This window comes from Bacillus rossius, chromosome 2, assembly GCF_032445375.1.
Source record: "Bacillus rossius redtenbacheri isolate Brsri chromosome 2, Brsri_v3, whole genome shotgun sequence".
In the NCBI taxonomy this organism is placed as follows: Eukaryota; Metazoa; Arthropoda; class Insecta; order Phasmatodea; family Bacillidae; genus Bacillus; species Bacillus rossius.
Window position 1 is genome coordinate 107,817,948 of NC_086331.1, and position 282,004 is coordinate 108,099,951.

Here is a 282,004-nt window from a genome sequence, read left to right on the forward strand (position 1 = left end):
TACCCATTTTGATAAATTTTAAAAGGGGAATGATTTAGTTCATAACCAATAAATTACGCTTTCCTTTACTTTATTTTATTTTCTATTAACAAAACACTGAAGTGCAGCTACACTGTAAGATTATTTTTTCTTATTATTTACCGAGCGTGCGATAGAAAATAATGACTGGTAAATTTATTTCCCATAAAACACATTTTATATATTCTATATATATTTTTATGAATAAGTTAAATTATTTGTAAATATGCCATATAAATATGGATTTGCCATACAATGAATATGTTAACAATTTCCATTAAATGTTCAGAAAAAGTACAAATATATTATTTAGTATGTTTTCTTTGTTTTTAAAGGCCGTCAACCTTTATTCGCATACTGCTTTTAACTAAGCGAATGGTTATAACGTAGCCAAAAACGTCACTAGCAGAGTCACGTTCCTTGGAAAAACTATAAAAGTTAGCTGGAACTATTTCCCACATAAATCATTTTGGAGCACGAGTTATAATATTTTTAAAATGATATTGTCGGCATCAACAGATCAGACCCGTGACTAGCAAAAAGGGGAATCGGGAATATTTCTTACACAATTATTTTGTTTTTATATTTCATAATATATATTATATTTCATAATATATAATATAATATTCATTTCATATTTTATAATATTTATGTTATGTAACTGTAATAATAAATGTGAATTTTACTATTATTTAAAATTCAGTTTGATTTAATTTCTAAGAAACACACAATATCTCAAAAAGGTTTAAGTTTTGTAGCTTGCATTGCGAAGCATTATTATGTTTTTGATATAGTTTTCAAAAAAAAAAACTTCAGCTAGCTAGGAAAATAAAAAAAAACTTTTGGTATGATCTGTCTTTTAAAAGTAAATTTAAGTAATATGACATAATTTAATGGAAGAGATAACATTTTCACAGCGTACCTATCTAACGGACCACGCTCACATAGTAAGGGTCGTCTGTTCGATCCCAACTACCCAGAATAACGCACATTCACGAGCACCAAGTCGGTAAGTGATTCACAACCCACTCTAAAATTTAAGGTCCCATCATTTTAAGCTACTGTGCACATTAAAAATATCGAAATAAGTAAAAAATATTAAATGATATATTTTTGTTTGATATTACTCTTCAAAATTATTCCTCTAATATATTTGAAGACACAATAAACCAGCTTGGAGGACCTTAACAGTTTTATAATCTCACGGAACTCTGGATAATAACTACAGGCCCCACAAGTTGAAACCTCCCCATCCCCGACCCATCCGAGTTTACAAAACAAGAAGTTTAGCTCATTAGACAGATGATACAACCACTTGTTTCATAGTTTTACACTATTACAGAAATCTGCATCATGACTAAAAGTTCCAAAAGTGAAACATCGCTCCAAGTATTTAAACATAGACTTTTAGCTTATTAGGCGGACATTATAACCACTTGTTTAATAGTTTTTAACTCTCACAGAAATCTAGATATGTCCACAAACCTCACAAATGTAACATCCCTGGCCCGCCCTTAAATTATAAACTATGACCTTTAGCTAATTAGGCAGATGCTGTAACCATTTGTTATCAGTTTTATGCCCTCGAAGTAATCTGTATCATCACTTAAAGCCCCACAAGTAAAACATTACTATCCTGCCCAAAGTGTATAACCATGTACGTTTTAGCTCATTAGCTAGAAGCTGTATACACATGTTTTAGATTTCACTCTCACAAAAATATGGATCATGACTAAAATCCCTCAAGTGAAACACCTCTGACCCGCCTTTAGTATGTAAACAGGGACCTTTAACTCATTAGTCAGAATCTATAATCACTTGTTTAAAGTTTGCATATACTCGAAGAAATTGGTTCATGACTACACGTGCAACTATACAAACATCTCATATCTACCTGAGCATACAACCCATGACCTTCAGCTGATTAGTCAGAAGCTATAACCACTTCTTTAACAGTTTTAAATTTCATGGAAATCTGTACCGTGGCTACATGACCCATAAGTAAATTATTCCTGACCCACATCAAGTATAAAAACAGGGAACTTTAGGTCATTAGAGAAGGACTTTAACCACTTGTTTAATAGTTTCACAATTTTACAGAAATCTAGAATTCGACTACAAGCCCCAAAAGTGAAACACCCCTGACCCGCCACAAATATATAAACAGGAACCTTTAGTACGTTAAGCATACTCTATACCCATTTTTTTTTTAATAGATTCACACTCATGGAAATCTATATTATAACTAAAAGCCCCACAAGTGACTCATCCTGTCATATTGTCCCACTGTGAATTGTTTTAGAGGGATTTCTCCTAGTCTGACTCGATCATAGTCACGGGCACTTTAATTAAGGCCAGTGGCCGCTGTGACTGTTAATAAGGTTTGTTGTCTGCTCCGTGCGTGCAGTACTCGCACGGAGTGGCTACGACGCACTTGTTTCATGTCGGGTAGTTAGTAATTTTGTCCTAATGGATTTTCCCTTAATTGAATTATGGGTTCGAGCCCCCGGAGTTCCGTGCCCTTTACGTCTATTGGGGTCACGCCCGAGGCGCTCGCCTGACTCATTCCCGCTGGCCTGGGGGTGCGCTCCGAAAATGGGATCGGGTACTAACGTTGCGGAGCACGGGCTTAGAGGCCATGGTCGGTACGACGTTAAACTGATTTTTGAATATTATTTTTTTTGTAATAGTGATTAACACTGCCATAAAAGCATAATAGCCTAAATGAGAATTTTATTTGTAGTGAATTGGCTTCTGAGAGTATTTGTATCCAAAAGATTTAGCTTTAATTTTCTAGATGAAGTTTTTGGATTTATTTACATCATTCTTATTTTAACTAGAAGAATTTATCTTTAAATATTTTTTAACTATTAATTATAAGTTACGTTGATAATCATAGGTATAATAATTTAGAGGAAAAAATCTTGCTTGAAGCCCCTGTCACAGTAGAAGGAAATCTTAATCACAAAAATTGTATATTAGTACAGAAAACAAACACAATACATTGCAAAAATCCTGTCGTATGCTGGGGACTAGTCCCTGAAGATTCTCCGATGATGCCGGCTACTCAGGGGTTCCGTAGAGGGGGGTTCGGGCAGCATGGCCGAGGGATCTAGTCTCCAGAATTAATAAGGCCAAATAAAGTTCCCAAGTCCTTTATGCACATTAAGGCAGACACTGTACATGGAGCTGCCGTGGATCCGCCTGTGACAGTCCCAATAAGGCGTAGCCCGGTTCCGCGCACTTTTGCTATCCTGAAATACGGGATGTCCTGCCCTTGCCGATACAGATCCTTTCTTACTATAATGGCACTAGAGCACGGCTGACTTAGTCTGGTGGGAAAATGATGGGGTGCAGTGGCGTAGCCAGGATTTGTGTATGCGGGGTGTTATGAAGCATGCCCCCCCCCCCCCCCGTATTAAAGCGGGGGTCCGGGGGTCCTCCCCTGGGAAAATTTGGATTTTAATGTGCAAAATAGTGCTATTTTAGCAGTTTTTGGTACTTAAATTAAAATATTTCAATAACAATTTTATTAGTTTTAAAATGAAATATGTTTGAGTGATGAATAAGAAATTAACTAAAGATTTGGTGCTAAGGGGGGGGGGGGGTTGAACCCCTAAACCCCCCCCCCCTGGCTCCGCCCCTGATGGGGTGACATCACAAGATCCGATTGTCCCGAATTCGGCAAATCCTCCACTGACCTTGTCTCTATTAAAACCAAGCAGCAATTACTTAAATACACAATGATTCACGTTCAACACGATAACTGTCCATCTGTACAACACATTGACTGGGGAGACACGTAAGAACACTATGCTTGCGACGGCGAACGTCCAGTTTACAAAAAAATGCACTACTCCAAAACTTGTGTTGAAACACACGTGAGAAATGGCTATGACGAAGACGCGACTGGAAAACTATGCGACCGAAAAACTGTGGTTAGCTCCCGCACTGCACAGCTCAAGGTTACAGAAGACACTGCGTCCAGTCGAGTCCTCTTTTACCATCCCGGAGCGAAGTCTCTCGCACGTCCGCTGCCTCTCCTGCCGGGATGACGACTGCCCTCCCACTCTGCCTGGCGCCCGCATCTCTCCCCTCTCCCATGAGCCTGCGGAACACGCGGATTGTCCACAGGCGGATGCCACGGCCTAGGCGCCCGGTGAATAAATACACAATGACACTTACATAAAATTCAAATGAAAAAGTTATTTACAACTAATAAAACCAAAAAAATATATATACAATAAAAATAAACATCAAATCCTTGAAAGAAAATTGAACGTCGTACAGCACCACACTCCCGTTGCACTAAAAATGCAAGAGAGGGCGCTGACGAGGCATAACGGGCTGAAGGAGCCAGGAGACACTTGGGTCGACGTCAATCCAACATTGTGTATATGGTTGGAAAGTAAACAATATAAATATATATATATATACAAATATATATAAATATATATAAATATATATATATTGTCTTATCCCTTATTCTGACCTCGGCCAGTAAACCCGCCCCTTTTAGGAACAGACCCCCGTCTGAAAGACATTATACATATCTCCTACCTGGCACCTCTATGGGAAGTTAGTGCAGCAAGCGCCCATAAATGGCGACAACAGATTTATGAACAAACAGACTAAATAATTATTTTGCCTTTGCCGCAATGGAACTCTGGCACTAATTATTTGTCATATGTATTATATAAGGGTTATAAATATTTAGTTAATAATATGCAGTATGCTGTGATATGATGTATAACAGTATATTATAATGGTTTCTCACTGACCAATTTGTAAAGCTGGGGGACATAATCATCCAGCAATGTATGATCAGTCAGAGATCCTTACCCCAGAGTAATCTGGGAGAATAAATGCAGAATACAAAAACGAGGTATAGTGCTTTCTGTGCTTCCTTCTAACTCTCCCTTCTCACTCTCTCTCCTATTTCTGGGGCGGCCTTCGGGATTATGCTCTGGAATACTTCGTTTAAGTGGCATTCGGGATTATGCTCTAGCATCCCTCTTCCCCTGGAACAGGCTCTAGAGGATTGTGCTCTAGGTCATTCCTCCTGGACCGGCTTTTCGACGATTACGCTCTAGGTCCTTTCCCCTCCTCTTCCTTGTTCCCCTGTCACACCCCTATGACGGTGTTCACCCCACTTTAAGCCACTCCAGCACGGGACGCTGTTGCCGGGACACGTCAATATATAAGAGCAAGACAAATTCTAGCCTTTAGAGTGATTATCTGATGCGGTGGTGGGAATAAAGTATTTCTTGAACAAAATATATAAATGCAGATGTAAATTAACAATATACTGATAATGAGAACACATTTCTTAAAGCTCTGTTTTAACTATACCTAACCTAAAAGAAATGTTATTTTTAAAACTACCGTTTTGTGGGAGAGAACGGCTGCAGGCCCCTAAGCCCCACCTCTAGATGTGCCATAAGGGGGAAGAGTAAAATACTGCTGTCACTGTTATATAGATCCTCTTATAGCAGTATCAGCAACAGCAAGAACAACATCAACAAGCAATGGCAGCAGCAACAGTTCTAGAAGTGGTGCTTTTAGTGTTATGAAATTAATAATACTTGAAGACTGAGTTGCTTACACATTCCAGCTAGACACGAAGTTGGATCAAGGGTTATTGCTAATGCTGAAAATTGGGTCAGGTGATGTTTAATTAAGAAAGTAAAAATTTAGTAATACTTCCGTCCACAATGGATTTTACTTTTGACAGTGTGTTGGGTTGTAGGAGCAGTGTATGTATTGGCATTGATTGTTAGGTAAATAAATTAATTATAATATTTTTAGCATAAAGATCATTACAAAACAATGAAAGAGCGATGAGGATTGTGCAGCAGTGAAATGAATTTATGGGAGGAAACGGGAGTACTCCAAGAAAACTCACAGCAATGTCTGCCAAGCAATTGTGTTTAACTGCACTGGGAACTAAACCCATTGACTTGATAGGAGGCGAGTGATCTGACTTCTTAAGGCTCAGTCTCACATAGAGCGTTTTTTTAGAAGAAATTTTTTAACAGCTGGTGGGTAAATATTAGAATCTCAGGGTAATAGAAGTGTTTTGATAACAGAGCTATACATGTGTAATGTATTTGATGAATGTAACGAATATTGCTCAATGGCACTGGGCTTTAAAAAGTTTTCAATTGAAACATCTTTTCAGCTGGTTACGCATGACAGCAGCATATTATTTTGTATACTTTTCAATACTTTTGTAAACATTTACATACATTTACACACTTTTTGTATAATTTTGCATACTTTTACATAGTACTTTTGCAAAGTTACATACTTTTCCATACTTTTGCAAACTTTTTCATACTATTACAATCTTTTGTGTTATTTTGTTTTGCCATCGCCCGGGTTCTCGTGTAGGAGATTCGGCGGTGTTCCTAGCGGGAAGGCTGTTTTCTTGCGGGGAAAAGTGTCCGGTAGGGCGCCAGGCTAACGCGGTGGTTAGCCACGAGGTGGGTCGTGAGGTCCGAAAGCCCCTGCGTGGCCCACTAGGAACGGTGGCGGTGGTGATGATGTTAGGGGTCACTAATGCCTGCTGTACCACTGGCCCTACACAGCATTAGGCTGAAGGCTGCAAGGGGAGCACTCACACCTGTTTTAGTAAAAAACTACATGCGAGTGACCCGGGCACTCCTACGTCGCACTTGTGTTGCACGGTGTTGATCATTCAAAGTGGCGTATTCATTAAAGTGTAGTGAATTTACCGTGTACATGACTCGGTTTGTCTTGCCGATTAAGTTAAGGGCGTTGATAATACCTAAGTCCCGCGGCGCTCGTCTGACTCGGGTGGGCCATGGCTAGGGGCGCGTTCCGTTAGCGGGGTCGGATACTGGCGGTTGCAGGTCGGGCTTTAGGGTGGCCTTGGGAGCAGTCATCAAGCGACGAACAGTCTCCAGTGTGAATCTCATAATTCAAACTTATTTTATATAAACTTGTTACATCCAACTTCTAAAACATATATTTATATTGAGTTAATTACTAAGTTTTATTGTGTGAATTTAGAGTCGCTTACATTTTGTTATTAATATAATTTTTTACGAATAACGGAACTTTAGAAACTCTGGCGCGACAGGATGCTCACCCCTCCCCTCGCGCCAGGGCCAGACGCCAGTACAGCGCGACTCGCAGACCAGGACGGACGCACGTTCCACGGGGAGACATCATCCTCTGTCTTCACTGAACTTCCATCTGGTAACTATAGTCAAACTTCGAAACCTTTTTTAATTACTCCCCGTGTGCGCCCGGTCCTTTTCTGGTGTAGGAACTATCCCAGTCGCGTAAACATAATACGCCCCGCACAACGCATTATGCGGGGCAGTACAATATACGGCACGGGCCGATTCCCGCCATACCAGACTTTCAATTAACTGCCGAGTGTACAGGCACTGACTACATCTAATCGAAGACTTTACTTAATTTAATAGCGAGCCGCGGCCCACACAGGTGGGCCCGCGCGTCGCCGTTCACAAATTACGGGATTGGCCGACTCCAATCAAACTCTCTCCTCAACCTCGACTGGCGTGAGGATGTAACTTTAGTGACGGCGCGTCAGAGCAACCAGTGTATAATGACAGTGTACTTTATGTAGGTAAATCGTGTGAATTTAATTGCAAGTGTAACTACTATGTAATTAAACGTCCACTCCACACATTCCGTGCGCGACGTGTAAACGATAGTGCAAAACCGTGTACGTTATTTGCAAACCTCCCAATCCAGTTAGGGATCAGCGTCCTATGCTGTGTAGGGCTAGTGGTGCAGCAGGCATTAGGGACCCCTAACATCACGACCACCACCGTCGTTCCTAGTGGGCCACGCAGGGGCCTTCGGACCTCACGACCCACCTCGTGGCTAACCACCGCGTTAGCCTGGCACCCTCCCGGACACGTTTCCCCGCAAGAAAACAGCCTTCCCGCTAGGAACACCGCCGAGTCTCGAACACGAGAACCCGGGCGACGGCAATGTATAGGCCTAATATTTAAGCCATCATTAATTAATTATTAGATTCCATTTAAGACATGGCATGACAAAAGTATTAAAGGTGTGTTTTCATCACATGTTTACACATGTTCAAATATTAACCTACATGAAAAATTTTCTAGCACTCTGCCGTCACCCGACCTCTGTGAAAGGTCCGGGGGTACCTGACGGGCGCTACGGGCGTCGCGATGCTCTTGTTGTCCGGAGGGGCGCCAGGCTAGCGGGCTGCTAGGCCGTTGGTGTGGGGTCGTGGGTACTCTGCCCCCGCGTGCCCCGCCAGGTACACGGCTTGAATGTAACCTGAATGGTTCTACGCTTGACTGTGAAGGCCGCTCGGCCGTGTGGAGGACGGGGAATTACGGAAAATGATATGCGAGTTGGCGAGAATGCATTTAATTTGTGAGTTTCACCGGGGGTCCATGTGGGTACACGGTACACTCTACAAGTCCGCTCCGCGGTTCAGTCCCGTTACAAAAATTCTCACCAACACTAACACAACACTACGTGACAATGGTTACCGCGACAGTCTCGCGGGACGTGGGTCGATGCTCGCTGGAGACGGCCAGCGCCGAAAGTTAAAGGGTGCAGGGGGGGGGTCGATGAGCGGGCTCCTGAGTTCGGCGAAACACTTACGTGAGTGATACGATCCGCGGCGCGGTATCACGATGAAGACGGTCGGGATAGGCCCGGTTCCGTAAAATACGCGCCGAGTTGACGTGGGCAGCGATGAATTAATCAGAGGTTTTAAATTTAAGGATTCAGTACAGAATAAAATAAATAATCAATGAAAGAAACTTGGATGCTGCCCACGGACACACATCTGTTCCCGGCGCGGAGTGGTTCGAGACTGCCAAACATTGCCGCCTCGCAAGGAAGAGAAACTTTCTCTTCTTTGTGAGTCGGCGTCAAAAAACTTATATTAATTGAATTTACTCTATTACCAGTTAAAACATGTTCCAGGTGCCCAATTAAAATGTAGCACCTGGTAATTGGGTGCTTAAGGCTTAACAATGGTTTAAATGTATTTAATTATTTAAATTGTGACATCAAGTTGGCGACTGTAAATTTACTAACATATTGTCCCACTGTGAATTGTTTTAGAGGGATTTCTCCTATTCTGACTTGATCATAGTCACGGGCATTTTAATTAAGGCCAGTGGCCGCGTTGACTGTTAATGAGGTTTGTTGTCTATTGGGGTCACGCCCGAGGCGCTCGCTAGACTCAATCCGGCTGGGCAAGGGGCGCGCTCCGAAAATGGGATACGGTACTGGCGGTGCACAGCACGGGCTTAAAGGCAATGGTCGGTACGACGTCAACTCTTATCCATGAAGTTTTACATCTAATGCAGCTGGCAACCATGCAATATGTATTTTTTAAGTTTCCTGTCATAGTTTTTAATTTCTGGAATTTTCACACAATACATCCCTTGAATTTGTGAATGTCACCATTATTTTTAACATGTATGTATTAAATGTAATATAATGGTTTGTCGTGGTCTGGTCGACTAGTTCCTGACAATGCTGCTGTACTGCCGGCTACTCAGGGTTCGGGAGAGAGGGGGTTCAGGCCGCGTGGCCGAGGAACTTAGTCTCCAGAGATTAAATGAAAACAATTCTAATAAAGTTTGATGGTCCTTTATGTACAAGACCCCGAACACTTTACATGGGGCTGCCACGTTTCCGCCTGTGACTAATTCGAGGTGGGTCGAAACCCGGTTCCGCGCACTGAACCAGTTAAGAAAATTACGGGACGTCCCGCCCGTGATGACTATCACTCCCACGGTAAAGAATATACTCCTTAAGACCCGCGCGTGATAGGATGTCTGTCTGACTGTATTCTGCACAGGCCAGAAAGAAATTAAAAGAAAAATAACACAGAACCTAAGACTGCGAATGACCAGGATGAAACAAAGAATCGCAACTCGCCCGAATTGACAACAGAACACGAGTGTGCGAAAAGTAAAACGAAAACTCGCGACCGTAACTGCTCAACGACAAGCTCGACTGCAAAGTTTATGAAAACGTCTCCGCACGGCAAAAGTCTAGTGGCTCTGCAAATACCGTGCCCGCTTGCCTCACCATCCCAGAGCGACGTCCCCAAGATGTCCGTCGCCTCTCGTGCCGGGTCCACGACTTGCTCCCGCTAGCGCGGAGCGATGACACTCGCGTGACCGCTGTCTCCCGAGTCCAGGCGACGACTGCCTCCCACTTCCCTGCCGCGCCTCAGCGCCCGCGTCACCCCCCCTTCTCCGCGAGCCCGCGGAACACGCTGATTGGTCACAGGCAGAAGCCGCGGCCTTGGTGCCCGGTGAACAATTAAAACTTATAAAATACAAAACCCTTCAATACAAAATTAATTATAATAAAAATATACAAAAAACATAAAGCAAAAATATATTTATAATAAAATAATAAGTCATATCCTGTAAAGAAACACAAGGTCACACATCACCGTCACTTGCGTCGCACCACACACTCAAGAGATGGCGCTGGCGAGGCATAACGGCCTGAAGGAGCCGGGGAGACACTTGGGTCGACGTCAGGTTCTTCAAAGTTAAATTTTTTGGAGCACAACATTGTGTTGAAAACTACAGGCCACCTACTCCTCCGGTAGGTTCCATTTATTTATATGTGTTTTACATCACATCAACGAGCTCATTAGAGACAAATAATCATTAAAATTATCAGGGAAACTGGGAAAGAACTTGGCTGTAACCTTTGAAAGGAACCATCCCAGCATTTGCCCGAAATCAGTATGCATGGACCAGTGATCTCCGGAATACGAGTCCAGCTTTACAACAATGTTTCAGGCAACAATTTATCTTCTGCAATTACTACCAAATGTAAACTGAACATTTCCTAAATATATTTTTAATATTTCATCAGCAAGAGTTAATTTTACATTTTGAAAGACTCATGGACAAGTATTTTATTTTTCAACAACAGATGTCGCTACATGTTGCATGGAAGTATTATTTTTTTTTTGTGGAATGCAGAATTCTCACTCACGATCACAAGAGAATGATGGCTTCGCTAGACATCAAGGAGAAGGAAGTTTGTCTTGCTTGATAGTGATTCTCAGTTGTCTTAAGGCATATTATTCAACTGAGTAATGACTTTTTTGTTTGAATTTTACCTGATAAAATTATCGTAAGTGCTGATTTAGTAAGAGGAATTCACTTATTAAATTTAACTTTGAATAAAGTACATGTCTCATTAAGTAAAAAAAATTTCATGCAGAGATTGATTTCTCAGAAATAACCAGAAGCACTCGGAGAACATCAGCAGAAGTCTAACTAGGAATAACCAGATGAACACAGAGAAAACCAACGGAAACGTCGCCATGAATGACCAGAATAATTTGGAGGAACCAACAAAATAGTGGCAGGAATAATCAGGCGCACACAGAGAAAACTAATGAACATTTTCCTTAATTAAGTTTAGTGAATAACAAAAAAAAAGAGAAAAATAACAAAAAACAGATTTTTCATCTCGTGTACTTCTCATTTGTCCAAAAAGGATAGTGTTCTAGTACAAACCAGATTTTTTTGTAATTGTTATTAATTTTTTTCTGGAAATATTTTTTTGTTATTCACTGATTTTAATTTAGGAATACGTGCGTTAGTATTCTCCATGTGCTCCTGATTATTCCTGTCAGTATTTTGAAGGCTTTCTCCATGTATTTTTAGTCATTATTTTGGAATTTTTGCTTCTTCCAAGTAATATATATTTTCTGATAGCAGTAAGATCAGCATGACGCGAACGTACCCATAATATCTTGAGATTATATTTTATATATTGGCAACACTGATTGAACATAGATGGTGCCATGTTGAAAGATCTAATGCAATGTTTGATTGTTGACGAGTTTGTGTTGCTATGGAAGAAACGAAAATAATCTATTATATAGATGAAGAGGAAACGCCATACCTAGTTAAATTAACTATTGCTCCAGAACGAGTTACATTAGCGGACTTCAAGAATGTGCTTAATCGTCCCAACTACAAGTTTTTTTTCAAGTCTATGGACGACGACTTCGGGTGGGCACTTTTTATTTTTAAGCTATTTAACAAACTATAACATTGTTTGAATCGTGCCTAATATTAGTGAACTAAACGTAATTGTATGCCTGGTACAAAATTTATTTGCAAGTGTTATGTTTGCAACCCTGAAATGTCTATTATAAACACTGTGTGTGACTTTTCGGCACTTGGTCGCTAATGTACTTCTAAAAACCCATTGAAAATATAGCATTACTTTGTTGCTGTTCGAATTTAGATTGCGTGTACGTGTATGCCTTGGCAAAGTTTCAGTTTGAGTGTATGTGTATGCTTTGGCAAAGTTTCAGTTAAATAATAGTTCACTTAGGGTCTGGCCATAATGAACAGTATAGTGATAGGTATAGCAATAAGATCTTGCAAAACTCGGTGTTTACACAGCAGCCTGATTACAACATTATAAACAAACCCCATTCCTGTGTATAATTAGGTTATTTTTGTCTTGAAAAGTTAATGGCTGCTGTAGTTGGTAGTTTGTAATTACAAGGAAAATAATTAGTATTAACAGAATATCATCAGTAATTTTCTTACGTCGCGACTTTTCTGGAAATTAGTAATAAAATTCAGAAAATACATTTTTTTGAATACAGTAAACTCTCCATTATCCGGGCCTGGATTATCCGGTTTTCGGGTTATCCGTGCTTGATTTTTTTTATGAAGTTGTAAAAAAAATGATGGGGTGTAGCTACGCCGCGACTGTGCTGCGCTTTTTTTCTTCTTTTTCTTTTACTGCTGTGTCAGAAAGCTATTTACCTGACCCTTCAGACCCTCGGTCCCCCGCCAACCTCACCCGTCAATTTGTCACACTTTAAACCAAAAAGGAATGCCTTGACTGCTGCTTCCGGCTCAACTCCCCCCCCCCCCCCTTTTTTTTTTCATTTTCTTTTCAAGCATTCTTTTCACAGCGCACTGCCACGCTAAAAAAAAAGGTCCCTTTTTACTTTCCCACACTCCTGACGGCTGGAAGAGGCATTTTTCACGCAGTTATTTACATCAGTTCTCCCAGGCACATTTGTTTTTGTAATCATGTCTGGTAAAAGGAAACGTTAAGTGCTGACAATAGCAGAGAAGTTAGAAGTTGTGGACAGGTTAAAAAAAAGGAGAAACTGCTGCGAAATTAGCACAGGAATATGAAATTGGAATCCAAACCGTGAGAGACATTAATAAAAGTGAAGAAAAACTTTTGCAGTTTGCTAGTAGATCAGACAGTGTGGCAGGGCCTTCTAAACGTAAAAGCATGAAAACATCTACCCACGCAGATGTTGACAATGCTTTGTATGTTTGGTTTAGGTCGTTAAAGGGGTGGAGGAAGATGCTGAGTTGGGACTGCCGCCGCTCTCCCTCCCGTAGCAATAAAGGGGAAAGGAGAAGGATGGTGGCAACACAGTGCCAGTATTGTTTACGGTCCAATAAGCTGGGACACTGTATACAAAGCCTTTGCTTGTACTCATAGAATTCTACTGAAGAGACACCCTTTTGCCAGTAAATACATCATTTTTAGGTGGTGAAACAGATTATCCGGGTTTTTTTTATGGGCATTCAATTATCCGGGCATCGGAAGGTCCCAATTAACACGGATAATCGAGAGTTTACTGTACTAGAAACATTCCTGTATTTACCTTGAAAAAAGCATCTTTATGTAACAAATGGTTTATGAGAAATCACCCTTTTTAGCTGACATTGTAATACCTATTCATTGATGCAGCATGTACCATTTTTTTTTATCTTCTTATACATGGAGAATCACAGAATCTGCAAACAAAATATTCACAACAGTACATTCCGAAGTCATGTTTGTGCATGTTCGGTACAAATAATACAAATATGGTTCATAGTGAGAATGGTCACTTAGATTAGGTTAGCTCCATTAAAAATACTTTAATATATTGTGGATTGTTAGTTAGGTTGGTTTAACTAGATTATAAATACTGTAAAATTATTTTAAATGGTTGCTTGGGAATTACTATGTAGCGTAGCAACCATTTCACACAAGTCCGTTCCGAGGCCCGAATAGTTTCACCAATGATTACCGAAGTTCGCCGCTTGCAGAAGAAAATTCAGTAGCACATATCACAGGATAAATACGTTCATGAAAGATTTTCATGTCATTCAACTTTGATAGACTATCATGAAGGAGAAATTAGAGAATAGTCGAGCTACATTAAAAATACTTGTAAAAAGTGTGGATGGTTGTTTAGGTTAGTTATAGCTACAATAAAATTCCTGTGAAATTGTGTGAATAGTTCATTAGGTCAGTATAGCTATGTAATAAATTGCAAGTTTCTAAGCAACCATTAAAAATATTTGAAAGTATTGACCATTCTCAATATCTGACTTTAATCTCCAAAACAAAAACACATGTACCCACACGGGAAAGCAAAAAAATGGTGACGACTGTGTCAATGTACAGGTATTGTAATGTAAACTATAAATGATGATTTCTCAGAAACCAGTTGGACTTAAGAAAAGCTGTTTAGGTTAAATAAAGGCAGTCTTTAGTGTTTGAAAAAAGTATTTTCTGAATTGTATTATTGGTAAATATTTACTTGGGCGGTATTTCCGAAAAAAAATGTTAAAAATCCGAAAATACCTTTATATAATGCTCTTCAACTTCCTCTTTTCATTAAAAGTGGCGGAGATTAGAAATTCCAAATACTTTAGGAGATATCGAATTTTTAAATTTCTTCATATGTAGTTGAGCGGTATTTGCGAAAAAAAATGTTAAAAATCCGAAAATACCTTTATTATATGCTCTTCAACTTCCTCTTTTCATTAAAAGCGGCGGAGATTAGAAATTCCAAATACTTTAGGAGATATCAAATTTTTAAATTTCAGCACAAAACCAGCGCATTCCTGTGGCGTGCGTGGACCATTGTTTCTTGTTTACGTACGAGTATTTTTTTTTTATTGGATAATGATGTCACGTGATTGTTCGTGATAGGCCAGAATTCAAATTAACTAATACGTGATTATTTAGTTCAATTATTGTTTAAAACGGTGTTTAATTACCGCCTCCAACTTAGGTGAGTTTTTAACGTTTCTAATTTTAAAGTCTTATTTGTTATTTTGATATTGTTGCGCAAGTAATAAGTAACAAAAAAATTTACCTCAGTTGTTACTGTACATCCTTTGTTACGGGTTTGTTAGGTAAGGTCAGTTACATTATAAATAATTTAAAACTAAGGAATAATTAAAATTAATTCACATTATTTTTAATATCACCTTAGTTTGAAAGTATTTATAATGTAACTGACCTGACCTAATCGACCATTTTAGTTTACTGTTCACCCTTTGTCCGGGTTTGTTTGGTCAGGTCAGTTACATTATAAATATTTTAAAACTAAACAGCCATTAAAATTAATTCACAAAATAATTTTTAATGTCGGCTTAGTTTGAAAGTATTAATAATGTAACTGACCTGACCTAATCAACCATTTTATTAATTACGCATTCACGATTCACGTATTCACGTCTCACGAACACACGGCAAAATAACAAAAATGGCGCCGCCCGAATGGTTCCACAGGTCTTGTATTGCAAAATTAAAAAATTCGATATCTCCTAAAGTATTTGGAATTTCTTATCTCCGCCGCTTTTAATGAAAAGAGGAAGTTGAAGAGCATATCATAAAGGTATTTTCGGATTTTTAACATTTTTTTTTTGCAAATACCGCTCAACTCTAATGATGAAATTTAAAAATTCTATATCTCCTAACGTATTTGGAATTTCTTACCTCCGCCACTTTTAATGAAAAGAGGAAGTTGAAGAGCATAAAATAAAGGTATTTTCGGATTTTTAACATTTTTTTTTCGGAAATACCGCCCAAGTAAATATTTACCGTATTATTTCATTTAGGTATGGAAAAGCAGCGAGACATTAACTTTACTATAATCAGGGTTGGAAAAAAACCAGATTAAAAAAAAACCTGTTTTTTTGTTTGTTTAAACCAGGTTTTTTTATTACATTAGTTATTTTCGTTCTCAGCATGTTCAGATGAAAGCCATGCAACATCCTGCTTTCTGCCACTCATTTTGAACCAGAAAAGTTATAACATCAAAGAACTAAAGTCCAGCAAATATGCACATCTGACTGGGACTTAACCACAGAAAAAGTATTTTGGTAAATATTTTACGTCGTTTCTTTTCCACAAATTAAAAAAAGGGGGTTGTCTGTAAAGTCGGTTTACGGACGATAATTTTTCGTGATAACGTCATAAGAAAACATTGATGAAAAATTACATACTTTTTAATTTTCAAATATTATTTACAGTTTTTGCAAATTTAATTTAAATAATTTGTTTAAATATAATCACGAAAAATTAGTTAAAAAGCCCACCTTAACCTGTTTGATATTATAGAAGATTTTCTCGCACTGTGGTTTGCAGGATCTTGCACGCTGGGCTCAGCTGGAACATGACAATTAGTCATGCTTTTTCGTGCGTGCAGCCGGTGTTCATCGATTTATAAGATGTTATCACGTCAAAAATAATTACTAAAATACCATTTTCCAACACTAGATACGTTACTGTATTTACCCCGAAAACAGCGTTAAGCTTAGTAAATTCCTACTAGTTTCTGAGAAATCCTAGTTTTTAGCTCGCATGTCAATATCTGTGTGTTGCTGCTGCATCCATTAATTTTTTATTCTAGTTAGTTTGTGTGTTCATTTTGGAGAACTTAAGTCAAAAGTATTGTTTTATAATAAAAGTAGTTAATATGTTGGCGTATTGCAGTTGTAGGGAAATATTAATATTTTATGTTGTTTGTTGTTTGTTTAAATATCATTGAATTAATTTTTTTACATGTTATTTAAAGTAGTGTTTTGAATCATGTAGTAACAAACAATTCATAGGTTACGTCAGTTACGTAAAAAATACTTAGACATATTGTGGAAGGTTGGTTGGGTCAGTATAGCTACATTAAAATACTGTAAATTCATGTGAACGCTTGCCTTTCGATGAGCGAAAAGAAAGAAATAAAAAAAGGTTTTTGAACACATTAACCAGCAAGAACACAAGGTGTTGAGGAATTGTGTGGCAGATCTTAAGCTTGGAAAAAGGCTGCTCAGAATCTTGCAGTATCATTAAAAACGTTAACTTTTAATCATTGTAATGTCTGAGAACTACACGAGTCCCGGCAGTGTAAAAACTACGGCGAGCATCAAGATAGTCTACCAAGAAGGGTTCTGGTATCCCCCTATTTACAGATCCCTTGTTTGTTATGTCAAATGAATAAAAAATAAATTTGAAAGGAAAACATCTGAACTTTCTTTCATTTGAAAAGGTATATTAAAAGTTGCTAATGTGCTTAAAGATGGCACACAAGAAAAATTTACAGTTACACTAAAATGACAGTTTATGATTACATGAATTGTCATAGCAGGACTCAGCCAATACAAATACTACCAATTCAAAAAATTCACATCAAAATAAAGAAGTTATAGAAATTCAATTATATAAATTAACTTTGTATCTGTAACAATTTACTGACGACACACGTAAATACCTAGTTACAAATCATAATAAGCAAAGAGTATAAAACACATTTATGAATTGTGTGACTTGCAAAGTGAAATATAAAGAATACAAAAGTTACAACACACGCATGCATTTACAGAATTCACTCTACATTTACCCAACTGCGGCATGTAATTTACTAAGATTTTCCTATATACAAGATGCTGAAACATTAAAGCATTATATGAGCCAGCAAAACTCCAGGGTAATCAATTACAAGAAAATTAGACATTAATACTTTAACATACAACAGTGTCATAAAGAATCTAAACGTCATAAACAAGCTTATTAAATGGGCACACACGACAAACCCCCAACAAGCACAAAAAGCCTACGTGTAACATAGACAGATAAAACTATGATCTTTCAAAACCTTTTAAAAAATTTGCATTAACAAAAAAGAAAAGAATACCTACAGATTAAACATACTGAAATAACATGCGTCCGAGAAACGCCCTAACCCTGCATGGCCTTGTGGTCGTTGGTTGTCTTCAGTGCAAAATATTATGTTATGACTTCAAAACATGGTAACTAAACATTTCAATTTAGATGATGGCAATTAAAATAAAATTAAAAAGTAGAGAAAAGCACATGAAGTAAAATTTTTGTTACTTTACTGTAGCCATCTTGCAACACCCACACACGACGACCCATGAAAACTTCAACAAATACTTGGCCATGCAAGGCCTGAGGTTCCCGTCGCAGAGGTCAGCGCTGCGCTAGTGACCTTTAACCAAACTAATGCATTACTACAAATTCTGACCACAAAAGAGGCAGAGGCCTCGCCAATACCCATACAGGTGCCACTGCACATGCACTAAGAAGAAGAGGGGTGGCACACACAAAAAAGTGACTTCAAGGCACTAAGATGGGTTTGGGGGGGAGGGGAAGGTGAGGAGGGGAAAGCAGCCTCGCACGAGAACACATCTTCAAAGCAATGACCTCTTCATCATATTAAAAGTTTGTTAAAGAAAATACATTTTTTCTTAGCTTTTGTGTTCCCTTCTTTATGCAGGAAGGAAAAATGTTGGTTGAACGTGCTTGATAGTAACATGTTTAAACATAAATAAGTCTAACAACTAAGTCATAGGTAGAGACCTGCAAAATTCGCGGATTCATTCGGTGATAGGCTAGAATTCAAATACATATACCTCTTAGATAATTTTGCTATTGGCTTACTGTTCATCTGGACGAATCTCAACCAGTTATAAACCCTCAACCAAAGAAGGATCGAATCACAGACAAACCAGCTGAGACGACTTACAAGTCGGCAGCCAATGAACTTGTGTTATTTGCCCGAGTGTACAGGGGTATGTGCAGTCTATCCTGAAGGCCATCGAAACTGCGAATTTTGCAGGTCTCTAGTCATAGGTGTTAAACACTTTCGCGCACATTAAAATTTTTCGTAAGTCTGGCAAAGTGGGTTTAATATTATATAATTATTTTATTTCAGGGTTGTTAAAGAAGAAATTGTTTATGATGATGCACATTTACCTTGCTTCAACGGCCGTGTTGTTTCTTGGGTAAGTTTTTCAAATCACATTAGTAGCTTATTCTTGTATGGCTTTCTATGGCAATGGTTGTGAAACTGGCATTCACAAGTGGCAAGGGAAGCAAGCCAGTGATGGTGTAAGACATCCTTGACAATACACATGCTGGTATGCTCATGTGGCGAGGGATTCAAGCCAGTGATAGTTTGAGATCTCCTTCGCAATATGAAAGCGGGTATGTTCATGTGGTGAGGGAAGCAAGCAAGTGATGGTGTGAGACTTTTTCGCAATACAGTAAGTCCTCGGTTTACGTCGGGGTTACGTTCCTGAAAACCGCGACGTAAATAGAAACGACGCAAAATGAGCCATGTTTCATGCCACCGGCCGGCCACGGCCCAAGGTCGGCCGGAAGCGCTGGCATACAGACGTGACAACGGGCAATTTTATCAATAAATGACAACCGACAGCGTGGGAAACAAGTCCAACTAGTACTTCTCAGCTTTATAGAATGGTTATTTAACCAGCTGCTTTATTACCTTTATTGATTAAAATATAAAAACAGATATATAGTACATACTGTACGTAAGAGCAGGAAGCGTCCCTAATGATGTATGATAAGATAAGGCGGTGAATGTGTAGCTTACGCTACATAGCATAAATTAACTACCAAAGGAAACAAAGAATTATAAACGAATTATATACGGTGTTTTGGTTAAAATAAAGATTTACTGTCATTGTAAACGACGTTATTGTGAATCGGCGACAACTTAAATTGAAACATGAGTACTCAAACATTAGCGACGTTAATCCGAAACGACGTAAATCGGTACGACGTAAATAGAGGACTTACTGTATACAAATTGGCTTGCTTATGTGGTGAAGGAAGCAAGCCAGTGATGGCTTATACAATATAATATACAAAATGGCAATCATGTAATCCAAAGTTTGTTACTTTAGGCAAATAATATTTCCTTAGCTTTTGTGTGATTTTGTTGTACTGATTGGAATATCCTAATAAAAAGGAATGAGCTGTGACAAAAATAAACGTCATACAATGCTTATCGTAAATTCATATCAAAACTGTGGGCTATATGTTAATGAATATACTGTCACAAATACTTATTTTGATAACTAGAGTCTTTACTGTATTCAAGAGATAAGGTGGGTCCTTTGCCATGTGGAATGCCATATTGGCACAATATACAACTAACTTTACTGTGGTGAGTTGTGTAATTTTTACATAAGGCATTGCACTTAACAGGTATGTATCCAGTTTATCACTTAGTAAACAGCAATGATCTAGCATTAAACCCAACCATTACTGACCTGTGTTCATAACATACTCCCTCCTCTAAAGGTTCTGTGTATGTACCCACAGTTTGGTGTGTGTTTTGTACTCAACCTATGTATTGTTGTGAAAGGATGTTTGTCAGTATTGTATTGCAGTGTACAAGGAAATTAATGATACAGTTATAACAATTGTATTATGCTTAGCAAAAAAATATTTTGTGTTTAGAAATCTGTTAGACAGCTAAATTTTTTGTACAGTGCCCCAATGTATTTACCTATTCCATATGAAAATCTGTTGATAGCACTTTAAAAACAGTGAACACATGAATGGACAAATGATAAAAGTGGATGGCTGTTAAGTACACTATTTTTTATTAACATTTAAAAAGTTTCTTTACTAAATTTTTGATAGAGAAGAAAAATATGATTATTGTAGCTACTTGGCTGTATTAGGCCAGTCAACAAGAGGAAAAGTAAGCACTTTTTACCAGCAGACCTGAAAACTCGATATAAGGGTAATTCGATGACGCTGAATCGAATGGTGCTATTTTTTTTTTTTGCAATTGGACGTGAAGTTTTTGGAGAAAATGGTTAAAAATTGGTTTAAATCAGTATTTCTCAGAATCTAGGTGTTTAATCAAAACATGTTTGAAACAAAGATTATGGAGAATTAAAACATACAAAAAAAAAGGTTCTCAGGTCCATCTTTGTATTTGCAAACATGAGCGAGAAATATTGAGAGAAAGTAGTGAATCATAATTGTAAAAGTAGGGCTAGTGTGCGTGCGAGCCTACGTGTGAACTAAACACAAACGAAGGGTCTTCGGCTATTCTCGGGCCTCTCCGTCATGACTAGAGTGAGCAAGTGAGAGACGAAACTGCTTGTTCTCTCTTTCTATTTTCTCACGCGTTAGCGAGTATTTTTCGTCTTTGGCCGTCGAGTGTCGAGTGTTCTATATATCTAAATATAATGGCGTATAACCGTGCTGTTTTTAAATCGAATCGTGATGCTTATGGCAGGTCATTTTCTTATTTATTGTCAAAAACAGTGGACCTTAAATAAATAAAAAAAACAATATTTCATTTTAACAGAAACTAATAGTTTCTGAAACAATTTTTCTTCGGTAAAAAGTAAAAACAATGAATTAATTTTGTGTCTGGACATAAAATTAATTGATATAATTAATTTATAGAAATTTTAGGCCTTACAAAATTTTATTTGTATATAAAATTGTATACGTCTTCTTTTTAAGATGAAATTTAAAATTTAAATACTATTCCTATTAAATTATGTTTTTTATAAAAATTTAAATTACAGATTTTTGCCTCATAAATATTTATTTGTACAACAAATTGAATACATATTTGCAAAAGAAGAATTTTATGTCTGTACATAAAATAAATTCAAAATATACAGGAAAGGATACTAAAAATGTGGAATTGATTTTTTGTCTGGATATAATTTTAATTAATTTTTATTATGATATAAGAAAACAGTAATGCATTTTTTTCAGCTTCAAAGTCATTAAAATGCAGGAAAAAAATAGACTGGGGGACAAAATAATTGGAATTTAAATTCGATGAATTAAAATTATATAACGATTGCATGCTATTTCAAATTTAAATTGAAATAGCACAATTACAATAATTCAATTAATTGAAACAAATTTTATTTTTTACGGTATTTGTATTGTGCCCACACAAAATATTCTTTGCCAATTTTCATTATGTGCATAATTCAAATATTTAAATTGAAATTAAGTACATTATTTTAATTCCATGAAATTTTTTTCAGAAATTAAAATTATATACACAATTTTAATTCAAATAAAATTATATACGAAATTTTAATATTCACATTGCAATTTAAATTTCTAATAGCATGCAGTCGTAGTATAATTTTAATTCATCGAATTTAAATTCCAATTATTTTGTGGCCCATTCTATTTTTTTCCTGCATTTTAATGACTTTGAAGCTGAAAAAAAAATGCATTACTGTTTTCTTATATCATAACAAAAATGAATTAAAATTATATCTAGACAAAAAATCAATTACACGTTTTTAGTATCCTTTCTGTATATTTTGAATTAATTTTATGTACAGACATAAAATTCTTCGTTTGAAAATATGTATTCAATTTGATGTATAAATAAATATTTATGAGGCAAAAATGTGTAATTTAAAATTTTATAAAATACATAATTTAATAGGACTAGTATTTAAATTTTAAATTTCATCTTAAAAAGAAGACATATACAATAATTTGATATACAAATAAATTTTTGTGAGGCCTAAAATTTCCATAAATTCATTTTATCAATTAATTTTATGTCCAGACACAAAATTAATTCATTATTTATTTTATGTCCAGACACAAAATTAATTCATTATTTTTACTTTTGACTGAAGAAAAATGGTTTCAGAAACTATTAGTTTCTGTTCAAATGAAATATTGTTTTTTTTATTTATTTAAGGTCCACTGTTTTTGACAATAAATAAGAAAATGACCTGCCATAAGCATCACGATTCGATTTAAAAACAGCACGGTTATACGCCATTATATTTAGATATATAGAACACTCGACACTCGACGGCCAAAGACGAAAAATACTCGCTAACGCGTGAGAAAATAGAAAGAGAGAACAAGCAGTTTCGTCTCTCACTTGCTCACTCTAGTCATGACGGAGAGGCCCGAGAATAGCCGAAGACCCTTCGTTTGTGTTTAGTTCACACGTAGGCTCGCACGCACACTAGCCCAACTTTTACAATTATGATTCACTACTTTCTCTCAATATTTCTCGCTCATGTTTGCAAATACAAAGATGGACCTGAGAACCTTTTTCTTTGTATTTTTTAACTCTCCACAATCTTTGTTTGAAACATGTTTTGATTAAACACCTAGATTCTGAGAAATACTGATTTAAACCAATTTTTAACCATTTTCTCTAAAAAATTTTACGTCCAATTGCAAAAAAAATTAGCACCTTTCGATTCAGCGTCATCGAATTACCCTTATATCGAGTTTTCGGGTCTGCTGGTAAAAAGCTCTTGTTGACTGGCCTAGTATGGCCAAATAATTTATAGAGCTTCAGTAGGGAACATTTAATTCAAAATTATAGAGCTACTAAAAGAATTTAAAATGATGTATTCAAATAATTAAGAACGTTCTGCTATACAGGTTTAATTGTTTTGTCTTATTTCTAGTGTCTTATGTTTTGGGTAGTGGCTAAAACATTTGTTTAAACATTCCATTTTTAACATAAAAATTGGCTAGCATTAATAAAAGTGGTATTACTGGGTGCAAGGAACCAACATAATATTACTTTGCAATCAAGTTATATGATTACATTTTAAACTACCAAAGTTGTTAATGAAAATACTTTACACTAGCTTAGTATCCTTCATAGTTGAAGAGGGGGTCTAATTTGTTAGCTAGTGTTGCTGTAGCCCTCCTGTGCCTGACCGCACTCATTCACCTAGACAACCAACTAATTTGCAGCAGATGGTTTTTTTGTAGACTGGCAGCACCAGGATTGTTTCATCTGACCATTTTGTGTTTTAAGTTATAAAATAAAATAAGGAAATTTTGTGTAAAGATTTATTTCCTGATATTTGTTATTACTTCTTATGTCAACTTAATAAAACAAGTATATTCTTTCAGCTGGTGTCTGCTGATGGCAGCAATGTGTCTGATGGGACTTCGCAGTGCACAGACAGCGTCACACATTCCGACATTAAAGTTCCTGTGGACAGGACTACGGAGTCCCAGTAAGTGAACAATGGTTATGAATTTTCATTTGTTTAATAATTTAAATGTGCTTGGTTTTGCCTAAAAATTCCATACTTTGAAGTGAATGCTAGCATCCAAATATGCGTAAGCAGGGTGTCTACAAGTCACGAAAGTCCCGAAAGTAACGAAAAAGTAACGAATTTTGATGCGAGGTCACGAAGTCACTAAAAAGTCACGGAATTCGGTACAAGCTCACGAAATTTTTTTTCTATTGACACATTTTCACGTGTATTTATTGGACACTAAGTGACTGTATAATTGGCACAGCCTTATTTTTTCTTTCTCTAGTATGGTTTGGCCTGCGATAGAAGAACAAAGAGCTGAAATGAGATACCAAGAAACGCAGTGGTGAAATTCAATGCTATGCCAAGCTGTTTGTCGTGCTATGTTCGTTTTCGTTGTTTAGTTTTTTAGGACACAGGCCGTAACAGTCTAGCATTGCCTGATGTATGAAAAGTCTCGTATTTGTACGAGGATTCAGAGGTTTTCAAACCTTAGATGTTCCAGTATACTAGGTACGTAAAACTTGTTACGATAACGATGCTTTCCGCCTCCGCGTCCATATAAGTATAGTAAATACACAATCTTCTCATTAGGATAACATGTCATTTTAAATTTTGGTGGTCATTGGTAGTTTTTAGGCATAATTGTTATGCCTTATGTGTAATTTTTTGTAAAAGTTTCAATTATTTTAGTCAAAAGTACAAAGTAAAAAAAATATATCCGGAAAAATAATGTTGCCATTTAGATCAGTTAAAGTCACTGAAAAGGTCACTAAAAAGTCACTAAAATTATTTTGCTCACTTCTGTAGACACCCTGGTAAGTGATTTTTCTTTGTTAAAGTAAGTTGTATATTTATACTTGGAGCAGTTATGTTGGCTCGTGTGTTTTTTAGTTATTTATTATAGTTAACACATAAATTAGTTGCACTAAGATAGTGATTATTGAACTACCTACACTGCTATAGTAAAATGAATTAATCCTTCTTTAGATCATTTGGTATTTTGTTAAGACTAATAAAGAGATGATATTTCATAAAATGTCTTCATTAGTCTTTTAAAAATCATATCAAAATACTATGTTTTGTCTACCTATTCCCTCTAATTTCATTATTTAGTCTTTTCAAAACCTGTATATATGTATGTATTTATAACAATAAAAAGAAAATGAAAAATGAAATGAAAATGGTCTATATCAATGTTTTTCAACATGTGGGTAATGACCCCCAGGGTGTACATGGATAATTGTCTTTCGTAATAGACATAATTTGTGGTTATATGAGGCAGAGAAACATTTTTTTGAAAGTAGTGTGAGTTAATACTGTACTGTTAAACCATGTTTCTGAAAGGCAAATAATATTGTAACCTGGATGTGACAGGTAATCAAAAAATTTGTTTGATTCAGTTCTTAAACTTCTAACTTTCTGATAAGAAATGTCACATGCACACACAGTCTAGAAGAAAAATTACAGAGTCGAGGCACTCCTCCAGGTGCTGATGTGAAACTAGATCATAGAATTTATTTGACTAATATTATTTATGACATTATTTATGTCAATGATTATATTTATTTATAAGTTACAATAGTATCACTGAAATTAAAGTCAGTGATAATAGCTATTTACATATTCATTTGAATTCCTAATTCCGTGGTCAGACGTGATGTCAACCCAGAGCCATGAAGCAGTTAAAGATCTAGCCAACAGAAGTGTATGATTAAGTTCTCTTATTTTATGAATGATCATAGAGGTTTTGATTTCCACTAAATATAATATTGAGGTTCCATGAAAATTGTTATAGATGTAATGACGAATCAGTATTGACTGCCTTTGTTTTTACTTATTTTTTAAAAATGCATTCAAAATATATGCTCAATGATTTTGTTATTTGTTTGTTATTTTGGGAAAATGTTGATACAGACTTACAGTACTTACAGTAATTTTCGTTGTTGGCCAGGAACATATATATATAATATACATAATGGAATTGTCAAAAAAAAGTTTTGAATAACAAAAAATATCAGTTAACCGAACCAAGAAATTTTTAGCAGCATTAAATGTGAAAAAATGCTGCGTAAAATGATAGTGGAAAATGTGCCAGAGTTATTTACTACATGTTACTGCTAGAAGTCTTGGAGGTTGTTTAAGCATGGGCACACTTATAGTCAGCGTGGGCCAATGCTGACACCTGTGGTCAAACATTTAGGGTTTAGATTTCCAAAAGTAGGTGCCTTGCATTGCAATTATTGATTCTATTGGTTTAGCTGTCGGTAAATAGTGGGGCTGTGCCATGATAGAAGCTATATTTTTTAAAAGGAACATTGTGATTTAATTGTTCTAACTGTTGCAAATGTTTGAAAACCACAATTGAAATTCAAACTAAACTCTATTTAATTGTAAGTTTTGAGTTCTAGTATTGGTGAAATATGTACTTTACTACAGGTCTCAAATCCCTATTGTTTCAGTAAGAAATGCTGTTGGAATCAAATTGGGCCTTATCAATAAAATTTGAGTGGGTTTCCGTATGTAATTTTTCAAGCAATAGTTTTATATGATTTGTTTTGTTATAGTGTTACCAATCCTCTGCGTGCTGGTCGTGCTAATGTTGAGGAAACAACTTATACTGAGACTGAATCTATTATTAGCTCTCGTCAAGGTACGTGTTCGTAATTCCAGATATGCTTATATGTTGAAGTTTTAGTTGCAAGTATGTTTCTTTTGCTGAAAATGAGGATCTATACTCTTAAGTATCGCATGTTTATGCATGCAACTTTTGATCATAGATGTTACAAATATGAGTCTGTTTAGTTTCTTGTAATTTTGATAAATTTTTTTTTTAAAGTTATATTTTGACTTTTTTTGGGCTATATATAATTTATTTCCATACTTAAATTTTAGAATTAATTTTTTTGTACACACTATTGAACTATCACCAGCTTATTCATTTACTCACTCAATCATTTACTCACACATTCACTTATTCTTTTGCACTTAAACATAAACACAATCATCACAGAACATATAGTTGGGAGATTCTGGAGACATTAGGCATAAATGACTGCAAGAAAGTGCAAATAAATGTGTGATGGACCACAAGATAGTGCACTCAGATTTAGGGTCATTCATTATGAAATTACTCAAAAGAAATATAATTTTCGTAGTTTTTGAAAGATATTAGAATATTAAAATGAAATTTTGTAAATTTTTACTATTTTTTAGTAACTTTTCTGTTATGGCTGATATCACTTCATATTTTCAGAACTTTCAGTATCATAAACTGTTTTGAACTAGGGTCTTCAATTAAAAACTACTGTTTAAGTCATTAAATTGTCCCTTGATTCCCTTTTATCTTCGAAATTCTACTTTGAAGTTAGAGGCAAGTTTGTATAAAAATGACATTTTAGATTAAAACATATAGGAATGTGGGGCATATCAAATCCTAAAAGATGCACTTTTGTCCTTTCAAATTGAATACTCACAAAGTTTTTTAATTTATATAGTCAATTGGTAATATTTTACAAGCAATTAAACATAGCATGTTTAAATTTTGAAATTTTAAATTCATTTTTGGTGCAACATGTCTGTGGAGTAACTAATAAACTTGTGAAATTTGTACCATACAAAGTACTAAAGGAGAATAACGTGGTTGATATAAAGTTTGATTTCTTGCTAATGAGACAGTCACAGTTCTTACTCATGTATTGTGACAATATGTAAAAAAGAATTAAAATATTTGTACAATGACTACAGTAGAACTCATTTTTACATATTTCAAGGGACCAGGAAAAAAATATGTAAAAACTGGGAAAATGCAAAATGAGGGAAATGTTCAAATTTTTTTTATCATCTCACTATATGGGAAACAATAAGAAAATTTATACCACACTAAATAATATGTCAAAGACGGTTACGTTTTTATATATTAACTAGAACTTCACTATAATTAAAATTATAAATATATCCAATATCCCCGTTCTTCATTATTGCCGAAAGTTAAACATTGCTGTTCTTGTGTAAGAGATGAGAATGTTGAAGCATCTTGATATAGCCACTTGGTGCTGAAATTTTGTAACACAATTGATTTTTGAACTTTGTATTTAATTACATGTTAAACTATTATTAATTTCAAATTTTTTGAGAAATAATACTATAAAACTATAGCTACCACCATCAATATAATTGTTTACGTTGAGGAATAGAAGTTAAATTGCCATTGCATTGTTTGGATATTCATTGCAGGCGTTTGACTTTTCAGAATGTTTCTAATGTGTTAAAATGAACATCGCCGAATATGCACGAAGACGCCATATTTATAGGAAACTCGTACGTTGCTTAAAACGTATTTTAATAATGGAGCAGTAATCTGCTCTTTTGTGTATTTAAAATGTGAGTTTTCACCTTTATTTTCATGCATAATACATTTAAGATTAAAGGGGAACGCTAAGAAAAGTACTTATTAATTTTTATGTTTATGTCACCATATGTTTGGTTCATGGCCGTATGGTGTACAATAGCACGTGGCACAAAAAAAAAAGTAAGTTGTTTACAATGGCGAACGAAGCTGTGGTGACCATACACTCATGCAGTAACGCTTAATAATTAAACTTCATGCTATTCATTTTGAGAATTTATTGTTTTCTCTAAATTTTCCGATGGTTTGCTACGAAATACAGCACTAATTCTACGTAAACAGTGGGAAATGCTTTTGCACAAGGCGGGAAAAGAATGCATTATTAGTATGTTTCTCTGTATAAATATATACTTCCTGAGTATAAAATTGAATAAATTAAGACTTCTAGAATATGTGTATTCAGTATTTTTGAGTGTGCTTCGTACATTATAATTAATAGCTTGTATCTGATTTTGTAGAAATCCTAGCTCCATTACAATAACACAAGTTTTTAATTGTTTTTATTAAACTTTTAGTTGACAGCTAGGTTGTTAGAGACTTAACACTCGATGGTGTAGGCCAGGAATATTGGGGAAGGGAGTGTCATGGCATATAGCAAGAAGCCAGCTGGCATTTGCATAGAGTGATTTTCGGAAACCATGGAGAACCGAACTTTGTTCCTGTGAATGTGAGTCCAATGTCGTACCACCTTCCGTGTGATGAATATTTTTTGCAAGTTTGATAGTCAATTTGTATATGTGACGAACATTCACAACTAGCAGTCATTGCTGGGAAAGGATGTTAAATTAATACAGTAAAACTCTCTCAAGAAAATATTGGCAAAACCAAACAAAATGTGCTTCTTAAGTAGGAAAACTTATTAAAAAGGTAAATAATAAAAATAAATTTTTCATTGGTTAAATAGTTGCGATGTTCATAAAATGTACAGTATTAAAGTCTAAATGGAATTGCATAGAGGTTAAACAATTACATTAGTGAAACCTCACTGATACAACCTGAAGAAATCTAGGATTATATATTCTTTGTAATTGTTATGTAATTATTAACCATTCAGAAAATGTATTTAGTTTTTGCAGAAATTATTAAACATGCTTTTGTTACAAATGAAAGATCTCAGCTTGTGATGCTCTACCGTTTAATTATTCTTTATTTAAAATCTGACTGGGATGGGATTTGCAGTGGTGGAACTGCTAAGACTAGTTGAACAGGTGGTACAGAGGAGCGTATGAAGGGAAATGGTCCTACCAGGAAAAGGGCTAGTATTGTTGAAAATATCCCAAAAACAACTTAAGAATGAGAGCGATAACAGTCATTTACTCTAACCTCGCCGTGCCCTTGAAGGCTTTGGAGCAAGGGCGAGTTGATAGAACAAAGCACGGGCCACCGAGATATCTGGTTATCTTTCTGTCCGTCCTGGCAGCGTCTGCCAAGGAACAGCACCAACATGCATGGTCTGTTTGATTAGCCTACATTTTAAATTTTACGTTCCTTTTCTAATAAGTTTTTATAACCACAATTTTTTCTTAAAGATTAAAAAAAAAACATTTATAAACAAGAGTGAGCTATTATTTATAAAATCCGGACTGCAGTTTGGAAATAATTTTATAATTTCTGCCTCCCACTGCCGCTCAAATCAAGCTGATGCACTATGGTAATTATCTTCTGCCGTCACGCTGCGTTGTGATTTTCTATTTAATATTTATAAAAAAGTCTCTGTAAAATAACTAAACATTTGTGAATATTTTTAATGTATATAAAATATTTGTGTATACAATCATTTTCAAAGAAATTTGTAAGTTCGTAATTTTTCTTAAATTCATGAGACACCATTTTTTTTTAGGTCTTTACTGTAGCAGTCTTTAATGTATCATTCTTATAATTTTGTTTACGTTAATATAGGTTAACATAAACAAAATTATAAGGATGTAAGTGTACTCAAACTGTTTCTCAAAATGATGAATTTGTACCGTGCATTATCAAAAATTAGGACGTACAAAATATGTCTATTATTTAACCTCAACCTAGCTGAAAAAGGTGCATGACACACGTGAACTAAAAAAAAATCAGCAAGTGACGAATAAACTCTGACAAAGTTCCATAGTTACCATAATTTGCCTGATAAATATTGGGCAAGCTAGACGTTACGGCACTGCTTGATGTGCCGAGCATCCATATAAACCAAAACATAAATTTAGCATGCAAAACACGTGGTCACTATGCTCAGAATGCATTCAGGCATGTAATGGGTTAAGATTTATGATTTTTTTGTGTTGATGTAGTCCTTTTTAAGTGGGAAATTTAATAACCCCAAAATTTATTAATTAAGTGATGTTATGGTTAATGGCATAGGAAATTTTTGGCGCTCTATTAGTCTGACGTTTTAGGCGGGAAAATGTCTTAAGCAGTGTCATTTTAAACAGGTTTTACTGTACACTTACTGGCCTCACAGTTTTAGGGAAGTTTTTCAATTACTAACATTTATATATTTTCATATTTAATTCTACACTAAGATTGTTATTTTTGTTTTTGGTTGAACCTTTTTTTTTACTTCTTTACTTTTAGTCTAAATACTGATTTTAAAATTATTAATTTTTTTATTTGTGTTTTTTATGTACAGTAGAACCCTGTTATAATGTTTTTCAAGGGAGCACCAGAAAAAAACATTATAAGCAGGAAATCTCAATTTAGCACTTAACAATGTTCGAGCTTTGTACCAATGGACTCACCAAGCTATGTAAACAACTTTAATGTTGAAACCAAAGATAGTATACTTGATACATGCATTTTCTGAAACAAGCCAACAATTTTTCAACTTTATCTTGTTCCCTGGTTAAATTTTGTTTGTCTTTAAAGATACACTGCCACATTTTTTGTAAAATTGTCTCACGATTCATGATGACAACATTAAGAGTAAGAACGTCTACTCCTTAACCACCTGAAAATGTTTAATTTGGGGTTCCTACGTATGAATGAAAAAATAAATTATTTGTAAGCAATAGAAAACACTTTTAGTTATGCCCTCGCTCAATGGTTGGCAACTTAAATATCGTAGGACTATGTACGTGCATCTGAATACCCACTGGAATGGCAAGGAAGAGAAGAGTTGACTAAGGGTGCCAACTGATACGTAACTATGAACATTGTGTACCTTCAGTATATTGCATAAAATTGTATTTTAACAAACTTCATGTATTGTATGGCAATGATTGTAAACATAAACATACATAAAGGAAACTCTTTATCGTAAGTGTTGGAATAATTGGTTTTAAAACATTTTTTCCCCATTTATTGAATGTTAGAAAGCAAACATTATAAGCAGGAAATTACACTATTTATGAACGTTATATGCAGGAAATAAATACATTGTCCTTATGGGGGAAATATTGGGACTTTAAAAATATGACATTATAAGCAGGAAAACATTATATGCAGGAACATTATAACAGGGTTCTACTGTATTTCATTTTTTTATTCGGGTTTTAAAAGCTTTGTGATTCTTTCTTTAGAATCTAAGGTTCTTTGAACAAATGCATTTTTTTTTTTTTTCAAATGTTAGACTTTGGATGACTTATTTTTTGTTGTTTTTTTCTACCAAATTATGTTTTGTTATTGCTTATTAGCTTTGTTTTTATTTTAGGGTGTCATAATGTACATAAAGGATTTAGACAGCATGGAGAAAAATTTGATAAATACAATAAATATGATGGTGAGTTATTTTTATTCAAATTTCATTATATTTTTAGTCACTTAATTTTTATGGCATCAAAGAATATATTTAATGTGGAACATACAGGGATGGATCTAGAGGGCAGCAGGGGGCAGTTTGCCCTGGGCACCAACAAATTTTTTTATTTGACCTTTAGTGTATAGGATTTAGGTAATACAATATGTAACACTCCAGACCTCCGGCTAGCTCAACAGTGGTCTAGAGTGCACATTCATTAACTCTTGAAGAAATTCTCTGGGTACAGAAAAAATATTTAAGTTCGAAATGGATGTTACTGTCGTGATTGATTTCTTAAATAAGTCTCTTGGACACAAACTGATTTTCACAATAGGTATTTTATTTATCCATTACAAAAATTCAAAAGTCACCATGGTCGCCATCTTCCGATCACGAAAACAAATTCTTGTCAAAACTACAAACTGGTCGTATAAAACATCTACACTGACTTAAAAACAAATTTATTGTTAGAAAGTACCGAAAGATGACAGTTATTTTTTCTCAATTAAATCCTTGTTTCCTTGCAACACACAGTACAAGCCAAAAAACTCTGTTCTCGGAACAATGGCGAAGTCCTACCCATTGATTTGGGCTATTATCGTTGACTGGTCGAACAAATTCTAATTTAAATGTCCAAAAATGTTTTCAGTTCGGCATAGCCTGGATCACAGCTGCAAAATTCTTCACCTCTACAATAATATGTTAATTCTGAGCCACCCCCAACTCGCAACCTATTGGTACCTCATACAGATGCTGACTGACTGCGTGGCTTCTTTGTCCTCCAAGATGAAAAAGGACTCCCATTTGACGTAATTTCCACCCAAATACAAAAATAGACTCAAAAATATCAGCCAATACTGGTTCATGGCAACAAGTCATGAGTCCTTTTTTTCACGCTCAATCAAGCATCCTTAATCTCTCTCCAGTGCTTATGCAATTGGCAAACTATTGCATTAGCCAGCTTTCAAACAAAGAACCACAACAATAAATTACAAAAGCATATTACATGAACACATATGGAAATGTAACTACACAAATAACTTTAATTTATTGGCTTATGACCCAAAAGCAAGCAATCATCAGAAACACTTAAAAAGCATGTAACAATGTTAATTATGATCATAAAACATGCAGAAAAAACACAAATACTCCTCAAAAAGAATAAATAACTGGTATTTACATGAGATCAAAAAACTGCACCAAGTATTACCAATGCATGATCCGACAACATGTTAAGTTTTTAATAAACTTATTAACAAGTAGGGAGGACTGCCTGGGTTGTTGCAAATATCAAAAGTAAGTATAGTTTTTGTTCTTTGTCAAATAATTTTTAAAGTTTTAAGAATTAACATTGGAACATGATTAAACTAAGATTTTTTTTATATTTTGTTTTTTGCATTGAACATTGAAAACTACATAATTGCTATATATGCAGGTTTCCATGAAATAAAACTTACACTCAAACGTTGGAAAGTAAACTTGGTTTGATAAAATTTAATTAAAAATTTTGACAAGTAATATACACAGTTGCAAAAGAAAATGCCTGGTATGTATATTGCTGTTTGGTGAAAAAAAGGGATGTGGGGACTAATCACAATTTTTGTCCTGGATGAAAGAAATCCTTGATCTGTCCCTGGGAACATATATATGTTAAAACTAATTTTTTAGTGGATGGTATTAAGGTCTTATTATGACAACCAAGTTGACTTGTGCCTTTTGTAACATCCAATACAGAATCAGAACCACATATTTTATTTTAATGATATAGAATAATATATTTTATGTTATAAGTGTATAGAGTTATTTGATTAGTATGATTTAAATTTTTTTATTATGTTCCTGTTCAGGGTTACGAATCAATGGTCATTCAAAACATCCTCCTGGCCATGGGTATGAATCATCTTCGATGTTGAGTTCGGACTTGGAGACCACAAGCTTTTTAGAGTCGGAAGACGATGCTTCAAGCAGAATCACCACTACTACAGGCAGAGCTACTAATTTGTCAGTTGACAGGCAAACTCTGGGAACAGGTAAATTAGAATTTTAATACTAAGCTTCTGAAATTGAAGTTAAACTAGTGATGGCCTGATAGCTGGCATTGGTTATCAGTATTATCATACTTTTTCACTTTTTTCAATATTGGCCATCAGTAAAATAAAATTGATTCTATGGGTTACACAATTTTGAAACTACTTGGCAAATAACACTGGAAGTGTTGGTGTGCCACATCTCAGGTTTTTGGCACATAAGCAATACGGCACTGGTTTTGCCGGTCCTTCTCTGCCTGCTTCCTGTCGTAAGTGATTCCTAGGATATGGAGGGGGGTGGGAGGCCCGAGCTCACCTCCCACCCCCTAACACCCTCCCAATTTATGCACTTCAAACAAAAGCGGTTGTCCAGGGACCATAACACACAAAGTGCTATCAGCAAACATTTTTGTGTTTTACAGGAATATCAGTACTATCAGCACACGTAATACAAATAAATACAGTATTTACCCGCTTATGGGTCGCATATTTTATGCCGATTTTTATTTTGAAAAAGTGTAGTACGAATCTGATGGCAAATTTATAACTGGGTAAAAAAAATATAACCCCTGTTTTGGTTTTTAATAAGTATGTTGCTAGTAAGTCTAAATTGTTTAGTTAAAATATCTGAGCAGTGCATGGAAAGCTAATCTGCCTGGCCACCATGCCAGTTGCCCAGCCAGCACCGGCGAGTGACGTGACTTGCTGGGCTGGTGTTCGGCTGGAGGAGGGGAAATATAAAAATAAACCAGCCATTTGTGTGTGTGCAGTCTATCACCACGTGTGTATTTTGACAGGTTTTTAAGATGCAATTGTGAACCAACATAATTTTTTTTTTTGCGTGAGATTCCTCAGTTTTCAAATGCAAAATTCTAAAACAAAACTACAGCCATCGTTGGTGTTTTGAAAGTCGCATTTCAAAGCCCGGCTTTTTAAATTCTTTAGTTCCCGCAAGAATTTCTCTCTTGACTGTAACTTGCTGCGTGCTAGTTTTTATAAAAGAAACTGACAAGAAAGGATAGCTTGCTGCCTTTTTTCTAGTCTGAAAAAAAGACTAGTTTAAAAAAATACAATAGCCAGGAAGGCATACACAGCTGTCTTTTGTTATTAGGAGGGGTCGTACAGCAGTAGGAGTGAGAGGGAGGAAGGTGGGCATGGGTTAACACCAATGCTGTCTTATGCACCAATGAGCTGAGACACGGAACAAAGACTTGACTTGTATTCTATTGTAAACAGATATATGGTGCGATTCATATTTGAGGGCGACCCTTATGGCGAAAAAAGTTGGATTTTTATGATTCAGATTATAGGTGCCACCTTAATGAGGAGGCGACTCTTCTGCGGGTAAATACAGTACATATCTGTAAAACAGCGCACAATGTGGTGTGAAAGTTGCCAGTTTTCTGGCCTCCTCAATCCAGATTGTTGGGGAAAACTTTTTTTATAATTTTTAGTGAATATATTACATGTCCTCATTTGTTTACTCCAGATCTGAGAGAGTTTAAATGCGGCATGCAGACTCTATTCGTAAGCAGTGCCTGCCCAATGTTTTGTTTTGTTCTAAAATAGGACTGAATAAACTTCTGTAGATCTGGTAAAAAACATTAGGCCACAAATGTAAGAAATATGATTATGATATCTTGGCATCCTGTTACATGTTTTTAGGGTAGCTAATACACAGCGGCCAAATGGATACCGGTCCACCTACCTTTCCTCCCTCCCCTAGGGTAGTAACTGCACCGGTGACGTTTATTTGACAGCTCAGACTGACTGACCAAAAAAAAAAGGGTTCGCCTGTCACAAAGGAGCAAAAAAAAATCTTTGCGCCTTTGCCTTTTACAGGAGCATACATGTATTAAAGAGAAAAGAAAGGATCATGCTAAGCTATTTTTTACTCTTAAATAAAAATTATAAAATGCATAAATGATAGATTTTACAATTGTATTTATTTTGTATTCACAATAAGTTGTACGGTTTTGCACCCTGGCAATTGGAAGAGATATAAATGAATTGCTAGCAGCTTCTATCCTGTGAACAAACAGTTATTCCTTGAAACCAGAGACATGATTATTTCCCCCCTTCCCCATCCCGTTTTTCCTCTCTGTCAACTAAGATGCATTCTTCTGACTGGTATAGAGCGCTATTAACAAAGGAGAATACTTGCACTTCAAATAATTTAGTTATACTACTTAGTTTTGTTAAAATTCTAAAATTCAATAAGAAAATTTTGTACTAAATATTATGATTGTATTTACCTGGTACTGAATAATTACACATTCAACAGAGACAAAGTGAAATTTCTGACATAATACTGTTACTTTTTGTACGTAATCTTTGTTTTTATAGTTCAAGTGGATTATTGAAGTGTTAGTTTCACTTCTAATGTGTGTGATGTCCATGCACCAATATTTTACTTTATTTTTTTAAAGTTATACATGAGCATACATGAATAGGTACATGTATTTATCAGATTGGCGATAATGCAAAATGTTATGTGGATCTCAGCTGAATTTTTTGGGCATCAAAAACGTGAATTTTTCCTTACGTAAAACATACTGGCAATCCGCTTCTAAACATTGGGAATACTGTGAAAACTATGTTTATAAATTATTTATATGATAATTTTGGTGCAAAAATGGCAAGAAAACCATGAAAAATATCAGCATAATGATTTTTCTAATGGCTGTTGGGTTTTATTCATCTTATCATCTGTTGTTTAAAAACACTGCATCTTCATCAAAGGTAATATGCTTAAATAATAAAATAAGTGAATACAAGTTGCCAGATGCTGAAAGCTATACAATTTTAAGTTGTCTGGTTTTTTGTTCATGGCCAGTAACCATTTCACTGAGAAGTGCTTCTCCTGTATCTTTTGGTTCTATTGAATCTTTTTCCTTGGTTTGTGTACATGTTTTTTGTTTACGTGTTAAAGATTTTTTTAACGTTTATAAATAATTGCAGTTTAAGTACACATTGTTACCAGCATGTATAAAATAAAGCAAATTGTGTTGTAATTGTGATGTACTACTTGCTGGCTCACAGTAGTTGCTTAATGAAGTAGACCCGGGCATTTCATTGCTGGCTGTCACTGGGCTATTATCACAGCCATTGCGGACTCCTAGGCTGAGTACCAGACTGGGGCATCAAACCATGGAGCCCACCGGGAGTACCAGTACCCTAACCTCCAGTATTTAATTTATTAAAGCTAGGTTTTGTTAATTTTGTGTTAAAGGCTAGTAGGGCTGCTATGTAGTATGTTTAACTTTATATTTGAGGTCTCAGCCATAGCATAAGTTTGAAAGACCAAAAGGGGGCAGGGGAGTTTATTTTTAATTTACTGGGTGTTGATTTGGAGTGTAAATGTTTTGGATAACTTTAAATTTTATGTGTTAGAATTATATAATTTGCGGGCATTGATATTATTTAGCTATCTGCACAGGAAGGTAGCTGCACAGTGTGCAGATTTTTAGTTATTTTGTAAATATATGGCACTTATTAATATTGCTTTTAGTGTTTGTGTGGGGTGTTGTTTATACTGAGAGATTCCAAAAAAACGTGAGCCACTTCCTCCCTCCCTCCCTCCCTTACCGGAAGCTGGAGAAAGGTCTGCGGAGGGAACGAATTCCCTCGACCCACGACTGGGTCCATGTGTACCTAGGCAGGCGGGGTAGTACTGCCAGCTCCACCACTCCCTTGGCCGACGTGTAGTGCAGTTCGGGGCATTGCCCTGCTTGCTGGATGCTGCTACTTAATGTGCTATGCTTCTGCCTTGAGGTATGCACCCTTGATGATTATCCCGGCCTCTTGGAGGAACTTGTAGGCCACTCAGTAGAGGCCGATAGGGTCCCTTGTGACCGGCTGGTGATGCTCCAATACTTAAATCTGGAGTTTCCCAGCATCCTGCAGGGCAGCAGTTATGTCATCAGCAGGTAGCTTAGCCCCACTGCTGTTCTGAAGGACATAAAAGTGCCAGGGTTCCCCCCTTTTGTGAGACCGCTGTTGCTGCACACCTTCAGCGTGCTGTTTGTCCAGTTGTCTTCATGGCTGGAACTGCCTCTTTCATCTTGGAAGGGGCAGTCTGTCAGCACAGGACACTGGTGGGGGCAGCGGTACTTTGGGTACCCCCGCTGCAGCCCTCCTCCGGGATGGCTGACTGTGGGCGTGTCTGGGTGCTGCTTCCCTTCAGCTCCAGGGCAGGCGAGGTGGCTGCCTCGCATGCCAGGACAGCCTCGTAGATGTCCCACGAGACATACCGGATAGGGTCTGCAGCCACTCATGCTGCTTGGCTGTGGATCTTCATAGTGAAATTGCGAGCAATCCACACTCCACATATGGACCTGCAAAATGATGTAAGGGTTATCAGGGAGGGACTCCAGTACAGGGGCCTTCAGGCAGCTGCTATTCTCTGGCAGCAAGTGCAGACTGTCTCCGCAGGTGCCTTCCCATTACCACCTCGATGAACACTGGAGCTCTCATGCGGGCCGGTATGAGGGGCTCGTACTTGCGCACGAACCTAACTCCAGGCAACCTGTCATGACGTGACTTAGTTGCCTGCTCCATGACAGGGCTCCTCGCCGAAGGAAAAGACCAGGTTGATGACAAAGCTGTCATTAGGTGTCAGTGTCTTGAAAGCCAACCTCGGTTCCGTGAATTTTTGCTTGTTAGTCAGCATGGTGCAGGAGCAAAGGGAAAAGACGTCTGCCTCCGTCCGCAGCTAGGGTTTGATCGACTACTACTTGCTGGTGTGGTATTAGCCTGTAATCATGACTCTGTCTTTAAACAAAGTGCGACTTCAGGTTGAACCAGTTAATATATCATTAATATAATGGAACAAGTTGATAGGACAAATGAGTTATTTATGCAGCAGTGCTGATTTTTATAATTTTATTTACCATCCTGCCAACTTAAGAGCTTAGATTGACATTAAAGCAAAGACCGTACATGATGTTTGCCCGCCTACAGCTTAACGGTGTGTTGGTTCCCTGAAATACAATGTATAAAGGTTATACTTGTACACCAAGCCTCCAGTAACAAGATAAATAATTTTGATCTGAATAACATTCTACAAGCTTTAAAACTAACCTCATTATTTTGTTCCACTTGTACACCAAGCCTCCAGTAACAAGGTAACTAATTTTGATCTCAATAACATTCTACAGGCTTCAAAACTAACCTCAGTATTTTGTTCCTTCTTGCACTGCTACGTTCGCCTTCTAACAAATAAAATCTCCAAAAGATTAACATTTTACATTCTTTATCGTAATTTAGTCTTACAGTTATGCAATATTTATTGTATTATGGTATACATAGATATAATTTTTCTGAGCGGTGCATTACTGTGTACTGCTGGTAGAAGCGATGATAAGCTGTAGCACTTTGTAAATTAAAAAATTATATTTGTCGAAGAAATATTTAAAATTGGTAAAAATTGGCATAAATGTGTAAAATAACTATAACACCACTTGCTGCCATAACATTAAACGTGAATGCATGCTTCTCATTATTAATTAAGTAGTTAGTTATTTAGTATTGTTTCTATATTAGCAGAATAATTAGGAATTTTTTTTATTGTATCTTTTTCTCTCATAATAATTTTTAATTTTAATGTTCAGAACACTTTATTGTTTATTATGTTCACCATTAGATTTTAATGCAAAATTGTAATTAATGTGTTGGGAAATTTAAGATGGCTTATTTTTCATTAAATTCAGATTTATAGAACTTCACATGAGTGTAGACACACACAGACAGTCAATAATAATAAACACACAGACAGGCTTGGCAAAGATTGACTAAAATTCGTTTCTCTATAAAGTGTCAGAGCTGCAATGCTGCCTAATGGTTTGACTTTTCTTTACCTATTTTGGCAGCTTTCGAATGTCGTGAAAGTCAACTAATTTCAACACTTAATACAGGGTGGCCACAGACGGGGAAAAAGTAAGGGAATTTTTTGAGATAAGCTTGTTTCAGCATTGCAATGATTTCTTCAATGGCTATTCATTATAAAAATGTGACTTAGCTGTATAATTTTCAAAATTATGTGTGCATGTTCATCCAATAATCCAAGCATAATTTATTTAAAATGTGTGTTTAAAAGCATGGTGTGAGGCTTATTCAAAACTTGACAATGCGGCAAGGCAACGCGCTAAAGTTCCTTCAAGCTCCATTGTTGGTTAACCTGCCGTTTGTTAAATAACAACAGACATCCTGCATATGGTTTGAAAGTGCATATATTTGTGAAAAAAGAGTTGCAATGATTACAGAAGGTTTGCAGTTTTGCGATTATCTACGGCGCGGCAGCTGAAAACCCCTAAAATGATAAAAATTGATGAGCGAAAGGAAATAATGTTATGGGAAGAAAGTCAGCGTATGTGACTGGAGGGAAAAAATAAATTTGTGGCCGAACTTTTAATGGTACTTTACTGCAGTAAACAAAACATCTTCGGTCGGCACTGTACTTATTATTTTTCATTCATTACCATTTGTTTCCTCTCTTTAATTTAAATATATCATTCACAGTTAATATATAAGTAAAATATTTTCTACCTAATATCTGTAATTTGCTTCAAGAATTTTAATGGAATTATCGAAACTTTTAACAGCATTCTTGTGGCAGGAATATATTGTGAAAAAAAATAACTGGTAGACATCTAAAATGGTACCGAGCATGCTTTATTATTTTTACAGGGAAACTTTTAAGGCATGTTATAATTTGAAATGATTATGAAAGCCCGAAATAAAAAAAAGGATAGAAAGTTGAAATATGATTCTAAGATCTATGTTTAAGTATGATGTGAGGCTTATTTTAATCAAATATTTTTGGTTATGGTCTAAATAGAAGGGGTACGAGGCTTATTCGAGTAATTCTAAAGAAGAGCCACTTTTCTGTAAAAAATTTTAATTACAAAACTCTGAATAGCATTCTTGACATGTTTTACAATCTTCTTTAAGAGGGTGTTGTGATATAAGTGGTGAAGTTAGGTTACATATTACAAATACTGTGTTATTGTGAAAATTATCAGTTAATTTATCTACAGTAAAAGTCCTGAAATATTGTTTGAACTATTGGTTAGGAATCACCAATATAATGTAGCTTATGTGGTGGAAATATAGGAATAATAAAATGGAAATAGTATATAGAAATTTAAGGAAATATATTTTCTCAAATCACTTGATATGATATTTTTAGAATGGAAAATTGTGTGTGTGTTAATGTCCAGCTAAGAGGCTATAAACAATGATAAATGCCTGTTAATTATTTCAATAGGTCTTGGCCTTGCATGGGTCTCAGTAGTCAAATAAAACAATCAATAAAAGTTGAAACTTAGATGAATTTAGTTAGTTTTAATTCAGTTTTCTATATATTGTTACGATTATTAAAACAATAATCGTCGTGGGTTCGTAAATGGATAGCCTAATTAAAGATTTTATTACACAGTTTTATTGATTGCCAATATTTACATCACTAACAAATAATCTTCTAAATACGCCTAATAATCAATTATACTTAAAAAATATTCATTCTCCAGTCACTTGGTTCTTACACACTGCACACCTCGCTGGGCCGCACCTCTGGCGCAACTCTTGCCGCAGCACCCCTCGTGGGTCTCCGCTGCGGGACTTCACCGCCCCCTTCGCACTTTCCTTCATCGAGGATCCGTTCGACGCTTCGCTCGGGACTCTTGCTGTACCCGTGGCACTCTCGCACCCAACTATCGCAGAGAAACTCTCTCGCCGAGGAACTCCGCCGCACCCGCGGCACTATCGCCCGGAAAACTCCACTCTCAACTGCCTTGGAGGCCGGCGTCCTGGGCTTATATAGGCCTAGGCGCCACTTCTAGAAGTCGCGAGCGCGGCTGGGGCCAGTCGCGTCATTCCGTGCCGACCCAATGCCAGAAATCTCGTGACACGCTTCGGCGGCTCGCGTAACTCCCCAGCTGTAAGGTGTCCGATAACAGCACCGAGACAGAGTGCCGCGCGGGGAGTGGTGGGCAGGAGGGAGGGGAAGCGGCGACCCATGTAATCCACCAGACGCGCGCGGCACGTCTCACGTTGTGGTGGCAACGTGACGCCAGTGGCCGTGTGGGGCCGCCAGCCAGCTCCTAACCTGCGCGCGCCGAGGCCCTGCTCATGTTCGTAACAATATATTCTGAATGCCATTAATACATATAATATGCATGCATCTAAAAACAATCTTTGCAGTTTATAACGGATTAGTTTTAAAATAACTAGTATAAGTAATTACTTTAACTGAAAGTTTTATTTTAATAGTTCTACAACTTATGTTAGTTTACGGAATGACCCAAGTATTCAGCTAAACTATCTTGATGATAACAGCTCAATATGACCTTAGTGACTATCTGCCTCTAGTGTTTCACTCAATTTCAGAGTATGTTTAGGTTGCTTAACTCAGAGAGTAGAACAGAAGATTCTTGGAGTTCAGGACTTCTGGACCTGTCCCTCAGTGATTCAGGATATCTGAAACAAAGCTAGGAAGGTGTCTATGACTATGACTTAAGTAAGAAACTGTAGCCTAGAACACTGCTGTCTTTCTTCAAATTGGTTCAAAACTCCTAAAATAAGATTTATCTCACAAATGATGACATCAGGGAAAGTCTCAGGTCTGAATAATTCTTAAGGCACTTAACATCGTCTTTCGCACGACGCGGTTGTACAATAGGATCGTGACGACTACCTAAATCTGATTAAAATGCAATTCAGATGTCCGAGACTTGGACTCTAGATAAAATTTAGTTAAAATCATGGTCGTCGCGCATCTTCTAGACCTCAATGCGGGATCCCTGGACCATTCGGGCCACCACACGCGCGGGAGATGTCTTGCTACGTCCGAAGTCTAGACTCGACATTATATTTATTTTTTCTGATTATTGAAGAAAATAACTATTCAATTTCATTCGCTGGCCAAGGAACAACCATCTTAAGAGAAACTATTGAAGATAGAGAAATTCCTACTTGGCAACCTTAGCAAATGTGTAGATGAATGTAATTAAATGTGAAATGATGCATAGCATAGCTAAAAACAGAATACTTAATCGAACAAGAAATAATATGTAGAGAAACGAAAACCAAAGAATCAAAATGGAAACTTCTAGATAAAACATATATGGGTCACTCAAATACACAAACTCAATAATATAACAACATAAATTGACAATTTAACATATTTAAGATTAAAATAAATACAGATGTATGAAATACTAATAGTAAAAATAACGTGTATACATGTCCAATGTTTCCACTTCCTTAAACTAACCAAACATCTTTACTATTTTATAGTGTTTTTAATGAAGATAACCATCAAATAACACTATTAAGTGTTTATAATGAAGCTAACCTAACCACTAACCAACCATTCTCACAATTTTACTCTTGATTAATGTACCTAACATAACCACTCTTTAAATGGTCAATTACTGGTTAACTACTTGTAGTATCACAATGTCCTCTGTGATAATAATTTGAAAATATGCCATGAAGTAAAAAATGAAGCATTTTGGAGTTTTTGTTATTTTTGCAGTGAAATGCCTCTCCTGTAGTATTTCTGCATTTTATTTTGGTAACTTAATTGTCTTCTACAATTAATTTGGGTTACTTACATAATCTCATAATGTTTTTACTCTTGGTGAGTTTTGTACATGGATAATAAACAACTAGAAATACATATCTTATTTATATTGCCCCATCATGAATAAAATTAAGTTCAATCTTTGTTTACTCATTTGTCTATTTAATACTTGCAGTTTGAAAAAAAAACGTTGATTAGTATTCAAAAGTGAATTAGCATAACACTGCAAAATAAGGGTCAGGGAAAATTATAATCTGGTTAGGGAAAACCTGGAAATGTCTGGGAATTTCATTTGAGATTTTGTCTGGCCACCCTAATATAGCTTGACCAAAAATGTTACCAAATACAGTCCAATGAATAAACTTTCCAGGGCCGCACTGATGTGGCAGCTCCCACAATTAAGTTGCTCAAAAAATTGCAAACTTATGTTTATATATAATATTCAGCTTGCAGTTTGGCACTGTTTGTCATGGCAAAAATTCATAAATGCAAAATAAGATATAAAATGAAAACATAAACTCTCAGAAAAAAAGCCTAAATCAGTTGATGTCAAACAGGTAAACCCTACGATGAACCTAAACAGGTATTATGGACAACATGATGACAGTACTGACGAACCATTCAATCTTAAATATCAGAAGTAGAAGAATTCCGTGGAAGAATTTAGTCATTAAAAATAAAAAATAATAAGAGCACACATGAACACAGTGGGTTATAACGGTTCGTTATATACAAAATAAAAAGATGTAAGCGCCAATGGTAGTTTTTGTTTTATTTTTCAAAATAGAATGTTGCTCAGACGAATCCAATCACTTTCAAAATTTTTCTCACTCATTCAACTCGTACATCCGCCTGTCGAGAATTTCTCGCAGCTCGGGCGATGAGAATTAACTAAAAATAACGTAGGTTAAGTCCTTCAGTAACATCTTACTGTAAGTACGTGAAATCAGTGCGGCCTCAAACGTGGCCGCACCCGGCGAAAACGGATTTCGCCATGGGCAATACGCCGACGTCGGTAGCCGCTATTTCTAATTAAAACTGTCCAAAAAGTTCCAAACCCAACAAATGATTAAATTACTATCTTCGGCATGGCTCGAGCTACCGATGTTAAATTTATCCTTCTCAATTACTACATATTTTGTGAAAAGCCATTGAACGCGCCCTCCTGGTGCGGCGATCGACAGACGACTGACGAGATCATGGCACTGGTTCCTCCACGCAGGAAGGACAGTCACATGACCTTACCGACCAATCACATACACTCTTCATTCACACTAACAATTACAAGCCAATCAGAACACAGAACATATACACTGAAAACCATTTCCACACATAGAAACAGGGGATTCACTTTCTCCTTCTCTCTCTAACACTGTGGGAGAGTAGTTCTCCTTCAGTTCCCACGCAGTGACGAGATATCATTTCTTCTTGGTGGGGAATCACCGTTTCTATCTCACTTGCACTCGCAGGTCTCTTATACCTGCCTCTTTCTAATACATCCCACACCAAGTCCATTGTTATAGAACATTAGGTAACAGCAATCATAATACAAATTACTTGACAAAATTAAATTTATTTAGAAAAACCTGAAAAAGTAGGCCAAAACAGGCAAAAATCCAGTAAAACGACTTATTTGTGAACAATTACATAAAAAATAGTAATGATTTAAAATGTCTGTTAAAATACAAAGTACACTCTTAAAACACACAGCAAGTGCAAATATCTACCCTAAATTACATAAAAACTGTAAAAATATTCTTAGCAAGACTTTTTAAGAAATGTTTACATGAAAACAGTTTAAAAGAAAAATATTTAGCTAGGACGGCAGGGGTCTTGCAACGTTACAGGGTTAACAATTGTGAGACAGTTTCAACAATAACATTAAATGCAGACAAACAACAAAACCTGGACAATGAAGCAAATATACAGAAATGATGAAAATACACAGATATTATGGACAACATCAATGAACACAGTAGGTTCTCTATGACAAAACATTTGCGACGTTTCCAGTGTCCGACATATGTGTTTGTGCCTGGTAACAGGAATAAATGCCAGATCCCGAAACGTCGCAACTGTTTTGTGGTAGGAATGCTACTATGTTCATCAGTGTTGTCATCGCTGTGTTGTCATAATATCTATTGATCTTCATCATAGTGTTTGTATATTTGCTGCATTGTCTAGGTTTTGTTGTCTGTCTCCATTTACTGTTATTATTGAAACTGGCTCTGTGTTCGTCTGTGTTGTTATTTTTTCATGACTAATTTCTTTCCATGGAATTATTGTGTTGTCTGATACTTAAGTTTGATTGTGTTTGTCTGTGCTGCTACCATTGTGTTGTCCATAATACCTGTTTAGGTTCATCGTTGGGTTTGGTTGACATCAGCTGATTTAGGCTTGTTTTCTGTGGGTTTATATTTTCATTTTATTTCTTATTTTGCATTTATGATATTTTCCCATGAAAAACAGTGCAAAAATGCAATGGCGTATGCCCAAGAAATTGTATTAAATCAAAATTCCCAATTGCATGAATCATTTAAAGAACGAATTAAGTTTCAGTCACCCTATTTGTACATTGCATTTTTTAAACAGCTTCTCTATCATTATTGCCTACAATATAAATGTTGTGGTGTAACTTTTTTTTTATGTAATCAAACATGCTCTTGCAGTTGCTTTGTATTCGTAAATTCATTACAATAGTAAACAAAGAGTACTTTTAAGTGAATACCCAACTGACAGGTGCACTATGGTTACCCATATTTCATGTTATTGTATTAAGAAATATGTTTTATAATTTTTAAGAACATATATCTGTTATCTTGAAATAATAATTAGATACTGTATGTGTTTAGTTTTGTAAATATTTTTAATTGTGGGTGCAATTTTTTTGTTGTGTGTAGATCACAGCAGTGTTTCTCACCTGCATCTCACCAGGCGGCGGCCTCAGCGAAGACGACGCCACCGCGCTCCACCGGCCATGTCGCGCACTTCTTCGTTTTCCTCCATCACGGACTCTACCATGTCACTCAACATTATTACAGTTACTCTCAACATGGACACTGTCAACTTCTTGGGGATTAGCATAGTAGGCCAGAGTAACAAAGGCGGTGATGGAGGAATCTACGTGGGTTCTATAATGAAGGGGTAACTATACACAATTGTTCTTTTCATGTTATTAAAGAGTGTGATTTTTACTATAAATTGATTTACAAGAACATAACTAAGCCATTTGCAAAGTTCATTGATCTAAAGGCTTGAGCTCACATTCTATTTCATGGTTATTTCATATTTACGTAGGTTTGTTTGCAGTTGTTGTTTAACCGCATATTTTGCCAAGAGTTATTTCAAAATGTTATTTGTGTGCATGCAAGTGGTTATAATTGTGAAGCCTTGTGTGACATTTAACCACAATTAGAAAACACAGCAAATGTTTCATGATGAAATTTGTAACATAGCATAAAATGTTCATAGCGGTCAAGATAAATTTACCGGAGTGTGACTTTTTAAAAATAGCGAAGAAATAATGAAAAACCATGTGTGAAACTGAGCCTCAATATCACTTACTTTTTTTCCCTGTCTGAGGTGGAGATTAGGCACAAGCTGTAAGGAACTGGCTGCCCTAACTGAGGGGCAAAACTGTCGTTCTGGCCCTCTTGAGGAGTGCATGAAATGAGACAAAATGGAGTAATGAAGAAATGCATTTTATGGAAACAGAACTACCTTAAGAAAACCTTTTAGCTCATAAAATAATTAAACATGTTTGCTTAGTAATCCATCACTGCTGTTATTTTATTAATTAAGTGTTAAAATTTTAATATTGACATTCATCAGGCTGGTACTTGCCTCGACGTATTTTTCACACGTTACATTGTATATAAATAGTATAACAAAAACATCTCAAATCTTTTTTAATGAACAAATTTTTCATTTCAACGCTAAGCGATACCATAAAATGTTTTCAAAACACATTAGATTAATTCATGCCATTAAAAATTAGTATGTTAGGTTGCAGTGAAAATTATTTAACCTAAATTACAAAACTATTGACAATTCTTAAGATTGTGTTTGTAGTTAAACCAAAGAACTTGGGCACTTCTAAACCTGCTGATGTACCATATTTAAAATTAAAGGCAGGCCATTTGATCATACTGATGTGCATAGAGCAGCTTAGAACAGTGTGCCCTTCAGTGTGAATGAGGGTTTGCACGTACTGTGAGCTGACTGTTTCATGAATTACGAGTGCTGCTAGTGGTTGCGCTCTAGCAACCACTGGTTTTATATTGCAGCTGTTGTGACTCTGCATTGTACCCACTTACCGTATCTACCTGGATTTAGGCCAACCCCTACATTTTAATGTCCCTCCACATCAGTATCACTTTAATCCACTCATTTTTCTATATCCTCACTGCCAACTTGGGGATTTATTTACTTTTAGGAGTGTTTCATTCTTTTTTTTTTTTAAACTGAAATGCAGATGTGCCATTTTTTGTCATCACCTATAACAGGTAGGTAATTTTAAATCTTCCAAAAAACTACAACAAAAAATTCCGATTAGCGCAACGTGTCAATCATGCAAATAAGATTAACGTTACATTTTGAAAGGGAAATATTTCGAAGCATAGACAAGAATACCAACATAAGAAATAAATACATAGGATACATTCCATTTTGGTACCATATTAGGAAAACTTATGGCTCAACTTGTTTTTTCTTTTCTTTTTTCTTTCAGACTTGTTGGCAGGTGAAAGTAATAGAACACACCTAGATTTGTTGGCCATATATTTTCTATGTTTATTGTTCATGTTCCAACCAAATATTCTGTTTACATTTATTTTTCCCATTGGGGGTACAAAAAATTATATTTGTTCATGGAAATTAATTTTTCTTCAATGTATTACAGGTGATTCAAGACACAAATCAATACTAGAATTAAATTAACTCTACAATAGGTGGTAAAGTATATTTACACAAGTTTTTTTTTTAGTTAATTCTCCTTCGGTTTTTCTTGGTGCACAGTTCCGAGCCTACGTATGTTTTCGTGAACGGTTTTTCGGAATAAAAACCTTGGTCTTTATTCTGGTAAATACAGTAATAAACTGAGTGTCTGATTCTACTCAGCTGTGTATTAACAGTGGAGGAAAGTAATAACTGTGGATATAGTCCATGGTAAAGTTAATTTTGAGTTTTAATTATAATTTTTTAAATAAAATATTTATAAAATTTGTTATTGTTTAGGAACTTCATCTTTGCTTTCCTGCCTTCAGTGCCACATCTGTGAAAATAATGATATATGCAACATTTCGGCATGCCTTTGTGCAGTCATCTTCAGAAGCTAAGATGTAGTTAGTGAGTGGGCAGGCAAACCTATAATAAAGATTTATTGTTCGGGAATATAGGAATTTTTGATTAGAACAGTTCTCTATTTTAAACATTTGGGGTTTTTACAAACAAATGTAAAATATTGCAAGTAGTGGTATTAACATTTATTCAACAAGACAATATTACACTAAATTCCATCTCATTGACACTAAACACAACCCCTATCAGTACTCACCTTCTTGGAAGAACACATAAGTAGGGCCTGAACAAATATCAAATTGATTATTTACAGGTATATAAAACGTAATGCAAGCATTTATTATGAACCAGTCACCAATGGTTTTACTTAAATAAAATTTGCTTGGCATTTTAAAACATAAAACTTTAAAACATTAAAATTTGCTTGGCATTTTAAAACATAAAACTTTAAAACATTAAATTTCTGATATTAAAGGCTCTGAACTGAGTTAGTCTCAAAGAAAACAGTACTTAAATTTGTAAAGTTTATCTTCCACTCTGAAGTCTATGGCTCTCATCAGAAGTTTACTTTATTCTTATAAAATTTAACAATAACAAAGTCTATAACAGGGAATACATGTTACATTGGTTTGAATCCAACTCCTTATTTTGGCATGTCTTTAGTAGTGCTGAATTCCCCTGCAGTCTGTACGGGCCTACACCAGTATCGCCTTATATTTATTTTAACATTATTAACACAAATATGATTTGTAATTATAGTATAGGAAAATACATTGTCCATATAAGGAGATCATAATCATTTCTTTAATTGCTGTTATTTAATTTTTTTAATGAGTACACTTCCAATACATTTAAATACTCTATGATGTAGGGTATAAGTTATTTTACTGAGTAGCGATGTTAATCATAGAGTATACTGTATGATACTTGATGCCTGTATTAACCCTGCTTGAACTGTCAGCACTTGACATTATTCCAGTTATCTGCATGTCAATAATTTTGACTTTTTGAAGTGTTATATGTTTTAGCGTTTAGAGTTTTTGTTGATTGGTTTTGAAGTGTTTTATGTTTTTGGCTTTAGAGAGTTATCATTTGTTTGTGTGTTCCTCAAATGTGCTACTCTGTGTGGACAGATATTTTGCTAAGTTATATTGTTATTATTCTTTTTAGAGGTGCTGTGGCTCTTGATGGTCGTATTGAACCTGGAGACATGATTTTGCAAGTAAATGATATTAATTTTGAAAACATGTCGAATGATGAAGCTGTCAGAGTTCTGAGAGAAGTTGTCCAAAAGCCAGGGTGAGTGCTTATTCTTGTAATAGTCAGTTTAGTTGTAGTTTGCTAATGCATTTTCATTATGTTTAAGGGAGTCCTTAAATTTATATAAGGAATATAAATTCACTTGTTTGAGAGCTATAGAAAAATTTAAAGCGGTATACTGTATTGATGAAGTAATGTTTATGTTGACTGCTATACGGGCACGTGGACCTGGCTTGCAACTCTGTCCCTGGGTCATGATGTGGCCCTTGTGGGTGCTATGCTTGATTCCCTATGTACTGTGTTAAAACATATCCTACCAGCCCGCTTTCAGAGGGTGATCGCCAGTGGGCTCTTTAGGCGTCCCACACGCCTCTGTCCGTATAAAGGGGTGCACGTGGTCAGTAGACAAAGTCCTCACGATTCTGGTAAGAGGGTTTTATTTCTGCAGATACACACTCCGTGGAACATTTAACCAAACTCCTTACATAGTAAACTATAAATATGCCAACGGCAATTCCTCCGGCTTAATTGCAGACCAAGGCACCACGTGACCTGGTCTAGAATACAAGTCATATAGTTTCATTTGAAATGTCCTAAAAAAACTGAAATTCTTACGTTACTCAGTCGGTCACCTGGAGTAGGCCTTTAGGAAACAGAAAAACGGTGTTAGATTCAGCACCCCAAGTATAGCTAAAATCAGTTGCAAAATCTTAGGCACCAAAAAAGTTTTTTTTTGTTTGCCTGTGTAATCAATGCTAATCCATATCGTAGTTACTTATTTTCTAAGGGATTAGATGCTTTTGATGTCTCTATTACTATTGAGGTGTTCACATATGATTCACTTCAAGTATGAAAGCAATACTGAGTTTCTTGGTCATGTAATTTTTCTTCTATTTTTTTTTTCAGACCCATAAAACTAGTGGTTGCCAAATGTTGGGATCCAAATCCTAAGGGTTACTTCACCATACCTCGAACGGAACCAGTAAGGCCTATAGACCCTGGTGCCTGGGTAGCCCATACTGCTGCAATTAGAGGTAAATTTTTAAGATAATTTTTGAATAAAAATATGTTTACAACTTTTTCATTATAATTTTGTTAATTAAACATTGTTTAACGATGGAAAAATTTCTAGCTCCAAAATAAGACAAAATAAATTCCATTGTACAAAATTTTAGAAAAAACAACCTTGTTTACAAAATAGTGATGAAAGAACTCATATTTACACTTCATACTTAAGTTATTCAAACATTTTGGTTACTTATGGCAGTCACATAAACTGTATTTTAAATGTATTTTGTTACAAGTACTTTTAAAGTAAATGTCTTATAGATTCCAACAGTGTTATTTACCTTTTTTTTATTTTGATTTTCCAGTCTGTATTGTTATATATAAATTCAGCAAGTAAGTTACCTCTGTGTAACATACTACTAAATTGATCTTGAATATTTATTTATACATCATTGCAGCTATTCATTCACTTTTTTTAATTCATGAAATTACATAGTCTATGGTCAAAGACTTTTTATTTCTTAACTACTGGTATGCAAGACAATGTAAATAAATAATAGTTTGTTGTATGTTTAAAACTGAAAAAACTAGTCTTGTTTTCATAAGTGCAAACATCGTCCACCTTGGGTACAGAAAGCTCTTATTTTTTTGGGTGAGAGGTGGTTGGCATGATTTTTTTCTAAATCTTTTAGGCCCAAAACCATTTTTTTAAGACCATATTGGTGAAGTATGACATGATGATGAAGCATTACTTACAACAGATAAATGTAACAACAAAAATTTTTCAAAGCCTTGTCATTCTGTCCTAGATTTAATTTGTCATAAATAAAGGAACAAAGTTAGTTCCTAAAGTAATAAAAGTTGCATATAATGTAGCATCATTATTTTATATTCAATAATTGCAACACTTATAAACTAGAAAATTTACACTCTTTGTACAAATATATTTTAATAGACTTAAAGTTTAAGATGCTTTACAGAAAAATGCACACATTTTCTATGATTCAACAGCTAATAAGTCGTGCAACAAACACATTTTGTTAAACTTTAAATATAAAAACGAAAACCAACACCCGAATGTGAGCTGGAACTAATGCAGAACTATTAATATAGAACACACCACGAAAGAGTGCAGGCTATGAAATGTTGTTAACTCATCACTAGACAGAGTAATGTTGTGGAACTATAATATAGTTTACCTGGCTGCCGTTAAAAATGAAAAGTGTGAATAACAAGGGTACATGTGAGCTCATTTAATCACTATTTTTGTAAATAAAGCATTAAAAAAGTTTTTCATAAAAAGGATCAGATTTTACGGTTTGTGGAAACTTTCAGGATCAATATGTAAAGTAGCTGGTTCTGTAAAATGAGGCAAACAAACTGAAATAAAAGATTGGTTTGGTTAAGTTAGCTGTATAAAAAAAATTTTTCCTTAAAATTTTTTTTAAATCAAACAAACATTTCACGTAAAATTTATGTACCTGACCAACCTTTCACTTCAGTCAGATTGTCATAATTTCCCAGAAGCCACTAACTACCCTACTTATTTAATTTTTTTTCCTTTCCCTACGTATTTAATACATTATGTGAAAAAAAAATGCCAGTGGAATTCAAATTCTCATTTTATCTATTCAAATTCAATATTTGAATTTGAGAATCATTTGATTTTCATATTTGATTCTAACTAAAAGAACTAATATTCACACAGGCCTAGTATATTTTTTAATAATTTTATTACTGTGCAAATATGAAAGTAATTTTTCTGTGAAAGTAAACACAAAAACTGTAATTCAAAGAAAAAGTAATTAAGTTCTGTACATTTTCTCAATGATTTTTTTTTTCTATGTTGGGGTAGTGGTGAAATGTGGTGTGGGGTGTGAACTGTTGCAGGGGAGTCGTTTCCTGTTAGGCCGCCGTCAGTCACAACACTGACGTCAACGAGCAGTTCCATCACTTCAAGCGTTCCAGACACTGAGAGTAAGATTATATTTACCGTATCTTTATTCACCAATCAATAACTTTTTTTTTAAATTTATGTCTTATTTATTTGGCATTTTAAGTATAGCACATCTTTTAGCTTCGCAGATGTCCTGTGATTTTGTGTGCAAGGCTACATAAGGAATTAGACAAGACGAAAAGATAATTTTTTGTACATTTTACCATTTTACTTTTTTTGTTTAGATTAAAACATTCCTATAGGAAAAGACCTGCTTTTTTGATTTTGTAAGTTTTTATTTATAATACAGCAGGACCATGGTACAACATTTTTCAAGGGGGAAAGGAAAAAATAACAATATAAGCTGGAAAATGTTACGAGCAGGAAATATAAATTTAGCATTTGTCTGTGTGCAAATTATTTACCTATTGAGTCATCAAGTTATTTAAAGAAAGTACGTGTCAAAACCACACTTGATGCTAGAATTTGCTGAAACTAAGCCAACAATCTTCCTTCAACTGTAAGTTGCATCAAGCTTCTATTTTCTTTGTCTATACAGAACAGACTACTACATTTCTGTAAATTTTGTGGAAATGCCTATGTCCAATTCCTTCCCCACTTGAACATTTGTTTTTTGTGGATTCCTATTTATGAATTAAATAAATTTACTTTGTACCCCCCATTTTCATTCACTGTATTTACTTTTTCCACTATTGATATTTTCTTTACATATCATTTACATGTTATTAAAAGTAATGGAATACTTTCCCTCAAGCTATATTATGGAAATTACTTTCTTCCTGTTGTTCATGTTTCGTACAAATTATTATTTTTTTTTTACGGAAAACTAATCTAAGATGTTCTTGCACAGTTCAATTTATCATGAAATATGATTACATTTTTCGGTCCAACCATTTTCTCCACAAGATGTATGATGTACATTATTGTTTATAATACAGTAAAACCTTTTTGTTGCGACCCCATTTATTGCGACCACCTCTCTATTACAACCCGATTTCGAGGAACCGTGAAAAATTGCCGAAAATCCGAAGAAAATCGGACAGAAAATAAATTTCTTGTGGTAAGTAGGGTGTTACTGCGTTTCTCTTGCCAAGTGCTGTACAGCCGTATGCAGCGCATATCTAAAAATAGATACCACTTCATGTCGACCTCTGTCAGCGCTTAACAACCCCCATTCCACCTCCCTTTGCCGGCAGGGTGCAGATAAAGGTTTTTGTGGCAACGTGTTTACGACCGCTGTCAGCGCTTAAGCCAGCCCCACATGACACCCATTTCCTTAAGTGAATTCACGTCACGCGAGTTCGGCTATGCTAGCCGGCTGGTTGTTATTTTCGTTCAAAACGTGGCGAAGGAACTTGTGTGGATCAGGTAGAAAACATTCGGCTTTAAACGAAAGATATAAGAACAATGCTATCCTGAAATGCTGTGACATGTTTTTGGAGTAGATAATCACGGTTACAGACCGACAGGATGCGCTCCCGCCCTTGCCGTCAGCGATGTTTATTTTGACAGCTCAAGCAATTATCTTTTCCACAACCCTTCATAGCGTAAAAAAAAGAAAGAAAAAAAACACGTTCGAATGCAGATGGAAAAGTAACTATGCAGTAAAATAAATATATTTACGGCCCTGCCAAATTTTTCTATTCAGTAAAATTTGAGGTATTAATGATTTTTCAGCAGAAACTGCTGTGTGACTAATAAACAAATTGTATCATAATAACTTAAACTTATAAAGTATTTATTAACGACGAAGAACAGTTGTATAAGCCCCTAAAAATATTTATTTTACCGAGAATGGACTATACAACCTGGCTTTTGCCGCACGCGGTGTGGGAGGGGAGGAGGATGCTGACAGTTTCTCACGCAGAAGGTGTAAGATAACATGACAACTGAGACGGTTTTTCGTGCGATAGTGGACGCGCCGAGCTCGGCTAGACACTGCCGCGTGGACAGTCTAGAGGGGTGGTATCTATTTTCAGCCGTCTCTTGTATGCCTGCCTGCTTACAGTACAGCTCTCGCCAAGATAAACGTGAACACATAGCGCCCAACAATGTGTAACAGACTTGTTTTTCAGCCGATTTTACTCAAATTTTCGACTTTCTCTGCTAAAATTTTTCACAGTTTCTCAAAAAACGGTCGTATAAACGGAATGGACGCATCAGAGGGGGGTCGCATAGGCGGGATTCTACTCTATTAAAGCCGACACAAAAATTTGCTGATTTGAATGATCTTTCATTTGGTTTTTTTAAATTTTTTTTTCTGATTTTCACATTTTGGTCAAAATGTCCAATTTTTTGACGGTTCCCGAGAATGTATTCGTAAAATCACTGCTTCGTTAAATCCGGGGTTTGTGACATCGGGGTTCTAGTGTATTTAACTACGGAAAGCAGAAAATATACATGTAAACTAACACATATTTTCTTTAGAGGTGGCATGTAGGGCGACGGACTTGTCATGAAGGTTAAAAGTTTAAAGCAAAGCCGTATAGCATTGTGAGTGACAGCATCCTGCCATTGTACGGCTGGTTAGCGAGTAGCGGTTTGGGAGGGGGGGGGGGGGGAGAAATGAACTGAAAATTTCGGAAAACATCTATTACGACCACCCCCCCTCTATTACGACCCTATTCCTGGGAACCGTGAGGGGTCGTTTCAGAGAGGTTTGACTGTATTGAAGTTGCCCAAAAAACTTTGTTTCTCGTAAAAAAATAATTGTTTTTAGGTTGAAATCTATTATCATTAGGAAGTTACAGTTTACTTATTTAATTAACAGGAATACAAAGTTTTCTGATGTGATAAATCTCTTTCGGACACTGTTATGTGTCAAGATTGGCCCAGCTAGGCAACCTGATAGTAATATTCATTAAACACTTGAAGCATGAAGATACACAGCAGTCATAATAAAAAAAAAATTTTTATTTTTTTTTATTTCACCCAAGATTTTGCATTTAAAAAAGTTTTTTTTAAATTTTGCATTTGTTTATTGTTTTTTTTTTTTAGTTTTTACCAAAACAAACAAAGAATAGTATAGTAGTTAACTTACTTTCCAAGTCCAGATGATTTTCCACATACATCAACTATCTCTCATTGCTCGATTATGAGAAAAAAATAAAAAAAAATAACATCAATTAAATCCTTCAGTTAAATATTTAACTGAAGTATGAAGTAGTTCCAAGACATGTCTGGTGGGCAATTTTTTCGTCTGGGGTCGATTTTCTAATTAACAAGTCCGAAAGAGAAGGGGAAGAAAACAAAGTATATCATTGGCATGGCCCCAATCGGCAGGCATTAAATCATCCCATCACACGTTCATCTTAAATTTACCTGTGAGTTGCCAACAATGCAGCCACACGCGGTGACAATTGAGTGCCAGCTGGTTGGACAACGCAGCTGCCCTCTTTTACAAAGGTGAAACACAAAACGGATGGAGGCAGTCCCGTGAGCCAACCGACCAATCACAACAAACATTACCTTATATGGATGGTGTTATGCACAAATGAGTTAACCAACAAAAGAAAAAAAAGTTATTGAAATAATTGTGTAGGTAAATTGACACTTTTAATTGAGCTAAATTTTTTTAACCGACATTCCTTACTACTATGCCATCTTGCGACCAAACATTCAACGCACTGCCACAATACCGGTTATTGTGTGTTCAACTTTGAGCTCAATTTACTCAGTTGAAAATGTTTGTGGGTTGAACCATTTTTACATAACACCGTCCATATGGCAATAAACTATACCCTCTAAGCTACTATTTAACCAAGGTCAGCTTCTTCACGTTAACAAATAACGTAGATGTTTCATGATTTTCGGTAGTGGAATTTTGTACACTCTGTGTAGTTTGTCCTGATACAAAGTGTGTAGTTCGTTCTGATTGGTTACAGAAATACCTTACTGCGACCGTTCTTTCACATTTCTGTGCAGTCATGCACAAACATGCGGGGTTTTCCTACTTAAAAACTCTGCAAATGCGTGTTACAATAACAAACTTGGCAGAAAACAAACGTCACAATTGCGCCACTTACTGCATACCTGCGAATTTCTTAATGATATTGTGGCACCAGAAAAATATTTTCCGTTTTCAATCTGGTGTAGAGGTTCAGTGCTCATATTGATGATTAGTGAAATATTGTAAATTTAAATTAAAAAACCATAAACTTTAGTTTAACCTTACCAACAAATTTGAAATATTAATGTAAACTTTTGTTATGGGTAAACAAAATACTTCTAATGACTATGGCTTATACTGTATGAAAATTATCAAATATAACGTGTCCTTATCTACTCCAGCAGCATAACATACCATTCTAGGTACATTAGGTTTAATTTTCTTGAGTTAGTGGTTATGCAGTGTTACAACACGTGTTCTATTATCCGTTCCTTCGCCATTGTGTAGCATGTATGAAAATGTAGCCAGTGATAGTTGGCATCATGTTTGGTTAGAGTGTATAGAGTGCGCGTGCATATTCAAGTATCAATATCAATAGCTTGGCTATTGCATTCAGCATGTGCACTCTGTCTCATGCCAAGTAAATTATATTTGATAGCCCTCACTCTTTCGTGGTTAGTATCTACTACGACAATAGTTATTGGTGTGTTGCGTTAGTTCAGTCTCTCATTTGGGTCATGGTTTTTGTTATATGTTTATTTTAAGTTGATACAAAATAATATTTTTGTTTCATAATATTTACTTAGTAGTTATATGAGGTCAACTAAAATTAAGATTAAACACAATATTAGATTATTAGTTTGATGTGTTAATTCTCTTCAAAAACATTTTAAACGCCTCAGTTTTTTTCCCGTACAATTATGTTCAACCCTATAATATAAGTAGACATTAATTTATTCAATAATAAATCTAAACTTTTTGTTGTGTTTTTGTGTTGCATATTTTGGGCATGGCTTGAGTATTGATGGTATATTAGTAGGTTAGTAGTATACATTACATGTTTCTTTAATGTTAAGTCAAAGTATTTGTGGGAGGTGGAATACATACAGGAAATGAGGTATATATTTATTAGATGAGTTTTAATTTTTTCCCTTAATTTAAATTTTTTTGTTTCCCCTGATGAGTATATAAATAAAGGGTTTTGCTGTGTGTCTATAAGCAATAAAGAATGCTTTTTTTTGTGCTATCGCAGAAAGGTTGACAAACAAAAATATTGTAGAACTAAGTGTGTATATCTGAAAACATACCATAATGGCAAGAAAAGGAAGGATATGATATTTTCTTTTCCAAGAAGAAAGATGCTAACAGACACAACACTGTGAATTAACATATATGTACCTTTGATATATAAAATGCACAGAGGTTTTTCAATTTTTTGTTTTTCAATTTTTTGAGTTATAGAAAACAAATGTAATAAGCAGGAAACAAATAATTTGTGAAACATTATACACAGGATGTAAATACATTTTTAGTGGCTCGTTGCAAGAAATTAAGAAGCCATACTTTTAAAACATAAATTAATTTTGCTACTGACATTTCTTCAGATTAAAATTTCACCAAAGATAGAAATATTTTTCTCTTTATTATGAAAAAATCTCATTTTCGTCACTGAGTAAATGATAAGTTTTATGTTTGTGCATAAAGTTTTAATTTTACTTGGCTTCTTACAGTAAAGTTAAGAATATTATATGAAAATAAGTTTAGTTTCATTATATATTTGTCTTAGATATAAAATCACACATTAAAAGAGTAGGTGTGAAAAACTTAAATGGTGTAAAAAAATAAGAGTAAACCGAGCATGCTCCACAAACTTCCTGTGTGCAGCAATGAATTTTTAACATGCGTTTGCTGTAATCAGCAACTCGAGTAGCCTTACATATGGGAATGGAGATGTGAAATAAAGCCAGTAGCCAGTAAGACTGCCGACAGCCAGGTCATCTCAACTATCGGGGGAAAGAAGGCGATTGTAAAACAACGAAACAGTTTAGCCACAATGTCGCACGTGGACCTTAAGTTTAGTATGGAAGCTACGCTAGAAGTATTACCACAGTCGTTCTAAACCACCACAACTGCAGTTTATTAGTTTATTAATTTTTCAAATCCATTCTTTTTTAAAATAAGTTATGAGGAGCTACAATACATCACAATTAAACATTGATAGTTAACAAAAATATCTTAAATCATTTTTTAATTAATTGCTTACATTTCTGAACACCCTATTCCCCCAGAAAAATAAAATACAAGTCCATGGATTTACATTGCGGAATACTGATTAATTTTTTTTGCTGTTCCCATTAAAACTACAATAAAGTTCAGTAACTAACGTTCAGTCGCTACTCTGGCAAAACTGTGGTTTCGTACATGCCTGATTAAAGAGCTTTTACTGCTCTTTAAAATTTGTCAATTTTAAGTTTCGGAATATAGTTTCATGTGAAAAGAGATGACTGTCTGTTTGTATAAAGTTTGATAGTTTGAGTCATTGGGTTGACTGAATAAAAAAAAACCATTCCATAAAACCTCCTTTCTAAAATGGTGTCCATTGACTCACAGTTACAGAATATTAAGTATTTGTTATCTTTACATACTCATTTATAAAAAGTAGCTAATGCCAATCAATACCTATACCCTTCCCTCGAAGTAACGCACTTAGTCTTCATGAGTGCTAATCAAAACAGTGCTAATCAAATATGTTGTTTCCATAGAAGTGTATGTTAATCAAAATAATTAGTTTCCAACTATGGAAGTGTGCTTCTTGACTACCATTTTAATCATGACACTGCTGCTTTTAAAATCAATTTACAGTACTAATTATGTGTTTAAACACATTTAAAGTACCTTTAAATAAGTGCTTGAATTACATTTTGATTAAACAACCTAAAATTAAATTACAGTATAAAAACTCAAAGGCTTCATTGTTTGCATAACAAGTTTTGGGTATAAATTTCTGTACTAATTAGGTGCCAACAACATTTCTGAGTACAGAATATTGTTTTAATATGGAAGATATGGTTCAATTCTAATAACATTAAAGAAGCTTCAGCTTAATGTTTTTTATTAACAAGAAAAATATTTATATTGTTAACATCATTCCCAACTCTGTTTTTTACTAAATGCATGCCTGCCATGAATGACTAACTACATGGATTGTGTGAGGTAAACTACCCCGGAAAATGTCGCCTTTATCACCAGAGTTGCTGCTGACTTGCAGGATGGCATACTATAAACATTGACTGAAATTTAGGGCGTTGGAGATGTTTCTGCTTAATATAATCCACTGTTCTTTGTTAAATGAGCTCAAGTAAATTGGCAATGAAGAAAGCAATTAGCTTTTAAAGAGAGGGCAAACTATTGTTTTATGATTTGTCATTATTAATTTGTTGCATTGTGTTTAATGTTACACAAGTGCTGTTGCCATTGTGGACACACGATAATAAAAAAAAATTGTGTAAATGTAAAAGACTGCTACTTCGAATCTATGACCCTGCTACTTCAAATAATGCTCTAATTTAACAGTGTTATTGAGGATGGGTGTTTATAATTTTCTGCACTAAGTTTTTCTAAGTTATATTATATAAGGTATAATGATTGTGTGCACCATAATCTTTAAGACTGCAGATTATGTGTTAAGTTCTGAGGGAGGGATGAAAGCTTTTTTTTTTATATTTGCATTAAATTATGTGTGTGTGTCTCTTTGTGTATTAGACAATTTTCATGTTAGCTAGATATAAATATACATATCTGTTATCAAAAGTGTTTTACAGGAAAAAAATTACACATATTTATTTTTGAAACACATAAACATTGGAGTTTTTTGTTTTAAAACTTTAAAAATGTTTGCAAATAATTATGTGTATCAGATTTTGTGAGGTTAATAGTGAAGAACAACAGATTATTAGAAAAATATCATGACCCAACTTGAGAAACTGGCTAGAAAAGTGTTTGAAGGTAGGTTTCAATTGAAAGTCAAGTTTTAAAGAACAGAAGCTCACAATGCAGCGAATATAGAAACCAATAGTTTTAAGGAAGAAAAATTGTGTAACTTGATGTTCCTCGAAACTTACATGCTCTTTTATTATTTCTACAGGACCATTCGAAGAACTGAATTTAAGTGTGAGCACTGACATGGCGACAGTTGTGAGGGCTATGGCTCGACCAGACTCTGGGCTTGAAATCAGAGACCGTATGTGGCTTAAGATTACCATCCCAAATGCTTTCATTGGTGAGTAAGTCTCTTGAATATTGTACAAACAGTTGTTTTCTCATGCCTTTTTTTATTTCAGTCTCGTAAAATTTCAATCATTTAGAATGAAAGGTGTGATCTAATACATAAATAGTAATCTTGTGAGTGCATTAGGGCCTCGTCAATCAACTTTGAAGCTGTAGTTTATTATATACTCACAGCTTATATCACATTTACCTGTGTGTTCATTCCTAATATAGATAAGGAGTTATTTCTATAACTATTATAACATGAACACTGGTTTTACGTAGAATATAATATCTGTCCTTCCTTTAGTCAAAAATATCTTATTTTTGTAAATATATTAGTAGGAATGTGTACATTTAGCGAAACAAAACCATGGTTGCTACAGGACTAGAAAACCGGGAAATGTCAGGGAAATTAAAATGGTCAGGAAATTCCGGGAAATGTCAGGGAAAATTCTACGAATTCTGGAAATTTTAAAGTTGCTTATAATTCAAACAAAGCTTTGTTTTGATGCGCTCGTACCGCTACCAAACGACTCCGCTAAAAGGCTGCTGCTTAAGGCACACAGCATTTGCAACGTTTTTTTTTTTACTGGGTCTACGATTGTCCGTTGCAATAGGCTGTTACAACCACCCACCATAACTTCTGGCCAATCCAGGCACTCGTTTGTTCACTAGCGAACCCGGCCTTCATTTGTTCGTGTTTTGATCCTTTTTAATTTGCCCTTGAGACTTGTGTTTTGTTCCGTTCCATGCAGTGAACTACAGAACGGGCATGGCGTCGTTTATCTTTTGAAGGCTATTTTCACGTGGAATAAGATGAGTACAAAGCTTATTACGTGAATTTAAAGGCGTTTTTTCAGGTGAAGTTAGTTTTTGATGCGATCATAAGAAAATAAAGTGCATTTTGATAAAGAAGCAATACCAATTCTCATTTTGAAAACTACCAAGCTGATACAAAAACACGTGGATTTTGTGCGCGGTTATGTATTTGCATTTTTTCTAACTATTTTTTTTAATTACTTTTTTTTCAACCATTATAATCCGTGAGTTCTGTTGCGTGACACTTACATTGTGTATAAAAAATATGCATAACTGAACAATTTTTTCCCCAGAATCGTTAGTTAACATTGTAAGAATGTAAGAGTATTGCATATTGTAATGCTGCTATTGTAATTCTCTAAGTAGGCCCGTTATATTGCTAGGTGTGAATTTGTAATAGTTTTTGTATTTGTGTAGTAATATTTTTTTAAGAATTCATAAACAATAATTTTTTAACCTAACCTGAAAATATTAATATGTACTTTTTTCTAGCTTAGAGATGTCGAATAAAACTACTTTTAAGGAGAATTGGCTCAAGGAGTCACAGTTTCAGCATATCAAACCCTCCGCTAAAAACCTAAATTCTGCGTACTGCACTTTGTGCTACAAAAGTGTTCAACTCAGCAATATGTGTCGAAGAGCTCTCACCAGCCATGTCGAAGGAAAAAAAACACATTCACAATTCTGCCGTCAAAATAACACAATAAAAAAAAAACCTTATTTTACCTCATCTTGAAATTTTTATATTACATTTAATCATATGCACGTTAATATTTATGGTATGTATTTCATAAGAAAGTCAGGGAATTTTTCTCTTAAATTTCTGGAAAACAGGGAAAAGTCAGGGAATTCTAAGATTATATTTCTGTAGCAACCATGAAAATGAATAAAGACAAGAAACATGAAATTCACGCCTAATTTTGTTTTAACAAGCGATGAGAGATTATATTCTGAGAATGTGAAATTAATGCAATGAAACTATGTTATCAATGATCATAAACCGTTCAAATGAAATGAAAGCTTTTATACCAACACTAAATTTTGACTGCATAATGATATTGCAGAAAATTTAAATATTCCAAACCGAAATGATAACGTAATAAACCTGAAAAAATACATTTACTTATGCATGTATTTTTTCTGTCGACAAACGGGAAAAAATTTAAACAAACTATTTGGTTGCAGGATAACCAACCATGAAAGAAAATAATATGATGACTTAATCAGCATGTGATACATTTTTTTTTTTAACTGCCTTCATTTATGAAAGAAAGGAAAAAAACAAGCGAAGAATGTGTTTTCATCTATGTTAGCTAAAGGAACACAATGTAAAAATGTTTATTTCTCATTTTATGTACTTGTTTATGCTTCAAAATACTTTCCTTGTTAAATGTACCCTCAATTGTATGGTAGACTCTTTGCGCAAAACTGAAATTTACATTTTAGTTTTTCGTAAGATTTACAGTTATGAACCTGTTATTTGTGATTGTGTCAAAAACATGGTAAATCTGCAGATCAGATTCCAAAACTAGGAATAAACGTTTCTATACAAATTACAACTTCAAATTTGTACACTATCTATGACAAACAAACAACTGTGTATCAGCACGCTAATATAGGTTCTAGGAGAGTAATATGTGGTGGCAAAGGAAGGAAAAAAATGAACACATGTGTTAGAATGTGTTGGTGAAAGTTATTCTGATGTAAATAAAAACAAAATTCTATATTTTTTGATGGAGGAGACACCCAAAATTAGTGGACAGCCTGATATCAAGGTCGGCTTCTATTCAGGTTAATACAGTATGTCCCTGTATTTTTTGTATTCTTAGTGTCCATACAATTTAATGGCAATATGGCCTACCTGTTTATTCCGTAGGAGACTGTTACTGTTTCATGTAGATCTGTGCCACCTTTGAAATAATTTCATTTACTGAGGGATTAAATAATACTACTCTTTCATGTGAAAATATGTCTTGTTTTTAAAAAATTTTCTTACTAAATTTTGTATTACTTTTGTTCCTAGATATGAATATTTTATCAGAAATTAATTTTGGAATTTTATTCACATGGTGTAAAACAAGTTTATGTTATCAGCAATGATTGTTTACAATTTTTAATTTAATTTTAACATTTTTATTTTTACACTACTGTGCAGTTTATTCACCTACTTTTAGTACCGCTTTATAACATTTTTAATAATGAAATTGATTTTATTTACCACTTACAGTAAATATAATTTTTATTTTATAGGTTGTGATGTTGTCGACTGGTTGAATACACACGTAGAAGGTTTCTTGGATAGAAGAGATGCTCGAAAATATGCATCTCAGATGTTGAAGGCTGGCTACATCAGGCACACTGTCAACAAGATTACATTCTCTGAACAGTGCTACTACATTTTTGGAGATCTTTGTTCAGGTAAGTGTATTGTTTGTTTTTTAACATTTTACTTATTCTCAATTAATTGATATTACTTGAAACACTGTGGTCAGCCTTGTTAATGTATTTCAACAAGCGAAACTTAAAATGCTAAAAAATTTTATGGTGTGCAGTTTGATATATTTACTTAATAGTGCCTTTAAATGTTAAACTCATCACCTTGAAAAGTTAACACTGAGATGTGCAGTAGTAAATACTGCGTAGCACCGTGATGCTTGCCAAATCATCAATGGTGTTTTTCTCATTTCGTAAAGGTTGATATTGTGTGTCATCTTAAGGTTATTTTGACATTTCATTTAGTTTAATACAGTCTTACACAGTTATTGACAGGCAATTTAAGTGAAAATAATCTTAATACATTGAGTGTTATGCGTACTGAAATAAAAATTTCTTGATATTACTGTTTGAGCTTCATTTCATACTTACTGAGTCCATGCTGTAGTCTGGGTAAAGGATTCAAGTTCGCTGGATACATGCCTGGTGACCAGCTTCTTTGCAGTGTAAAATGACTTATGCTTGTGAATTTTGGTAATTTGATGTATTAAAGCAGCTAATCCTATGTTGTTGAGCTTAATAGCTGTTTTGTTTTATCAAAGGATAAATTTTATGCTTTGAAAATCAACTCAAGTGCACATGAATTGGATTTATTTTGAAAAATGTGAAGAGTGACAAACTTTTAACACGCAGACAAATATTTTTCATGTTACATGTAGGACAAGATAGGCATAGAATCCGAAATGAGAAATAAGGTATTGTTAAGGTTTTGCATTTTGTGGAGTAAGGTATATATATTTAAAAACATTTACTGCTTACTTTTATGTAGTTACATATCAAAGTCTAAATTTTATTTTTTATTTGCTGTTGTACCCATCGTTGACACGTTGGGTGTCAATTTCGTTGAAAAACATTCTGATTCACTTTACTCCATTTTGTTTTTTTTAGAACAGATGTTATTTTGAGGGGAAGTTAACTCATTGTCTTAAAACAGTCAAATATTTAGAAACTGTTATAGTACTATTTTTTCCCCAGGATTAAAACTGTATTCATAGAAAATTTCAGCCTAATCATTCGAACAGTTTTTGCATTAAAGAATAGCAGACGGCCAGAAAGACAGACAGCATTATATTTATGTATCTGTGTGTCAAAACAGTCCAACTACAATGAATAAAAAACAGCTTAAATAAATTTACATGCAATCATGCAAACATTATGCAATAAAACTAAATATTTACTTAATATTGTAATATCTGATGTTCTTCATAACCTTTAAGGCAGGGTTGCCACCAGGTCATGAACGTGAATCCTTGACAAAACATCCAAAAATCCTTGAAAATCCTTTAAAATATGACAAGCATATCCTTGAAAATCCTTGCGACCACAAAATAAGTATTTTGACCCTGAAAAATTTTTATTACTTAAATTTCTTAAAAACTAATATCCATCCAAATGAAGTAATGTTCGAGAAAATAATATACTTAATAAGTTATTATTGTTTCTTTAACCAGTAGGCTTAAAAATACACGCAACCAAATCAGTTGTTCTTACTATAAAATTTTGGTTCAAACAAAGTTCTTATTATTATGGAAAATAGTACAACTGAAATAGTTATTTCAGCAAAATGCCTTCACGTAACAATGAAAAAGTATGTAGGCAGAATAATGCAAAATATTTGGTTTATATTTTGTACAGTCAGTGTTCACATAACGGTTTTTCACAACACACTTATTTTATTAAGTTTCTTGCTTTTTTCCTCAACTCAGCAGTAGGTTTAAACTCAGCTACACGCTTCCTAACAGAAACCTGCATCAAGGCATTCAGCATTGGTGCCCATAAAGATGACCGATGTGCTGTCTTGATTAGTTTGAGCTGACTGAATGCTCTCTCTACACTCGTGTTGCTGTGAGAGAGTATCATCATTGCTCTTGCTAATTTGCACAAGGTTGAGAAACGTGGTTTGCCGTTCTCCTCATACTTGAAAACTTTGTACCAAAATACATCAACTGCGTCTGAGTGTGGACAAATGGATTCAGGTAAGTCCCAAAGCGTGTAATCAAAAAATTCTGCATTCAGAGAATCGTGTTCTCCATCAGAAATTACATTTGGGAAAACTTTGGCTAGTTTTTCCATCTTTTTCCACTCTCCACAATGTTTTTTGGTTGGGTCAAAAACATCTGTTCTGAAGAACTACATCATTCACAGGAAGAAGTCTGTAAAATTCTTTTGTTCCAGTCTCATAAAATTCCCTTATATTGTTAAAAAATTCAATTTTTTCAGACTTAGGAATTTCATTTTCTGCCAGAAACGTACGGGTTGCATGCCCAACAAATAAGGATGAATCTGAAAGCTGGTTTGAACGCTGAAAATCAATGGAGGTTAGATCACTTTTCTGAATCACACCAAACTGGACGAAACTTGCAATTGTTTGTCGCAGCAGTGTACTCATCTCGCTGTACAACTTGTGTAAATACGGACGTTCTTTTTGGAACAGCAAATTGAATTTTTCAAACCGTGGCAACACTGCTTGAAGAAAAAGAAAGTACAGTTTGGCTGAACATGAGTGTAGTGTTTATCTGATTCGTTGTACAGATTCCAAAGAGCTCTCTTTTGCATCAACTGAATCAAAATATTCAGTTAAAGCTGGCCATTGCTCCAACATACGATTTACACACTGAAGTAGTGCCAGCCATCTGGTGAAAGAAGGACGCAAAATCTTATGTTCTTCCACCTCCAGCAACTGCTGGACATGTCTGTACTCATCTTGGCGTTTTCCAGATGTCTTGAAATAAGTATACACATCTCTAGAAAACTGTTTCACACACGCCTGGTAGTGCACCACAGTGCAGCCAGATGGGAAACATGGCAAGTATAATTTAGAAACCATACATTTTCTTGTTCCCCTTTAACTCGCGAAAGTACTGAGTTAAACTCTCCAACCATAGCCTTTGCACCATCTGATGACATGCTAAGGCAGTTTTTCCAAGGAATATATTCTTTCTGAAATGACTTATTTACAAGATTAAATAAGTTCTCACCAGTTGCTTTGCACTCAATAGCCACGACCTTGTACAAGTGTGTTTCTACTTGCTGACTAACAAAATATATGGCATAAATAATCATCTGCCTGTGCACTGTTATGTCAGTAGACTCATCAATTAAGAGTGTAAAAAATGTTGTTTTCATGACATTGACGATTTCTTCCTCTTCGGAAAAAGCCAATGCCTGTTGGATGATCATGCCAGTTTTTGTGCGACCACAACAAAAATTTCTAGTAATGTCACTGTCTGGGAACATTTTTGGTACTAATTTAGTGAAACTATCACTCAGGTTCATGGGCAAATTGTTTTCGCTAACAAAGTTAGCCCACACTAAGTCCACATCAACACTCCCATTATCATCTTTAATCACAAAGTTTGTGAGCGAAGAGTTTTGTTCAACACATCTGAGATTTTTTTTGTGGCTCTCAGTATTGCCATGACGGCGCAAATCCTTCAACCCTCCATTGGAAACGCAAAGGATAGAATTACAAACTGTGCACTTCGCCTGGTAAACACTATTCCCAGGCTTCACCCATTTCAATTCATTCTCCCATTCCCATTTATAATGTTGTTTGAATGGGATGCTTTCTGGTGATGCCTTTTGTTTTTTATTCATCGTAACGCGCACAAGAGGTTACGATCAAAAAAACTTTGCTTAAGAAATTTTCGTTTCAATAAATAGCTGAAGCGACAACGTGTTTCTCTCGAGACAAAGTTAACAAACATGAACAAGTGTTATTCATCGTTAAGATTCCTGTTTACATTCAACACGGCCATAGAAGAAAACAGTATGGGTAGGCGTAGAACTTCAATGATTCATTGCTGTGTCGAGAATGTTGTTTCTCGATTCTGCCGCGAGCGGTTAAAATTCTTTCATGAGAAATATCAATAGTCAATATCAGTTCGTCTAATGGCTGTTTAAAAATTTTGCCCCTTGGGGCAACACTAAAACGTGTAAAGATTGCGCTCCATGTTGAATGTGTCTATGAATTTTGTATTTGTTTACAAACATATGTTCATGCAATTTTGTGCTTAGCTTTATTTAAAATCCGTGATATTCGTTCAAAATCCGGCAATCCGTTTAGAGGTTTAAAAATCCGCGAAAACGGATAAAATCCGTGAAATTGGCAGACCTGCTTTAAGGTAAAGGATTGAAATGGATACCTTTAAAATACAGGGCCTGGCTGAGAGGCCTCTTATTGAGGGTTTTGCATGTTTATGATACTTTTACAAGCTGCATAAATGATTTTATTGTATCATTTCCTATTTACTGTAAATTAAGTTGAAAAATGTTTAAGTAGGTTTTATGAAACACGTGGTGACTACCGTAAATAAGTGTATTTAATCTGGTGCGCTATGCTTGTGAGGTAAATTATTTAGCTGATATATTTGTTTGGTCATTATACTGTCCGAGATATATTTTAATACTTTCTTATGCAGTTAACACCGACTTGATAAAAAACAATTTGAATCTGCATTCATCTTGGCTATAAAAAATTTGGTAAAAATATCAGTTACCCATTATAAGATTGAATTTTTATTGTGTACTTGTCCTAAAAAAATCGACTGGGGCTGGGAAATGAATTTTACCTCTTAGAAACCTTGCAAAGTTTTTTTTTATTTCAACAGTAAATTCTGCCTGAGTCAAGTTCTTATAAATTGAACCAAACTTGAGTGATTACAGAAATTTTAGAGTTAAATTTTACATATCTGGTGTTCATGTAAATTAAATTTACCATTAGTGGTATATTGAAGTTCATATATGTCTTCAACGAGGGAGTAAGTAAAATGTAACTATTAAATATACCTATTTATAATTTATTTTTTAATTGGGTATTTTATTCCCACTGGTTTCTGGAAAGCACAGTCAATTTGAAGGCATTTGAAGTCAAGGAACATTGTGTGGTTTAAGTGAATTCAATATGAGAAAATATTGATCATAGCTTAAACAAGGTTTTTCTCATTTTCAATAATTTTAACCCTACAATTTCCTCATATGGTGATTCTGAAGGAGAGCATCTGTTCTAAAAGAAAATTCCAAAAAACCTTTTTTTTTAAACTTCCTAATATGTTTTCTAAAAGAGCATTGTGATACATGAAGTAGGTAGTTTATCAGTAGTTCAACTTTTTATAGAGTGATTAGTTTAGATTAGCTACATTACAAATTATGAGAATGGTTGGCTGGGTGAACTAATTAAAAAATACTTTCAAATTGTTTGATTAGTAGTTAGGTTAGTATAGCTACATTGAAAATACAGAAAAATTGTTTGAATGGTTAGCTATATTAAAATTACATAAAATAGTTATAGGTGAGGTTAAAAATAGGTACCTTATAAATTCATGTGTCAGTGTTCTTAATGTAATTAACCCAACTTAACCAATTTATCTCACAATTTCACACTATATTTCATTTATTTATCTAACCTAACCTCATTAAAATGATGAACTACAGATAAACTAATTATAGTTACCACAGCACCCTCTTAGAGAATGACTCAAAAACATGTCATGAAGTAGAAAAACATTTTTGAATTTATAATGGCTTTTCTTTAGAATTATCTCCCTAAACCTCATAGCCTTCCTGACTTTTAATTTTTTTGAAGAAACTAGTCAATTTAAAAACAAATTGCCATTTGCAGCAATGTCTAGCAACATTTTTACTCAAATATACATTTTCGGAATTCTCTGAGGCATCCCGGGCTAAGCCTACTGAATGAACCAGAGGCAACCACCTAAAAGTATGTTTAAAGCACAAAGTGAAAGAACTGCACTAAAAGGGAAAAATAAAGAAAATGTGATCCAAACAAGACATAAATTTGACTAAATTGCTGCAGAAAAATATCAAAAGCATATTTATGGTCTGTACAGATAATGGTGTTTGTTGGGAATAACCTGCCTGGTGTACCAGCCTACATGCATTAATATTAAAAGAAATAACATTCTCTTAAAATATATGCATTATGTGCCACATGCCAAGTAGACTGGATTAACATAATGTTACGAACCAATTTATCTCACATGCCATGGAGTGCTCACGTCAGGCAAGGTCTTAGAAACAGCCTGCCATGATAGCTTGCAGGACATAGCAGTTCTTGTCAGGCTCAGAGGCGAATTACTGGCGAAGTTCGTGCGCTAAGGCAGCAATAAAATGATACACAGACTGACTCGCAAAAGACTCTGGCAAAATCAGATCTAGGGCTGGGAAAAATTGGGGAGACAGGTCTGACAAAGATTATACGGGAGTATACAGAAGGAGGAAAAAGTTTAAGTTCTTGCAGCCAGAAAAAAATGACCGGTGACAGAATATATCCAAAAATATAAATTTATAATTGTGCCAAAAATACTAATTGGCGGCACAGATGATACGACCAATCCAGCGAAACTTTACCAAAGGAAAGGCAAACAAGAAAAAGTTTAATATACAAAAATGTGTGCTGATGAGCAAATTTAAAATAAATTAAGCAAATAAAAAGATTAGGAAAATGTTGAGGTGTAAGTTGCGCTTCTTTTATATTTTTAGTTATGATCTAAATATCAGGGATGTGAGGCATATTTGAGTAATTTTAAGAGAGTCACTTTTCTGTAAAAAAAATTAATTAAAAATTCCAAATAGCATTTTTTTTTACTTGTTGACATGTTTTACAATCATTCTTTAAGAGGGTGTTATGTTACAAGTGGTGAGGTTAGGTTACATATTACAAATACCATGGTATCATGAAAATGATCAGTTAGGTTAGCTACATTAAAAATCCTGAAATATTGTTTGAACAATTGGTTAGGCAGTACCAATACAATGTAGTTAACTTAAACTAACCAAACTTCCTTACTATTTTATAGGCTTTTAATGAAGCTAACCAACATTTATCATAACATGTAACTTAATCTAACCAACCATCCACACTATTAAGTTTTTTTAATGAAGTTAACCTAACCTAACCACTAACCAACCATTCTCATAATTGTACTCTTGTTTAATGTACCTAACATAACCATGCTTTAAAATGGTCAATTTATGGTAAACTACATTTGAGTATCACAATGCCCTCTTAGCTAGTAATTGGATAACATGTCAGAAAAATAAATAAATAAAAGCATTTTAGAATTTTTATTACAGTTTTTGCAGAAAAGTGGCTCTCCTTTGGAATTACTGCATCTTATTTTGGTATCATAATTGTCTGCTATAATTCATTTGGGTTACTTACATTATCTCATAATGTTTTTATTCTAGGTGAGTTTTGTATATGGATAATAAACAACTAGAAATACATATCACATTTATATTGTCCTACCTTGAATAAAATTAAGTTCAATCTTTGTTTATTCATTTGTCTATTGAATACTTGCAGTTTAAAAAAGAACATTGATTAATTTTTAACACTGAAGTACCGTAATAGTGCAAAATCAGGGTCAGGGATAATTATAATCTGGTCAGGGAAAACCTGGAAAGTCATGGAATTTCATTTGAGATTTTGTGTGGCCACCCTAATGTATAACATTACCGAAATTAATTTTCTGACTTAAGCAATACATAGGCATTTTCAAATGTCACGTCAAAAATTTCTTTTAAAAATATCAATAAATGACATGGAAAATATGTTGTTGACAAACAAATTAAGTTTACCCATTGATAGAGTTTAAGCGCACCATTTCACTAGGTAGTCAATGATATGAAAATACATCTTGTAACTAGGGATGGGGCGAATCCTGATTTCCTCGAATCCGAATCCTAACTCAAATCCTCGACTGGAATTGCCAAATCTTGAACCCAAACCCGAATCTTTTAACAGATGATGTCCAAATATCTAATGTGAGTAAGATGTATTCTGCTTGCACTAAAAGTCCCTTGACTTTCTCACATGTAGTTTGGTACATTTCTGGTATAAGTGTATTTGCCAGAAATTTTCTCAAAACCATTGAATAACGCGTTTCCAGAAATGCAATACGCTTTCTGAAGCCTTTGTTTTCTATAACAGACAGTGGCTGATTGTCTACACATATCATTTCTGCAATAAGCCATCTTTGCTTGAAAATTAATTTTTTTTTTGTCTTGAATTGTACTAGTGTGGGCTGTGTGAGTGATGGTTCATTGTTTTGAGGTTCAGATAAGATTCTACTAGGCCCTACAATTTCTCCTGAACCGGAAGATTCACTATTCTCCCGTTTATCAACAGCGATTTGGGCCGAGTGGAGTTAAGATGTTTACGTAACGCACTTGTACATGACTTTCCGCAGGATATTTTTGCACCACAAAACAGACATGCAGCTTTGGTGGTGTCGGATTTGTCCAGAACAAAATGTTCCCATTCGTCCGACATCTCTGATTGTGATTTAAGTCACGTAAATGACTTTAAATCACCATTCACAACGAAAGATAAACCACATGTTACATGGAAATATTCAGTTCAGTAGAAAAACTCGCACAGATAAAATCAATACCGATAACAATTTAATAAACAAATAGGACGAGACGCCATTGTTCCGTGCCCAGTGTCGTCAATAGTTTGTGTGTGAATTGCGTGTTGTGAATATTGTTTTGTTGAAAACTTTTACGTTTGTTTGTGAACTATTTTATTCATTTATATTCTTGATTAAAAGATTACAAAAACAAATTCTCATATGCTTAAAGAAAACGGAACAGTGTTTGATGAGTTCGAAGATAATGCAGCTGACGATGCGCCGCGGTTGCGAGTCGTGAGTGGAAGTTTGGTGCTTGATTAGGTTACGGCGCAAACGGTAAAAATCAATAATAATTTTGCATCACTGCTCGTATTTTGAAAAGTGGCAGATTTATTAATAAATTCGTAAACTGTTGTATGTAGGCAAAACATAATATCAACACAGCTTAGGCTGGGTACATTCTTGTTTATAACATCTGATGCCTTCCTAACCTCAAATATGTTGTGTTTTTACTGTTTCTTGTGTATATAAAAACAAAAATTTTTTCTTGAGAAATTTCAGTTTATTACAGATTAGAGGTTAGGATTTTTTCTATAAATAACTAGAGGTCTGCGAGCCTAAGAATTTTACTTCGAGCCGAGCTGGAGCGAGCCTACTTGAAAATTCTCGAGCTTCGAGCGAGCTCGAGCTTTTGTGGTACAGTTACACTTTTGGGAAATTATTTTTACCTTAAACTTAGTATAATGTTTGAATAAAGTATTAAAATGAAGTGGGCTTATTAATTTTGGGTAACTATTTACAGAGTGCATTTACATTTTTCACTGCTAGGAAAAAAAAAAACATTTTTGCCATTGAATCTTACTGGTTTCCATTGGTTCATTAGTAACTGATATCATCCAACTAACATAACCACAGTTTACAAGTATATGTTTGTGTAAATGTAACATATCTTTGGAATAATTTCATCCTTGTCAATTTTTCTGGAGTCCTTACTGAGCTTCAACAAACTTAGCACCAAAAATCATGTTTTTTGAAAAGTACATTCACATTGTTTCAACATTTCCACTTTTCAGCACAAAAATTCTGAGATAGATTGTCATAGAGTATTTAAATTCTGTTCTTTAATCTATCATGCAGAAAAATAATTTGTTCTGCACGTTCAGGAGTTAAATTAGCTCTACGATTGGAGATGGTGTTTACAGCTGGCAACCTGTGTTGCTGGAATGCTTTAGTAAAATTGCTTAACCTCAAAATTATTGTCATAAATATCTGTAACTGTTATTTAAGGGGACCACCTCATCAGGGGTGTATGTGTGTTTGTGACGCGGGATGATAAGCGCGACGCTCGATGGTATTTCCAGCTCGGTATAGCCTCTAAGTGCAAGTCTCTGAACTGGCGCGCAGTCTTCTCGTCGTCACAGGATAACTGTAAAATTTGAGCGGTGACCGTAACATTATATTGCTGAAAAATGATGATAATGGTGTAACGCAAGTCCCTTAAGTACTTTCAAAACTCTGTACCAGTTGTTTTACGCCTAAAAATTACTCTGAAAAGATGCATTGTAGCCATTTTAACTCTTCTAAAAATATGGTTTAAATACTTAATCCGAAATCAAAAGTACTTTTCGGCCCTCAGCGAACTCTTAAATGCTTTTCGTAAGCAGACCCCACTACGATATCTTGAGTAGTTTTGTAATCACGTTGTTTTTTCTGAAGCTCTGCGCACCGTGTGTGTGCCCGGGTAGGCGGGGCCCTTAAGGTTTAATCAATTGAAAGTAATAAAAATAAAAGCATTTTACTTAATTCAATTTACACTTGCAAAAAAAAACATACGCACAATAAACCTACATGGAAATTAAAGTCTTTTTCAATATCCTGAAGTCAGAAATATGTTTACTCATGTCATCAAATGTAGAGCTGTACTGAAGAAGCCGATTTTGCCAATATTTAGTTGAATCTGCATTTCTGCAGACTTCCGATACGCTTGTTAATTTTTGGCCGATATTACTGAAAAACGAAAGAGACTGCCATAACCTAAAAATCCACAAGTACCCTTTTCACTTTTCGTAGTAGTACTGCATTCTTTCAGATTTCTTAGCAACATGTGCCAACCGTACATATCAAAATTTAACATCCTTTTTTTTTTTTCAATAATGTTTTTTAATTTTAATGTCATAAATAAATACATTACCATCACGGTAAATATACATCTCGGTTGTTACGGTAACTATAGTGCAAATGTGGTAGCTATCATGCTTCTGTAGTAATTATGGTATCTACAAAGGATCTTTAGTTCTTTTTATGGTAATTATCTTAAGATAACTATTGGGTTTGTACTGTAGTTATGGTACATCATCCATTTTTTTTGTAAGTTGTCGTTCATTTGTTTTTTCTTCATATTTAGTTATTTACTTGCGCCATTACTATTTATGACAGGAACTTTAAAAAAAAAATTAAACGGGACTTTATATCACACATTCAATGGCGTAAATGATGAGACCCCGGACAATTTAAACGCTTTATATGGAAAAACCTACCATGCAGGACCTCGTAAGCAAGTTTTACTGTATTTTTTTCTGTAAATAGTAAAACACCGTCACAATGCTTTCCGGCCAAATAACATGCTGCTGTTGAAGCTCGAAATTTTCGAGCCTAACAATTTTTTCGAGCCGAGCTCGAGTTTAGTACTCGGCTCGAGCTCGATTTTCGAGTACTCACAGACCTCTAAAATAACCCATACAAGTAGTAATGCATAATAAATAAAAAAAACACTGAATCCTTTGACGAATCCTATATCAGACCTGCCAAAGCTTTGAATCCCTAGGATTCGGCGGATATTGGATTCGGTTGCCCCATCCCTAGTTGTAACACTTTCGTGTTTGTGCCGAACAGCGACACTATTTGTTGCGTGTCTAGTAGAATAAACGTAAATTTGAGATATCGAAATATTTTCTTGTAATAGTTTTTTTGCAGTGTTAGAAATCTGTTGTACAGCAGGCTGTTCTTAATTTTTTTTTCTCAGCATTTTGAAATGCAAATAGTTGAAAAAATGTTTTACTTTTTCGAGCAGTGTAATTATGTAAAATTAAATGTACTTAAATAAAACTATGGAAATTTAAATTATGAGATTACATTGAGGAGTGTTTGCAGAATAATGGTATGTGGTTTTATGCTCATTGCACATGTCAAATATGTAATGAATTAGGAAAGAATATCGTTGATTCTCATCCTGTCAAGTATAAAGAACTCGACTTTCAAATGTAGTCGAGCTTTAGCTACTGGTTGGACTTGGCTGAAGTTTTTAAGTCTCTGCCCACCCCTATTTTTTTTATGTCAGTTGGGAATTTAGTTTACAGAACTAGATTGCATAAATATATTTTTGTTGCAGCAATGTCCTCTCTGAAAATTGGCGATGATTCAGCATCGACGGACAAAGACACTGTGGGGCCTCTTCCGGCATCCAATCCTGTGGCAGCCCCGTGGGCCGCCTCTCACCTGCCGTATGCTGGCACGTACATGCCGCATGCAGGCCCAGGCTATGCTCCAATGCCCTTCAACTACACGAATGAGCCATCCGTATATGGTTATTCGAAAGACGAAAGTGAGCACAGTGAATCTGGTAAATTTCCTTTTTTTCTATTAAAGATGTATTCAAACAATAAGCCAGACTCTTGTTTTTTTGTTTTAGTCATGTTTTAATTTTACTAAAGCATTTTTTCATTTCAATTTTGTTGTTTGTGTAAGCATCTAAATGCTAGAAATATTTTGCTTTTTTTTTATCAGTACAATAGGAAATGTGTGGTTCTTATACATGTATGCTGGTTATCCAAGCTTCCTTCCAAGTACATTTTCTACAAAATTCTTTTTTTGTATTATTGAAATATGTGAGACTCTGCGAACCAGCATTCTTAAAAATCATTGAAATTTATCTAAAAAGAAACGTAAGTGTCAACAGCGCTTTCTCTGATAACTGAAATACATTCATGTTTACTTTGACTACTTGTCAACATTGTATTTTACATTGCAAGCAACATCATCATTACACAATATTACTGAGGATGGGGAGCCCTGAATACAAAAATGAACTCATGCCATACAAACATTGAACATTAAACTAGGGATGGGACGATTCCAAAATTTTCGATTCCGATACCCGATTATCGATTCCTTAAAAAATCATTTGATTCTCGATACTCGATACTCACCTAGTTAACTTAATATTAAATAATTCAAATTCTATTTGCAACATTTTTTTTTCAGCTTTCAATACATATATGATGTAGCATACATCATAAATTCATATTTATCAAATTTGAGTACACAACTAAGTTATTAACATTAACTCATATAAATGTTTACATCATTAAAAGTTAATGGCTCATATGTCAAAGGGGTCAAACTAATCTAAAATTTGTTTTGTAATACGGAATAAACTATAAAAAAAAATTTTAAGCTTTCCTTGAGCAGTATAAATTATTTTCGTTAATACAACTTTCCTAACTTAGAGAAGGGTACAAATTAACTAAAAAAAATTGTGAAATGAAACAGTAACAAAAAAGCAACTAGAGAACTAGTAAATGAAAGTGTTGTACTTGATTGTGGTATTTCAGCGTTAAGTTACATTTAAGAAATACACACAAATTCATTCGTTATTTCGGCGTTGTGGTAACAACCCAACAAAATCTATAAAACACTGTTGACCAACTAATCATCATCGTCACACCATTCGAAAATGAATGTTTGTTTTCATTTTTCCGCTTTTTGGCACGTTATAAAATGCTTGTGCTGCCACGTACGGCTGGTTGACGAAGTACAGAGCCTGGTACCTGGTTCGCCCGTTATAATCTGCTTGATACTACGACGCTGTTCCAACTATATGCCAGCGCCCCCGGCTGATGTGGTATGGCCACTCACGTAAGGCTGTTCCAAACACTGTTCGCCCAATCATCTGCTTGCTTTTGTATTTATCCGTTGTCGCTGTTCCAAGCTGACGTCAGTGCCCCGAGCGGTGTGCGTAGGCTTTAAAACTTCGCCTGTTTGTCATATCTATCCAAACATTATGCCGGAAAGGAAAATAAACGCCGTAGTTTTGCGTATTTTTACACTATATTTTTGGGTTTAACATTATAACATGAGCGTGTGTAAGCTTTTTTTTGCTTTAGTGCATTTATTATTAATGTTTAGTGGCCGCCATGTTGCGGTGTTTGTTTACCAGTGACAAGACAAGTCTTTTACACAGTATTTAAATTTCCTGTAAAAACATTGCGATTTCGCATTTTAATACTGAATTTCGTGAAAACGCTGTGTTGTGGCGATTTCGCGTAAAAACTGTATTTTACGGTGATTTCGCGTTTATCGTCGTTTAATCGCGATCGCGAAAAGAATACGCCCGTTCCTAATACGCAGTGATAATTTTTTTATAAATAATTTTTGTACTTTGACTTGTTTATAACATCGACCCAAGTTTTAAATATAGTTTATTTGGGGAAATATGACTGTTATATATGCGTCTAGTCAGTCATAACCCCACTCAAAGAGTCATTAAATAATTGTATCTGACAGATTTGCAATGTTGTGAAATGATTTTTTTTTTGCTATATGCGGGAATCGACTTTTATCATCGATTCTCGATTCTCGATTATTTAAGTAGAATCGGTAGGTATCGATGAAATTGGGAATCGGTTTTCCCATCCCTACAATAAACCTCTTGCCTCTCAGCTGCCTCGAAAAAGCACATTAAACCATGGAGCCACTACTCATCTGGCAAAATACAATTATTTTTGATAATCTTGTACAACATCATAAAATTCACTCTTGTAGTAACAAGAAACAACACTTGTATGTGTTAAACAGAAAACAACATTAATAACTCTCCTTGAGAACAGAAAACAAATATATGGAAATTATTTCAGTAGAAAATTCTTTGTTTATGTTTTTTAGCATTTATAATACAAATTCAAATTCTTTTGTTTGTATGGTAAACACATTCAATTTTTTACTGTCAGAAAAACATAATTTCATAGCAACTCCTTTTCATTTTTGTATGTAATAAAATATATACAGAATTATCATTTTAACCTTTCATAAAAACTTTAAAGAATTAAAATGATAATAGAATAGATACAGTAAACTGAGATTTATAGTAAATTGATTAATATAATTTATTAAGAATAGTACACAATTTTTTAGTACTAATTTGATCATGAAATATTGATTATGAGATATGGGAAATGTATAAATTTATACATATTGTTGAAATTTGAGATTAATCTCTAAATGATGTTGTGTCTTTTATTATTAACTGAACAGTAGACTTTCATTAAATTGAGGTACTCTTCGGAGTGATGTTTAAATTGGTTTTGGGGGATTTTTTTATAAATAATTTAAATAATTTGATTAGATTCATTTCATTTGGTCACTATATGGTAAATATCCAAGACTAAATATGAATCGGTAGATGCTAAACAGGCCTCAGTCCAAGCAACCGTAATGAGAAAAATTAATAAATCTGTCTCTAAGCAGCCCTAAATTTTTTTTAAACTAATTAACTTTACTGGAAGGTTTTACTTACCTCAGTGTTACCCGGTTTTACTGTTTTAACATTCTTTTATGTTTAGTTTTCAAACTAGGTGTAAATGCTGTGGACTGAAGCCCTTTTAGCTTATTGCAAGGTTTTCACCAAATAGAAATAGAACATCTTTGGTTATTGTCAATCTGTTTACTAACAATGAAAGATTCTGAGTACCATATTTATATAAAGGTAACAAACACTCAATGTATCAGTACAAAATGTAATTTAAGTTGGTCATCATTTCGATCATCATTGCTGCTGGCTAGAATTTCAGTATAGAACTCCATAAACTCATGAGGTATTAACCTTTTTATTTAATGTCATTTACTTTGGCAGGTTTCATAGCGACTTTTTCAGTGGGTAAGCTACTTCATCTGGAAGCTTAACTTTTTTAACTCCAGGTTGTTTAAGGTGAAATGTGTGGGTTATCACAGAATCATTGAAGTTTCTTGCAATAATCTGGAATTTAAACTTGGAGTCGTAGGTAAAGTGCATGCATGTACTGATCATAAAATTAACTTTATGATCTCTAGAAAGAGTCTTGGGTTTAGTTTCTTCTGAGATACAGTTCCTTTTATAGTAGCGTGGCCACTATTGTTTGAACTCAACAATTTCTTTAGATTGAGCTTTTTTTACTATAAACTTGTGAGTTTTACTTGACTGGATGATGTTTGTCATTTATGAATGCCATAAATTCTGTCGTGTTTTTTCAGTGCTTTTTTTTACTATGGCAAAATCCCTATCACATGGTAGAAACGAATGTCCTCGGACAGGAAAAAAATTGTGCAATTTTTTTCAAAACACTTTGTGTCCATCAAATCTAAAAGCATTCTAGATAAGGTGTGGTTTTTATTTTGCCCCCCACAGTTGTCTGAATACACATGCAGCTTTGTGTATTGTGAGGGAACACTATTCAAAAAGTCATAAACAAGTGAGCATAGGTCATTCGGCCCTTTTTTTACTACACCTTCATGATACAGATAAATAACGGCCTCATATTTTTTTATGTCATGTATACAAAACTTGTTGGTTTTCAGTTGACGTAGGTAGAAGGTATTTGAGGTAGTTGGAAATCCTGCATGAAATCAAAGCAGATAGCAAGCACATGTGGTTCGTCTTTGGTTTCTTGTTCCCTTTTCAAACGAGCATAAAACTTTGAGGCTTTTCTGTTATGACCTAAAAGCTCTGCAGATGCCACTCTTTTAGCTGCCTCATAGGTGGGGGCTTTTAAACTTGACTCTCGGTTCTTCACAAGTGAAACAACAATCACTATGTGGTACTCCAAAATGGAAGTTATAATTTTCATCAAAAAATCTTGCGAAGAATGATTGGCTAACTTTGTTGTTTGTATTCTTTTCATTGTAAAGGGTGCACAATAGTTTTTTGTTCAACCTTGCATCTAAGTAGTTATAAGTCTTTGATGCATAACGGGTTTGTTTTTGATGGAAACTTTCAATGTGTTCCTGCAAAAGCTGTTTTGTATCTGGCAAGTGGACTTTTTTAAAGTGTTTTCCATGTTTGTGAACAGGACTTTTACCCAATAGTTTCAGGGGTTTCAGTCTCTTAACTCTTTTTACTTACACTGAATGGAGAGCTAAGAAAGCTTTAAAATAGTGATGGCCCGATATTCGATATCCGATATCGGAGATCGGTAATATCGGCACATTTTTCAATATCGGACATCGGCAAATACTTGCGATATTTTGATAACCGATGTTTGCTCTCGCCAATAATACTTCTCACATAACCTTAACCGTAATTCCAAGCTTATTTTCCGCGAGCGTAATTTATCTTTCTTCACGTCACCATATTACCTAGTAATTCCAAGCATATTTTCCACAGAAACAATTTCAAGATTTCAAGCCTATTTCTTCTTTCTGATACTGCAATGCATCCCGACGGTACAATTCTTCCATGTGTACACAAATCCCAGTCATTAGTGCATATTTATTCGTTTCAGATATTCGCAAAATGTTTTCGCTTGATGAATTTTCGAAGTTCACTATGTGTACATAAATTGAAAACATAAACGAAAATAATTACGATATTTAATTTAATAAGTGGTATAGCCGTAAGTAAACATGAAGAAGAATAAAGTTGCTGCTTGATATAACAGACATTTTCTTTCCGTGTCGTTTCATGGTCGCCAACTGCTGTTCTATACAAAAACATTACGTAAGTTTTTACAAAAGCTAAAATATGAAACGTGTTTACGTAGGGCAAGTTGCAGCAAAGGTATTATGTTGGCTATATTGAGTGCATTGAAAACAACATAAATAAAGATGTGTGGTTTTATAAACTCTGCAGTACGTTTCAAAGTTGTATTGAAATTACTTTTCACGTATTTTTAACGTGTTTTCGCACCAATAAATGGAGTGATACACTTGAACAATGGTCACAAAATTTACTACTTGAAGACCTTCCTTTCTAGCGTGTCGTTTACCGTGATGAAATTTTACAAAGGGTACAAAAGTTTGATGTTTTTCGGCGGTAGCCTACAACTCACGTAGTTTAGGTTCCCTACCACGTTCGTGCAACTTCGGATTTCTCTCAAAAATTGAAATTAAAAAAAATCGAAGTGTTAGGTTAGGTCAGTCACAACATGCTTGAACTTCTGATTTAGCGGCTGAAGTGGCGTTAATAAACTTAGGAAATCTTCGGAAATTCTTGCAGGGAACCGAAACTACGTGAGTTGTGGGCTTCCCGTTTTTCGGACGGTATTTTTCGTAGATTACAGTTGAGACACTGGACTCAGTACATGCAGTGGCTTGTAATTCATACATTATAAGCAAATACACTAGAGACTAATACCGGACAGCTACAATATTTCTCAACATTTCTCCACAAAAATCTGAAATTTGTTTCCTTGTAGTTACAATATGTTTTTTGCATACTGTAGGTAATACCTACACCAGAATATTGCTTTATCTGGCCTTGAAAAACAATTTAAATTTTTAAGACCTTGAATTTAGAGAGCTTATTTGTAGGCCATTATGATAAATTCATTATTAGCTTTCATTTAATGTGAATTTACTATATTTTACAATTAATAAAAATAATATACATTCACATATGTATGTTTTATTAATTTTTAACATTTTTCATTATTGTCTCTAACAATACTCCAGAACCACAATTTTATAGAATCAGTGTTAGAAATGAGATAGGCCTATTATCGGAATATCGGGTATCGGTTATCGGATCGGTAAATTTGGAAATATCGGAATCGGTATCGGGTTTTTGGATATCGGGTTTTTGGATATCGGGCCATCACTACTTTAAAACATACCTGTTGTCTGTTTGATTCTACCATCACACGATAACGAAAAGTGTTGCAATTTTCTCTGGCATTTTCTCCTTTTTGAGGACGTCATTCGTTGTACTGCAAAAACATAAATCAAATGATGCAGATGCAAATCTTGTAAATCTTTGGAAGACAAATCATAAAACTTCGCCAAAATATCAGCTTGTTCATCTTCGGTTATGATTTCAAAGCAATTCATTCTCTTGGAACTGAAAGAGAACATAAAAATTAGTAACAGAGACTAAAAATGTAAATAAAAATACTTTGTGTATGTTGAGTTAGGCTATATTCTTTACATTGTAAAAGGTGCAAGTCTCAAAGTATTTAGGCCTATGTTTTACATTAAAAAGAATTTGATTTCAAGTTCCAAATTACACATTTTTGAAATTTAGTTTTTAGTTTTTATAATAACTACGTAGTGTCAAAGATTGGTTGTATTGTTATTATACTGATATATCTTATTTGCAGGCATTTCCGGTAGTTTTCTTAGGCACAATAACATTTCCTTCTAAGTCGGCAAATTCTTCATTGTTAACCTAGCTCTTTTAATTCTATTCCTCTTCCACAAGTCTTTGTTCCCTTTAGGCTTCTTATCAACAGACTCTTCACTATTCTCTACTAAATCTTCCATTGGTATTATTAAGTACAACAAACTTAAATGTTTAAAAAACGACAGTAAAACAAATGTTTAATTCTTTATATAACACAATACACACAATGCAGTCTTCCTAATTAATGTTAGGTTAGAAACACCACCACCACACAAGTATGATAGCTGATCAAGTGTGTGAAACAGTCAGGCAGTGTTGCCACTAGTTTATGCTAGAAGGGCCTCAGTCACATAATGAGAACCTTTTAGTATACGTTAAGATTTTCCCTAGCTTATATTAGCTAACCAGCGCGTGTGACTCAATCCCTTTTAGCATAGATAGTTGAAGCTATCCTATAACGTGCGATTTTCATGCATAACTCACTTTGCCATTTTTTTGACAGGCCCTTTTAGCATGTGGGATTTAATATTTTCAAAACCAAATGATAATACATTAATTATATTTTTTTTCTAGATTCCCAAAAAAAAACAATATCCTATCTCTGAGATATTAAATTTCTCTAGAATGAAAATTTAATCAAAATAAATACTGTTTGAGATCCATTTCTATATATATTAGCTATGAATTACCCATCCCATCAAAAGATAAAATAAAACCCAATATTAACTCCTATAAGGTTAAAAAAAATTTTTATAAGAAGGTAGAACTCGGGTTTGTTTTCAGGTTGACTGATCTGCAGAAAAGGAATTTACTCTGTAATAGCAGAAAAATGTAGAATATAAAAAAAAATTAAAATCCAATTTTTCATGGTTTGTCCTCCAAACTGCTAATTGCTGTTAAAGCCACTACAGAGTTAAAGTTATCCCTAATTAAGTCTGACATTAAGTATTACTTTAAGGATCCGAACAGCATCATGGCATAAACAAGACTCTCCTCTCAATATGGCTCAAAACTCCTACAAAAACCCTCGACAAACAAAAAATAAAAAAAAAAGGAAACACTCTTTGTAACATCCTGACATGTTGGCGACAGCCCCTCCTGCTTGCTGCTGGAAGCGCAAACACTGCTCCAAAACACCAATTGACCATTACACCTGTGCCAAAATCCCCACTCTGCTGTGCTGATGCCTAATCTGCAACTGCGCATGTGAATCCAGACCTGCTAGCCAATCATGACCCAACCTGGGGGCTTGCTGTCTGCATCACGTATCCCCCTCCATGCCCTCTGGGTAATCACCACGCTCAAGGCCACAGGAATGGATGCGCCAGACGAAAACACCTTTCCTCAGCACAACTTCTTTCCAATGCTGACAAAAGACAAGAAATACCAAACAAATGGCTGCCTCTTTCCTGTGCGCTTCCCATGATGAGTCCTATCTTGGGTACGCGTGATCCTTAAAAAACTACAAAAACTTTCCCAAAACCAAAACCCTAAAGAAAGTAACTAATGATGATAAAATGAAGAATTTGGAATACAAAACTAGGTAAAAAAAAATCTCTGTAGCAACACCAAACCACGAAACCTTGAACTAACCATGTAATTTTTTTGGTACCAGGAAATGAGGGATAAACTCATGAATTTTTGAAAGCTATCAGGAACAATCTGTTTGTCTGGCAAGCCGTGTCACCACCTAGACCATCAACATGAAGGTCAAGGATGACAATCCACACCAGCTACCAAGAGGGCAAAACCTATATGAAACATCATAGCAAATACAGTATAATCTCATTACAACTTTACCTGCAAAACCCCACCTTTTCGGTTATTAATAATGAAAATATTTTATATTGAACTGTTACTAAATGTAAAGCATCTTATTGGGACCTGAAAATGAATACTTTAAAGAGAGAAATCCATTATAGTGAGGTACTTTATAATGAGGTGTTACCGTATGTAAAATTTTTTAAAAGGTATTCTTAAAAATTTTCCCTCCCTGATTGTGGTGAATTAAAAAGGTTTTAAAATCAAACTTAGCCTAGTAAGAAAGGTAAGGTGGCTAATAGGATTAGTCTTAACAAAATAATTTAAAAAAATTAATTTCATCAAATTTCTGATACATTTTTCCATTCACGAATGTTATCTAAAAACGATGGCAGTTATATGGTAATTGATAACTTAAAAATTACATAAAATTCCCAAAAATTAAATATTTCACTAAAATCCTGCTTAATAAATATCTAATCTTAACATAAGTATGTACACTTGTAACAAGTCACAATCGTGCCCGGCTAAGACGATGACTGTTCCTTGCACAAATAAAAATAAACCAGAAAAATCTCGCAATGACTGCTGCATGTAGTGGGTTGTAAAACTCTGTTTGTGCTTGTTATTTGACTTGAAATTGTTAACAATAATTAGCAGATGAAAACATTTCAAATAAAATTCCACTTTTATTCTTTTCAAATGACAAAATAATTACATGTTCTTTCTACGATAGGTCCGGCAGCTAACACTCACTTTCGCTGATCGTTAGTCACTGTTCTGTGCCTTCCTTGAACTAATGTCCCTTGCAACTCCGTCATCTAGGTACACAGATACGTGGGAAACAAATCCCGATGGGCCAGCGGATCACCCAGGTTTAAGCCGTATGTCTGGGGCCTATAAATTCTAGTCAGAATGCCCGAAAATTGATGGAAAAAAAACTAAGGTTGATATTTATTTGCGGCATGGCTCCGGCACCCATAAATGAAATTGTCCATCCTTACAAAGTCGTACTATTATATTTGTGAACCGCCACCCCCGCACAACTCTTGGCACAGTACTTAAACAACGACTGACGAAACACAGCAAATAACAGCACACTTGGGAAAATTAACTTAGGTGGGAACTTCCTCGAAATCCTGCCTTCCCATTGGATACAACATTTATTCTTACAATTATGATTCAGACGCACCCCTCCTTGAGGGCTTCTCATCGCTCTGTCATCTGTCTCTGTCTTTCTCTTACACCTTACATCTCTTTTTAATCTCACATTCCAGTCAGTTATTCCCACGGTCTGGGCTAACGTCTGTCCCTCTCTTACACCGGATGCTATAAACTATCGTCCTTCGGCGCCGCTGTGTCGCTGCACGTCTGTTTTTCTTTCTCTCCACACGATTCCTCACTGTTTTAAAACCACAATAAAACACACATCCAAAATTACCATTAAAAAACGTTTGAATTCTATAGGTTAGTGAAATTCAACCTTAACCAATAATAACCAAGCCAGCAAAATGAACAATAAAATTATAGTCAAGAGACTTTTCAAAATAAACTATTTAAATATTAAAATTTATCACAAAAAGATTACAAATAATAAAATACAAGTATGAAAAACTAAGTCACAATGATCTTGAAGCATATAATCTGCTGAACTACTGCAGTACCTACTAAGAACATGCAATTTTTTTTTTAAAACAAGTGTAAAAACTGGGAATGGCAGGGTCTTGCAACATTATATTATGAGCCCCCCAACTTTTCAATAAAATGACCATAATATTTAATTAAGAAGTTCAAAAACCAAAAGTGTAACATGAACAAAAATTTTACATAAATTGTTACATTCCATGCGGCCCGGCTAACACATAGAAATGTAACAATACAAACAATGTTCTTTAAGAATTTATGATTACGATGGTCGATTCAGATAATTTTTAGTTACATCAAAATATGTTTTAAATTGAAAATGAAAGAGTTTATTGCATTACTTTTTGTTTATTTCGTTTCAAACCAAAGAAACGATAGTTTTTTCAGTTACATGACAACACAATTCAGACAAATTTAGTTCTAAAGCTTTGTTACTTGCACAGTTTTTGTTCTACAAATTTTTTCGAAGTCCTTGAATTTTGATAGGATGAGGTCCAAATACATACCATATCAGACATTTTTCTGTTGATGGTCGTCGAGTCTTGTCGCTCACAAAAAAATAGAATTTATTACTGTCCCTTGGTTAGCGATGTAACTCAAGGTACGGTCGCGCACTGACCGAAGTCGTGCGAAGTTGGGACGTTGCCGACGCCTAGGGCCTAAATTTATAGTTACATTATTCCGAAAAAATCTTTAGGTTAAAATTTACGGCCTGGCCCCAGCCCCTAGGCGTGAAATTTTCCCTTAGTGCAACTCCATAATATTGTGCGAGTTGCCGACGACGCGACCGGACTGGACGATAATCGAGCGACAACTGAGTTGGTAGACGAGATTACCTCCCTTGTATAGGTGAAGACAAGGGAAGCAACCCCGTGGGCCAACCGACCAATCACAGTACAGCATTCATCAACATGCCCAAATAAGGAATTTCGGCCGAGCGCATCACACCACGCCAGGACTCGCCCTGATTGGTTGGCTAGTGGTAGCCTCCAGAGAACCTTCCAGACCGTCGCGAAAGCTATGCGTCCACGTGACGCGTAAATCCCCAACAACGCATTTACAACGAGGAAAATAACTTTCTGGCGCCAGTGTGTCGCGCCTGTCCGCTCTTCCTTCTGGGCTTTCCAGACTGTTCTCGAATTATTCCACTACATCTCAATAGAATTCATAATTTACCCAACTAATTTACATATAATATTCAAATTTTAGCAATTGAAGTTGAAATTCACATTCAAAATTTTAGTTTAAAAATTATGTCCTGTAAAATTATATTCTCCATTGCCTTAAATAAAACAATTAATGAAATCATACATCAAAATTAGTTATGAGTTGGAGTTAACCCACAAATTAATAATTAAATATCTCGGGAAAATAAGTATTTTAAGACTTTACATGAAATTTAAAAAGAGTAATTAATAACAATTTTTAACATATCTGAACTGTTCTCTATATCAACAAAAAAAATTATCCTTCACATCAAACTTATTCTTAATATTCTTATGACCCATTTTGCAATGCTACAAAATATTTCATATCATTTCATGTGAAAATCACTTCTGTTATAAATATCTATATTTACTGAAACATTGTAATTCACAATATTGGAAAAATATCAATTCATGAGTTTTTCACAGACATCAAGAAGTCATCGAGTAGTGAAAAGAAGACATAATTATTCTTTCAACAAAACTTGTATGATTACTTATTGGAAAAATTACAAAATGTTTATTCTAATTCTTGTTCTTATCAAAGTTTACATTACATATTTATGCTATAATTGCATGAAAATATCATTCGATTTATTACAAACTTCAAAAAATACAATATTAAACTATGGTGTCAAGCAATGGTCAGCATCAAAATATTTTTCCCTCTCTTATCCTTGTCAAGCAAATTTACATCTGCATTGTTACAATGTGAGAATTTAAATTCATGCCCATACCAAAAAAAATGCACATACACAACATAGCACTAATATTTGACCTCCATAGTCAAAACCACGATCGTCGACAATACACACTTGACTCATTACAACCTCTTGGTTGACATGTCAACAAAGAAACACTCTGCACTTTGGCCCACAAAATGACGAATATGATCTGGCATGCTTTGCCCAGAAAATGTTGAAGTTAATTAATACACTTCTCTTGTAGATAAATACATTCATGCATCTTTGCCAGTCCATGAATACCTCGACAATACAGAACACTGCAGACAAAACTACTCAAAAGATATAAAAAAAATTATTACTTTTATTCTACAAATTCAGAAAATTAATTACCATATTTGTTATTCAAAAGTTTACTGTAGCTTCCAAATTTAACAACTTATTCAAATTTTTCAAATTCTGCAAAGCTACCATTAATGTCGATAAATCTTTCTCTGGTACAAACTGAAATACATTCATATTTACTTTGACTACTTTTCAACATTGCATTATCCATTTCAAGCAGTAACATCATTATTACACATTACTGAGGAGAGAGAGCACAAAAAGGGGGAAAAAATAAAAAATGGACTTGTGCCATACAAAACATTAAATATTAAAACCCTTGTCTCTCAGCTGCCTCAAAAAAAAAACACCTTAAGGCAATGATTCTGAGTTTCTCCCGAGCGTGCAGAGAAAGAACACAACACTCGTAGTTCCTAAAGTTCTCGATAGAGAGCACTAGCTGTAGGATGAGCAATGGAGTGGTCTTTTTTTCTTAATTGGGTTTTTTTGGGGGGGGGGGGGGGTGGGGGGGGGGGTTGCAGAGTAGGAGGAGTAACCCGTAAGTAACCGTATGCTACCCAGCAGAATTATAATAAATAATAATTTTGTGCATACACATGTAAACAAATATAAAGAACATTTCACATATACAATAAACATATTGTACATTTTACCGCGGTGTATTGGTGGCGAAACTCTCAGATTTGGTCTCTTCTGCGAGTTACGCAACATCAAGTTTTTAGTTATTTATTATAAAATATTCAACTAGTTTGAAATGCTTATACTAAATAAGCTAATCCATGAGATGACACAAAAACTCTTCGTACACAGCTGACTACTACAATCAGTGAGGTTGGCCAGTAAAACAGTTTTCATTCCCTTAAAAAAAATTAGTTGTCTGTAAAGTCGGTTTACGGACAGTTGTTTAATGTGACAACGTCATAACAAAACATTGATAAAATGATTGATCCAGAAGGAAATGAAATATCCAATTCGGCCTGAGACTGAGCTGTAATAGGTTTTTGCAACCAAACCATTTAGGCATTAAAAATATGTTATTCTTTGAGGAAGTAATTTTTTTAAAATTTTTCTATCTTTTGTATGATAAAAACTACCTATGCATACTTTTATGAATAAAATTGAATCATTTTTATTGAATTATCATTATTTTGTATGGATACAAAGAAGGAGTGAAATGAAATCTACAATTTAATTGATAAATTTACTTTTATTTGCATTCATTAATTCAAATATGTTTATTACTTTTGTAGTGTCGCGCACACCGTATTTATTTTTACAAGTACAAAAATGAAGGTTTAGCAGCGGCGGGGTTCAGCGATGCTAACCGCACGGCCACGAGGCCATATTGGAAATAATAGTTTCAGATGTTGTATATATATTTATAAAGATTTTGTTTTGTGTTGTGGAAGTTTTATAAACGTATGTAGTCTGCTATGTTTATTTCTTATAGTGGTAGGCGGGAAATTTAAAATATATTGTCGGCTGCTAGTCGGCCGCCATGTTTATACTAACTTCAAGATCGTCGAGAATGTTTTACGCTTTTTTGCAATTACACATTTAACGACTAAGTTTGTTCGTCGTGAAATTAAACGTAGAATTTAATAAAAATGCCCTTGCAGTTAATAAAATAAGTATTAGTAAGTTTAAGAAAAAATTTCGGCTTTAATCTCCAACACAGACGCTCTTGGTGCGCTGGGGCCGAGGTTAAAATTCGTCGAGAATATTTTACGTTTTTATGTCTTCCAGTGCTCAAAATGATATGCAATTGTGGCCCCGGCCACGAAATTTTATTTATAATTCATTAATAATAACGCCCCTCGCGATAAACAAAGGAAAATATGTATTAACAAGTGCCTGGTTGCCGCGGAAGACAATGAGCGTAATGGGACACATCGTAGTGGGACAATGTGCGTTACGGGACACTTTTTCATGCGTGCAGCCGGCGTTCATTGATTTATTAGACGTCACGTCAAAAAAATGTTTTGTTATATACTGTATGATAAAGGTTTTGCGCTTCTACAGGTTATCTTGCTTTACAAATTTTGTCACAGCTATATGATTTAACATCTAATAACGTGAATTTCTGTTGTAAAGTGGTATTTTTTAATATATAATTTTAATTTATAGTTTTCTGTACAACGATATAAAAGGTGACCTTTTTATACAATCAATATATATTTGTAGCTAAATATATGTCCACAAAATAGTGCAGCTTATTGCACTCAAAATTTGTTCTTTTAAAAATACGTAATTAAAATTTACAGAATAAGCTATTGTGTAGTAATTTATTATTGCAACATAAATACTGGCTTAAGTATAACTTACGGTTGTCATGTCTGGCGAAATGGAGAGGCCTTCATGCTATCCCTATGGGTGATGTCAACCATCACCGGTAGTTCTCCTTGTAGGTATTTATGTACTGCAGTTCTGACAGGCATGAAATAACATGTGTTGTAATTGATAATTAATATTTCTGTAATTCAAATTTAACTCTAAAAGGGTCACAGACCTATACAACGAACCGCCTTCGCTACCCAGTCAGAAGTGTTGGAATTAAAATATGTAGGGAGTAGGAAAATCATCATAGGTAACAGAAGAATTTTTCAGAGGGTTCTAACCAACAATATTTTAGTGCATACAGATAAAGTGATACACGAAGAGTAGTAATTCTACCCCCCTCTCCCCCCCCCATCCACAACACTAAACAACAATCGACACGTCACTACATGAAAAACACTGCTTCAGATCTGGACCTGGATCATTTAAGTGAGAAAAAGGCCTGGATAAATTACGACCACTGATGTTATATATGGAAATCAAATGTCTAAGGACTTAGCTGAACTTGAACCAGTCTAAGTGAATAGTAGTGAGGAATAATAGTACAATAAATGTAAGTCATTGATGTAGTTTTATAATAATTTGTACTCTTGTTTTATAAATTGTAATTAGTGCATGCCAAATTCACATTTTAAAATAGCCAAATAAAGAAAAATTGAGAAACAGTACAAATTGCTCAGATAAGTATATAATTGTCTTAGGAAAAATGTAAATTACACATTTTGAAGAAAAGGTTATTTATTTAAATAGCAATGGATTAAATAAAACAATTACGTAGAAAAATAATTACACATTCATTGCAAATTAATATAAAATATTACAATTTTTCTTAGTTATACAAGTATAATTACATTTTATTTTCAGCCTGTGGAACACATAATTATGCTATGGGTCCTGTCAATTATAGATTTTCATTTTTAATCAATAATATGTAAGGCCATAAATGTATGAGGTACAGAACATAACAAATCTTTAATGATTTACAACCAAAATCTACCCTGTTGACATAGCATAAAAACACGAAGATACAATACTAATTTGAACTAAAACTATTTTGGAGGTAAAAATAATTTTATTAAAATGACTGAAATTGAAGTAGGCTAAAATAGAATTTCAATGTGTTTATTTAGGCCGTGTCCGAATTCAAGTATGTAGTTATGTGCTTGCAACCTTGCATACTTCACTTGCCCTTGACGAATCCAGATGGGTTCGATGTTTTGCCTCTTCACATGGTACTATCCAACCGAAAAAGATGTTTACATTTTATTTTTACACACAAATTTTATTGAGAAAAAAGTGTTTAGCTGAAAATAGTCATTTATAACACTTAATTGCTGTCTTGCGAATTTGCGGAAATTTAATTTATTGTTTTACCTTTGTTTGGTATTTACGATTGGTAGGCTGTGTGTATCTGCATGTATTTGTTGAAACTTCTTTGTAAAAATGTATAAATGAATGTTTTTATTAAATTTATAGTACAAAGGGTTTATGATTTTAAGAGTTCTTAAATTAATTAAATATAATATCAAATCTAACCCACAAAAGTTTTTCAAAATTGTGACATATTTTCAACTGGAAGTGCGTGAGAAGTAAACAGATTTGTTTACTTGCGTACTTGTATAGCATACTTCACTTTCAGTTAGGCAGCCCTTGTGATATCATTTCCAGGGACAAGTACGTATAGTATAATATACTTCAGGCGAATACGGACATGGCCTTGCAATCTTCAATTTATCTAGAAGAATTAATTTAAATTTTATAGAGTTCAAAATTGATTTTATGAAACATGAAAGTGTATTATAAAGTTTAAATCCACTGCAGAAAGACTTGCCAAGGCAGTATTTTTTGTTCTCTGCATGTGTATTTTGTGGGTGTTTCTGGTTCAATTTTTGAAGTATTTTTTTCATGTTGTTTTGATATATCAAATGGATACAAAGATAAAAATACAAGGAACAGGATGAATCTTTAATGATTTAAACAGTTCTCTGTACTGAATCTGATGTGGTTTATTCATTTAAATGCTTACTGCTCATTTTTTTAAAGTTGGATTTGTTTATAACTCTAAAAATTAATGCCTTAACTAATAGAGTGAATAAAAGAAAACTGTGCTGTTCGTATGCAATTGTATTGGGGCATGATTTTTCTAGCCCTTAAATCATTGAAATAAAAGTAATAATTTTTTTTCTAGTTAGGCAGATTTCGGAGAAAGACTTTATGGTAGCAGTTACCACTGTGCAACTTCCAGAAAATTTATACAAAGTTTTTCATTACATCGTTTAGTGTCCCCAAAATTGTCATCTCAATACTTTATATATATACACGCGCATACACACACACGCACGCACGCACACACGCATGCACGCACGCGAAGTTCTACTGCGACACACTGGGCCAGCCAATCGTAACAAGTCACAATCATGCCCGGCTTTCCCAAAAAAATAATCTCTCAATAACTGCTGCATGTAGTGGGGTGTAAAACTCGGTTTGTGATTGTTAATTGACTTGAAACTGTTAACGATAATTACTAAATAAAAAATGTTTTAAATAAATTTTCACTTTTATTCTTCTCAAACTACAAAATTATTGCATGTTCTTTCTACGATAGATCCGGCCTCAAACACTCACTTCCGCCGATCGTTACTCACTGTTCTGTGCCTTTACGAACTAATGTCCCTAGTGACTCCATCGTCTAGGTAAGCAGATACATGGGAAATAAATCTCGGTAGGCCAGCGGACCACCCGGATCTACGCCGCACATCTGGGGCCTACAAATTCTAGTCAGAATGCCCAATAATTTATGGAAAAAACTAAAGGTGATATTTAATTGCGGCACAGCCTCAGCACCCTGACGTAAAATTGTCCATCCTTACAATCTCATACTATTATATTTGTGATCCGCCACCCCCGCACAATCTCTTGGCACAGTACTTAAACAACGACTGACGAAACACAGCACATCACAAAACACTTAGGAAAATTCACTTAGGTGGGAACTTTATCCTGCCTTCCCATTGGCTACATCATTTATTTTTACAATTATGATTCAGACACTCCCCTCTTTGAGGGCTTCCCCTCACCTTTGCATCTTCCATCTCTTTTTAATATAACACCGAATTCTGGGATTCCCCATTCAGATATTCCTACGGTCTCGGCTAACATCTGTCTCTCTCTTACACCGGATGCTATAAACTATCGTCTTTCGGCGCCACTGTGTCGCCGCACGTCTTTCTTTCTCTCCACACAATTCCTCACTGTTTAAAACCACAATAAAAACGCATGCAAAATTACTATTAAAAATAACACTTAAATGCAATAGATTATTGAAATTCACCCTTATACAAATAATAACCAAGATAGAAAAATGAATGTTATTAATTTTAGTCAAGAGGCTTTTCAAAATAATACCCTTAAATACTAAAACTAATCACAAGAAAATTACAAATAATAAAATACAAGTATGAAAAACTAGGTTACTTTGACCTTGAAGCATAATAATCAGCTGAATCTACTGCAGTACTGAGAAAACACTATTTTAATTTTTTTTAAATAAATACTTGTAAAAACTTGGAAGGGCAGGGTCTTGCAATGTTACATTGGGGTGCTAGTATATGCTTATTATTTATTAAATGCTAGTGATTATTTCTGCTATATGTTTAAAATACCTTGGAAAATAAACCTAACTGAATACATTGAAGTAAAAAAGTAATATATAGCACAACTCTCCAAGCAAACATTACAGCCAAATATTATAATAAAAATATTTATATTTAAAACCATTCTCTAAAGTTCATAATTTGTCAACAACCAAACCAAATCTCAAAGTACTACGGCATGATGATCCACCCGCTGGGCCAATCACGTTGCTACAGTCATAGGCCAGCAGGATACTAGCCATTCTGCAAACATTCAACTGCCAATTACTGACTAAAATAAAGTCGGTTCAAGTAACCTACCCTCCTGACTTCATGAAAATATCATTTCCATTATGTAAGTTCAATGGATATTTTTCTTTAAACCAGATTCATAAAATGTTAATAAAGTTATGTAGATTTCACAGTCTACTAGTAAAAGTAAACTTTTATTTTTAATATCTTCATAGCGCAATTATAAAACAAAGCTAGTGCATAGCAGGATGGCAGGCTACACACATGACCGTGCAAAATACAGGTGTAAAATTGGTCCTCAATTAAATTCTTATGCATAAATTTAAGCCAATGAAATTTTCCAGTGAATCAAACATTAGTTGGTAGTGTAAACAAAATTTTTAGGTATGATTATCCCTTGACAGCTACTAGCAGCTTGTAAATAATTTTTTCTCTTCAAAATTTATATTAGAGCATGATAGCTTATGCAAAAATTTTTGTGAAATTCAAGGAACCTTCAAACTTTTCTAGTATATTTAATGTACATTTATTGTGGGTTACTTATCTAGAATATAATGATTATTAATTTTTTTAACAAGAATTACCTGAGCAATGTAATATCTCGACAATGTCTCGCCACTATATAATAGATAAATGTAAACAGTTCCCACCTCCTGCCCGAAAGCCAACTTATTCTACTGTCATTTGTTGCACAATGCATCTGTAATTGAAATAAAATTTATTATTAATTTTTTCTCTGTGCATGACCTCCCTTGTGTTGTCTGTTGTGTATTTGTTCTATGATAAGTTTTTTTTTATGGTTTTGAACTATTATGTCATAAATGTCTTATGTAACTGATTTTAACTGAAAAAGAAGAACATATTATTAAGTAAAATTAGTTTTGTCTGTTTGGTCCTTGAAACCTTTCCTTCCTTTCCTTTAAAACCCTTGAATATTCCGTGATAAATCCTTGAAATAACAACCAAAATGTCTGTAAAAACTCAGTATAGTGCATGTTGAATATTTAGTTTTGGTTTGAACTGAACAATGATTAGAAATTGCTGTGAAATAAATGTTATGTTGGTTCTGACAGGTGGAAGTAGTAATGGCTCAGAACATCTCTGTAAGGAAGGTGCAGTGGATCTCATGAAGTCAGGGAGCTCTACGAGTGAAAGTGACGCTCCTGTTGGTGGAATCATGACACTGAAGCCATCTGCGTCTGGAAGGAGATCTGGTGGTTCGCGGTCACGATCAAGTGGCTCAGAACAGTCCGTTGCCACCATTTCCACTACCGGTCCACAGTCCCAGCATCCTCTTCAACAAACCCAGGACTTGTCTGGTAGTAGGCAATCGTTTCGCATTGCGATGGGAAATCCATGTGAATTTTTTGTCGATGTCATGTAAACTGGCATCTTAACCACATGTACTTTACATTTTCATATTTCGTCTGTTTTTAAGGTGAATAGGATTGATTCTTAATGTGGAGTGAAATTTTTTCAAATCATGTGTTTGGCATCTTGAATTAATGATGAAACAAAGCTAGGGTGAGCTGTTGTTGGAAATAGCACATAGGCAATGTGAAATGTTTGATTGTTATATACTGCCATAGTTGTGAACTTACAACCAGTCATTGCCATTGTAACTTCTAAATAAAAACTGTCTTTTGTTAGTTTCTGATAGAAATAAATGTATATTTGTGTGCATATTGTGCAATGATGATTGGCTCATTATTTGTTGTGATGAGCAGTTGTAGTCTATGGCAGTTACTGATGTACCCAGCTTGATTCAGCAGAACTGCATTTGGCCACCATCATTTCATTTTTGTGTTTGTGAATTTTATTAATTAAATAACTGGTCAAATTTTCACATAAACAGGAATCAACTTTTTGCTTTTGTTCTAATTTATTTCAAATATTATGAAATTTGTGATTAAACAATGACTTATTTTTCTTATTTATTAAATTTGTACTAAGGTGCATAATTTGTACAGTGTTTCAGGGCTGACATTTTATTAGTTTTCATGGCATTAAGTACTAATTTATATTTTGCAGATATTACAGAATTAATGGTAGGAAACATATCATTAATTTTACTTTTAAGTTCCTTTATGTAACCTGTCCATTTCTTCTATGATTGTATATTGTTTTATGCTCTATGCCTGTTTAAAAATATATATTGTTGTTTGGTGCAACTAGAAAAATCTAAAATTATTTAGGTACGAACTTACCCGAGTGCCAAAAACTATATATAATAGCTGGTAATCCGAATTGTACATCTTTGAAAAGTGTTTTTCCATCTGAACTAAAGTGTAAATAAATATATATAACTCTTGAAAAGTGCATACAGTGTATGCATTATGTTAAATATTTTGCAAAGCTATTTAGCGTACAAATCATAACGAGTGCCATATTGTGCCACACAAATTATCACTAATACCAGCTTGGTTGCAGATTTTATTTTTATTCTTTGTTGGGTTAATTATATTCCAGTTATTTAAAATATTTTATCTTCTGATCTTCTTTTTTAAGAGGATTATTTTGTAGCATTTTGTTCCGTCACCTCACTTCTTTAAATTGCTTTTTCCTTGTTTCATGTACTAACTAGTTTTTCACATGTTGCTTCGCATGTACTGATTTTGGAGTGGTGGCAATATTGTAATAGTTTTTTTTAGATAGGCCTTCTTCAGACAAGTTTCTTTTCACTGGAAAACTGCCGAAACACCAATTATGTTCAATCCATGGCTGGTGGTAATGAATTAAATGTTCATAGTTAATTCTCATACAAAACTCACAAGTACACCTATCCCTCACTTAGCATGTCTTCAGATTGCGCGGATTCATTTAACACGATGTGAATTTTACTGCCCCAGACTTGAATAGCACGTCTGTAAATTTCAGTTAGCACGAAATCTAGGCACGCAAAAAAAAAATAGTCTAGCACGACGCCACGAAGTCTGTTTCAACTTCTGTAAACAACAGATGTGCCGTGGAATACAGTTAGCCAAACAAGGGGGGAAGAGATGCGCGCACAGGTCTGTTAACGCTATCGGCTGTTGTACAAACACCAGCTATGGCAAGTTAAATTGCGGCTATGGAGTGTAAAGGACCAAATGTTTTTATGTCCACGCGTATGCCGCTGTGCCATACCTTTGTTGCCTGGCCATAAAAGGGGCCATGAACTCAGTCTAGCCAGTGGCAGGGAATTTACAAAAAAAAAGCAACGCCTGCCCATTCAGCTGCCGGTAACTGTACGTGCTTGATCACTCGTAATGCATCGTGTTCAAGTATTTGAGACAAAACTAGAAGTATTACGGCATGCAGATTGTCATGAAGGCCACCCTTATGTTGGTCGCACTTTAGTTTTAAGCAAGTCAACTGTGTGCACAATCGTACAAAATAAGGACTCTTACCAAAAGTTTATATAAGTCTGATGCTGTACTATCGAGAATATATTTGACATTAAATACCAGAACAGAAATGAACAGATGCTTCACGTGGAAAAGGTTGTTAAATGAATGTTGCAATGAAAAAAAAAAAAATCATTGTCCTGACAGGATTGATGTTAACCAGGTGGAGATACGTGAATAAGGACTTTAATTTTTGAAAAATTAAAATGTAATTATCCAGACAGTAATATCGGTTTCATTGTCAATAAAGGATGGTTTGGAAAGGTACATAACCACGTATTTCCCGTTACGCAGTGTCGTATTTGTCATACAAAGTGCAATGGGAGGCATATAAAGATAATTGGTGTGACATATTTATAGTTGAGTGTTATTCACATTTATATTACGTAAAGTATATTTTCCTACACAATTTTGGAACACATTAAGTAAATTAGCCTTGCTATTTATGGAAACTAATGCTTCAGAATACGTGATTTCGTATAACATGGGCATTTTTAGGAACAAATTAGTCGTGCTAAGTGAGGGATAGGTGTACAAAACTGCCAATCAATTAGGTATATTCATACTAGACTTCTGCTGTAAAGCTAGCATAGAAATCACATTGCATTATATTTCTCTCCTGTTATCATACATTAATACATTTTAAACAGAGACTAAAGAAATAGCCTTTTTTTTTATCCACATCACAAATAGTGGGGCATAACATTAATGGGTGGCAGGGAATGCCAAAATAAACAAGTTTTGTTAAGAAACATATATCTGTAAATGCGACCCTGCAAAGTTACAGGCACCAACAATAGTGCACAAATTTGAATTTGGCAGGTTTCAAGAGACTGAAAGGATGCACAATCTCTGCGCAGGGATGTTCAAACACTCCAGGGGAAGCAGGCGACAAGCCGGACTCATACATTTAAGAGTTACTCATCTGCATCAGCAGCCAGAATTCTGGTGTACAGCACACTGCATAGTTGGTTGTGGTACATTTACATGCTTTGCTTTGGGTATAAGCACAGTGTTGACGTGTTAGTTAGTACGGTGCTGCGATTACAGATTCGACAAACAGCAGTAGCACGGGAGACATTACATTCATTGGAATGGCCAATGTATTAATAGTGTATGGACAGGCAAAAAAAAATAAACTGTACATTTACCAAGGGCACTTGCACAACAAAAGTGTATCGAATAGGATTACCTTTGTACTGCTTAACTAGCTACTTCCTGAAACTGGGAGTTTCATATCTTGAAGGGTGATGTACACCAAACTGTGTATGGCTAACTCTAAATGTCTGCGCCCAGCTCGTTGCCTGTTTATCACGGAGAATTTTAACCTCCTCTGCACTCTGATTGGGTGCCCTTTCAGCTAATGAAAAAAAACGATACCTAGTTCATCGGATTAGGTGGTGTTCAGCTGGTTGTCTGGAGACTAGCTGCAGGTTTGTTTCAAAGTTTGGCTAGCAGATTCCTACATACTTAATTCAGCAGTCGTGTCTCCGAGGTAAGCTCTGGGAATATACAAAAGCATTTAAGAATAGTTAGACAAGCTGGAGTGAAAAGTATCGGTTATGAGCCATTCCATTTCAATTCAGGCAGGAGCGTGTCAGGTCACCATCTCGGATTTGCTTTAAAAAATTACAGCAGTTACAACCAGTGCAGACAAGAAGTATGCCAAAAGGATTTTGTCCCAAAAAATTTTTTCCCCATGTTATAGCCTTTTGAAGTTGGTTTAAAATTCAAAAAAGGTGGAAAAAGGGGTGTTTTTTAAATGAGCGGCATTTCAAAACTATTATACTGATTTTGTTGATTTTTTTTTTATTTTGTACCTATTATAGTGAACTACAGAGTGGAATAGTTCCAATGAGCCCAACGACAATATCTTTAAGGGGGGGAAACTAAAGAATTTGGCAAAAAATTTGAATTTTTTTGAATTTTCAAAAAAAAAATTTTATGTGGAATAATCAATTTTCATAAAAAGTAATTCTGGTAATATGTGGACCTATTACAGTAGTTTTACAGGAAAAATTGTTTTTAATTCTATGATGCATGGAATTATTAAAATTTAACTTTAAAATTTTCAAAATTTGACAAAAGTGCCATTTTTGATTGAAAATTACTCAAAAATCCCATATTTTAAAAATCTGAAAATTTGTAACTTTGTAGTCCTCACCTTTAGTAATAGCATGCACTTTTTTGGATAGTGTGTTTTTCCTGTAAACATTTCTAGAATTTTTTGAAAATGTAATTTTCTTACATTTTCTAAGGTCTGCACACTCAATTAACAAATGTTTTGTTAGTTTCCAAAAAGTGAGATGTAATTTGTAAATTGGGGAAACCTTGGGAATTACAAAAGGAGAGTCTGTGTATACATTATCACATTAACATAATATGCACAATACATATACACACATATAATACATATGCATACTCTTTAACTTGCATGAAAACCAAAATTTCAAAGTAAAATTGAAACCAACAATATGTACCTATAATTAATTATATGTAGACTGCTTACCCTTCCTCAACTATATGTAACATATATTGACAAACTTCCTAAAATATTATTTGGCTGATTAAAGACAGTAGATCTGCTGGATCTTCATCAACTCAGCTTTGTCGAAAGTGTGGAGTCTTGCTGATTGTCCAAGTGGAGTAGGATTGCTTACTGCTAACAAAACATTTTGTAGTGGCACCGGACATTCATCCTTCTTCTTTCCAGATTCCTGTGGCCACTGAAACCCTTTAGCTGGACCATGGGGATGTATAAAAGACACTGTCATGTCGTTCACCAGTGATCTGTCCCATCCACCAATTCTGATCGTATACACAAGCAACGAACTGGCCTACTTGGAAATCATTTATTGAATAATGTGTTTTAATCTGGTTAGATTGTACAACTATTTCTATTTTATCTTTAATTGTGCGTCCCATGTATGTCTCATTTTTAATCAGCCAGTAATGTTTAGATTGTATTCCAACAACTGGTTTTACAGTAGCCCATTCTTTTTCCTTAGATGACCTATACGTTTGAATTGTTTTACTTTCAAGAGCCAATAGAGTTATCTTTGGTACAAGGTTACCTACTTCAGCAACAAATGAAGCAGAATCTCTAATGGCATTAACACACTCTGCCCGAAGATTGAACTTAGTTGCAAAGTGTTTACACAAACCACCTATTGCATCACATGCACTTTTGCCATGCCCTGTAGCAGAAAAAATCCATTTTTTTTCAACAGTTTGAGTATTTTTACATAGTTCATACAGCTGAAACCTATTTTTGAAATGTCCAGCTGCCCCATCTGTAATGTACACTATTGAACTCAAAAGTTCTAACTGACAAAATTTTGAAATTTCCAGTTTTATAACCTCTAAAGCACAGAGAACGTGAGCAGAGTCGTGAGCTATATCATCAGATACTATAACAAAACTTCTTATTTCCGCACCAAAGTATGCAACACAGGTAAACAGTGAAAGCTGATCAGTTTGCCAGTGGTAAGTTTGGATTTCATCAGGCAATACAACTGACCAGTTCTCAGCAAAATCAAAATGTAAAACAAGAGCATTATTTTGTTGGACAGAACTTCTTGCTTCAGCTATTCCTTCCCTTTGTATTTTCCTAATGTAACTGTGAGGAATAGCTTTTTTAACCCAATGCCTTACATGTTCCAGAAAATTATTTACAGATACAGTTTTTTTTATGAGGTCACCATGTTCCCAAATCGCAAATGTAACTTCTTCCCCTTCATCCAAGCCAAAGTTTTCAACAGTTAATGTTTCTGTGCCAGGACAGTCACCACACTCCTCGAGCCAGCAATCTTCATTCCTTGTTTCGTCACACAAACACTTCAGTAGAAGATAGTCTTCATCAATTTGGTTATTTGTTACATTTCGAAGAGCTACACAGATAAGTTGCATGTTACTGCAGTAAATACAAGAACACACAGTCTGTTCTGGCTGAATTTTCACCCATCTTGGTCGTAAGGCATAAAACTTTGAAAGACTAATTTCTATAAGAGGATTATCTTTTTTGAATGCTTTGTATGCCTCTTTGATGGACCTTGTCATGAATCTTTTAACCTTTTTTACTTTCTCGCCATTACCATCCTTAATGCAAATAACATCTTTTTTGTTTGGACTTTCCCTTGAACAGTCTTTACTATCTTCTAGGTAATATGATAATGCTAGATCTTGTACCTGTGTAGGTAAAGGATGTCCACTATAGGGGTCAGGTTGAGCATAAATTCCCTTATTTTTTATAACTGTGCGACATTTATCAATGAGGTACTTTGACACTGAAGGTAATTTTTCCTTCAATACAGTTTTACTAAATGTTTGTGGTACCAATGTTAGTAGCTGTACTTTTCCATTGTAGTTACAAGTATGAAGAGCTGAGTCAATATTCGAAAACCATAGACTACAATTGACACACACAGGCATTTCATCATCAGACTCACTTGAAAGATGCACGTGATATATGTCTTGTAATTTGTTCACAGCAGAAGTTTTTAACTCATCAACTAATTTTATCTTCTTTTTCCTCGCATAACCTTCTCTCCTATCCAATCTCACCTCTAAAGGGGATTTCAATGGTGATACTTCTACATTTAATGTTTTAATGAGACTGCTATTTAAAACACTTACTAGTTCATCCTCCGGAATAAAATTCTCTGATGTGGATGTTTCTTCTGCATCTTCAGCAAGTTCCAGAAATTTCTTTTTATAAAAAGTAACACAGTTGCTACACAAAATATCATTTTTATTTACTGAAACAGATACACCCACAAACTTTTGAATATCATCTGCTAAATCATTCACCTTACACATCCTCACACATTTACTTTTATACACACTTTTTTTTGTGCCTTTTAATGTAGTCCACACATTTAATTCTCTCCGTACTATGAAAGTCAGACATGATTTAGTTCTCTAGCTGAACATCACCCATGAACACACACAACACAACTGTAACAGCAAAAGTTTGGGAATTCCCTTGTAGTCTTGTAGTTGATTCCCCCTATGGTCACCAGGGATTTCCCTCAAGCTACCAGGGATTCCCCTTACAGCAAGCGCCTGGGAATATTCAGATAGGGACTTCCCCTTCATATTTCCCAAGGTTTCCCCTCATACAAAACCAGTTACAAATTATCACATACTATTTAGATACCAACAAAACATTTATTAATTGAGCATGCACAACATACAAAAGGTAATGACATTACATTTTCAAAAAATTCTAGAAATGTTTACAGGCAAAAACACACTATCCAACAAAGTTCATGCTATTAATAAAGGTGAGGACTACAAAGTTACAAATTTTCAGATTTTTAAAATATGGGGTTTTTCAGTAATTTTCAATCAAAAATGGCACTTTTGTCAAATTTTGAAAATTTTAAAGTTAAATTTTAATAATTCCATGCATCATAGAATTAAAAACAATTTTTCCTGTAAAACTACTGTAATAGGTCTACATATTACCAGAATTACTTTTTATGAAAATTGATTATTCCACATAAATTTTTTTTTTGAAAATCCAAAAAAATCTAAATTTTTTGCCAAATTTTTTAGTTTCCCCCCCTTTAAGATATTGTCGTTGGGCTCATTGGAACTATTCCACTCTGTAGTTCACTATAATAGGTACAAAATAAAAAAAAATCAACAAAATCAGTAAAATAGTTTTGAAATGCTGCTCATTTAAAAAACACCTCTTTTTCCACCTTTTTTGATTTTGAACCAACTTCAAAAGGCTATAACATGGGGAAAAAAATTTTTGGGACAAAATCCTTTTGGCATACTTCTTGTCTGCACTGGTTGTAACTGCTGTAATTTTTTAAAGCAAATCTGAGATGGTGACCTGACACATTATCTTGCTAACTGCCTGAATTGAGGTGGAATGGCTCCCATGTGAAAGATGAAGTCCTTGGTGAGCAGGATGTGGCTTACCTCACGTGAATATGCAAAGCGACTGACAGGAATCATGGCCCCCAAGGTAGCTGAACAGTGCTTGTGATGCCAAATGGCATGAACCGTTATACCGCCTGAAACGTGCCGTTAACGTACTGATGTTAAACATGCAACCACTCTAAAATTTACAACGTAATTATTCAAGCCTCAAACCCATTTAACAATTTACATAAAACATTCACAGCTCCGGTCCATAGCTGTTAAGTTGCAACTTAAATGTAATAATGTCTGATTTGCTTACGAACCTGAAAGAACATGAACACTCATAATGTAAAAGAAAAAGTTTACAATATTATTTACTATTACCACTGGCTTGACTGTACCCTCTTGCTGTAGTTCGTAATGCAATACACAAGCACACATGCACGTTGCCCCCATTGGCGGGCAAATTGAATAGAGGGTGATGTTGGGAGGAGAAGGGGCCTGAAGCAGGCGAGGCACATCTGGCTTAAGGGAGGGCACAGCCATGGTGGACGTCATCTTTTAAAAAACACTTTTTACTGCATGTAAAATATGTAATACCGTGTTTTATCGCATAATCTCTGCTCCATTATTTTAGGGTGTCGAAATTTGGAGAAAAAAATTCTCACATAAACGTTGCATGATGTTTTTGGTCCTGCTGTTAGATTCAGAGTGTTTTGTGTAGGTAATTTTTCCGTATAAAACAGTGTATTTTAAAATAAAAATCTAACGTTCATTCGGATATTACAGCATACTTATTTAATTAACAGAGAAATACGACGTCTGATGTGTAAATTTTCTTAACATGCTTTATATTAGCTTCACCTGTATGTTTGTCTGTCCGTCTGTAACTCTTTCGACTAAGAGTGAGTGCCTCATCACTGTAAAATGTCCCACCAATCTCATGACGTTCGTTAGCCGAGCTGTCTAAGGCGCGCGACTTCTGTGACGTCAGCTTACGGATTCAGCGATCGTGGGTTCTACTCCCGGCCACGCCGAAAAAAAAAATGTTTTTTTTTTTTCCGGTAAATTCTAAGATTATATCCATACATCTAACTGTAAATGATTCGGAGAGACTTTACCATTTCTTTGTGACGTTGCAACTCCTAATAGTTATCTCAGATGGTAATAGGTAGTGTCGGTAACTCATTTTCCTATGATAATTATACATAAATATAGTTTAAAAAACAAAAAAAACATGCTTTTAAAGAATATCAAACTAAAAAGTTAAAAATAAATATAGTTTAAAAAACTAAAAAAAAACATGCTTTTAAAGAATATCAAACTAAAAAGTTAAAAATAAATATAGTTTAAAAAACTAAAGAAACATGCTTTTAAAGATTATCAAACTAAAAAGTAAAAAATAATTTTAAAATTTAATTTATGACAATAGTATATAAGCAATACTAGTATAAATGAGAAAAAAGCATGGGGCGCTTAATATACAAAAAATATGGCACAAAGCGCCTCAAGCTTTTTTCTCATTTATACTAGTATTGCTTATATACTATTGTCATAAATTATTTTTTACTTTTTAGTTTGATAATCTTTAAAAGCATGTTTCTTTAGTTTTTTAAACTATATTTATTTAAAAATGTTTTCAAACGTTACAACCTTTATTTGTTCATCTTCATAGCTGCTGTGTACCGCTTTTAAAGAATGCAGCCAGCACTATTTGGCATTATTCATGTTTGGTTATGTTTATTGCCGTATAGAGCATGTGTACTTAGTTGAATATAAATATCAATAGCTCGCTGATTGCATGCAACGTACGCACTGTGTCTAGTGCCGAATTAACTAAATTTGATATCCCGCACTCTTTCTTTGTGTGTACTACGATGAGAGTTATGCATTGATGCCGACTCACGTTCGGGTCACAGTTTTCATTTTTATATTTAAAGTTGAACAAAATGTGTTTGTTCATGACTTATTAATTTCAATTTTTTGGCGTGCTTTTGTATACTTTCCATGAATAGGTTTTGTTTGTAGGAATAACTTTACCTAACAAAAAATGCTTTTTCTTATAAAAGTCGCACCCTTACTGTTCAAACTTGATTTTATGATAAAATGTGCGACAATTATGCGATAAAACATGGTAACATAAATTGCAGAAAATAATAAAACTGCCATTTGGTCTGGGTAGTCAAAGATATGATTTTCATACATGCTGTATTACTTTTGTGTAGGCAAAACAGTGATTGCCATTGTAGACTTTCGAGCTGAGTTGATCTGAAGCTACTTGCTCTACTAGACTTGAGTTTTTGAGTCTCGGCTGATCCCTATAATTAACCTATCGTCTTTTTTCTTTACACTAAGAAGTTTAGTAATTTTATTTTTTAGAATAAGAAATAATTGTTCATAATACAAGAAAAAATTATTTTATATTTCATGTCCGTTTAGTCTCGTACCCTTGTTAACATGTAAATTAGTTGATTTTGTAACATCTAGAAACATATTTATGCCCTGTTTATGCCAGATGTTAGGAATTTGCATGCTGCTTCCTTATATAGTACTTACTATGTGATGTATGATTCAACAGCAATTTATTTTAATTTGTTGTTTTAATTGTATGAAGGTTATAGAGATGATCACATGTACATGTAGACATGATTTATTTTGGAATTTTTTGGGTAGTTTACTGTTATTACAAAAAAAAATTCTTATTTTATGCATAGGCTAGAGCTGTACCGATTCAGAAAATTTTTCAGATATGCCGATACGGGGGAAGTCACATTTTGGTTTGAAGCATTTTTAAAAATTTACTAAATTACCCAAAGTGTCTCATTCATAGAAAAGCTTGTAATGCAAATGCACATGTATTTTATTTTTAGTAAGCAAAAGTTAATTAAAAAGAAAGATAACCTATGATGAATTGAATGGGATATCTTTTTTTAAACTAGTTAGTGGTTGCTTAAAGTTTTCTGTCATTTAACATTTTACAATAAACAGTTCAACATAGTTACTATAGAAAACTTTAGCTAAACTAACACCAATTGCACAATTCCTAGATTTTTATTAAGAAAACATTCTTAAATTTTCAATGTCTTCTAATGTTATAAAAAATTCCACATGTGCTGGAAAGTCTCTCAGATGTGTAACACTAGTACCTGGTACACACAGGTACGTTTCAGCAGAAGACCTAATTTCTGTTGTACGGAAATTACTTATTTATTTGTATAAACTTCTCTAAAACTGATATCCGCAACTGCATAATTGTGTTTAGTCACAAAACAAATGTTCTCCTTATTCAATTTATAAACGAAAAATAACCTCTTTTTTTAATTCATATTTTTATCTGGTTTATATTTGTTTGTTGCTGACCAGTTAGTTGCTTAATGAAACATGTATTTGCGAATGGAGGCTGGAATATTTAATTATATAATACATAATTATATAAAATAAGATAATTTTAGGGATAGGTAACTATGAAATATATTGATTTATGAAATACAAAGTTTAAAAGATAATTTAAAATGTGCAAGACTGAGACTTTGTACATTTTTACAATTCATGAACAGCAATTCTAATACCAAATTAACTTGTGCAGGGTAAAAAATTCACATCATTTATACGGAAATGTTTTTCATGTGGTCCTTTTGTACAGGAAACAGTAAAAGTAATTTATGTTATGTGAAGCCCTATTTTATTGCATTATTTTTTTAATTTAATTTTGAAAACTTGACATACGTTAGTTAAAAAAGTCTCTGTCATGATATTACGAACATTTATTTGCAATTTAAGCAGTTGATATTTTCTGTTGTTTGTAGTAGTGGTAGTCATGTTGTAAATAAGTCAAGTTTTGTTCCTATCTAACTTTACTGTGACGGTGATATATTTATTTACGATTTATGAAATTCAAGAACTTTATTAAAGCACAGGATGTTTAAGTTTGATATGTACGGCTGGCACACATAGCTAAGAAATGATGCGAGTTGTAGTAGTAGTAGTAGCGAGATGTAGTCCTACAAAAAGTGAAAAGGGTAATTGTGGATTTTTAGGTTATGGCAGACACTTTTATTTTTCAGTACCTAATATTGGCCTAAAATTAACAAGCATATTGTGAATCAGCAGAAACGTCGATTCAATTAAATATCTGCAAAATCAGCTTTTGCTGATCCGTATCATCACATCTTGAGGCTATAGAATACAAATTTTAAGGGTGGAAAGGCAATTATTAACATGTAATACTGACTTTTAGAAATATCATAACTTTTGATACTGACATTTTGCATTGCTTCTATGTTTTTACACAGAAATTTTGCACTGCTTTTGCCATATTTTTACACTACTTTTTTTTCTTTTCAAATTATATTTAACTGTAGTTCCATCAGCATTTATTAAAAAAAAGTCTTGCATTATTAATGATTTGACTTGGTTTCAATAGTTTACTTCTTCCCCTTCCTTCCCCCTACTTCCCCCATAACCTCAAAGTGGACAAGACGTTGAAACTAATTACTTTGTTTATTGTTTCCACTCTTTCCCCCAGATGTGAATTTCTGCATACATCAGTTGACTTTTGGAGGAGTTGAGTGAAATAAGCATGATATATTGGTGCTATTAACAGCAGTGTCGCGGCGACTTTGGAGTGAGGGGGGAAAGGTTCAATGTGTTAGGTACCTTACTTTTGATTGAAGGGTACAACATAGAATTTGTTCACCATAAATTTAACTTATAATAATCAGTAGGTAATAGATTATGATATGCTTTTGTTAGCTTGTAGATGTCATGAAGGCAAGGATATTCAACTGTTAACAAATATCTCTCTTAAAAGTGAAATCAATTGATTTCCCAATGAACCATAATAAATAAATCATGTGAAACAGTCTTATTGCCAGTCCCATTTTCTGAAGTGCAGAATTGCTCCACCACATTTCTGGATGTTTTTTTTTGTGTTAACAGCAAAGGTAAGGTTAAGAATTCATGGGAAAGTTAAGTAGTCTCAAGCAAACAATTATTTCTAAATTGTTTACACTCCATTTATGCTTTGCAGCAGTGCGAAAATTCTTGAATATGCCTTGATATCTTGAATGATAATGAAAGTTACTCAAAAACTGTGATTTAGTAAATGACATGTCTAATGTTTGAGCAATACATACACGATGTTCGATGCCAATGAAAGTTATTTTATTTATATTATTTTTGTTTCTCAAATGGTCTTTTTTTTTAATTTTGATTATAACATTTGGCCTCTTAAATACACCAGCAGAATAGTAATAAGTACTAAACAACTTACAATGAAAAAGTAAATCACTGCTGAAAGTCCCATGGATATGTATTGGTGAAGAAAAATCTGCATGCCAGCTAAACGTCTCTTTGGCTGCAAGGTTATCTAGAGGCATTCAAATAGAACAGATTAATGATAGGGAACAATCCCAGTATATGGTTGGAGTGATCCCAGGGAAACAGAGAAAAAGGATGGCCGGAACGGTTCAAATTGGACTTTCCTGAGTTCAGATCCAGCGTTCTACCATCGAGTCACCTTGCTCAGTCACGCCAGTCCAGTGCTTTGCACGCAGTGCTTTAATGCTTTTGGTGGCTGTGATTGGTGAGGCCAGGCCCCCAGAAAGACTCGTTTCGCAAGCATAGAATCTATAGGTATCAAGTACTTCAGAACCAGCTGTGAATTTATAGGGCTCGTCGCCATAAGGGTTTGCATACCTGGACTTGTTACTATTGCTACGTGAAGTCCATCTATGTACCAGGCAGTGATGCTTTTAAGTAGTGAACATATAGTTTTATCTTTGGAATCTCATTTATTTACCATGCACGACGGACAACCATGTGCTTAACACATTTATTCTACTGTCCATGTGCATATTATTCAACTACATGATTATAATAGTGTTAGGATAGTACACTGCTATTAAATGCTTAAATCAAAAATATGTGTAATTTTCTTTTGGTATTGGCATCACTCTAATTGTCTTTCCACGCTAACATTTTCTAATAAATGTTTTCCAGCATTTAGCCATGCACAGTGTTTTATAATTGTGTACCTTGTTGAAAGGACATTTTGTTTTAACAATTTTTCACAATGGTTGATCAATTTACTATTAATGCTAAGCCAGTGCGGCTACGAAATTATAGACAAACGGATTTACAGAGTAAACAGTAAGCTACTCTGGTTAGACCTGCATGTAAACAGGTTTTCTGATGTCACTGCCATATATCATGTAGGTGTTTGTTATTCCCGCCCAAAACTGTACTCTCTCTTGAGATGTGTTTCTCTCTGAATACATTTTCACCTCAGCGAAATGAATTGCACCCTAACATGTACAAACTATCAAACATTTTATGGAAAAAAAGAAAAATCTGGAATAATTTCCTTTAGCTGTTCATAATGTCAAGATTTGCCATGCCCAACTTTTGGTGTGAAGCCAGAGGAAATATCACTCCTGATAGTGTTGAGCATGAAACCATCTCACAGTCCCACAGCATACCACAGGGTTGGACCAATGGGTAGAACCTGTGTGGGGTCTAGGTGCCCCCCACCTCTACTGTCATGCTCCATGATGAGTCCTGCTGTCCTGCTGGTTCTCTCCCTAGGTTGCACTGTCCTAAGAACCTCCAAAGCCTACCTCAATCATGAGGCTTCAACCATGTTTACTCGAATCCAACTACAAACATCTGTGAGGGCAGAGCCAGGGCTTCTCACTGGCCACCTGGAGTACTTTTGACTATGCCACAGTGTTTTCACCCCAGCTTGTCACCGCCATTCTAGATTGAGAGAACACCAGATGGCCTTCATCCTAGCAGATCTGCCCACCAGAGATCTACCAACCATAGTCGACCACTGTTATGAGTGAGCCAAGGGCTCACAAACAAGCACAAATCCAGCAAGGGATGCAGGCACATTTGGACTAACTGCCAGCGACATCGCTAGAGGTTATTTTTTGGCAAAGAAAGTCTGCACATGCCAATTTGTCCTTACTCCATTAGCCACTTGCAACATAGTGTTTCCATCTCATACCACATGGAAATGGAGAGTTTTTGAGTTAGAGGGGCTATGTAATCACTTGTTACTCCTTGCAGAAGTGGGAATACGTGCTGCAATTCTCTAATAGTCGAGAGTAATTGCTCTAAAATCTGCACGGTGTGGTACTATACTCGAATAACTATATGTCTTAACACTTCCACACATAATTTTCTAGTTCGTACACCCATAACAGGGAGGTGGTGCATCACATTAGAAAATAAATCATTCAGTGAAGGTTTTTAAAATTCGATTTTGATCATGTTGAAGTGCTGGAAGTAAATGGTTAGCAAGTGCTAAATGTCTTTAAAGTAGGCAACCTGTGTAGTCTAACGATTTTTTATTAATTTGCAAAATTACATAGCGAAAATGTTCAGTTGTTTCCTGTAACAGGGTGTTTAAATAATCTGCAGCATAATTTCGTGCCTGGTAGGTGTAAACTATGTGCTCCTCTGCACTACCGTATTATGTCCCTTTAACCTGTGATAATATAGTAAACTGACCGAGGTGGTGCAGCAGGAGGACTCTGGTTCGGTCCTGGCCTGTGGCTTTCTGAAATCACTCCAGGCAAGTGTTTGAATGATTCCCTGCCATAGGCCATTGTAGATACCTTCCCCAGCCCCAGTTCCCGTGTGGTGCGGGGCTGTATGTTTGCCATCTCTGAAACCTTGCTTTCCACGCCGTGTTCAAAGGCCGCCACAACACACACATTACGGCGGCAACAAAATTGTTAACAATTCGTCGCCAAAGTACTTCACAAAGTATCGTCCACGTCACACTATGTCCAGCTGGTTACTCATGTGATGAGTCATGTGGGCTTGGTGTTTAATATTAAGATCTTGTCGACATTAAGGGCAACAGTAATTTGGGGAGGGGGGGGGTAACTCAGTAATATGGAGTTGTGACGAAAAACAATGCTTCAGCCTCAAACGCTGGGTTGGCTGTCTCCCGCGCGATAGTCGTCGCCGGAAGTATGTTCTGTTTTTCCAACTTGCTGTGTCTTTATAGGAGTTAAGCTACCCACCACTTATTAATTTACTAACCTATGTAAAGTGTTTATTTGCTTACATAAACATGACCTAGACCCGGCCTCAGATTGATGTGTCTCCTGCCAAAACTACCTCTGGCGGTAGTCATTCCCACCAGAGGAAAGCAGTTCCGACTCAGTTGCCACCAGGTGTGGACGAGTCTCGCGCACTGCGGGGCCTTAAACTTTCTGCTAGCAACATCCAGTAACATCCATAGTAAGTTCTTATTTAATCATTGTTTTCAGTCCCACGGTCCCACTCACACGATCCATTTCATATATCGGCCATTTTAACTAATTAATAACATGCAACTTCAAACATTATATGGTGGACTATGTAATCTCACCTGGAACACGAGGGTGTTGCAGGCTTCATTGTAATGGACTCGGTCATTTGACCTTATTAAACTTCGCTCGCATATTTAGTTAATTGAGGGTAGAAAACTATCCATTCCCGTACTTTAATCGCCCACATGGAATTGCGTGAGTTTCCCTCCAAGATGCTACACCTTATAAGGCAACTTCAGTTCGCACGCCTTAATGTTCATCATTGTATTCACTCCAGCATACCTAAGGGTGCTCAGCATCAGGGGCGAAGCCGGGGGGGGGGGGGGGTTAGGGGTTCTAACCCCCCCCCCCCATAACAATTTTTTTTTCTTATCTGAAAGCAGGTTAGCTAAAAGCCTGGGTGTCTTACTGCTATCACCGGCCACTGCACTGGAGGGGAAGAGTAAGCGGGTCCTACCGATTCTCCTTCCCTTCCCCTACCCCTGTCGCGAGCTGAAGATATAAGGTTGTGACGCCGTGACGGGTCCCAAGTTTTCAAATATCTTATACACCTATTGTATTTAACCAGCGCGGTAATTATAAGCAGGTGGTGACTGGGTAACTCTCCAAGCTAAAGCTAATTGTTTCCAGGAATAGGCCAGTTCTGCCGAAACCCAACCATTTTTATTCAATTTTTTTTGTACTGTCGAGCTTCGAGCATGATTTATGATTTTGTGTGAGACGTGGACAAGGCACTTGGATTGATTAAAATATCTTTAATTAATTTCTTAATTCATCACTTAAACAATTTTTTATTAAAAAATTAATAATATTTTTACCATTACAATATTTAAAGTTAAGTATCGAAAACTGTTCAAATAGCACTATTTTACACCTTAAAATCAAAATTTTCCAGGGGAGGACCCCCCCACCCCCCCCCCCCGCTTTAATAGGGGGGGGGGGGGACCATGCTTCTTAACCCCCCCCCCCATACACAAATCCTGGCTACGCTACTGCTCAGCATAATGTGTCTCGAATAAGGAAATGTGCATATCTCAACGTGCCTTGTGAAGTGTGCATCATTGTACTCTCCCCAGCACACCTAACATTGTGCAGCATAATGTTTTCTGTATGAAGTATTGTGTAAGGGTAATTGTTCATGCAACATGTAGTATGATGTGCACCACTGTACTCTCTCGCACACACGTTAGAGTGCCTAGGAATTTATCCCGCGTGGTTCAGTGCTGTGACAAGCCATAGCACCCGTAGTGCAGGAGATCCCGCGATGTTTAACAGACCGGATTTACTTCCGCCCTCCATCTCGTGACGTGCAACAACAAGTCTTCAACATCATGCAGGGAACTGGTCAAGGAAGTGTGTGATTTATGTAAAGTTTGTGTATTCAATAAATAACTCACACCAGTGCTCTGACTGTCATGCCAAAATGTTAGTAGCAACCTTGGTTTGGAGGGGGGGGGGGGGAATTAACACCCCGGGGTACCTGTCTGGTCTACACACTAGGTATTGTGTGCAAGTCACGTGGTGACTTCACGCCTCAGAGGTCACCAGAGTCTCATTGCTCTGTGAGTTGGTGCACGGGCAACTACACATTAACTGGCGCCCCGGCATTCTCGCCCTAAAGGTGGCCATAGAAAGGCAGTAGGCATCACTAGGTATTTTTCCAGAAATGGAACATTCATCTTCGTGATAGGCGAGTAAACTAGAAACTAAACACTCGTGGTTCTATGGCGCTCAGGTTGCGTAGGATGGTGTGGCATGCGATGCCTTCCAATAGAATGGGGGGACACATTGTCCCATTATCGCTAACAACGCTTAACGGTGGTGCGGCTGCAATGCCCTCGGGTGGTTGGGGGGGGGGGGGGCAGCAAAGCTGGGAGGAAAGTGATCATGGTAACATAATCGCTCACAAAGCGTAAAAGCAGTTCGAAATGCGAAGCCTTTGATGGAGAAGAGCAACAGAAATGCTGGGAGGTGAGTGCATATGGTCGCCCACAGCACATAGAGGCAGTGGCACGCGATGCCCTGGGGGGTAGGGATGGGTGTCTGGGTTTGAACAAAGTGTGTGTGGGGTCCAATAATTGCTACCGGTGCATATAGTGGGGCTCAGTATGCAATGCCTTCGATGGGGACGGGGGAAAGCAATTGTGGGAGGGAACTGCATTTTGTCCCATGGTCGCCCACATTTCATAGAAGCTGTGGCACACGATGCTCTGGGGGGAGGGAATGGTGCCTGGCATGAAGGAGGAGTGCACAGGGTCCAATTGTAAATACCAGCGCAGCACACGATTTATTCGATGGGGAGTGGCGACCACAAGGTTTGGAGGGGAGAGCACATGGTCCCATAGTCGCTCAGGGTGCATAGAGGCAGTGCGGAATTTGATGCCCTGGGGGGCAGGTGGCATGATGGTAGAGCACGTAGGGTTCAATGGTTGCTACCAGTGCTTAGGGAGGGTGTGGCAGGCGATGCCCTTGAGACTGGGTGGGTATGTTGAGGCTGGGAGGGGACTGCATTTGGTCACACGGTAGTTCAGTGTGCATGCACAAAGGTGGTGCGGCACTCCATGCCTTCAAAAGATAAGGGTGTTAGCAAGGTTTGTAGGGGTTTATGGGAGTAGGGTGATGGCTTAACTAAAAAGGGGAGATCATATATTCCCATGGTCACTCAAGGTACACAGAAACCGGGCATTAAGCGATGCCCTCTATGGTATGGTGTGGAAGGTGAGGATAACACGCAGGGTCTTACGACTGCCACGGCACATAAAGTAACCGTGGCACATGATAGCTTAATAAAGAGGGTGGCAAAGCGGGAGCGCACGTGGTCCCATAGTTGCTGACAACGCGTAGACACATTGCGGCACATGGTGGCCTATTGAAGTGTGAGGCAGAGAGCGGAGCGCGCGTAGTCTAATGGTCGCTGACGGCTCGTAAAGAAATGACTGCAATTGATGGCTTAAGGAAGGGGTTTGGCAGGGGGGGGGGAGTGCATATAGTCCATAGTCGATGACGGCACGAGAGACATCGTGGCACATTTTGGTCTAATTAATGAGGTGCAGGAAGGGGAGCGCGCGTGATCCCAAGGTCGCTGACGGCGCGGAGAGACATAGCGGCATATTTTGGCTCAATGAATAGGGTTTAAGGGAGGGGAGCGCGCGTGGTCCCATTGTAGCCCTTCTAGGCTACAACAAATCTAGGGCATATTTTTGTTGTTTTAATTTGTTGTGCTCTATTTTAATTTTGTAGTTATTTTATTGTAATTCTTAATATCTCTTAAGGGAAACTAGTATGTTGGTAATAGCAATTTAATAATGTGTGCGATAACTCTTTAAATAGGCCTATATTAGTTTTATTGTGTATTTTATTGGTGGTTCTTTAGCGACGATAACATAAAAAAAAAATTGAGAGTAAGCATAAGGGAAACTATTGAGTGGGAAGTTTCAAAATTTGCCCTTAGTGCCACGCTAATTGGATTCGGAAATAGAACAGTGTGATCGTGTGCCGATAGATGACGGGGAAACCTGGCTGTTGACGCAGGCGTGTGTATGGTTTTGCGCACTCCGCAGTCGAAGTCGGGCGCAGGTACGAGTGAGTTGCGAGCCGCGTTTCTGGCGCCTCGCGCCCCGGATTCGCGGAGAATAAAATAACGGTCGACGGCATTTGTGATCACGGCCGTGATGGGGTGTGACTGTGGATTTCTGTGAGAACTGCAGTGATGAAAATGCACACTGGGTGTACGATATGTGAAGAGAAACTTTAAGTTATCAATTTAAATTTTATTTTGCTTGTGCCAAGCCTATTTCCAGACCCAGGAAGACATCAAAGATACAGGTGGGACTTCGAAAAATGAACAGTTTCTAAATTCATGAAGATTTAAACGAAATATACGAAATATTGCCTCACCGAGTGTATTTAAAATTGCGGCGAAATTGTAGAGTTAACAAAAGAAAAATCTTTAGTGTAGACCTGCTGGCAGTAACTTCCCCATTAGACGGGAGAAACGTTTTTCGTGGCCAGTGACTACGACTTCAGCATGCTTGAAAAAATTTTTAAAAAATGTTTACTCATCGAAGTAATACGAATGGATAATTTTTGCGTTTTAAATAAGTTAGGTACCCAGAACGGCAAAATTTTCTGAGTACTGAAAAAAAAAAAAACCTAGTAGATGGCTAGGTAGGAAATTTTTGAGAGAATATAAATGTCTTTGAGAATCTTACTATACACAATTTTTTAGGAGATTAAATTATTGTAAATGTGATGGTAATATTATGTATGTATATTATGTATATATATTATGTATGTATTTAATAATTTGTATGCTTTTAGGCTAGAACTGTTCGCATTATCTTTGAAGCCAGTAAGTGTAAAATAAATATTGTAATATTTATCTTATTTTTAATTTCTTATATTTTTTAATGTACGTTTGTTACATAATTTTATTAACGAGTGCCAATTATTTATGTTAATAACATAATAGGGTTTTTGGTAACAGCCATTTGTCACGGAGTAATTGACTTTACTTTGTTGCGAGTTAGCTGGTTAGTGAATCTACACATATTTCAACTGAATTTAGGAAGTAGTATATATTACCAATACTGGGAAAGGCTGCAGGCTATGGAGCCAGAGCCGATGTCTGCCATCTTGGATTGTGACGTCACGGCGGCTATCTTGGATGACCTTGACCTTTGACCTATGAAATTGACATTTGACCTTGAACTAAACCTTCAAAATTAGACTAAAATGTCTCAAAATTGGCCTAAATTTTCCCAAAATTCGCTTAATTTTCCAGTTTTTTGAGAGAGAAAAAGTCACAAAATATTTGAAAAATAAAAAAGTCTTTATTTCGAGGGAAAACTTCTTCTGTTGAAGGAAAATTTCCTGTATTTGTATTATAAATAACTTTTTTTTAAAATTTTTAGGGAAATTTTTCTCCAAAAAACTGGAAATTTTGGCGGATTTTGGTAAATTGTAAGTCTTTTTGGTAAATTTTGGCAAATTTTAAAGGTCTAGGTAAAATGTTAATGTCAAAGGTCAAGGTCAAAATTCAATGTCACGATCATCCAAGATGGCCGCTGTTTCTTCACAATCCAAGATGGAGGACATCACCTCTGGCTCCACAGCCTGCAACCTGTCCCAGTACCGGCAAATCTATACTACTTTAGTAAATTTTATTGAGTTCGTAATACTTTCCTTTTCAGTCGTTTCCACACAGGTCACCTGATTTGGTATTTGCAAAATTGAAGAATCTTTTAAGACCTTCGTTCAGAAGAGTCGGTAATGTTTGGGTTGTTTCATGGGGCGCGCAATTAGTGCGCGACTCTCTTGAGTTTTGCGACTCCTGACAGAGAGCGACGAAGTTGTGCTCGCCTGCAGGTCAATTTCTGGTTTGACAAATAGGTGGAGATTACATCATGGTCGTTGACGGCTCGTAGTGGCGGCGCGGCACGCGATGCCTTGGAAGGGTGTTCGCGCGTGGCTGGAGGAGAGCGCGCATGGTCCCATGGTCGCTGACGGCGCGTAGAGACATCGCGGCACATGAAGGCCTAATGAAGGGGGTGGCAGGGAGGGGAGCGCGCGTGGTCCCATGGTCGCTGACGGCGCGTAGAGACATCGCGGCACATGAAGGCCTAATGAAGGGGGTGGCAGGGAGGGGAGCGCGCATGGTCCCATGGTCGCTGACGGCGCGTAGAGACATCGCGGCACATGAACGCCTAATGAAGGGGGTGGCAGGGAGGGGAGCGCGCGTGCTCCCATGGTCGCTGACGGCGCGTAGAGACATCGCGGCACATGAAGGCCTAATGAAGGGGGTGGCAGGGAGGGGAGCGCGCGTGGTCCCATGGTCGCTGACGGCGCGTAGAGACATCGCGGCACATGAAGGCCTAATGAAGGGGGTGGCAGGGAGGGGAGCGCGCATGGTCCCATGGTCGCTGACGGCGCGTAGAGACATCGCGGCACATGAAGGCCTAATGAAGGGGGTGGCAGGGAGGGGAGCGCGCGTGGTCCCATGGTCGCTGACGGTGCGTAGAGACATCGCGGCACATGAAGGCCTAATGAAGGGGGTGGCAGGGAGGGGAGCGCGCATGGTCCCATGGTCGCTGACGGCGCGTAGAGACATCGCGGCACATGAAGGCCTAATGAAGGGGGTGGCAGGGAGGGGAGCGCGCGTGGTCCCATGGTCGCTGACGGCGCGTAGAGACATCGCGGCACATGAAGGCTTAATGAAGGGGGTGGCAGGGAGGGGAGCGCGCGTGGTCCCATGGTCGCTGACGGCGCGTAGAGACATCGCGGCACATGAAGGCCTAATGAAGGGGGTGGCAGGGAGGGGAGCGCGCGTGGTCCCATGGTCGCTGACGGCGCGTAGAGACATCGCGGCACATGAAGGCCTAATGAAGGGGGTGGCAGGGAGGGGAGCGCGCGTGGTCCCATGGTCGCTGACGGCGCGTAGAGACATCGCGGCACATGAAGGCCTAATGAAGGGGGTGGCAGGGAGGGGAGCGCGCGTGGTCCCATGGTCGCTGACGGCGCGTAGAGACATCGCGGCACATGAAGGCCTAATGAAGGGGGTGGCAGGGAGGGGAGCGCGCGTGGTCCCATGGTCGCTGACGGCTCGCAGAGGCGGCGCGGCACGCGATGCCCCGGAAGGGGGTTCCGCGAGCGGCTGGAGGGGAGCGCACGGAGCCACGGCCGCCTCGGACGCGGCGGCGCGCAGTCGGTCGGCGGGTGCCGGGTCGAGTGGCTGCAGCATGTCGCGGGCCGGCAGCGGCGCCTGCCTGCTCGGCGCGTGCCTGCTGGCCAGCCTGTGCTGCCTCGCGCGCTGCTCGCCGCTGCAGCAGCAGCAGCCCGGCTGCGACAGCTGCGCGCTGCGCGAGGGCCTGCGCAACTTCAGCCTGGCGGCCATCAAGGAGCAGATCCTGGCCAAGCTGGGGCTGCGCCACGCGCCCAACGTGACGGGCCGCCGCCTGCCGCGCATCCCTCCGCTGCACCGGCTGCTGGACGCGCACGGCATGCAGGCCGACGCCCCGGCGACCGGCTCGCGCCTCGACGCCGACGACGGCGACGACGACTTCCACGCGCGCACCGAGAACGTGCTCGCGTTCGCCCAGCCACGTGAGTACCGACCTGCTGGCCCTGCAGGGCGTCCGAGGGCCCACGTCTCCACCTGTCTCTGGAGTCAGTGCCCTGGAACTGAAGTGTGTCTCCAACACTCCATTCTACTAAATCATGGTATTCAAGAAACTAATTAATTCTCATATTCTTGAATATGTTGTTGGTAATCTTTCAGACGTTTATGTACGTAATATGCAAATTCAAACAGTTTTCTTCTACATCAACATATTTTTCTGATTCGTCAGTGAAGGTTGGGATTAGTTGTACCCTTCCTGTGTACATTCATCTGTCCGGCATGTTTGGTAGCTCAGTTGAATTGTCATCATAGTGTTTTTTTCCTGACTGGTGTAAAAGTTCCACATTAATTATGATTAAGTTTTACTATCGACATGTTCTTGATAACTGCGACGAGACGAGTGTAAAAGAAGAAGCAAGTCTTTATTTGTATGAATGTTTTTATTTAATTTTAACTAGATATGTTTATTCAAAAGTGATGGTGTTAGGTCAAAGAAATGAAACGAACACACTGACAAACAAACATGTCCTTGGTATTTTGGGTCACTAAAGATTTTTTTTCGATTCCTGTGAATGCGTGAATCGTGCGTGGATTGCATGTCAGCATATTTTTTCGTTGCTGAAAGTTCGTTCCATCTGAAAACAGTGGACTACATAAAGCGCCTACGATAAGCAAACTACCTGCTACTGGGCTGTTTCGTGAGATTTCTAATGTCAGTAACGTGGAAGTTTTCTTTTCCTGTTCTGATTTTAGTAGAAGGCGGCATCGCTTTACTACGGAAGAAGGGAATTAAGAGCATAAAAGCGTTAAGTAATGTTGAAGAGGGCTTTCACCTGCCGCGTGGCTGTAGTGTCCATCCTGCATCCTCTTCGCGAGTGTTCAGCCCTTTCATAAATATCCATTTATGCGATACGCTTTAGTAAAGACACTAAAACTGGGCTTCCATATTTAGTTTTTCCCTATTTCATTTGACAGTTTTCTTGCAAAATTTTTTATTTGTTGAATTAATATTATCTAGTTTATAAAAAACACGCAAAGTCAAAATTTTTAAGAACAGTTTAATTAATTAGAAATAATTCTATTTATTTTAGTTAAATTTTAAAAAATTAAAATACTATCAAGATACAGTACTTAACATTAATTTCATGTAGCATTAAGACAGCTACTGCATACGTAGTTATATAGCCATATCTCGAGTTAAAGTAAATCAAGACACTATATCTAGTAGAAAAACAAGAGAAACCATTTGCTACGATTGAGCACTGAGACACAATAACAAAGACCAGTTTGAATCGCATAATTAATATATCTTTTTAAGTGACATTGTGCTCAATATCCTTACTAGAACTACAAATACAGTCAATATAGGTACATATATATTTTTTGACATTTTATGTAGGAAAATAAATAGTTTTGGCTGCAAAGTGTTACTCCTAGACTGCTCATTTTTAATTTTTTAGATATCTCAATGTGCTCTGTAACCCCAGTGATTATTTGTTGTTTTGTTTTCCCATTGTGTACAATATTTTCAGGAAACTAATACATCAGTTATAATATTTGAATACGTGGTTACATTTAACAGAGGTTTAAAATATTTTATCTATGATTACATTTTATTGCTACATATCTAAATTTAATAGTTTATAAATATATAATTTACCCAAAACTTATTAAAATTTAATTCCACATCCTATAAATTACGATCTTGAAACACCAATTCAAACATATATTTGACAATTTTCACGGGCATTTAAAATTATGTATACTGTTCTTCGGCTAAATACCTTATCTATGCTTTACCATTTGCAGTATATCACTTGAACGTATTAAAGGTCTTTAGCCTCACTCTATTTCACAATATTGACTGGCAAACCATACCACTTTGTTTTTAAATAACAAACACTGGAAAGAAATCTTAAATTAAAGTACGCCAATTTTACGTAATTTTTAATTTTTGTCGTGTGGTTTTGAAACCAAATAAATTTAGTGTAGTTGTACACAAAATGTTTTTGAAAATCAAAGGGACCTACAGGGCATGGGTTTAAATATATGAATATTTATTTATAATTACCAAACCTCACGTGTTGATGTACAGATGTGTAAACATAAACATATATTGATTTTTAACTTAATGTATTTGTCTTATAACGTTGTATATTTGCATAAACACACGTCATTGTAAAGATCTTACTACTCAGGGTAGATTGACGATGACCAAGCTTCTGCAACTATTGTCTAAATATTGGCATAATCTTTATTATTAATTTACGACCCTACTATTCATATTTATGTCATTGGTTTAAAAAATTTAATTACATATCGCGCACTATGATCAAAAGGACAATACGTTAGGTTGGCAGTGTATGCACCGTGGGTTCCATTATCTGTCAATTTACTTAGTTTGGTAGAATAAATCGTTTGATCATTAAATGATAAAATTAAAAATCGCGAAAATATACTCATTCTTCACTTACATATTAAAAGGCTAATTCTTCATGTACAAATATTTACTACGGAGAAAAAATACTCAACAGCTATGACATATTTACCGTATCATATCCATTGTACAGTTACACTTTTGATTATATTATGTAATGCGTACAGTGTTTAAAAAACGCGAATATGTGCATGTTTAAAAATTCACTAACATCAGTGGAGTCATTGCTGCTCCATATATATTTTGCAAAACTACACAATAATATTACAGTGTGGTCCGCAATAGCTTTAAAAATTTTCTTCCTATCAATTTTTTTAAATTAAAGAGTTAATCTATGCTATGTTAATCGAGGTTTAAAATTGTGTTAATCACAGTCAAAAGAAATTTTGAAAACATTTTGGCTATTTTTAATTATTACTGATTGTTAGTAATTTCGTTGTTTATCTGACGCCAATAAACTGAAGAATTGAAGATATTCCAAGTCTTATTTTCTTTATTTTGGATAGAGATGTTTTTATGTGAAATAAAATCAAATTTCTGTTACTGGTAGCGCATTGTACCAAAATATTTATCAAACACAAACACAGAGTTTAAAATACCAAACAACCCAACCACATAAAATAAGAATTTTAACTAAACAAATTGAAAGAAAAAAGTATATTTTTTTGCAGAGAATATAATAAGTAGCTACATAAATAACTAACTGTTGCAATCCTACATGTCAACGTCTTGCCTGGTATCTCAGGTAAATTCTACACCTCTAGGTGGAGCAAATATACATGCGTTGGGTCGCATGGCTCTAAAATACCGCAATAAATTTCTTAAAATAAAAACTTACTATATGTTTATGCCAACGAATGTAAAAACAAAGTAATTGAAATTAACATAAACATTGACGTTTAAAACAATTATTTACATAGTTTAACTAAAAAGGGTAAATTTTTTAAAGTTAAAATTAAGTCTCGTTTAAAGAAGTTTTCAAGGATGTATAAATATTCTGTAGAACTACAATTTCCAATCAATTGAATCAGAACATTTTCTCAAATAAATTCTCATATTTCGATGCTATCTATCAAATGATAGCAAGGCACCTGTCATGCATAAAATATATTTGTTCAAGCAATATTTTGTAATTTTGTAATTACCATTCAATTCTCCATCAACTTAAAAAAAAAAAAAATTAAATCTCCGGGCCAGTGACTACACACAATTTGGAAAGTTAATAAAACAAGGCCCTAACGAGTATTTCCTAGGAATACCCAGGAATTGCGTGAACCGAGAACCGAAATAAGAATATCTGGACCAGGAATGAAACCCAAGTCTTCCTGAATGAATATCTTAACATTTACCGCTCATTACGAGCCATTTTACCAGTTGACTGAGCGACACGTAATTACATCATTTCATGGAATACTTTATTGTAAGAATCAACAATTTTTTTTAGTATTTGAGTAGTATTATTAAGGAGAAGAGATGGATAAAAGTAAATGCAAGATCCTCTTTTTGTGGCTTATTTTTACATTTGACTTTATTTAGGCAGAGAGCACACATGGAACGCCTGAAATTTATAATGATTAGCTGCAATAAATATTTTCTCATGTGGAATTATTAGTGTTCAGCATTTTTTTTTAGTTCTAAATATAACTAAAGCTCCAGTAATTCTATTAGAAGTCACTATCTTACAGTCTTAGAAAATATATTAAAATGGCTGTATTCTCTGCTTTAACGAATCAAAAATAATAGACTATAAAAATGGGTTGAGTTGAAGGCCGTTAAATCTAATACGTCTCTTTTGGTTTATATACCTTCCTCTTATTGTTACTGTTCCATCTCCCCGTTTCTATGACGAATCATATGAGTTTGCACGGCGCGAAGGTAAACATTTTTCAGCGAAGCAGTCAGCTGGGTCACCGAGTACCGCATTGGAGCGCTGTCTGTAGCGAGACCAGACAGGATAATGTTTCCTTAAAGGAGGCAGCGGTCTTTCAGTGTAACTGAAGGCCACAATCTAGACGATTGATTGATTCGGCCTTGCAGACATGAACTCAAAACACATCTTAAGTTGTGCAGCCGATTTCTCTTGAGGACATGCAGCTGTCTCCCTGCAGCCAAACTGTAACGATGGCTTTCGATCGAGCTGCATTTTCCGGAGATGAAACAGACCCTCAGTCAGATAAACGGGCGGTGAGTTCTCGGGAGGGAAATATAAAATCCTGCGATGGGAGAGAGGAATAATACATTTCTGAATTGTAGTAATTAGTGAAATAACTTGAAAATGTCTATGGATAGGCTGTTTTTATTGCATGAATTCAGCCATTTACCTACCAACTATACTAAAGTTGAAAATCAATAAATACTTGGAAGTTTCCTGGCTAAGCTACAGTTCATTAAATAATTTAATGACCACTGACATAGACCTTGTTAACACTTTACTATGTACACGATGATGATGTACCTGTAGGCTCAGAGCTCAGACTGTTTGCTTAGTCAGACAACACTGCGACTAAGTGTGTCGCAAACTGTACTGTCATCACAGATATTCCGTGTCTCGGGGTGTGTCTGCCAGAACCGAGCATCGAATCAAGGGCCCGCAGCGAGTTACAGGCCCACTGTAACTTGTTGTAAAATAGTGTTTGTGCGTGGATTTCTGTGAAAAAGACGATCCTGAGTTACTTCTGAAGTATAATTTAATTATTATTTTTTTTGGCGGGGTCGCAGTCGGGCCTCGAACCCACGCGCTGCTTGGAGCAATGCGATAAGAACTAAGTGGGAGGAAATAAATGAGTGAGAATCCCAGTGTGAGTGAGCAGTTTCAGTCGTGCTGCCTGCTTGGTGCTCTAATTGCCAGAGTTTGCCGAATGGATAAGCAGAGACGTGCACCCGCCTTGGAAGACAGCACTGTAGGCTCAGTGGTTGCGCTTCTGGCTGGCGGGCCACTAGTTCCTCGCGGGTCGCAGAACTGGTGGTTGGCTTGTCCTTCACCTTCAAGCTGCGCAAGGCCATGACTGCCCCGTCATGGAAACACAGTAACATTTACTCCCACAGTCTGCTGTACGCAGCTCCGTCTGCCCTGTCACCCCACGCCACGCCTTGTTCGCCTCGACTTGTCACTCGGGTTCGCCAGGCGTCTGACAACCAGCGCCAGCGCTCCTAGGGACCACTCACAGAAGCCGTGCCTGAGTAGCCCTGCGATATCCACGGGGTCGGCTTATGATTATCCTTGTACCCTTGGTTAGTTTTGATTCTTCTTCAGTTACATGACTGTGTTCAGGAACTTCAGAACTATTATTAAATCTCAGTCTCGCACGCCTTGGTGGATATTTTAATGCTATTACTTGAGGGCTTTTTTCTGTAAGTTTTATCACGATAGCTCTATTGAAGTTCACGTTTCGTCACAAATTTGAAGCAGATATTTTCTAATTATTATTTAATCGCGGTAAAAAGTTACGCAATTTTTCATGATTATGATCACTTGCATGAACTTTTGACTTGGAAGATAACATTCAGTAAGTATCTGTTGAGATGATTCGTGACCCCGCCAACAAATGCAAGAGAGCTAGCAAACAAATGTATAGGAAAATACTTTAATGGCAAGAAAGTGATATAACCAACTCAACGTGTGACCCAAAGCCTTAATTACCGAACTTTGCAAAATTTTAATTTCTTTTTAATTTTCAAATACCTAAATTATTTTATAACAACTAGTTACCGAAATATTTTCTAGAGAATCCACAAACATGTCATTATAAATTGTACAATTCGTAACTCTGCAACATATTGAGCTGATATTTTATGTAACAAATTCTCCCGAATTATAATAAACATGGAGCTATAGCAAACTTATTACCACAAAAAAAGTGTTAGGAAATGTAATCTATTTTACGTGTAGTACTTAAATAAAACATAATATAGTATAAATTTTTTAAGGAAAGAAGCTAAAAATGGAGCAATTTCGACATTTTTATTCAATCAAATGTCACTGGTTTTTAATGTATTTCACATCTTCATATTTAGATAAAATCTTAAACAGTTAGGAATTTCTAAGGGCCCAAAAAAGTGTTCCGAGTATTTTCAAGGAATCTCTGGAAGGTTTTAGGAAATGTTTACATGCAAGGTTCATCAAAGATGGCTGCCACATTCAAGATTGACACATAAATGATCGCCTCAGTGCTGTTTTTAGAAATAATAACCTATGTACCTATACTTCTACAGAATGACAGCATTTACGCTTATTGGGAATCATTTCCCTCGGTCATGAGCCATTAAAAAAATGTTCTTTCTATGGGTATTTCGAAATTTCACAAAACTTTAACTAGTAAGATACAAATATACCTAACAATGTCGTATTTCCAAGTGGAAGTAACTCAGATATTTTAATGATGAAAACAAAATTGTTAATCCAAAATTTATAATGACACTAATATAATATCCCTACCGACACTAGCGTGCTTTTTCAGAACACATATTTAGATCTGTCTACGTGCATGTTGATCTAAACATACAAATTGTTTAATGTCGTCACTATCACTTGACGAAAATGGTTAAGTAACCCTAAAATGAACGTATGAAGTGCTGTCATCGTGGCCTCTAAACGTTACAACAGTGCAACACACCTGTCAGCAGCGAAGTGTTCCCGTGTCATGTAATGCAGAGTGTAGCACTGTAGCGACACTCAGTAGGGCCAGTAAGCGTTACAACAGTGCAGCGCACCTGTCAGCAGCGAAGTGTTCCCGTGTCATGTAATGCAGAGTGTAGCACTGTAGAAACACTCAGTAGGACCAGTAAGCGTTACAACAGTGCAGCGCACCTGTCAGCAGCGAAGTGTTTCCGTGTCATGTAATGCAGAGTGTAGCACTGTAGCGACACTCAGTAGGGCCAGTAAGCGTTACAACAGTGCAGCGCACCTGTCAGCAGCGAAGTGTTTCCGTGTCATGTAATGCAGAGTGTAGCACTGTAGAAACACTCAGTAGGGCCAGTAAGCGTTACAACAGTGCAGCGCACTTGTCAGCAGCGAAGTGTTCCCGTGTCATGTAATGCAGAGTGTAGCACTGTAGAAACACTCAGTAGGACCAGTAAGCGTTACAACAGTGCAGCGCACCTGTCAGCAGCGAAGTGTTTCCGTGTCATGTAATGCAGAGTGTAGCACTGTAGCGACACTCAGTAGGGCCAGTAAGCGTTACAACAGTGCAGCGCACCTGTCAGCAGCGAAGTGTTCCCGTGTCATGTAATCCAGAGTGTAGCACTGTAGAAACACTCAGTAGGACCAGTAAGCGTTACAACAGTGCAACACACCTGTCAGCAGCGAAGTGTTCCCGAGTCATGTAATCCAGAGTGTAGCACTGTAGAAACACTCAGTAGGACCAGTAAGCGTTACAACAGTGCAACACACCTGTCAGCAGCGAAGTGTTCCCGTATCATGTAATGCAGAGTGTAGCACTGTAGCGACACTCCGTAGGACCAGTAAGCGTTACAACAGTGCAACACACCTGTCAGCAGCGAAGTGTTCCCGTGTCATGTAATGCAGAGTGTAGCACTGTAGAAACACTCAGTAGGACCAGTAAGCGTTACAACAGTGCAGCGCACCTGTCAGCAGCGAAGTGTTTCCGTGTCATGTAATGCAGAGTGTAGCACTGTAGCGACACTCAGTAGGGCCAGTAAGCGTTACAACAGTGCAGCGCACCTGTCAGCAGCGAAGTGTTTCCGTGTCATGTAATGCAGAGTGTAGCACTGTAGCGACACTCCGTAGGACCAGTAAGCGTTACAACAGTGCAGCGCACCTGTCAGCAGCGAAGTGTTCCCGTGTCATGTAATGCAGAGTGTAGCACTGTAGAAACACTCAGTAGGACCAGTAAGCGTTACAACAGTGCAGCGCACCTGTCAGCAGCGAAGTGTTTCCGTGTCATGTAATGCAGAGTGTAGCACTGTAGCGACACTCAGTAGGGCCAGTAAGCGTTACAACAGTGCAGCGCACCTGTCAGCAGCGAAGTGTTCCCGTGTCATGTAATGCAGAGTGTAGCACTGTAGAAACACTCAGTAGGACCAGTAAGCGTTACAACAGTGCAGCGCACCTGTCAGCAGCGAAGTGTTCCCGTGTCATGTAATGCAGAGTGTAGCACTGTAGAAACACTCAGTAGGACTAGTAAGCGTTACAACAGTGCAGCGCACATGTCAGCAGCTAAGTGTTCCCGTGTCATGTAATGCAGAGTGTAGCACTGTAGCGACACTCCGTAGGACCAGTAAGCGTTACAACAGTGCAACACACCTGTCAGCAGCGAAGTGTTCCCGTGTCATGTAATCCAGAGTGTAGCACTGTAGAAACACTCAGTAGGACCAGTAAGCGTTACAACAGTGCAACACACCTGTTAGCAGCGAAGAGTTCTAGTGTGATGTAATGCAGAGTGTAGCACTGTAGCGACACCCAGGACTAGTAAACTTTACAACAGTGAAGCGCACTTGTCAGCAGAGAAGTTTTTTTTGACCGGAATAATCGTATTGCAGCACCGATGCGGCACTCAGGTGGACTTTTGATGTCTTCTCGATACGGACACTTGATTTCGGCGCACCTGGTGTTTTCCATAACCATATTGGTGAGAGTCCTCGCCGAGTGCTGTAGCCAATTCAATCTTTAATATCAATTTATAACGAGCTATTGCATGTCTGTCTAATGAATTTGCAATGAAATGTACGCAAAGTCATATTATAATAAAGTAATTGAGTGAAAATGTAGTTTCACGTTCTTTTTCCACTGCCAGATACAACAAGAACCGACTACAATTTTTTTTTACAATCCAGAATGCGTATTGCATGGTTTAAAGTGGGCGACGTTTTTTTAATCAAACATTTCAGTTGAAAACTACCATCCAGGTAAAAGCTATTTCTCAGTGCAGTGGAAGTTGCACCTTAAGTTTTCTTAATAAAAAATACACCAATTTTTTCCCTGGGTTGCTGGGAACACTAATAAAATGTATTAATACAATAAGTTAAGTTCGGGAAATATTAGGCAATTGCTGGTGCCATTTGATTGTTTCGTAGAATTTTATTTAAATCCAAGCCATCATCTCAACTATTTCTCAAATAATAGCCGGAGAGTGATTTAAAGTAAGCACACTTCATTATGGGAATTGTTTGATGTTATTAAGGTTGCCCTGTCCTAAATAATATGTGATTTTATGTGTGTATTTCAAACTTAAAAATAATTTGATTTTTTTAAAGGGTGCATTATTGTAGTTGTACGCACCCTAGGTATGATAAAAATATAACCTTCTGGCATGACTGAACATATGAGCACTATGTCAGTTCCCTAGTGGTTTGGAGTCACAATGCTGTTGGAGGTCCCATCGCTTTTCCTATGACATAACCATCAATGTAAACAAACAAAAATATTTAAATGTTTTATGCTTACATTTTGTTTTTAAAAGATTAAATTATGTTACTAACTATATTAATATATACTTTATTTATTTTTTATTATATATATTTTTTATGTATATACACACACTCATTTTTTCTAACAGTTGTTTAGTTTTAAAAAGGATATATATATATATGCTTTCGTATAATTTTTTGTAACTTTGTCGATAAATCACTGAATATTCACAAATATTTTTTTTTTGTTTCTTATTATATATGGTTCACATACTTTTTCTAATTAATGGAGAAATCAAATCGAAAACGGCTATCGAAGCTGGGATTGATAAGTTTTTAAGGATCTTAGTTTAATGAAGATGCCTGCCTGTAGCAGTGCCTGCTGACTGGTTATATTGAAATAAGGCTGTTTCTGTCCCATCGAAGACCTGAGATTTGTGTCACGTCTGCAAATAAACTGGACGAGCGCCGTCAATCAACAGCGAAGGTCGAGGTGAAGGCTCTTGTTTCCACGTGGTCCGTCCGGCTGTCCGAGAGTGTTCGTGAACTCGCGCGCCGGGCCCCGCTGATAGGCGCCACCCAGTTGACTGCCTCATGGATGCTCGTGCTCTTTGTTGCCAGCCCACTGCTACAGTCGCTCTGCTTTAAGAGATATGCCAAGTATGTCCACATGTTTCGGCCCGCAAAGAGTGTTCGTGAACTCGCGCGCCGGGCCCCGCTGATAGGCGCCACCCAGTTGACTGCCTCATGGATGCTCGTGCTCTTTGTTGCCAGCCCACTGCTACAGTCGCTCTGCTTTAAGAGATATGCCAAGTATGTCCACATGTTTCGGCCCGCAAAGAGTGTTCGTGAACTCGCGCGCCGGGCCCCGCTGATAGGCGCCACCCAGTTGACTGCCTCATGGATGCTCGTGCTCTTTGTTGCCAGCCCACCGCTACAGTCGCTCTGCTTTAAGAGATATGCCAAGTATGTCCACATGTTTCGGCCCGCAAAGAGTGTTCGTGAACTCGCGCGCCGGGCCCCGCTGATAGGCGCCACCCAGTTGACTGCCTCATGGTTGCTCGTGCTCTTTGTTGCCAGCGCACCGCTACAGTCGCTCTGCTTTAGGAGAAATGCCACGTGTATCCACATGGTCCGCCCGGCCTTGAGTTTTCGTGAACTCGCGCGCCGGACCCCGCTGATAGGCGCCAGACCGTTTGCTGCCTCCTGGCTGCTTGTGTGCTCTGTTGCCAGGTCGCCACTACAGTCGCTCTGCTTTAGGAGAAATGCCATGTGTGTCCACATGGTCTGATCGGTCATTGAGTGTTTGCGATCTCGCACGCTGAGCCCCGCTAATGGTCGCTAGTTTGTTCACTGCCTCCTAGCTGCTCGCGCGATTTGTACTCAACCACCCACATCAGTTCCTCTGCTTCAAGGGCACTGCACGTGTTACCCCATGTCTGGCCATCCGAGTGTGTTAGTGAACTCGCGCACCAGGCCCGCAGATGGGCCCAGCTAGTAGACTGCTTCCTGGATACTCCTGCTCTCTGTTACCAGACAACCACAATGGTTCCTAGCACGCTTGCCTTAGGAGAACTGCCACTTTCTTTATTTCTTTTTAGCAAGCATGAGTGATTTTGTTGTACTGTGCTGTCATCATTTACAATTATTCCAGGCATACATGTAACAGTACATAAAGTTTGAAATACTTTTCATGAATCTAGAATTATTTCAACGATAATTTGGAATTTTTCTATAACATTGCAGCATGTTTACAAACATTTGTGCTTGGTAGACATTCGACTTCAATATTGTGATAAACAAGTGTTTAGTCTTTTATTTAAGTCGTAGTATTAATTGCCAATGAGTGAAAACCCCAGCATATTTTTGTCTTAGACTATTCATAATCCTATTAGCTAAGGGTTTTTATTTTAAGTGCGAATACGAATGCGTCGTGGACAATGTAGAGTGCTTAAAACATCGGCTTCAGCAGGTTGACACGATTATCCCTCTTATCGATCGATACATACATATTTAGTACATTTTCTTAAAGTAGTTTTTTTTGTATAGAACCAAAAGACTTAGAAATAATGCAGGGAGTGTGCAGTACGTCAAAATTTGAATGGTTATAAATTTAGCATGCAGGATCATGCAATATATTGTAAATTCCACAAGACATAAGCGATGCTTTACGTGTTATATGATCTCCACTGTAGTTGATGACTAACATTAACACAAATATTTTTACCATTAGCAATACATTCGGTAAACTACGTGTCAATATATTTTACAGTAGCTACTTGTTTGTTAAACTACACTAATTCGACCTTAATTCAACATGAACTATTTTAAAACTAAACTGTTTCAGAATCTAATAACTGTAGCGTTCGGGTCACCCCAAAATGTTTAGCAGATATCTCACCGAGCCTTGGATGAAACTACACACGCGCAAATTGCCAAATTGCGTGATACTTAAAATCAACCAATAGTTAGTTTTCGCAAGATGTGGTTCTATTTTTTTCGAAAATCAAAAGAACAAAGTTATTGGTTGACAATGTTTTTACCACATAGTGCGTGGATGTAACTAAAGCTGGGAACTTCACTTAAATATTCTTCCTCTGTGAATTCCTGGGTTGCGAATCTCGTCTGGAAGGGAAGCCACAGAACATTTGCACTTTGTAACCCTGGCGCATGCTCGCTCGGTGATTCCGGTTGGGCAGCACTGGTAGCAGTCGGTCCTTGTCTGGTTATAAGGTGGTTCTCAACTTGCTCCTCCTCCTGTTACTAGCTCGAGTCCTCTCCACGGATTCTCGACACATTTTAACCCTGGCGTGTGTCTGCCACGGTGATTCCGGCTGAGCAGCTCATTCCACTCGCTGCTAGTAGTAAGTACTCGGTCTTCGCACCCCTGTGTTTCAACTCGCCGTCTGGTTTGGCGACGTCACTTCCGTGGACTCGTCCGGACTCTCGCTCTGCGTTGACAGTTGGGCTCGCGAATCCCTACTCGCTGGGTCTCTCCAATGCCTCACGGGGCAAGTGGTGATTGCAGGCGGTTCGATGGCCCATCTCTTCTTCCTTCTCACTATTTTCGACTTCAAATTATGCCATATTATAAATATTCTTGATAAAGAATCTACTACCATGTTCTCAGGCCACTTATAAATTTGAACCGGCTTAAACGTTCCACCCACCTACCTGACTTCCCAACTGCTTGTTAGATTTCCACAGCCAGGTCAGAGCTTGGTCATCGGCACATAAATCAAAATCCGTGGTTTCCAGATAGTTGGCGAATTTTTCGGGACTCCTTACACAGGCTAGCGTCTCATAAGCGAAATATTTTTGTTCAGCTGGACTAAAGATACAGCTAGCATAAGCAACTGGCAATAAGCTCCCTTCCTTTCTTTGACTCAGTACTGCCCGGAGCCCTAAACTACTGGCATCGGCATTTAGTACAAACATCACTTCAAAATCAGGTAGTTGCTGTCCCAGTGGTGCTTATCCGTCCCAGTGATGATGGTGTATTCCTAACGCCTTAAACCAACATTCGTCCAACCCCCCCCCCCCCCTACAAAAAAACAGATACTTAATAAGGACTTTGAATTTTATAGTTCCAACCAGGTGTCCAAGGTTCTTAAACCATGAAATTTTTGAAATTACTTTATCAAAATCGTGTTTTAATGCAACTAAGTAAAAAACTACAATATTAAGCGAATTATTGCACTTTAGGGGCAATAAATGTCAACTAATAACAAATTTTTAGATAATGTGTTTATTTATCTCCCCTCCCCTTCACAAAGGTTTTTCTCATTGCCTCAATTTGCGTTATACATCCCCCCCCCCCCCCACACTTTTTTGTGAACGGCCCTGGGGGTCCTCACTTTTTTTATGTTCTCAATCTCACCTTGTTCAGTTCCCCATACAATAGATTCGCATTTCCTTTTCAACTTGTTAGGGGCTCCACGATTTCCGACATCCCGGGTACATATTTACCATAGTTCCCAACAAAATATAGACATTTCCTAACCCCTTGAAGGTTTTTCGACCTGGGATAACTGACGTAAATTTGATTCACTCTGGGTCCGTTAATATTTTCCCATCCTGCACTATAAATCCTAACACCTTCTCTGAGTTGACAGTGAGTTCGGCCTCACTAAGAGCTTGCAGTGTGGCCTTTACATGCCCAATGTGTTCTCCTTCTATCCTACTGTAAATGATGGCTTCATCAAGGTGACTGACTACAAATTTACCTAAAATGGCTTTAAAACATTTCCCATAGTCCTGCAGAGCAAACACCGAAAGAAATGAATCTGATTCCACTCATCAATTCCCCCAAGGAGTGAAATATGCCAAGGCATTATTTGTATCTGGGTGTAAGGTGCATTGATGATAGGCATGATTCAAGTCTAGTATAGTGAAACATTTTCCTTTCCCCAAATCGTGAAAATATATTAACAATTGTTAAAAGTAGTGTAGAATAGTATTTTCTGGCACTGGCTTCGGGTTGTGGAGCCGGAGTCTACCGCCATCTGACGTCACGGCGGCCATTTTGGACACTAAAATGACTCAAAATTCCAAAAAATTTCCTGATTGTGGGGGAAAAATTCCCATTTCGAGGGAAAAGTTCCCGTTTTAGTCCTTAAAATGCCAACGGCTTGAAATGTCGATTTTGAGGCTTAAGAATCCATATCTACAGCCTCCGATAAGCCTCTAACGACATCATGGATTATGACATCACCGTTGCAATTTCCGTTACGGCCACCATCTTGAAAATCTTTATTTATCATCCGATTTTAATTAAAAAAATTAAGGTATCAAATTTATTTGGAAAAAAATTTAAAAAAACACGTCGTGGAGTCCTCGAATCGAACCCGGCGAGGGCAAAAAAATAAAATATAACGTCAGATTCTCCACAGAAGCCGCCGGCAGACTGACCTCCCACCACTAATGCCAAGGTTTATATCGACAGCTAGTATGACGTCATGTCCACCAACTTGAAAATCTTTAATTATTATTCTAGAAAAATCTGGAAAAATTTTAAAATTAATAAAAAATTATTTAATTAAATATTGATAAAAATATTTAAAAACACTGTTGCACATATCGTTATGGTCACCATCTTGGATTATAAAAACGTTGCAAATTTCGTTACGACCGCCATCTTGGATGTGTATGACATCATCGTTGCAATTATCGTAATTTTTATGCTAGAAATTTGGAAAAAAAATTAAAATTATTAAAAGAATTTAATTAATGGAAATTTAATGAAATATTTTTTAAAACGCACTTATGTCCTTCGTTTGAACTTGGTGAGGTCAAAAATTAAAAAATAAAGACGATAGATCCCTCCTCCACGGAAACCGCTGACAGACTGACCTCCCATCACTTATGCCAATGTATATATATCGTCAGCTAGTATGACGTTATGTCCGCCATCTTGTTTTCGTCTGCTGGAGGCCACCATCTTGTTTTGAACGTATTCTCACTTTTCACAGTGATGATACTTCCATTGTCTTCAGTCTATCGTAAAGTGTCAACGTCCTCAATTCAAGTTTTTTGTCAGGAGAGCTATGGACATAATCGCGTTGAAGACAGCAGATTATTTACGTCACGCAGCACACTCTTCTTTAGAATAGTAGCTCCATCGTTGTCCTCGATCTTGTCTATATCGTAAGTTGGATTGGTTTTAGAAGCTCTGCTGTGTCTTTTAAAGCTCTCTCTTCACGTACATGACTTGCTACACCGAACACAACATATCATTTTGCGTAGTGGTTTTTTAACACAGTCATTCTTCTCGTGTTGTCTGACATTCTTTTCCAGACACTTTCCTTGCTGCAAAAGTTACATCTGTGTCCTTTCGATAGTGCTGCAGGCATCGTACCGGGATCCATATTAGCTTTTGCGACTAACACCAGATGCAAACTGAGAGTTTTTAATTGGAACAATTACTTGCATAGAATTTTCAATATTTGGTCAGCGAGAGAGAATTTATCTCATAAAAGAAACTTGTTGCAAGTTGTTCCTATTCCTGCTAACAGAAATCGCCATGTGTTGTGTTGAGGTAAATATTATTTATTTTTTGTGTGAGATGCGGGATGCTTACTCACGATCGCAAGAGTATGAGGGCTTTGCTTGTCCTGAAGGGGAAGTAAAATCGTCTTGCATGATAATGTTTTCCGATTGTTTTAAAACAAAGTAATCGTCTGATTTATGAATCTTTGTTTTTGTTTGAATTCCACCTGATAAAAATATTGTAAGTGCTGGTATGGTAACAGAAATTGCCTATTGAAATGAAAGTCTGAATAAAATGTCTTGTATCATTACGAAAAATAACTACATACAGAGATTGTTTTCTCATGAATAATCAGGAGCACACGGAGAAAACCACCAGAAGTCTCACCAGGAATAATCAGGAGCACACGGAGAAAACCAACGTACATCTTGCAAAATCCAACTCAGTGAATGGTTCTGCCGTTGACGACCATAAAATCCCTGAAGAATACAAATATAGTCTGGCTTGTGCTAGAACTCTATCCTTGCTGAACAAAGGAGAAGTTCTCAAGCTGACAGAAGTTGTTTTGTAATTTTTCCAGTCGCGCTCCTAGCGGCCGCCCCATGAAACAGTTTTTTTAAACGGTAAAAATATTAAGTTAAAAAAGGCCATATTTAACACTGTGGAAATTATAAATAAAAATTGACAGCAAAAGAGGAATATTACAATTATAAAAGGTATGAGATCATTACTTATATAACTTTAAATACGGCATGAAGTAAAAATTGGTAAACAAACTGCCAAATAGAAAAATATTAAAATACATTATAGTTAATATTACCAAGTGGCCAAGGGGCCACAATTTATAGACGTTAAACTTAAGCTATTATCATTACAATCGGACTGTTTAAACCTGAAACGCCAACTTAATGCAATGATCAACTTTAATATTTTCTTGAATTAATGTGTAGAAAGTTATGATTATTTATTTTATAATGAAATTTGTAGAGGCCTTCAACCCTCAAAGTTTTCATACCCAGTTTATAGTTTGGTTCTTAAAATCAATGTCGAATTGAAAAACCAGCACAGACAAAACAGTAGTACATAAGCACCATCAGTAGTTGATGTGTTCCCGTTGTAATTAATAAATCTCAAAATGGAAAGCATCAAAGTTCAAGCCAGCAAACATGACCTCAGATATCCTATGGAGAAAGCGGGCAGCTAAATCCGTGTTCTGTTTTCTCCAGGGTCATTCATGAAACCAGCAAAAGTTAATTTTAAGACAAAAACAAAACGACAGAATTATGAACTTGCCCTGCTTACCGCAAAACGGCGCTACTAGATTGACGAGGCGATTACAAAGCCACCTCGTGTCAGGCAGCCCTATCAGCGTTCTGAAGTGCAAGATTGGTGACATATATACGTATAATTTATGTTCAATTGTAATTGTGCTAGTTTAATTTTTATAACAGAATTAGTGGTCATTAGTTCTAGCCAATGACAACGGGCATGAATGCTACCATGTTTAAATGGCGAATATTTATTATGCGTAGGTATCTATCGTCTGCATTTTAAAGTATATTTTAGTTAGGATTCATTGATGATTAATAAATTGTTAGGTTGTGACTTTGGTAATGTATTTAAAATACCAGGCATATGCTTACGATTTAACGTATGAATTCCCGCATGTTAGCTTGTAACCAAGCATTAGTACACGAATCAGATTACAAATATTCGAAATTAGTTATAAATATTATTACATGCAATGCTAATATCGTATATTCTATAAAAAAGCTTTACAGTTCAAGACAAATTTAACCAGGAACAATTCAGAGTAATCTTATTCCATATTTAGAAGAGAAAAAAAATATAAGAATCCCGATCAAAGCGCTTTTAGTATTTCCTGCAGTTTCCTTCTATACGTATTTTATCTTTTCTTGACATGCTGCTTTCGCCATGCTAACAGCATTTCGCGCCAATTACACATTATAGTGTGCTGTAATTGGTGCGTTCCATAATTCTTAAGGAAAATATAAAGTACAGCCACTTATGTTAATTCTGAAGCAACAGACGATTAACACATGACCCGTTACGACTCCTACATGATCATAGTAAATCATTGCCTTATCATTTATAGTCACAAGAACACGACTTATTCTTATTGTTAATTCTTAAGCAAATAATCTTACACCCACCCTTACTAGTGCATTAGAGAAATTTCTGTTGGAATGATAATCTTTAAGCTAAGCTTAAAATTATGGTGTAACTTTAAGCGAAGTTTAGTTACGCAGAATTTAACCTGGCTCTGGTGAAATCGGTCCTTATTAGTAATATTTTACACTCGTCACATGAAGCCGGTTGTCTTATTTTGACAAACCGACCTATGAGCTGTGCCGTGAAATGTAACAAAGGTATTTTTAAAAATTGCACAAATATGAATATTGGACAGTGGAATACATTGTAGTGGTTTAAATACTGTGACAAATGTGCCCATCGTGCTGGGGAAGGTCTGTGTGCACGCTACTAGTAACAAGGCTCGTACAAAGAAGACAATGAGTTTAAATGACCTTAACTACATTGGAAAGGCTTGGAAAGTGAGTAGCCTACATTCCCTGCAGCGCCTTCTGCCACTTAGCAAACGTGAGCTGGCTGCAATTCAAGGGAATTTTGCGTTAATAATTGATGACCAGAGTTTTTCTCTGGAACGAATTACGGAAAGGAACATTCATTTAATTTCTTTGAAGATAAGTTAAGTATTTATTCGGATGTGGATTTATAACTTATTATAAAGCAAAGATAGGTTAGGAAAAAACTGAAAACGAAATTTTCACAGCAACCATAAAAATACTCTGAATTTAATTTACTTTCTAAATATATTTCTACTTTTGATTTACAAAAAGGCAGGTGTTGAATATTCAATACCAGATGTTTTGGGGCGTATTGTCGCGACCATTACGGAGGAAAGATATTTTAAATAAAATAAAAACACATTTCACAACACCCTTTTTACATGTGTTATGAAATATAGTAATATTCATACACGTGTTTGCTCTTGACAACGCTGCGACAGTACATGCCAAAGCGTCTGGTGTTCAAAACTAAACACAACGATAGTAAAGAAGTCGAGAACCTACTGACGAACTTCCAACTTGAAATCTTGCGACCCAAATTTACGTCATTTGTAAATGATGATTTCCATTTTATGTAGGCCTAGTTCAGAACTTTCCAACCAATTTCTTTAGTTCATTGAAATAAATGTTTATCATTTATTGTACTTAACTTAATTAGTTCTTTTTGTGTATTGCCGGTTGCATGGTTACCCGAGTTTAGTCTCTCATTCATCTTTAGGCTACCACTATAACGCTTTCATAGAGTAGATAGCGGTAACCAAATACCTGTAATATTGATACAATATTATTTCACAAATGGCATATTTATTGTGTTATATTTTACTACGTATTTTTGCGTTTCTCAGATAGTAGTTGCTATTATGACTTTCTGAATTCCCGAAAGTAAAGAAAACTGCGACAACTGTTAACTTAAACAGATAATGGCTTTCAAAGTTCTTTCAAAGCTGTGTACACTATATGTGGGAAAATAAAATTTATAACTAAGGCACAATATTTTAATAATAATTTTAAATCTTTTTGTCATTAATTTGTCAAATAATCTTACCAAAACATTTTCTAGTATAAAGAAGAATATTTGTGTGAAATTGTTACCATTTTATTTTATCTATATGAGGTAGCCTCCCCTTTATAAATATACTACGAGAATAAGAAAAAAATAACTTAAGTTTAAAGTATTTTAAATGGAAAATCTGTAAAATATGTGAAATTCTATTTTTAAATGCAGTGTTATAGTATGGCTTTACTACTAGGAAACATCAAATTAAAAAAAAAAAACAGAATCATGCATTCTATAAAAAACGCCACTTAAAAATTACAGAATGTTCGTCATAAGTTTCTTTATCTAGCCAATTATGTACGTATTTGCAATATCTAAATTATTTTTACAAAGTATTTACATTGATCAATCGGGTAAATTTGGATTTATCTTTAAAATGATTATTTCTTGATAAGAGACAATAAAAATGGTTAAATTTTTACACGCCTTGCTTTTAGACCGTGCCACTAGATTACCAATTAAAGTTAACGAGCCAAAAAATGCTCAAAACTCTTAATATTTGTTTTCCCAATTATGTATGAGTTTTAATACCAAAACAGCTATAAACATTGCGCCTCTTAAAATTTTGCATGGATATAAATAATTTTACAAACGAATTTTTTTTTTCTTGGTGGAATACACCTGACGTATAAAGTTTTTATGCTGTGCTCAAATTTTTATTGTGCTAGCCTCAATAAACAACATGGTTATCATCTTATCTCGCGTACAGCAATGAATTATGAAGATATTTGAAATGTTCCTTTAGGAAATCTGACGCAATATTATATCTTTCGGTGTACATTGTACCCAGTGCAAAACTCTAGCTGGCGATGTTCGGTACAATGCGAGAAAGTGTAAAAAAATTAAAATCGTGTATTAAACACTTACGCTCCGATGTACCTTACTATGCTAGAGGGCGAAAGTCCTTGAAAACAATATGTTTCATATCGTCTTAGTTGCATGACTAAAATGCACCTTGTAAATTTCGTGTTAGCTGTACAAATGCCAGCAAATATTTCCAAACCTTTTTTCATGGCCTTGAAAAACATCCAGGTAGTTTCTCAAAATGGTGTCACGCTGGCGAGTTCTATCGGGCGCCTTCAAATCATGCACAAAAAAGGTCATCCCATGGACATGAAATTTTACATCTAACATATATGCATAACTACTCTCGTTGAATACAATGTATAATGTGTAGAGCCATTAAAAGAATTAAAAATTTCAAACAAAAATCAGAGTTTGTAAACGGGCAGATACAATAAGTTTTCTTATAAAGTTCAGGCACACTGATATAACTACTTCAGCTGGCTTTACCTTGCTCAAGTTGTGCTGGATTTCTGGAAGCGTGGTTGAAGCTTAAAGCAAGTCGCGTCGCAATTGTCATGCAAAGGAAACAATCCTAAGTCAGTTACATTTCCGATTATTTTAAACAACGAAACAAGGACGATAAAATAATCTACTTTTATATAAATTTCCAAATACATTTTAAAATAAATGTTAATTTTCAATTCAAACCACAATTTTTGATTTAAAAAACATAATTAAATTTTTAAGGATTAAAAAACATTCAAAAGTTAGTTTATGCCAACTACGGTATAGCCAAGCTTAATCTGATTCGTTAAACAAGAAAGGTCAATACAGGGACTATTATTTTAGTAGTAGTAGTAGTAGTAGTATAGGTTTGGGCATCCGAACCCTGGAATCGGATTAAGTCTCTGGAGCAGGTGTCCGCCATCTTGGATTGTGACGTCACGTTGGCTATCATGAATGACCTTCACCTTGTCTCGGTGGCCATTTTATATCCACCATATTTAAATTGAGCGCCCCACTCACGAACGTTGCACTTTTCGTTACGGTGATATAACCTTCGATAATTTCTGCCATCTTGAATTATGACATCACATCCGCCATCTTGAATCTGATCAAACATTTTTTTGGATTCTCACGTCATTTCCACCATCTTATTTTCGTCTGCTAGAGGCCACCATCTTGGGTGAGGTAACTGTCACCATCTTGTTTTCAAAAGAAGGTTGAGGCTAAAAACTACTCAAAAAATTTGAAGGCATGGATAGGGTAAATACTGCGCTAGAAAAATAACCTCGGAAAACCAACATCTGTACTATTTTCAACAAAATTATGCATTATCTTACCGTACAAACGTATTTTACACCAAAACGTGTTTATATCTACCACTTGAAAAATTGTTACATTCTTCTCAAACAGGTTCACGTTTATTTACGTAATATACAATAGATGGTTCACAGTATTATATAAATTTAATATAAATTTGGTAGGCTCTAGACACAAACTAAAGACTATACCAAAGAGACCCATGATTAGAGCCCCGGAAATTTCGCAGATTCGTCTGGGTTCAGAGTAGAATGTATGGTAATAGGTGTGCTCAACCCATGTTCGCTTTCCCATTGTTGATTTCTTAGCGAGGGCATGTTTATCCTTGGTAATTGGCACTACCTGATTCGCCTACTTCTCTCCTAGCTGGGCGTCGTTGGCTCACGGTCTCGGAAGGGCGTGTTCAAATAACTGCGGTCCAATCATGAACACAGTGCGAGAGTGTGAAGGTTTGCATTCTAACTTGCGACTAAATGAATGCGCGAAATTTCCGTGACTCTACCCATGATGTGCTTAACAACATGACTTATAACAAAATGGGACAAAAATTCGTCTTACGACAGCATCAAAGTAAAATATAACTGATTTTCCTCCTAAAAAAATTACTGTTTTTAGAGTTTGTATAGCGCCTGACTTAACTGTAGTAAGTCTTATATAGTTGCTACGACTTATAGGCTTCCTCGCCCAAGAAAACGTATTTGCAAACTATACAGTTATGGGCCTCTTTTTTAAATAGTTCAATTTGTTAGACAGACGCAATGCTGTGTGACGTCATAGACCAGTGTAAGAGATGCAGAAAAATTTAATTCATTTGCCGGCGCTAAATCTCTTATAAAAAAAGTTCCAGCCCGACCCAGAGTAATAGTAGCACAGTTCCGTCATTCCTTCCTGCACACTGCGTGTCTCTCAGAGTGATTTACATCCACAGATTATATAGATAGAAGGCTGTTGTCAGTAGCTACAAACGTAGTTGAATGAAATAGAAGTAATTGAATGAAATAGAAGTTTTAACCCATTATTACATACGTTATTAAAAAAAAACAATATGTTCTTATTTCGTGAGGTTTGCTAAGGTAACGTAAACACATAGGCGTATTTTAAATTAATTTTTAGACCATTTTGTCTTAATCAATCAATATTATGTCAAAGTATTACGCGAACATAAAACCTACTCTGTATTATTTAGGATTGTGGTTAATAGCTAAATAACATTATTAAGTTTGTTTTACTACTGCGTTGTTTTACACTTTCAACAAAAATATTACTAATCACATTAACTACAAAACTTTTTTTTTTGAGTTTGTACAGGATGTGAAGAACCAATATCGATTATTTTATATTTATATTTCATAAACGGGTAAATTAAAGCAAGTGGGTTGTGGTTACTAACATATGAGTATTAAACGTACAAAACATAAAATTAGTTATACCTCAAAAATGGTGAAAAAGTTAACATATTTACATGCCGCTATTTTAACTATAAAAACTGATGTTTTTATTTACTAACATGGAAAACACTTATTTTATCGAAACCCTTAAATTGATAAATTATTGTTACAGCTCAAAATTTATCGGCAAAGCCCACCCTACACGATGCTTAATACCTGTTAGTTCAAATTGCCAGGAGTCATACTTTTTAATAGGTTAATATAATGTTAATTTATAACTGTTTTGCATGAATGTTAAGCCTTTGAAAAATAGTAATATATATTATAAATATTTCTATAGGACTACCTACAATGAAATAACAGAAAAAAGAGCATAAATGTGTATGAAAAGATTTACAGCAAATACAGAAACAAATGCAATTAATAACATTTTTAATAAAGTACGGTTTATACAGTGCTGTAATGAAGTAAAAATGTGAAATAATTAGGGGCATGCAGTTTACGCGAAAATATTTCCAGACTAGATGAAAGTTAAAACACTGTAGCATGATCTGTGTTTCGTGATTGGGCGAGTTTCTCCCAGGTACATATCGATTGTAACAACACCAATCACAGTGATTCAGAGCGAAAGTAAACGCGTCCTGAGTGGCTCGGTCAAATAAGGCAACGACTTCTCTCGCAGACGGCCGCCAATCACAAGGGAGAAACCACAGGTGCGGGTATAGCTTGTTGCAGTCTAATAAGGGTTCAGATCTTTTCGCGAAAAATACCTGCCCCTAGAAATAATTATTACAATAGCAACATTAGAACCACGTCGTAGATACATTCTTCGTTCATTGACACTATTCACTCTGCCGTTTGAGACGTCACATGATAAATGTAATAAAGCTAGATTATCATGAATTTTTAAAGTTGTTATAATTTCACATTAAGATTCTTTAAGTTTACAAAATATATTCCAGGGTTGTTTCACTATGACAATGATTCATTATACAGACAAAAATGTTTTTGTCGTGTCACCCGATGTCCACAAATATGAACATATACGGGTGCATGCTGCCACCTGCGCGAGTCCGCCATCTTGATAGCTTTGGCTCAAGTGTATAGAAAAATAAATGTTTTTTTAAGCTTTCAACAGTGGTGGTACCGCCTAGTCTGCAGTGCTTGGAGGCTACAAGTAGGCGAGAGTCTTGATGTCGCCTGCCAGCGTTATTTTACACCAGAGAATACCGATTCTGCGGAAGGCGGGTCGTCGTGAGTGGGAGTCACGACAAGATGAAGCTAGTGCATTTCAGAATCGCACCCCTGGTCTCCCGTATACTGTAGTTACCACCTCTTATAAACGTTCTTAAGAAGTTTGGTTGCACTATAACACGGGCGTGACCGTAACGGGCGTACGTCCCATTACAGACTGTCAGACATCACACGAGTATTCGTAGTTACGGGCATTGGCGTGAACCTTTATTACTATTGTATTTCTTAATAAATATCTTGTGAAAATTTTGTTACTAAACATAAAATACAACAGAACTCTCATGTTAGATCTGCATAAAATAGTCCTTAAATAAGAAAACGATAACAAAAAAATTGGTTGCCTGTAAAGTCGGTTTACGGACGATAGTTTAACGTGACAACGTCATAACAAAACATTGATGAAATGATTGCATATACTTTTATGAATAAAATTGAATTATTTTTATTGAATTATCACTATTTTGTATGGATACAAAGAAGGAGTGAAATGAAATCTACAATTTAATTGATAATTTTACTTTTATTTGTACTCATTAATTCAAATATGTTTATTACTTTAACGAAGAGATTATTTTAACTATAACTTTTATACATGTTTGCTATTTAACTTCTTCCAATCTGTGTTATTCTGTTAAGGATAGGACGATGATAGGAAAAGTAGTAAACGAATGGGAGTGTTTCAAGTTTAATGTGCCTCGAAAAAGTCAAATCGATGGTTGTTCCAATCGAGTGGAAGAGAGATAGATGCGGCGCAAGCGTACAATGAGCGTAACGGGACACAGAGTAACGGGACAATGTGCGTAACGGGACAATGAGTAATCCTTCTTCGTGCGTGCAGCCGGCGTTCATCGATTTATTAGACGTTGTCACGTCAAAAAAGTATATTATCAACACGAGTGACTACATATGGTCAAAACGAGTGAATTCACAGGTGAGTAGCTGTTAGGCTTCCCCAATGTATTTTAGGCTTCACCATGTGTTCCAAGCTGGTTCACTGAGCGATACAAAGCTCTCAGAGAAATTGGTTTTTTGATTCAGTTGCACGTCTCGTCGAGAGCAAAGAATATTTAAGACGGTAACATACAACCCAGAACAAGAATCTCGGAAAGAAATTGATCATGGCTTGCAGTAAGGATCCATCCCAGCATTTGCCAGAATTGGTTTAGAGAATCAATGGCAAATCGTATTCAAGATGGCTGTTACCGGGTCGTCTAGAGCGTGAGTCATGTGCCTCACCACTGCGACACAACAACAATAAATTAGTTTGAACCCGTCGTTATGCTCTAGCCATTCCCATTACGTAATTATTCATTAGTCTGCGTGATGGTTGAGAGGTCATGCATGACACGAGACTGGCAATCGATAGATCGTGGGTACGATACTCTGATAGTTTATTCAGTTGAATAGAAATGATTGTTTGATTATTCAATCTTGAAAAAATTGCGCATGGTGTGAATATACTCATCGTAGATTAACATGCGTAATCTAAAATCAATAAGAACGAATTTGGAAGTTGTAAAATTTTACACATATAAAATTTAATTAAATTTATTAATATCCTGTAAGATCATGCAATGTATATGAAAATTAACACATTACTGGGTTAAATTACTTCAAAAGCAAAGGAAAGATGACCAAATCATAGCAAATGTACTTTTATTCCTTTGATAGTATTTTTACGAGAGGGAAAACAGGTTATAAAAGTATATTTCAATTAATTAAAAAGTTTCATTTACTATTTCAAATTACACTATTAATTAAATTACGACACTGAAAATCTGTCCATTAATTAATTACTCTTTCATGTAGTCCACAGTTTACTCTCCCCACTGGAGCTTGACCTGACAGTGGCCCTCTCTACTGCTCGTCTCTTACCTCGCACCTCTGTCCTAACACACTGCCTCGCACTATTCACTCTTCCAACACTCAAAAAAGTCCCGACACACCAGTCTCTGCACTCGAAGCCCTTTGTTTGTCGTCCGATTATCGCTTGCCAAGGGGTCACTTGCCCCCTTCACTTCAACCTTGGAGGCTGGCGTCACCATTTTTATATCTCTCAGCTCCCTTCTGGAATGGTCTCGCGCCCCTTTGAAATGTCGTGTTATCAGGGTCGACATGACAAACGAAGCTCTCAGAATAATGGTGTCCTAGTTACGCCACTTCACGCAGGTGGGGCTGTGGGAAAGAGCCGAACCCTCTACAGCCGCAGATAAAGCACTGAGGAATGTCAATCAGTATATTTGTGCTTGAGAACGATAACAGATCTCAGGTCCCACAACGTCGCAACTGTTGTCTAAGTAAGCGTACTGAGTTCTTCTATGCTGTCGTCGTTGTGGTGTCCAGAATATATGTTTTGTCACATCGCTGGGTTCACCTGTGCGTGTCTCAGTTGTCGTTGTGTTGTCCACATTATCTGTACAAATCATAGTTGGGTTCGTTTGCTTGTTGCTGTGCTGTCCAAGATTGTTTTTTTGTCCTTATGTATTGTCCTTTTTGCTACTGTCTTTTCGTAGTAAGCATAATGTGTCCGTCTGTGTTGTTATAATTTTTGACTAATTACTTCTAATGAATTTTCTGTGCTGTTAATGTTTTAAATTTTTAGATGTTATCTGATTTTGACTTATTTTTGGTTTGTTTCCACATTAATTTTTTTTGCCCGTTTTGAGCTTTCTTAAGACATACAGTATAACCAGCAATGACGTATTATCAGACTGATTCATGTCCTTTGCGCATTGCTCCAAAAATGGCTTACTATCTGACAATATAACTGTCGAATTCATCTCAAGTAAACTCTGATAAATGCATATGTTTACAAATTTTACTCCAGACAGACACGCTTTGGTTGAATTTATAAACTGATGGTTTTTTTTTTGATGGAGTACACAATTTGGGTTGGTGTCAGTCGCAAGATACCACACACATACTGAATTAAAACTGCAACATTCTAGGACACATTGTATATTTTTTAACTTGGGCGATGGTCACTGCATTGTCCATGACACGTGTTTTCCATAGCTATGTCGACAAGTCAGCTGTACTAAGTCGGGATCATCAATGGCTCGTGCGCTCAGCTCGCTCGCGGCACACACTCTCTGTGTCAAGCAACTGCCAAATCGCCATATTGCAGGACGTCTAGGAGTTGTTATGGGGGCGCACTACATAAGGTGCGACAAGGTACGGTCTCTCACGCCACGTCAAATTTTTTTAATTTTATTGAAGTGGAAACATTTTTAGCCACGTTGAGAGATTTTTGGTAGGGGTAAAACTTATGGGTTCTCGTCCCTGACATGCTAGTGACGTGTTGCGCCAGACTGGCGAATCGCAGCGGCCTGTGTACATGTATACGCATATATACACTAATACATTGTATATACTCGACTGTATCAGGTGCGTGTTGGACTCTTTTTTTGGATGGGTAAAATCTTGTGAGTTCGCATCACCGACATGCTGTAGTAGCAGTAAGTGGAGTTAATTTGACCACGTGAATACATGACCTAGGTCTGACATCACTGGTAAGTCATAGCTAGGTAATGAATTTTTACGTAATTTTTACATACCACTGACATCTGTTGTGATAAAAAAAAATGATGTAAGGATAAATTATATCATGCTGACATCGTACTGATACAATACCAAAATCATTTTCTTACGTACATTTGGCGTAGAAATGATGTCATACTAAATACTCGTATTTAAAAACAAAGTTTTAAGTTTTCACTTCTGTTGACAGTCCCCATGACTGGCTATTTTTTTCCATTACTTTTATGTAAGTGCCATATCTGAAATTTTTATATCCATGCCTCCCTTGCATTCTTTATTCCACCAAAAATATTTTCAACGGATATTCACTAGTTGTAATATCATCAATAGATACAACTATGACATTCTGTCTAGTTTTCACACATCGATAGCGCCGGTATGCATTACGCTCGAGCGGCATGGTCCCTTTTCTTTGCCCTTGCACTACAACTAGGTAAGGTTGAGTCAGCCCACAGCCAATGTAACCGCACCCATGGAGGTCGATAGGTCAGCCGACTCACTTAGCTCCGGGCGACTCATGTTGCATCCCCGGCGAGGATCAGCTTGGAGTGACTGCGATTGGGAAACGTGGCGGTCGTTGCCGTAGCTTGTGGTTGTCTCTGAATACTGCCATTTCCTCCGCTTACTCAGTGCCACAACGCTCCATTAGTATCTGATCCTTTCCTTTAGTATCTAACGACTTTGGTTGGGTCGAGAAGTTAAGCTCAATCAATTTCCAAATTACCTATTCACTAAGCCGGTGGATTTTAAACTTTTTCAAGTCTGGACATATTTAAATTTCTATCAAAGTTCGTTGACGCGCTATTTACAAATTTCTGAGAAATATGTTTTAAAAATTAACGCCTCACTTATGTGTACTGATGATCAACTTAAGGCTTTTTTAATAAACAGTAACGAGCGACTACAGCTTTGTACTGAACTAATTCACTATTCGATCAAAACCTGTAAAATCGTTCAGATAACACATATTATAGTAAGTTAACTAGAAGAGCGAAATATCTGTAATGAAATGGTGTAATAGAGTAACTATATTTATGTTTATATCTGGACACACATTCCTCTGGAATAGGAACACCACAGGGCGCACCCAAAAATCTTGTAAGGCGCACGCTTTAAGAAGCATGCAGGCTGAAGAGACATCATGTAGACATCATGAAGAGGCGTCATGTAGAGCTAGGCCCCATGCAGGCGGCAGCACGGCTGTTTGAATGGGCCAGGTAGCCGCCTAATCACGGCGCGAGACGGGCAGCAGCAAGGCCACGAGGCGCTGTCACTGACCGCGCGCCGTCGCCCCGTTTGGTTAAGAATTGCGCTCAGACACGGCCCAGACGATTGGCTGAACGAGACCGAGGCAGTTGACTCGTCTGGCCGGGTCGGCGAGGCGGGCGTCTAGCTGCTTAAAGACGAGCTGCTGGCCCCTGCTGTCTGCCTCGCTGGGTTACGTCAGCGAGTGTCTGTCTCGCGGGTCATTGGCTGCTCAGTAGTCACTAGCTTGGAGGGTATCTGGCTCGCGGGTCATTGGCTGCTCAGTTGTCACTAGCTTGGATGGTATCTGTCTATGGGGATATTGGCTGCTCAGTACACTAGTTCGGACGGTGTTTTGTCACACGGGTCCTTAAGGATTAATTGTCACTAGCTTTGATGGTATCTTACTCACGCGTCATTGGCTGCTCAGTAGTCACTAGCTTGGAGGGTATCTGTCTATGGGGATATTGGCTGCTCAGTACACTAGTTCGGACGGTGTTTTGTCACACGGGTCCTTAAGGATTAATTGACACTAGCTTTGATGGTATCTTACTCACGCGTCATTGGCTGCTCAGTTGTCACTAGTTTGGACAGTGTATTGTCACACGGATCACTTACGGATCAGTTGTCACTAGCTTTGATGGTATCTGTCTCATGGGGATTTTAGCTGCTCAGTTGTCACTAGCTTGGATTGTATCTGTCTTATTGGGATATTGGCTGCTCAGTTGTCACTAGCTTGGATGGTATCTGTCTCATGGAGATATTGGCTGCTCAGTACACTAGTTCGGACGGTGTTTTGTCACACGGGTCACTTACGGATGAGTTGTCACTAGCTTTGATGGTATCTGTCTCACGGGTCATTGGCTGCTCAGTTGTTACTAGCTCAGAGGGTATCTGTCTCACGGGTCATTGGGTGCTCAGTTGTCACTATCTCGGACGGTGTTTTGTCACACGGGTCACTTACGGATCAGTTGTCACTAGCTTTGATGGTATCTGTCTCATTGGGATATTGGCTGCTCAGTTGTCACTAGTTCGGACGGTGTTTTGTCACACGGGTCACTTACGGATGAGTTGTCACTAGCTTTGATGGTATCTGTCTCACGAGTCATTGGCTGCTTAGTTGTCACTAGCTTTGATTGTATCGGTCTCACGAGTCATTTGCTGCTCAGTTGTCACTATCTCGGACGGTGTTTTGTCACACGGGTCACTTACGGATCAGTTGTCACTAGCTTTGATGGTATCTGTCTCATTGGGATATTGGCTGCTCAGTTGTCACTAGTTCGGACGGTGTTTTGTCACACGGGTCACTTACGGATGAGTTGTCACTAGCTTTGATGGTATCTGTCTCACGAGTCATTGGCTGCTTAGTTGTCACTAGCTTTGATTGTATCGGTCTCACGAGTCATTTGCTGCTCAGTTGTCACTATCTCGGAAGGTATCTGTGTCACGGGTCATTGGCTGCTCAGTTGTCACTAGCTTGGAGGGTATCTGTCTCATGGGGATATTGGCTGCTTAGTTGTCACTAGCTCGGCGTTGTTTTGTCACACGGGTCACTTACAGATCATTGGCTGCTTAGTTGTCACTAGCTTTGATGGTATCTGTCTCACGGGTCATTGGTTGCTCAGTTGTCACTAGCTCAGAGGGTATCTTTCTTACGGGTCATTGACTGCTCAGTCGTCACTGGCTCGGACGGTTTTTTGTCACATGGGTCACTTACTGATCAGTTGTCACTAACTTTGGTGGTATCTTTCTCACGGGTCATTGGCTGCTCAGTTGTCACTAGCTCAGAGGGTATCTGTCTCACGGGTCATTGGCTGCTTAGTTGTCACTAGCTCGAACGGTGTGTCACACGGGTCACTGACTGACCAGTTGTCACAAGCTCGGATGGTATCTGTCTCACTGGTCATTGGCTGCTCAGTTGTCACTGGCTCGTTGAATGTCTTGCTTCACAAGCCTCGACTGTATGGGTGAGTTTACTATCTGCGGAGTTGTCACTGGCTTGTCGAATGTCTGCCTAACAGGCCTCAACTGTACGGGTGAGTTTACTATCTGCTCAGTTGTCACTGGCTCGTCTAATGTCTGTCTCACAGGCCTCAACTGTACGGGTGAATTTACTAGCTCCTGCAGGTCCCGGGTTATCCATATAGGCAATGCAGGCAAGTGCCTATGGGCCACGCACCACCTAGGGGCTCCGCGATCCGTGAGTAAAAAAGTCAAAACAGTTTTTTTTTACGCTTTCTTTTTATTGTTTTACAAAAGTTTTAGGTTTAATTTTTTAAGAACAAATAATTTCACAAAATTTATTTTACTTTAGTTACTTTTTATAAGCTTATTAGCTACATATTTGTCTAAACTAAAACTCAATGACATTAACAGACACAGAAAACTATACTGTTGCTGCCTCGGCAATGTTTAAATATGACTTCAGAATGCATTCCAATTTATCTCTACGCACTTTCATTAATTTGTTTGGAAAGTAGTAGTTTTGCCAACTTGGTACTGGTTGACTGTGATGATTATTTACTGTTCAATTTTCATGAAAAAGAATACCGATTAGCTCGAATACGCTGAATCATAGACAATGTAATTCATTTTGTGCAATCAAGTGAGTTGCGACCGTGAATTTTGTTCGGGAAGTTCTACAGTGTTTAGAATTTATAAAAGAGTGCCACACTGTTAATATATAGACTGTGCAGTCAAGGAGGTCACCATTTTATACAACCATGTGTTTGTTATTGTTATTCCAGCATATGTATAAGATATTCACAGAAAGAATTTAATTATTTTGGCTTCAATATAACATTAACCTCTTACCTTTTTACTGATTTTATAAAAAACCAGAACTTTTTCTTATGCTATGGAAAACGTAATCTATAGCCAAAAACAAAGTAAGAAAAAATTTCAGTAGTAACGCTTAGGCCTACTGGTAAACGGAACATATCCAATCGTTATTTACTATAAAACCCACTTTAAAATACAATGTCTTGTTGAAGTTGTCGTAAGATTTATGTAAATATTATTACCAGCACTTCGAGGGAAAACTTTATATGTAGCTCTAAGCCTTGCAGAATTAGTTTTGACCAATTGCAGTTTCTGGAATCGGAAAACTGTCCAATAAAACCTTACACGTTTTGCTGCAGTAAACGGCTTGTTGCAATTAATTAAAATTGCAATTATTAAAAGAGATTGCTTCTCTGTACTCAGCTGGGCTTGCTACAATCATACAAAGCATGTCAAGGACCAGTGTCAAAGACATTGTAGTGTAACAAGTTAATAAACCTGTTCAAACTTCTATGCGAAGCCAACCATTAACTTCCTCCGAAGTCATAATCAAACCGAACATGAGAAAGTCACTATAAAACTTTCCCTTCCGATCACAGTTGACAAGTGCTGGTGTTTTTAAGATGTATACTGCTTCCAATTTAATATTAGAAGAACAAAATTTAGGAACTGGAAGCACACTAGGTATCAGATAACAAATAATAAATAAAAATAACATGAAAATTTCTAACTTGTGTTTTCGGCAAAGAATTTTCTTGTAAAGTGGATCGGAATGAAGATATCAATTTTATTTTCAATTGTATATATTGTTATGATCATATGTATGTGGTTGTGGTTATTGCAATTGTTTTTACAGTGACCTAATTTTTACTATGAGTGAAAGTAAACGAACAATCTTAAGTATTTTAATGAAATGAAACTTGCGAAGACTCTCGGAAGCACGGGAGTTCAGTAACGCAACAGTAGGTAGGAGGACACTGGTTCAATTCGCTGTATGGAATCCCTGATTCTCGCTTTCCAGCCGTTTCCCGGTGTCACTCCAACACACACTAGGACGGTCACTTGCCAGAGGCCGTGACCGGTTACCCTCGCAACTTCCCGGAATTGGGTTGTCGTGTGTCCATTCGCGCAGACCTCGTTGCCAGCGAGACATCATGTCGGGTCCCAGTGAAACAATGAACTGGAATGCACCCAATTAGCGCGAGCAGACGACCACCGGCCAGCGTCATAGTTGTCTAGACAACAATGGCGTGAAGGTCATCGAGGTTTTTTTCTGTTACGTTAGAGTACTGAGTGGTGCGTGTTTATTAGGGTTTTCTAGAAGATATTTAGAAGTAATAATTTATCACTACATGCAGCAACATGAACATGGTTGCTAACAGCTGTAGTGAGCAGGCATTTAACTGGTACGTCGAAGATAGTAAATTAACGTTCAAGTTGACCTTTTTACTTTGTTTTAGCATGATGCCAAAAACATAAATGGCTGCGGATGGTTATACGTAAATTTATTGTGCCAAGAAATGAACTTAGTGATAATAACATAAGTTCTCCGATTGGCAAGGAAGTGTGGAACTGTCGTTTTTGCAGGCAAGAACCCGAGCACACACATTGGCGCGGCTCAACGGCGTCAACGTAAACGCGGTGATAGTACACCGACATTATCAAGTTTTAATGAGAAGTAAATGTTAGAGTTAGGCCAAAGAGTTTTTTTGTACAGTAATGATGTCATGATTTTACTATGTCCGTTTATATGGTAATAACATATAAACAATTTTTATATTACCGAGGCTGAACATTTTAATTTTATGGTGGTCAGTTATTGAAACTCTTTCAGGTTGTAAATCCACTGATAAGAATAGTTAAAGTTTTTTTTACATCTTTTTGCGCTTAAGACTTTCTAAGTAGTATGTGTTTGAGTGCCATTTTTAGTACTTGGGTTAGTTCGCGAGTTGATGTCTCGTCAATCGTTTTTGATTGAAGTTGATAACTGCGCGCTGTCAATGATAATTGCTTTTAGATATTTCACCTTTAAAATTATTGTTGCCTACCCCGACAAATGGGTGAATTTCGGGAGAATTCATAAACATAAAGAGCAGGTACTTTGAGATAAAAACACAATTTTATTCAATAAAGTAACCACAATGAAACCCTGATTAACAAACATAAATCAAAGTTTTGTTCTTGCTTGACAATAATTAAATGCTGGCCAAGACTCGTTGCGATCGCACCATATGATGTTTACTGTAACACACAAAATGTTTTCATTATTACCTAGGCAATATAATAATAATACACACCATTAATAAGGCATGTAAGTAATTCAAACTATAGGTTCTAAAAATATTTTTAAACATAGAATTCCAAATATCTGGTACTTTTCAAAGATTAACAGCTTCCCTTCGAAATATTAAGGAAATTAATTACATTTGTTTCAACATTTAACAGCTTGGATTTTAATCAATAAAAATTAAATTTATTACCAGTGCTCAAACCAGAATTTACAAACTATTGTATACATCTTTATCTAATAGTCACTGAGTACACACTCACAACCATGGCAAAGTTGATATAGCCAATAAAGAGAAATCACCTAAAGTTTATGAACAAAATGTTACCAGTAAAATGTTTACTTAAAGGATGTATCTGAGAGTCTCGATGTAACCACCACTCGGGTTCATGCGATATATGAAACACGCCGGCACTTGCCTGCTTTACAGTTCCTAGAGTAGCGAGTCCCCACTCGCTGTGTCCTGCAGAAGTAGCGATGTGCTGTAACTCGTGGCGCGCCTTAGCTGTCCGCGGGCGAGTTCAGCAACGAGTACATTTGCAGTCTCGATCCCGCTGAGCGAGTCTTCGCCGTGCCCAACGCATCCCAGCTTCTCCCGTCGTTACGTTGCGTAAAGATGAGCTTCTACGCAAACGTAAATGCAAGCACATGCATTTCGAACACCAGTTACTTTCGTAACACCTCTGTCACATACACCCATGGTCATGTACAGCGAAGCGTACAAGAGGTCCATAGAGGGTATCTTCTGTGCACTCTTATTCTCTCTGGCACGAGTGCCTCGTAAGACCATAACCAACTGTAAACACAGTATGTGTAACTTGGAAATTCACATAAAGAACCTTATTTACATTATTGACCTCGTGTGCTGAATCGATTGCAACATAGCGACTTACATCAAACGTAAACGTAACACCTTTTACGTAACATACGTATCTTTACGTATGGCTAAATATTTTCCTGAAAATATCAAAGTCCAGTCCAGGGTGATAGCTGCCCAATGCCTCCAACCACTGACAAGCTCTACGACATTAGCCACTATTTGAAGAACATACTGTGTCAAAGTCAATTTCTAATATCGTATACGTAAAGTCCCAAGTCGTTTTGCTTGACCATCAAAGTTAAAGTCCGAATCGGGCTTAGAATAATTTCCAACTCTTCCTGCAGCGATCCCTTGTGAATATTTTCTATCACCTGCAGAACTCGGGGAAACATTCTATCATCAAACTAAACTTAGTTTGTGGTTGTCTTACCAATTCTGAAGTTCCAGCGATAACGGGCAGCATGACGTCGAATGGCGAGTTGGAGCGTCGGGGCGGCATCGGCCCGATATTCTTCTGGTGGGTGTCTGCGACTGCTCTTCGGAATCAGGCCCTTATATACGCGTCTTGAGCAGATATCGAGATGGCCTAGAACATTCTCCCATAAACTTCTGGTTGCTCGTGGTAATGAAGGTGTTCCCATGATGTCATATCCACTGTTGATATTGGAGGCTTTTTTTTACACTGTGGGACATTTTTCTTGGGTGTGCGTCGGGTTGCCTATACCACAGGATTCAGGCTTCTTGAGCGCCGAGGGTTGCCTACACCACAGGCATCGCTAAAGCTGGCACTAGCGACACAGTAGCGAACACATCGAAGAATGTTAAGGTGGGTTCACTTCATACCATAACATTACTAACTTACAATATAAGCTGTTGATCAAGTATGAAAAGAAGCCAATGCCACTGGTGTTTCTTAACTGACTGAATTTTATTACTTTTTTGCTACACAAATAAATATAATAAGTAGTATGTTTGGTTCCTCTTGGCGCAGGCGAGAGGCGCGAGGAGCTGGAGCCGTGGAGCCGGCCGATTGCTCTGACGTCACGGCGTCCATCCTGGACTCAAAAATTCCTCAAAATTCCTCAAAAAGACTCAAAATTTCCCGTTTTGAGGAAAGATTTCTCGGTTTCTTCTTCAAAAATTAAAAAATTAGGATTTCGAAAAACCTCAAAAGTATTTTGCCTTAGAAAGAACACAAATTCCTAAAAGAGGCTTAAGCATCCATGTCTACAGCCTCCGATAAGCCTCTGACGTCATCTAGGATAATGACGTCATCGTTGCAATTTCCGTTACAGCCACCATCTTGAAAATCTTTATTTATTATCCGATTTTAATGAAAAAATTGAAATTTATAAAAAATTCAATTAATAAAATTTTAATAAAAATATTTCAAAAATATACATTTATGACATGGAGCTCAGAGTCCTCGGTTCGAACCCGGTGAGGGCAAAAAAAAATCGAGACTGATCCTTTCCTCATGGTGGCTGCTGGCAGACTGACCCCCACCACTTTTTTCAAAGTATATATTTTGTCACCTAGTATGACGTCATGTCCGCCATCTTGAAAATACGTAATTTTTATGTTAGAAAATCGGGAAATTTTTTAAAAATCATTAAAATAAATAAAGATTTTCAAGATGGCATCCGTATTGATAATTAATACAGTGGTGACAATTAAAAATGTCGGGTGTGGTTTAAGATGTTTTTATTACTTTTTATTGGGATTTTTTTTAATATATCAATAAATTACTGGTTTACTCTCGCCGGAAATCAAACCGAGGACCGAAATCGTTTAAATAACTATACATTTGAAGTAGGCAATTTTGTTAATTTTTTTTTTTTTTTTTTTTTTTTTGTAATTTCTAGCATTTAAATTACGGATTTTCAAGATGGCTTCCGTAACGAAACATGCATCATTAATAGGATACAATATGGCGGTCGTAACGTAAAGTGTAACGATGACATCGTACTCAACAAAGACGGCGGGCGTAACGAAACATGCATCATTTATATAATCCAAGATGGTGACCGTAACGATGAGTGCAACAATGGTTTTTAAGTAATACTATATAAAATTTTTATTATTCAATTCGATTGATTAATTTTTTTAATGAATTTTAAAATTTTTCCCGATTTTCTAACATAAAAATTACGTATTTTCAAGACGGCGGACATGACATCATAGTAGGTGACAAAATATATACTTTGAAAAAAGTGGTGGGAGTCAGTCTGCCAGCAGCCACCATGAGGGAAGGATCGGTCTCGATTTTTAATATTTTTGCCCTCACCGGGTTCGAACCGAGGACTCCTAGCTCCATGTCATAAATTTATGTTTTTAAAATAGTTTTTATTAAAATTTTATTAATTGAATTTTTTTATAAATTTAAAAATTTTTCCATTAAAATCGGATAATAAATAAAGATTTTCAAGATGGTGGCCGTAACGGAAATTGCAACGATGACGTCATAATCCTAGATGACGTCAGAGGCTTATCGGAGGCTGTAGACATGGATGCTTAAGCCTCTTTTAGGAATTTGTGTTCTTTCTAAGGCAAAATACTTTTGAGGTTTTTCGAAATCCTAATTTTTTAATTTTTGAGGAAGACAACGAGAAATTTTTCCTCAAAACGGGAAATTTTTAGTCATTTTGAGTCATTTTTGAGGAGTTTTGAGGATTTTTGAGTCCAAGATGGACGCCGTGACGTCAGAGCAATCGGCCGGCTCCACGGCTCCAGCTCCTCGCGCCTGACGCCTGCGCCAAGAGGAACCAAACATACTACTATAATACATATTAAAACCTTCTTCAATATTTTCGCTTTAAAATCGCTCCTCTTTCTGTATCTCTGCTTGTTTACCAGGTTAAGGCGTTACTCTGCTCATCATTCTTGATAGTTTTTCAAAAGGGTTTTATTTAAAGTTTTTTTTTTTTTTTTTTTTTTTTTTTTTTTTTTTTTAACCATTTGATTGCCACGTATAATACTGCTATGTTGAATGAAGGCAGAAATTTTTAAGTCACGCTCAGAGCATGACTTCTGTTTTAGATCAGACTTCCAAAACAGCTCAAAATTTTTGAGCTTGTGTGCAAGAGGCTACCAGCAGTCTTGGAGCTGCCACTGTCATATCTGATCAGACAATAAATGTGGAGGGTCTTCGGGGTCGTGATCAAAAACCAGTCACGTTCACGAGCAAAGAGTCTGTGTTCGACCTTAACTGCCGGCACAACACAGTTTTATACGCTTTCAATCGAGAGGGCTGTTTTAATTCTGTAGTTGACACTGTCAAAGTTGGCCAGACAACTATTTTGGAGGGTCCCAGAGGTCGTGACCACCACAGAGTCACGCTTACGATCGGAGGCTCCGTGTTCGACACTGACTCTCTGAAAACTCATATGTTTGAGATAGTATGCCATATTCTTACTGTATTCTTGGAGGTTCTACCGTCACTAGGTCCTAAACATTTCCGTCAGCTACTGCAGTCACCAGTTTACCTACCTACTCTCAAATCTCCTTTCAACCATTTTAACCTACCTCTTCTTATATTCATTTCCCCATCCACCACTTCAGGTTCTGTCAGTTCTTGCTGTTTCTACTTCAATCCGAAAGAATGTTACACACCACCATATATTGCCTGCCATGACGATAAATATTCCTCCCTCTGTATCAGTCATTGTACCTTACCCTTAATTTCCTTTGTATAGTTACATCTAAGGCCATTTATATCGCATCTACATTCTTCACAAGTATTACTTTCTTTAAGAAAACACCTTTAAAAAGTCATAGAAAAATCTACTGAGTTTTCAACGAAGAAATTAATAAATGAATGGTTGTCTTGTAGTACCCAATAACTGGATCGTTGTAAAACCATGCCGAATTCAACTTCTGAGCTATGAATTCTGTTGAAGAAATATAAACATGCACGCAGAGTGAATAACAGTGTTTATTCTGTTGATTAAAAATGTTTTAAGGTCTTGTTTACATTCCGGAATTATTCTTGGAGATCAGGCTTAAAGCGTGGGGACTCAAAACTTGTAAACTTACAAAGACATCCTAAAAAATTACAGAAAATACCTGTGTAATTTGTAATTTGCATTTGTCTTATTTCGAGATGAAATTTTTTAACAGTGTACCAGTATAAATATAGCTTCATCTAACAATCAAACCCCATTCTATCCCAAAAGATTTATTTAAAATAAAACATGAGTCATTTTCATAACTCAGCAACTGAGAGGCAAAAATTGCTCACTATTTGGTTAATTTACTTTCAGGTTTATAAAAAGCCAGTAGTTGAATTTTTTTGTGATTTAATGAAATCGCACTAGAAAAAAAACATTAAAATTGAATATTTATTTTTTCTCGTGTATCAACAAGTGAAACGATTGCATTATTTTCTCTTTCAAAATCAAAATTATGGTTCATTATCACATTAATGTTTTAAATTATTTCATTTGTTCTCGATTGCTGACCATTAGGTTTGAATGATATCACTGATTATAATATAACAAGGAAAAATTATTCCTTCCACTTCTCATATTAATGTTGTATTTTGTCAACCTAATGAAACAGTGGCTAGTATTATTAAATACATCAACCATGGTGAATGATATTTCTTTGAATCAAAACCTTCCCTCATAAATTCACATAATTGTGTAGATTGTGCATTCATATAACTTATCTAGAAATTTGATACCTTAATAGATTAATAAATGTTTCAATTCCTTGAGAAAACAAAGAAATAAAACTTATTTAGCATTACACAATCCAAGGAAACATTACATTTTATGTAAATTAAACCATTCATCCACAAACGTTTTGAGTGAGACACTGCTGTGCCATCAAGGAATTCTGTAACAAACATAATTCATAACAAAAACTTTAAAAAATAGCGAGAAAATTATATTCTTGTTCACTACAGCCAAAATGATGCAATAATACATATCCTAAATATCATAACAAAATCGGAGTCAGCACAACGAACAAGTCAAAATCAAATGACCCAACCAAATAGAAACAATGTTTATCAAAAAATAAAAAAGAACAAAACCTCCAACCATACTTATGATAAATGTTCAGCAATATCTCTCCCTGTTGCAATTGAGTGTGCAAAACCTATATTCCTCCGAAAATTTCAGGATAGTTTTATCCTTAAAGTATAACAGCAGTGGCGAAGCATTATTGCTCAATAGATTTATGTAGATGTTAACCACTGCCTAGCATAAATAAAAAAAATCACAAACGACACAACAAAACGACTGAATGAAAACCCCAAAGAAAAATATGATAAAAGGATAAGAAAACTATGGCAATATATTTTCTTGGAAATATTTATTTTGGTAGTTGACTCCCAAATTAAAGGACCCAAATTACGCTTGCAAAATACAAGATATACTAGATAGGACTTGGTTTGTAGCTTTATTTGTGGGTTTCGTTGATCGAAATTATTGAAAAATTGTTAAAAAATCTGAAATATTCATTTTTGAAATGCTTTTTTGAATTTGTTGTTATATTCTGGTAAACCTATTTTCTTGGACTCTTTAATGTTAAGTATGTGAAGCTTTATTTACTTAGTTTTTTGTTTGGACTCCGTTCCCAAACTAATCTGTCTTCAATACTAAAAGAGAATTTTAAATAAAAAATGGAGCAGCATTATTTTTGTGGGTCTTAGTTCAAAAGCTAAATTTTTTTCGAATATGCAAACTAGTTATGAAGATGGAAATATTTTACACTTGGACCATCTAAGCAAGGAACAAAAAGCAGCATTATAAAACATGGGTAAGAATTTTTCAGAGATCTTAACAAAGCAGTTGGGACATACTCACTTTGTTGAGTATGATATAATACTACTGACCTAACCTTAATAAAATTTCACCTTTAAGAGTTAAAAGGCCCCAAAAGATTAATGTTAAGTAACACATTTCAGAATTACTTACACAGCAATATCATTAATTTTGAATTTAATTATTTTAATACCCAAATTTCTATTACAAATTCCCTAAGATTTTCGCTTGATTATTGGTAACTGCTATCTGAACAAGCATAATGTATCAACCGAAATCAACTCTTAGCTCGGACTTCTGTTTATTTTTTAGTTTTAATATTTTAGTTTATTTAACCTAAATTCCTTATATAATAATATTCAATTACCCAGCCAATAAAACATCTAAATGCATTTTGTGTTCTGTGAAATGTGTACTAAGACTAATTTGTTACATTTAGGTTTACTATCAGTGCACATGAGCTGACTCGTCTGGTCGACCAAGGACATTGAAAAATGTTTTGAACTTATTAGGTATGAATTCGGAAAATTTTGAGTAACAACAAACAAAAATTACTAAGTTTTTTTTATAAGTCTAGGCAAAGCAGGTCTGAATAAAAGCGTTTAAAAGGTTAAGCTTATTTAATTGATGCAGCTCCTAATTTTAACCCTTTAAAAAGTCAAAACTAAATATATTTTCTCAACACACAGTTTTCTAGAGTGTCTCGCATAAGAACAATATATCATTAGAGTGAGGTGCAAAATAGAAAGAACTTTTACTTCCTAAAGCAAACCTTCTATATTTTTTTTTGCCCACGGCACATTACTGAAGTACTTCTTATAGACTGCTGCATCACGAGCATACAATTCGAGTCGGAGCAGTCATTTCGCATTGGTTTTTTTAGGCATTACTAGCACTATGCTTTCGCTTTACAACCATTTTCAGACCAATAAATAAAGTCTCTATCTTTTTACAACTTAAATACTTTTTTTTAGTAGCAAAGAATTTCATGCTTGGCTATTTGTTGATCCAACCAACATTTAAAATATTGACAAAGTTTTTCCTATAAAGTTAGTTACAATATCCACTTCCTTGGCTAAATTAGCTGATGTTTTTGCTGTCGGTCGTCTGCTCATGGCTGCAATGGTTTGAGGTTGCTTAATGTCCGTGTCAGCCGCTTCAAACATTGCGACACAGTTTTTCTAGAGAGGTTTTGGATGCCCATTCCATGTGCGGCTATGTGTGTGGTCTCTCCTTGTAAATTGGCGACCACATTCGCTGCAGCACAGCCGTCTTTGAGCATTATTGCTGACTAAGAATTTAATAGTATTTGAAATAGTATGGTTAAGCACAAAAAATGAGGTTATGGGACCTCCAAGATTATAGCTAGTTCCAAACTACTGGAGTGCAGACTCAGTGGTCATAAATGTGAGTGAAATAATGTTACTGGGATCGGACCTACGACCCTCCCAAAATTAGTGTAACGCATAATTACGGCCACCCTGGTTCCAACGAGCATCGTGCACCAGAGAGAAAAGTGAACCCCGACCTTCGCCAAGTAAGCATGACACGTGATTACTTCCATCTGGGATTCGACGAGCATCGTGCCCCAGAGAGAAAAGTGAACCCCGACCTTCGCCAAGTAAACATGACACGTGATTACTGCCACCTGGGTTTCGACGAGCATCGTGCACCAGAGAGAAAAGTGAACCCCGACCTTCGCCAAGTAAGCATGACACGTGATTACTGCCACCTGGGTTTCGACGAGCATCGTGCCCCAGAGAGAAAAGTGAACCCCGACCTTCGCCAAGTAAGCATGACACGTGATTACTGCCACCTGGGTTTCGACGAGCATCGCGCACCAGAGAGAAAAGTGAACCCCGACCTTCGCCAAGTAAGCATGACACGTGATTACTGCCACCTGGGTTTCGACGAGCATCGTGCACCAGAGAGAAAAGTGAACCCCGACCTTCGCCAAGTAAGCATGACACGTGATTACTGCCACCTGGGTTTCGACGAGCATCGTGCCCCAGAGAGAAAAGTGAACCCCGACCTTCGCCAAGTAAGCATGACACGTGATTACTGCCACCTGGGTTTCGACGAGCATCGTGCCCCAGAGAGAAAAGTGAACCCCGACCTTCGCCAAGTAAGCATGACACGTGATTACTGCCACCTGGGTTTCGACGAGTATCGCGCACCAGAGAGAAAAGTGAACCCCGACCTTCGCCAAGTAAGCATGACACGTGATTACTGCCACCTGGGTTTCGACGAGCATCGTGCACCAGAGAGAAAAGTGAACCCCGACCTTCGCCAAGTAAGCATGACACGTGATTACTGCCACCTGGGTTTCGACGAGCATCGTGCACCAGAGAGAAAAGTGAACCCCGACCTTCGCCAAGTAAGCATGACACGTGATTACTGCCACCTGGGTTTCGACGAGTATCGCGCACCAGAGAGAAAAGTGAACCCCGACCTTCGCCAAGTAAGCATGACACGTGATTACTGCCACCTGGGTTTCGACGAGCATCGTGCACCAGAGAGAAAAGTGAACCGCGTCCTTCGCCAAGTAAGCATGACACGTGATTACTGCCACCTGGGTTTCGACGAGCATCGTGCACCAGAGAGAAAAGTGAACCCCGACCTTCGCCAAGTAAGTATGACACGTGATTACTGCCACCTGGGTTTCGACGAGCATCGTGCACCAGAGAGAAAAGTGAACCCCGTCCTTCGCCAAGTAAGCATGACACGTGATTACTGCCACCTGGGTTTCGACGAGCATCGTGCACCAGAGAGAAAAGTGAACCCCGACCTTCGCCAAGTAAGCATGACACGTGATTACTGCCACCTGGGTTTCGACGAGCATCGTGCACCAGAGAGAAAAGTGAACCCCGACCTTCGCCAAGTAAGTATGACACGTGATTACTGCCACCTGGGTTTCGACGAGCATCGTGCACCAGAGAGAAAAGTGAACCCCGACCTTCGCCAAGTAAGCATGACACGTGATTACTGCCACCTGGGTTTCGACGAGCATCGTGCACCAGAGAGAAAAGTGAACCCCGTCCTTCGCCAAGTAAGCATGACACGTGATTACTGCCACCTGGGTTTCGACGAGCATCGTGCACCAGAGAGAAAAGTGAACCCCGACCTTCGCCAAGTAAGCATGACACGTGATTACTGCCACCTGGGTTTCGACGAGCATCGTGCACCAGAGAGAAAAGTGAACCCCGACCTTCGCCAAGTAAGTATGACACGTGATTACTGCCACCTGGGTTTCGACGAGCATCGTGCCCCAGAGAGAAAAGTGAACCCCGACCTTCGCCAAGTAAGCATGACACGTGAAGACTGCCACCTGGGTTTCGACGAGCATCGTGCCCGAGAGAGAAATGTGGACCCACAATTTCGACACGTAAGTGTAACGCGTGATCATGCCCCATAAGAAATGTGAACCCAAGATCCTCGCCACGTTAGCGTGTCACGTAATCACGGCCCGACGAACATAATGCTGTGAAGAGATCTGTGATCCCACGACCCTCGCTACTTGAGCGTGACGTGTGATCACGGCTACTTAGATGTCAATGAGTTTCATGCCAAAAGTTATCTGTGAAACAAAAATACCTACATCTTGTTGTAATACATATGTTCCTTGGCAAGTTCTTACATGCCTAGCAATACTACATTTCCTGCAAACATTCTCGTTAGGGATAGATCGAGTACATGGGGTTTCCATCTAGGAATTTTTAGGCAATGTGTATAGCCGCTTTTGTAACACCCATAAACATACCATGTAAATAGTGGAGGAAATATGTGTTCACCTAGTGATAAAGGTTAGTACGATAAAACTGTCTGGGTGGTGGTACTTGGTAAGCACTGTCCGAAGTAAACCATCTGTAACCACGAAAGTAATACTACCTTTCTAAACAATGTATATGCTGTAGGGGTGTGAGAATTTAAGTATTTATCAAAGTCTTTAACTGAAATAATTATTTTACTCTCGAACAAAAAACACCTAACGCAGAAATATACACACTAAACATACCTTGTACATTCTTAAACTTCTTTTTTTGGGTAAATTATCTATAGATGCATGAATTAATACAAATATTTCCACAGGGAAGATAGAGGTAGGCTGAATCTGTGATGTCATGGCGGCCATCTTGGATGACCTTGACCTTTAACCTTGACCTTCGATCTCAGTCGCTATATTGTTTCCGTCATCTTGAAATCGAGCACTCCACTCACTAATGTTGCACTTTTCGTTACATTCGCCATCTTGGACATGTATGACATCATCGTTGCACTTTTCATTATGGAAGCCATCTTGGATTGTAGAACATTGCATTTTTCGTTAGGGCCACCATCTGGAATCATAATGTCACGTCCGCCATCTTGGATCTGACATAACAACCACTTTTTTCGATTCAGATGTCATGTCCGCTATCTTGTTTTAGTCTGCTAGAGACCGCCATCTTAGATGATGTCAAGGCCACCATACTCTTTGTTTCTGTTCTACTGGAGGCCGCCATCTTGGATACAGGCATCTATGTTTCCATTGTTTACCCCCTTAGAGTGCCAGCATCGCTCTGGCTCATCAAATAAGGTCGATGTTCCATTACCTACCAGAGATGTTATGGTCCTTATCGACATATTAAATTTAATATTTTATGCAAAATACATTGGAAGCACCGTGATTCAAACCATGTCCTCTGGGTTGGAAAACATACTCTTATAACCGCAAGTCCGTCGAAACAATTACCATACTGAGAATTAAATACTGTATATAAAAATAACACACATATTCGGACTTGTATTTTTTTTTAATTTGAAGGAATAATAATATCACCTTTTCGAGACCGAACCTCCATATTTTATTTTTTCAATACATGCTACCAGGAGCGCTAGTTAACACATATAACCTACTAGAGTGCTGCCGCCACTTGTTTTCAGTAATTGATACAAGGAGCGCTAGTATCACTTAGTACACGCGCCATATCCTAGTGTGTTTCCGTCATATTAGTTTAATTTTTGTCCGCTAGAGTGCAGGAATCATTTATTGCCAGCCAACTTAGCAGCCATCTTGGAAATTCTTTAATTATTAAGCAGGAATATCGGAAAAAATTCCTAAATTCATCAAAAAAATCTCCCATTATTGTACCGATGGATTAAATCAATTACAATGCTTGGTTCGATCCCTGAAGAATGCAAAAAAAATCATTTTAGTTAAAAATCACTTATTTAATAAATCGTGTTCAAAATTCTAAAAATTGTTTAAGGTTCCTCATCCATGGATACGCAATACACACACAGGACACGCAATACACACACAGGACACGCAATACACACACAGGACATGCAACACACACACCGAACACGCAATGCACACATTGATCACACATTCGCGAAAACTCAGTCTTAGAAATCAGAAATCGAGGAATAAAGCAATGATTTTTGAAAGTCAAAATATAGTTTAATTTTAAGTTTATACAAATGCAGGTAAAACAAGATTTTATTGTATGTAGCCAGCTTTCCTCAGTTATTTGAGTATGAAGACTACTTCGTTGAGGTGCAAATAGTTTCCTGCCCTAAGTGAAGCCATCAGTAGTCTCATGCGATCGATCAATATGCTAAGATCTTCCCATGGCATATAATTAATTTATTCTGCTATCGTTATCTTCCTGGAATGTTTGTTATTAATATGTTTAAGATCACTATAGTTTCAGTTATCATTATAAGCTTAATCAGAATAGTTTATTTTATTACGTCGTTTCCATCGTTTTGGTCTCAGGGCTTCATCAAAGTCATCGATCTTGCCAGATTTAGGTGCTTCATCACAGTTTTGGCTCTTGTCACGAGCTTCAGAGTCATTGTCGCCATCATCATAGAAGTCAGCGTCTTCACCTGGATTACTGTAAGAATTCGAAATCGTTGACGTCGAAGCTTCTTCGTCGTCTAAAATCTTCCGTTTTAAGTGTCCCTCATTATTCTAAAGTATGTAGGATCTACTTAATATAGGCTTGAATGTACTTTCACTTTTCATGGTAATGATACTTCCATCGGTTTCAATCTTCCTTAAACCGTCAGCACCCTTCTATTTAAGTTCTTTGTCGAGATCAGGAATGATATGAACATAATCATGTTCAAAATAAGGAAAATTATTGGTGAAGTGGCTTTATCGATGTCCTCTATCCCGTAAGTGAATTTGGCTTTACAAGTTCTGCCGTGTCATTTTTATCAATTCGTGTAAACAATCTGCTTCACCGATCACATATTAACATTTTACGTTGTGGGTTTTTAACACAATCATTCTTCTCGTGATGTCTAGCATTCTTTCTCAGGGCAAATTCCTTGCTGCCGTATCTACAGCGGTGTCCTTCCGATACAGCTGCAGGAAACGAACCAGGATCCATGTTAGCTTCTGAGACTTATGATAGATGCAAACTGAGATTTTTTAATTAGAAACAGATACTTAAACACGAATTTGAGTAATCCATCAGCGAGAGATAATTTTCAATTTTGAAGACCCATGGCCTAGTAGTTCTGCTTTTAAACAACAGATGTCGCCACATGATGCGCGGGGGTAAATATAATTGATTTTTCATGTGGGATGCAGGATGCTCACTCACAATCGAAAAAGGAGGGCTTCGCTAGTCATCAAGGAAATGGAAGTTAATCTTGCACAATAGCGTTTTTTATCTCAATACATAGTAATCGCCTGAGTAATGAATCTTTTTTTCTGAAATCCACCTGAAAAAATACTATAGTGCTTATTTGGGAAGAGAAATTCACTAATTATACTGAATTCTGGATAAAATTGCTTGTTTCAAGACGAAAAAAAATGCAGGGATTTTTTTCTCAGGAATAACCAAAAGCACTCGGAGAATAGTGGCAGAAGTCTCGCCAGGAATAACCAGGACCATACGGAGAAAACCAACAGAAGTCTTGCTAGGAATGACCAAAAGAACTTGGGAGTAACCAACAAAATATTGAAAGAATAATCAGGAGCACACGGAGAAAACCAACAAAATATTGACGGGAATAATCAAGAGCACACGAATAAAAGTAACGCACGTTTCCCTAAGTCAAGATCAATGAATTACAAACAAAAAATTAAAATAATAAAAAATACAAAAATTGAAAATACAAAAATTTTGGTTCGCGCTATAACTCTATCCTGTTGAACAAAGGAGAAGTTCACAAGTTGGCAGAAGCTGTTTTTTCACTAGAGTTTTAATGAAGTTAACATTGCAAACATCATCTATGATCAGCACATGCAACTTTTTTTTTAACCTAACTCAACCGAATCTATATAATATAATGGTACCCCGCAATCAAAATATTCTGTTTTGTAATTCGTCTAATTTAATGTTACGACGAGGCTAGCGACGAGGCTGGCCAGCCGACTGGCGCAACAGCCTGCAGGAGGGGCGCGATTCAGGTAACCCCCATCCCTCTCCAAAATATACTGTAATCTGATAAGCAGCGGTGCCTAAATCTACCTTCCTTGAGGGTTCGGCAAGTTTCCAGAGTCTCGTCCGTGTGAAGAGATGTAACATAAAGATTCTCGTAGCTTCAAGTGTTAAGTAGGGGATTCTGATTACGCGAAACTTTTGAGGGCTACGAGACCTTTCCAGGGCGGAGTTCACAAATAAACAGGATGTTGCAAAACATAACGTCAAGCCGAGAACAGCTTGTAGGAAAGTAATATAGGTCCTGAATCAAAAAACCTGAAATTCAAAAAGTGTCGTAGTTTTCGAGTCATAGGCGTTTTTATAAGCGTTTTTAAATCCCCACCCTGCGCCAAATTATTATATAAGTAGTATATTTTGGCCGGACCGGCACCAGGCTTCTAGGCAGCCATCTTGGATGACCTTGACCTTAACCTCTGACCTTGACCTTCAGAATTTGCCGAAACTGGCCTAAAATTCCTCAAAATTTGCCAAAATTTGCCAAAATCCACCAAATATTTCCAGTTTTTTGGGAAAAAGTTCCACCAAAAATCTAAAACATTTTGAATGATAAAAAATTTCTTTATTTCAAGGGGAAAATTTTCTTTTTGAGGGAAAATTTCTCGTTTTATTCTTCAAAAATTCAAAAATTCGAAATTCGAAAACCACAGAAGACTTTTGCCTTAGAAAGAACCAAAATTCCCCAAAGAGGCTTAAATTCCCCGAAGCCGCCCCTAAGCCACCGAGGTCATGACCTTGACCATAAACTTTAAATCTTTAATTTTCCACCAAATAATTTCGAAAAAACTCCAAAAAAATAAATAAATAAATTGCTTACTTTAAATGTTTAGTTACATAATATATTTCGGTCCTCAATTCGTATCCTGGCGAGAGTGAACATGTATTTTAAGTATAAAAGTTAAAACATTTTTAAAAATATTATTAAAAATTTCTTACATCACACCCATTATCTTGAATTATGATATAACAAATGCAATTATCGTTACGACCACCATTTTGAGAATCCGTAATTTTTATGCTTTAAATTCGAAAAAAAAAAATTAATTCATAAAAAATTTAATTAATAAAATTGAATCCAAATTCCACCATCTTGAACTAAGACATCACTGTTGCGCATTTCGTTACGGTCATCATACCGGATTATAGAAACTTTGTACTTTTCGTTACAGCTGCCATCTTGGTTGTGTAAGACGTTACCAGAAATAACCAGAAACACACGAAGAACACCCACAGCAGTCTTGACAGGTGTAATCAGGAGCAAACGGAGATAACCAGCAGAAGTTGTGAAAATCATGCTTAGTGAATATATTTAGACGTATCCTTGCATATTTGATTTAATAATATCTATGCCTAGCAAAACTATTTACATTTAATGCCTATCTATATTTGTAACAGATATATAGGTACTAAGCATTTTATTATGCAAAGCATACTGTATAAATATATCATCTAAATGTAACATTTACCGAGTTGGATTTTCAATACTTATCTTGGTTTTCTCCGTGTGCTCCTGATTACACCTGTCAAGATTGGTGTTGATGTTCTCCGTCTGCTCTCAGTTATTTCTAGTGAGATTGCTGATGGTGTTTCCCACGTGGTCATTTCATGTCAGGTCATGATTGGCCTCGTGGTTTGGAGACGCCTGGTTTATACATTTGACATCTTACATAGCATGTTGGAAATGTATGCTAAGTATCGAAAATAAGGCATCTTGACTACTGACTATTTGTACCTAACAAATAATTGGATGTGGCTGGCCACTGACTGGATGTGTCTAGCCACCAAATGGTCGTGTTAGCCTGAACAAGCAGCTGGTCGGGTTGGGTCATCTAATTGGACATGCGTGGTTGCTGACTGGACATATCTGGTTAATAGACTGTCATGTAGAACTGTCCTGAAAACACATGCGAATGACTCGTTTTGCCTTCTACGCAGACTACAGAAATCGATAAACAATAGTAATTTTGCTGATTTATTGTACTTGTGGAATTTGCATAATAAATTTTTATTTGTAAAAAAAAACTTGTGGTGTTTTATTTCTCGAACCTGTCGTTTTTGGTATATTTATGTGATATTTGATTAAATTACATTTTTTAATCAGTTAAGGACGCAACCGAGGACGGATATCGATCGAATCAATCATTTTTTTTAAATAAGCGATTTATTTGACGAATTTTGGAATTTTTTTGGAAATTTCTTGCCTAATAATTATAGAATTTCAAGATGGCATTCTATGTCATCATTAGCTTACTGGAGGTTAGTACATGAGAAATTAAACCACTTTTAGGATTTTTCACCATTCTTAATGTATTAAATGTTTTTTTTTGTAAAATTGTTTTTTTTTTGCATCGAGCAAGGGCCAAACTGAGGACAAGAATCGATCGAATCAGCCCGTAAATTATTTTCTAAGTTGTGTAGTGAATTTTACAATTTTTCCGGAATTTCTAGCTTAATAACTGTGGATTTTCAAGATTATGGCCACGGTGGCCAGCAAGAGGGCGGATTTCCAGGATATAAATCCTTCAGTACTCTAGAGAATAAAATTTAAACTAATATGGCAGCAATACACTCTAGCAAATGATGTGTTTACTACGTGTCACTAGTGCTCCTTGTATCGATTCCTGAAAACAAAATGGTGACAGTACCCTCTAGCAGGCGATGTGTGTTAAATAGCACTCCTGGTAGTTAATATTGAAAATTAAGGACGAGGCAACGCCCTCTATCGGGCAATGCTATTATTTCATCAAATAAAAAAAACAAACTAAGTCCGAATATGTGTGTTATTTTTTGTATACCTTTTTTAATTCTCGACCAGGTAAATGTCATGATGGCCATGAGGTCAAAGGCGTATGTTTTCCAACCCAGATGTCCGAGCAGTTATGGTTAGGATCACCGTGATTCCAATGCATTTTGTATAATTTAATAATTTCATATGTTTATAGGGACAACAATACTAGTATGTAATGTAACGTCGACTTAACGAGCACAAAACAGAGCGATGCTGGCACTCTCTAAGAACAAACCGCAGAAACAAAGATATAGGTATCCAACATGGCGGCCTCCAGCAGAACAGAAAAAACCAAGATGATGGTCGTGACGTCATCCAAGAAGGCTGTCTCAGCAGAAGAAAACAAGATGGCGGACATGGGGTAAGAATCGAGGAAAGTGATTGTGACATCATATTCAAAATGGCGGATATGACTTTAGTATTCAAGAATGCCAACATAACAAAAATTGGAACAATGATGTTATACACATCTAAGATGGTGGCCGTAACAAAAATTGCAATGTTCGGAAAGTGGTATGTTCGTTTTTAATATTGCGAAATCCAAGATGACTACTAAGGCCAAAGGTCATGGTCATGGTCAAAGGTAAAGGGCATCCATGAATGCCGCCATGATGTTACAATCCAAAATGGCGGGCATCGCCACCGACACCTACTCCTGTTTCAGGACCAGCCAAGTTATACTACTTACGTATTTATTTTATGCGAGCCGTTTTCACTATTTTGCTTTCCGCGAGCCAGCCGACATTAACAAAAAAAAATTAGTAACTTTTCCTAACATGCAATGGATATATTTTACCTTTACAGTTGTATGGATCAAATTTAAATGCATGTATGTATTATTCCCTATACTTGTTTTGGAAAAACATACGCAATTTACAGTAGTTGTTCGCTAAATTTCCCATGCAATTGTTAATGTTAAATTCAGCTAATCCTGTTGAGGAATGTTTCCAAGGAATTTTCTTGCAGTGTATGACTAAATGACAATTATAAGTTTAAAGTCAGTTAAATTATATAAAACGTTATTTATTAGTGCCAGAATGACGTCTGGAAGCTCGAACGATGTTGTGCCGGAGGTCCGGACGGAGTAGAGAGTGGCTAAACAGTATCAGCCGGAGGTGCGCGCCTATCAGCACTCGACACCAGCATTCCGGTTTTCTTCATCTTGGTGCTAAGAGGGACAGTGTGTGGCGGGTCGTGTTATCAGAGGCGTTGATGGGGCAGTAGAATCTGCCCTCGAGACATCCCGAGCTTTTAGACAGGCATGCAAGGAGAAGCATCTCATTCTCTGCTCCACTTGTTTCTGAGATAACATTTAGGTAATTAAGGGCGGTATTCCAAACCATTCAGGTGAGGTAGCGATAGGGCATAGCCATGTTGGCCCACAGCCGGAACCTGACTCCCTGCTCTTCAGATGGAATCCCAGTAGGCCTATGTGACAGATTTGCAGTTGTTTTAATAAGCGTTGCCCAGGGCGAGGCTAGACATATATACATATAGGAGCTAACATTCCACTAGGCGCACTTCTATAGGTGAATAATTATCCTTCGCCTGCACAGCACTTGTTTGCTTACATTCTCACCAGAAGAATGGATAATGGCAAAAAGCAGCTTGCCTGGTCTACAACTGATGGAAAGATTTTTTTTTAGTTCAAAGATTTAACCAATACAAAACTATGATTGAAAACAATAAGATTGACGCTGTTTCAAAAAGCCAGAAAAATAAAGCCTGGGTTGCAGTTACAGAAGAGACTATAGCATTGGCTCGATTATCATAATGAGAAAACATTTTTATATTCACTTTCTACTTTATCAATTTGCTTGTGATTTTATTTACGCACAATATGACGGTTTTTTATTTGGCGTTATGACCTTAATTTAATTATGTTTCATGTATTCTGTATCGTTGAAAGTTTTTTTTAGTGTGACTACTCTTAGTATTTACACAATTGTACCAGTTTTATGAAAGAAGTCTGTTCATCCAATGGTTAGCAGTTATCAATTTTATTATTGTTAATTTTATTGTTTTTAATTCTAAAAGAAAATACCATATCAACAATAAGTTTTTTTTTTCTGAGCAAACATTTAGCCACATTTTTAGAAGCAAATTAATTCAAGCTATGGACTGATAGTCAGGTTCTCACTTTGTTTATGTAGTCATACCAGAAACCTCTGAATATATGCATGATGGATAATGAGATAGAATTTTCTTCCGATAACAAAAATTTCACATAAATTAAAAGAAAAAAATGAATTTAGTTTGCATTATGACAATTGTGAATTTTAGTTTTTTTCCTGTAGAGTTTTATCAAGAGCTAATGCTTGAACCAGAACTATTAATTATTAAATTGAATTGCAAAATAAATACATTGAAGAATAAGTTTTAGAAGGGTAATGAGTTTGACAAAGCTTTAAATGCATTATCGGCATAAGAAAGGCGTTTTATCGGAGATGGACTGAAAGAAGTAAACTTTATCTGACTCGCCATTTGATGAGTATACTGTTGAGGTATGTTTATGTAAGCCCTCTTGCAACGTGAAGTAAAGGATTGATGAGATATCAGAGTGACATTTGGAGAACTCGTGTTCGAATCTCGTTCCGGCCAAGGTAATTTGGTTACGGTTTTCCATCGGTTTTCCATAATCTTTCCCGTCAAATGCTATGATGGCCAAGGTGGATTACTTGGCTCAGTCTTTGAGCTGTGCTGCTTATGTTCACATATCTAGTGATTGCGATGTCTATGCGACGCTAAGACGAAGTTAACACTATCAGCACCCATGGTGTCCATGGCAGGTGGAACAGGCGATTGTCACACTTAGTGCAGGATCGAGTGCTCCGTGCTGCTGCAGGACACAGAAGCCTAAAAGGCCGAAGTGCGCGGTACAGTGAGGCGGGAGTTGCTGAGGTAAACACATGACACCTTAGTACTAATTGCACTGGAATCGAGGTCATTAGAGGCGTGAAAAGATGAGATGGAGTAATATGTTTTTGCAAAATGCAGTTGAGATAATATTAAATAACGCATGCACTGAGAATGGAAGTAGGATTATAATATTAGGTCTTGCTACTGGGTGCTTGCTGGGTGTGAATTGATGATTGTCGACGCCATCTTGAATTCTAACTTCGCGGCGGCTATCTTGGTGTCAAATTTCCTCAACATTACTCAAAAATCTTTAAAATTCCTAAAAGCGGCTTCAATTCCTTATCGACAAGCCGCCCTAAACCACTGAGGCCATGACCTCTACAATTAGGATTATATGGTTACCGTCTTGGATGACATCACGTCCGACATCTTCGAATCTGCTATTTTGAAAATCTGTAATCATTTAGCTAGAAATTCGAAAAAATAAAAATATATATATATATATATAAATGTTTTCTTTAAATGTTTAGTTACTTAATCCATTCTAGTCCTCGCTTGGATTACCGACGAGAGCAAACATGTAATATATTAATAAAAAAGTTAAATAATACCTTATTTAAATTTACATAATATTAAATTAAAAAGAACTTCCGACGTTGATAATGTTATGCCGTCGAATGAATCGACAATGACAACATGTCCGTCGCTCCGCGACGAGAAAACTAAACGGACAAAATATGTGACACTAACGCTTCTAATTGCAGGCATAGGCCTATAATACAAAGATGGTGACTGATGTGCTCCAGCTGTTACAATTGATGCGCGGGCAAAATAAACTCTTAAAGGTGATGTTTGTTCACACACCGCTGACCAGCTAGTTATACATTCTGCACCTTAAGAAAGGCTCGAGACTCGTGCACTTCCACAGGCAGTAGGAAGGCTCGAGACTCGTGCACTTAGCGCCACAGGCAGTAGGAAGGCTCGAGACTCGTGCACTTTCTCAAGCAGTGGTGCGGCAGTGCGTCGGCAACGCCATAAAATGCAACACCACCTCCAGTTGTCCTCGGTGTGTTGAAGCCGGATGAAAGTGGTTTATACCTATACAATATACATTCTGTTGGAATATGAAAACATATTATTAACTAAATGCTTCTTCTGAGCCAAAAACTCTTGCATCCTGCTATCTAATGCTCAGAAGGATACAGCACCACGAGTTTATGCAGGGGGAGTAATGGTGGATATATCCCCCCTCTCCCAGAAATCCTAAGAAATCCTAAAAAAAAAAGTACCATCCCCACCAACAAAAGGTAAGAATTATAAAGCAAACGGCAGGAAAAAATGTTCTATGCCCCCTTCCACCCAATTACAATTTTGTGTACGCTCTGGTGCAGTACATCAGCTTACGTAAGTATTAGGAAAGCACTTTGAGGTACAACTTATGGCTAGAATTTATTTATATCAAAACCTGTACTAAATAGCATTCAAGGCTGTGAATACTGCCCTCTACATGTTGCACGATGTGTACGAGTATGTTAACTACTGTACCTATTGAAAATCTAGAGAAAGTGTTCCGCATGCACACCCACACAGGTGGATGATTGCATCTTATGCCAAACTGGTTTTACTCACAAATGGAATAAACGAAACAAAATTTGGTTTGATTGTGTGTGCATTAAAGTTATTGTAATCTATTTGAGACTATCTTGTAATATCATGACATTGCAAACCCTGTTCAAAATTTGTTTTAAAAAAGTTTTCAAAACCAATTTATATCTAAAACTTAAAACGTTCAGCCTATTATCTATCATTCATTCAAGGAACATACTATATCGAAGTTTGGAATAAGTTTCCAAGCGTAATTGGTTCCGATGTCAAAGAGATCTAGCCTGTGATTTATTTACAACATGTGTATGTTCAGGATTCTGGAATGAATAAATAGCGATTACTTTTTTTAATGGCTGAGCATAAACTCCTCAAGTAAATTCCTAGGTAACATTAGCATGAAATCGAGAACTAAAGTGTCTTTATCATTTTTCTGCGTGCACTTTTAGTAGAAAAGAATTTAGATAATGTTTTTCTAAAGGTGTGTACTTTAATTTTTGTGTCTGTTATTTGAAGGCCTTATGTATCGAAATTTCTGTATCAAATATGCTTGTAAGTGGTCCTATAGTTCTTGGGTAAAATTTACTTAGTGTGTCCCAAAAGTAGGCAATGTTCGAAGACATTTGTTCCTCAGACTTGAAACTATTCTAATAGTACGTGTCAAGGACACGAAATACATCATGCTTTATAGTTAGGAGACTAAGTCCCTATAATTGACCCTATAATAGGTTTACAGTGCTTGTATTATCTTACAGAAGGAGTCATGGATTGTAGAATCTTGGCCTTTAAGTTTGCATCGTCCCCTTAAAAAACGTTGTTAACAGAACGAAGTGTATGGTTGCACATTTAAAAGTCGTTTGGTGATTCTTGGCCTCTAAGCTTATAATTAGTGATACGTTTTGCGTAAATGACACCGATTATTGCTGTGTGGTATACATAAGCGAACTTAAGTACAGGCCTGTGATAGGTTAAAGCATACCAAGTATGGACCTATTTTAGACTTCGTGACAGTAAATGACATCATTTTATAGTCATTATATAGTGTCCTTGTTTGAAGTAAGGATGATTAAATGCTGTCTGGCATGGCACTGGAATGATTTGCCATAATAAAAATTTATTTTTGTTATATCAACCTAGATTTTAATCTATGATATGCAATTTTAATAAATAAGTAGTTTTTAATTTAGTGAGGTGATATTAATTTAAATACATATTTATAAAAAATCAAACCAATTTATTTTTACACTGCCGAGGTATCTCCAACTAACAGCTGTAATAGTGTATTAATATAAATTTATTATGTATACCTACACTATTTAGACATTTTTTGAAATTTTTCCGAATATTTTGGTTTATTTTCAGTATAAATACAGCTGGTAAGGAATGAAGTAGCATTGTTTTAGAATTTCGGGATTTTGTTTCAATTTTTTTTTTTTTAATTTTTTGAAAAAATTCAATATGGGCAACAAAATAGCTGTTAATATGATTACCAATATGTGTGAATATTTGGCGGTTGACATAATTGCACTCTAGCAAAAAAATTTTGCAAAAAATTGTATTCGATGCAAGTATACTCTAGCAAACGACAAAGGAAATAAATATGGCGTCTAATGTGGCTGCTGTGATGTCAAAATGGTGGGCGAGTGCATTTTTATACACGTCTTGGTGGTTGTGGTGGTGCTGGTGGAACACCAGTATACTGGTGATGGTGGGGCTTCAGTCTTCTGGTGGATATGGTGGAGAAATGTGTCGTAATTTGTTTTAAGTTTCGTCGGGAATCGAATCCAGGACAACGAATCCAAATACGTAAGTCCTTTTTTATTATCTATTCTTAAAATATCATTTTAATTAGACTACATTTTCTTATGATATTAACTTTTCTTATTTTGTGGGACTTCGAAGTTTGCCACCATCAAGATGGAATGCTATAGAAAGAGCACTTGTTCCTGAATATTTGGTCAATATTTATTTTGAAATTTTTCTAGAGTTTTTTCTCGAGGGGAAGTTCTCCAACTTAGATTGAATTGGTTTTGGGAAATTTAGCCACTGTGAAATAACTCGAGGTGCTGAGAGTAAATACTACCTGTTGTAATTTAGAATTATAAAATTTTTGGTGTGATATATTTCTCAATAAGGTCATTTTGAACAATAAAAGAGCAATAGTGAGTCATTTTGTGGTATTTTGTGGCATTTTTTTCGTTGGAAAGTGAAATTTTAAAGGTCAAGTTGATTCTAAATGAGGACCGAGATGTCACAAATCCAGTATGGCGGCCTGCTTCTCGGCTCGTCAGTCTCAACCCTGACGCCGGACCAACCAGACTATGCTACGCACAATATTTATCCTACGTGCAATCGCCTACCTACATTTGAGACCCTGGCATAGATTACGACACACACAACATTACACTATAAGTGGCTACCCACAGAACGACACTCAGAAGCCATACTTATATTATTTTCGAAATTATCTGCAGTTTAACATTGTCCCGATGAAGGACGTTGATTCAGTTAACGTATTAATCTAAGTAATTTATATTTTTGCTTGATTAAACACTCAACTTCAGAGTGCATCATTTTATTTTCTCGTGGAAATCTTAGCATCTCATTATTTTTCAAAAATTGGAAAGTAGGGAATGAAATATAACAATTCACAATTATTAAAACCAGTACATTTAAAACCTTGAATCACCTTTATTCATGATATACACAAAAACTCAATTACTGTGGCAGGAACTCTTCAGATCACTAAAGATAATCTACATTTATTTTATAGAGAATTTTCTAATTTTTTGAAGTACCTTTTCAAAAATCTTAGCGTGTGCATCAACTTATTTACGTCCTCTTAAGATATGTTTTTTGTATGTTAGATTAAGTGTTTTTCACTCCATACACTACCTCTTTTTATGTTTATTCCACGCTTTTTAACCTAAAGTCCAAACAATATGTCTTTTGTGTGCAATAGGAGTCTGCTACCTGGTGTGTCTGCAGCTTGTATTGAACTTCATTCTCGGTGGCTTAATAAAAACGTTTATTGGCGAAAACGTGGAAACAGACAATGTCTAACTCAACATTATAATACCAAAATATTGTACTATTATTATTCTATATTACTCCGCTAAGCAACTCATACGAAATGCAACTCCAGTTTCTAAGACCAAAAAAATATAGTTTCAATTACTAAAGTGTCTATCAATCTTACGTCTAAGCATAGATTAGTTATTAAATAAGAAATCATGATTTCAACAGTTATCTTTTTGTCATAAAATGATTTCAAATTCAATGTATACATTTGCTTTACTAAATCATAACTCTTTAAAAATATTTGGCTTAACAATTGAGAGAAATTTTTAGTTTCGGGGAAAATATTATACTAAATTTGTGGTATTTAATAAATTAACATTTGTATTTTTTCTAGTGGCAACTGGTTGTTTTTTTCACAAATCCATTACACTAGTTGTATAAAGGCCTGCAGGTAAGCCTCCATAGACGATTACAGCAGTGTTTATGTCGTAGTTTGGGTGGTTTATTATAATGTTCGATGCGAAAATCAAAATACGGAAATGGAAAAAATTATTCATTAAAATTTTTCAATATGTGGTAAACAAAAGCGTATCTTAATTTGACAAAAGCACATTTCACACCCAATTACAACTGGCATGGACATTTTCTCGCATCAAGAATAAAGCACTAAGAAAATAGTATGAAAATAATTAATATACTGCGAAAAATCACGAAGAAATTGAAAAAATTTCCAAAATATATTCTACCCTCTGAACATGCCAACAAACAATATATACTTATCATCATCAAATCAATTAATATAATATGTGTTTACTAAAAAAATAACATATTCATAAAGTGTAAAAAAATTTAAGAATGTTTCATTTGGCTAAATAATTATGTTACTGGAAAATTTGTAATAAAATTACAGAAATTTCCTCTGCAAAATAAATAAGAGTTTCAATTAGCATATTTTGGTAGGCGTGTGCTTCAAGGAACTGAGTCTTTCTGTGGGTATGTCGTGGACAACTACCGAAAACAATTTTATAACTTGACAAGGCGTCTCATTCTCATTATGTCTCCTAATTTAATTCAATGTTACCATAAGTCTCTACGCCCTTAAATTTTGAATTTCTGCTGTCCGTTCCTAGACCAGAAGCTTGTAATCAAACCAAAATAAAGGAACTTAAACTCTTAAAAAACGTTTAATTTAAATATGCATTTACTGTAAAATATGTGAGCGTGTGCGCATAGTAGTTTAGGTCTCAGGAACATTATTTAAGTATTATGAAAAAAATAATAATTAGAATTCCATATATTCAGGCCGCAATTGTGTTTGCTTTCATAAAATTAATTTAATACAAATATTGATGAAAATACAATAAAACACTACTTCGAATAAATATAATGACAAGCCCCTAACACATCGCAAACAATTGGAGAATATATTGAAACAAAACTAACATTGGATAAAGAATTTCGCCAAACTTGACTTGAAATACACTATGCAAAAGTAATACTATTTATATTAAAATAAAATTCTCTATTATAGAAAAAGCAAATATTCATGAAATCTTTTTAGTATAATGTAGTATACAAGTATCAGATGATATTCTTGCCATGTAATACAAGGTCATAAATATAACAATGAAAGTTCTGGTTTATTTTGTTTTGAAATATTCTTTATAAAGAATGACATCAAAATCAAGGAAAATAATTAAATGCATTTGTTGATTCTGTAATCCACGCACTGAATGACTCAGCCAGTGCTGACTGTAGGGAACGAGGAGAAACAGTTAATTCAGTCTTGTGACGCGAGAGACCATTACACTTCGTGTTTGAGTAAAATTATTCTTGTGAGTTATTTAATGTAACACTTGACTCAAAATAAATAATTTTTCAGTCATTCGTTGCATGTTATGTTGCAATTAGTACTTTTTCGCGTTTTTTATGCTATTAGTGCAAATACGACTAGCAAACATATTTTTATTTAAATGTTTTTTAAAATTTGATTTCACAACACAAGCTGGATACTTTAAGAAAACCACAACTGTGGTAACTGAGTAACTAGAGGGATGTCGTGAGTATTTAGAATATAGCGACTGTGAAGCAGTTGCACCAACTTACAAATAAGACAAGAACTAGGGGCTCCAAACTTACGATAGAGCTTAGTTAATGGTGTGTTTGTTATTACATGAGTAGGAATTGCAAGCTATATTTGGATCGCCGTTTAAGGAAATATCTATTCTCTTGCAGAGGAGATTTCTGTTAATAATAGTATTTATAAATCATACTTTTTTTCTAAATTACAATTTTTTCGTAATCAAAATATTTTCATTATTTTTGAAAAAAATGTTTGTAAACTATATTTAAAATATATATTTCACTTTTTAATAAAAATGCTTTGATGGTGATAATGGTGATTATATATTGCTTGCAGGTACTCTGAGGGTTTAATATATGACAATTTTTCAATTTATGTGATTTTTTGTCTACATTAATTATTTTTTCCATTCTCTCTTTTCAGGTGCCGTTTTTGTTGGTGTGAGGGGAGCCGGTGCTTAACATGGTAAGACGGCACCGCTTTCAGAAAAACACAAAATGTTTATCGTCCGTGATAACTGAGTTTACATAATACTTACTTAATATTTATAACTGCCTCCGCTTTTAATGTATTTCATGTGTGATTTTATAGGTTACAGCAGCCCAGGTATAAACACTAATATTACTTGATCGGTTTCTTACTTTTGTTGGCAGTCTTGTTTTAAATATTTAAGATATAAAACAAAACAGTAACATCAGTTTAGAATAAAGAAAAAAATGCATAAGTTTACTTAACCTGAATTTGAATATGACATTAAATATTGAATATTTATTACCCTCAAAGCGTTAAAACTGTTACTGATATAAAAAATTATACTATTTTCTTTAAACAAATTTTTTAAGTACGTAGTCTACATATAATAAGATTCTTCTTCTCCATATAGTTATTTATATTAATAATTTTTTATATTAGAGATAAAATAAATAAAATATATAATGCTCCTAGTAAAATTTTAATTGGTCTTATTCAAAAGACTTCTATTTAAAATCACATTATTAATACATTTTAGGAATTTTCTCAAACCATTAAACGCTAGAATCTCAAATAAGTAATTAAAACCATAAATTTAGGTAATCAAAAATACATATGCTGATACTCACATAATTATGAAAAAACTGTAACAAATTACTTACGTTCTTTAAACGAATGATGCAATGGGGAATTTTGATTCAATACAATTTCTTGGACATACGCCATTGAATTTTTGCACTGTTGGTCATGGAAAAAAATTGAAGACCGCAAATTAAGAATTAAAAACTAACCCACAGATAACAAGCCGAACTCAGCTGATGTCAAACAGGTAAACCCAACGATGAACATAAACAGGTATTATCGACAACTCAACGACGATAGCACAGTCTGTTTGTGCCCGATGACGGAAAAAGATGCCGGTTCCCGAAATGTTGCAACTGTTTTGTCTTAGGAAACCTATTCTGTTCGTTGGTGTGGTCATCGTTGTATCTGTTTATCTTCATCGTTGTGTTTGTATATTTGCTGCGATGTCCAAGTCTTTGTCTACCTGCATTTACTGTTATTGTTGAAACTGTCTCGTTAGCCCGCTGTATTCGTCTGTACTGTTATTATAATTTCATGACTAAATTCCTTCCACTGAATGCTTGTGCTGTTTGATATTTAAATTTGAATATGTTCGTTAGTGTTATCGTCGTTATGTTGTCCATAATCCGGTCAAATGAGACCAAAAAATAAGAGTGAAGTTACAAAAATTCGCACCTAGCTGAAAATTGGTAGTATTGTTCAAAACACCATAATAAATGAAATCTAAAAATTTCTCATCGATCCGACACCTGGAAAAAAATTTACTCGGGGTCAAGTGTCACAAAAACGGGTTTTTCGCGATTTTCAGCACAACGGTAATTCTTACCATAAAATTTGCTCGGACAAAAATTGTATATCAGATAATTATCTATAAAACATGTCAAAATACGTTTTTTCCTACGAGCCACCGTTTTTGAGATATAACGATTCAAAACGTTGAAAGAGTTGTAATCGTCATATGTATAAGTACACCACGTATATACATCACTGAAGCTGTAATACAAGTAAAAATATTATTCTATCGGTCAGTGTAACTTACACATATTAAAATATTATAAATATGAGAATGTTGGGTAAAAAAAAAACAGTCCCTCATTTTATACGCCAGTGTAACCTTGAGCAACATCTGTCTCCTATTCAATTGTCTGCGTGGTTAGGGTCATATACCTGCTTTATCTTAGAATGCCCAATACATTCCATACTATTAGACTTGAGTGCCACTCCGGAGTGAAAATACGTGTTTATTCTAACCTATATTTTTTAACCTATTTCATGCTGTTTTGAGTTTTATAACAAAAATGTCAGAATATTGTTTTATTTGTGCTAAACTTTTAACTAAAGGTGAAATTGTTACTGTTGAACGTGGTATGAAGACATTAATCAATGCAAGTACTGAAAGAGCTGATGAATTTTCAGAATATCTTAAAGAGCAGAAATCTGTGACCATACATATGGAGTGTCGTAAAAATTATACTCGTAAGTGTTCTATTGATGCAGCTATTAAAAGACAATATGTGGAACAAGAAGCCAGTACATCTACTGAAAGTCCTCCTCGTACTAGAACGTGTAAGTGAATCAGCTTTTTGTTTTAAAAAACAATGCTTAGTTTAGGTCCATCGTTTGGTTTATCTGTTTGACATCAGCTGATTTTGGCTTGATATCTGTGGGTTTATTTTATAATTCTTAATTTGCGTTTTGAATTTTTTCCATGACAAAGAGTGTAAAACTGCAATGGAGTATGTCCAAAAATTGTATTGAATTCTCTAAAATGGTTTTAACCATTATAATTGAATTGTTGACCAAAATTAATATTGTTGCAACTAACAGGGATACTTATTATAATAATTTCCTTAATATTATTTCATTGGAAACAGTTTAGTGTATGTATATAAATTACATATAATAAATGACACATAAATTCACTTAAAAAAACTGTCTAAATCCACCTGAAAATTATCTTGTATTCACCACTTCATTTTTTGTACTTTTGAAATCATTGAATACTGAAGACATCTATATTGAAAACTTCATACTAATTAAAAATTCAAAAAAATATGAAGTATCAAATTCGAAAATTTGTCAAATTAAGTCAAATTGGTAAAAGAAATCAATCATTAATTCATTATTCATACCTAAGAGTTTCAAAATATTTTTATTATTATAAAACTAAAACAATGAATTCCTTTGAGAAATATTAATCGAACTGACAGATATGTTTAGAGTGGTTTTAAAGGCTGATATTTAAAAATAAATTAAAGCTGTGGTGTTATGTTTAAAAAATAATCTTATTTTTTTAGATATCTATGACTGACGATTGTTTAAAAATAAACTAAAATAAATATAATTTGATGAAATGTTTTAAATAAAGGTTTTACTAAAATAAGTCAAAGGTTCCAATGTTGATAAATTACACAGGCGTTAAAATAGTTTTTTTTACAATATTCAATAAATTTTATAGGGTATTTATATAATGAAATAATATAAAATCACATTTTTGTGTGAATCAAATTGATGTATTTTTGCAGCTTTTGTTTCTATTATACGGCATAATTTACAGCACATAACGAACTAATGTTCGTGAGCTAGTATTTAAAACATTATGTTTATTCTTTAAAAATAAATAAAATGTGAAATTTCAAATTTAAGTAAATAAAATTTAATAAAATTAATCAATATATACCTAACATTTAATTCTATGATTAAAAATTTTCATAATATGTGTTGACTTAACTGATTAATTTACAAGGGGGGATGTTATAGAAAAATTGGCTCATTACTTCAACGCTTGATTTATATAAATTAATATCATCACAGAGCACACAATGTTTCAGACACATCTTAAAACCGTATAGTGACCTCACTAAAACGTGTAAAGAACATTTGAGCTAGACTTTCAGTACTCGCTAATGATGTGTATACATCTAGCCTCGGTAAGGAACAAACTCTTGATTTCTTATGTTGCAAATAAATTTATAATACGCAACTCTGACTCGAAATTTAACGTATAATTCTTTAAAATAATGCCAAGCGTGATAATGAACGTAAAAAAGAATAGTTTCTTTTCAAATACCAACATTTTTGGATGCGAATCAAACCCATACATTCTGTTCCCTCCGCTGTAATTTTCTGCCTAAATCGTAAACGATGCTTGCCACCATAACCCGTAGATGGCAGCATGAAACAAACATAAATTTTAAACTATTAGAAACGGCTCCGATAAAAGCGAAAAAAACTTGGAAAAGTTCAAACCTCAGCTTTGGAACTGATTTTCTACAATGAATTTTATTAAAGTACTGCCCAGCTTGTTAAAATTTATCAAACAGTTAATACTATAAAGTTTCTACGCATGTTAGACTTTATACATCTATGGAATTGATAAAATCTTAACCTAAAACATTTAAAAACACATTATTTTAAAATTAAGTTTATTTTTGTATTTTTTTTTTGCTTAAACAACTGAAATAAGTTTGTAAAACCTTCCTACAAACAAACCTCAACCTTATTGAGCTGATTCAACATTATTATTATATTATGTTATTATGTTTTTAAAAAAGAAATAAAAAGTTTTTCCATTGACGAGGTTTGAATCACGTCAAAAATTATCCCTTGAACTTCTCAACCGCACGCTATTGCAAACTGAAATGAGACTATGTATTATCAACAGTGTAGTGCCTGTTTTCTTATGTATTTTAAAACCTGTGATTGGTTTTACTGTGACCATCTTAGTTTACCAAATATATATTTTTTAGGGTGGTTTCACCATCATAAAGTTTCATTTGGCATACCAATACGTTTGGTATGTTCCCTAATGTTTCCGAAAGTGACTATATACGGGTTGATGTTGCTACACCTGGGTCCGCCATCTTGATGACTTCAACACCGTGGTTACACATTTCCATTCATTCGACTTCTGTTCCATTTTTCACGGAATTACTCCTACCAAAATCCCGTATAGGTACCGAGAGCGAAGACCTACACATCAAACATTATTCTGCAACATTTTACACATGTGTCTGAAACATTTGTGCTACGTGATACCCCCTGATGTTCGACTAACAAAGATTTACTTAAAAGCTCACAGTGAATATAAATAATTGTATAATATTCTAGGAATCAGTCTGATAATCCTTTGTGTCACTCATAACCTGCGAAACTCTTCTTGGCTGTTTGTCTTCCCATGCAACTTTGATTATTCCTAAGGCGAATGCAGGATAGGAGAAATTCGTTGTACTCGTCAACCGAGAAAAAAGACGTGATCCACAAGTCCACAGTCCAATGTCTTGGGAACGGAAAGTTATAATTTAGTATAAACTATACATATGCAGATGAGAGGAAGGAAAGTAATTTGCTAATACGGGATCATGCACAAGAGAGTTTAAATTCTTCAACTTAAACATGTAGCAATCATTAAGAATATTGTCCCCATTATTGTAGTTAGTAGAAGGTATTGAATTTAGGAGCTGTATTCATAATTGCGTAGAAACATAGCCTAAGTTTTAGTCATATCTTGTATCACTCATGATTTTCTGTATTCAGAAGGCACAAGCAGCGTTGATTAGTTACGTTTGTGTTAAAATAGATAGTTCACTTTTAACATAGGTCGGGGTTGGTTTAAAGTATCACTAACTTGATGATTTATAGGAATATTAAAGTATTTAGTGAACCGGAGGCCATTTTGGCGTTATTTTAATATCTTCAGTAGTAATTATTTATTCTACATATAGTAACATTAATGTTTGTGCTCTCGAGAGCATGAAATCCCGAAATATTAGTTTCTAATGGATAGCATAAGAACGATTTTTACTGTAATAGTTGTTTCAAAAGCTACGTTATATTCACGACTGCCCAAGCTATAATATATAAGGGCAGGCATTTTTTGCGAAAAAAAATTCAACGCCTATTAGACTGCAACTCGCTATATCTTCCTTGTGTTGGAAATCTTTGCATTTATTGACCGAGCCACTCAGGACGTATTTGCTTCCATAGTGAGTTACTATGATTGGTGTTGTAACAGTAGACATTTATCTGAAATAACCTGACTCAATCACGAAACACAGACGATGCTACCGTGTTTCAACTTCCCGCTACTCTCGGAATCTTTTCGCGAAAAATGCATGACCCTAGCTATATATTTTTGTAAGCACTAGAAAATGACAGTTGTGTATGTTACGCACTTTACTAATGATTTACTGTTATTCTTAATTCTAATCACATTCTTTGATATATTTGCTATCCAAACTTCGTTTTCTTTCGTATGTTTTCACCCTCACATATTTAATTCAATTAACTTGCCAGCGTTTTTTAAATAGTTATTTGTAACATAATATGATGATACTTATTTCTATTCCTGTAAGTTAAAACTTATATGTACTACAAAAGATTACCTAAATGCATTATCAAACAGCTGATACTAGAAAACCACGAGAGAGAAAAAATAAGTTGCTAAACAAACACAAATGCTTTATAAACGCCAGGGAAATTTAAAGAATTGATGACTTGCCAAACCACTTTCGAAGCAAAACATTAAATTTTGCGTTTGAAATATTTGTAGCCCTTAGTAAGGGATTTGTACGTGATGTAATATGACCGTTACGTAAGAATGTTTAGACTTGATTTTAAATAAATATTTCCGAATGAAGCCCTATCTAACTATTACTGTTATGTTGTTATGTTGTTAATGGTTATATCATGAGTAGCACAGTCATTTTCGCCCGCTAGAACACGTAACTAAATATCAAGTATTACGAAATGCAAGTGTCATGAAACAGATTAAAAGTTAAAGCTGTTTTTACCACGTTAACCACGTTTTTAAAAACTCACTTTCCTGACTGTCTGTTTGATTGTATTTTCAGCACAAATTTTACAATCGATTTTAAACTAACTTCCCGATGAGCTACAGACTTCAAACTTTAAGCATAGCTCAGAACTGGGCGACAAGCTCACACAAGACTGAAGATAGAACATATTGATTTAAATCAAACTAAATATTCCATATACCATGTTTTGAAAACGGGCTTAAAAGTATAAAATAATTTCTCATAGCCCCATACAGATTCCTAACCACATACAGATTGTCCTAAAAATCTGTGATTATGAATTTTTAATATCTATAAAAATACCTGTAAGATTTAAAAGTAAACACGTGGGGCGCATGCAACAGATAATAGTAAGCAGTGTAGGAAATCGCTGTCGTTGAGAAAACCCACTCAAGAGTTCATATCATTTGCAGTGCAATAAAATTTTTACTGACTTTACCTATTGTATGCGCTCCATATCTTTCGTTTTAAATCTTACAACTATTTTCATATATATTAAAAATTCACAAATTAAAATTTTCAGGACAATCTGAATGGGGTTATGAATTTGTATGGGATTAGGAATCTGTATGGGGTTATAATCTGTATGGGGTTATAATCTGTATGGGGTTATAATCTGTATGGGGTTATAATCTGTATGGGGTTATAATCTTTATGGGGCTACGAGAAATTATTTTAATACTTTTTAGTCCGTTTTAAAACTCGGTAGACTAAAAAATGATTTAAATAATTATTCACGTCTGTGTTTCTTTTTAAGTAAACATTATCGCATAAAGCTTTCGTGAGCGCAGCAAGAAGATTGCTTCCTCACTGGACCAAGGAAAGCCGCACTGTGTAAAGCTCTGCGGGCACAGAAATGTGCACGCACGGCGAACTCTTGCACGCTTCGGCGCTGGCGGTAGCTGAAGGCCACTCCAAGTAGCTCGTATGCAATGCCAGTGCAGTCGTGAATGATGTCTTGTTTCTCTTGACCCATGCAGCCCGCGGCCTTGAAGGAGTATATTGACGTGGGAGGCGTATGAATATGAAAGTAAAATTGTTTTCAATTGATGCATTTTTAAAAAATATCGCGTCCTATGCCCTGGTTTTAAGTGTAGCCAATCATAGCACTTGTCGGGCAAAGAGTGCAGGGCATTAATGCAGTGGTGAAAATCGGTCACTTAAGGTCATTCACAGCATTGTCTATATGACGTGTGCTCCTGTGAGGTGAGCAGTTGCATGAATAAGCTCTTGTTTTAGAGGCCTTATTTGCACATTTGTAAATGTGAGAAGAAACAGTAAAGTTATATAAATTTAAACAAGCCTGTTACTATATTTTATAAATAAAACACATATATTATTTTCAAAAGTTAAAATACACTTGGATTATGTTTTGTTGAATTGCCGGTCAAAGATTTGTGTTTGTGTTTTATGTAAGATATGTGAAATTGGGTCAGATTGACTTAAATACGCTTCAATAATTATATGTACTTATGAGAAAAATAAAACTAATGTATTTTTACAGAAATAATAACGAAACAAAAAGTAACCCTTGTATAAGGCGTGGAGTAGAATTAGGTAGGTCTTCTGAGCTATCAGCATTTATGTTAATGGTTTTTGTGAGTTTTAGCTTTAAAAAAAAATTTAATGTAAAATTTGTTAAATTTTAGGACAATTTTAGTTATGTATATACAAATTACTAACAAATATCAATTGTAGTTGTTCAGTCTGATAATCTGGACTTCAGTTATAAATATGCTATTCGCATTTGATTTGATGAATAAATACTTATTTTTAAAACAAACTTAATAAGCTTTAAAAAATAATTATAATTATTTTAAGTAGTTAAGCGCAAAACTTATGGTTATACTTATAAATAAGTTCACTTCAAGAAATTGTAATTTATATAATAGTTATGTTTAAATAATTACAGAAATTAAATTACTAGTTTATAAAAGTTTGTTTGTCGGTGATCTAGTAACCTAATCGAATTTCATAATTCTTTTGTGCCAGTTCAAGGTGTTTTGTAGTCCACCTAAGACGCTGCATGAGTTAAGAAAAATATAATAAACCAAATTTAATGTAGATATTACATTTTTGTTAGATCAGGAAATGAGGAAAAGAATTTATCTATCATCAAATGGATTGGTTTTTGAAATATGTTAAAATTTTAATTAATAAAAATTTCAAATGCGTTTTTTTACTGTTTCCAAAGATTAGGATGGGAAAAGTAAATATTACCTGTGAAAACAGAAACAATTTGTGCTCTAATAAAAGAAAATGGGCGCAAAAACACGGTCCATTATAGCTTATTTCATACACTATGTCTGTGATTGTTGTTTTTTTACAACTAGATTTCTTTTCATCCAAAGTATCATTTAATGGGAGACAAATTAAACAAATTAAAATTTTTTTTAAGCGTTGCGTTTTTAAAAGTGATATAATATTGAAACTGGAAATAACCTAATTATGAATATATGTCTGGGAACAGGCTTAGCTGGGAGGAGTCGAGAGGAGCCGATAGCCATCTTGGATTGACACGTCACGGTGGCCATCTTGGATGAAATTGACCTTTGACCTAGACTTTAACCTACAAAATTTGACAAAAAAAATCTTCAAAATATGCCAAAATTTGCCCAAAATTTGCCTAAATCCACCAAACATTTCCACAGCAAAAAGCAAAAAAAAAAAAAAAAAAAAAAAAATTAAAAAATTAAACATTTCCCTATTTCAACAGAAAAATTCCCGTTTTGAGGCATGATTTCCCGTTTTAGTCCTCAAATATGCCAGCAGCTTTAAAATTCCGCAAAGAGACTTATTCCCCGGTGACAAGCAGCCCTAAGCCTCCAAAATCATCACCTCGACCATTAGGATGTCACGGCCGCCATCTTGAATTATGATATAACCGTTGCAATTATAGTTACAGCCTCAATATTGAAAATGAGTAATTGTTATACTATAGAATGGGGGAAAGTTTTTAAATTAAAAAATTGATTAATAAAATTTTAATAAAAAGTTTCACATTTTAAAAATTATGACGTCACATCTCCATCTTGAAAATGAGTAATTTCATCAAACAATTTGGGAAAAGAAAATAAAAAATATTTAAATACAATTTAATTAAAATTTTAATAAAATGAACACTTACATCATGGAGTACATAGTTCGAACACGGTGAGGGCAAAATAAAAATGGATAAGGATCCTTCCTCCATGGAAGCCACCGACAGACTGAACTCCCAGAACCAATGCCAAGATATATATTTATATATATCGCCAGCTAGTATTATGACATGACGTCCACCATCTTGTTTACGTCTGCTGGAGGCCACCATTTTGTTTTCGTATGCTAAAGCGAGCTACCGCCACATTACTTTAATTTTTACCCGCTAGAATGCAAGAATCATTTATTACCAAGGCGCTCGCCATCTTGTTGGCCATCTTGGCCACCATCTGGGAAATCTGTAATTTTTAACCAAGAAATTCAGGAAAATTCCAAAATCCATTGAAAAATTACTTATTCAAGTAATGATTGATTCGATTGATATACATTCTCGCTTTGATCCCTGGACTATGCAAAAAAAAAAAAAAAGAAGTTAAATTTAGGAGAAACACATTTATTCAATAAAATATGACAAAAAACCTAAAAGCTGCTTAGGTTCCTAGTCTACCAACCTCCAGTAAACTGATGACGAAATATTGGCCATAATCTAGAAATTACATAATAATTCACCTAAAAATTCGGAAAAAAATTTCCAAATTTCGTTAAAAAAAACACTTATTAAAGTAATGATTGATTCAATCGATATCCGTACGTGGTTCGATTCTCTACCAGTGATAAGAGTCACCAAAGTTTAAAATAAGTCATAAATTCTGTTTCCCATTACCATTTATTAATCACTCTACGATAAACGGCTTTATACGAGATACCTGTCTGGCGAAATAAATAAGTTGTCGCTGTGCCTACCATTGAAGGTTTTTTTAATGCATGAAATACATTCCAACCAGTTCACGTACAATGCTATACGTATAGGCCAAGTGTCTTCAGACCACGAGGCCAGGTCATGTACAATGCCAGATGTATAAGCCAGACGTCTTCGAACCACAAGACCTTCATTGATAGCTAATATAACATATTTCAAGCAGTCAAGACAAATTCTTCGAACTGTCAGACCTAAGGTATCCATAAAATCAATTAAAAGCAATTAGACCAACGGAAGATGTTTAAAGCTTACTAAAAGACCAAGAATCCCTGAAAAATGTTTTAACAAGACAAAAAGGTTTGAATCAGTAAATATTCAGAGCCACCACAGATTTGACTGTGCACATTTAACAAAAGACACACATTTAACAAAAGAAAATAACACTCAATACACACAATGAACTCAAGTACACACACTGGACACACAAACAACACACAGTACACAAACAGCAATCACTGGACATGCCATGAACACACAGTACTCACACAAAATGAACACACAGCACACATACTCTAAACACAATGAACACAATGAACACATAGTACACACACACTGGACACATAATGTACATACAGTAAACACTCAATGAACACTCAGTACACACTAAGTACACTCAATGGACATACAGTACACACACTGGACAAAAAATGGACACACAGCACACACATTGGACACATAATGAGCACACAGTACACACTCAATGAACACACAGTACACGCTCAATGAACACACAGTACACGCTCAATGAACACACAGTACACGCTCAATGAACACTGAGTTACACACACTACATGCAATGGACACACAGTACATGCGATGGACATCCAGCACACACTGTATGCACAATGGACACACAGTTCACTCACACATAGGGTATGCAAAGAACATGCAATATACACACAGGACGCGCATTAAAAAAAGGAAGCACATTTGGACAAAAATTCGATGTGGTGTGATACAACCTCGTCACAGGAATACGATCTTACCAATATACTGTAGGCTCCAAGTGCTTAAATTGCTCCAATACTCCAAAACTCCAAATGCTTCAAAGCTCCGATTGCTCCAAAGGTCCAATCCTCCAACAGCTCCATTTTTTCCTAAAGCTCGAACTGCTCCAAGTGCTCTAATTTCTCCACTGTCTTCATGTTCTCCAAAGCTCCAAATGCTCCAAAGCTACAATTGTTCCTACAGCTCCAAGTGCTCTAATTGCTTCAATGCCCCCATCAGTCTTTGGCTCTTGTGCAACATGCGCGAGTCGATTTATTTTCTGTTTTGGCCACCTACCAGTAAATAGCGCTGCCGTCGGGTGCCAGAAGAAACGTCGAGATATTGTTACACTTCACTCTCTCTTGATGACTTGTGTAACTGGTGGATCCTTTAATTTCAAAAGGCGAAATAATGATTACGTCTGGATATAAGTACCTCTATGTTTATTTATTTTTTGATTACTTTCACATAGAATAATAAACTTGATAAATTGATTGACAAAGATATTAAAATTATTAAATTATATTAACATGGATCTAAAATTACATTATCTAAAGAATGGGCCGGCCCTAATTAGAAAAACATTCATCATTGGACATAATTACAATAGAATCAGAAACAATAAACAGGTTAAGTTTTTACAATCCCAGTACGCTTAGACCGATTAAAGTCCCGAAAGAAAAATTTCTTGTGTGATCTTTTCAACGTCGTGATTTAATGTTATTCTGAAGATATAAAAAAACTGAAGGACTGGAGGTTTGATGTTCGCTGGCCGAAGTTGAGCTGCTAACGAGTTATCAGGGCGCCTTAGTCATCCTGATTGCTGGAGGAAGGACTCCAGGGTGGTGGTGTTAGGTCCGCATCCGGCCCTTGGACCCTGTCATACATGGAGATGGCTTATAGCGTCAGCCAGGGTGCGGAGCTCGCGAACATGCGGTTGTCGCGGACGTTTCCATGATTCAAAAGATAGAAAATATTATGAAGTATTATTAACGAAGCATGACTACTTCTACGAGGTACGCAGACTCACTAATTACTAAAGTTGTAGGGATCACATCCCTTGCCTAGCTGATTTACATCTTTAAACAACGACCAGAGTGAAGTCTTGATGTGTGGCTCGCCGACGATGAGGTGTGGTCAGTCTGCTGTCGCGGCGCTAATTAAGTTTTGGGTGGCGGTGACTCGTAATTAAATGACGAAGTCAATCAAAAGAAAGGGGGGAGGCTTCGGCTTCTGGACCGAAAGATTCCGAAAATTTCCGAGGGAGTGGTCGAGAAATACTAACTTCGATATCTCGAAGTTGGTGGTACTGGCCGATGTCAGCGCGACCTACTGAGGGGTGTCCGAAACAAGGAGAGATCGACTCGCACGAGGCGACTGCTAAATCATTGGTCTTATGGAACGGACTAGTGCAGCGCTCTGGTGGCTTGGAAATGAACTACGGGGCACTGTTTGTTGCGTGAGGCGCCAGGGGGCAGGCGTTTAGCAGGGATTCAAACACCCAGGGGAAATAACTCGCAACTCTGCCACGAGAGTGCGGCTGCGATACATTCGGACTGGAGTCGTGGCCTCGAGACAGGCTGGGGTTGTTGGCCGGCCATTGAACTGGCCCTGGTTCCCTGGAAAGGTCATAGGGGGGGATGGAAAATGTGCTGCTGCCAGTGGGAAATTCTCTCGGCAGCGGCCGACAATGTGTCGAGAGCTCGAGCAAAATGACCCGTGCTCGTGCCTGAAATCGCTCGCGTAAGGCTGGCTCTCAGAAACAAGCTGCTCTAATAGCTTGCAGGAGATAGCACTTCTTGTCACGGCTCGGAGGAAAATTACAGGCGACGGACGTGCACCAAAGGCGGGGATAAGACGATAGCACTTGCTGGGTCATTAGATGGTAGGCAATATTATATTTATGCTGGGAATGATTGGGGAGACAGGTCTGACAAAGATTAAGTGGGAGTGTACAGAAGGCGGAAAAAGTTTAAGTTCTTGCAGCAAAAGAATGACTGGCGACAGAATTTTTCAAAAATTAAAATTTAGAATTGTGCCAAAAATACTAATTGGCACCGCAATATCGAAACAGGTATTTCACGACCACTCACTCGGAAGTCTTTTGAACCTTTCGGCTCTGAAGCCGAAGTATCCCCCCTTTCTTTCTAAATCAAGCACCTGTTTTTAATTCATCACCACACCGACCTACCAGGGACTTATTGGCACGACGTCAGACTGACTACTTCGTTTCTCGGCCAGACCTTAGCAAGATTCAACTTCGACACGCCCACTAGGATGTAGTCGTCTCGTCAAGGGATGTTTTCTGTTAGTTTTTAGATAGTAATTATTAGTCTGTTTTTCAATGTAGAAACTTATATATTTTGCTAAATTTTAATAAATCTAAATTATGAGTGCTTCCACATCCCCCGTGCTTTTTTTTGGTCAGGATTTCGCGCGCATCCCAGCGGGACCACTGCTAAGCACAAGGAACAACGTCCTGTTTTGGTGACTTTTTGACACCCTCTTTCTCTTCTACAACGATCCCCGTTTTTGTGGGCATTTTTGTCCGTTTGACGACTGGCTGTGAAGCAGGTCTAATTCTTTTGGATTTGACTTGTTCACAGACATGGTCCCAGAGCCGGTGCCGACATTGCGGCCAAATGCTCTTCCTCATCTTCCCTAACCGAAAGATACTAAGGTGCCACCTGGCAGCCCGGCTACAGTAGAATGTATCACTCCCGACCAGCAAGTTCCAATAATACGACCCCCAAATTCTCCGCGACTTCCACAGCGTGCTAGTGCTATGCAATTTCTAAGTGCCAGCTAATGTACTATATATGTGGTAACTAAAGTGGGATAATTGCAGGACTTTAATTGTGCTACATTCTAACAATTATAATGCTGGTATTGTTTATTTTTATGTTTAACTATGGTGTAAGGCACCTCTTAATAATTAGGCACGGGCCGGCCCTAGAATAAGTTTTAACTTATTCATGCATTAGCCCCTATTGGTGTATTACCTCCATTGTAAAGGTTAAATTCTTAATGTATAAACCCATTAAGTATAAAATTTTCACTTATAAAGGTATTACCCTATATTATAAATTGTAACTTCTAATGTATTAGTACAATTATATATATTTTAAGTAGGTAATTAACTCCTTTACCAAACCAACTTATGATTATGAAGATGATGTTTTGTTTACTTTTGTTCAATTAACTATGATAGAAAACTAAATAGAGGCACAGTTATAGACTAACCTGCATTTGTTGTTATTTATTCTTTTAAAACTAAAGATCCACAGTCTCCCAAAATGTTTCCAGGGAGACATTTACGTTACACTAATGTAGAGAGAGAGTGTAACACAATGTTCAATCGGTAGTGACTCTGAATATTTACTGGTTCAAAACCTCTTGGTCTTTATAAAGCATTATTCAAGGATTATTGGTCCTTTAGTAAGCGTAAACTGGTTCTGTTGGTCTAATTGCTTGTAATTGATTTTGTGGATACTTTAGGTCTGACAGTTCGAAGAATTTGTCTTTACTGCTTGAAATATGTTATATTAGCTATCAATGAAGGTTTTGAGGTTCGGAGACGTCTGGCCTATACATTTGACTTTGTACATGACCTGGTCTCGTGTTCTGAAGACACTTGACCTATACGTATAGCATTGTACGTAAACTGATTGGAATGTATTTCATGCATTAAAATAAAACTTCAATGATAGGCACAGCGACAACTTATTTATTACGACGAACAGGTATCTTGTATAAAGTTGTTTTTTGTAGATTGAATGATTAATAAATTCCCCGAATGGTATTGGGAAACAGTATTTAACGTTTATTTTAATCTTTAGTGACACTTATCTCTGGTCGATAATCGAACCACGTACATATAATGATTGAATCAATCATTATTTTAATAAGTGATTTCTTTTGTTGAATTTTGGATTTTTTCAGAATTTCTAAGTTAACTATTACGAAATTTCAAGATGATGGCCAATATTTCATCATCAGCTTACTGGAGGCTGGAAGACTAGGAACCTAAGCTGCTTTTAGGTTTCTTTTCATATTTTAATGAATAAATATGTTTTACCTAAAGTTACTTTTTTTTTTTTTGCATCGTCTAGGGATTTAAGTGAGAATGGTTATCGATCAAACCAATCATTATTTGAAAAAGTGATCTTTTTGTGAATTTTTGAATTTTTCCTGCATTTCTATGTAAATAGATTTCCAAGATGTCAGGCCAAGACGGCCAACAAGATGGCACGCGCCTTGGCAATAAATAATTATTGCACTCTAATGGCTAAAAATTAAAATAATATGGTGGTAGCACCATCTAGCATACGAAAACAAAATGGCGGCCTCCAGCAGACGAAAACCAGACGGTGGATGTGATGTCATACTAACTGGTGATATATATGTACCTTGGCATTGGTGGTGGGATGTCAGTCTGTCGGTGACTTCTGTGGAGGAAGGATCCATCGCAATTTTTTTTGCCCTCGCCGGGTTCGAACCATGTACTCCATTTTATAAGCTTTTTATAAAAAATTTATATTAAATTTTATTTAAATATTTTTTACGATTTTTTCCTCATTTTTCTGATAGTAATTACGGATTTTGCAGACGGTTGATTTAACGTAATTTTTTTAAATGTCAAAATATTTTATAAAAATTTTATTATTTAATTTTTTTTATTCATTTAACAATTTTCCCCATATTTATAGCATACATAATACGCATTTTCAATATGGAGGCCGTAACGTTAATTGCAACCAGGGGCGCAACAACTAAATTTCCAAAAAGGGGGGGGGGCAATATACCTTTTTATAAAGAATCATCTATCCCCCCTGTTGAATCGGGGGGTCCGGGGGTCCTCCTGGGAAAATTTGTATTTCAAGGTGAAAATTGTTCTCTTTAAGCAGTTTTATTATCTAAAAATTGATTACACAGCACTTTCTTTGCTCCCATTTGCCCCCACTTCAAGGTTTCAAAGGGGGGCAAAATACCCTTGTCCCCCCCCCCCTGTTGTTGCGCCCCTGATTGCAACAGTTACATCATAATTCAAGATGGCGGCCGTGATATCTTAATGGTTAAGGTCATGAATTCAGAGGCTTAGGGTGGCTTTTTGCCAGGGAATTTAAGCCTCTTTGGGGAATTTTCAAGCTGTTATCATTTTTGAGGTCTAAAACGGAAAATTTTCCCCCAAAACGTAAATTTTCTCCTCGAAATAGGGACAAATTTTATTTTTAAAACTTTTCGAGATATTTTGATGGAATGTTTTTCTAAAGAAACTGGAAATTTTGTCCGATTTTGGTCAATTTTGGACAAATTTTGGCATATTTTGAGGAATTTTTCTCAAATTTTGAAGGTCAAGGTCAAAGGTGAAGTTTATCAAAGATGGCCACCGTATTGTGTCAATCCAATATGGTGGTCGGCTTCTCTCGTCTCCTCCAAGCTAAGGCTGACCCCGGATATACATTCATATACTACTTACCTAATTAAAAGTGCTTTACGCTAGACTTGTGACAACTTTGTTTGTGCTTAACGCCTCAGCGACTATTGGGTGGGGAAGGTTGACGGTATGAATGGCACTACCCCGAGAAAACCCACCCGCTCTCTGCAACATGGTTTCGCTTCCACTTGCGAAAAATCACGATGTGAGTCTGTCGGGTTTGGAACCTTGCTGTAGGGCGAGTAATGATAAATTATTTAATATTTGGCACGTTGGCAATTTTTCTTTAACGGCGAGCCAACCATCCCCTTTTATGACTTTTCAATTGGCACTCTTTTGTTTGATTTGTCATTTGTCTTAATTTAGACAGTACAAATTCCCACCCAAGTCTTACCCAGGACTCGAATTCAGAAGTCTTCGCTGACGCCATATAACTGCGCTATGGAAGTTAGGCTCAACCACGGTGGTCCAGCAACTGGTTTCTTGTTACGTGTTTACTGCACGTTGTGGAGTTTGATTGCAATTTAAGAAATGCATAACATCATATAGTTTGTGGCCAGAGTCAATAACCACTTCTCGTCTTCTAAGGGAGGCCACGTCCATGAAAATGATGTGCCCGATGTTTCAGTGTGCCTTGTTGCAGCCATCCTCAAGGGCGAATAACAACCACAGTTGTTACTGCAACATCGGGCACGCCATTTTCATGAACATGGTCTCAACCTAGAAGATAAGTATTTAAATTAAATATTAGTTGGAATACCTGAGATGTGTTTTGGTTGACCTCCACCACTTAATGTTTCAAATGTCAGTCATGGCTTGTAGTTTCATCGCATTACTGGACGTGACACAGGTCCTAACTTTGGTTCGACATGTGTGGACTGGTGTAATTATACGTCAGTTGCAGTAAAGAACATCTTAGTAAAAAAAAAATATGAGGCTGCAATGAAGTATGACTGAGACTGAAAGATGGTCTGATTTCAGACCATGAGGGAGAAACTCTGATTGCCGAGACTGAGACCTAGATTTTTGAAGTAGTTTTGGAGCATCCGCTAGAAAGTAGATTTCATAATATATTACTAACATATCTATACTTATTGTGAGAATAAATGCATTAGCTAGTATCAGGCAACAAACCAGCAAAAATTAATTCACCGTATTTTGGTAAACACATAATTTGTGGTATGGCTTACCAGAAATTTTGTATCTCCTGCTAATTTATGTAGAACATACACTTTTTATTACAAAACAGCAGTAAGCGTTTCTCGCAAAGTTTAAACATCTGTTACTGAGCAATTAGTCGTCAATTTTTTAAATTAACATTATAAACCTTAACACTTTAGATTTAAACCTCCCATCTGAGTTTTTTTTTTGTTGGTAATAGTTATGAGCTCACCCAACAGATAGCTTCACATGTCGCGCAAAACATGGTTTCAGTTTCCACTGTAAGAGTCGCACTTCTCTAAATCTACCTCCTTGTTCTATGTTGCAGACCAGAGGCCTCGTGACAGCCTGCAGGTGTTCCGCTTCTCGGAGCGCGTGATGCGCAGCAGGGTGGTGAGCGCGCAGCTGTGGGTGTACGTGCGTGGCCACGCGTACTTCGGCAACTCGTCGCGCGAGGCGCTGCCTGTCAGCGTAGACGTGATGCGGCTGGTGAAGCCGGGCGCGGCTAGCACCTGCCCCCCTGCCAGGCTGGACTCGCCCGCGCTCAGCCCAGTCGTCTCCGGCAAGGCCTCGCAGCCGCTAGGCCTGGGCGGCTGGATCGGCGTCGATGTGGAGCGACTCGTCACTGAGTGGTTCAAGCACCCCAAGGACAACTGTGGCATAGTCATCAGGGGCTACGACGCTGATGGCCACCAGGTTATCGTCATCGACCACGAAGAGGAAGATGGCGCGTATGTAAGTTCCCTTTTCCCCCTAGCATTTTTTAGATTCATTTCAACGTCAAGGACAAATACATCAGCTGGAGCAGACAGAAGGGGACGGTACTTAAGGTGTTAACTAAACAGTAGTAAATACTGCCTTTCCACGAACATTACATATACATCAAAGAGATCATTTTATACTACAAGTGTCTCCCTAAGAAAGAAAGTTTCATAAGCACACATGACCTTATAAAACAGCAGTAGGTATTTTTAAAAAAACTTTCAAAACTCTTTGAAACAATCCTCTCAATACCGTTTTACCTATCTTCGTGCAAATCTACCATCCATAGAAAGCTCATTATGTATTAGTTTAAAAATAAATATGAATTTATTTCACTACAACCCTGGAAAGTGATTACTTACGGAAAAAATAATAAGAAATCATATTTACAACTTTTTACTTAAAGTGAGTATGCACCCTTGAAAACAAAATTTTAAAACAATTATTCAAAGAAATATGGGACACTACTTGCAGCTGAGCAACGAATAGATGAATAATGTTTATTATAACTATAACGAACGCTGGGCTGCAGGTAAACACTCAAAAGTGAATAATTAAATTAAGGCCTTGGAAGCGTCAGCCCAGAAAACAAAACAATGACAACAATAATCACAGAGGTGCCCAGACGTCGTATAAAAGAATTTTATTTATAACCTCCTAGCAACTCTAGTAGGCTATGTGGATCGGGGATGAATACTAATGAAATAACAAGACTGGTGGTTTGATTTATATAAGTGCCCTTTTACTTTACTAATTTACTTTTGTTTTTATCTTTTAATTACATTGGTATTAAAAACATATTGATTACAAAATGGAGGGAGCCCCGGGGCAACAAAATACATATAAAAGTAACACCATAATACCTCTTGAATTTAATACTGGTTTTAAGTTAGCTCGCAGGCTCAAAAAAATTACATTGATATTTAATTAGGTCCTGTGTCCTGGCACCGGAGGTTTCGGTTGATTAACGTCCAGAAGAAATCATTTTTAGTAGAAACTCGGAGTTAAACTTGGAGTGGAGCTTGCACCTTGCAGCTAATTTAGGAACTTGGAGCTCGACTTGGAGGCTGATTTTGGAGCTAAACTTGGACCTCAACTTGGACCCCGCCTGCAACCAAAGTCCCAAATTACTTAGACTGGTTAACAGGCGGCTAAGCCTGGGCAAGACGTCATGTGGACTGTCTCGAGGCGTCGCCGCTGGCTGTAACTTGGTCCAGAGGCGTGCTTTCAAAACCCTTACGTATGCTTGCCTCCGAGAAATGAAAGTTGCTAGCAGTGGGGTTGGGGTAGCGTTCGCTAACGCGAAAGTCGTTCCGTTACATAGGGAAGGCGTGACGCGAACCGCGGCCGGGATGCTGCGATCGCAAATCGTCAGCAAACAGTATCTGTTTGAAGCCTGCGAACAAGCGCAGGTGCACTGGGTTGCACAAGATTACGTCGGAGTGTACAGTAATGGAAACAAAATTTAATAAAATAAAAATTACAAATTTATTATTTGGTTTTCTTCTTTAAAAAATTAAAAATTAAATTTAAATTCGTACATTTGTGCCTGAAAGTGGCACTGAAACGGCACATAACTGTGAGAATATTGTTAAAAATGTAATAGTACCCCTTTAGCAATAAAATATGTTTTTGCATGTAATTTACAACACAAGGCTGAACTAGGTTTTTAGTGTGAAACTATTATGAAGTTTTTAAGTACATCAAAATTAACAAAGGAGTGTATTGTTGGAACAGTTTAAGTTCAGACATTTTCGTGAAATGTGTAATTACGTATATTTCAGATGATAAATTTTAATTGTCTGACAAGTAAGTATTACTCAACTACATACAATGTGTAATTGTGGGGATGCACCAAGGGGTCACCATAGTAAATAAACTTTAGTACAAAAGTTGCAAGTAATACTGGGCCACTCATATATATGAAGGTATTTTCACTGTTCACAATGAGTACATCTGGACCAATGATTTTCAAGAATATGCTTGTAATTAGGCTATCAAAATTTTTGGTCAACTGAAAATATTTGTGTGATGTGGTTGGTCATAGTTTGCTTATACTACGAACACTTCCTACCACAACGACTGAAGACGTACACCAAGCAATTTTCAACGAGACTACCCAGACTTATAAGATAATAGTCAATAATCGTCTAGGCCCTATGTATTGTTCTACAGCATTATGGTGCATCCGCACAGTTTTCGAGGAATGTGTGAGTTCGTCATATCCACATTCACTGTCGCTAGATTGGTCGCGAAGGACCTGTGCTATGGCGTGCTTTCCACAAATGAAGCCCCTTGACATTTCTTGCAGGGCCAATGAGATCTGCAGTGTATGCGTCGTTGGCTGTCTGTCAGGATCTCGCCTAGCAGATAAGGCGCTGCTACACTCAGAACAAGAGCTATGCTTGACATGTTTGTCATCGTCAGAAAATGTATGGAAACCTGTGGTCGAACAGTTGAACAGTCTTTGTAAAAAGTGAGAGTAGTGTTTCTTATGGTAATTTGCAATTTTTTACAAGAAACATTTAGTAAAAGTACATAATATTGTATGTTCCTTATGCCATTGCATTATAATTCAGGCCTCTTGGTGTACCACCACAACTCATATCGCGATTAGTGTGTATTCTCTACCTATCATGCAATTTAAATTTAGTATGTAGCACATAGCACTTATGTGTACATTTTCCGAAAATAAAAAGTATCACATGTGTGTTAAGACAAAACGAAAATGTTTTGTTAATTTTTATGTGGCCTGTTTGTGATTGTATACAACTAAAAATACATTTCGTCATAGTGATATGAAACTAGATGCGAAAATGTAGTGGCACCATATATTTTATCACAGAAGGGGAATAATATTTAAAAATGTTTTAATTAATATAATGTCTGTAAAAGAAATGTGATGCCCCAATTTGTTGCTTAGCTGCTAGTAGAGGAATCGCCTACTAGGCATAATTAGTGTTGTCCGGATACAATCTCTATTATGTTTGTAAGTATAATATATATTTTCAATTTAATAATTATTTGCCCCATGTATGATATTGCTAGTCATTGTTTTCCTTCATTTGGTTTTGTTCAGTGAACTACATGCACTAAAATCCGATTACAGTAAAACTTCGACCAATCGTCACTCGTTTAACATCGATTACTGTTATCCGTCAATGTCTAAAAAAATGTGAGAATATCAACAAAGAGACAACTTTAAAAATGTCCACGGATTACTTTTACGCCCTACTGTATAAAGTTAATAGTACTAATTTTTTAGACTTAAATACAATATGTATGTATTATTTACTTTAAAGGATTTTTTTTTTATTTTTGTTCCAAGCTCGCTGTGAAATCATGTTCTGTAGATATGAATTAATTGATGTTATCCGTCTATTCGGATATCCGTCACAACCCTGGTTCGGACCATATTATATTTGTGACAGAAGGCTCGAAATGACAGTTCTCTTTTCCCCCTCATACATTTGAAGGGATGTTACTAAAATACCACATAAAACTCGCTGTATGGTGTTTTATTGTTGTGGTGTGGGTCCTTCAGGTGCCGTTCATCGAGGTGCATACGGCCGACAACCGGAAGCACAGAACCAAGCGCACAATGGGGCTGAACTGCGACGAGAACTCGGAGGAGACGCGGTGTTGCCGCTACCCGCTGACGGTGGACTTCGAAGAGTTCGGCTGGGACTGGATAATTGCGCCGAAGAAGTACGAGGCGAACTACTGCGCCGGTGAGTGTCCCTACGTGTTCCTGCAGAAGTACCCGCACACGCACATCGTGGCGCTAGCGAACAAGCACGCGACGACGGGTCCGTGCTGCGCGCCCAGGAAGATGTCCGCCATCTCCATGCTCTACTTCGACAACAGCTACAACATCATCTACGGCCTGTTGCCGGGCATGGTGGTCGACCGCTGCGGCTGCTCCTAGAGCGAGCGAGTGCACGCCGTAGACCGATGATGGAAGCGCCTCGCAGCTAAACGTTTATGGCCCAAGCGGTGCCAACAGAACTGTCGAAAACACGTGTCCCAACAGATGCCGCTGTATGGATGTAGACCGCCCACCCAAGCTGCACAAAGAAATGTTCGATTTCATTATTGAACGGCTTACTCACCGATAGAACTGTCAAAAATAGTGTCACATGGCAGGCGGAAAATTGGTGCACTTTGAAATTATAAAATCTCGTATCACTTTGTAACTTTGAGTTGCAATACAGCCTGTGTGTTTGATATTAAATTATAAATGCATTTAAATATTTTCTGTGTCAAATTGCTACTTTAGATGTAAAATTTTGTACCAATCATGCGTTTATTGGAGTACCACACATAGCTTTGTTTACATCAACAGCTTTTGACAGTTCTGGTGGAAAATTGTAAGCCAATGTTGCCTGATTTGCAGAAGGCAAGAGTCGAAATGTATTTGTTATATGGTCACAACTGGCGTATTTTTGAGGTTATAAAATATTATTACCTTTTATATGCTCGTTTTTAAATAGAATATGTGTCTAAAATTGAATTACAAGAACATTTTAATAATACATTATGCTCAAATAGTTTCTTAAAATTTAATAATATTAACAAAAGCGTATGTCTGTATGAATGCAATTTGTAAACAAACTTACGTGTAATTGTTTAACCAAGCTGATTTTGACAGTTCTGTTGACCAATCATATTCATCATTAGTCTATGGCGCCACTGCTTGCAGCTGCTGCTTGTGAACGGCATTCCATCTCTGCCCTCACCATGTGAACTAAATGTGATTGTTAAACTTTAAGGTATTTTATACGTCCATGAGTGATAAAGTATGATTTTTTACACTGTTATCCAAATATTATAATTTAATATATTATTTACAAAAGCATTCTCATGCACCAAACACAATACACTAAAAATATTGCATTATTGCTGACTTCTTCATGAAATATATACTTATAAACGTTTGCAAGATTTTTTTATTTACTGGGCAGTTGTTTTAAAGTTATTTTTAAATTTAAATGAAGTTGCATATCAGTTAGCCAATCAAAAACAAGCGTGAGTTATTACATTTGATTTAAATGCACATTACATTTTAATGCACATGTTAGCAAACCTGTTGTATCTTATAATGATTTGTACTTTTTCTATTAAATCATTTGACTTTTACGATGATAATAAATTTTTAATAAATTTTTTTTAAAATTTCTTAAGATTTTTAATGAAATACGACAATCATAAAACCTCGAAAGGCACACAATAAGAAAAATTAAACTCATTTGAATCATATGCTTTTAATTTAAATAGAATGTGACATTAACAAACATCCCTATAAAAATCACAAATTACACTGATGCTTGTTAGTAGTATCAACACACATCAAAACAAAACCACCAAATTGATTGAAAATCATATTTTAATAAAATATTTTACAATAAGACAGTGAAAAATATTTTTTTCCCTTTATTCCAAAATCGTTTAATATTTAAAGGAACAAATTGTATATTTTTTTTATATAAATGGTTTGAAACTCATTCAAGCCCCTTCAATTATTTTACAGATTTCAAATCAATAACAAATATTGTAATTGAATAAGAGCCTAAAAATTATTGTCCTAATGCTAAATGGGTGCTTCTAGATTATGCTATACATAAAATAGCTGTGAAAAACATGAACAATATTATCAGTTAGATTGTATTTGATAATGCGGCCAATCCATTACTTCAATTATTATGTGGGGCACATGGATTTGGTCAGCTTAATGAGGCGGGTGATTAAGCGTTGCCTATAAATTGTTTCAAGGTAAATACTACTGTATTGCTGTTGCATTTATCTGTAGTCATTTGCGAAGCAGGCTTTTAGGCGTTTCCTAGAACTATTTTAGCTAAAATACTACTGTTTTAGTATTTCGTTTGCCCGTTGTCATTAGTGAGGCGTGCACTTGAGCGTTGTCTATAAAACTTTTCAATGTTAATACTTCTCTATTGCTACTGCATATGCCCGTTGCTTTAAGTGAGGTGAGCACTTGGGCGTAGCCTGTATCTCGTTTATTGCTATTGCATGTGCCCATTATCATTAGGTGATTGAATTAGAAACTTGATTACTATATAATGCACAAAAAATAACATTTTAAAAATTGTTTACTTACATAAAACTAATTTTAACAAAGTGAAGTGCCTCAGTTGTTTTTCAAACAGAGCTATGAATGCACAATACATTCAAGTAATTAATGTTTTTATGTAAATTCGTGGTATTTACTTTTTGGAAGAGTAACGTGTGTAATGCCATGCACAAGAAGCAAAGAACGCGATTTTAAAATCACTGGTGAAATGTACATAAATTCTGAAACTTTGTCACATAATATTTAAAACTTTGAATTAACTGTGATGTTGCATATCTGCCAGAGAGCTACCTAATAAGACATTAACATCTAACTGGTTAATTTCCATGTTAAAATGAGCCTGTTTGTTATGTTGCGTTTACTTAGTGAAATGCGTAAATAACTCTGCCATGGATACATTGTAGACACAGTTTTACAGTTGCAATTATTTTTAGTTAGTAAATGAACTCAGTAATATCAGATGTTGTCTTTTTAGAACGTACAACTGAATTGGATTACTGTAATTCATAAATAATGTGCAATTTTTTAATAGTGCTAACATCATTTTAATGATAAATGTCATTGTTAAAGGTATGGCTGTCAAGCCAAGGGATTCAGTAATACAGCGTTTGTTTGATTTTAACTGTGTTTTTATATGGCTCATTTCACTGTCACTATTCTGTTTGAAACGATGGTTATATAATATCTAAATAAGATATTATCAGATTTAATATAGTACAAGCAACAACTTGACGTAAGTGTTGTGAGCAAGGGGAACAGTCGCGTCTCTCTTGTGAACCCAGCTACTTAGTTCTCACAAGCCCTCCTGTGCACGACCACGCGATATGCAGAGTCAAATGAAACATGCTCTTTTCGCATTCGCAACAACCTCCTAGGCCTGGCTACTGTCGGCCGTTGGTATTCCTCGTCATCCTAACGATGGATAACAGCTGTTAGAAATACTTTGATAAAGATATTTCCCAGGAAACCACATTCCAAAATATTTCCAAATTACTGCCTGCGAAAGAAATAGTTAAAGACCCTGCCTCAGGTGGGAAACGACATGTATATTTTCATTTTTATATTTTATGTAGACAAATTGTTATACATACGCGTAGAATCTAGCAGTATCCAGCAATTTTTAAAGTTACCTTTTTACCTTCTTAGGAAACCAAAATAGATTCTATATGAAGAAATTTTTTTTTGTAAATAAAAGAAACCCTTACACGAATCCTTCAAAATATTGCTGACGATTTGTAACGGGAAGTATTTCGTATGTGATTATTTTTGTTTTGTTTCATATTTACTAACAGTAAATTTTTTCAAATGAACTTATTAAAGGTTCAGTCATTAAGTCAATTGTAATTAAAATATTTAAAATAATCCTTTTACAAGTATTCATAAAATTATCTTGTCAACAAGCATTTTGATCATTATTTTTATGATTTATGTAAAAAAAGATTAAGTTTCTAATTTTAATACATGAATTATTTGAGTAAAAATTAAATTATTCTAAAAATGTTAATATTTCAGTTAATTAAAAAGATTGTGCTTACCTATGTTAAAATAAGTTATTAAGATATAATTTAAAATGTATTAATGTGTAGATTAAAAAATATATTTTTTTGTCAATCTTTATTTACTGAATGCAGACATATTTTTGTAGACGATTTACACTTAACAAAATTTCAAGTTACAGAAAGTGTACTTAGATTGCTAAAGAAATTGCAAACACAAAATGTATAATGGTGTTTATTAAGATAAAATTATTTATATCAAAAATGTAATTTTTATAATAAATTTGTTAAAAATAGTTTTAAGAAGGTAACAATTATTTCGATGTTTAAAATATTTAAATAATATAGTATTTAAAAATGACATCTGGAAAATATACGTGTGCACGCATACACAATTCATTATGTAATGCCAAGTGTTCAATCTAATATACTTAATGTCTGACCTTTTTCTTTAACTGGGTGAAATAAATGTTCTCACTTTACAAATTTGATTTAATTACTTGCTTTCACGTTTTGCAGCAGAAAGGATTTTCATACTTAACGGTAGTCTAGAATATGCATTAAAACGTTTATCATAAAGTCAATGGACTTTAAAAGAAAATTTGCACGTATACGAAATTATTAATTTTTACTTTTGTTTATTGTCAACAATTATTTGTATATTACAGTCATATTTATTTTATAAACGTGTTTCTTTACAAAATATTACACATGCACTTATAACCACGACCAACAAACAAAAAGTTTTACTTTCAAATAAGGTGTAACATAGTTATTATATTAAGAAGAGTGTGAACATAATGTATTATACTTTGTGACAGTTTAGTCTGCAATATTTTTTCTCTGCAATTTTTTTTTCCGTACGGTGTAATGGGAATAATAATTGCAATATGTGAAGAATAGTTTAGTGAAATGTATGCCATACAATATGTCAATAGCAATAGTTTGGCGGATTAGTACTGTTTAAAAGCTTGATTTAAATAAAACCCTATTAATTGCAAAAAGGGAAATTTTTTAAATAAGTATAATTTTGCAATGTACTCGATCTTATTATACTATGTTAATGTTAAAGAAAAATTTGGTTTAATCACTAGGCTTCAAGTGATTTAAAATTGTATTCTAAGCATTTAATTGAAAACAAGATAAACTGATATTTGAACAAATTTCATAATTAAAAATATGCTGGGAAAACTATTGTTTCAAATTTAATGCATTAAAATATTAAGAAAACCTGCTTTTTTAATTTACAGAAATTTGTTTTAGCAATTTTATACAAAAAATGTAGAACGTGTGAAATTAGTTCAGATAACTTTTGTGATATGTTTGTGTATTTCACAAGAATTTGAAATGTACTGTGTACTGAAAAATTTGATCTGCATTTAGCTTACTGTGATGCAAAAGAAACCATATTTTGATTACTTACTTCGGATTTAGGATAGAAAACCAACGCTGTTCAAATAATGATGGTTCATCCAAACATTACCACTGCCTTTAGTTCGTAAATGAACCACGCGTGAAAAAAATTGGAAGTATTCTTATGTTAGAGTATAAATTTTAGAGTATTTCAAATAACATTTCTTATTTCTTAGTCATAGTTTTTTTGTTCATGTGGTTTATATGAACAACTTAATAATGATGGGACAAAATTTCTTATGGTCAGGATAACTAACACAAATTTACTTATTCGTTAACACACAACAGCTAAATTATTTCTCAAATTTTCATTATTATTTGTTTTTCTGAAAGAAGTTATTACAAAAGTGTAAGCGAAATTTTGTACTGATAAGAATGAAGATGTCTTTAAGGCACAGTGTAGTGCCTCAAATTGTGATATTACTTTAGCTTTCTTATGAGTAACCAGTGATAAGCAATAATGTTGTAACAACATACTTTTTTTTACCATGTAAAATTAGCTACCATAATGTGGCAGTTTCAAAATAATTGGGTCGTGAACACTGAATATACCTTAAAATACCATTGTAAAGAAAATAAAAGCTCTTTGTGATATATAAATATATTTATAAATTTTTTTTGAAATTATATTATTATTGTTCGTACATAACCATTTCTTTATTTATTAAAGGCAGTTTTTGAGTTATTTTGTTTATTTCAATTTTAATTTAGAGTGTAAGAAATATAATTCACGATCTCCTTACTATAATTAGAGAACTAGGCCTAATTGTAGTATCAATTTTTCCTGCTCTTTTAACCTGAATATTTTGTATGTAACAATATGTACATGGAATTGTTTTAACTTTTGAAAATTTAGCTAAATTTAATTTCACTGGATTGTACCTTGATTTGATTTTAATAAATGTCTTATTTTTCATGACAGTCAAATTGAAATTTAAACTGATTTTAAATAAAGAGACTATAGTATATTGTACAACATAATCAAATATATATATAACAAATATTCAGATACATTATAATTCTTAAATTGTATGCGAAATAATTTATTTAAAATGTAGTGGAAAATCTTGGGGAATTTCAAGGGCGTTCATGGACGGTAATTACATACATAGCGACATGCAAAGAGAGTAGGTGAAAAATTAACACAAAATATACTAAATACAATTTCAGTTCTAATCATTTATTTTGAGTTTTTGTAATATGTTGTTAAACATTACAAAGGTAAGTGTACATACTACTGCTGACATTTTTCAACACGATCAAGGTTAAAACTTCTGACAAGATGATTAAAATAATCACTATTTATTTTAATTATTTAGCCCCATGTTTTTTAGTGCGCCATAGTGAGCAGTGCCCTTAGAGAGGATTACTAAGTAATAATTTAGTATAAAGTCTCTAAATATCACTAATGATACAATGTTAACATATTCAATAGTAAATTTATCTCAGTGGTCGTTACACTTAGATCACGAAAAATAAGCATGACTTAGTTCAAATCAAGATAAACATAGATTACTTATATACCATATTAAAAAGATCTTTTAAAAAAGTCGATTTTCATACTTTATAAGTAAATTTTGATGTTACCGAAAAATACAATATTTTATTCGTTGAAAGTACTACTACGCATATTCTTTTTCTGAAACGTGACGTTCACTTAAACAACTAATGTAAGGAAAATATTTTACAATATAATAAATTGTTCATCCGAAATAAAAAAAAAACTTACAGGATTATTTTTTCATAAATGTTTGGGTTATATGATATTTATAATGGTATATTTATTTCAAGATTTTCTATTACTAATACAAATATGCCAGTTACAACATAAAATTTTAAAAGTTGTTTAATTTACAGTATTCAAATAATAAATTCTTCCCTACTCATTGATTACATAATGATTAGCCAAATAAATGTACTAAATGCGTAAACTGGTATTTCTGATACAAGAAAATTGTATTTTACAATATTGATTCTTTGTTTTACAAGAAGGCTAAGACTTTTTATTTCATTTTATGTAAAGCTTATAATAAATGAGGGATAAAAATCACAAGGTATTATTTAAGTTTAATGTTATTTTCATTGCATTTCAAGGTGGGTATAATTACTACACGTGCTGTTTCTTAAGTGTTGTCTACTGCTTCTTACAAGTAAAAATTGACTTTATTTTGTTAGTAAACAGCTGTAAAAAATTTAATTTTAAATATTAGCTTATAAATTATTACATAAACTTGAACTTGATCAGCAAATGTTGTAATTTTATTTGAATATTTGTTACATGACCATTTAATCGCGTATTAGATTTAAGAGAAAATTAAAAATATGATCTCCCGGTGAGTGTAATTTGGTAATGGATAGTTATTAGGTCATTGTTAAAAATAAATACGTAATTCTTTATAATGTGTGATTATTTAAAAGTCTTTATGTGATATAACCATTAGTAATAGAAATTAGTATTAAACTAACTTGTTCCTGTAAGAGTTGACTTGTAAATATGTTTTTTGCAAGAATGATTTACATAAATAAATGTGTTTCACAAAGCTCAGTGTAAATTAGAACTTATTTTACTTTAGTACTGTGACGTTATAGCCAGAATGTTTTAATTTTTCCCTATGAGGGTTCGTACAAGAGAAATCGGCGATAACCTGAAACTTCGTTTTATTACAACGGCTATTAAGTAATACAAATAAATTTTTAGGTTTTTATTCGTAGTAGATAATAAACAAACACGATTTAACAATGGTCAGCATTTTTGATTGGTTGAGGAATATTATTAATAGTGGTCAATGTTACCATTGTGTCCATTTTTTCTATTTGTTTCGGTTATTACTTGAATAAAATACTATCTTGTAAATTTTGATACCTGAGATTAACGAAAAATGAAGGTAAAAAGCTGATGTATAGCTAGTGCACTGAGAAAACTCTTTATAAAATACAACGTGACCCTTCTGAAAGAGGTTCGTGAGGCAACAATTCCAGCACACAAGACATTATACACCAGTTCCGTATGGGGCAGGGAGATTGATGTAATACTCTCGACACTATGTAACAGTTTGTAAGCGTTCTGGTACAGAGCTCGCATTATTAAAACTATAATTTTTTTCTCATCGAAAATTATAAAAAGGGCCTAGATGTCGGGCAGTAAATATGTGTGATATTGAATAAAAGTGCCACATTAGCTTGGTTTCAGTAGTTCTGAAATAGTTTTAAGTAAGTTTATTTTGAAACAGGGTCAAATTTTATGTAGAATGTTCGGAAATTGCTGGGCATAATTTTTGTGGGTAGAAGGGAATTCCAAAATAAGCAATGTTTGTAAAGGAATGTAACTTCGGGAACGCAGCCCTCCAAAGGTACAGGCGCGAACAGCAGCTCGCATCAGGGCACCACGCCATTGGCTGAGAGAAGTGGCGGTCAAACACTCCGCTGGAAGCAACCACACGCACCAGCAACCCGCAGCCGGTGTGCAGCGCCGTGGATGTTCGCTTGTGCTATGTTCACATTCTTGGCTTTGGGCGAGCAGCGCAGTCTTGACGGTTTATTAAGAACGGTGCTTTTAATGTATTTAGCATAAATAAATTTTATATTTCGATAAGGATCATAACAGCTCTGGTAGGTAATGGAACATGAATCTTGTGTGTTGGTGACAGAGCGATGCTGGTTCCATCTAGGAGTAAACAGCGGAAACAAAGATGTCAGTATTCAAGATGGTGGCCTCCAGCAGAACAGAAAATAAACTTTATGGTGGTCATGACATCATCCAAGTTGGCGACATCCAGTAGACGAAAACAAAATTGCGGACATGTCAGAATCGAAAAAGTGGCTATGACATAAGACCCAAGATGGCGGACATATTATTAGAATTCAGTATGGTGGCCGTAACTAAAACCGCATTGTTAAATGATCAAAAATGGCAGCCATAGCGAAAAGTGCAAAGATGACATCATAAACATCCAAGATGGCATGCATAACGAAAAGTGTAACATAAGTGAGCAGGAAGCCCGATTTTAAGATGGTGGATCCAATATGGCGGATCCAGGATGGCCACCGGGTTAAAGGTCATGGTCAAAGTTAATGTCAAAGGTCAAGGTTATCCAAGATGGCTGCCGTGAAGTCACAATCCAATATTGTGGACACACAATCCCAATCCTCAAGCCTGAAGCCTGTCCCCGGACCGGCCAATATATATAACACATGAAAATAGTTTAAAAATGTTTCTCGGTGACTAATACTGCCGAGGACTTCTATTCATGTGGCGAGGGTCATGTATATTATGCCTATCTCTGATATGACTCAACTTACAAGCAACAAATCAGTACCCAATGTGTTCAGAGATTCGAAGCCTTTGAGGACCTATCTCCCAAAATATTAAGGCATACAAATGTAATAGAATTATTACTTAAACTTTAAAATAAACTGAGGTGGCGGTTGCAGCTGTAAAGATGAAATGCTGCCAATTTGAATAAAGAAGAGGCTCTAAATTTTTTTGGCCAGCGAAGCTTCATGCATCCCTGCATCCTATACGCTAATTTAATATACGGACGAAAATTATCGTGTTCTTGACGAGGCAGAAATCACAGAATCAAAACCATCAAAAACATTTTGTGCATGAATTGTAATTCTTCATAATCTAACTTTCCATCTCCTAATTCAATATCAACTCACATCATTATTCAAACAAAACATTTTGCAAAATGTTTCTTCACAATGCTAGCAAATGTTGCTCTCATCTTTTCCTGTATTCAAAATAAAATAACATAGGTCTAAAAAAATTTTTTTCGGTGCCTGCAATTTTAAAACTGATTTACACTCTATTTGGTGTGCTGGTTTCATAAATGAAAACCCCTTTTCTCTATCAGCTCTACGTTTTTAGATTTAGTGTAGCTAAATTATGAAATATTTTACTATTCAACTCCTTTAGTAGTGGTCAAGATAGGTTTTTATGTGGATTTTCCCCGCTTTTTTGTTCCTCCTTCTATGTACTGCTATCATCTGATCATAAAAAAGCCATATTTGTTGAGATAACCTCGTGATAACATCTAGAATAATCATAAAGTTCTTTTTTTTGTGCAGATTGATGGGAAGAATGAAAGGCATACATTCGAAGAAGTTGTGTAAATCATTCTGATGCATTTGTTATATCTGTGGTGAATACACCCTAAAACAAAACAGAAGAGCCATTACTGAATTTGTTAAGAAAGCTTACCTTGGGTACTTTGGCATTAAGCTGGTGATCAAGATAAAGTTTAAACTCCACAAATTGTTTGTAAAACTTGTACTGAACACCTGCGACAGTGGACTTATGGGAAGAGAAGGTGACTTAAAATTTGTGTCCCAATGATGTGGTGGGAATCAATAAACCACTTTGATAATTGTTATTTTTGTAGTGTGAATATTACGGGCTTGAATCTAAATAATCGCAGCAAATGGATATATCCTTATTTAGCTTCTGCAAGATGGCCTGTTCCTGACTTAGACGACATTCCTATTCCATCGTTCTGTCAACTTCCAGAGATCTCTGAGGATGAGTTTCATCTTTCTGATATTTCTTGTGATGGGGACCGAGGGAGTCACTGTAATTATGAGGGAGCATCACCAAGTTCTCAGCGTTTCAATCAAAACGAGTTAAGTGGCCTGATAAGGGATCTCAGAATCTCAAAAGAATCATCAGCATTACTTTCTTCTAGATTAGGTGAAAAAAATCTGCTTGAAATCGGAAAAACCATTTTGTTATACCGTACTAGGGAAAAAGATTTGCTAGCTCACTTCTCTCATAGAAACGAAATTGTATTTTGTCAAGATGTTAGAGGACTTCTGATAAAAAATGGGTCGTCCTGAATATATTCTAAATGCTTGGCGACTGTTTATTGACGGCTCTAAGATGAGTTTGAAGTGTGTACTTTTACACAATGTAAAACAATAAGCATCAATACCGATTTCTCGCTCAACCACAAGGAAATAAGAGTATGATACCGTAGCTATGGTCATGGAGAAGACTAAGTTACATAAACATCAATGGGTGATTTGTGTAGACTTACAAAGGGTTAACTTTCTCCTTGTCAGCTAGGGGCTACACAAAACATCCTTGCTTCTTGTGCATATTGGATAGCAGAGCCAAACAATACCACTAAATAAGAAAATAGTTGCCTACAAGAGAGAACATAATTGTTGGAGAAAGAAATGTCATTTGTAAACCCTTGGTCGGACAAGACAGAATCATATTGATTCATCTGCACATAAAGCTAGGGTTAATGAAACAGGTAATAAAAGCTCTGTATCAGGATAGCCCTTGCTTTACATACATTGGACAAAATATTCCTAGAATAAGTACAGAAAAACTTAAAGCTGGTATTTTTATGGGCCTCAAATCAGGCAGCTCATAAACGATTCTCATTTAGAGGATTCCATGAATAACACAGAGTGAAAAGCGTGGACTTAATTTGTTTTTGTTGTAAAAAACTTTCTGGTCAACCACAAGGCTGAAAACTATAGTTAACAGCATGTTTAACAACTTCAGAGACCTTGGCTGTAATATGGGAATTAATGTTAATAACTTGCACTGGCATTAAGACAGTTTCCCTGAAAATCTTATGTGATACAAGTGAAGAACAAGGTGAACGATTTCACCAGGATATAAGGAAAATGGAGGACCAATACCAGGGCAGATGGGACACACATATGATGGCAGATTACTGTTGGAATTCGCAAAGAGACTGTGTGAACAAAGTTCACTCAATAATGTCACAGAAAAAATATTTCGGAATGAAAAAAATAACTTTTCATTTTGTTTTTATTTGATTCTCTCATTTAAATGTTTTAATATATTTTGTATATGTACAGGAGTGTTACAGTTTTTACCTTTTCTTCAATTAATTAAAATTTTGTACAAAATTTACTAAGGAAAAGGTTTTTTTACCCAGCATAACTTTAGCCTAATATAATGTGTTAACATAAATAAATGCTATTGCTGTATCTTACAAACAAGAGCTATTGGCCAAAAATCTACACCATATTTTTTTCTTCAGTATAACAAATACACAGAAAATCAGTTAAAATATCTGGCACCAAAGTATGTGTTGGGCTGTGTAATATGTCTAGGGAAGCACGAGCTACCATAGGCAATATCTGGGGAAAATAATTTAACAACTTCAAAATTAATAATTGCTGAGGGTATCGTGGATAGTAATCAAATGTTAATATTCAAAGAAAGCCCCATCCTTAGTATTTGGAGCCAGCTTCAACCTTCCTCAATAGGTAGGGAATATTCTCAAACACTGTAGAAAGTATTCTCGTGTCTGCCCACCCATAATCTGGGGTCAGATTGAGAAGCTCTCCATCTTCGGAGGTCGAGTTGATCAAGCTCTCCTTCTTTGGAGGTCAGGTTGAGCAGCTCTTCTTCGTAGGTCATGTTGGGCAAGTTCTCCATCGGAGATCAGGTTTAGAAGCTGTCCTTCGGAGATCATGCTGAGCAGCTCTCTTTCGGAGGACAGTTTAAGCAGCTCTCCTTCGGAAGTCAGATGGAGCAGGCTATCCTTCTTTGGAGGTCGTGTTGAGCTGCTCTCCTTCTTCGGTGGTCAGGTTGAGCTGCTCTCCTTCAAGGAACAGCAACGAGAACCGCTCATAAAACAAACAATAAACAACAGAGCTGCACTCTCAACAAAATGCCCAACATTAAAATGTTATTTATTGTGTGGCATTTTTGGAAATTTATAATGAAGGAGCTTTATTGATCAATTTATATTGTTCTTTTAAAGTAAATAGTTTCAGGCTAATTTAAGTTCCGTAACATTTCAGAAATTTACAATGTGTAAATAGCTTAACACTCCATATTGTTCGCCCTGTGGAATAAAATTTAAGCCTTGCTAATAGTTCTGTATCTTTGTGCATATTAGAAGATGACATCAACAAGGTGTTTAGGTATTAGTAGAAAAATGTTATTGTTATATAATTATTAATGTAGCATAGATACAGATTTATAAAATAAATAACAAATATTGTTTTAATTATTTCAACATAGTATTGTTGAGTAGCAGATCATGAATGACATAATCCAGTTTAATAATAAACTGTCTATGATATCGGGGCTCAGCCATGTCGAAGTGGTAAATTGTACCGAATTTTTGCTCTGAGTTGTAGTAGCCATTTTAAAGTTTTGTAAAATAAGCTAATACATTGAGCGATTTTTTAAAAGTTTTTTATTGAAAAAATCAAAAAAAATAATTAGTTGAAAAATCTTATTTTTAGAGACAATCTCAACTAAAATTAGCATAAACTATTTGTAATACTGCTGCAACACAAATTTATGGTATGCATAAGGTACTAAGAATAACTTAATAAAATAGTATGAAGAACTTAATATTTGAAGGTACCATAATTTTTCAAATACTTTTGTGGATTATTTACTTAAAACCGAATTGTGTAGATTAATTAGTTTTTTAGTTCATTTAGGAGAAAAATGGGATAAGAACAGATTTTTGTTGTGATTTAAGCGTTTGTTGTGAGACAAAATAAATACCAAACAAGAATCAGAATTTTTTTTTAATGGATGGCAACTGTGATAAGTTAAAGTATATTAAGAAATATATTGAATTATTTCATTTTTAAATATTAAAACAGGAACTAATGTATTAATAACATTGATAATTATTTTGTAAATTTTATAAACACAGATATTTTAAGTAAACGGTTGCTTGTAACTTAAACAGCATAAAACATAACAATAGATAGTAGTTCTATTTTGTTGGCAAAAAACTAGTAAAAAACCTATTGTTGGCTATGTAATCAATAGGGTGGACGAAAAAGTCTAGTTATTGAATAGTTAGTTCTGACAATGTTTAAAATTTGAATAATTTCACTTTTATCAATGAATAAATTTCCTAAATATGATCTTTAGTTCACGCAAAAGACCTACAGTTTCAAAACATAAGTACACTTAAACTTAACGCTTGAAATAACTGGTAACTTTTTAAAAATCTAAATAGTGTCTAAAGTAGTATATAAAAATGGACTACTCGCAATTTGGCAGTTTTTTGCTGATTTTACTATAGAATTATAATTTTCCTGTTGTCTCCGTCCTATTATTCATATTATGTCCGAAGGGTAGCTCATTAAAGTGAAACAATTAAAAAAATTCAATGGGTGCTAAATTTAAAATTATGATGTGAGTTACACCATTTTTCCATCATGTGTCTGTTTATGTGCCGTCACAGACAAGCGTTTGCAGTTCATTAATGCCAGTAGGCTTATTTCACAGGTACTTTAGAATCCTCTTGGTATTTTTTCAGTTCTGTAAAATAAAACTTTGTCTGAGTTTCATTTTGTTTGTTAATTTTCATACGACTCCCAAACTGTTAAAATATGCGTCTAATTTATCTCAGAGTAAGTAAAAAAAAGTATGCAGACGATAAAACAGAGACGGCTACATTAGAGCAACTTTGGTATCATGATTCACAATACAAAAATTCGCTAAAAAATCTGAATTTATGACAACGTCCTTGACTAATAAATCAACGTAATTTATCACGCCCTACTTAGATGGATTGGTAGCTTATGGTGTGTGTGAAACCCAAATTGCAGCCACATTCAATGGCGAGTTGTTGGTTATTTCATAAAAAAATTTGAAATGTTTAAGAGCTGCAAATGATTTACTTTTACAAAAATTAAATGTACAAAATTACTCACATTGATGAATTATTATTATTTACATTTTATAATTTATAATACTATAGTGCGCCTTTTTTGTAAAATAACCAAAATTATTAAAATTTTTGTCTTAATGCGCAAACTCAAAATGAAGGGCATGATTTTTAAATAAACATTTTTGACATCAGGAAACTATAATGAAGGACTTAGACATTATTTGGATCCAAAATTAATAACCTGTATATTTTGAGCGTTGAGTTTAAATCTAGTGTTTTTCGTATTATTATTTTCTATTATGATTCTATACTAGAAAAATCGACATTATTATCCCACCCTAGTAATCAGTATTCGATTAATTCCTACTATATAAATTAGAGTGGTGAGAACCTACGGGTTGACATAGTATAAGTATAGTAAACCTGCGTCCCTTAGTAACATGGTCCACGTATGCATCTGGGAGTAAGGACAGTGTCTGAAGGACAAATGCAAATTAGATGACGCGTTTCCAGCTCATGAAATTACATGCACGATTTACGAGAACTTTGCGCAGGCATGAAAAAATCGTTTATCTCAGTTGTCTTTGTTCAGCTAACATATTTTCGGGTACAAATCTTCAAATTTTTTGAAGGTGTGTTTGAAAAATGATTGAGTACGTTCTTTTTTTATTATCAAAATGTTTGCACACTTGGTTGTCTGCACAGCACAGGCGTTTCGTTCTTACTACAATGGTTTACTGTAATTCAAGAAAAAGGATAGTCACTTCATAAACTTTACTGCAGTGAGTGAGTTCGTACTGACCTCGACACGGGTTATATTCGAGCAGGATCCGGAAGCTGGTGGACCATGAAGATAAGCGCCCATTGTTCCGCGACTTCAGCAATCTCAGCCTCGAGCAAGCGGGAAAAACACGTCCAAACATGTCACAACCATACCAAAAGCCCTCAAGCTTTGTGATAAATGTCACAGCTTACCTTTGCATCATCATTTTTTTTGTATAGAGGATAGTTTTGGTTGTTTTAGTAGCATTGTTTCCTAACATACAATAATGTCTATATCCATTTTATATATACCGGTGTGTTACAACTCACTGGGAGTATATTTCCTACGGAAACCGAGGTAGATTATACACAAGCCACAGAAAACCTGGCGTAGTTCCACTCTTGAAAATAATTTTAATTGTATGTGTGCAACATATCGCAAACTTCTGGAAATATAATTACGATTCCTGATATAATTTTTTTTACGTTACGGAGTACTTCATTATATTGACCAATTTTTAATAACTATCCTCCTCTTCATCAAGGTAATAACAGCTGGTAATTCTTATTTCATACAAATATTGTGCCTATTTATGTAATGGATATGTGCTGCAGTTTTGTTGAGAAGTGTTGCCCAGTGAACAATACATCCCTCTTGGATGCAACTCCTGGGCCGCGCTGTCTAGGCGTACAAGTGCAGAAGTTCCAGCGGCAATTATACAACGCCTGTTTCATTAGCGCAGCTAACACTTTTGTTTGAAGGGCACAACCAGTGTTACAAATTTTATGACTACAAAATATCATAAACTGCAAAAAACAATACGATCTTAAAATGTTTCATGCTACGATTCATGTACACTGAAAATATCCCGGCATTAGCACTGGAGGCCAAAGTCCTCTAATTGAGAGGACTTGGAAAAAATTAATTTATGACAATTTTCTTCATGCCTGTTGAATTTTACCTAAAATGAGAACATTAAATCCCACAAAAATAATCACTTATCAAAGATATAGTCCCGAGGTAATTAATTACATATCTTAGCACCAATCTGACTGCTCTAAGAGTCACGTGTTACATTAAGGATACTACATGTTTTGGCCAGCGGTGTGGGCAAAACTGCGTCGGACGTAAGCAAAACTGCCTGGGACTTAAGTGACACCGCCTGGGACGTGTGCAACAATGCCTGGGACGAGAGTAACACAGCAGGGACTTGAGCGACACTGCCTAGAATGTGTGCAACACTACCTGGGACGTAGACAACACTGCCCGGACATGGACAATACTGCTTGAAATGTGGAAAAAACTGTCTGGAACTTGGACAACACTGTCTTAGACGTGAGAAACACTACCTGGAACGTAAGCAAAACTGCATGAAACGTAGACAAAACTACTACAGACACATGTAACATTGCTTGAGACCTGGACACAGCTTGTGACGTTAAAAACACCTCCTAGGTAGTGGGACAAACTGCAGGGGTCGTGATAAACACTGCCTGGGCCGTGGAAAACACTGCCTGAGCCGTGGAAAACGCTGCTAGGGACGTGAACACCAATGCCTGGGACGTGTGAAACACTACCTTGGACTTGGCAACATTGCCTGAGACGTAGAAAACACCACCTTGGACATGAGTAACATCGTATAGGGCGTGGAAACACTGCCTGGGCGTGAACAATACTGAATGAGGCTTGAGCAACACTGCCTGGGACGTGAAAACACTGCCTGGGACGTAGATCGCACTGCCACGGACGTAGTCAACACTAACTGGGGCGTATAGGTGACACTACCTGGGGCGTAGGCAACACTGCCTGGGGCGTGGAGAATATTGCCTGAGACGTGGACAATTCTGCCTGAGACGTAGCGCACTGGTAATCGCAGTTTTAACGGCGGGGTATCGCTCACATATGCTTATTGTAATCAGGAAGTACACTAGAACACAATTTTTCTGCTTGATTATATGATGTGCTTGGGCAGTTACATTGTTTCAGTACTTTTTGGTACTACATGTGACAGCTCCCTGGTAAATGCTCCTGCTGCATATCGGCTAGTTCCTCCCAAGAGAACCTCTAGATGCTCACTCCACTTGTACAGAACACACTGGTGAGGCCAGCAACTGCTGTGGTGGGTTTGAGCTCTGGTGGTTTCCAAGTGAACACCTCTGCGTGCAGGAACTACATTCATATGTGGAAATAATCATGGCATAATCTGAAGTTGGTTCCTCTTCAGATATGAAAATGGAAATGTAATTGGACGCCTACTTCAGTAGCAACCGGGTAAGGTATTGATACGTGATGATTAATTTTTCTTGTAAAATATCTCACAAGCCAAATTGGCAAAATTCCTTTTTTTTGCATAAAATCGGGCGCATTAATATCTCACATAAATTGTTTTCTTGAATTTGAAATGGTTTAATTGATCCTTGATTATTAACTATGCAATTTGATATTTTCATACAAATACAAACATATAACATAGACAGGAACGTGATTTTGTAAGTATAATTTTTTCTTTAGGAGATCAGGAAAATAATGTTTTTTTAACACTTTTTTTAATATTAGTAAATAAACGCAACTGGATTTCACATGAGGGTAGAATGGTATTTTATTTAGGATAAGCATACGTTTAAAATGTAAGATGATACGAAAATTAGTTTTAACTGTCAAAAGTCACTGAAATGTCTACTTATTCTTACTAAGAATGGTAATAAAGGCGTTCAAAACTTGTAGTTTTTTTAAACAAAAGTTTAACTTAATTATAAATAGTTACTACGTTTTGCACCCCTGGACATTGTTACACTATTGCTCTATCAGCAGTTAAATGAACATTCTAACAGCCTATGTAAAATAACGTTTTTTTTATTGTTAGCCCTTTGCTAGTAGTTTCAGTAGTAACTGTGACTGACATTAATAACCTGAACAGAAGTAATCAAATCTTCGGAAATTTAATTTGTATTTTTTTTTTTTTACTTTATAAATAAATCTTTACTTAATCTACAAAGCTTGTATGGATTATTTCTTTGTTACTGTTGTATCTCTTTGTAACTATTGAGTTGTGCCCTTATGTAGATTTATATACAAAAAGTGTAAAAAAAGTAATCAAATAAAGTTTCCTGGAGAAAAAATAAAAGCAAAGAATTTGAGGTAGATCTTAAGTTAACAGGATAAAAAATAATGTTCAATAAATTTAAAGCAGTATAGAATTGCATAATCGCCAGATGTTTAAAATAAAGTACTATACGAATTATAATCTTAAAATAAAGGATTCTTGTCAAAGTTCCCTACAATTGTTTTCCCTTTTTCTAAGGATACAAAACGAGAACTATATAACACGTTTCGGATTTACTTTATAGTTTTAAGCATTTTCTCTTTACATTCCTCTATGTATTTTCATTACTTTTACGTATGTAGTGAAGATAAAGAATATATTACCTTTTAAATATTTTCATTAAATTTTTATTAGTTTTTGACAAAAAAGGTGTTTGAGCTAAGTTAATATAAATTACCATTTGATAAAATTAATATATTTGACTGTTGAGAATAATAAAACACTTACTGGTTCTTTATAGCAAAATGAGTCAGCTTCCAATTTTCTAATGGTTTTTCCATGAGATATGTAATAATGATATATTAAATTAGTTTAAATGATGTTATTTTTATTAATATTTTTACTATCAACACATGATTTTTCACAAAAAATAAGTTAAGAAGAAAATTCCTGAAAAATCAACTTTAAAAAATACTTGTATCAAGCAATTTGATTAAAAATATATTTATGCAATTTCACCTTGACGTGCTTTGTAAATAAATAAAACCGTATTTATGAACGACAGTTTCATTAAATTTAGTAGTAGTGGTATAATTTTTCTCTCGTTAATTTTATCGCATATTCCCACAAATTCTGTAAATAATTAAAATAATTTATTCTTGTTTAAAACACAAACATTTTAGGTATCGAACTAAACAGATATGTTCAGATATATTTAAAAATTGATGCTAACTAAAGAATTAAAGCAGCAAGATAACCATGTTTAAAAATCTCCATTATTACATATCGTAATTTTAGAAACAGATTCTAAAATTTTGCTTACCATTGCAACATTTGTAGCCGTGTCCTTGGCGAATAAGTCACCGACGTTTCGGTCGACATTGCAGTCACCATCATCAGGGAGCAGTTACCTACTCAGATAACTACTTAGGTAACTGCTCCCTGATGATGGTGACTACAATGTCGACCGAAACGTCGGTGAATTATCCGCCATGTACACGGCTACAACCCAGAAACCAAGATACTTCAGACAATGGCCGTGAAAACCTGCGAACATTATTAATTGCAACATTTGGTTTTGCGTTACATGAACATATCTGTCGGTTAAGTCAATCTGATTTATTTCTGCGTTTGTGATACGTACTTGCTAAACTATTGTGAACTTACTTTAATTATGACAAACAAATTCCAACCTTAATGTGTGAAACTAGGAAGGTGTTTATAACATCCCAGTATTTTTTATACGCGAGAAAGATTTTTAAATACTTGCCTTATGGATTTTTTTGTAAGAAATAATTATTATCTAGTAATTACCTTTATCTTTGGAAGTAGCCTTTCTAATTGTATATAGAAATATATTAATTTTGTTAAAATTATTTTATCTGATGCTATACACAATGAGTGGCATAATGCATATCTTTTTTCATCAACTAAATTATACAAAACGATAAAATTTAATATTAAATAAAAAATTGATTTCTAACTAACTTCATGTATGTGTAAGTCACCAAAAATAACTCGTTGCACATATAACCTGTGTTGTAGGTCTAGCCACCAAAGTATCTTGTTCGACTGGCTTCATTCTATTTTTCTCAAAAGATGACTGAAAACACAAACGAGTCTTAATCAGCAGAGTCAAGAGAAAAGGAATACTCCGCCAATGCATTTGGTAAGGAACAACACTGCGGTCATCCAACAAACTCAAACACGGCTCAAACTCGTATGAGTGCTGTTTTTTGATGGCCAATAACATGAAATAACAAAAACCTGAATAGGCACTACTATTCCAAAATTAATTTGTTACAATTTGATATAAACTCTTTACATTGTGTTGATTATTAATGTTGTTAAGTATTTATACAATAAATGCAGCCCAGGTCTCCCATCGTCTTTATCTATACCAAAAATACTTCATTCATTATACTCGTCACAATTGATGCGATTTCAGGTTATGTTCAGCTGAGCAAAGTGGATATTGAATAACCTATAAATTTATTTTAGTCTTTCTAGAACCCCAAAAAGCCATACGAGGATGGTTGCATTATTTCGTCTACTTACCGACTCATATCCGCGTAGTTACGTATTAATATTTCGCAAAGTTTCCTTAATTTATACGTAGGTCAGCAATCTAACATCCGGTAAACTTTTACAAAGGAACTGTGATATTAACCACATTGCAGATGTGTTACTCACGACAAACTACTTAATGCTAGCTTGTGCGTTCCAGCCACGTAGCAATCGTGTGCGCCGACCACGACGCCTGGAAGGGCCCGCGCACGTGCCCGACTGCCAGGCGGCGCCAGGCGCACCCCCTGTTATAGCGCGAGGAGGGGAGACGTGAGTAGGGGGAGCACGGTGGTTCTGGCGCAGTGGCGGCGCGCAGGCCGTACTCCCTCCCACGTGACTATAGTAGCGGGCACACGGCGCGCCGGCCAGTCGTGCCGCGGCCGCAGCGACGCGAACAGCTGGCGCACCCGCGCGCCGAGTCGCGACCCTCATCTCCGGGCAACATTATTCCGGCGCTCGCGGCTTTACACGCCTCCTTGAATTTCAAAGCAGATCTTTGCGCAGCTTGAGCAATACAGATTCACGATAACAAACAGAATATTTTCCAGCATCGACAAGCATCTTCCAGTGGCCTTAATGTTTATGTACGAAGTGAGGTGACATAGTAGCAATCCTGTATACGATTAGTTACATACTGAAGATACATTTTCTCTTCAGTCCAATACTGTTCAAGTAAGGCGATAAAGATATTGTAATAAACTATGATATGAATATTTTGATACAGCCATAATTTTCTAATGGAACGATTCTTTAACTTGAATATTCTCATAACCTCATGAATTAAGATAGTGGTGGAGTAGGTGTACATATTATTGAAATTCTCTACTAAAACATTACAATTTAACCGAAAGGCCACCATGATTGATCATTCTAATGATGAACAACTCGTATTAAAGTATATTCGACGTGCGAACAGCGAGGACTGCTAGCGGTGCGGCACTTTTGAGAGGCGACACAGTTGCGACATGTCGGGTGGACTGCGCGCAACTCGGCTACGCCGCAGGGCTCGCAGGTAGGTCCCTGGAGGCGTGCACAGCTGCGCGAGGTCGCCGACGGAGCGCGATGCTGGTGCTCGCGGCGGCGTTGTGGTGTGTACTAGCCACCGGGCTCGAGGGCTGCGCGCGCTGCGGACGCCCCGACCACGAGGACCCGGCGCGCATCGAGGCCATCAAGCGCCAGATCCTCACCAAGCTGGGGCTGTCCGACGTGCCGCATGTCTCGGCACGCACACCCACCCAGGCCGTGCTGGAGGCCCTCGAGCAGCCAGCTGCCGTGGCGTCGCAGGCCCCCGAGCCCTCCGCCGGCCACGACGACTTCTTCGGCCGCACCTCCAAGATCGTGGCATTCGCCGAGCCAGGTTAGTCCCCTCTGCATGCCGCCCAACCTCTTCCAGTGCCGCCCTAACAGCCACGAGCGGTCACCCGATCCCCTTCAGTGTCGCCCTTCTTGATTAAATAATGTCGCCTGATCCCCTTCAGTGTCGCCCTTCTTGATTAAAGAATGTCGCCCGAACCCCTCCAGTTTGGCCCTTCTTGATTTAAGCATGTCACCTGATCCCTTCCAGTGTCGCCCTTCTTGATTGAAGAATATCGCCCGATCCCCTCCAGTTTGGCCCTTCTTGATTAAAGCATGTCACCTGATCCCTTCCAGTTTTGCCCTTCCAGGCTAAAGACTGTCACCCAATCCCCTCCAGTGTCGCCCTTCTTGATTAAAGAATGTCGCCCGATTCCCTCCAGCTTTGCCCTTCTTGACTAAGGCACATCACCTGATCCCCTCCAGTGTCGCCCTTCCAGGCTAGATAGAGCATGTCACCTGATCCCCTCCAGTTTCGGCCTTCATGATTAAAGCCTGAAACCCGATCCCATCCAGTGATGGCTTTCTGGATTAGAGAATGTCAACCGATCCCTTCCAGTTTTGCCCTTGATTAAAGCATGTCACCCAATCCCCTCCAGTGTCGCACTTCAAGATTAAAGCACGTCATCCGATCCCCTCCAGTGATGCCCTTCCGGATTAGAGGATTTTTCCCACTCCGGGACCTTTTTCTTTTGAGAATTCCACTGCAGTCATTCTGTAAAACACACCTCTCATGTTCATTCAACGTTACAAGCAATATCATCTGCTGACTGTACAAAAGTTACTAAACTCTAGGAATTATTATATGGTCATTGAATATCATTGTAATTTAAATTGCAGGGCCTATAAAACCTTTAAAACCAATTTTTTGAATACAGTACACAAAGGAAACGGATTGAGAAGACCATAATAGCCCGTTTCTTATTTCAATGAGTTTAATTAAATACAACTGTAAAATTAACATTTGTATTTTTAATTTTTAATTGGGTTAGCTATAATTACAAGTATCTTTAAAATGTTTTATATTACAATAATCACTCAATTAAACATAATTATTACTATACAGTATTTTGCTATTGCGGGTAATTTTTGTATATTTAAAACTTGCTGAATTACCAGGTGTTCCCCGGTCCTTACGTAGAGTACGGAGGCTTCATTTTTTAATCTTGGGTAAACGGTGACTTTTCCTCTTATTTTGGTCCAAGATCAAATGTGCAAAATTATGCCAAGATCAAATAAAACAGTTGATCTTATTTAGGTAGAAAACTTCCAAACAATCTGACACATACACATACATGCATATATATATATATATATATATATATATATATATATATATATATGCATACTTTTTTACAAAGCATAACGGTACCTTGTGTTCTTCGTTTGTCCGACCGGTGTGTCCGGAAATGTGGGCAGCAATGTTTCTCTTATTTTGAATGTCAAGTGTGCAACATTTCATCAGGAAATAACAACACTCTGCGTTAAGGGATAGGAAAAGGGGATAGGGTGGATTTTCTAAATCTCATGTAGACAGTGATCTACCTCTTGTTTTGAATTTCAAGTGTGCAAAATTCTATAAATCTCAGAGCAAATCTATAGTTTTGTATTTAAAAAAAAACAAGGAAACCCTCAGACACTTATCTTTAAACAGGATATCCCAACACAAAACGTCAAGCCAAAAACAGTTAATAAGCTAATTAATAATTGTTCTGAATACAAAAAAAAAATAAAAACTGTTGCAGTTTTTGAGTTTAAAGCATATTTTTATAAGTTTTAAAATTCCTACCCTGCATCGAATTATTAGCAACTTGACTACAAATTTCCAGATTATACAATTATAATTCTTGCTACGCAATCTCGAAGAACCATAATTTTCATAAAAATTTAAAATAACATTTTAAAACATGGTATATTTTTTGCACGACTTGTGTGGCAAAAAATTTTAATCTGGTAGCTTTTAGATCAGTCTTTAAAAATAATATTACTGTGCTAACTTAGCAAGTCATTTTAAAAGCAATTTTTTAAACGAGATTTCAAAATGGCACAACGCTGGCTACTTATTTAAATCATAGCTGATTGGATTAAATGAATAGCTTCAATTGTCGAAGAAATTTACTCTCGCAGGTCTACACGACTGGCGAAACGATTCTTTCTAAGGCAATGTAGAGCATACATTGCGGTCCATTGAAAAAAATTTAAGCATTTACTTTAATTAAATTAATTAATTAATTTCATTTCAAACTTCACTATCTGTATCACTTTAACTCACGTTGAAAGACCTTATTTTAATGTCTTACACAGACTAATTATTGAATTCTATCTTTTAATAGTGTTCATCATTCATTATTCCGTATCCACATATTTTTATATAGCACTGAACGAAAATTATTTAGAAATGAATTTATTTTGCATATAATGCAAATATTATTTTTTAAGAAGTTGTCAGTGTTGTATCAATTTTAAATCGTGCTTAAATGAGCCATATTTTAAAATAAGTGGCCAACTTAACATGCTATATTTGTTTACAGAGTAAATATTCAAAGTTACCCGATGAAAACGTTTTGTCACATTATTTGTGTGATTTAATTGTAAAAAATGCATTCAAATTGTCACCGACCAAACTCCTGCAGTTATGTATTCAAATATTTTAATTAATATTTTATTAAAAATTAATGCATAAATACCTGTTCATAAGAGCATTGAAAAATATTTACTGAACCGAGGATTATAGAAGTGAATAAAACACAACTTATAACTTCACCCGACTTTATTACCTAACACTTCCAAGAAATATCAATGTCTAAGGCCCACACTTAAAATTATTGTCTAACTCCATGTGCGATCGTGTCTCAGATAACTAGAGCTGGTAACAGCCCCGACACATCAGACGACAGTTAAATAACTGGTTCTTGCAATTATTGTTACTGTGCTTAAAGGATTTTAGTGTAATTTCAAAGGTTGTGTGGATGAATTGTGGTTATGTTTTCAAATTAGCTTGATAAAGTTTGTAGAAAAAAAATTATTAAATTAGTGAAATTAAATGAAACATAAATTAACTAAGCCTGTAAATTTTATATTTTTATTTCTAAAAATGGACTGTAAAAAAACGAAAAATATATTATTATCGCCTGACGTATTGAAATAAGTTTCCTTTTTTTTTTTGTTAGTAGGATTTTACTCAACAAATCAATCAAACATATATTTAGAGAATAGCGATATTTAGGTACCAGCTGAACAACCTGTAAATTTTTTAAATGCAGAATACAATTACGGTAAATACTTAAGGTGTATAAGTTAAGCCTTTGGCAACTCGTAAAGTAACGTACGTCACCTTTCTTCACGTACAAAATATTTCGCTTTCCATTACGGCTTCAGTCAGTCTCAGGCACAAGGCCGTATCACTTGGAAGAAAAGTTAGATTTTGAAATACTCGACCACAAAGATAAGGCAATATAATGTTCGCTGTGTGCAATTCGGTAAGCAACCATCAGAATTTTGCCAATGACGCTATTTTAGTTTAGTTTTGTAATATTAGCAATTTTGGAGAGGCAAATGTCCTATAGGGCAAGTAGGTTTAGTTGAAAACACTATGTAACTAATTTCATGGTGATTTTGAATATTTTTTGTGTTTTTTATTTATCGTTTCTGCCTAACCAGGGCGTTATAGAGACTATTTCCGATTCCAAGCAATTCAGCTGTGAGCAGGAAATTGTAAACAACACGATGTTCCGATATTTTAGCCAATTTTTCTTATTTATTTTTTTACTTTTGTCATACAGTTTCCCGATACTTTTAGCTACTGCCATTATCGAATATCGTATAATTTTTATCGACTCTAATAGTCTTGTTGTCGACAACTCGTACAGCTCAGTTCATTTAAACTTTGTTTCAAGTGAAAAACATTAAAAATTCTTCTGCGGAAAAGTAAAGAAAATTTTAAAACACAATAAAATATAATTTGAACTACAGTTGTTCTAATAAGTACATCAAAAGTAATAAATAGTTTAATTTAAAATACAAATATTACATATTGGGAAGAGAGAAAGTGAATTAAATAAACAATATTATCGATGATTGATCAGTTCCTGTTTTACTCGCTACGCATAATTTTTGGAAATAGTTTACATTCACACCAGAAAATAAATAATGGGAAATCAAATAGTCTTATATTTATTACGTAAGGTCGGTTTAAAAAGCATTTTTCTGTGAATTTTGAGGCATTTTATTAATATATTGTATATGCAACTTATTTTCCATTAAAAGAATAAATTCTCACAGAGCTATATTTATTTTGTATGTGGAGGAACGGTAACTTTAAATTATCTTATGTTTAACAAGGGGCAACCTTTTTGTTCGAAAAAAGTATGCAAACCATAATACATTAGCCAATAGTAATCGCGTTTAAATTTGTATGCTAACAGCTGCTGAAAACAGGGACACATCATTCCGCAATTGAACGATGAGTGCGGAACCGACTGTAAAATGAACGTTAATGTTTAAGTTGCTGTAAACTTGACGAGAGCCTGTAAACTTGGTCATTTACTCCGCGAATTGGAGGGGGGAGGCAGCAAGCGGTGGAAAGACTCAAGAGGCCCCTGTGAGCCGACCACTGCACTCCAGTCTCCTCACTAAGGCTACCGAAGTTGGTGGATCAGGTGGATCAGGTGGATCGGGTGGAGGGAGGTGGAGCAGGGGGAGCACGTGGACAAGGTGGAGGGAGTTAGGGCCGGGGGGATGGAGGTGAAGCAGGGTGAGTGTGGTGGAGGAAGTGGGGCAGGTGGATCAGGTGGATCAGGTGGATCGGGTGGAGGGAGGTGGAGCAGGGGGACGGTGGTGGAGGAGGTGGAGGGTGGTGGAGCAGGGGGACGGTGGTGGAGGAGGTGGAGGGTGGTGGAGCAGGGGGAGCACGTGGACAAGGTGGAGGGAGTTAGAGCCGGGGGGATGGAGGTGAAGCAGGGTGAGTGTGGTGGAGGAGGTGGGGCAGGTGGATCAGGTGGATCAGGTGGATCGGGTGGAGGGAGGTGGCGCAGGGGGACGGTGGTGGAGGAGGTGGAAGGTGGTGGAGCAGGGGGAGCACGTGGACAAGGTGGAGGGAGTTAGAGCCGGGGGGATGGTAGTGGAGCAGGGGGTTGGAGGTGAAGCAGGGGGAGGTTGGTGGAGGAGGTGGAGATGGTGGAGGAGGTGGGGCAGGTGGACGAGGTGGAGGGTAATGGAGCAGGAGGAGCATGTAGACAAGGTGGAGGGAGGTGGAGCAGGGGGATGGTGGTGGAGGAGGTGGAGGGTGGTGGAGCAGGAGGAGCATGTGGACAAGGTGGAGGGAGGTGGAGCAGGGGGATGGTGGTGGAGGAGGTGGAGGGTGGTGGAGCAGGAGGAGCATGTGGACAAGGTGGAGGGAGTTAGAGCCGAGGGGATGGTAGTGGAGCAGGGGGTTGGAGGTGAAGCAGGGGGAGGTTGGTGGAGGAGGTGGAGATGGTGGAGGAGGTGGGGCAGTTGGACGAGGTGGAGGGTAATGGAGCAGGAGGAGCATGTGGACAAGGTGGAGGGAGTTAGAGCCGGGGGGATGGAGGTGAAGCAGGGTGAGTGTGGTGGAGGAGGTGGGGCAGGTGGACGAGGTGGAGGGTAATGGAGCAGGAGGAGCAAGTAGACAAGGTGGAGGGAGGTGAAGCAGGGGGATGGTGGTGGAGGAGGTGGAGGGTGGTGGAGCAGGAGGAGCATGTGGACAAGGTGGAGGGAGGTGGAGCAGGGGGATGGTGGTGGAGGAGGTGGAGGGTGGTGGAGCAGGAGGAGCATGTGGACAAGGTGGAGGGAGTTAGAGCCGAGGGGATGGTAGTGGAGCAGGGGGTTGGAGGTGAAGCAGGGGGAGGTTGGTGGAGGAGGTGGAGATGGTGGAGGAGGTGGAGATGGTGGAGGAGGTGGGGCAGTTGGACGAGGTGGAGGGTAATGGAGCAGGAGGAGCATGTGGACAAGGTGGAGGGAGTTAGAGCCGGGGGGATGGAGGTGAAGCAGGGTGAGTGTGGTGGAGGAGGTGGGGCAGGTGGACGAGGTGGAGGGTAATGGAGCAGGAGGAGCATGTAGACAAGGTGGAGAGAGGTGGAGCAGGGGGATGGTGGTGGAGGAGGTGGAGGGTGGTGGAGCAGGAGGAGCATGTGGACAAGGTGGAGGGAGTTAGAGCCGGGGGGATGGTAGTGGAGCAGGGGGTTGGAGGTGAAGCAGGGGGAGGTTGGTGGAGGAGGTGGAGATGGTGGAGGAGGTGGGGCAGTTGGACGAGGTGGAGGGTAATGGAGCAGGAGGAGCATGTGGACAAGGTGGAGGGTAATGGAGCAGGAGGAGCATGTGGACAAGGTGGAGGGATTTAGAGCCGGGGGGATGGAGGTGAAGCAGGGTGAGTGTGGTGGAGGAGGTGGGGCAGGTGGACGAGGTGGAGGGTAATGGAGCAGGAGGAGCATGTGGAAAAGGTGGAGGGAGTTAGAGCCGGGGGGATGGTGGTGGAGCAGGGGGTTGGAGGTGAAGCAGGGGGAGGTTGGTGGAGGAGGTGGAGATGGTGGAGGAGGTGGGGCAGGTGGACGAGGTGGAGGGTAATGGAGCAGGAGGAGCATGTGGACAAGGTGGAGGGAGGTGGAGCAGGGGGATGGTGGTGGAGGAGGTGGAGGGTAATGGAGCAGGAGGAGCATGTAGACAAGGTGGAGGGAGGTGGAGCAGGGGGATGGTGGTGGAGGAGGTGGAGGGTAATGGAGCAGGAGGAGCATGTAGACTAGGTGGAGGGAGGTGGAGCAGGGGGATGGTGGTGGAGGAGGTGGAGGGTGGTGGAGCAGGAGGAGCATGTGGACAAGGTGGAGGGAGTTAGAGCCGGGGGGATGGTAGTGGAGCAGGGGGTTGGAGGTGAAGCAGGGGGAGGTTGGTGGAGGAGGTGGAGATGGTGGAGGAGATGGGGCAGTTGGACGAGGTGGAGGGTAATGGAGCAGGAGGAGCATGTGGACAAGGTGGAGGGAGTTAGAGCCGGGGGGATGGAGGTGAAGCAGGGTGAGTGTGGTGGAGGAGGTGGGGCAGGTGGACGAGGTGGAGGGTAATGGAGCAGGAGGAGCAAGTAGACAAGGTGGAGGGAGGTGGAGCAGGGGGATGGTGGTGGAGGAGGTGGAGGGTGGTGGAGCAGGAGGAGCATGTGGACAAGGTGGAGGGAGGTGGAGCAGGGGGATGGTGGTGGAGGAGGTGGAGGGTGGTGGAGCAGGAGGAGCATGTGGACAAGGTGGAGGGAGTTAGAGCCGAGGGGATGGTAGTGGAGCAGGGGGTTGGAGGTGAAGCAGGGGGAGGTTGGTGGAGGAGGTGGAGATGGTGGAGGAGGTGGAGATGGTGGAGGAGGTGGGGCAGTTGGACGAGGTGGAGGGTAATGGAGCAGGAGGAGCATGTGGACAAGGTGGAGGGAGTTAGAGCCGGGGGGATGGAGGTGAAGCAGGGTGAGTGTGGTGGAGGAGGTGGGGCAGGTGGACGAGGTGGAGGGTAATGGAGCAGGAGGAGCATGTAGACAAGGTGGAGAGAGGTGGAGCAGGGGGATGGTGGTGGAGGAGGTGGAGGGTGGTGGAGCAGGAGGAGCATGTGGACAAGGTGGAGGGAGTTATAGCCGAGGGGATGGTAGTGGAGCAGGGGGTTGGAGGTGAAGCAGGGGGAGGTTGGTGGAGGAGGTGGAGATGGTGGAGGAGGTGGAGATGGTGGAGGAGGTGGGGCAGTTGGACGAGGTGGAGGGTAATGGAGCAGGAGGAGCATGTGGACAAGGTGGAGGGAGTTAGAGCCGGGGGGATGGAGGTGAAGCAGGGTGAGTGTGGTGGAGGAGGTGGGGCAGGTGGACGAGGTGGAGGGTAATGGAGCAGGAGGAGCATGTAGACAAGGTGGAGAGAGGTGGAGCAGGGGGATGGTGGTGGAGGAGGTGGAGGGTGGTGGAGCAGGAGGAGCATGTGGACAAGGTGGAGGGAGTTAGAGCCGGGGGGATGGTAGTGGAGCAGGGGGTTGGAGTCGAAGCAGGGGGAGGTTGGTGGAGGAGGTGGGGCAGGTGGACGAGGTGGAGGGAGTTAGAGCCGGGGGGATGGAGGTGAAGCAGGGTGAGTGTGGTGGAGGAGGTGGGGCAGGTGGACGAGGTGGAGGGTAATGGAGCAGGAGGAGCATGTAGACAAGGTGGAGAGAGGTGGAGCAGGGGGATGGTGGTGGAGGAGGTGGAGGGTGGTGGAGCAGGAGGAGCATGTGGACAAGGTGGAGGGAGTTAGAGCCGGGGGGATGGTAGTGGAGCAGGGGGTTGGAGGTGAAGCAGGGGGAGGTTGGTGGAGGAGGTGGAGATGGTGGAGGAGGTGGGGCAGTTGGACGAGGTGGAGGGTAATGGAGCAGGAGGAGCATGTGGACAAGGTGGAGGGTAATGGAGCAGGAGGAGCATGTGGACAAGGTGGAGGGATTTAGAGCCGGGGGGATGGAGGTGAAGCAGGGTGAGTGTGGTGGAGGAGGTGGGGCAGGTGGACGAGGTGGAGGGTAATGGAGCAGGAGGAGCATGTGGAAAAGGTGGAGGGAGTTAGAGCCGGGGGGATGGTGGTGGAGCAGGGGGTTGGAGGTGAAGCAGGGGGAGGTTGGTGGAGGAGGTGGAGATGGTGGAGGAGGTGGGGCAGGTGGACGAGGTGGAGGGTAATGGAGCAGGAGGAGCATGTGGACAAGGTGGAGGGAGGTGGAGCAGGGGGATGGTGGTGGAGGAGGTGGAGGGTAATGGAGCAGGAGGAGCATGTAGACAAGGTGGAGGGAGGTGGAGCAGGGGGATGGTGGTGGAGGAGGTGGAGGGTAATGGAGCAGGAGGAGCATGTAGACAAGGTGGAGGGAGGTGGAGCAGGGGGATGGTGGTGGAGGAGGTGGAGGGTGGTGGAGCAGGAGGAGCATGTGGACAAGGTGGAGGGAGTTAGAGCCGGGGGGATGGTAGTGGAGCAGGGGGTTGGAGGTGAAGCAGGGGGAGGTTGGTGGAGGAGGTGGAGATGGTGGAGGAGGTGGGGCAGTTGGACGAGGTGGAGGGTAATGGAGCAGGAGGAGCATGTGGACAAGGTGGAGGGAGTTAGAGCCGGGGGGATGGAGGTGAAGCAGGGTGAGTGTGGTGGAGGAGGTGGGGCAGGTGGACGAGGTGGAGGGTAATGGAGCAGGAGGAGCATGTGGACAAGGTGGAGGGATTTAGAGCAGGGGGATGGTGGTGGAACAGGGGGTTGGAGGTGAATCAGGGGGAGGCTGGTGGAGAAGGTGGAGGAGATATAGGGAGATGGAGCAGATATTAACCATCTCTTGCGAGGAGCTCAATGTTAGATACACTGAAGTAAAACTACAGTGGACACTGTTGTGCGTTATTGTCACTACAGACCGAACTGAGCTCTAATGCAAGTGATTTATGACTGACTACTATACTGTAATTCAGAGGACCGAGGCACTGGCTACCAAATATCTGGTACTAATCTGAGTTCGGTTCACATATGTGACATATAGCCAATAAGTGTTTTCGGCCAAGGCGATGCATAACAAAGATATTAATTACGGTTTTTACAATTTTATGTTCTACGATTGGTAGTAATTCTCACTTATATATACTAGAAAGTGTGAGAAGATTTTAATAAACAAACTGTAGTTAAATAATTTTTATTATTTCACGTAATATTCTTTATTAATGTCTAACAGTTTTCTTTGAATATAAATCAGTGGATAGCACTTTTATTGCACGATATTAGCACACTGCGTTCAGCTGTTGTCTCAGCGGTGAGCAAGTTAGTGGAGGGATCTGTGTAGTCCCGAGCAAAGAGACCTCACTACCGTGGTCAGGTTTATGACCACCGGCCTTCGCGAAGTGTTGTGAATTCAAATCCTGGTGGGCAGCCTCCCAGTTTCTGTGAGGCTATAAATGGATCATGTGGATCAGGCAACAAGGTATATATTTTGTGGCACAGAAGATATTTTTATTAGCGCTGATTTTATTAATACAATGAATAAACTATAAGAAAATATACTTTCTATGAGCACTGTATGGCTATGGTTTACCCATCAGAGTTACTGCACATTTAATTTTATGTTTATCTTTTGTTTTCGTGATTATATGTTAAGTCGAAAGTTCATTAAAAAATATACTAATTCGTGTTAAATTTTTTTCCCTCGTAGTCAAAACATGAAATGGTATTTTTGTAGTAACTGATAACAGACCACTTACATATAATTTATATATATTATATTGCAGCAATATAGTTTCTATATTTAGACATTTTAGATATTTTTTATCAAATATTACAACTTTTGGTAAATACTGAATTACTTTTAAGTAAATCCCATTCGGGCTGCAGACTTACCCGGAAATACTGATTCTTAAATAGTCGTGTCGTTCAATAGGTTATATGTTGATCCAAAATATTTTATGACTATATTTAAAACTTACACAAACACTCAGAACTGTTTTATTAATGTTCTTAAGCACATAATTGAATTTATAAACCTATACAATTGCATGGGAAATTTACCACGAATCCCTGATATCCCTTATAAATTTGTTACGGGAACAAAGACACAGTTATATGTTCTATTTCCCATACAATTATATAGGTGTATTTATAGCTTTCATTATATCTTTAGGAAAATTTCTAAACTATTCTTACACTGCACGTATATTACACACTTAGTTTTATTTTTAAGTGAGCTGGTAAAACAAACTATCCTCAGACGTCTATAAATGTGACCAAACGCTGCATTTTCTGTTCGCTGTTGTAAAACGTGATTGATAGAACGTAGAATAGGCCTAAATAATTTTGTGTGAAATATACGATGAAATTAACTTTAATATGAATGTTGACATAGTTAATAATTTTAATGTGTATCCATGTGGCCACTGTTTGTATTTAATTTACGAAGACTTTATTTAATGTTGCTATCATTTGACGACGGACGACCGCACGTGGACACCAGCCTCCCCCCGCCCAGATTTACTCTGGCGCCGGCGCCGTAGTGACAGCAATAGCGCGCCAGAAAAGCGCCCATGAAAGATTCAAGGGAATGAATGTATTACGTGTCGGTGACAAACTGAATTAAAGGAGGGAGGTGACACGGAAGGAATGGAATGAAAAACCTGTAAGTTCCCAGCTCTCTTAAAATAAAAAAAAAGAAAACCATATATTCTTATGCATGGGAATCCTGGCGCCATTAAATTTCGTAGGTGCAATACTTACATTTCAAAAAATCCGAATGCAGAATACATAGTAACTATTAAATCATAGTCTATTTTTAGTATTAGTTTTTATTATAACAAAAAATTTAATTTAATAGAGATCATACATGTTTGGTTTTAGTTCAGATGAACTCAACAAAGCAGTATATGCACTCCAACTGATAGTAATCTAATGTAATTTAATATTTGTAGACGATACTTACATGTTTACCTTGAGCACAAACGTAATATTTTCCATGACTTTGTTAAGTAAGTAGCGATGTGAGAAAATAACTAGTTGAGACATCAGGATACAGGTGTGGGCAGCTGTCCGTAGCAGGGACAGGACTGACTTACACACAGCAGGCTTCATGCAATAGGACAGTCGCGAACTTACGGCAGCTGCGATATGCTGTCATCATAAGAACGAAAAGATAGTCTGCATTCCACTTGTTCCTGACTTATCACAGATTGTCTTCTAGGTGAGGAGGTACTTGGCAGGCGACGCCACTCTACATCCAGAGTGAGAGGCAAAACCTAACGCCATAGGGCATGACAACTCCTCGGCCAAACAGTGACACCTCCTGGAGCCAGAAGGCGAGACAAATTGTGGGGCCAGAAAGCGTGCCCACTCCTGGGTACAGAGGGCAAGAGAACTCCGGTGGCCAGAAGGCGACACAAATACTAAGACCAGAGATTGTTAGGATTTGGGGCCAGAGATAGAACCAATTGCTAAACACAAATGACATCACAACTATTGTGGCCATATGGCGAGACAAGTCCTGGGGCAACACATCGAGTCTGCTCTTTGGTCCAGAAGGCGACCAAAAGAGCAAGACATATCCTGGGACCAGACAAATAGACTAGTCGTGGGCCAGTGGGCGAGGAAGCTCCTGGAGCCAGTAAGTGAGCCAACACCTGGGGCGTAAGTGCAATCCCACTCGTACGCATATAGAGCGAGAACACTCCTGGGGCCAGTGGATGAACCTACTCCTGATGACAGAAAGTGAGCCCACGTCTGGGGACCGATGACAAGTCTACTCCTGGCGCCAGAGAGTGAGCCCATTTCTGGGGCCCGAGGAGCCCACTCCTACGCCAGTAGAAGAGTCAATAGCTGGAGCCAGTGGGCGTGACAACTCCTGGGGCCAGAGGGTGAAGCAAATAATAAGGTAAAGGGCAAGACAACTCCTAGGTACATAGGGCGAGAAAACACCTGAGTTCAGAGGGAAGGACAACTCCTGGGTAGAAATGCAAGACCATTCCTGGGGCCATAGGGCAAGATATCTCCTGAGACCAGAAGGCGAGACAATTCTTGAGTACAGAGGGCGAGACAACTCCTCGGTAAGTGGGCGGGACAACTCCTGAGGCCAGAGGGCGAAACAACTCCTGGGTAAAAAAGGCCTAAATAACTCTTGGTGTGAGAGAACAAAACATATCATAAGGCCAGAGGGTGAAACAACTCCTGGGTACAGAGGGTCAGTTAACTCCCGGGTACAGAGGGCAAGACAACTCCTGAGGTAAAGTGTGCGAACCTTTCTCTGAGGCCAGATTGCGGGTCCAGAGAGTGAGTTCACTCCCTGGGCTTGAATGGGAGACATTTTATGGTAACAGAGGGTGATACAACTCCAGTGCCAGAGGACGAACACGTTCCTGGGGTCAAGGAGTGAGCCTACTTCTGTGGCCAGAGGCGAGACCACTCCTGGGGCCAGTGGCGAGACAATTCCTAGGGCAGGTGTTGAGACATATCTTGGGGCCAGCTGTCGAGACAACTCCGGGGTCAGAGGGGGTAAATAATCCTGGGTGCAGAAGGCGAGCATACTCCGGGAGCCTGAGGGTGAGTCCACTCCTAGGTACAGAGGCCGAGACACAATCTGAGGCTATATGGCGGGACAACTCCTGGTGCTAGTGGGCGAGAAAACTCCTGGGGCCAATGTGAGAGATAATTCCTGTGGACATCAAGCGAGACAATTCCTGGGTACAGAGGGCGAGTCAACTGCTGGGGCCAGAGAGCAAGCCAACTCCTCGGGCCAGAGGGCGAGCGACACCTCGAGCAGGTAGGCCAGACAACTCCTGGGGCCACTCTTACGTACAAAGCACTCTAAAACTCTTGAGGCCAAAGCGGGACAACTCGTGCCAGAGGGTGAACGCATGCATCTGACAAGTAGGTATGACTGATCCTGGGGCTAGAGGGCGAGCCCACTCCTGGGGCTGGTGGTGATGTTTTTGTTGGAGTATCGATTTGGAGCGAAATATTAACTGCGTTAATTACATGTTGAGTCATACTATTTATTAGAATTTTCATGAGTTACTTCTAGAAATATAATGATTATACTAATTACTTTTGCATATTTGAAACCGATAAAATAGACTGCATATAGTAATTTTATTATTAATAAAATATAAGTATTTTGCATTTAAACTATGAATATTTAATTAGTAATACATACCCAAAATATTTATATTTTCCAGTTTTACACAATTGTTTAAAAATCTCATTGCTTACATACAGTGACTCTAATATATTCTATTTGAAGAAGTTCAAGCTCAGTATCTTATATCTTATCCGCTAATTAATTAACCCCCAACGCAAACAGAGGGGTGTTATAAGTTGAACGTGTGTATCTGTCTATCTGTCTGTCCCAAATGAACGAACCGATTTGATTTATTAATGTTTTTATTTGAAAGGTGACTTGACCGAGAGTGTTCTTAGCTATGAATCAAGAAAATCTGTTCAAACATTTGAAGATCATCAGCTCTTTTCTAGTTGCTGAGGGGATGTGTAGGCAACTTCCACAAGTATGATCGATTCGAAATTTGGTATCCTATTACTTCAATGATATTGCAAAATCTTGGTAACCTTAAGCTTATGTCGTATGTTATGGATGTTGTAGTACGGTACATACTATAAAAACAAAACAATGGTAAAATACTATAATAGTGTTTAATGTATTTGAATTACTAATAGTAGCTTCAAGTGAATATTGCCAAGTTTGGAGTATGTTAAATTTTTAATTTAAGTTTTGTTACGTAGTCTCGACGAAACACTTTTCTTGTATTTTGGCATAAATTTTCCTTAAAAGAAATTTTAATATATGATTATGTAAGGACTTTTATTTTTTTCCGTTTCATGATAGAAGCCATATATAATGTTATGTATTTTTTATTATAAATGCACTTAGGTAGAATAATAAGTATTATTAAATTCACAATTGGAATAATTGTAATGGTAAAGCAAGTAAAATTTTTAACTACATTTGAAAATAGTTTAATTATTTTTTAATTTAGGTACCTGTTTAAGACACGTTATAAGATGGTTATACACACTGTTGAACGTAAACCACTATTTATTTGATAAGCAGGCATTTTGTCCTGTGGTTAAATGGAATTAATTCAAGTGTCTAGTGGAGTGATTATTTATCGTGTTATTTTCTGGAAAAAATTTAGTTGGTTTATAAAATAATTCAGAATGAATCTTAAAGTAAGAAAATATTTTGTTTTGGATTTAACTCTATTTTTCCATTACGAAATATTTCTTTAAAAATTCTTAAAATTAAAATTTAAAAAAGTTTTTAAATGATATCTCCAGTACTTATACATCACAGAAATGTAATTATTTGTATTTTGGTCTTATTTAGAATGCTAGACAAATTATGCATTCTCTGGTACGTCGTAGGAGTGCATACTTGACATTTGAAACAAAAAAAAAAACCACGTAAAACTAAATTTGAACCTATTTGTTTGTTTGCAACTGTCCAAACTTATTTGGCTTTTTATAGAGAATAGTGCCCTATAATTAAAGTTAAGCCATAATAATAATACCTTATAAAATAAAGATGAAAAATATAAACATAAGTTCCAAAGCTACCTATGATTCATCTAAGTCTACTGACATCTACTGACATTTATAAAACCTCAGAAACTATTAATCGGAATAACTTCAAATCCATACGAACGTAAATAATGGTATGAAAATAGACGCAAATATTTACAGAGGGACAACCACTTTCAAGCCATAAAAACAAAATTATTGCCTTTCTCAGTATTTCCGTAACAGAAATGTAATGTGAAATCATGACAGTGAATTGAGATCTAAGTTTTTATCTTAATACAACAGTTAAACTTTGGACAGTATAAAAAAATTACATTAACTATATCTTAGTTTATCAAGATTTATAAAATAACAGCTACAAGAGAAAAATGAGATAAGAAGTTAAGTCTTAAAAGAAAAATAATAGACGGCATTATCGGTTAACGTAATAAGATTCTTTGAGATGGAATTAATCCTGGTTTCAAAATTTTCGCTTAAAACTTTATTTGTCCCCTTATCTACAGAAGTCGAGTTAAACATATAGATGTTTTCAGGAGTTTTGGTTTACAACACTTCTGACATATCACAGAACATAACAAACCAAAGCTCCTGTCTCAATTTTCTGAACTCGCAATCGCCTATGTGGGTGTTCAGAGCCATTTAGAAAGTGTTGTGGCTCAGTGCGTTGGCATGTGGTCGATGGAAATGATTCTAGTGTCTAATGGCGGGGTAATTCATTGTGTAATGTTTCTCAAACATTTCAGTTTGGATACTTCTTCCCTTTAAATAACCAACTGTTATGTTTTGGATTTAACTCTACTTCTACAAAGTTGTTTTTCAACAGACTATTTGTTATCACTATTGCGTAGTTTTCTATTAAATTAAATGACATTTTGTTATTGATTTCATTTACTAGATTGTAATTAGTTTATGCAAAAAAGAAAAGTTTTATTAACTAAGACTTCATTCGATGTTCATCATCATCGATGCCATGGAAGAACATGGCGCAAATCTCAGGCAAGACACGCTAGACACATTCACGGTGAAAAAAAACTAAGTATAATGAATTATTATTAATATAACTGGGAGCATCCCGGGTGAACAAATCAGTTTCAACAGTACATGAGAAAACATTTCGTCAAGGTACAATTATTAACTTGTATAGGCCTACTTGCGTGCGCATTACGTGAGCGTGCATATTTGTGAATAATCATACATGTAAATGCATATATATGGACTAGAATGCCGTACACTTATTAGCTAGATGGGAGTCAGTGAAGGCGAATATTTGACCGAGGTGAATTAAAAACAGGCGCGCGAGTATTCAGCAAGATTGGTTGGAGGCCGGTGTAAAGCGCTTTAATGGAGCTGTTAAGAGACTTTAACGATAGCAGAAGTGGTACATAAAGCTAGAAGAGGACCTGAAGGGGACAGCGTTTGTGGATTGTACGTTTATGTGTGCAAAGTTGTAAGGAGAAAGAAGGATTAAGAGAACGTGAACGTTAGTCAGCTTTATGGTGAGCACCATGTATTTGCACATTTATAGTGTTTTAAAAATTATATAAATGCAAACCTCTTCCTCGCTACCATTAAGAACATTTTTAATGGTCTACAATGCGAAACATTTCATTCTTTATTGGAAGCATCAACCTCTGCCAATCACTTAATTTGCCATATCGTAGCTGCATCTTACACGCAATCTTCGAAAGAACAGATGGTCAAATAGGATAATCTGTGTTGTCGCATATGGCTGGCAGTACACTCTAAACATGAACCTGTGTAAATTACTGCGAACCAGTGAAATTTTAATAAAAACATTTATGTAACTACTCCAGTTATATTTGCTTGTAGCATTTTCAATTGAAGTTCCATTGATTTGCAGTAGTTTTAGAAGTTTAATTTTTATAGTTTGGGCCTATAGCAGGCTGATTACGGCCATTGAAGGCCACGGGTTCCAAATTTTCAGGCCATTGTGCATTGATGAAGTTTCTAGGGTATATTTTATTATCAGACGTACAGTGAGTAAGAAGTATAACTACTGTAGTATATATTATCTTTGAAAGATTTGTGCAATGGGAGTGCATGACTTGATGTAAGCATTTGGACATACGCCATTGCTAAGCACATGTATGTCTGTAGAAGAAAACTACAAAAAACACAAAAGACAAAAAATTGCTGTTGTCACAGGATATAAACACCACATAATATTCCAGAACAGGAATATGGTCAACAAACAAAGAAAAACAAAGAAAAATGGACTAACAGAACGAAAAAAAAACCCACAACTACTCAGGGATTTATTTTTGAAAATAGCCATCAAATATCCGACGCTGTTGCAGGCTGTGCTCTCTTAGATGAAAAATAATATGAGTTAATGTTGAACTCTGCACTACCTTCGTCCACTACTATATTAATAAGCCTATTTTTTTTCTGAATGGCTGCTGGTCTTTAAAGTTAGTCCTGTAGCTCTTTGCTTTTCTTCGCATTATGTGATGTTGCCTACGAGTAGGGAGATTGGATGAAGGCGAATAATAGCGCGAATGAAACTACACAGCACAAGCTGTATCTGTATGTACACATACTTGCTGACGGAAACAATGCTTGGCATTGTGGAGAAGGATATGTGTGTGTCAGCAGAGTGAACATGCAGAGTGAGTGGAGAATGTGATGTGTCTGCGGGTCAGCATGGGGACTTAAACACGGGCGCATGATGTTAGCTTTCAAATGATTCAAACTAAGAAGTGTCAGTAAAAAATTATATAGCAAACTTATGATATTAATTTTGCTTAAACTATGGAGTATCAAACTTTTATTTATTTTTCAGTTCTTTATAAAACACCCTTTTTAGTTAGATGCCATTTGAAACAAATATTTAACATAACTTTAAAAAGTTGCGATTGATGTGGCATGTATGAAACTGTTACTTTTCTCAGACATTTTTGAATATAATTTGCAAATAGATAAGTGTTTTGATGACGTTAAAAAATCAAATGTTACAACAGTTAGATGGAAATATAAAAATATATAATTATTTTAATTTTGAATTATGTTTAATATTATAGATGTTATGGTGAAATCATAGTGCATGGATACTATGATATAATAATTTTAAAGGAAATTAAAACAATTAAGGTATAGTTTAGTTAAATTTTTTGTCAGTTATTTTAAAGGAAACCTGTCACGGAAGTTAAAGCCATAGGCTTTCAGGTTACAAAAATTCCATAAAAGTGTTGAAATTACCCGAAGTCAATAATACACGTTTCGCAGCACTACCACAAATATAGGTAATTCAGAAATAATTGGCCTATGTAAGTAACTAAGAGACAAAGAACCCGCAAAGAACTCTCTAGTGGTTTATAAGTGTAGTGTTCTTTCAAACAAGACCTATGCAGGATAGGTTGCCAGAAGAATCTGTAACCATATAAAATAACATATAGCAGTCTCCAAGCAACAACAGAATTAGAGCACATACAGCACAGCACTACAATGAAACAGGACATGAAATCCAAACCTAAAAAACGGTAATTTTTACTAACTACAACCCAATTATCAGGAAAGCCATATAAACAAGTAAAAATTCAATTCAAATAATGAATAGCATAAATATATGTGTATGTGTTCAGTAATATTTGAGATAATTTGTTCTGGCTCAAAAATGAACGTTAACCGTTCAATATAAAGCCAGAGAAATTTAAAAAGAAAAATGAATGGTATAACACAGTTTTAACTACTTAATATTGAATAATATAATTCGCATTTATCCATCAAATTGATTGACCAAAATGGAAATAATGTAGTTATTGTAAAGAGCATTAAATGTAGCACAATGGTAATCTTCCGGGAAGATACTAAGGTTTACATAGCATCTTAAGGGTATTGGAAAGATGTTTTTATTTGATTTTCAAATATTTGTTAAAAACTTAATTTTACAGTCACTTTTAATATTATTGACTTATTGAGGCATACATAATATTGTGACTTTTTTTTACAAAACCCATCACATTTAAAAAATAATAATTTGTAGCAACTGAAAAATTAATTTAATTCATATAATTTTTTTATATTATATATATATAAAAGATGCTACTTGAACTGTACTTATGCCACGCAATTGTTTAAATTCATAAATTCTTAGCTGCTCTTTTCATTATTTATTTATAGGATTGTGAGATTTCCCTATGAGATAGATTATCAGTGTGTTCTCAGAATCAGTGAGCAATAGATCACCTAAAGATAAAAATTGGAAAGAAGGCACGCTTTAGGGATATCGCCGGCTAGGCAAGCATAGGCAAGGATAGAAGAGATGAGCAAAAAACATAACCTGCCTGAAGGAAGAAAGAGGTCTCAATAAAGGTCTCAATAACAATTGGAAAAGGAGCACTTAAGCTTTAAGGAAATGGGGCAAACCTGTTTATGGACGCATCTGACTGGCGCCAGGCTGTAAAAACGTTGTTGATGTCTGAGAATTCATGAGTAAAAATTTAAAATGCCGTTTCGAGAACAGGAAGGAAGCTGCTCGCAAGGCTGAAACCATTCAAACCAGGATGTGAAAACTTTGATAGCGCCAATAATAAGAGCAGTTCTCTGGTGTAATCTAGCCCAGATCTTAACTCCATACGAACGACACTCACATTTAAACTTCTTGAGGCAGGCACATTGCATACTACCGATATCTATCTGCCTCTAGCAACGAAATTAAACCACTTGGAGTCACTCGTCATAAACGCCTTTTCCGTTCGTTTTTAACGCAGCATGCAAGCAGTGGCGGTGGCTGAAACGCACGGACTTACAACCACCAATCACAATAGCGCAATCATATGCGAAATCATGTTCCAGTAGCTGGTAAGCCAATCAATAAGCGACCCTCTGCAGTCTACACATCACCCGCTAACATTGTACGTTAGCGTGGATAAACTGTCTATGTGCATGGCCTCTACACATCACCCAACACTAAATGCCAGCGTGGATCATCTGTCTTTGTGCTTGACCTCTACACATCATCCACAAAAACTGTATGTTAGCGTGGATCAGTGTCTGTGCTTGGCTTCGACACATCAACCACTAAAACTGTATGTCTGTGTGAATCAACTGTCGGTGCTTGACATCTACACATCACCCCCCAAAAACCGCGTTAGCGTGGATCAACTGTCGGTGTTAGAGCTGTACACATCACTCGCCAAAATGGTATGTTAGAATGGCATGTCTTTCTGGGCTTGGCATCTACACATCACCTACCAACAATGTATGCCAGCATGGATCAGCTGTCTTTGTGCTTGACCTATAATCACCACCAAAACTGTATGTAAGCCTGTATAAACTGTCTGTGCTTGGCATCTACACATCACCCCCCAAAACTGTTAGCGTGGATCAGTGTCTGTGCTTGGCTTCTCCACATCACCTGCCAACACTGTATGTCAGCGTGGATCAACTGTCTGTGCTTAGCCTCTTCACATCATCTGAAAAACAATGTATTTAGCGTGGATTTACTCTCTGTGCTTAATCTTTACACATCACCCTCAAACACTGTATGTCAGCGTGGATAAACTGTCTGTGCTAAGCCTCTACACATCACCCACCAACATTGTTTGTCAGTATGTATCAACTGTCTGATCTTGGCCTACTAAACGTCATTTGCCAACACTGTATGTAAGCGTGAATCAACTCTCTTTGTGCTTGTCCTGTACACATCACCTGGCAACACTGTATGTTAGTGTGGTTTAGCTATATCTGTATTTGGTCTCCATAAAACCTCCATCAATACTGTATGTCAGTGTTGATTAAGTGTCTTTGGGCTTGGCCAGTCGATGAAATCCTTTTAAATTCATCTTCCTCACAATAGTACCTTAATTGTTCTGTCTTAAAGAGACAGTCTAAAACTTGAGGTGGATCATCGGTATCCTTATAGTAAGTTTTTACGCTCATCACAAGTTTAGTTATGTTGCTACGTCAACTGCAAGAAACGGGAGATACAGTGACTTTTAACGGCAAGCATAGGGACTAATGCACATATAGAATCCATATCCGGAATTTATTATAAGGAAGAAAAATAATACACATCCTGACCAACTTTAGAAAATTTAATGATCATTTGGGTAAAATGTGATATTGAAAATATCAGATTATATTTGTAAAATATATGCGTATATTAAGAATGCTGAAAGTCGTCGATTGTGACATACTCTCTCATTTATCTAAGAAGTAAATAGTGTCAAAGAAAATATATGATCAGGGCCAGTATTTTAAAGAAAGTTTTGTCAAAAAATAAAGCTGGGCCTACACATAGCTTCGACTGTATGGATATTTTCTTGTAAAAGAAAATTCTAATTGAATCATCGAATGTACTTTCATGTTTTCAAGAATTTAGAATTAGTTGTTGAGAAGTTACATCGATATTCTGTACGCTGACAACATTCGTAATGAAGAGTGTTGTTTGACAAACGTTACCAAAAACCAGAATGAAGTATTAAAAATAAATATTTAAATTAATATCAAAGTCAATTTAACAAAATGCAAAGTTTACAGGAGGAAAATATCAATTTTGGGCATTCCATCACACCGTGTTATTTGGTGATAAAATAAAGTCCAAATAAAATATCGTTTAAAAATGCACAAAACATATAAAATATGTATATTTTGTGAAGCATCATACCTCTGATGATTTTATAAATAAGCGTCAGCTACTGAATTGATACTGAATAGTGTTATTCGTATTTTTATCGTAAACCTAAACAACATGTTTGAAAAATAAATAAATATTTGGGACTTACTCTTTTATAAAATTTTCCGTCTATGCAAACCTTATCTCGATGTGCGGGGTGTTACATATGGGTATTGGGAAAAAATAGCAAGCAAAATCGCCACATCATATCATACACTAACAAATAGCTTATATCCAATAAATTACGGTAGTCAACCACCATATGAAAACTTAGTGTTAAGGAACGTTATTGAAATGTTTGAAATAAGAGTTTCGATGTTAGTAGATTTTTTAACTGAGACATTCCACGCTAGCATAAAATATTAAAAGACCATGACCCATCGTAATAAGTATGACAATAATCTGCAACGCTGGTTTTAATTCATTACAATGATTTAATGGTTCAGGTTTGAATACAATAAAACACTAGGTGCATCGCCACGCATAATGAAACTATTGAGCCATATTACATATTGTCAATGTCAATATAAGTTAAACCGAAATAAAAAGAATAAAAAGTAAAATTACATTTAAGTCAATTGCGTAATCATATGCATATTAATGCCAAACGAAGAAAAATACAATGAAAGGAAATACACCAGAATCTAATAACAATTCTACAAATGCTAGTGTTACCATACTTAGAGTAAGGAAAACAATATTATAAGCAAAATTCTGTGGTAATAGAAAAATGATGACCGGGTCTATACTGCAAGATTCAAAACACCTTAGTTACACAAATATTAATATAATTCATAAGGATATGAGCCAAGTGTAAAGTAGTAGTATAAAGACAGGTGATTCTATGAAGAGATATGCCGCAGAAAGTGGCTCACTCTTCATGTCACTGAGAAATGTGGCTCCTGCCAGTTGAGTAGAGGTTATTGTGTCAGAGTGTCGTATAACAGACTATGCTTTAAGTCTGTACAGAAATATCGCATCTCCAGATTATGTTGCGAGGAAATGGTCTTAAAGGAAAAGGCCTGATAGTTTATTTTTTCAGTTAAGTTTTTAAGGTAATATTATGTGAGTGAATTATTAAAATAATATAAATTCCGTAGTTTTATAAGGAATTGTGATTAGCCTTTTTCCTGTTGTTTTTGGTGTTTAGTAATTTTTGTTCATGTATTTGTCTGTAGGACTCAGTGCGGCATCAGCCAGTGGCTCAGAACGATCTCCCGTCCAGGGTGGGAAGAGTTGGATGTCATATGTAGTTTTTTTTTTGTTTTTGCTAAATAAAGTGTGTTGGCAGAAGAAAGCCCTGTAATACCGCGCGCGGGGAATACCAGTTTTGAGATGCACACAGCGCATGAGACGGCCACGCAACGCCGTCCACAGCAAGCTTGAGTGAGTGCATTATCTGCTGTCGGAGGCAGCACGAGACACCGTCCATCCATCACGATCAGTATCAGTGTGCTGGACACTCTTTAAAGCAGCAACACAGTGGCTAAGGAAACACAATGTAAAGATACGCCCTTCCCCCCTTCCCCATCAACAACGGCATATTAACACATTGAACATTGTTCTTCGCCACGGCATTGAAGCAGTAACAGTATAAGGCGGTTTCACGCTGTTTTTCTGCTGCTGCGGCTGAAATTTCGGAATCTTTTTTTGGCTAAATATTCTTCCGATCGCTTTTCTTACAGGGTACCATGCAGGTATCTCTAGAATACACCAAGTAAATTTATCAGAATCGAACACGTGAACCATTGATCCAGTAAAAATCTTCAAATAGAAATGAGTAACCACTCCGGTTAAATCACACGGTGTGTCATCGTTCTTACACAGCACAGATTAAATAGATATTTTCATACGATAAAACTTTATTTACCCCTATTGGCTGTTATTTATAACCAATATCCACAACTATTTCGGGTATAAATACAACAAAGAAGTATTTTAAATTATTGAGTAATTGTCTTTTTCTAAATATTTGTAAAATCGAAGTTCATTTAATCGTGAGTCACCATATTTCCATGCCTCGATACGTAAAGACTAGTTGTCTGGATTGCTAAAATTCCATTAGTTCAATTAACGTCGAATGAACTCGTCTCCGGCTAGAACTTGGCCGTTAAATTGTCCAGCTGTCACAAGAATTTTGTGGCTGCTCTTTGCTTGAGTACGGATCTCTTCTGGGTAGCAACTACATGTGCAAACATATTTTTTTGAAATGTACCTCGAGCCTTGACTTAATTGTTTGTCTCTAGACTGTACTCGGATGACTTGGATACATTATGAATTCAACTGGACCACAAAGTTTCACCTCCAAGTCCAGCGATCATTCCTGGTTGCTTAAAACTCAACGTAGTGGTTATCATGATCGGGTGATTATGAGGAGGGTTGCCGCTCACTTACGAGTTAAATAGCTCTTTCAATTTTAATTTAACCCGTTATCTATGAAGCTATGGCATTGTATGATTTCGTCTCAATAATTGTCCTATGGACCAGCAATTATTTTCTGACACTGCTAAGAAGACTCTTTGCGCTCCTGCGAGGTTTTCTGGCGGTGGCATGACTCCTCTTTCGGTTAGTATCCTCACTACGAACTGCTTACTGTCACTCTAGGAGGGTTGGTGAGGTCAGGTGATTTGTGTCGTCTGTGTATTGTTTCAGAACGAGACACAGCTGTGAGGGACACTTGGCCTGCACTAGGTAAGTGATACATCTTCAGGAGCACAAACAAATTTGTTGTTATATTATGTCAAAACAATTAGAGGCAATTGGATAAGCGTACGTTTCACCACTAATTGTACGAAAAACTGTCTGCAAAGAGATGTAATTCCTGCACAATGAATACTGGGATATGTTTTCAAATTGACTATTTAAAATTTGTCAATTATGCCGGACACATTAAAAAAATCTTGAGAATTTATCTCTCCAGATAGCAATACTAACGTTTTGACACTGAGATGAATGCCGTAAATAAATACACGAAACATAAAATTTTTCATATGATACAAGACCAGCTAGTGACCGTGACGAAACAAAAGAGGTTTTGATAAATTGTATAGAAAATCCAACAATAGCATGGTATATTTGAGGGGTGTCGCTGGAGATTTTTTTTTAAACAAAAAAGTAGTTCTCATCAAACATCAATGCAGACATCTTTTGAACCTTCTTTGACAGTCTAAATACCGCACAAAATAATGTACTTAAGATAAAAATTAATTCCAGCTTTACATTCACTGACACCTTGAGAACAACAGTCAGTGCACATTGAGTTATTCCATACCACCCGAACTCCTTCGATCATGTGTGAACTCCGGTGGACTTCAATTTGACTAAATAAGCATGAGTCTGAATCCACCTTTAGTTTGCTTTTTCAACATCTAAACAATCAATAGCGCACATAAACATTCTCTAAAAAAGATCTGAACGGGGTCCCAGTTCGTTTATGTTCAAATATTAATCATACTGTGCATTATTAAAGTCATTTTTAAAAAAATATATATGCTGAAAAATCAAATGATAAATATGTAATAAGTGTCAGAAAATAGTAATATGCCGTGTCCTTAAAGTATATTGTGTAACTAAACACGATCTGAGACCTAGAATACAAAGTTGTTGCGCACATTTCTTGCCGGCATTAATTTATTCTTTACGGATTTGGGAAGTAAGTTTGGCTTGCACTTTTTCTTCAAGAAATAGTTTGAAAATTTGTTTGTAGTTTATTTATTGCAATTTAATTTTTTTTTATGTATACGAGTAAAATTTTTAATTTGTTCATCATATTATTCCCAGTTTTAGAAAACAATCTATTATTAAGACGTGATTTTTCGTCGCGGTCCGGAAGAGTTTGATAAATATGTGACTGTGCGTGAAAAACCATTCATCACTTAAATATTATTTCGAAAGTAAAATTAGGGAGATTTTTTTGTGATTTAATAAACTTTATTAAGTAGCCTTTGTCGTTTTTGAAACCACGAGCTATTCGTTGATTTTTGGTGATATTTTTTTGTAATGAATGCAAATTTCTTAAATTATGTAGTGTGTGGATTAAAAAAAAATTTAACACGAATTTAAGGTGTTTGCAATGAATGGACATAGTCTGGAGCGCAACACTAATCTGATTTTTAAAATTAATAAACACTTTCGAAAAGCAAGCACGGCGATACGAGAATTTTATCATGTTGGTTGGTGTATGGTGTATGTAGCGGTAGGCAGTGTCCCGCCTTGTTCGTTGATAAAAAAAAAAAGGCAAAAAAAAAGGGGGGGGGGGGAGAGAACAACTTTGCCCGCCGTTTTATTTTAAATCTTTCTTTTTGGTGTTGAAAATAATTTTAGGAATTCGCGTTTTGAGGGAAGGGGTGATTTAATCCCACACCCGGCCAAAAAAAAAAAAAAAAAAAAAAAAAACTATCCTATGAGTACACCCCTCACTTTAATAAGCCCTAATTCATGGAACCACTGAAAAGATTGACACATACAAGCGTGTGACTATACAAACGATGACGTGCTGAGTGAAATACCTAGGTAAGGAAACTATAGTTCAGTAAAGTTCAGGCTGTGGTGCAGGACACACGACGGCTCTGTGTGTGTGTCCTGGATCTCGGCCAGACACACTGACACTGATCCTTGACTCTGAGACTGGCTACACCCTAGACCACAGCACCCACCCATGACTAGAGACCTGCAAAATTCGCGGATTCATTTCGTGATATTTAGAGACCTGCAAAATTCGCGGTTTCGATGGCCTTCAGGATAGACTGCACATACCCCTGTACACTCGGGAAAATAACGCAAGTTCATTGGATGCCGACTTGTAAGTCGTCTCAGCTGGTTTGTCTGTGATTCGATTCTTCTTTGGTTGAGGGTTTATAACTGGTTGAGATTCGTCCAGATGAACAGTAAGCCAATAGCAAAATTATCTAAGAGGTATATGTGATTGAATTCTAGCCTATCAGCGAATGAATCAGCGAATTTTGCAGGTCTCTAGTGATATGCTACAATTCAAATAATTATGCCTTAGCACGGCTTCTACCACTGGTTCACTGTTAATCTGGAGGACTGAGGGCCAATTAGAGACCCTCGCTCAAAGAAGTGTCGAATCACAGACACTCAGTCGAGACGACTCACAAGTCAGCAGCCAATGAACAGGTGGCATTTGCCCGAGTGTGTAGAGTGTAGTAGAGTCTATCCTGGAGGTCACTGAATCCGCGAATTTTGCAGGTCTCTACCCATGACCTACTGAAATAAACCCCTGAGTAATAATGCTACAATGAATTGAAGTTCAGGCTATAGCTCAGGAGTCGCGGCTAGGTCGCACTGACACTGATCCTTGACTGAGACTGGCTACACCTCCAACCACTCATCCGCGTACGACTTGCTGAGCGCAAAAGTTCGGTCAATATTCTATAGTCCAGTGAAGTTCAGGCTGTGGCGCAATGGCTGCGGTTTGTTGTGTGAGTCCTGGAGCTCGGCCAGTCGCAATGATATGAGCCACATTCCTTTATCCGGCACTTGCCGACGACTCATTTCCGGACAGCAAAGTTGACGACGCCATTGCATTTTTCAAAATCAATTGTCGCCATATATTCGGCTTGAATTCCATACATTCTTGGAAAGTTGACTATCTAACCTAGCAACATACTAATGAAGTTGCATAGTATTCTAGCAAAATGTACTCTTTCTTTACGTTCCCAAAATAATAATAAATATGTAACTGGAAGATAATAAGTATTTTTAAGTCATAATTTTTTCTTGCAATTTAGATCAGTTTGGTTTGTCGCCGAATCTTAAGCTTTATCAATACTATTCATACAATGGGAAAACTTTAAAAACTAGAAAAATTTGTTACTATAATATAAACTTCTGTGCAGATTGATGAATGTAAAAATTATATAATAAAATAATTGTAAAATTAAATTTTGCACAAAAGAAAAATTATCTGTACAACACATTTTTTAAAAAATATATTCTTTATGATAACTCAACATTAACATTTTTGGTCGCAACCTCGATGTTCACAGTGATGAGATTTATTTGTTACTGATCTTACTGATGGAAATAGCACAAAAATTCATCCATGCCGAATCTCATAGAATTTCTACCTGGGGCATGTTCACTTACTTATAGAAGTGACCTTACATTGAAGTTAAGTTCAGTTGCCACTACACTAAGTGGAGTTATTTTCTAACCTCTACTGTCAAATTATCACGCATGCTGCTGTTGTAACTTAATGGCCGTGTCGATGGTGGCGTTAATTCGCTACTGACCTTATATATCGTGATGAAATGGCTGAATATGTTGAAACAAAATGTACGAAAATAAGGTTAAATAGGGTGTGAAATGCAAAAAGATTAAGTAAATGATAGTAAAACTACCTTCAGGAAATTATTATACAGTACGGCCGTAAAAGAATGTTCCGGTTATAAATTTTAATAGTATCAACTGTAAACATTGTAGAGTTTTGGTTCAAGGTCACATTTAAAGAGTAAATCAAACAGTTTTAGATAAGCACAAACGCGAGTACTGCTTTGTTGATTTCTCGCTTGTAGCGCCACCTACTCAAAATGGCAAATAGTAGGGGTAGGCATTTTTCGCGAAAAAAACCTGAACGCCTACTAAGACTGCAACAAGTATACCCGTACCAGCGATTTCTTCCTTGGGACTGGCGGCTGTCTGCGAGAGAAGTCGCCACCTTGTTTGACCGAGCCACTCATGACGCGCTTGATTCCACTCTGACGTAATGTGATTGGTGTTGTAACAGTCGACATGTACCTCAAAGAAACTCACCCAATCACGGAACAGAGACGATGCTACAGTGTTTCAGCTTTCAGCTAGTCTTGTTTATATCTTATATTTACTTATTTAACATATACTTTTATTAACTAAACATACATTCTTAGTATTTATATTTTTATATTATTAATTTAGTAGCTTTTTACACATTAAACACCAAGTGTTTTCTATTTAATAAAATAAAAGTATGATTAATCTTTTAATTCTACCAATATTCCTATTGTAGTCATCAAATAATCACCACTATGTTTTATTTTTTTAAGGTTTATAATCTAAAATATCATTTTGTAAAGGCAAAGTGTATAGCGTATTTTTTTCTTTCGAATCGTTTATATCAGTGTGTCGTCAGGTAGATTAAAATGAAAATTTAAAACTTAATAAACAATAGTTTCCTCCAAATATGGAAAAAAATATGATTTTTATTCAAATTAAATAAATTTTTACTTTTACTCAACATTACTGGTAAATAAAATATATGAAATTCCTCTTCCATTCATTTTTCAACATTCAAGTTAGCAAGTGTTTCACAATAATTTAAAACTAATTGGTTGAGTTTATTTAATTTATCTTTTTATAAATTTAATTTTTCAAATTTTCAGTAAACAAATGCATCAACTAATTAATTAAAACTAAGAATTGAATCATTAAGTTCATATTTACCTTTTCACTTTTGAGTTAACAAGTGTATCGCCTCATTGGTTCAAAACTATAAATTCATTATCTAAAAACCTTTTATTAACGCCATCTTTTCCATCAATTAGATCATATAAAATAATAATTTTGCTAATTTGAAAAGAATCATAATATTTTGTATGATCAAAAACATTTCCTATATGAGTTTCTACAAAAACATAACTTAGATGACTATTCAAGAAGGTCACTGGTATAAATACGCCTGCCCTGGTCACTATAAAGCAGAGTCTTCGGAGGGAGTCGGGAAAGCTCTCACCCGCCGGACATCGATAATTGCCGTCACTCTGCTCGACTGCGCGCCGATTTGGACTTAGCCTGAAACCCTGGTAAGCTGGACTCTAACTTTTCAGCAGTCAGTTCGGACTTAGTGCAGTCGTAGCCAAGGAGACCAACGGACTTAGCCCCAAGAAGAAGGTAACAGGTTTCGGTCAACTTACTCGCTAGTGCAACTCGTCGAGCGAGTTGATACTCGCTGGGCGACTCCTGCGTGTAAAAAAATCGCTCTCCTCGGAACTGGACTCTTTGGGCGTGGGCAACATCGTCCGAGGGTGGAAAACGCTTGCCGACGACCGTCAAATTTTTACTCGTCGGGCGAGTAAGCGAGTTGGCGAGTTCAAGAAAAGACCGAAAAACAAGGTGTTATTTCATACTAATGATAAGAGGGCATTGTTTTTTAATACTGAGCAGCAAGTGACAGAAAGGGTAGAGTTTCTGAGCTGGACCCACACAAATTACCACAGGAGCGACTTGGTCTCGGAGTGAGACGGACTGTGCTACCCCGACAAGCGGTGCCACCTATGATACGAGGAGTAATGCAGTGTTTTGTGTAGACCTTCTGCTGATACAAATGTGCAAGAGTGAGAGGTCGGCTCGTCCTGTCAGCTGATGTGTACGACTGGGTTGCGGCCCCCGATGTCACGTGCAGGATATGTCACGTCAAAGACTGTAACTGGTCATAACCGGTCTTCCCCACGCACGTCGTCTAAGTCCGCGCAGTTCCTTCTACTACTATTTACCGTCGCGTGGTCGTCCTTCACTCGTGGATCGTGCTATCCTTCTGTCTCACTTCGCGTGTCTTAAAATAATGCCGCGAGCAAAATGATTAGCAATTTTTTTTGTTGCGCGGGTTAATTTTTTATGCGATCCTACTTAACCTCGGGGTTGATCTGCTGTCAGTATATTTCCTTTAACTCGTTTATCTACCGACTTAACTAGCTGCTGCAGCTCCTGCAAAGAACTAGGGCTAGCGCCGAGTCAATACTGTTTCACTCTCTCTTCAAGGTTATCAGTCACTGCCTCTTCTAATTCTGACCCGGAATAAAGATTTACCTATACATTTACAGAATAACTAATGTTCTTTACCAAAGCTAACGCTGTTTGATATTTCTTCTGTTTACGACACAAAAATTGTTCATGCAATTTTTCCATCATTCTTCCATTACAGCAGAAGTTTAAGTTACCCTGCGTTTCTTCCCAACTACTACTCTAACAAATGCCCCCTAATAATTAATCTTGTAACTTTCTGGGTACATTATAAAGCAACGCGTTCAGAAAAGTATTTTTTGTTATCAAATTTAACCTTCTCAATTCTTGAATTTTACTCAAAAACTCATCTATGTTTTCAGCCGCAGTTTCGGCAAACACTTAACTAAAGGAGTAGTGAGTGATTTCATGATGTCCATATCCCCACTACTGTGTAATTCTGTGTTCAGTGAACAGAGAATTATTCAGGTTATTAACTGTTCCAAAATTAATCACAAAATACAATACTAGAATATTTGTATCGCTGAAGCTCCTCAAAAAACTAATTATTACACTGCCAACTAATAACTATACTGTAGGTTAAATAGAAAACAATGCTTCTATAGTTCAAGCAACCAAAACTCATCATTCGTTAATAATTCAATATTTACATAACTTTTCATTTTGTGTATACTTCTTAAGAAATAAAACCATGAAAGAATCTAAGACTGAATATTGTCACTAGAACAAAACTCACAACTTATAAAACCATAAAATACAAACATTAAAACCTACAGTTCTTGAGTCCCGTGTGCACACTGAATTGTTCCAAGACAATCGTTGATGCCCTTTGCGAGTAGGTACAATAAAACACCTTTCGTGTGTTGAGGTAATACAAAGTCCAGCACTCGCATTATGAGTCCGAAGTATTTGTGTCCACTCCAGGGCGTTGCCGTGGCAAGTTGTCTCGTTGTCGCCAGCCGTGTCACGCGCTACTCACAATCGGCGATCCACGCTGTCTTCGACGGCGACGTACTGTTGGGAACAAGAATTCTCCCAGGAGGACTGTGCAGATCAGCGAAGATCAGCCGCAACCCAGTCGTGCGCATCAGCTCACAGGACGAGCTGACCTGTCTCACTTGTACATTTGAATTAGCAGGAGGTCTACACAAGACACTGCATTACTCCTCGTATCATAGGCGACACCGCTTGTCGGGGTAGCACAGTCCGTCTCACTCCGAGACCAAGTCGCTCCTGTGGTAATTTGTGTGGGTCCAGCTCAGAAACTCTGCCCTTTCTATCACTTGCTGCTCAGTCTTAAAACACAATGCCCTCTTATCATTAGTGTGACATAGCACCTTGTTGTTCGGTCTTTTCTTGAACTCGACAACTCGCTTACTCGCCCGACGAGTAAAAATATGATGGTCGTCGGCAAGCGTTTTCCACCCTCGGACGATGTTGCCCACGCCCAAAGAGTCCAGTTCCGAGGAGAGCGATTTTTTTACACGCAGGAGTCGCCCAGCGAGTATCAACTCGCTCGACGAGTTGCACTAGCGAGTAAGTTGACCGAAACCTGTTACCTTCTTCTTGGAGCTAAGTCCGTGGATCTCCTTGGCTACGACTGCACTAAGTCCGAATTGACTGCTGAAAAGTTAGAGTCCAGCTTACCAGAGTTTCAGGCTAAGTCCAAATCGGCGCGCAGTCGAGCAGAGTGACGGCAATTATCGATGTCCAGCGGGTGAGAGCTTTCCCGACTCCCTCCGAAGACTCTGCTTTATAGTGACCAGGGCAGGCCTATTTATACCAGTTACCCGCCCCTTCATTATCTTCTAGAATAGTCGATTTAGTTTATACTCCCTCTTCTGGCGGGGAAGGCGGCGGGGAGGTAGGTCAACTGACTTGTCATGTGATGTCTCCAACCACTGCCCAGCCTTGCTCGTGCACGTGCTGCTCTTGTGAAAACATTTCGGGAGGTTAGGCAGCTCACACTGCTTTGCTGTACGGCTGGTATCGTGCACAATAAGAGTAAAATTTCTAATAAGTTCAGCACTCGCAGCTTTCTGTTGTGTGTGGAAAATACCACCGCAACAATTGTCGTAGCGGTTCGGAGGGTTTCTTTTTGTTAAGAAAGATATATAGTAGAACCCTGTTAGAATGTTCCATGCTTATTATGTTTTCCTGCTTATAACAACATATTTTTTATGAACCGACATTTTTCCCAAAAGGACTATGTATTTACATCCTGTGTATAAAGTTTTTGAATCAAGAAACTTATAACTTTTGCTTTCTATTTGTAAAATTAAAAAAAATCCGAAAAAAAATATAAATTTAATTATTCCAACACGTATCACATTTGTGAAGTTTTACTTTACACTTTACTTACGATTTGTTTACAATCACTGTTATACCATCGATAGGTATGTTTGTGAAAACACAACGGTAGCACTGGCTAAAGCGGTGCATTCGATATATCAAAGGTACATACGTTCGCAGTTAAGAGTCTGTTATTGCCTTCCTCTTGGAAAGAAAATTAAATCCTTCCGTTCCTTGTCATTCTGGTGTGTTTTCAGATGTACGTACGTTGTGCTACAGTATTTTAGTTGACCAACCATTCCGAGATGGCACAAAAAAAAAACATTTTCTATTGCAGATAGAATTGATTTTATTTCATTCGTAGATAGGAATCCACAAAAAAAAACACATGTTCAATTGGTAAAGGAATTGGACATTTCCACTCTAAACGCCGTTGTCGTGAATCGCGAGACAATTTTTACAGAAATGCAGCAATGGTGAAGAAAAATTGTTGGCTTCGTTGAGCAAATTCGAGCATCGAGAGTACCCATCACTGGTTTTAACATGAAATTTTAATAATAACTAGATGAGCCCATTGTTAAAAATTTTAAACACTGACATTATACGAATTTGCTGTAATACAATTAATCACAGGTGTCCACAAATAATCGAAAATTCCCATACTCAATTGGCTTTGCAATAAGCATTTATATTTTTAAAATAATGATATAAATTATAAGGAATGCTACCACCAAATGAATCAAAGTAATAAATGTCATTATTTTCTTTCAAATAACAAATACTTATATTTGCTCATTCACAGTTGAATGAACTGCAGAATTTCAATTTACATAATTATTCGACTAGAACAAAAAATAATTTTCATATATTACAACATCGTACAAAATGTTTTGCAAATAGTCCGAGATACTCTGCTATATGTCTTTATAACAAACTTACACCACATTTTAAATCAGAAAACCAACCTTGTGCATTAAAAAAAACTGAAAGATTTGCTGTTGGTATTCAGTTTTTATTCTATTAATGATTTTATGGAAGCAAAACTATGCTAAAAATGTATTATTATTATATGATGTACATTATTTGTTTTTTACTATTATTTTTGTTTATGTGTATATGATTGTACTTAAATGTGTATTCATAATGTTTAATATTATTGACGAGTCCTATACCACATGTACAATATAATTGTATATTTTTGTAGTCGACTTGGACAATAAAGCTACTATATTATACTATACCCAATGGGTACCAGGATTTCATGACATGTCTAAATTGACAATAGCACTTTAATGTGTGTACATTCTATTCGATTATTTATTAACCATATAAACACCTCTGAAATAAATATTTTTAAAAACAAGTTACATAATTTTCTATATCAAAATTATATATTGGCGATAAGTTCAAAATTTTTTGGTGTCCTCTCTTAGCGACTAAACCACTTTGAGATTAATTTTCCATTGCTAAATTATGTCGTTTATGTTCTTCTAATTCTTTTTTATTTGTTTTTTTGGCTGAGTTATAAATGGCTACTGCTCCACCAGCCAAAGCACCAAGAGCTCCGAGAATTGGTCATTATAATGGTAAAATAAACACCATAAGCATCTAAACCACGTCCTTATTTTTCCTTGAGAATTATTTTGAGTATAATTAAAGATAATGTTAATATTTATGCTTGGCCTTCTTTTATTTTTTTTATTATTTTTTAAGTTGTTCTTTATTAAATTTATAAATATGAAATGTTTAGAGCTAATTTAAGGGCTCATCAAAAGTTTTAATTTTAATAAACATTTACATGGTAAAAATATATTAAGAATTAATACATTTTCTTATCCCATCCAAATATATTTTTTTTGCATAGCCTACATAGTCGCAGCAACAGCAGCAGAATATACTGTTCCACCAATTCGTGAATTTTTACCTAAAATAGTTTCTTAAGTTCCTTTTTTTTTTACATTTTATCTGTATCGTGTCTAGATTATAAAACTTAATGATCTATATATGCTAAACAGTAATTTTACATAATTAATCTAATTTATTAATTACTTTACCATGCCTTTCTATTTTTTAATCCAACATTTCCACCACCGGAATATCTAGCTGTGGTGTCTTAAGTGGCAGTCTACTCAACGCATCCGCATGTCCTCTGGCTGTTCCTGGTCTGTATAGAAATTTATAATCGAACATGCATGGACAGCCATAGACTCCAACGCAGCAGTCTTGGGGATAAAATGTCAAGTGTATGCTTGTTAGAAACTAAAAGTCTCAAAAGTGGTCAATGGTCTGTCACAATTTTAAAGACCCTTGGTGTTACTTATTGTCGCAATTTTGCTACATTAAAACATAATCGCTAAGGCTTCTTTATCGATTTGTGAATAGTTGTTCTCATGCTTCTGCAAAGAGCGTGAGCCAAATACTATAGCTTTCCACTGCCAACCTCCTTCACATATGCCAGCACTACTCCCATGCCATACTCCGAAGCATGACAAGTCAAGATTATTGGTTTTGAAGTATCATAATGTGTTAGCACCGAGTCCAACTGATGGAAGTCGTTTTGATGCACAAAATTCATCTTCATGGGTTTCTGTACACTCCCACTGCTAACCTTTTTTCCAGTAACCAATGTAGTGGTTCTTCCACATCAGCCTTTTAGGGCATAAACATCTGATAGAAGTTTAAGAGTCCCATAAAAAGACTCCTTCTTCCACAACGAAGCTGGAGAATTCTGGACAGCTTCCACCTTATCTACTGTTTGTATTCCAGTGCTCCCCTTGGTAACCAAAAAAAAATGTTAGTGATACTAATGTAAATGCACTCTTTGACTTTTTGACTTCTTAAGTCGCAACCCGGCTTCTGAAATACGCTCATGGGCCCGCATCCAATGCCAATGCTGTTCTACACTGGATCCATTAATAAGAATATCATCTAGCAATACTACCTCACCCTGTATCCCTAGAAACCAAGTTTAAATTAGTCTCTAGAAAACTGCTGGTGCACAAGCAATCCCAAATGACAACCGCTTCACCCTGAACAGCACTTCCGTGGTGTTCACTGTAAACAATTCAGCAATTGCGGGATCTACTTACACTTGTAAGTAGGCATCAACCAAATCCAATTTGATATTTGGTGAAAATTTTGCCTCCAGCCAAGTTAGAGAATGCTTCATTTATAGTTAGGAGTTGTCAAACATCATTTTTACACAGTGTGATCACTGTGCCCTTGTAGTCTCCGTAGAGACCCATCTGCCTTATGCACAACGGGAAGTGGGTAGCTCAAAGCGAATAAGTTACAGGCTTCCACACACCCAGCTCCACCAGTCTGCCTATTTCCTTACATACACTTTAATTTAACACAAATGCTATCGAACGACATTTTTGGAACATTGGTGTTGCATCAGATTCCATCTCTATGTTTACTACTGGTCCATATAGTAACCCAATTCCATGCTATCAAACCCTCCTGGATGTTGACTCACTATGTCTGACACCGCTGCAGGTCAAAGTGTAAATATCCCTTCCACGTAAATTTCAAGAGGTTACAACCAACTATGTCCTAAAAGGCTGGGGCCTCTCCCTTCAGCCCCTAGTGACGGTAACTTCGCAATTGCAGACTTTGTTTACACATACACTTCCAAAACCCCTAGCAATCGCCGCTTTCCTTGGGACCATGTGTGTAACAATAACTTGGTCTCCTGTAGTGGTGGTTTCTCCGTCCAGAGCAGCTCCAAGGTAACTCTAATAAAATTCGCAAATCCAGTTCCTGTATCAGCTTACTTATATAGCTTATTTCCGTCCACACCTACTGTCATATTTATTGGTGGCTGACTTTTAGGTGAATGCGACTGGAAGTTGAATAAACTGTACTCTGACTCCTCTTAGGATTAGTCTCCCTCAACCGCAATATTGTAATTGCCTTTACTCTGGTTCTTCTTTGGTTTCCTTTTGTGTTTCCCTGACATGGGTACTGTTCTTTTTTTATGCATGCTCTTTCCATATGGCCTGATTTAGAAGAGAAATTACACACTTTTCTGCGATGTAACTCATTAAAATGCCAACAGGATTTCCGTTCCTGAGGTGGATTCAACCTGTTCAACAGAAAGGCCCTTTCATGAAAGGGCCGACGTTTCGAAACACTTGATTTTCAGTCTCAAATCACTCACGTACCTCGCTTTGTATGTCACCCACATTCCGACCAGCAGTTTCTGCCGCAGTAGCCATGTCAATAGCCACCTGGCATGTTAGCTTATCTTTGGCTAACATAGCATGTTGCACTGTTTTATCACGCACTCCACATGCTAATCGATAACGCAGCATTCTATTCAGGTCTAGAAAATTGCAGTGAGCTGATAGCCAGGTTTAGCCTAAAAACAAATGCAAAATAGTATGTCAGCTTCGCTGCCTTTTTTCTGTACTTTTCGATTCATTAGTTTATTTCTTTAAAAAAACACATTTCCTTGAACTCCAATATTATGTGTTGACAAAGATTCGCTCAAAGCTGATATCTCTAATTTTACACTTTATATATAAGTTTCTCATAGCTCAATGCTCTTATATACATGATAGACGCCTACTTCCTGAAACCTCCTTCATTTTCCAAGGGCAAACTGGAGTATAACAAAATAAGTTTTTTTCTTCAAGAAACTACTTTCCTTATAAATCGTTGTCTTGTCACCGTCTTCGAAAATTCTATTTCACTGCAAACTTTCTATATTTTAATTTTATTTTTGGAATTTTTAAGACCCTTAACTGTTTATTTTACGAGTAACCTTGAAGTATTATATCAAGTGCTGCTTTTGCATTACGTTTATATGTAATTAATCAAATATCTTTCGGGTTTTAAAATCTCTTCGAGCAGTAAGGAAATTTATTGTCAAACTTTCAAATCTAATTTATTGCATTGGTAGCAACTTGACTTTTTTACAAAACAGATTGTCATAGTTGTTTAACGCTCTATTACGTTCACCTTTATTTTGAAGATACAACGATGATTCACTCAGAACTGACAGTTTCCCGATATGATACAGTGCCCCACTTCTCATTCTCGTAGTATGATCTGGCGCTGTCTGTTTATTTGATTTCGATAAACGCCTTCCAACTCCAGTACTCATGTATCCTTCTGATAAGAGAATGCTATTTTTATAAACTCTTATTTAATCTTTAACTTCAAAACGTTATTTTGGTTCAAGTTTCAACCCCCACAACCGAGTATCTTTACACGTGCCTGCAATTAAAATTTTATTTGGTTATTTATTGTTTTATTTTGCGATTGGATTTAGGCTCATTTCAAAGCACGAGACTTTGTATTGCATGCAGTTTGCTTTGTTGCATATCGATTTGTTGTATCGCAGATATTTTTGTGAAAATAATGAATTTGTTTTTGTATTCGTTTTGCCACTTTGTAGATTTGCTTCCTTTTTGAACCAAGTGTTTTGTTGATTTACCATCTAATCACTATAAAGTTGACATATTCAGAAAGCTATTTTAAAAACTACTTACGCTATGCCACTTTACCGTGTCAATATTTTCTATAATTGTTAGCTATTTAGTTACATCGATGTTGTTATTAAATAGTTTATAATCTTAGTAACATGCAATCAACGTGGGCCAATTTAAGAAGATTCTGAAATCAGTTTTGTTAGTTTAATAGTTTTAGTAGTAAACGTAATTATTTTTTAAATATTTAATGTGTATATCAACTGCATCTCAAATCGTTCAAATTGTTTTACTTCCATTTACTATCGTGGAAGATATTATAAAATATTTAATGAAGCATTCTTTTTAAACTCGGCTTTTAATATTGCATACGAGCAGTCAAGCTTTTATTCTGATGACCAGACTTTGCACTGTAGGTCGTACACATGTTTATAAATGATCATATGTGATTGAAACAAGAACAAGTGCAGGCACCACGCCCAGACCTTGGGAGCTCGTGCTGCCGAACTCGCATCGCAGCAACTACTCGTAACGTAATGAATTACCATGGCCCCCACAAGGGTGGGGCTGGGTGCAGGGCCCGGGCCTAACGGGGGCCCCAAACCAGCCTAATTTTATTTTACTGTAACTATCTTTCATTTTTATCTCAGTGTGTGGTTATTTTAAAGTAAAATAATTTTATAAATAAAGATTAGTTTGGACTTATAAAATAGTAACCATAATTATACCCAGGATTTTAAGGTTAAATAACATTCTAAAAAGAGTGTAGGTAAAAAATAACCATGCAATTATAATGTAGCACGTGAATGTAAAATTGGTTGAGGGGGGGGGGGGGGGTCTCCGATCCTAGGTCCAGAGCACTGACACTGTGGTTGAGCAGCCATATCGCTCTAGCAAAGTAGGTTATAATACGTATTTAATGTCATTTTAGCAATTTTCAAGGTTGTTTTTAATTTTTTTTAATTTTAAATATTTTAAAGTTAGATTTAAAAAAAATATATTTGATGATTGTCTTTAACAAGATTCCTTGGTCTTAAGGTACACGCTTACCCGTGCTCACAAATGGTGTGCAGAGCTTCAAAAAAAAACCTCGCAATTTTAAAACTGCTCAGGTTATCAGAGTGGGGTCTCTTTAGGAAAAGCATTAGAATACGCTGTGGGTGGATGAGTAGCTCTGTTTCCGTATTTAGTTTTTAAACTGTAATTTTAAGAGAGGGAAAATGTCTAAAACACGTATTTTCAGAATAAAGTTTATACATGCAACGCCCAGTACAGATTCTTGAAAGTACTCAAGGGACTTGCCTTACACATTTATTTATCTTCACTTCTCCACCGTGCAATGTTATGGTCACCACTCAAATCTCATAGTTTCCCTATACACGACTAGAAGACTGCGCGCCAGTCTTGCGCTTAGAGGCGATACCACGCTAGAAGCACCAGCGAGCGTCGCACCTATCATCCCTCTTCACCGACACAAATACACCAATGGTTAGACGTGCGCCTTAATCTCAGATTCTTCCCCCCATCTCAACCTATCAGACGTATGAATTTGCACTTTTATTATTTCTCACGAAAGAAATTCTAAATATTTACAGTGCAACATGCTATGTTAGCCAAAGTTGAGTTAATATTCCAGGTGGCTATTGACATGGCTACTGCGGCAGAAACTGCTAGTCGGAATGTAAGTGACTTACATGGTGAGGTACGTGAGTGTTTTGAAACGTCGCACAGTGGGAGATTTCAGCGAAAACTTGGCCATAAGTCAGTGAAAGATTAGAGTTGTACCAAACTTAGAAATTTTTAATTTTTGGGGTCGATGAATACGAATGTGGGACGCAAATTTCCATAAACAAAATGATGGCTGAAAAATGGCTGTGCGATTATCGAAATACTTGTTAGAAAAAGCTAAAATTCAGTCGCTATACATTTTTGGGGTCACTGAATACGAATCTGGGACGTAAATTTTGAAAACAAAATGTTGGCCGAAATATGGTGGTGCGATATACTGTTTCATATAGCTGAAATATACTGAATTTGAGTTTTTCGGGTTAATGTACACAAATTAGAGAAATTTTGGTCAAGAGCGATTATATTTATAACTTTTATTGTACAATTTATTTAATCAGAGTCACATTCCTCGCCCTCGCTTGGATCAATCTCTGCTTGGGTACAAGATATTGGCCGCAGAGCATAAGGAGAAAGTTTTTTAAAAATTTCCTTTGGAGGTTCTTGGAGACTTGAGATATAAGGATCTGATGACACAAGAAGCCAGTCCAGCACCTTCTGCATCGTCTTTCTCGCAAGCATTTTCGAGAGAATCCCTCTCTATATTTTTAATGTCTTTATTTCAAGCTTCCTGAGCCACCTCACATAGCTGCCCGATTGGTAAAGATGCGGAAGCTATTATTTGAGAACCGTGGATCAACAGCTTATGCACTGCTGTCGGCATATTATACCACGGGTACCTTTAATTACATGGATATTTACTGTGTAAAAAATATCCATTATAGAGCTCTGTTTGCAGACCACATCATGTATTTGATAGTTTTCAGTTAAGGATTGATTACAACAGTAGTAGTTCAAATAAAGTACATATATAAATATATTTTTTATACTGTATTCAGCCATTAAATTTTCAAACTTGCTTTTGCGAGGAAATTTCGCATAGATAAAGGAATGAGCGCTTGTAGGAGACATTTTTGTCATTCAGGAAAGCCTTCCGTATATAAACAGAAAGGTAGGCAAACGTTTGGTATTCGAACGTAGGAAAGGACAGTGCATTGTCATCCGACTGCACAAATGAGACGAGCTATCTCACTTCTGTCTCCCTCGTTTCTAACTTGTTCCAAGAAGCGCAAAGCGCCCAGCTGTCTGTGCGTGAGCGGGTGCCCGAGCCAGGCCCTACGTAGTCACCGAGCTTCGCAGCGAATTTTCAGTCAGTTATTTCACAATCCCCGTCAAAACTTATTATTTACAGGCACAAAACAGGAGGTCAGGGGCCGCATTCAGCGGCCTGGGACACCTCGCGGGTCTCGGGGTTCGATGCCAAGTTCGGGTACTCGGTCCCTGGGTCCGCTACTGGTGATGATGACGTCCCTGTTAGTCAGCAATGGCTGCTTGGGGTCGCTTCATTAAGCAATTGGTCTGAGCTCAGGCCCTACGTAGAACGCACACGCCCATGTAATATATATATACACGAGGGTTATTTTTTTTTTCAACCTCTGATCGGCTGTAATAAAAAACGGGAATGAATTGGGAAATTATTTTAATGTCAAAAGAAACGTACATCTTTACTCTATTTTTCCACATAATCACCGTGCAGATTGAGGCATTTGTCGTACCGATGCACCAGCTTTCCAATACCCTCTGCATAAAATGATGCCTCCTGCCTGTTCAGGCACGTTTTAACACACAACACTCATTCGGCGATGGATTTCTGCTGCAGTGTGCCCTTCTGCCGGTAAGAAACGGATGACTCCACGCAGCTCGCATTTCGCCGTACAGTTTATCGTTGCAGCCATGTTGACATTCCCATAACCAAGCTTCAACTGAGGTGTGAGTTGGCCGCTCCACATGGTTGGTGGAAGGGGTTAAACACTACGAGACGTGTCGATTCGTGTACGAGCGATTAGGGTATCGATTAATGGGCATGCCATGGAGAAATTAAACTGTAATCACACTGCAGGGCACTGTTAAAACGTGGCTGAATAGGCAGGAGGCATCATTTTATGCAGAGGGTATTCGAAAGCTGGTGCATCGGTACGACCAATGCCTCAATCTGCACGGTGATTATGTGGAAAAATAGAGTAAAGATGTACGTTTCTTTTGACATTAAAATAATTTCCCAATTCATTCCCATTTTTTTATTACAGCCGATCGGAAGTTGAAAAAAAATAACCCTCATATATTTATATATATATAAATATAAATATATGAGGGTTATTTTTTATATAAATATCATTAGTTGTCTTTCAAATAAGTAGTCACTTTTTCGATGTATAATTATATGTAATAAGCAAACAGAGTAAGATATATTTTTTAAAGTAAAATATTCATAGTATTCTACATAACTCTAGGAACCGCATCCATTTTTTTCACTTTTTTATGAAAACTTTTGATTTATATACATATAAACTTTCCAATAAGGTCCGTTGACGCGCGCACATAGAAACTGCTGTCGTTACAGGTCAACATTAGACTGAAATATTTCAATAGCCGCAAGTAGTTTGGGGTTTACCCTAACGGTTTTATGCAGAGGGGATAGTCCCTAAACAATCACTACCGACATATGTTTCAAAACGTTGATTCATTTTTTGACTTTTGGTCACGTTTTCGCTAAATCCTCCACTGTGCGTCGGCCTGTCTACTAAAGGGCCTTTCTGTTCTGTTGAACAGGTACAATCCATCTCAGGAACAGAAATCCTGTTGGCTTTGTAATGGTTTACACAATCCAGAGAGCTGTAAAAATCGCAGAACAGTGTGTAATTTCTGTTCGAAATCCGGCCAGCATTTTTAATTCATTTCAAAGTCGAGATTTATAAAAACAAAATCAAGTAGGTACCGATGACTAAAATTTCTGAGTGTACCTCCGTGCAGCATAAAGTGAACTTTCCATGCTCTGCTTTTGAACGTGTTGTTTGACTGGGCTCGTTGACCGGTGAGTGATTAAGGACTCTACCCCCTCCCCCCAATTTCCCCTTCATCCTACACGCAACCTCCACAACCTTGCACTGGTGGCGCGCGGCCGGAAATACCACAGATGTCGGCGCACATCTGGTCCAGCCAGCTAAGACAGCTAGAGCGCCACAGACTACACGCCCCAGCTGAGCGGTAGAAACTTTTCCGGGTCCTTCGTTGCCTACAGCAATGTGAAAAATGTGTTTGGTGGGCGGCAGTTTGTGCGTCTTTGAGGTTATGAAATCCCGTGTCACTTTGCACGCCCGAGCTGCAATACAGAAAGTGTTTGATGTTCCACTATAAAGGCATTTATGTGCCATATTGCTACTTCGCAATCACTTTTTCAATATAACAACCACTTGTTTAAAGGTGTACCGTTAGTAAACAAATCCAAATGGCTTTGGTTTCATCCGTTGATTTGAACGGGTAGTCTAAGATTCACGATTCCTTTTGTACATGCCAGAATACTTGCCTTCGTGTAACTTCAAGATTTTTTTAATTTAAAAAAAAATTGTGAGTTGAAAATTTATCACGTGAAGTAACAAAGATACTTAAAACATTAAAACAAAGAAAGAAATTTTTTTTTGAAAATTGCTGAAAGTACCTGTGTTGTGTCACTTTGACACCAGTCGCTACGCGACAGGTTCCAAATTTAAGATCGCTGTCATTATTGAGGCAAGTTGTTTGCAAGCACATTAGGAACTCACGCATGACGGCGGCCACGTTACTGAACAGGCGATAGTTAAAATAGTTAATTACATGCGTAGGGCAAAATTCCCGAAGTTTCACATAGGTAAATATTCGGTGTACGAAAGAATTTGTGAATCTTAGGTTCCCGGTTTGGACAGTTATCGCCAGTGAGGGCCTCGTACGCATGAGACAAGAATCTGTCTCTCAAACATGTCTGTGGCTTGCAGAACGGACCTTCTGGGGACCTCTCGCGATGCCGGACCTAGCAGGAAGCCCCGAGTGCCTTTATTAACACTAAACATTGCTTTAAAAAAATAATACCATTAAAAAGATCCTTGACAGTATAAACACTCTTGCTTTAATTTGCAATGCACTTATTTTGGTTTGTCACGTCATCGCTGTTGAGTTGAGTTTATGATTATCTTTGAAACCTCAATAGTTGTTTTTTTCAGATTATTTTTAAATATTCGCAATTAACAGTATTCGAATGTGTATTTGTAAACATCTTAGCTCTCGGTATAACAGCGTTTGATAGGATTTTTTTTTTCCGTGAAACTGGAACGGAAGTCGATAAACGGAATTGTTACACAAAGATGGCGGACCCACGTGTAGCAACATATCCGTACATAGTCACGAAAATTATGAGACATACCAAAATTATTGGTATGCGAAATAACAGTTTATGATAGTAAAACTTTCCTTTAATATTTTATGTTATAATTTATAGTCATAAAGATAAATGACAACTGGAAAACAAATTCGCAACCTTTGCCTTGACGTGTGTCGTCGGCTCAGAGAAGCTTGCGGCGGTCTGCGAACTAACGGCGCTAGAAGTAGGTGTCCCCTTTATTAACATTGTGTTAAATGGGAGTTTTATACATAAGTGGGTATATTTAAATAAAAACATTGTGGATGGTTGGTTATATTAGGTAACTATAGCTACATTAAAAATTGGTTGTCTGTAAAGTCGTTTTACGGACGATAGTTTAACGTGACGTCATAACAAAACATTTATGAAATGATTGCATACTTTTGTGAATAAAATTGAATCTTTTTTATTGAATTATCACTATTTTGTATGGATACAAAGAAAGAGTGAAATGAAATCTACAATTTAATTGATAAATTTACTTTTATTTGCACTCATTAATTCAAATATGTTTATTACTTTAACGAACAGATTATTTTAACTATAACTTTTATACATGTTTGCTATTTAACTTCTTCCAATCTGTGTTATTCTGTTAAGGATAGGACGATGATAGGAAAAGTAGGAAACGAGTTTAATGTGCCTCGAAAAAGTCAAATCGATGGTTGTTCCAATCGAGTGGAAGAGAGATAGATGCGGTGCAAGCGTACAATGAGCGTAACGGGACACAGCGTAACGGGACACTTTTTCATGCATGCAGCCGGCGTTCATCGATTTATTAGACATTGTCACGTCAAAATGTTTCGTTTTAAACGTCAGGTAAAGTTTGGGGTTATTGACTTGATGTAGGCTTTTGGACATACGCCATTGCTTTGGGGTTATTGACGTGACAACGTCTAATAAATCGATGAACGCCGGCTGCACACACAGTAAAGTGTCCCGTTACGCACATTGTTCCGTTACGCTGTGTCCCGTTACGCTCATTGTTCCGTTACGCTGTCGGCGAGTGCAGTAATAATAGGTTATGTTACAATTGACTAAAAAATTATGGTGATTCATATAATTGATGATATATATTTGATTACAGTTTATTTATATGAAAACTTGTTCATAATTATATTTAAACTTTATAGCTAAACGCCAGTTTTTAAAATTAATTACAAGTCATCTACACGTGAACTGTTTCGTCGACTGTTTATAAAGTGAAGTGAAAAGTTAATGTGGTTTCCATTGCTTATTACAACAACAATTTCGGCAATAAAGGTTAATTATTCTTGCATTTTTAAAATCTTATTACTAGTATAATTTCAAGTATTTATTCTTTTATTATTAAAATAAACATGATTCAATTTTATTCATAAAAGTATGCAATCATTACATCAATGTTTTGTTATGACGTTGTCACGTTAAACTATCGTCCGTAAACCGACTTTACAGACAACCAATTTTTTAAATTTATTTGGAAGCTTTGTAGGGTTTGAATACATAGCAATAACTTGTAACTTTGCCGCAATTGCCAGTTAAATGTTAATGAGGGGGACACATACTGCTAGCGCCATTAGTTCGCGGGCCGCCGCGAGCTTCTCGAAGCCGACGGAGAATGAAGGTAAGTTGCTAGACCTATCTATATGACCGTGTTCGCAACACAATTTTGACAACCTTAAGTTGACATTGAAATGTAGAGATAGCGCAACGTTCGTCATATTATGGAAAGACAAGTAATTGTTTGCCTAACTAAATTCGTCACCATGTTTAGTAAAAATATTTCGTGTTTAAATATTAACTATTCAATATTAAATTTTTAATCAGCTCAGTACGGTATAATTTGTTAGTGGGAAATATTTACAAAGAGATTTATGTTGTTCAAGCATAAACCGTGATACTTAGTGCTATAATATGCCTTTTGAAATGATTTGGGGTGATATAATTTGAATGCATCTTTAAGACTGCAACAAATAGTTTGAAAACACTTAAAAGATAGCGCTGCGTTCGTAATGGTTTAGAGAACCAACAAAATGTTAAATATCTTTGACGCCATTCTTATTCCAAACAATTTTCCTCTCTAATAAACTTTTGGGTATTTTAAAAATGAGATTATATCTTCTTATGAGTTTTAAGTAGAGACCGGAAATATTCGCGATGTCAATGACATGTAAGATAGACTCCATGATCCTCTATGCACGCGGGAAAATTACATTTGCTCATTGGCTACTGACTCGTGGCGCCTGTTAACTAGGACGCTAGTGATTTGACGCTTCTTTTGTTGAAAGTTTTTCATTGGCCGAGTGTCATACAGAAAAACTGTGGTCCAATCACTGATGCAGTAAAAAGGCAAACTTTTTGGATTCTTGACTATCACGAAATGAATCCGCGAATTTTTCAGGTCTCTAGTTTTAAGTATACAAAATAGGGGAAAGTCGCCGAAATTGGACCGTTGCCTAAATTGGACCACCCTTGTTTCTCACCACGTAGGAACATTTGAAACTGTCGAATTGGCTCTACTGATAGTCTATAGCGCCCAGGTCACGCCACACAACGAGCAGTGAGGTTCAGCCATTGGGAGCAGTAGGATCGTCGCATTAGTGTTTCCATAGTTCGTGTTGTTATTATTGCACTACGGAACATAAGCTACTGTAGCGAATAAGAGAACGTAAGTAAAGTTGCTGTAATATGTTTTAAAAGTGTATTTCCTTAGCTACAAATAGCATAGTGTAATATTATTAATGAAATTCCTTTATTCTTTTAACGCCATTTTTTCACTTACGGTAACCAGTTGCCAAAGTTGGACCGATCACTGACTCCTAAATTGGACTGGTTTTCACCTAAAAACATGGGTAATTAAGTAGGTTTGAAGACAACTTACAACTCAGATGAACGCGTATTGTGTCTAAATATAAACGCTGAAACACCTAAAACATGGAAAATTGGATATGTTGCCGTTGATAATTAATTAAATACGTTAAAATAAGTTTGATCTCCATCGTTAATTATTCCCATGTTTCTTTATATTAAGAATAATCCTCCAACATATGAAATCGTGATACCGTTTAAAGATTTTATCGCTGGCGTGCTACACATTAACATAGGTTGGCAGATAGTAAAATTTTTGTCTCCATAATAATTGTCTGAGAAAAATTTAGTAGTGTACATGTATTACATATTACCTGTTTTTGCTTTAATTGATTTTTGTATTAAATACTTAATTTTCCGGTACTATTCAAATAAATTTTTAGTTTTCCGGCAGAAATGTCATTCTTTGCTTTAATCTATTATTTTTGCTTGTATTACATAATTGCAGGTGTACTTCGTGCAAGAAAGTTTATTATTATAATCTAATAGTGGTCATAAATGAGTTTAGTCTCAAGTATTTCGCAATAAATATCGACTCATATTATAACGAAATCTTAAAGTGACCAACACATTTGTCCAATATAAATGTATATTATTTTGTAGAAAGCCTGGATGTTTGGTTTAAGAACCCGCATGATATTGAAAGGCAAAGTAATCTGTATTGTTGACGTGAAACTTCTTTACATCAGTTGGGTAAGTTGAGCCGATGACCCATAAGAGCGTAAAGAAAAGTGCAACGCTAAGGAGTTGGGAGCTCAATGAAGAAGCCGGGGGGGGGGGGGGGGATAACAACGAATAAATGAGAGAAAGAGGCACTTAAGACTTTGCAGGTTTCTCGTCGCCTTGTTCGTTACAATAACGAAAATTCAGTGTGAACCTACAATGTTTACTTTATTGTTTAGTTTCACCGTTTAAGTAAATTATTTTTTGTTTTATCGTTTAAGTGGATTATTTTAGTGTGAAGTTACACTTATAATGTGGGTAAAAGCCAAGTAACTAATTTTTAAAAGTATAAATACTATAGACAAGAACGTTATTGAAGTGTTTAGAAGCTTACATGATGACAATATTCAAATAATACGAAGGCTTACCTAATACTGAAATTGGGTGGGAATGGTTGTAATTACAATAAAAGTGATACATCTGAAGGGAAAAGTCAGAAATTTTAAGTAATAAATTGTAGGCACCTGCAGATTTCTCTTCTGCAGCTGGTATCTCAGATGACAACGGGATCTGTGCCACCATCGGCGCCGCTGCAATCGAGGGTTTTGCTGCCATCCATGTATCCGCTGTTGATGGTAAACTGTCCATCAAGCTCGACAGTAGAACAGTAACTAAGTTTCAGGTAACGTACTGAAGAGAGTAGTTACGCATTGCACCACTGTCAGAGTAGCACTAAGAGCACCATCGTCTGGAAATCACATAATACTCGCAGTGACTGGTATAAGGCTACAAGGCCGTGCGGTCAAAGGCGTATGTTTTTCAACACAGAGGTCTGAACTGTCATTATTCGAACCACCGTGGTTCCGAAGTATTTTGTATTTAAAAAAAATTATGTTGCTAGGGACCACAACAACATTGGTAGGTAATGGAGCATCGACCTTTCTGCAGACAGCAACAATATGGCAGACATGACATTGTAATTCCAGATGGTGGCCGTAAAGAAAATTGCAATGTTCGTGGATTGGATTGCTCGATGTCAGTACGGTTGAATTTAAGACAGTGGTCAAAACGAAGATTTCAACGTTAGGGGAGTATGACATTCGATTTCAAGATGGCGGAAAAACAAAAACTATGGAACAACAAAATGGCTTATCCAAACAGTCGGAATCCAACATGGCCACCAGGGTCCAGGCCAAGTTCAAAGGTCAAGGTTTTCCAAGATGGCCACCGTGATGTCCCATCCAAGATGTCGGACACAATCCACATTATGGAACCTGCCGCAGTATGCCCTTTTTTATACTACTGAGAATTTCCAGGCCAAGACTGCAGCACTGGAAGAATGTCCACTGTTGTAACCTGGGTCGCCAGTCAGGCATAGACTGCAGCCCTAGGAAAATTATATGAAGTTAGCAAAAAAAACTGTTTCCAGGCCCAGTTGTAGCCTAGGTAGTATGTTTCCAATTTGCAATCGAATCACCAGCCAAACCCAATCTACAGCCCTGGGCATAATGTCAGCAGTTAGCACCAGAGCCGCCAACAGGCCCAAGTTTTAGCACTGGGATGAATGTCTACCTACAGGGCATGTTTCAGCGGTAACCAAGTGTCAGCCTGCAAGCCTCCAACATGCTTGGCAGGGAGCACAGCATGTAAGCAAGTATCCGTGCTTGGCAAGGACAACAGCAGGTTGTCTTCCTGCAGGCACATTTCAGCGGGAACAAAGAGTCAGCCTTAATTCACACTTTACCTCTGGGCCACTTTACCCACACGGCACATTTCGGCGGGAACTTAGAAACCCAGGAGATGCCTTGTAGCTATGCCCCTGTCGCACAATGTTTTCTATTACCGACATAAACCTGATGCGTAAGCCGTAACCTGGAGTGGCATCTTGCGGAGTACCTATAAACATTTGATGTCAATTCGCTGATTAAATTCCTTACTGTAGTGCATTTTGCAACAAAAGAGAAAGAAGCCTGGTCTATTGAAGATGGATAGCTCTCTACGGTTGCAGAAATACATTTAAGGTGGTAAAAAATCCTTAGTTCAATATCTCAATAGTAACTTTGACATTGTCCTGTCTGAGAACGATTATTAAGTTCTCCTCACAGAAATCATATATTGAAAACATAATACAAAACAGAGACTAATTAAGGAAAGCTAAATTTCTCTGAATGGACTAGTACATTCTAAGCATGTTATTACGAGGACACTAGCCTCGATTCTGCCTAGCCATCCTGCGCAACTGCCTGCAGGTGAAGCGCGATGCAGGTATTGCCAATCACTCCATTACCACTACTCACCTAAACTTATTAGTAGTGGCTTCTTGCTACCCACCTTCCCCTTCCCTAGCGCTTTCCCATTGAGCCCGGAGAATTCTTGTGGCTCTCGGGGATTCTACATTTTCCCAGAGCCCCGTCTGTGTGAAGTGGCATACCTAGTACATTTCTTTTTTTTCGGAGCTTCGAGTGTTTAGTCGGAGATTCTGATGACGTGACACTTCGAAGGGCTACGAGACATTTCCAGTGCAGGACTTGGCAGGTATATATAAGTAGCGACTGACATGCAAGGGTAGTGAAGTGAAAAGAGTAAGTGACCCCTTGGTGAGCGATAGCGGACAACGAGTAGCGTACTTCGTATGCGAAGACTGGTGCATCGGGGACCGAAGCATCCGGGTGTTATATCTGCGGTGGACGAGTGAGTAGTATGAAACTGTGTGTTGAGACAGATGTGTGCGTTAAGAAACGAGTAGTAGAGAGATATACAGTGAAGAGTGTAAATTGTGGACTAAATGATAGCGTGATTAATTTGTGGACAAACAATTAAATTGTTACACCTTAACGAATAGTGTAAATATTAAGTTGTAAATAAAACTGTATTTAATTAATTGGACTACCATTTCCTGACCTTTTTCCCCACGCGTAACAATATTTTGGCGAAGGGAAATCGAACCTAGTATCCACTGTGTGTAAAACGCTCTCTGAGTTCAGGTGGGGTAAGAATAAACCTAGCAATGTTAGACTCGTGAATTTTAAGGACTGGTTGCAATATTTTACGCACTTATTGAGATACATAATCGTGCCGAGAGATGAGTATAGAGTAATGCTGTAGGTAATTGTATTTCTTGCAGCTGTAATCATTGCGAAATTAAGATTATCTCATGAGTATTATCTCAGCCGTGAAGCTTTGCGACAGTGTTCGGGTGACATTTGACATCGTCTGCTTAGTATTTTTGCTCATATATGCTGACTTCACGGTCAGCCATATAAGTTTCAACGATCTGCTCCGTAGATGCTAATAACGCTCGTTTAAAGCTAAACAGTTCCACTAATTAATTGTATATAACTTTTCATATTGTCTTTGATTCATGTGCACTAAATACAAATTTTAAAACCATCCAAAAATTTAACTTTAATATATTTTATGTTAAAATATTATACGTATCAAGTTTATTTTTGTGTTCTACCCTTTTGTCCTAAAGGTTATCGCTTTGCAACTGAATTCGCAATAAGAAACATTAAAATACATTTTTATGTATGAAAATGTAATAATCAAAAATGAATTAACTCAATATACTTTTCTTCCATTTTCCTACCATCCTAAAGAGTCATCAAATTGGAAATTTTTAAATTTGCTTTTAAGTTAAAAAATATATATGTATATATTTTTAATTGTGACCACTATGAAACTCTAAGTAGAGAAATAAAATACCCTTATACCAAAACATTGGTAAACACATCTACGTGATTATCGGTAAATTTCACTCAGCAAGCACCCATTTACCTCAGAACTGCTATTCAAAATTATACTTGACATTTACTTTTGAATTTTATGTGAAGACTATCTAATAACCCACGTCTTTTCTCGTGTTATTTCAGCGTATTTCTGATATTTTAACATTTTAAGAAAAGTATGTAAGTTCAAACATCTTTCCAAACAAACAGACACAATAAATAGTCAGGTGTATAAATTATTTCATTCATAAATAAACCGTTTATAAATTATATTTTATAAAGTGGCTATACGCAAGCACTTGTTTTTTTTTAAATTTTAAGTAGATATTAAGTATCTGAATTCATAATCCCCGTTTAAGTGTGTTCAAGGATATATTTTACCTTGATGAAATCACACTTACCTCCTTTCCATTTCATGAGGAAGCCAATTTAAAAAAAATTGTGAAACATGCAGCTGTTTCATTTTAAATATGATTATGCCATCGCTTACACTTACACTTTCATTATTTTGGCTATAGCTTTGCTTGGAATAATAAAACATAAGAGACATATTTTTTTTTTATTTTTATGAAGCAATTGTATCTTTATTTGAATAAGTACAGTTGTCAAATTTGTTATTTAGCATATAAGTTGATTCTGAGTTATGCTTAGTGTTAATCAAGCAAAATTTCTAATTTTTTACCTTTCCTCTTTTCTCACAGGGATACCAAAATGAAAATTCAGAACTAAAGATTTAGTAAACATTGCAATACCCGTTGATCTAATAAAACCAAATTCTTCCGTTTTTTTACCGCACACATGAAATCATCGCAAAAGGTGCGAAAATACAGTCAGTTTGATTTTACTGTAAAAGTAACTTCTCTGAAACTAATCAAGCGGGATGTAGGTTATGCGGTATGATTTATAAACACGAATTAACTACCAACCTTTATTTTATTTTGCTACTTGTAATTGTACTTCTTATGGGGGTGAAAGATTGTAAATATGGTTCAAATTCCTCAGCCATACACTTTGACTGTTTTCTGTTAGAGATTCAGTGAAATGCTTAAAAGTATGTTCAGAAGTGATGGACTTTCTCAGCGATAGTCTGTAAATCACGATCAAGTGTCTTAAACCGGGAAATAGCTGATGTGAAACTCTTGAAGTCCATAGCAGTTCATAAGAGGCCGTAAATGATTCAATAATATCGAAGACGGGAAAGCGAGGAGGGGTATGTAGATTAAGATAAGTATAATGCTATGCTTAAACGTTTTTGGAGGCCAGTGTTGCCGTAACGGAGATCATTGAGGAATGATACCATTTAATTTTTCTTTGTACTCTGCCTGAATATCAAACCTAGGACATTTACTTTCGTGACAGGTATATTTACAAAGTAATCAGTTGTAAGAAATAACTTGTACATTTTTTTACGATAATTAATATTTTTAAGGAAAATGTCATATCTTCACAGACTAACAATCATCACATCTAGGTTTATTTTACACAGAAATGTTTTATAAATAATATTAGTGTAGCTTAATTTTTTATTAATTAAATAATGTTCGAAGACAGCTGAATAAATTATTATTTTTGTTAATATTTTATTTTTTCAAATGTTTATTTTCTTTCTCAAATTTATCATTTTTAACCAATTTCAAGATTGTCGCAATCGACACTGTTTTAAAAACCCTTTTTTTTCTACCGGTGTTGAATGGCAGTACTCATTACTTAAATAATTTAGTAGACTTAGCTTTCACCGCATGTATTGGTCGGTGTGTGGTATGAAGGTAGCAGTCACCACAGGTTAACTCAACCATCGTAAATGACGCAGAGCTAATTTTATAAAAAAAAATACATTCTATTTTCTCAAATATGATGTTGCTGACATATTTTCGATTATACAAGGTGTCTTTAAAACTACTTCAAATTATTAAATGCTACGCGTGTACGACAAACGGGAATAAATGTATATTTAGGAGGAAATTATGATTTATTAAAGTGAACCTCTTTACAACCAGTAGGATGAGTCTAAAATATGACTCATAAACGTGAGGATAGTTAAAAGTGCAGCGTTCGGTAGCGGGAGTGGGGGAAACGAATCCAGGGACAATTGTAGGCCTGTTTTCACAGCGCTTTTCGACGCTATGTTGCGAACCCCCAGAGTGTAATGCGAGTATAGCCGAGATGACGGCCAGTCGGCGCGGTGCTCGAGGGCTGACGTAGAGACGACGGACGCATGCTTGCCCCGACCAGACAGTCGCAGTGCTCCCACGCTGCCGGAGGGCTGGGGGCCGCCTGGGGGAGTCAGCGCCTCGCCGGAGCCACAAGACATCGATCGTGTCTGCGACGGCCGAAGAGCAGCCGGCGGCGGGCCGCGCGCCAACAACCACTCTCTTTCTCACTCGAGTCTCAAGTTCTGAAAGTCCCACAAGTCAGACAAGTACCGCAAGTCCTGCAAGTCATGCTAGTCCTGCAAACCTGATGTTCTGGACGTCCTGCAATTCATAAATCTCCTGTAAGTCCTACATGTCCTGCAGTCCTGCAAGTCCTGCAAGTCCTACAAGTCCTGCAAGTCCTGCAAGCCTGAGGTCCTGATATTCGGCAATTCATAAATGTCCTGCAAGTCCTACATATACTGCAGTCCTGAAAGTCCGGCAAGTCCTGCAAGTTCTGCAAGTTCCGCAAGTCCTGCAGTACTGCAAGACCTGCAAGTCCTGCAAGCCTGAAGTCCTGACGTTCGGCAATTCATAATTCTCCTGTAAGTCCTACATGTCCTGCAAGTCCTACAAGTCCTGCAAGTCCTGCAAGTCCTGCAAGCCTGAAGTCCTGATGTTCGGCAATTCATAAATGTCCTGCAAGTCCTACATGTCCTGTAGTCCTGCAAGTCCAGCAAGTCCTGCAAGTTCTGCAAGTTCCGCAAGTCCTGCAGTACTGCAAGTCCTGTAAGTATGAAAGTCTGCAAATCTACAAGTCTGCAAGTCCCGTAAGTCCTGAAGTCTTGCAAGTCCCGCAAGTCCTGCAAGTTCTGCAAGTCCTTCAAGACGTGCAAGTCATGCAAGTCATGCAAGTCCCTCAAGTCCTGCGAGTCTCTCAGGCCGAGGCACCTCTCACGCTCGCCTGGTTGCTTACGGACGACAGGGGAACCCAGTTGTCTTACCTACAAACAGAGAAACTCACAACACTGACATATTACAAACAAGTGATTAAGTTGAGGAGCCACTAGGGCCGAGCGGTCAGTTCGCTCGCCTCCCAACAAGGCACTCGATGTTACACCTGCTCGATGCACGCGGATGTTCCCGGGGTTCTCCTGCTTCCCCCAGCCATCCATTCCGTCAATGCTCCCTCCTCACCCCATCACCCCTCTTCGTCTCCTATGACCCGAGAGGCGACGAAGCAACTATTCATTGATTACTGCCATCATCTAATGATAAAACCAAACGCGTTACTCCACACACAACACAATTTACAACTGCTTAGGTAGATTTTTTTTTGTCCACACCAATGACAAGGTTTCCAAAAAGAAAACTAAAAAAGTAGCCGATGACTTAAAATTTAAAATATTCCCCTGATTAACATAACGTTATCCTAACATGTAGTGTTTTTGAAAGGTTGTCTGAATTGTTGCCCCTTGGATGGGCAGCCCTTCAGGATTTTTCTGACAGTGGTTAGTTTGTAAAACGACTGGAAGGGCAGCCCTTCCAGTATTTTAAAATGTGTATATTTTCGTAATTTTAAAATCCTGAATTGTTGCCCCTTGGAAGGGCAGCCCTTCGTGATTTTTCTGACAGTGGTGTTTTTGAAAGGTTGTCTGAATTGTTGTCCCTTGGAAGGGCAGCCCTTCAGGATTTTTCTGACAGTGGTTAGTTTGTAAAGTGACCTAACCTAACCTAACCTAACTAACCTAACCTAACCTAAACTAACCACTGTCAGAATAATCCTGAAGGGCTGCCCTTCCAAGGGGCAAGTTTTCAGGATTATTTAAACACTTAAAGAAACATGTTTTCAGAAATTGGATGGGCTGCCCTTTCAGTCTCTGTACAAACAAACCATTGCCAGAAAAATCCTGAAAGGCTGCCCTTCCAAGGGGAAACAATTCAGCTTCCCCGCTCCTAAGCCACTGGCGGCCAGCTTGGATGACCTTGACCTTGACCATGACCATGACATTCAAAGTATTTATTTTTTACCAAAAAATTCCAAACAAATTCCAAAAAATATTAACAAATTGCTCTTACTTCAAATTTTAGTTACTTAATCGATTTCGGTCCTTGGTTCGATTCCCAGCGGAAGTAAACAAGTCATTTATTAATAATATATTTTAAAAATTCCTAATATATAATAAATTTAATAAACATTTCTTTCGTCGCACCCGCCATCTTTAACTATGATGTAACCGCTGCAACTATTGTTACGGCCACCATATTAAACATTTGTAATTTTTATACTAGAAAATCGGGAAAAATTAAATTTTTAAAAACGTTATTTAATAAAAATTTAATAAATTTTAAATTTAAAAACGCCCTTACGTCCTCGGTTCGAACCCGATGAGGGCAAAAATATAAAAATGGTGACGGATTTTTCCTCTACCGAAGCCGCCGACAGACTGACCTCTCACTACTATTGCAGAGGTATATATTATATCGCCAGCTAGTCCGACATCTTGTTTTCGTCTGCTGGAGGCCACCATCTTGTTTTCGTCTGCTAGAGTGTGTTACCGCCATAT

The 282,004-nt window shown here is 36.7% G+C and overlaps 3 protein-coding genes across 5 annotated transcripts; 2 read left to right on the top strand and 1 right to left on the bottom strand.

Annotated features, from left to right (window-relative positions):
* The first annotated feature begins 11,761 nt into the window (after positions 1-11,761).
* On the top strand, positions 11,762-97,694 carry LOC134529592 (segment polarity protein dishevelled homolog DVL-3). 3 transcript variants are annotated; one of them, XM_063363844.1, is made up of 14 exons: positions 11,762-12,068; positions 19,055-19,124; positions 24,043-24,149; positions 26,741-26,826; positions 32,219-32,287; positions 34,153-34,335; positions 46,819-47,062; positions 50,387-50,515; positions 51,383-51,510; positions 53,375-53,461; positions 61,475-61,609; positions 64,669-64,836; positions 76,678-76,908; positions 96,588-97,694. In XM_063363844.1, the coding sequence occupies exons 1-14, from the start codon at positions 11,908-11,910 to the stop codon at positions 96,896-96,898; spliced, it is 2,109 nt and encodes a 702-aa protein (XP_063219914.1). In that variant the 5' UTR covers positions 11,762-11,907; the 3' UTR covers positions 96,899-97,694. The 3 variants fall into 3 exon arrangements, with proteins under 3 accessions (XP_063219914.1, XP_063219912.1, XP_063219913.1); XM_063363842.1 differs by having other exon boundaries at positions 11,803-12,068; positions 76,678-76,890; XM_063363843.1 differs by lacking the exon at positions 32,219-32,287 and having other exon boundaries at positions 11,804-12,068.
* A 22,482-nt stretch (positions 97,695-120,176) lies between these two features.
* Positions 120,177-205,011, top strand: LOC134528809 (growth/differentiation factor 8-like). The gene is made up of 4 exons (XM_063362471.1): positions 120,177-120,205; positions 181,092-181,133; positions 199,415-199,821; positions 203,393-205,011. Exons 3-4 carry the CDS (start codon positions 199,465-199,467, stop codon positions 203,774-203,776), a joined length of 741 nt encoding a protein of 246 aa, XP_063218541.1. The 5' UTR covers positions 120,177-120,205; positions 181,092-181,133; positions 199,415-199,464; the 3' UTR covers positions 203,777-205,011.
* A 25,847-nt stretch (positions 205,012-230,858) lies between these two features.
* On the bottom strand, positions 230,859-234,985 carry LOC134528951 (basic proline-rich protein-like). Its single transcript, XM_063362618.1, has 15 exons — positions 234,537-234,985; positions 234,237-234,290; positions 234,030-234,140; positions 233,745-233,857; positions 233,598-233,649; positions 233,391-233,501; positions 233,242-233,313; positions 232,958-233,145; positions 232,829-232,856; positions 232,454-232,732; positions 232,154-232,207; positions 231,947-232,057; positions 231,798-231,869; positions 231,516-231,701; positions 230,859-231,438 (listed from the first exon to the last, which is right to left on the bottom strand). Exons 1-15 carry the CDS (start codon positions 234,983-234,985, stop codon positions 230,859-230,861), a joined length of 2,460 nt encoding a protein of 819 aa, XP_063218688.1.
* Between the last annotated feature and the right edge of the window lie 47,019 nt (positions 234,986-282,004).

Coding starts and splice junctions, on each gene's coding strand:
- LOC134529592 (XM_063363844.1), top strand. CDS start 11,908: ATGGAAGAAACGAAAATAATCTATTATATAGATGAAGAGGAAACGCCA. Junction 26,827..32,218: donor TATTATTAGCTCTCGTCAAG/GTACGTGTTCGT, acceptor TTTTTATTTTAG/GGTGTCATAATGTACATAAA. Junction 47,063..50,386: donor GTGGGTTCTATAATGAAGGG/GTAACTATACAC, acceptor TATTCTTTTTAG/AGGTGCTGTGGCTCTTGATG.
- LOC134528951 (XM_063362618.1), bottom strand. CDS start 234,985: ATGCTCCTCCTGCTCCATTACCCTCCACCTCGTCCAACTGCCCCACCT. Junction 234,141..234,236: donor CCATCTCCACCTCCTCCACC/AACCTCCCCCTG, acceptor CCTGCTCCACCA/CCCTCCACCTCCTCCACCAC. Junction 233,314..233,390: donor CCTGCCCCACCTCCTCCACC/ACACTCACCCTG, acceptor CCTGCTCCATTA/CCCTCCACCTCGTCCAACTG.
- LOC134528809 (XM_063362471.1), top strand. CDS start 199,465: ATGCGCAGCAGGGTGGTGAGCGCGCAGCTGTGGGTGTACGTGCGTGGC. Junction 199,822..203,392: donor AAGAGGAAGATGGCGCGTAT/GTAAGTTCCCTT, acceptor TGGGTCCTTCAG/GTGCCGTTCATCGAGGTGCA.